The sequence below is a fragment of the Diadema setosum genome, chromosome 3, assembly GCF_964275005.1.
Source record: "Diadema setosum chromosome 3, eeDiaSeto1, whole genome shotgun sequence".
Taxonomy (NCBI): Eukaryota; Metazoa; Echinodermata; class Echinoidea; order Diadematoida; family Diadematidae; genus Diadema; species Diadema setosum.
Genome location: NC_092687.1, coordinates 3,713,274 through 4,001,631, shown reverse-complemented (window position 1 = coordinate 4,001,631; position 288,358 = coordinate 3,713,274). Strand labels below are relative to the sequence as shown.

The 288,358-nt window shown below is 37.5% G+C and overlaps 1 protein-coding gene and 4 long non-coding RNA genes across 6 annotated transcripts in view; 3 read left to right on the top strand and 2 right to left on the bottom strand.

Moving 5' to 3' along the window:
- The window catches only part of LOC140246976 (uncharacterized), a 3,779-nt gene extending 3,336 nt beyond the window's left edge, over positions 1–443 (top strand). For both annotated transcript variants that reach the window (XR_011902575.1, XR_011902576.1), the window contains exon 3: positions 1–443. This exon is cut by the window's left edge and continues 149 nt beyond it. This is a non-coding gene — a long non-coding RNA (uncharacterized lncRNA).
- Positions 444–74,168: 73,725 nt separating this feature from the next.
- Positions 74,169–96,759, bottom strand: LOC140226516 (uncharacterized). Its single transcript, XR_011900976.1, has 3 exons — positions 96,682–96,759; positions 88,686–88,839; positions 74,169–74,217 (listed from the first exon to the last, which is right to left on the bottom strand). It is a non-coding gene; the product is annotated as an uncharacterized lncRNA (long non-coding RNA).
- Positions 96,760–118,769: 22,010 nt separating this feature from the next.
- Positions 118,770–244,160, bottom strand: LOC140226673 (uncharacterized). Its single transcript, XM_072307113.1, has 17 exons — positions 244,067–244,160; positions 240,246–240,554; positions 226,882–228,458; positions 226,125–226,307; positions 185,556–185,723; positions 175,639–175,806; positions 171,573–171,740; positions 169,009–169,176; positions 168,102–168,181; positions 148,432–148,519; positions 135,532–135,699; positions 134,774–134,941; positions 133,792–133,968; positions 128,916–129,083; positions 120,359–120,526; positions 119,579–119,746; positions 118,770–118,961 (listed from the first exon to the last, which is right to left on the bottom strand). Exons 1-17 carry the CDS (start codon positions 244,158–244,160, stop codon positions 118,770–118,772), a joined length of 4,212 nt encoding a protein of 1,403 aa, XP_072163214.1.
- On the top strand, positions 195,234–198,260 carry LOC140246975 (uncharacterized). Its single transcript, XR_011902574.1, has 3 exons — positions 195,234–195,279; positions 197,584–197,681; positions 198,123–198,260. It is a non-coding gene; the product is annotated as an uncharacterized lncRNA (long non-coding RNA).
- A 42,390-nt stretch (positions 244,161–286,550) lies between the features above and the next one.
- Positions 286,551–288,358, top strand: part of LOC140246974 (uncharacterized) — a 3,074-nt gene continuing 1,266 nt past the window's right edge. Inside the window, exons 1-2 of the long non-coding RNA XR_011902573.1 lie at positions 286,551–286,814; positions 287,551–288,358. The exon at positions 287,551–288,358 is cut by the window's right edge and continues 1,266 nt beyond it. This is a non-coding gene — a long non-coding RNA (uncharacterized lncRNA). The remainder of the gene's footprint in view (positions 286,815–287,550) is intronic.

Below are 288,358 nucleotides of genomic sequence, written 5' to 3'. Positions count from 1 at the left end.
ACATTTCATCAGGCTGAGGTCATCACTCTTAGAAAACAAGGGACACACGAAGCAAGCAGTGTTTCAGAGCTGCAACAAGTGCATGGGTAGTAATAATCTCGGCTGCATCACATGCATCCAAGTGTGCTAGCTACAATAATAGCACGTTGTGCTTTTCAAAGATATTGAAGAGTCCTTTGGATATTTTGCCCCTGTCACTTATTCTGTGTGAGTCATTTATTCTGCAGTATTAGCACTGATAATGGGATAATCAACCTTTTACTGAACCAGTGTTCAAGAAGTTACGTGTAACATCCAAAACCCTCCACGTAGAGATTGGCAGAAAACATATTGCAGAGCCCTGTTTTGTTCTTTTTCATGGGAAGAAATGTTCAGTCCATGATGTGAGTATGTATATAATGCAGGGAGGTGACTCACCTCCCTGGTATATATGTACACTGTAAAGCACCACAGTTTGAGTTTCTAGAGAGCTGTAGGACAATTATAACTTAAATATACAAGAGTAATCTGGCCATGAACATCATGTCTATGGACATGTTTTACTATATTTTTTTCTTTCCTTACCCTGGTCCATTATACACCGTAAATACAGCTAATACTGTATTCATAATCTCCAAGGTAACAGTTCACTGGTCCTTGTTTTGTTATTCAAACCACAAAATATGGTTTGTTACTCTGAAGGCTTGTAAGTCTCAGCCATATTCCATTTCAGGCTATCAACCTTTAGAATAAGGAACATTCAAAATAACAAACAGTTGTATTAAAGGACATCATCGAACTCAAAACTGCCAAGGTATATTGTGAAACATTTCATGTTTCTTGGTGGTTAAAAAAAAAAGTTCTTTAATAAGCACTGGTTGAAATTATGATGATCTTGATCTTGTTTACAGTTGTGTAGCACCACCTGGGGGCAGATGAACCTGTGCTGTGGCAAGATGGCACTGAATTTGATTTCTCAGCAATTGAACCACTTATTTTTATTGATTTCATGGGTCCTGGGATAGTCCCCACTAGAAGGCTAGAAGGTAGTTACGAGATATGTAGTAAACCATATTTTCCAACAAGCTGCATCTGTTTCACACTAGCACAAAAGATCAGTAGATACTGCTTTGGGCCAATTTGCAGATTACATTACTAATCAGTTGTACAAAGTTACATGTATACAGTGAACACAATGGTGAATTTTTTTGGTTAATATGTTGTTTCCCAATTGACATCGTGATATTGTAGCATAATTGAACACATTTCTAGGGCATTTGCATACATTTTTGGGCAAAAAATTAAAAGTTCTGCATGTCAGAAGTATCTGTAACATTTGGTTACCTTAAACTTAATAAAGACATGTTTGTATGAGTAGATCACAGCACAAGTATACAAATGCAGATAAGTTACATGTAGATAAGCTAACTTTATGCGTGGTTGTCTTGATATTCAGTACTGTATTAGTACCTCTATGACCATGCATGCTTAAAAGACATGCATGAGTGCATGACAGTGGGGAACACACACATGAGTATTCTGCCATAGATGTGGGTTAATTTTGAGCTCAGTTGATGGTATGATCTGGGATAGATAGGGTTTATGCAATGGGAAGAGAAACTTGGTGTAATTCAGATGTGAGTGCATGATGTTATCATGAAGATGTTCATGTCATCACTACATATGTATGTGTTCAGTCGTGCTGAACTGCAGAGAAGACATAAGGTATAGAATACAGATTTCAATGTGGAGGATTTGACACATTTAGCGATAGGCCTACATGTCCTTGGAAGAGAGCATGTGAAGTAATCCTATTTATGAGGATAGCTACAGGTAGTTGACTGAAGGGTTTCCAGCAGACTGTCAACCAGTTTGTAATTAAGCATGTTACAGAGACTGTTCATTTAATTTATCAGTTTTAAGTATAAATGAATCTGATTATTGATTTAAAAAAACATAAAAACAAATAGAAAAATCACAAGCAAGGGATTATTGAAAATATTACTCTTTGTTCACTGTTTTAATGGAGTCAATCACACAGTGACTAGGGAGCTATGTATTGAGCAACATACAAGAAACAAACAATCAGCAGTAATGAATTATTGAACCTAGTAATTATTCCATTAGTTTAATGTTACATATATCATAATAATATGTAACACTTTGATTTACTCACCCCTTCTCATTTTGTAGGTGTAACTAGTGTTTCATAATGAGGAGTGTATACTAAGTACACATGTAATTGGCTCTTCTGTACTCAGCAATGTGTGCATTCTCATTAACTGCCTTTTCATACTTGTAGTATGCTTTTCTTTTGCACATTTCTCTGTACTATCATTCAGTATATAAACATTTCTTTCAATATGAGAGCAACAAGAAAAGAGGTACAATGTAGGGGTCCTACATATATGTGAAAGTGCATGCTGTCTTGTTCAGAGAGACAGTGTGTCTTTTGTCTCCATCATGTCTTGTCATCAATTGCCCAGCATCATCTGATATGGGGCAAATGGGGGGGGGGGTGGATGAGGAGCAAGCTTAATTTGCGATACTGTACGCGCCATATATTTAACAAGTATTTGTCAAGACTGAGACAAATTGTGCAAGTAGTTCAATTCATGATTGTGGGGTACAAAGTACTGAATGTAGAAATATATGTTTGCAGATGCACCCTAATGTCAGTGTCAGAGTTGATATTTTTGTGTGTCTTCAAATTCATGGATATATGTAGCAGCTGTCTTGGGAAATTCATGAAGATATATACCTTGCAGAATATTGAGCATATACAGTAGGTTCATTTTAGTGTGGTATGGTGTATATCATGTAATGCATCATATTCATACTTTACGTCATTAAAAAACTGTCATTTTAGTGCTTACAGCTGCTTTAATGAATACTTGAAGTGCACCTTTAAAGTACCATCCTGACATGCGCCAAAATTTCTTCTGAATTTCCTGAAAACTGCAGGTGAATTTAAATCTGCATTTTTAAACTTGAGTTTAGGGTCAAAATGCACTGTTTCCATGACAACAGAATTTCAACTATACTCTTGTTAAATGTGTCCATCACAAATTTGCACTGACCTTGCTATATGTGTGTTTGTGTGTGTGTCTATCTGTGTGTGTGTATACTTATGTGTAGTACCTCGTGAGTATCTGGTGAATTTGACTACAGGTACTTCACAATTGTGGAAGTAGTTCACTCAAAAAGATTTGAAGAAAATATGCCCTAACCATGGCAACACGTCACATACAAACACAAAGAGTGTCATGCATAACTACACCTTTGGATCATTACACGCCCTACATACTGAATTTGAAATAAATAAACTAACAGTTCGTTCAGCAATGTTTTGGGTAGTTACCATGGCAACGCTTTCCCCGACAGACACACGAAAACATGTCTTGCATATCTACACCTCAATGTCATTATGGACACCAAATTTGAGTTCAGTTGCTTCAAAATAGTGAAAGAAGTTCAAATATTAAGATTTTCAAGAAAATATGCCGTTACCATGGCAACGCCTTGTCGGGTACAAACACAATTAAGTGTGTCTTGCATAATTTGAAACGAATTGCTTAAATACTATGAAAGTAGTTCACAAGGTTTTTGGAAAATTGTGGTTACCATGGCAACGCTTTCTCTGACAAACAGAAAAGACATGTCTTACACGTCCACACCTCAATGTCATCATGTACACCAAATTTGAGTTCCATTGCCTTAAAACTCGAAATAGTGTCACCCCACATAATTTTCAAAGAAAAAATTGCCGTTACCATGGCAACGCCCTGTCAGGTACAAACACAACGTGTGTCCTACATAACTACACTTATAGATCATTATACATACCAAATTTGAAACAAATTGTTTAAATACTGTGAAAGTAGTTCACAACGTTTTGGGAAATTTGTGGTTACCATGGCAACGCTTTCTCCGACAAACACAAAAAACGTGTCTTGCACATCTACACTTTAATGTCATTATGTACACCAAATTTGAGTTCAAGTGCCTCAAATTTGTGGAAGGAGTTCACTCCACAAGATTTTCAAGAAAATATGCCGTTACCATGGCAACGCCTTGTCGGGTACAAACACAAAGTGTTTCTTACATAACTACACCTAAAGATCATTATACACATAATATTTGAAATGAATTACTCAAATACTGTGGCAGTACTTTACTCCACAAGGTTTTTGGGAAATTGTGGTTACCATGGCAACGCTTTCTCCGATAAAGACAAAAAAACGTCTTGCACATCTTCACTTCGATGTCATCATGTAACCCAAGTTTCATCAAAATTGCTTCAAAACTGTAGATGGAATTCGCGACGCAAGATTTGCAACGGACTGCCCGACCGACCACATGCTGATTCATAAACTAGTATACTGAGTAACCCCTTATACACTTGTGTATGTTAAAAAAAAAAAGTATCTTACGCAATCATACATTACATAAAAATGTCATTTATACGGAATATTTTCTTCTTTTTTCTTACATGAAATGATCAAATTTGGAGATTTGTCCCCCAGCATCTATATAAGCAGCCGCAATTATGACATTTGTAATCTATTGCAAATCGATTGCAAAATTTGCAACTACCCCTGAATCTATTGCAAAGTTGCAATTGATTAGCAATTGATTGCAGAGATGCAATCGATTTGCAATCAATTGCATCTTTCTTGCAACAGGATTGATTGCAACTTGCAATTGATTGCAAATTTGCAATGGATTTCAGGATTTGCAATAGATTTTGGGGAGTTGCAATCAATTGCAACTTTCTTGCAACGCCCCCTTAGACTTGTCTAGACAGTAACGTTTGAGTCTTGCGTCTCTTTTCTAACGTTAGACTTAACGTTAATCAGAACTTTCAGGGTCCGTATTCCGAAAGTCTAAAGAAAGATGTAGTGTAGGACTAGAATAGGCCTACTCTAGGGCAGGCCTGTTTATAAAACTAAGAAAGAAGTCTAAGACTAAAACTTAACCACTTAACGTTAGAATCCTATTCCTAAGTCTAGTGAAGTGTCACTGTTCAATTATCTACTCCATACCATACTGTCTTAAGATTACATAGACAGCGATCTAGTTCAAAATAGATTATGTGAAAAATAGGTACCCACGGTAAATGGACAAAATAGAGACAGTTAAGAATAAGTTGTATTTCAATTCTTATCGGATCTAGACAGTGTCTAGACCCTAGTGAGACTGGGTTGCGTAAAATGCATGCATGATTCCATGCTGCATGCTACAACTTACAAGTAAAAAAGTTACATTACAAATTTACATGACATAACAAACTTAGGTTCAATCCAGAAGGAATAGGCCTAGAGAGCGGATGTCACTTCGATCTAGACCGGTTCTAGATTTATTTTTTTTTCTAATTAAAGAGTCCTGTCTCGTGTAGGGCTTAGACTAAACCTTCTGCAATTCTAACGTTAGGCTATTTTTTTTTCTGTGAGTATCGTGCATAGCCTGAGGCTGTAGACTCGTGTAGCCTGCTACGTAGCCAGCCTAGAATAAACGATATAAAAACTAGACCTAGTCTAGATCGATCTAGGTCCAGACATCCGATTTAGATTTATTTTGGTCTAGACAGACTGTAGCCTAGACTGTACAGATCTAGATCTAGGTGTTAGTATTCTAACACGGTTAGATGCTAGTTAGTGGCTAGGCTATGTATGTAGCATCACATTACAGCCCTGGCAAGCTTCATATTAAACGCGTAACGTTAGGCCTACAGCAAGATCGGTCTGGGAATGTAAGCAAAACGTTCCAAGAACGATCTGTTATTTGTTAATGCCATTGTTATGAAGCCTACTCTGTAATCAGGGCATAAATGGGCCAGAGGTTGAGGATGGTGCATCATGAATACTTATACAATGATGTATACATGCATACATAATTATGGCAGAAGATTAATCGTAGTCATTCCGCTGTAGATACTGCATTTTTCCTTGGGGAAATTCCTTCCATTGTAGATACTGCGTTTTTCCTTGGGGAAATCAGTCAATTGCATGGGGTTTCCCCAAAGTATCTACATTTTCATTAATAACTTAAAAACAAAATAAAAACACAAAATGATATTTTCCAGGAAAATTGGTAGCTAGATAGACTAAAATTCCACAATGAAGGAATTTTTCAAAAGAGTATATTTTCCAGGGGCTTTGGCAAAAACATAAAATGGTGAATATCTCGGTTGTTGAAAAATGGAGCTGGATGTAGATACTGCGTTTTTCCTTGGGGGGGGGGGGGGGCAGAGGTTGATGTAGCTGATATTGTAAAAATCTTGGCACACAGGACGACTGGATTGAAAAAGGTCTAAATTGCATGTAACTTTATAATTCATAATCATGGCCATGGGCTATCAATATAAAAAACCCATCAAGTCTATTTTCTCTCAGCCCGAAATTTGCGAATCTCCCCTCAAAACACACATATAGGGTCTCATTAAATGAACTTATTAATATTTAATATTTATAAAAATCCACAATGACAGTTCCATAATTTCAACAATTAAATCCCTAAAACAGATGATTACCATTATGTTGTGCCAAATTATAAAGCAGTGGATGGTGGTGATAGTGAAAGGATTACTAGTATTAATGATGATAAGGCAATTGTATTCATAATTATGATAATTGATATTGTGATCAGATGCTAAAAGCTGAAGATGTAATTTAAAATCAGTAATTGCATGGCAAGTACAAGTTGAAGTTACTGTAGTTGATGATGACGATGATCATGAGTTGTAATTAATGATTAATGTGTTATGGTAAATCTGATACCTCGTGTAGTACTACTCTCTTAATTTCTAGGATTTATTTTTAAGTCCTATGGATTTATTTCTTTAAGTCCAAGCGGACTGTAAATACCGACAAAACCTTAGGACTTAAAAGTAAGTCTTAGCTAGGATTTAAAAATTTAAGTCTATGTTCGACTTAAATTTCAAGTCTATAGGATTTATTTTTTAAGTCTTATTAGATTACATTTAAATCTTTCTTAGACTTGTTTTTAGAATAAATCCAGCTTGGATTTAAACGACGAAAGACTTATTTTTATCCTTCCTTGGATTTATTTCAAATAAATCCATCATGGATTTAAACTCAGACTACTAAAAATGACAGCCAATTGATGCACTTTCTTCACATGTAAAGGTCTATTTATTTTAACAAAATCAAACTGATGCATTTTTCACAAACATCGATAAGTTACAAAATATAGAGATGATTGTCATACACATGTAGGCTCCAGAAAAAATGAAATACATGTACGACATGATGAAAACAGAGCATATTTTGCAATAGTCTCAGATGGTCACATCTTCACATTCATGTTACTGATGCTTCTTTCACTGTGTTCTGTAAACAAGTTACTAGACGACTGGAACCTTCATTGCCAAATAGATTACTTTTTTCACTTTTTTTTTTCCAATCTTGCAAGATGACTCCATACGACTCGATTCACTTTCATTTTATGTATTTCTTTTACTGGTGAGCATTGTTAAGTTGTAAGATGGAAACTATGAACAAATATAAGATTATATATGAATTCTAATAACTTAAATTTTAGAAATGATGCTGTGTAATAAACAATACAGCCTCCATTAAGTTGACGTTTAGATTTACACGCGTTGTACGTCCCATGCATGCAATTTAAGGAATTATTTGATTTTTTGGAATGATGCATAGTATAAATTTAATCAAGAGGGAAGTAAAGGCCAAAATTAGTGTAATCAAATTAGAAAAGAGAAGAAATTTCCCTACACAAAATGGTGTAAAGACTATGAAAATCAGCTACGAAATAAGGAAGATATGCCTCTTTTCAATTTCACACATTTCCAGAAAACAGATCTTGTCCAGTCTTTATGAACGTCCAAATGAGGGAATTGATGATGTCATTCCTTCAAAATATTTTTACATTTTTCACCTGCATGTATTTGCATATTCATACGGACTAGTTAAGAAATGTTTTCTGAAAATGTGTTACAATTCCTTATTTCTTACCAGACTTTCCTAATTTTTCCACTATTCCGTAGGGGAAATTTACAATTGAATCCAAACTGTATTACATACAACAGTAGGGAGCAAGATCTATGTAAACTCTGAAGTAAATTCACCTTAAAACCTTAAGAAGTTCAAATAACAATTAACAATTTAAACTTACTTCTAAAATTCCTTGAATATCGATTGTCTGAAATGGATTTACATAAGTACATTTCCATACTGCATTTTGGTAGACAAAATGTTTGACAAAAGAATATACAAATTCCTGCTTAATCTATTGATATTTAAGAATCCATATCAACTGATGACAGGGAACCATCTCAAGAGACTGTTCAAGTGAGATGGACCACTAGTTTCTTAATTACTTTGATGTCATATCTCGTAACAAAGCACTATGTTGAAGTGATGCAATCTGAATTTTTAACTAGAATTATCACTCATTGTGATTAATATACCCCCACCCACAACTGAGGGAATTAGCTCAACCAGGATTATTTTTTCTTACTTTTTAATAAAGAAAAAAATTACAATGGCAATGCACTGTTCCACCTCTCAAATCAAGTGCTCAAAAACTGAGTGAGCAAGATAAATAAACTGACGATTTCTATGGTTTTTACTAAAAATTGTGTAACCATGGCAACACAATGTTGGACATTAAGAAAAAAAATGAAGTTTGCACAACTATAGGCCCTATATCATAGCCGTCATATGTGCCAAATTTCAAGCTAAATGCTAAAAGGGTGAGGGGTTTAGTTGAATTCACATTAGTGTATAATTTTCATGCAAAATATACTGTTACCATGGCAACACATTTTCCACACTGACAAAAGATTTTTTGCACATCTAGGTAATGTAGAGGTAACATGTGCCAAATTTGAAGCCAAAATGCTCTAAACAGAGACAGGAGAATCGAAATGTTTGTATGATTTTCATTGAAAATGCACTGTTACCATGGCAACACATCGTTTAACAATGATGACATATGAAGTTTGCATATTTTTGAACTACAATGGTTGCATGTGCCAAATGTCAAGCCAAATGCTCAAAGACTGAGGGAGTTACCTGAATCCAAAATATTTTTGTATGATTTTCATTCAAACTATGTTGTTACCATGGCAACACAATGATCAACAATGACGAAAGGTTAAGTTTGCACATCTACGTACCATAGTGGTCAGGTGTGCCAAATTTCAAGCTAAATGCTCAAAGACTGAGGTTGTTACATGAATCCACAATATCTTTGTATGCATTTTAGTGAAAAGATGCTGTTACCATGCCAACGCATTGTTCACCATTGATGAAAGATTAAGTTTGCACATCTATATGCTAAAGTTGTTGCATGTGCCAAATGTCAAGCCAATTACTCAGAGTGAGGGAGTTAACTGAATCCACAATATTTTTGTATGATTTTCATTCAAAATATGCCGTTACCATGGCAACACATTGATCGACACTTACAAAAGAATACGTTTACACATCTACATTCCACAGTGGTCTGTTGTGCCAAATTTCTAGCTAAATGCTCGAAGACTAAAGGAAGATAGCTGAATCCACAATATTTTTGTATGTTTTTTGGTTTAAAAAAAGCTGTTACCATGGCAATGCATTGCTCACCACATTGTTTCCATATCTATATACCATAGTGGTCATGTGTGCTAAATTTCAAGTCAAATGCTCTAAATTTGTTTAAGGTGCCCATCTGCACTGAATCTATCCTTCCTCATGGGTACAAGCACATACTTTGGCTGGAAAACCAAAGTTTATTTCTTTATATAGAGAGTTTCATACTAAAGTGTTTAGCCACAACGTCATAATGAAAATAGCAACAAATCAGCGCTCAATAAATGTGATGGACAATGGCTCAACAACACTGTGGGAGTGATGAAAATTAGGTAATCGTTGAATAATTACAAAAGTGTTCAGGGGAACTTAAACTTTCTTCTTTCAATTTAAATCAATGCGGATCTGGCATTACTTTTTTTTTTTCATCATCAACCAGACATAATAAACAGAAAACAAGCCAAAGATGAACAATAAATAAATTGAAACTGGACATGTATAAAAACTTGAAATATTGTTTAAATGTTCACGTAGCAATGCAAATGCAAAAGTGAGGCACACACATACATGATAGTACCTCTAAAGGAAACATTGCGGCATTAACTTTCCTTATTGTGTTATTTTCATTTAAAAATGCACACAAAAAAAATTACAAGGAAACTTTACTACAACCAGGGCATGACAGATATGCTTCTTGTGTGCATGGATTTGTAGCTCAATATAAATGGAAAAGTGAGGCACACATAACATAACTCAATATCCATGAGTCAAACATTACGCATGATAGTATCTTCAAAGGAAACATTGCAGCATTTTACCTGTGTTACTTTGATTTAAGAATTCACCGAAAATTAAGAAAACTTTGCTGCACATCAGGGCAAGTCAGATATGCTTCTTGTGTGCATGGGTTTGTGGCACAATGTCGGAAAATCTTACTAGCATCATACACTGACGTGTTCTTGAAGTTCGTGGCTATAATGCCCAGAACGAAGCCCTCACTTGGGATTGTAGCAGTACATGAATATGCCGCCACAAAATCAAAGAATGCTTCAAGCACCCAAGCATATTTGACGATGAAGACACAGTGGGCTTTAAAGAGTCTGTCAAATTCTTGCTTCCGGTCATCTCCAGCCTGGACTTAGTATGGTCTTGTCCAGGATGAGAAAATACTGGATGTACGTCTAGTCACTCCCTTATCTGACTAAGCAGGGCTGGCTGAAGGTTGCATCTTTAGCATCACTGAACTTCGCGCTTCTCGCTCGTGATGTATACGTTTCGCGTGGATCAACTTGGCGTTTCCCGTTTGCTAAGGCTTTCAGGTGGGAGAATCTCCTGATCAGAAGATGCTTGGGGCTGGGGTTGGAGTCTCTGCATCAGCAATGCCATGAACATTGGTTCCTACCTGAAAAGAGATTAAACATGTATAGCACTACTGATACTTCGAACTAAATTTCACTCGAATCGTTTGAGCAAATGACAAAGGCTACAATTATTATCAAATAAACTTTGCATCACATAGAGGGAAGTTAAGTTCTCAGTGAGAGGGCACTCTGGAGGGAAAAAATATTAAAATATAATTTTACATATTGATCTTAAATACAATGTACTAATAACATATTCATCACAGAACTTTTAGTTTGTGATGTACAAGTAAATATTTCTGATATATTTCGGAACATATTATTTTAAAACATTATGTCTCATCTGGTAAACCTCAAAGCCTTGAAAAAAATTCCCAGAAATCAGATTACTTTTTGCCATCATCGGGGTGGGGCCTACTTGATATTTACATGTTCCAGACTCATAAGATATTTGATGTACATAATCAAATCAATAGAAGTCAGCATGCATTTTTAATCCGTAATTTAATGAATTTAAAAGAAAACTGTCAAAACATGGTAGTTACCCCTACACAATACTCATTGCTGAATGTTCTAAAGTTTGTTTGAGAAGAATCGCTTCAAAAACACTGATATATCAGAGAAGAAAACTTTGCATTTCTCACGACAGCATGAGAAATTAAGATTTTTAAATTCCACCTGTTACTGAGTACATGCAGATTCTACACGAGCCTTGCTTTGTAAGATACGAAGCTCAAATATTCTTCTCTAAACATGAGCTGGTACTTAAAAGCCCAATGAAACATGCATATTGATAATTCTCAAAATTGGAAGCTCAATGATTTGATCATAAACTGATTTCAAGTCTATAAACATTAAGCATATACTGTACTTACAGGCACATAGTCATTCTGCACCAGGTACTGCTGGGCATCCCTCGGGAGCATGAGAGGTCCTCTCCCTTTCTTCTACATGGGGATGTTGGGTCTGTGAAGCATCGCTGCAAGTAGTGACATTCCACAAAATTCCTATAGAATGGAACACAATACAATTTTTTTTTTTCAACTTTAAGTATTTCACACATTCTCTTTAACATATTAGATATGACGTATTGTATCAGCTCTGACAATCCCTAACATTCAGTTTTCGACTTATTATCAATATCAGTCTATGAAGAGCAAACTCGTACACATTCACTTTCCTGAAAGGTGTAATAGCAATGAAGCATAAACAAATGAGTAAGTTTTACTCTTACACTTTGGACAGAAATTGTTCCAGTAATTATAATCAATGCCACAAGATCTATGAGGATTGGCGGAAGGACTTACTGTCTCCATCAATGTCTTCACATCTTCTTACGATGTCTTGCAACTAAGGGTAGTTTCGCTTGGCAAGTGCAAGATTCTACTGACGTAAAATGGCCCCATCTGTTCACCATCTCCTGCACTTTTCTCGGTACAACTGGGCAAAGTCCGCATTGATCTGAAAATGAACACAAAAACTGTGAAATATCAGTGATAAGGAAGTGGAAAATGAAAAACAGAAACGCTTTACAAAAAAAAAAAAGGAAGGAAACAAATATGCTTCGGGGGTATAAATGGTCGCCATAGCCACATTTCTAGATTTTTATGTAATTATTTCTTATTGGTCTCGAGGGTTGTATTTCATGCTGGAGGAAAAAATGAGACCCATATCTCTGATTTTTGTTTCAGATGTTATCGTTAAAATCAATTTTTAGAAATACCAGGGATGTCTTGCATATCTAAACACCAAGAAGGGATAGTCCTGACAGAGTACTCCTTGGAGTACAAATTATACAAATAACAGGTAATTTGCATTCCCTTTATCTTAAAAAATATTAAAAGTAAAAAATAAAAAAAGGCCTCATATATTGTAAAACTTCACTACATTCTCTCACTGGTGTATGTGATGCTTAATGCCAATGTGTAAGAATGTATGTTTACACATTTGGAGACAATTACTTCCTGGAACTATTTCTTTTTATTTTAACTGTCATATCACAAGCGGTGCACCCATGAAATTTAAGCTGAATTATGTATTTATTTTGGAGCAAGCCCCATGAGCGCCTGACTTGGCGGATACCGGCGCTATACAAGACTTCATCATCATCATCATCATACATCTCAGCCAGAAGTGTAGATCTGTAGAATTTTTAAGTCTAGATCCTTCTACTCAAACACAGATCACCACATTGATTATGCTACAACGAGAAAGACTGGAGTAGAATATCTTTATCCAGGTGCGAAATCTTCTTCCATTGCACGAGTTAATCCCATACATTATTTGTTTCATACAACGCCTTCAACAATAACACTAACAGACGTACAGGTTGTACTAGTTCAAGAAAGAGTCTTGAATTCAGTGCAGAAATGGCAACCATAAGGCCTAGGACAGGTGTCCAGGCCTACTACTGAGTGGTAGTAATAATAGTAGAAGTATTTTCATGGAATGCAAATCAGTAGCACATTCACTACATACACATGTACGCAGCCGAGTGCAAGTAGCATTGAAGTTGATTATTCCAGTAAAATGAGTGACATGATGCACGCTTGATAGTAAGAGTGTTGAGTGCACACGCCAAAGGTAATTGTTTATTGTGACATCAGACTCAGTAGACCTAGTCATGCAATGGAACAGAAACTGTTTATTAATTGTAGACCCCCTATTTTAATATGGGAGTCAATGGAAATTGGTGATGTCAGCCAATATGGCCCATGCGATAGAAGTTTTTACAGTTCAGAGCTTGACGCCACTGCACTGGCATTGCAACATTGGCGACCCCCCTAAACCCTGGGGCGCTCATCACACAGGGGGCTTCGTGTTTGGGCTGGTCGCAGTTCTATTTTAGCGCCCATAGGGTCTACGTACTATTGGTGGCCTATTAACACAACGTTAAAAATAAAACCCATCTAACAGCATATGCCCTACATTTTATCACAGCATAGGGCATGATAAGGCCTAGAACTGTGCCTTTCTACGTAGAAATTGATAAATTAAACCTTACAAGAGTGTAGGAAGGGGTGAACTGACACTACAACTTGTTACTGTTACTCAGTGTTAGACGACAGTTAGGCCTACGCTACAGTAGCCTGTTATGCCCATAAACCTTTCAGTCAAGACACCAACATCGTAAATCATTAGGTAGAATGGGCGCTTTATAAGAGTCCCTGTATTATTACACTTGTACTTGCAGTTTTACCGAGATAGAGCCCCCACAATACTAGTATAACGTTAGCCTACATGTAACTTGTTACAATGTTTGGATAGACACATTAGCCATGAACAGCTAACGTTAGCACTGGCGCTTCAGGGATGGACAGCGCTGTATACAGCGGCAAGGCTCAAACTCGCCAAAAATGTAGAGCGGTTAGTGCACATCTTAACATCTTTTATCTTTGGTTATTGAGTCCCAGAGTTATCAAACACATTCTTGAGCATTCATACAGTAATATGCTCACCTTTAAGCAACTTGGTCAAGCTTCCGTCAGATCATGCCCTCAAAAAACTCCGGCCTGCATGACTTCTGCCTTCAAGACCAACTCAACTGTTCGAGTCAATAGCGTTTGCAAATGGTCGATGGTAGGTACAAGTATGGTTGGGTGTCCATAATATCGGACACCTAACGTTTTTCTATCAATAGAAACGTGAAAAATCTCACAATTTGCCTGAAATTTTACTCACGTGTGGAGAAAATACTCCGGATTCACAAGCGCGCACTGAAAATGCGATCTGAGGTACGCGCTCTAGATGGCGGCTTCGAACGCGTGGGGTGTCATTTTTTCCGCACTCAGTTGCCCGGCTCATATCGACCGACCACCCCGCCCTCTATTGACAATACGTATAAAGCGTACTTAAACGCGTTTTTTCGACAAGCTGCTGTTTTTTTCTAGTCGTAATTTTTTTCCCCAATAATATTTGAATATACCTGTATTTTGAATCCTTCGATATTACTTTTGAAGGACTGTTTGATGAATTTGACTTGATTTTCATTAGGAAACTTTTCATCGTAATTGGAATAAATTAGATGAGTCGGTTTGTTTTTTCACGGTATTCATTTCTCGTTTCTGCATCAACTCGTACGGTCGTAGCGCAAGCGGGCGACAAAATGTTTATGTCATGTGTATGTGTAACGTACTGTGCACGATCGTACAAGCGGCGGTGACAATTTTGCGGTCAAAATCGTCAAATTTATTACGGAAGGATACGCCTCTACATCTAACAACGAGTCAGCAAAGGTAGGCCTAGTTATATGTAGTTACACGATAAACCTTATTAGATTTTGCTAAATTTCGGTAATTTAGAGGGAATACTTAGTTGTTTTCGCCACATTTTACTCGGTAGCGTAGCCCAGTGAAGAATCGAACACCGTTGCGCGTAGTCCCATGCGTACATTTTCTTTCTGTACGCGCAATGCCATTATAATGCGCGGCCGGTCGTTATGGACCCGGTCGGTGGGTTGGACCCCTACCATACATGTACTATAGTACGTACATGTACACTGAATGTGTGTGTATGACTACGCTATCCTAGCATCGCATGAAGCAAAGTGACGGCCAGCGCCAATTCCGGTTTTAGGCGGTTCAAGATAGCGCATGACGTCATTTACAAGTCATCTGATTGGCTGAAAGTTTAAGTCCTTGTTAGATTTAGATTGCGAACAGCTTCGACCCTCAACTTTTAATCGAAGCCACCTAAAATAAGTCTTAAAGACTTAAAATATTTTAAGTCGTAAGAAAGATTTAAAATTTAAGTCCTAGAAATTAAGAGAGTAGGGCCTATTGGTAATTACAGGATTTAAATATTGGCAGTCATCAGTCTACCGTACATTAAAAATATATATTGAGTGTAATGTTCAACCCCTCCCCCTAGCGTTTAGCCTCTTTTTTCCCCTCACAAAATCTAGTGGCTAATCATTGTTATTCATTTCTCCATTGTATTATATAGGATTCCATGAAACGTGCTACAAGAGATTTATAGATAGCAAACGCCTGACTCTCGCTAGGAAACGAAAGCTGAAGGAGGAGCCTGGTCCGTCAGTAGAAGCATCTGTTTCCTCCCCTAAGACGCTCACATCAAGATCAAGATTTTCTTCTGGAAGCTCTTCAGGTTCTGCTGTGTTGCCTTTAAAATGCATCATTTGCAACAGAGTCAACCTGCTCATCACTTGCCAAGGGAAACGGGTCATATTCAAGCATGAATACATTGTCATGTGACTATAAGTTGTCCATGATGAAATGGAGCAATATATTTGTTTTACAAATGTATGTTAAGTAGCGAAGTTTGTAACATAAATTTTCTTTTTAAAATTCTTTTTGAGAAGAGATGGTGTTCATGTATGTATGCAAAGAAACTTTGGTGCAAAGTTCAGATTCAACACTATGTTTATAAATGTTTACGAAAGAATACATCGTCATGTTACTATGAGTTGTCCATGAAAGAAGTGGACCCATATATTTCTGTTTTATTTTAAGTAGCAACATTTTTGAAGTACTGGTTCAAGAACACACACACACACACACACACACACACACAAAGAACTTCAGTGCAAAGTTCAGAAACAACAGAATGTACTGTATATGCACCAATGCTTTGGTCAATGTGATTAACTCTTTATGTGCCATGGTGGAAACCCCCTGTGTGCCACGTTATTCTGAGACAGGAAGGTAGTCATGCTCTGAGAAAGAATTCTGTTTTTCCAATTGGTATAACTTCTACAAATTTCTGTTAAGATGGGCATAATAGCAGGTAAATTTAAAGAGGAATGCTAAGCTTTGTTTTGATATAAATTGTATGACGAATCTATTTTCATTTTTTTTTTAATGACCAGTTGCTACATTACTGTAATGGCATGACTTCTGCACATTAAACCGTGACAGAAACTTAGAATGTACGAGCGAATCTAGTTGGCATGGGCGTCACCAGGGGGGGGGGGGGGGTGCGTTGGGTGCGAACGCAACCCCTTCAGATCCTTTAAAAAAAAAAAAAAAAAAAAAAAAAAAAAAAAAAAAAAAACTCTTTTCTATTTTTTTAAAATAATTTGCACCAGGGACACACACACACACACACAAAAATCAATTCACATCCCTGATTCTGGCAGCACTGATTTTATACATTTGTATTCTACAGTGTTTACTATTTATCGACCGTATACTGTACATCCGTACGATACGTAGCGCTTATACGTTTGCATGTACGTGTGCTACTTACAAGTATGTAGGGTCTATGTACGTTACTTCTGACCAATACATTGCCAGCCCAAGAGTGAGCCTTAGCCTCATTAAAGAAAGATGAAAGAAAAATGGAAGGGCAAGCATATTATTTTGCCCACCCCCGCCCCCCCCCCCCATAATTCCAGAGACAAAAATATTTTCTTATCTTTTTTTTTGACAGAAAAACAAGTTACCTGCATAAAAATATTGGAGGGGCAAGCATATTTTAATTTTGCCCCCCCCCCCCATAAGGAATAATTCCCGAAATGAGAAGATTTTCTTGCTTTTGAAAGAAAACAAAAATGTTGCCCCCGTAAAAATATTGGAAGGCAAGCGCACCATTTGCCCCACCCCACATAATCATAATTCGCGCGATGAAAAGATTTTCTTGCTTTTTTGTTAGAATTCAAGAAATTTGTCCAATTATTTCACCCAAAAGCAGTGGCGTAACTACGGAGGGGGGGGGGTGCGCCCCCCTCCCAATCCGCTGGTAAAAAAAAAAAAAGACTTACCGAAAGTGTAATTTAAGTGTTAGTAAACTGCTTTTGAATGAAAGGGCGATCAAGAAATAAGATATTTTTCTATGATTTCTATTAACCATAATTAGATAGGTATATAGTGTGAAACATTGTTCAAAAAGCCCGGTCCCGACAAAAGATAGTGATTCAGCGTGATTCCTGGTTGGCATTCTGCAGATAAGCAGGATGTGCGCAGTGTACTCAGTACATCCGAACGAAGAGTCGCTACAATGTTGCGCAATGTGATGTAGAATGTACACCTTTGTACCTTACGCTTCGTTATATCAAAGCTAGATCATTGATTTTGCAGTGTTGCTTTACATACTAGTCTATGTAAAAATGTCTTGCATTGCCAATAAAAAGACTTCACCTGGGCTAATTCCTAACTTTTCCATGTACATATAATACACACACACAAACAAACACGCACAATTAGTTTAGGGGATGCTCTAAAGTGCAGATTTTGGACATCCTTTCCCCGCTTGGTCACTTCGATGCCACCTCGCTGGTCATACCTCCCCCAGTCATGAACATAAACCCACACCCTTGACTACCAGTGGCGGATCCAAGGAGAGGGGCGCACCGGGCGCACCGGGCGTCCCCCCCCCCCCCTTTAATTTCCAAAGCGAAAAAAAAAAAAATAACATAGCTTCAAACGGCAGTTTTTGGACAGTAAAATGTCAAAATTTTCAAGCTCACTCGCTCCTCTCGCTCGCATTTAGTCGTAATGCCATTCTCATGAAGTTGCTGCCAGTAATTGCCGGCAGTTGTGCCTGGTGCGCCCCCCCCCCCATTAATTTCCAAAGTAAAAAAAAAAAAAAAAATATAGCCACAAACGGCAATTTGGGGACTGCAAAATGTCAAAATTTTCAAGCTCGCTTGCTCCGTTCGCTAGCATTTAATCTTTATGCCATTCTTCTGATATTGCTGCCAGTAATTGCCTGCAGTTGCGCCCGGTGCCCCCCCCCCCCCTTAATTTCCAAAGCGAAAGAATATGGCTAAGAACGGCAGTTTTTGGATGGTAAAATGTTAAATTTTCAAGCTCGCTCTCTTCGCTCGCTCGCATTTAATCGTTATAAAATTCACCTGATGTTGCTGCCAGTAATTGCCAGCAGTTCCGCTCGGTGCCCCTCCCCCCTTAATTTCCAAAGCGAAAAAAATATGGCTAAGAAAAGAACGGCGGTTTTTGGATTGTAAAATGTAATATTTTCAAGCTCGCTCGCTCGCTCGCTCGCATTTAATTGGTACGCAATTCTCCTGATGTTGCTGGCAGTAATTACCGGCAGTTGCGCCCGTTGCGCCCCCACCCCTCCTTTATTTCCAAAGCGAAAAAATATGGCTCCAAATGGCAGTTTTTTGGACTGTAAAATGTCAAAATTTCAAAGCTCGCTCTCATTGCTCGCTCGCATTTAGTTGTTATGCCATTCACCTGATGTTGCTGCCAGTAATTGCCAGCAGTTTCGCCCGGTGCGCCCCCCCCCCCCCCTTAATTTTCAAAGCAAAAAATTATAGTTACAAACGGCAGTTATGGAACTGTAAAATGTCAAAATTTTCAAGCTCGCTCGCTCGCTCGCTCGCATTTAATTGTTATGCAATTCTCCTGATGTTGCTGCCAGTAATTACCGGCAGTTGCGCCCGTTGCGCCCCCACCCCTCCTTGTTTTTCCAAAGCGAAAAAATATGGCTCCAAATGGCAGTTTTGGACTGTAAAATGTCAAAATTTCCAAGCTCGCTCTCTTTGCTCGTTTGCATTGAATTGTCATGCCATTCAACTGATGTTGCTGCCAGTAATTGCCAGCAGGGTTTGCGCCCGGTGCGCCCCCCTTAATTTACAAAGCAAAAAAAATATGGCTACAAACGGCAGTTTTGGGACTGTAAAATGTCAAAATTTTCAAGCTCGCTCGCTCCGCTCGCTCGCATGTAGTCGTTATGCCATTCCCCTGATATCGCTGCCAGTAATTTGTCGTTTCACACCGTCATTTCATAATCCATTTATAAGGGGTACAACCCTCTCCGGCACTTCCACACCCTCCCCCCCCCCACCCTTGCTCGCTCCCTCGCAATCTAACCCCCTCCCCCCCCCCCCCCAAGATGAAATCCTATAGCTACCGGCGCGCCGGTGCCCTTTCCCCGCTTGGTTTCCCTCAAAAAAACAGTGAAAGTCTAGGGATTGAGAGCTTCCTATATTCCAAATGTCTGTCCAAAAAATCTCGTAAACATTTAGTGTCAAAACGCACCCCCCTTGAAAAAAAGCTGGTGACGCCCCTGGTTGGGAACACCGCTTGATAGTCAATCACCACATAGAATGCAAGCCGTATACGAGAGGAACAAACGCACAAGAGACGCTTTCATTCTACCGCGGGATTAGCAGTGATCGGTTTTGGCGGCTTTGTTTGTTGAGCAGAATATGCGAAGTTGGCACGCCGTCGAGTGAGTCGGAGGTGCGAACGTGGCACACAAAGAGTTAACAAATTTACATGTAAATATCCTTCATTCTTATAATGAAAATGTACTTGTAATTCATCTAAGAAAGTGTAGAAATTCAGTTTGAATGACATAAAGTAAAAAAAAAAAAAAAAAAAAAGATTACCATGATCATAGCAGTATCGACATAACAAAGAATAAGTAGAAATAAAAGGAAAAAGGGACCAAAAAAAAATGTCACAACTCTTGAAAACACGTAAAAATCTCACAGGCCGAATTCAGAAAAGCTGGTTTAAGTTTAGACCATGGTAAAGTATAAATTTAGACCATAGTTGAAATAAGCATCAAATAAACGTACCTTTAATGATAGGTACAGTCAAATCTGCCTAAGCGGCCACCTTTCTATAGCGATCACATGTCTAGAGCGGACACTAACAAAGAGAAAAGCACTGTTAAAGACCCTGAGTATAGCGGCCATCTGTCTAATGCGGCCAGCGGCCACAAATGTCGTTTCCCGCGGTAGATTTTAATTTGTCTATAGCGGCCACAGACCTGAGGGAGCCGTAGCTGAGCCGGTAATACAGCGTGTTTTTCTGCTTTTTAGCCGTGCCAGTTACTAACGGGCAAAGTTCAGTGATCATTACCGCAACTTTTATCACTTTATAGTCAGCCATAATAATGCACTAGTTTTAAGCTACTCTGCATCAATTTCATAAACACCGGCATTGCTCCATGCATGAAATACACGTGTGCATACGTACTCACACACATTTACATGTAAGTACTCAAAAAATATGCAACGATGGCACATGTACATGTAGGCAATGAACAAAAAGTTTGATAGCATGTCTACAGCGGCCACCTGTCAATAACGGCCACTTTTCCTGTCCCCCTTGTGTGGCCGCTATAGACAGGTTTGACTGTATGTGTATCGATGTGTTTTTGGTATTGGACATATTTAGGTGTATGCAATCTGTCAATCATATTTTTAATACGCAGAAGTTTACAAAAAGCATGGTTTTAATTCAACTGTCTTCGTAAATGCGGTCATTTGAGTTTTGGTTCTATGAATAAATTTTTTTTTTTTTTTCTGTTTAGTTACAGATCAATTACATTTTCCCTTCTGTAGAGGAGTTTGCTGCAGCTCCACAATGTCACCTCAAAAGTAATTTTGTCACGCACAGAATATTACTCGATCCATATAGAGCCTGCTCAATGCCATTACAAGGATGACATGGAGTGTTGTTCATCACAACAAAACCTCTCATAAATTCTTCACATTTTTGACATCAAGGATGATTCATGGTGGACTACAAAATGAAAGAGGTATTGTCTTATTATAGATGACTTCCTGATAGTCTCAACGCTTGACAACCATGCCTGGGAAAAACTTTTCATTATGGGAAGCAGCTCGTTAATCTCTCTTTTGTTAACAAAGTTTTAATCATTATTAAGTACTTAATATTGCAAACAACACTGCCCTGTGTTCTGGTTTGAGGAAATAAAATGTGCAAAAAAAAAAAACAAAAACAAAAGAAATCCTTAGGTCTCTGTTGTGAGAGCAGGATGTTCAGATGTTGGTGTTACATTGAGATCAATCAAGGAATTTGGCATGAATACAACCGTATTTTGAAAGTGGGAGTATCTTATGAGACTATTGAGACTATCATATCTCAAAGAACAACAAAAAAAAAAAAAAAATGAAGGAGGGATCACACCATGTCCTGACTTTGATTTTGATTGTCTAGTACAATGTATGTCGGCTACAACAAATCTGTTGGTGGGACATGCAACCATCTTTCTATCACTATTATCATAATTCTTTCTTTTCTTTTTGCTAGCAATCTGTGATATACTTTTGTGCTATTTCTTTTCGACATTGTGTATTATTAAGAAAAGTTGTATCAAAACCAATACTTGGTATGTGTCACTTCAGTATCCATTTTATTGTTGGTTTGATTCTGTACAGGTATTTTCCTAGTATTAAATGAATTACCACGCAATGACATTTTGCAAGTATGTGAGGCGCTGTATGTGTAATTTTCATGATTTTTTTTTAATTGAAGTACATTGTATTCCCCTAATGTTATCTTAATAACCAGCCGATTAAATCCTTTATTAAAGTATGAGGGCCTATATTTGTGCATTTTTTGTAAGGTGCTGTACTCATGTGATCACCTTGACGTGCTGGGGAATTTTACAGCAGAAATCTTCATCTATATGATATATGATTTCACTGCACATCTGATATTACAGAACGATAAGACAGAACTGGTAAATTCGTTATATCTGCATACAAATTGATAGCTACTGTAAAAGCTGTAAGTTTTTAGTGGTTTAAATCATCCGAAATTGTGCAAATCACTGATGGGTCGCAAATTTAACAACGTGAAAATATAGCGAATGGAATGCCTCGCTGTCATATTGCAAAATCAACACCTTGTGAAAATGCCTGTTACCTAAATAAAGAATAAATTTGTATGTGAAAATTATCAGCTTTCACAGCATGTACACAAATATGCAAACTTGATAAAAAGGGGAATTTAGATGTCTAGCTTGAATCTTTTGCTAATACAAGAATCAGTTACAGAGAAAGAAATGAAGAGCTCTACAACATTTTTCATAAGAAAAGTTTACATCAACAACCAGGAGCTGAAATATGAAAGTCTGTTTTTTATACCTTTATATGAAGCACTGATAATGACAAATTAGATTAGAGGAGGACAGTGCACAGGGATGTCAGAGTTTAGAGTTCAATCTGATTTTAGACATTTTTTTTTATCGCTCTCTCCAAAACCCACTTTTCCTGCTTTTTTTTTTGTTCAATGCATTTTTTAATGCACTTTAGAGTTTATTCCCCATGCGTAATACATTTTTCCTATTTGTTTTATTTTTTATTATTTTGCAAGTAGGCTTATGCTCTCACTGTCAGTATATTCTCCCATATTGCATTAAGCAGCATTTCGGGACATCTACATCTATGTACATTTTGTTTATGGTTCTTGTTTATGGTACCCCAAGTGCAATATTCAAGGTATTGGTCACTCAGAGATATCGGTATAACATGAAGTGATTTCTTTCGACCCTGTTAGTAATGATAACATCAATTATAGACGATGTACAGATAGTTTCCTTTGTGGGAGTGTTGACTATCTGTTGGAGATTAAAAGAGGTCAACAACTTACGCAGGTGTTTTATTTGCCAAGATGCAAAATGTGAGATTCAGACTGTATCACAGTTCAAGTCACCAAGAATAACGAAATCAATGCCAATGTCATCTACTTCACCAAGAAATATCCAAATTCTTGAACTACGTTTACTCCATCATTGGGTGGCCTGTGCCATACTTTAACATAAAAAAGTTTCACAATTTGAACATTTACTTCTATAAAAATCAACTGCAGATCATACTCAAAATCAGTTCTCACTCTATAATCTATTCCTTCATTTACATAAGCCGCCACACCTCTACCTTTCATACTACCTCTGTCTTTCCTTATCGAATTGTGTCCATCTATATCAAATTCTGCATCATGAATCATTCAAATGGGTTTCACTGAGATCGAAATTGTCAATTCAAGTTTCTTACACAAAATACTTGGCTCATCAGTATTTTTCCATAAAGACAAACAATTCAAATGTGAGAACTAAAAACGTTAAAGGAGTGAGAATTCACAAACATCTTTATCCGAATCAAATTCCAGTTTCTGTTTTAAGGTATTTCTAATTTCAGATGAACACAGACATTTGGTTCTTTGAATTTCCAAATCAGATCATCATATGTATCAGAGATAAACGGTATCTCAAGTAATGAACAGTAATTACATACCCGGACATCTGTAGAGTTAGAATTTTTAAGATTACTGTACTGCACTTAACATGACACCAATTATTACATGAAACACAAAGTAGAGCGTTTTGAATAACACGAACTGGTCTTTTGCACGTAGAACACGGATAGTGGATAGACATAGTGTAATTCTAGTGTCAATTAGTAGTGATATTTTGCTATTATCGTGCTCAGTTCAGTCCATCGAGGTCCCGTTGGTTCTGTATCACCACCTTCCGTTTCCTCTTGTAGTCTCCTGTTAATGCATAAATTTTCCCATCATGTGTCCATGTCTAGACCACTGACGGATCCGTCTTTGGCTGCGTTTATCAACTTTCCCCTGTTTAAACGGCTTTCAAAAGCCGTTTCCAAAGCCCTTTAGAAACGGCTTCCAAAATAGTTGCGTTTATCAACTCTTCACGAACACGATAACTGGCCTGCCACTGCACAGCTGCATTGCGCAATTCGACCCGAGGAGAAGAGGTCATATAAGGCGTGCATTGTTCTTAAAGGGAAGGTAAACCCAAAGAGCAATATGGATTGAGTGAAAGCAGCAACATTAGTAGAACACATCTGTGAAAGTTTGAGGAAAATTGGACAATCGATGCAAAAGTTATGAATTTTTAAAGTTTTGGTGTTGGAACCGCTGGATGAAGAGACTACTAGAGGATATGACGTATGAGTGGACAACAATACAAAGAAAATATAAAGGAAATTCAACAAAAATTCACTTTTCTAGAATTATGAAAGAGCAGTGTACCAACCGCTTTCAGAAAGCAGGGGGAATAATTGCTACCCTTAACATATGTCAATATCAAGTTGATGGAATTTGTAATTTTCATGAAAAATGGATTTTTGTAGTATTTTCTTTATATTTTCTTGGTATTGTTGTCCACTCATACGTCATAACCTGTAGTAGTCTCCTCATCCAGCGGTTCCAACACCAAAACTTTAAAAATTCATAACTTTTGCATCGATTGTCCGATTTTCTTCAAACTTTCACTGATGTGTTCTACTAATGTTGGTGCTTTCACTCAATCCACATTGTTCTTGGGGTTTATCTTCCCTTTAATTGCAGCAGTGGCGGATAGAGAGGGGGGCGCAACTGGCGCACGCCTCCCCCTTTATTTTTCGTTAAAAACAAAAGAAATAAAAAGAAAAATAATGAAATGAAACCCGAAAGTGGCACCAGAAATATTAGTCACGCCCCCCCCCCTTTTACAGAATTCCTGGATTCGCCCCTGTAGTTGTAATTTTATGTTATCTCGGGCTCTCAGTAACTGCCCATGCCATTATTCGGGTTCACACGTACACCAATTAGCGGGATACAAATCTCGAGATTTGCATCGCGATCGTCATCCCGAGTTTTTTGCACGTGTGGACAGAAAAAAACCCGAAAATTAGCGGGATGAGCATCGCGATGCTAATCCCAAGAAATCTTGCGCTGGTTCGTCAATAAGCGGGATAATTGGCCCCGCGCTGGTACGTGTGAACGGTCGGAATTAGAATCTCGAGTTTTTATATCCCATCATGCAATGCGCACATCACAACAGCGAGGCCTCTGCGAAGAGGTCCTTCACCTCTTTGGAGAACAATAACAACAGCGTGCGAACCACACAACTGACGCGTAAAAGACAATGGACAAAGGTAAGTGCGCGCAGGCAGTGATAGAGAAGGGCGCTGTGTGACCCAGTTTGCAGGCTTTGCATTAGCGGGATAATTCTGTACGTGTGGACGCTCGCCAAATTAGCGGGATGGCGATCGCGATCGCTATCCCGCTAATTTGGTACGTGTGGACGCTCGCAAAAAAAAACTCGGGATGTGCATCGCGATCGTCATCCCGCTATTAGCCGGGTTCACACGTACAAAATAGCGGGATGACGATCGCGATGCGCATCCCGAATTTTTTTGCGAGCGTCCACACGTACCAAATTAGCGGGATAGCGATCGCGATCGGTATCCCGCTAATTTGGCAAGCGTCCACACGTACCGAATTATCCCGCTAATTGCCCATAGAGATAAAAGCAAAGCCTACAAACTGGGTCACACAGCGCCCTTCTCTATCACTGCCTGCGCGCACTTACCTTTTTCCATTGTCTTTTACGCGTCAGTGGTGTGGTTCGCGCGCTGTTGTTATTGTTCTCCAAAGAGGTGAAGGACCTCTTCGCAGAGGCCCCAGTGTTGTGATGTGCGCATTGCATGATGGGATATAAAAACTCGAGATTCTAATCCCGACCGTTCACACGTACCAGCGTTGGGCCAATTATCCCGCTAATTGGCGAACCAGCGCAACATTTCTTGGGATTAGCATCGCGATGCTTATCCCGCTAATTTTCGGGGTTTTTTTTCTGTCCACACGTGCAAAAAACTCGGGATGACGATCGCGATGCAAATCTCGAGATTTGTATCCCGCTAATTGATGTACGTGTGAACCCGGCTGTTTTGTACGTGTGAACCCGGCTATTGTCCTATTTGTGCGCACGCCTGAGAATGAGCGCTTGTTAAAACGCGCAGAGTTAAGCAATGCGCATTTGCCAAGGAAGTAATCCTATTCTTCTCACAATATTTCCTATTCTCATGGTCGGACATCCGGGTATTTTGCGTGTCACGGGGTCATGGATAGCGGTGGAGTGAAAACAAACCATAGTCTTATAGTCGCGTGAGCCTGGAGGGGTAACGCTGTACGTATTTTCTGCCGGGGCGCCCCGCGAGCACAGTGCTAGCACAAGCTGTACTACTGTAGCTGTGCGGGCAGCAGGATTAGGCCCTAGGCCTACCCTAAATTAGGCCCTACCCTAAGCCTACTACAGTACTAACGTTAGGCCTATAGACCTACCTGAAGTTTCTATGAGGTAGGCCTACTAAGTAAACGTAGATATCGGGGTAGGGCCTATTCAATGAGGTTCTACTGCACATCTGGCCATTTTCTGGTCGTTGATCCAGAGTCCTGCCGCGATTTCATACGGGCACAGGTCCAGTCCGGCTGCCTTCAACTTGGCAAAATACCGGGATCCGACCGATCGATCGACGGGATCCAGATTTTTAGAATATTGCTGGCAAGACATGATGCATGTATCTCATGAATGATGGCACAAATGACAAAATGAATAATGAAAAACAGTCCCCATGTCTGCGTAGAGCTGCACATAAAACGCGTCGCACATGCACAGCATGCAGTATGCGCATTATATGCAGGCTTAGCGCGTGCAAGCTGTTTGTTTTCACTCCAGTCAACCGGAAGTGACGTGTAGCCGACCGCAAGAATTGCTCTTGCTGTCGGCTACACGTCACTTCCGGTTGACTGGAGTGAAAAAAAAAAAAAAGCTTGCAAGCGCTAAGCCTGCATAATGCGCATACTGCATGCTCTGCATGTGCGACGCGTATAATTTATGTGCAACTCTACGCAGACATGGGGACTGTTTTTCATTATTCATTTTGTCATTTGTGCCATCATTCATGAGATACATGCATCATGTCTTGCCAGCAATATTCTAATAATCTGGATCCTGTCAATCAATCGGTTCCGGTATTTTGCCAAGTTGAAGGCAGTCGGACTGGACCTGTGCCCGTATGAAATCGCGGCAGGACTCTGGATCAACGACCCAACAAAATGGCCAGATGTGCAGTAGAACCTCTTTGAGTAGGCCCTACCCCGATATCTACGCTTACTTAGTACCTCATAGAAATTTCAGGTAGGTCTACAGGCCTAACGTTAGTACTGTAGTAGGCTTAGGGTAGGGCCTAATTTAGAGTAGGCCTAGGGCCTAATCCTGCCGCCCGCACAGCTACAGTACCAGCTTGCGCTAGCGCTATGCTCGCGGGGCGCCCCGGCAGAAAACACGTACAGCGTTACCACTCCAGGCTCACGCGACTGTTTGTTTTCACTCCACCGCTATCCATCACCCCGTGACACGCAAAATACCCGGATGTCCGACCATGAGAATTGGATATGATTATTGCGGTGGGCGTGGCTTTCGCGACTTACAACACCGTTCAAACAGTTATCAGAATACCGATTTACAACTGTTTTAGCGGTGTTGTAACTCACAAACTTACTACACAAGTTACAACAGAGATAAAACAGTGTTCAGAATACCACCCCAGTTTGTTGGCGTTGGCTGACCAAATGTCATAATAAAGCATTGGTGGGGTATTCTGCAATTAAGCCGACCCTATAGGTATCTACTCTATACATCAAGACATAACCCGCGTGTAACTGCACATAATTATTGTAAAAACATCAATACTTACTTCAAACTATTTTGTCTCGTCCATAGTTCTTCGCACGAATTTTGGTTTCTGCTTCAACGCAGCCCGATTCGGGCGAATATTCTCATTCCTGCTGCTGCTGCAAGTCCGCAGAGCTATGGCCCACAAGTACGTTGAAGACCAAGAATCTAATCTCACTAAAACAATGAATGATCCTCAATGTCAAATTTTCAAACATTAAATAAATGATTTGTTCATAAAAATAATACCCAATTAAAGAAATGTCCATTAACATGTAGATTATTTTAAATTTGTGTAGATAATTAAAATTTGTATATGTGTGATACTAATGAAACTCGGCAACTGCTTGTTTGAGCGTGAAAACCATACCATGGGAACTTTGCATGGTTGATTATCAGCCGTGGGAATGGCTGTTCTCATCGGGTCTCTCCTCCCTCCGGACGACAAAATGGGGTCACGGCAGGGCGAACAAACCCTTTGTTCGCCGGACCAAGTGAAGAGCCGAACAATGCATTCACTAAGTGCATCTGATTTTCTCATGATGTCACGGCTAATTTTCATTAGATAAATCCTGGCCTTAAACATATGATCCAGGCCTATGTGAATTGTTCGTTAAAACTTTGTTATCGACAAGGTTGTAAAGTTTTGATGATGTTATTACAGTTAATGCGTTGTTGACCTTGATCAATGCACAGCGGGGCACCGCTGGGCAGAAAGCATGCTCCTTATTTGCATACAAATTTCCCAGGCAAGGCTGGTGGGTGAGTCTACTCGTAATAGGGGTGTCAAGGTATTTCTAACAATAATGTTCCTATTTTAAATAAGTTTTGGACGTAACGATTTTTCTAACAGTTATCATAGCTATTATAATTTTCATTTATGTATTTCTTTGTTTAATATTCCACAAGTACATGATAACAATTACTTTATGTAGAATGTTCCTTATTACAAATGGATAAGTCCGATCAGGGAGTGGATCAAGTTCCCATTGCACAAAGTTATTGCTCTATTACCAGCAGCAAGGCAGGAAAAGATCTGTATTAGACGCAAAACAGCCTGTGGATTACACGATCCAGCCCCGAGCCTCGCCAAGGCACGGTAGAGTGGTAGACAGTGCAGAGCTCCAGAGAAGCCCTGTGAATCCAGCTGAAGTAGACACTCGTGCCAAAATTTAATTTCTCGTCATAAGTCTTTGCTTATTAAAAAATTTCCTGTCTGTTTTTCAATTTTGTGTTTTTATGATTTTTTTTTCTTCAATCTCCATTACTCTTGAATATCTACTTTAGTCTCTCCAAGTCCCTTTTCTCTCACAATGTAGTTGAAATGTAGTATTCAATTTGATTAAATCTTATTCAATGCATTAGATAGCCAGACAAAGATCCGTGACGAGTAAACATGATGCTTTGAGACGAAGAAGAAAAAAAAAGAAGAAGAAGAAAAATCCATGCTTGTGCATGGACCTGTATATTGCAAAAGGTGTGACGTCAAGTTTCTGTGCAAATTACGTCATAGACTGCATGGATGATGTCGATTTTCGCTTTGTCTTGTGGAAAGTTAGATTCATCGCCTTAAAAAAAAAAATAATCTATACCGAAATTCACCTTCTGTAAAATCAATGAGAAAATACATGGCATCAAATGTGTTTACAGTTGTATCTGGATGAAGGGTAATTACATTTCTAGCATTCGTCACGATCGACTGCACTTAATATGCAGTATGTAATGAGAGAATAGAAGTTGTGAGGCGATGGCATCTTCTGTTCATGTCCTTCGAATGGTACAAGCCCTGGTTCATTCTTTCAACAGTTAGACCTAAACTGAAATACCTAAATCACATGAGAGATAACTGTGACACATGTCTTCCTCACTATTGGACTGATAAATCCTGCACTTCTGCAACTAATCAACACTTAATGTATGAAGTTATGAAATTTAAAATGTTGTACCGAGATTGTCTTTAACCATGAAGAAAATCTAAATCTTATCGTAATCTCACTTAACTCAGACAAGATGAAATTGGAAACTTGATGTTTCATGTTCTTATGCAAACTCAACTCTCCCCCTTTTTAGTGGAATAATTATGATAAAAATCGTATTCTTTAAAGTTATATTCAAAAACTATAAAGCCTTCATATTGAAGTCGATCCTTTCTAAGAGTAATGCCAGAGGTTCAAATTACATTTCAAAAGAAAGAAAATGAAGTTAAGATTGTCCGCGAGTCAATGGGAAGTTTATGATATAGCTGAAATCTTGTTTATTCATAAATGAAACATGGATAACGTACACAATTCTAGTATAAATAGTTAGATATCATTCTGACGTCTTTAAACTTATCATTGATTAACCATTTTTATCCTCATTTGTGATTTCATATTAGGCATTAGCATTGATACTCTATTCTTATTTCTTATTATTGCCGAAGCCAGCGTATCTCAAAATAGCTGCGTGTATATTTTTACAAATGACTCAAGTAATCTATGTTCAATACTATAGCTGTAAAAAAACCTTGAATAATATAATTATTGTTTACTCATTATTTATGTTGCGATCCACGTCCCACAAGCTCTGCTTTTTAGTGGATCGCTATTTTCCGTAATTGAAGTTATTTTCCGAATACTCACGAAGTATATATGCATTGTTCCTCGTAATTATTGTACACATGTTGTTGTATATAATTCATTTCGTAAACTACATGAATCTTCTGTAAACGTTTGGACAATATCATTTCATGACATGTATACTTTGCACTATGTTTTGATTTTCGTTGATTGGAAATAAACTATGATTGAATTGAATTGAAATTGAAAAAAAAAAATTCCACAAGAATATCACAACGTCCACGACACCACGTTGTGTCAAAACCGTTACATTATGCCATTACTCCGTTATACCGTTACGGCGGGGGGGGGGGGGGGGGGGGGGGTTGAATCGAACCTACTCAACATTTTCGACGATCATTCCGCAGCGTGAATTTTCTTTTGACCACCCCGCTCGCTGACTTTTTACTTTCTTGTCTCGCACATCGTATGACATCATTTTCGCGAAAATCGTGCATACTGTAACCATGTTATGACGCTTCACAATTTTTTATGTATGGTTGTCAGACCTAAACGACTCAAAAACGTGGTTTTCTGTACAAAGTCTATCAAAATTGATTTTTCTCAAACATGTGATTATTCTCGCTTTCATTGCCTAAACTGAAATGATTACAAAAAAGGACAAAAATAAATGGTCGAAAAACAAAATTCGTACAATAATACAATGCATAAGAAATATTAATTTTGATAACAGATTTTTTTTTTCAGTGCAATGTTAGAGCTAATGCTACACAGAATATTATCAATAAAAGTTAGGATTCTAGGAGCTTTATTTTCTAATTTAGAGCAAAATGTATGATATCACACATATATTAACATTACTAATTAATATCAAATATAGAAAAATCAATTTCTTTTACTTATATTTTCGTAGATTACTACAGAGGTAATGTGTGTGCCAATTTTAATGTCGATTGTGCGATTCCGAAATCGGGGGGGGGGGGAGGGGAGGGGGCGGGCGTGTTGATTTACAACCCTTCCCGCGTACAGAACAGCCGAAAAAACCCAATCTAGTTGGGGTTAATATTCAAGTTTATATCCAACAATTTCTTAGAAGCAATTTATGCATTTCGAAGGACATAAGTCCGCTCCTCTTTTGTATATTCCTTCAAAGTTCTGGGAATTTTGCGCATTTTACCTGCTCGAAGGAAACTGAAATTAATGAGGTGAAAATATAGTTACTAAACACAAAATGATATTAATTGATGCTGATTGAATACTATGAAATGAAAGTCCATACATTTTATACACAAGCAAAGGGATATTGTTACATGTAGAGCAAATGCCCGTTAGTAACACAATGTTATTATTTGTCATCTCCAAAGTCAATGCCTGCAAGGGTGTCTGTTACATAAAACTGAATCAGTCGCATGGCTCCGTGAAAGAAAAACAAAATATCAAGCACCGTGCCTATACTTATCTATTGGTTAGTGGTGTCATAGCAGAGTTGAATTTGTTCAAGAAGAAATGAACATCAAAACTGATGACTTTCTATCGTCTCAGTTTAGGCAGGAAATTCACTAATATCTTCCACTTTTTTTCCCTTCTCTTTCTCTTTGTCCCAATAGAGACTCACAATGGAACAATCAATACGGAGAGCGCCCTCTGCGCTTACAGGCAGTATAGTCATGTGCATGTTATCATTTTACGAGCCTTGAGCTTGTCATTTTTAACAAAAAAGAATGAAATGCCTTGCCTCCATTAATTAGAAGTCAAGTTACGAAAAGTAATGCAGTATAGGCGAATCTCCGTGGCTGTATGAATCTTATCACAACATGCATTTTAGCTCTTTAATCACTGGCTGGGGCTATAACCAGACATTAAACATCACTCCACAGAGATAATCATTATTCATTCTAATTTATCTTTTTTTTTTCAATATTGTTCAATGAATATCACGAATCGTTTAATTATACGGGGGTTCTCTACTTTTGTTTGCTCTTGATTAAATCGTGTATGTACTGTTGTTAAATGGATGCTAGGCCTAGAGTTTTGTTTGAGATGGGGCTTCGAGTTTACAACTTTTTTTCGTGAGATAATGAGAAACCTCTTACGAGATTATTCAACAAAAAAGTGGTCCGAATAAAAAAGGGATCCATCTTTTATCAGACCACTTTGTTTTACTTCGTCTTTGTTACTTTGAATAAGCATATATATTCTCTTTAATATTTCATAAGTGGTTTTTAATTATCGCCCCAAAAGTTAAAATCTGAATCCCCCATCTCAATCACATCTATAACCCTTACGACAATTTTTTTTCCACTGTTTCATCCATGTCATATTGTCATATTGTATAGTGAGCGTGCGCCTCACAGGCAGCCCTCCAAGTCTGCTCCAGTAGTTGTGTCTCTTTACTTGGATATTTTTACTGATTACGTCCTACTGGACCCACTAGTGTATTTGTGGCATTGCATGGATTTGACTAGACCCTTTTTGACGAACATCTTGACGTGGTTTGCTAGCATTTCCAGAATCAAGTTTTGGCTCTACATGACATGGAGTGGTGCATACGAGGTGACATCTTGCCTGTAGGTAGAGACCATGTTGCTTTCATGTCCACCCAACCTTGAACTCTATTGACTTCCATGTCCTGTGCTCCGTGAATCTTCAGTGGGCAATGGAGTTTCTCAAGCACATCACTCTAGTCCTTATTGTCCTGTACTGTAGACACAATAGCGGTGGAATCTGCAGTGACCTAGATGGCTATCACGGTATTCTCAACCCCACACTACACAACTTTCTGCATTCAAGTCGCAAGATCTGTGGATCTCGTATTTTGTACTACGCCAACGCAGAATCAACGTTTCAACTTATCTTACAATGTGGTGACATTGAGCAAAACCCGGGTCCTGCCAACTCAGCTGAGAAACGCGACATCAAAAGGAATGCTTTGCTGGTCAGTACACAATGTGGACAGAGTATTTTTTCCTGTACGTCTCTGCATGACCAGAATTACCTTTTGAAATGCCACCTTTCTGTCAATGATGTCAGCTTCTGGACACATAATGGAATGAATGCACATATTCCATATGGACCACTACCCGAAAAGGCATGGAATATTGTATGTGAACTGGGAATAAATGCAAATAAACGTACACATCGAGGTAAGCGAGCAGGTAAGAGGAAGCAAATGAAGATAAGTGTCATCATTACCCCTGAACATGATAGAAAGTTACACTTTGGCAGACAGGGAGTCAATATGCATAATTTACGTCAACCTAAACCAGCAACGATACAGGCACCGGTGTCGCCATCACTGATTGTCTTCAATGCCAGGTCACTCAATAACAAGATCGATGACCTTGAAGCCACGTTGCGATCTCAGCACAAGGATGTTCCGTTAATAGCTGTTACTGAGACATGGTTTTCCATTGACAAATCTGCATCTGCATGTGAACTCCCTGGATACAACCTGTTTCATCGAGATCGCCCCGATCGTCCTGGTGGGGGAGTTTGTTTATATGTTCGCAATGATCTATCTGCAACAGAAGTTTTAACTGATTGCGTCCCTACCTACCTTGAAGTACTATGGATCAAACTAAAATCCTCCAGTCAGTTCCGGTTGCGCAATCACATCTACGTTGCTGTTGTGTACTCACTGCCGCGATCGGAACATAGAGAGGAACCACCTGATTGACACTGTTGATTCTATCAGAGCAATGTCAGACAGTGCTTCGTTACTCATTACCGGTGATTTCAACGATCTCGATGCGTCACCCATGGAGCAACATACCGCACTGGCCCAGATTGTCACGAACCCAACAAGGGGAACTGCAATACTGGACAAGATCTTCACTGACATTGCCTGTGAGTACCATGAACCAGTTATATGTGCTCCTACTGCCAACAGTGACCACTCACTTATTTCTCTCAAGTCTGTCCATGATCATGCCTGCCGCCAATCTGTTCAATTTACCTATCGACCTTACCGAGATTCCGCTGTCAGATCCTTCGGACAGTGGGTAACTGAGATGGACTGGTCAGTTATCAATACCCTACCTGATGTCGACACCAAAGTTGACTTTTTCCGACAACTTCTCTCTGACCAGTATAGATCCCATTTCCACAGAGTGACTGTCAAACGTAGAGCAGCTGATAAAGCATGGATGACCAACACCGTTCGTTCCCTCATTTCAGGTCGTAATTCTGCCTTCAAGTGTGGGGACATGTCACTCTACAAGAACTTGAGAAACGATGTCCAAAGGAAAATCAAAATAGCTAAACGGCTTTTCTACTGCAAAAAAGTCCAACAATTAAAAGAGATCGAACCAGGGAAATGGCATAAACAGATCAGAAGTCTTTCTGGCCTTAAAAAGCGACCCCAGTTTGAAATAGATCCTGATATCTCTCGTGTTATAACTGCCAATCGTTTGAACACTTACTTTGCCGACATCTGTAAACAGCTTCCCAGTTGCAACTTCTCGGAGATACCGGCCTATCTCCCAGCTTGGCCTCCCCCAACCATAGAGCGACGAGATGTCTACAACCGACTTCGGCGTCTGAATGCATCCAAGGCTGGCCATCCATCTGACTTGCCCATACGCCTGCTGAAGGAATTTGCCTACGAATTATCAATTCCTTTGACCAATCTGTTCAACGAATGCCTTACTTCTGGGTATTTTCCTGATACCTGGAAAACAGCATCCGTATGCCCGGTGCCTAAGACAACTCCAGTTGTTGAGTTCAGTCAACTTCGTCCTATCTCGATCACTCCGATAATAACTCGCATCTTTGAGGGTTTCCTCGCGCAATGGATTATGTCTGATATCGCGCGTGTAATAGATCCTCGTCAGTTTGGAAACATGAAAGGCAGCTCAGTATGCCATTACCTGATAAGCATGCTTGATACAATCTACAAAGGCCTTGACAAACCAGGGTCCCGTTGCATAAAACTTTTTTAGCAACCTTAGAAAATTCTGGTTGGGATTTGCCCAACCTGAATTTTTTAAGGTTGCTAATCTAAGAATGTAAAATCCGTTGCATAAAAACTCTGGTTGGGAGCTTCCAACCGGAATTTTGTGATTTCAACCGGAAAAAAATCCGGTTGGAGTTTTATGCAACGGGCCCCAGGTCACTACGCCGATCTTTGTGCCATTGATTTTACAAAAGCTTTCGACTTAGTTGACCATACGACAGCTGTTAGAAAGATGATCGATCTTGAAGTGAACCCTTCGATTATTCCTACAATCCGCAGCTTCCTGTCCAATCGCTCGCAGACGGTGCTCTACAAGGGTACTACGTCATCTTCGGAATCACTAACGTGCGGAGTCCCCCAAGGGACAAAACTTGGCCCGATTATCTTTCTGATCATGGTCAATGACCTCGCCCTGACAGCGGACAATAGATGGAAGTATGTCGACGACCTGAGCATAGTCGAAATCTCTCACAAAGCAGGCCACAACAGTTTGCAATCTCATATTGAATCTGTTTGTGAATGGAGCAATGCTAATTACATGAAACCCAAGCCTGAAAAATGCAAATTGATGCACTTCACCTTCTTGCGTAATCATGTCCCCCCTCCGGTCATTACTATTGGAAACAACCCGATTGAAGTCGTATCCTCCATGCGCATTCTTGGCGTTACCATTCGATCAGACCTGAGATGGGATAGTCAAGTACGGGAAATGATCTCGCGCGCCTCTCGGAGACTTTACATTTTGTGCTCACTCAGGAGAAACGGAGTTACCCATAATGATCTGTTGTTTGTGTACACCGTGTATATCCGCCCCCTTCTTGAATTTGCTGCCCCAGTGTGGTGCACCAACCTGACTCATGAGCAGTCACAAGCGTTGGAAAAGGTGCAGAGGAGAGCTCTCCGCCTCATCAGTTACCCCTTATATCTCCCCTATAATGATGCTCTCCGCGATTTGAACATCGAGTCATTGTCTGAAAGAAGGAGTTCCCTTCTCACCAGTTTTGGAAAATCCCTCCTTCGCTCTACCCGTCACCGTGACATGCTTCCTCTGCAACTCGTAGCCTTAGGAACTCGTTAAATATCGACATCCCCCGAACCAGAACACAACGTTTCAGAAACTCAACAATCCCTTGCTTAGTGAGGCTACTCAATGGCTTGTAGACTTTTCTACTCATCAATGTGCAATATTCCTGACCTTTTGTAAAGTATTCTCTTTGTGTTTTTGATAGTAAATCTCATGCGTATTTTGTTCATGTCCAAAAGGTCAAGGTCAATTTGAAGTGCATATCTCTGCCCATCAATGATTCTCTTGAGACTTTTGAGGGCGTGGGGTCAAAGGTCAAGGGTCAAGGGTCAGGCTGGATGCTATAAGTTTGTTGATTGGTGCTGATTTTTTTCTCTCTTTTATGTTTTGATGCATGGATTTGTGATAGGTTCGGTGTAAGTTGAAACTTTTTGGATTTTTAGATATTTTATTTTTTTATTTAATTAAATTTGGATGTTCATTGATTTGGACTTGGTGGGTGGGGGGGGGGGGTGGGAAGCACTCAATACCTTTGTGATAAATACACTGTGTTTTTAATGTTTTGTCAATTGTGTTGAAATATTGTTTTATATTTGAGATGTGCTTTAGACTTGTTTTGAGAACCACATGTTGTGCCATAACGGCGCCTTGAGTTTGTTTGCATTCATATGATTGTGTTTATGATGCATATCGATAATTAAGCTCAATTATTCTATTGTTCAGAAATTTAATTACTCCCTGCTCAGTTCAGTTACTCAATGATTTTTACAATCATTTGTTTCTTTACATGTGCAATATTTTTCAGCATTCGTACTCCATTATTGATGATTTTGATACATGCATTTTTTATTGAGGGTTAAGAGGTCAAAGGTTTTAATCAGCGAAAAAGAAAATATTTATGCATGTACTGTTTGTTGATAATTTCCATGGGAATTTTAGGGTCTTGGTTCAAAATTCAGGGATTTGAGGCCGGGTTAAAATATCAATGTTTTATCTGTTTGTACAGTGTTTCCGTCATATCGTTTGTACAGTGTTTCCGTCAATTCGATTCATATCGATAGCCAATATCACAAATATATATATTTATTTTGTACAATGTTGTATTTCTGTTTTAATTGTAAAATGAACAATTTCAGCTAATGAGCTGCGTGTTCTTTTTTATTGTCAATAAACCTTCATTGAATTGAATTGAATTGAATTGAATTGTCTATCATTGCGTTAAATTGATCTTTTGTTTTCATTGTTGTCTTGAAGGGCATTTGCGTACGTAACTAATTTTAGTATGTCAAATGCTGCAATTTTTACTATTGTACCTTGGAGGACGAAAAGGAATTGTTCGCTCATGAGTTAGATTTTGCTTCGTATAAGGCTACTAGGTTGATTGTCAATTAAATGATCTTAAATATGGTATATGACATGATTTCTATCAAGTTCTTCTATCAAAAATATAGACTGGAAAAAGTGTTTGCTTTCTTTTTTATTTTTGCCGAGTGTATAGAGTTGATTAATAAATAGCTGTGTCTGTTTATTATGATTCAGTAGTTACCATATATGTTGAGTCCAAGAATCCACTTGGTCTTTGCACAGTAGACTGTGCATACGCACAGAAAATATCTCCAAATTCATGAAAATAGGTTTGTTAAAGATGGATCTAACTTGAACTACCAATTATCAAATGGTTGATTCGTGCTGGTTTACCAATGAAGTAGTACGGGTAAGACAAACAACCTTTTGAGTCACTCGGTGATTACTGGCGAGTCAACCCCATTTCAGAGCGCTAGAATATTCCTACTGTCAAGCAACATCCTGTAGGTTGGGAACCGACCTAATGAGACCGAAGAGATCAAAGGATAGTTGGTTTGATAGAGTTGAAGCTATCATAATTGCAGTTAAATAAATAAATATATTGGGTTTTAATAGGATAACGTTTAGGTATGAGGGCCAGGGAATGAGGGGTAGGTTAGGGTAAGGGTATAAGTAAGATAGGGTTTGAGGGCAATGGGTTGATGTCTAGGGTTATGGTCTGGGTTATAGGCTTAAGCTAAGGATTGGGTAAGGGTTGAGCTTAAGGTTAGAGCTAGGGATAGGGTTAGAGCTAGAGTTGGCGAATATAGGATTGTTGATAGGGCTAAAATGTTTAGAGGTTAAATCGTAAGTTAAGAAAGGCATACAGATTTTGTTTCATAGGCATAGATGACATTTTGCATTCCTCCTGTCTGAGTCTCGTTTTACAGAGGTACACTGGCTTGTTTTCTTAGTAAAGGACCGTGTTTTCTTGTTGTTGTTGTTCGATTCAGAGCCCTTCGGCTCTAGCTCGATAATGTAATTTGTTACAGATCTATTTATTTATTTTTTCTTAATTTTGAGCTTTTATGTTACCTAACTTGCTAATGTGGCCTATAGTTATGGGCATCTAACTACGTTGAACACTTTTTCCCCCCTTTGGTCAAATATTTAAGCTTGATATTTGATATCGAATTTAAGGCCTTGATATTTTGAGCTAAATGAAGTGTTATTCAGAAGAAATAATGCTCGATGCTTTTCCAAACGCGATCTTCTTGTTTAAGCCTCAGAGAGATTGTCTTGTCAACACGTGAGGCAGGTTTGTATCATTCGTTTTGCGATGCAAGCCTTATTGAATGTTTTATATTGTACATGTAGATTACGTATTGTGTCATATAGACATAAATTGTGATAAATTGTCTAAGTATGTACATACGAATAATATGTACATATTTTGTTTGTTTGATAGATACTTTATTTTCTGCAAATCAATACACATAAGTTACATAATCATGAAAATGCAGGAAATATACAAAGTAAATTCAACGCAAAGTCGTTTGACTTGCATAAACCACGATACATATATTAAAGTACATAATCATGAACATGTAGGGAATATGTAAAATAAATTCAACACAGTCTTTTGACTTGCATAAACAACGATATGAAAGAAATTTGATATACAGTATGCATGTCTATGCAGCAGTAATAGGAATAACATTTATAGTTAAGAAACGATTATGCAGAGGGCCGCCATTATAAGCATTGCTTGAAAAGATGGCCAGCCCGAGGAAAAGATAAGGACTTACTAATTTCGTAACAATATAAATTCTGCTGCGAAGGTAGCAGGGGAAAATAAACTCTGGTGTGTGATGGTGGTGGTGGTGAATGTGTATGCAGGTGCTTGAGGGTGCACAATAGCAGATAGGCTGGAATTTAGAATAGTGAAATTGGTTTACTGAAAGAGGGACGATATGCGCTGTTGCTATCAGGAGACCAACATTAGTTATATAATTTATTTGTTTTTAGTTCATATTTGAAATATACTGTAATAAAATGTACTTCTTTAAGTTTGCTTTAAATGAAAACAAGGAGGCACACTGTTTCAACTCCTCAGGAAGAGTGTTCCATGTATCCGGGCCTTGATGTCTAATCGACTTTTGAGCAAGTAAAAGCTTCGGATTACTTAAGTGAAAATCATATATATATGAAGAGTTTGTTTGAAAAATATATATATGAAGAGTTTGTTTGCAAAAACCGACAAGTCCATTTTTGAAGATTTTGAAGTACGGTCTCTGTCATAAAATACAGAATGATGTCTTTTAAATGATATATTGGTCACTACATATAAAGGTAAATTTTTGAAGTTATGGTCAAAAGAAGCAAAAATTTTCTTATTATCTTTTATATTTTTCTTGACCTTTAATCGCAAATATCTCCATTTGGCAAATATGGACTTATCATTTTTTTTGCGAGCAAACTCTTCAAATATATATATATAAAATAAATTTCTTTCATTCATTTTTCGTAGATTACTACAGAGGTAATGTATGTGTCAACTTTGATTTCGATTGCGCGATTTCGAAATCTCTGGGGGGGGGGGATGTTGATTTACAACCCTTCCCCGCGTACAGAACCGCAGAAAAAGCCCAATCTGGTTGAGGCTAATATTCCAGTTTACATCCAACGATTTCTTAGAGCAATTTATGCATTTTGAAGGAAATACATCCGCTCCTCTTTTGTATATTCCTTCTGTGTTCTGGGAATTTTGCGTATTTTACCTGCTTGAAGGAAACTGAATTAATGAGGTGAAAATATAGTTACTAAACCCAGAATGATATTAATTGATGCTGATTAAATACTATGGAATGAAAGTCCATATATTTTATACCCAATCAAAGGGGTATTGTTACATGTAGAGCAAATGCCCGTTAGTAACACAATGGTATACGTATTATTCTTTGTCATCTCCAAAGTCAATGCTAGTAAGGTTGTCTGTTACATAAAACTGAATAAGTCGCATGGCTCCGTGACAGAAAAATATCCAGCACCGTGCCTATACTTATCTATTGGTTAGTGGTATCATAGCAGAGTTGAATTTGTTCAAGAAGAAATGGACATCCAAACTGATGACTTTCTATCGTCTCAGTTATTAGGCAGGAAATTCACTGATATCTTTCACTCTATTCCCTTCTCTTTCTCTTTGTCCTATAGAGACTCATTAACAGTCACGATGGAGCAATCAATACGGAGAGCGCCCTCTGTGCTTACAGGCAGTATAGCCATGTACATGTTGTCATTTTACGAGCCTTGAGCTTGTCATTTTTAACAAAGAAGAAAGGACCAAATGCCTTGCCGCCGTAAATTAGAAGTCAAGTTACGAAAAGAAATGCAGTGTAGGCGAATCTCCGTGGCTGTATGAATCTTATCACAACGTGCATTTTAGCTCTTTAATCACTGGCTGGGGCTATAACCAGACATTAAACATCACTCAACAGAGATAATCATTATTCATTCTGATATATATATTTCTTCAATATTGTTCAATGAATATCATGAATCGTCTAGTTATACGGGGGTTCTCTACTTTTGTTTGCTCTTAATTAAATCGTGTTAAGTGTACTGTTGTTAAATGGATGCTAGGCCTAGAGTTTTGTTTGAGATGGGGCTTCATGTTTCCAACTTTTTTTCGTGAGATAATGAGAAACCTCTTACGAGATTATTCAACGACAAAGTGGTCCTAATGAAAAAGGGATCCACCTTTTATTAGACCACTTTGTTTTACTTCGTCTTTGTTACTTTGAATAAACTAAGCATATCTATGCTCTTTAATATTTCATAAGTGGTTTCTAATTATCTCCCCAAAAGTTAAAATCTGAATCCCCCATCTCAATCACATCTATGTTACCCTATACGACACTTTTTTTTTACTGTTTCATCCCTGTCTATCATTGCGTTAAATTGATCTTTTGTTTTCATTGTTTAATTGTCTTGAAGGGCATTTGCGTACGTAACTAATTTCAGTATGTCAAATGCTGCAATTTTTAGGTGATCCGAGTATCCTTCGGATCACCTATTGTATCTGTACGGATTCTTTATTTATTTCTGGACAAAAGTTGTGCAGCGATTAGCTCAGAAAGTGCTACTCCTATCAATTTCAAAATTATACCATATATGTATCATGTCACAAAGACGACAGATCTAATAAAATCATAGTGATCAGTCGACCGTGACGTCACTATGACGTCATTATATGAAAACAAATTCTCATTCATATCTCATTAATGGAATGGAATTTTTCAATGAAATTTACGTCACATATATTTCAAGTCAAGCGGATTCTACCCATATTCTCAAAAATCATGTATTGACCGATTCGGGTTCGTTGAGGGCAGCAGACATTTTACGGCACAGGGCGCAGCCATAGTGGGTGTATCGGTGTGTATCAGCCGACCCTCCCCCCCCCCCTCCCCCCCCCCCTCCCCCCCCCCCCTGCTCTCCCCACCCCCGGGCAACATGTTTTTTTTTTGTAACAAAGGTTCGCGCACTAGCAAGCATTCGCGCACTCAGTACGAGACGCCCGTTGGCTAAAGCAGTTTTTCATTCTGCGCGCGTGCTAATGTAGGGAGGAGGGGTGGGGGAGTGCGGAGGGGGGGGGGGGGTCGGATGATACACCCAGTATGGCGCTGCCCATGCCAAAAATACACATAGCGCGTCACAGAATCGGTCAATACCTTAAGACGTGCGCGTACGCGCGCGTTGAAATATTTGTATGCTCAAATCGAGCTCAATTTTTTTTTTGCATCCGTTTCAGACCATTTGCAGCATTTTTTGAAAAATAGAAAAAAAATTGGACGGACGCGTACGCGCGCGCGCATATACGCACGCACAGCTCATATGCAATATAAATTTCCCGGTTTTTCACACGGATCGGATGTTTGAAATGTCAAGGAATAATTCTACCAAGTTTCAAGTCAATCCGACTCAATATGACGTCATACGGGCCCGTCAAAGTTGAAATTCCGCGCGCGCGTCAATAGCGATATACAGTTCAACTATGCCAAAAAAACCGCCAATTTTAAATCCGATTTTACTCGTCAGGATGGACGGTGACCCCCCCCCCCCCCCATTTTCTTTACATATTCTGAAAGCTGATGAGTTGTACATGTCATTTCATGCGGTGGCAATGCTGACAAAATGATTAAAATTTCTTAATAAATTAAAAAAAACATATTTTCAAAATGACGTCATCAAATTTCAAGTTCATTGGAGCGTATCTCACTAATCCTTTGCCAATTTTCACCCAAATTTCAATATGTTGTAGCTTATTTAATGTTCTTTCAAAAATAAAATTACAAATTTTGATTGGATGACGGCATCACCTCGTAAAAATGGATTGAAAGTAATCTTGTCAAATTTGACCCGTTTACGTGTTATCTCTAGGGGAATGTAGTTTTTCTGGAAGTGAAAATTGACATGACTATCTTTATCGAGCACTAGCTCCCTTACCCTTCGGTGAATTTCTCCCAGATTTTAATATGTTGTAGCTGAGACTTTATGCTACCGTAATGTACCCTTCGTTTTTCATACGATGTCAGAATCACGTCAAAAATTTTGGTCGAAATTAAAGCTTATCTTCGATGTATTGAGATATTTCTTTCTTTCTGCAACTTTCTTTGCAATAACTCAAGAAAAACAGCCTTTGTCACCCCCATATTTTGCACATGTTTAGTTCATGTCACGTACATTATTTCATAAGATAACAACTACTTGATCGGACACCATCTTGGGTATGTAAATTAGGGTCAAAGGTCAAAAATGTTTCATCCTGTATCTTGGTGAATACATCTCCAATCTTTCCCATATTTTGCACACGCAAAGACAAAGTTACAAGGATCATTTCACAAAATAACAATTTTTTGCTCAGATGCATCTTGTCTGTGCAAATTGGGGTCAAAGGTCATATGTACTTCTTTCTTTATCTTCGTTATGACGTGTTATCTCTATGGGAGGGAATTATTTTTGCGCTATCGTTTGTGTGCACTTCGTTTCTTCATACAATGTCGGGATCACGTTAAAAAACTTGGTTGAAATTAAAGCTTATCTCCTATGTATTGAGATAGTTCTTTCATTCTGCAATTTTCTTTGCAATAACTTCAGAAAAACAGCCCCTATCACCCCTATATTTTGCACATGTTAAGTTCATGTCACGTACATTAGTTCATAAAATAACAACTACCAACGGCGTAAATCCGTACTGAGGAGTGGGGGGATGGTCACCATCACCATGATTACAAGCCCATAACCAGACCGGCTTGGGGGGGGGGGGGGGAAGCTTGGTGCCCCCCCCCCCCCACACACACACACACGCACACACACACGCACACACTTTACAGGGATCGGATGTCCCACTCTTTTGCATGAAATATAAAGTGGGAGGAAAGTGGCAGCAAAAATATGAAGACTTTTTGTTCTTGTTGCTTTTGTTTTTTTGCTTGTCAGATGACTTTCGGCGGAAAATCAGACCTTAAAAGTATGAAAACATTTTTTTTTAATACCTATGAGAGGGAGCGGAACGACCGAACGGGGGGAGGGTATGTGGAGGGGGGGGGGGGGGTATCCCTCTCCCACACGTGGAAGATTTTGCATTTTCAGACCTGAAATTCAGCGATCTGGTGCACACTTTTGGTGAAAATTTTCTTTTCTTTTCTTTAAAAAAACAATAAGAAAATGAAATATTCACAATATATTATTGAATGACTATATCGTGGTATTTCAGCTCTTGCTCAGCCTGTGCGACATCACTGTGAAGGCCTACTAAATATAATGGGGCCTATCACCGGCGTAGACAGGATTTGATCTTAGGAGGAGCGGTTATTGTGAGGGAGCGAAGCAGCGAGAGGGGGGGGGGTATGGTAGGGGGATTTACCCCTCCCACGGTGAAATCTTTTTGCATTGAAAATTTTGTCATTTTACAGTCCCAAAACTGCCGTTTGTAACTACATTCTTCGCTTTGGAAATTAAGGGGGCGGGGGCGCACCGGGCGAAAACTACTGGCAATTACTGGCAGCAACATCAGGAGAATGGCATAGCGATTAAATGCGAGCGAGCGAAGCGAGCGAGCTTGAAAATTTTGATATTTTACAGTCCCAAAACTGCCGTTTGTAGCTATATTTTTCGCTTTGGAAATTAAGGGGGGCGCACCGGGCGAAAACTGCTGGCAATTACTGGCAGCAACATCAGGAGAATGGAATAATGATTAAATGCGAGCGAGCTTGAAAATTTTGACATTTTACAGTCCAAAAACTGCCGATTGAAGCTATATTTTTCGCTTTGGAAACTAAGGGGGGCGCACCGGGCGAAAACTGCTGGCAATTACTGGCAGCAACATCAGGAGAATGGAATAATGATTAAATGCGAGCGAGCGAAGAGAGCGAGCTTGAAAATTTTACATTTTACAGTACAAAAACTGCCGTTTGTAGCTATATTTTTCGCTTTCGAAATTAAGGGGGCGCATCGGGCGAAAACTGCTGGCAATTACTGGCAGCAACATCAGGAGAATGGAATAATGATTAAATGCGAGCGAGCTTGAAAATTTTGACATTTTACAGTCCAAAAACTACCGTTTGTAGCTATATTTTTCGCTGTGGAAATTAAGGGGGGGGGGGGGCGCACAGGGTGAAAACTCAGGCTGGCAATTACTGGCAGCAACATCAGGAGAATGAAATAATGATTAAATGCGAGCGAGCGAAGAGAGCGAGCTTGAAAATTTTGACATTTTTTTACAGTCCCAAAACTGCCGTTTGTAGCTATATTTTTCGCTTTGGAAATTAAGGGGGCGCATCAGGCGAAAACTGCTGGCAATTACTGGCAGCAACATTAGGAGAATGGAATAATGATTAAATACGGGTGAGCGAAGCTAGCGAGCTTGAAAATTTTGACATTTTACAGTCCCCAAACTGCCGTTTGTAGCTATATTTTTCGCTTTGGAAATTAAGGGGGGCGCACCGGGCGAAAACTGCTGGCAATTACTGGCAGCAACATCAGGAGAATGGAATAATGATTAAATGCGAGCGAGCGAAGCGAGCGAGCTTGAAAATTTTGACATTTTACAGTCCAAAAACTGCCGTTTGTAGCTATATTTTTTGCTTTGGAAATTAAGGGGGGCGCACCGGGCGAAAACTGCTGGCAATTACTGGCAGCAACATCAGGAGAATGGAATAATGATTAAATGCGAGCGAGCGAGGAGAGCGAGCTTGAAAATTTTGACATTTTACAATCCCCAAACTGCCGTTTGTAGTTATATTTTTCGCTTTGGAAATTAAGGGGGCGCATCGGGCGAAAACTACTGGCAATTACTGGCAGCAACCTCAGGAGAATGGAATAATGATTAAATGCGAGCGAGCGAAGCGAGCGAGCTTGACAATTTTTCGCTTTGGAAATTAAGGGGGGCGCACTGGGCGCAACTGCTGTCAGTCACTATCAGCAACATCAGGAGAATGGCATAGCGGTTAAAATTTAAACGCGAGCGAGCTTGAAAATTTTGACATTTTACACTCCAAAAACTGCCGTTTGTAGCTATATTTTCCGCTTTTGTTCGTCCCACTTTATCGGGGAACCACCCCCCCCCCCATTGACGCCTCTGCATATGAGGGGGCTTTTGTTAAGTAAAAGATCTGCTGCACACTTTTTGATAGATTAGGGAAATATACGTCAATGTCAAAATTGTACAAAGTTTATCGAAAGGGATCCTGTTTAGCGGAGCTTTTGCATGTTTATGATTGCAATACAACGATCTGGTGCAGAGTTCTGGCAATTTTTCGACAATTTTCCATTAAGAAAGTTCGAGATTGTGTGTGTGTTACAACAAATGCCCCTTTGCCCCCCCCCCCCCCCCCCCCCCCAATAGATTCGACGCCCCTGATCTTCCCTGGGTATGCCCATAGATGTAGGCCCATAGAGGCCTATATTGACGTTGTCAACTTCTGAGCCATACCTTACAGTGTATGTCAATGTTACTTTCTTCGCGAGCGAGCGAAGCGAGCGAGCGCTTGAGAAAATTATGTATACATTTTCCTACAAGATATAATACTGTTCAGCTCTGTTACCTGTCTGAAGGCCGGCGTACAAACGTCATGCAATATGCCAAAATTGATATAATCACATTTCTGCTTCCTCCATTTTTTCCCCTCAAAATTCAGGGGGGGATGATTGTACAGGCCATCCCCCCCTCCTCCATTTCAGGGGGGGATATATCCCCCCCATCCCCCCCGGGATTTACGCCCATGACAACTACTTGATCGGACACCATCTTGGGTATGTAATTTAGGGTCAAAGTTCATAAATGTTTCATCCTGTATCTTGGTGAATACCTGTCCTATCTTTCCCATATTTTGCACACGCATAGACGATGTCGCGAGAATCATTTCACAAGATAACCCCTTTTTACTCAGATGCCCTTTTGGGAGTGTAAAGGTGGGTCAAAGGTCATATGTATTTGTTGCTGTATCATCGTTATCTAGTGTATACAGAATTAGTACCAAAGATGGCAGACATGACTCACTTTTCTAAATGAGAATCCAAACATCACACGGCCAATGTCTCTAGACACAGATGAAACCTGTATGGTCATGCCTATTGCGATCAGGACTCGAATCATTGATTAAAAAAAAATCGGATCACCTTAATTTGTCAGTAATGACAAATTACAATCTGTAGTTACTATTGTACCTTGGAGGACGAAAAGGAATTGTTCGCTCATGCGTTAAATTTTGCTTCGTATAAGGCTACTAGGTTGATAGCCAATTAAATGATCTTAAATATGGTATATGACATAATGATTTCTATCATGATCTTCTATCAAAAATATAGACTGGAAAAGTGTTTACTTTCTTTTTTATTTTTTCCGAGTGTATAGAGTTGACTAATAAATAACTTTTTTCTGTCTTAAATGATTCAGTAGTAATGTTACCATAATATGTTGAGTCCCAGAATCCACATGGCCTTTGCACAGTAGACTGTGCTTACGCACAGAAAATATCTCCAAATTCATGAAAATAGGTTTGTTAAAGATGAATCGAACTTGAACTTCTTATTATTAAATGGTTGATTCTTGCTGGTTTACCAATGAAGCGGTACGGGTAAGACAAACAACCTTTTGAGCTGACACTGGGTGATATCATTACTGGCGAGTCAACCTCATTACAGAGCGCTAGAATATCCCTACTGTCAAGCAACTTCTTTAGGTTGGGAACCGACCTAATGAAACCGAAGAGATCAAAGGATAGTTGGTTTGATAGAGTTGAAGCTACTTGTACCATGATTGCAGTTAAATAAATAGATATATTGGGTTTTAACAGGATAACGTTTAGGTATGATGACCAGGGAATAAGGGGTAGGTTAGGGTAAGGGTATAAGTAAGATAGGATTTGAGGGCAATGGGTTGATGTCTAGGGTTATGGTCTGGGTTATAGGTTTAAGCTAAGGATTGGGTAAGGGTTGAGGTTAAGGTTAGAGCTAGGGTTAGGGTTAGAGTTAGCGTTGGCGAATATAGGATTGTTAATAGGGCTAAAACGTTTAGAGGTTAAAGCGTAAGTTAAGAAAGGCATACAGATTTTGTTTCATAGGCATAGATGACATTTTGCATTCCTCCTGTCTGAGTCTCGTTTTACAGAGGTACACTGGCTTGTTTTCTTAGTAAAGGACCGTGTTTTCTTGTTGTCGTTGTTCGATTCAGAGCCCTTCGGCTCTAGTTCGATAATGTAATTTTTTTACAGATCTATTGATTTATTTTTTCTTAATTTTGAGCTTTTATGTTACCTAACTTGCTAATGTGGCCTATGGTTATGGGCATCTAACTACGTTGAACACTTTTTCCTCCCTTTGGTCAAATGTTTCTGCTTCATATTTGATATCGAATTTAAGGCCTTGATATTTTGAGCTAAATGAAGTGTTATTCAGAGGAAATAACGCGCAATGCTTTTCCAAAGGCGATCTTCTTGTTTCAGCCTCAGAGAGATTGTCTTGTCAACACGTTAGGCAGGTTTGTATCATTCGTTTTGCGATGCGAGCCTTATTGAATGTTTTATATTGTACATGTAGAATACGTATTGTGTCATATAGACATAAATTATGATAAATTGTCTAAGTATGTACATACGAATAATATGTAAATATATATATATATATATAACATATAAAAAAAATCAATTTCTTTTGTTTATTTTTTCGTAGATTATTACAGAGGTAATGTATGTGCCAATTTTAATGTCGATTGCGCGATTCCGAAATCTCGGGGGGGGGGGGGGGGTTGATTTACAACCCTTCCCCGCGTACAGAACAGCCGAAAAAGCCCAATCTAGTTGGGGTTAATATTCAAGTTTACATCCAAGAATTTCTAAGAAGCAATGTATGAATAAATCCACTCCTCTTTTGTATATTCCTTCTGCGTTGGAAATTTTGCTCATTTTACCTGCTTGAAGGAAACTGAATTAATGAGGTGAAAATATAGTTACTAAACACAGAATGATATTAATTGATGCTGATTAAATACTATTGAATCAAAGTCCATACATTTTATACCCAAATAAAGGGGTATTGTTACATGTAGAGCAAGTGTCCGTTAGTAACACAATGGTATAGGATGATTCTTTGTCATCTCCCAAGTCAATGCGAGCAAGGATGTCTGTTACATAAAACTGAATAAGTCGCATGGCTCGGTGACAGAAATATCCAGCACCATGCCTAGACTTATCTATTGGTTAGTGGTATCATAGAAGAGTTGAGTTTGTTCGGGAAGAAATGGATATCCAAACTGATGACTTTTTATCGTCTCAGTTGTTAGGCAAGATATTTACTGACAACTTCCACTCTCTCCTCTTTCATCCTCTCATTCTCTTTCTCCTCTTAGATAATCATTTCACGCCGGCACAATCAATAAGGATAGCGCCCTCTGCGCTTACAGGCAGCATAGTCATGTTCATGTCATAATTTTCTATCGCTAATGTTGAACACGTATTATGTAACGATGAAACTGAACACCTCGGTGTTTGTATGCGACTGACACAAGTAGGCCTACAATATAGTCGGGTACCTAAGGGGGGGGGGGGGGGGAGTCACCGTGCATCCCCCCAGGACTCCTCGAAACTTACATTTTCAGGATCCTCATGACATACCAAAACATAATCAAGATGTTAACAGGAACAAAAAGTGGCTGTTGTAGGTGAAATTTAATGTATTCCATTGTTTTTCATAATTTCTTATGTATTTCTTTGTTGTTCAACTTTTTCAACTTTTGTTTTTTCTTTGTTTTTCTATTGGAAATTGTCACTGACCACTTTTCTACTATAATTAGCACAAAACTAATCAATGAAAGTGATTAATTGTAAAAATAATCAGGTTTTCATGACCGTCATGACAGAGCACCTGTTTTCCATAGGAAATGTACACAAAATCACAAAATTGTGCCCGTTTTGGGGAGACATACCGTTACAATAATGGGCGTGACTTCGCAAAAGTATACGCGGATGTTGCAAATTGGGTCTCAAAAGTTGTGCGAGACTTGAAGAAACAAAGTCAAGAAGCTTCGCGACAGATTTATAGCGCGAAACTTTGAGGGGGGGGGGCGGATCCCCTCCCCCCGTCCTTAAAGGGTAAATGTTGCATGAAAAAAAAAAAATCAATTTTCACATAATCTCATTTTTAAGGAGGTGGTATGCTTTACTAAGTATTTATCCATATCTTTCTTTTTGATAAACCGACAGTCACTTAACTTCGTGGGTGCGTTTGACATAAATGTATTTCTTCTGTTTCCACGACAACATACAGGGTGTGCTACATATATATGTATGTATGTGCTTACATGTAGGGCCTACATAGTAGAGTACCTAAGGGGAGGGGGGGGGGGTGGGTCACCGTGCACCCCCCCCCCCGACTCCTCGAAACTTACTTGAATTTGTTTTGTTCAAGTTTCACGCAACTTTCGAGACCAAATTTGCAACTTCCCCGCATACTTGTGCGAAGTCACGCCCATTTTTTGTAGCGGAATATCGTCCCAAAACGGGCACAATTTTGTGATTTTGTGTACATTTCCTACGGAAAACACGTGCTCTGTCATGAAGGTCATGAAAACCTGATTATTTTTACAGTAATCACTTTCATTGATTAGTTTTGTGCTAATTATGGTAGAAAAGTGGTCAGTGACAATTTCCAATAGAAAAACAAAGAAAAAGCAAAAGTTGAAAAAGTTGAAAAACAAAGAAATGCATAAGAACAAAGAAAAAGCAAAAGTTGAAAAAGTTGAAAAGCAAAGAAATGCATAAGAAATTATGAAAAACATTAGAATACATTAAATTTCACCTAGAACAACCACTTTTCGTTCCTGTTAACATCTTGATTATGTTTTGGTATGTCATGAGGATCCTGAAAATGTAAGTTTCGAGGAGTCCTGGGGGGGGGATGCACGGTGACCCCCCCCCCTTAGGTACCCGACTAATATGCTCTGAACAAAAAGTGTAGAATCTGTAGTAGTCGAAACACTCAACAATAAATGGAGCAAGCCACTGGCTCATAGTGAACAGACTTGTGCTCAGCTTACAGGAAAAAAAAATAATATTAGAAATGTGTTAATCAGTCGGCAAAATACAATTAAATACAATAATTATATAAAAAAAAACTACGGCGGAATAAATGTATGACATCGTAACGTACATCATAAATCCTGTCAAATTAAAATAGTGATATAAGTTACATTATCTTGAAGCATTTGTTGATGACCGTTTAAAGGGATCGTATAGTAGTGGTTGAGACCTAAATTCAGGTTTCTAACATTATCTGGTGAGATAATGAGAAACCTGTTATGAAAATTAAAGAACATGTGAAGAGTTTGTTTGCAAAGACCGATAAGTCCATTTTTGAAGATTTTGAAGTAAGGTCTCTGTCATAAAGTACAACATAATTCCTTTTAAATAATGACCTATATTGGTCACTACATACAAAGGTACATTTTTGAAGTTATGGTTAAAAGAAACAAAAATTTTCTTGTTATTCTCTTTATTTTTCTTGACCTTTAATCGCAAATATCTCCATTTGGCAAATATGAACTTATCGGTTACCAAACAAACTCTTCATGTAATCCCGAAAGGAATTTAACGTTTATTTAATGAAAATTGGTCTTGAAATGCATGGTGGAGATATTCAGAACAGAGCATTCCTAATAAAAGGTGGGACCCACATCTTATTACGATCACTTTGTTTTTACATACTTTGTTTTTGGATGTCCCAGCCATTCCAAAACCGATTTTTATCAAATAGACTTTGAATTCCTCTCAGAATGGTATGGTCTGTACTATTTCAGAAGTGGTTTCTTGATATCTCGCAAAAAGTAACGGGTAAAAGCCATATTTTCATCTCCACCAATGGTATACCATCCTTTTAAGTTGGGAGTAGGACATTGAGAATTATTATCAAAGAAGAAGGTAGTCCGCTTTTTAAAGACGGATATGACAATATCTGACAACAGAGAGACATATTTTTAACCTGGAAGAGATGATGACTGTGATATAGAGTGAAATTGTGACATTAAAATCGAACATCAGTGCAGGGGCCGCGGAACCAGGGGTTTGTTGGGCCCCCACTTGCTTTGCACCACTCATAGGAATACATAGGGTGTCATCATTTTTTTCTTCTTTTCCTTTTTTGCTTGTTAGCTGATGAAACCCGGTATTGCCCCCCCCCCCCCCACTTTTGGAAAGGTGGCGCTAGCCATTGATAGTCCACCGTTCTAGGTGTTAATTATAAGTTTCCAACGTATGTTAATACTTACTGCGAAGGAACACACACACATCTGCTCATTTAGGTAACTACATTACTAAGTTTAGTTATGATATGTGTTTGATATTTTTTGTGTGATATGCCTTTATGAATCATTATACCCATTTAATGCTTACAGCTATACATTGTTGAATGTGTTGCAATTGCTGAATAGGTTGCCAAGTATGCTCTGAAGCTATCAACTCATGCTGAAAATATATTCAATGTATTATGTTCATTACTGCATAATAATATGATCTGTCATGCTCAAAACATCTATTTCATTTCGTACGAACAGACAATCAAGCTAAAATGGATTCGAAGGTCGAAAGCTTCCAGCCGGCTTCCTACAATATCTTTTTGTCATCATTGCATTGTCTCGATTATATATATATATATATATATATATATATATATATATAGTCATATATATGTATATGTGTACATACACTATATATATATGAGTATATGAATATAAGAACGACCCAAGTCCATGGAAGACCATTTCGAGTAAACTAAAAAAAACTTCATATCTTTTTTGTTTGTCCAATAATATTCTATTTAACCGTGATGGGATGGCAACATTGTATATACAAATTAGAACATATATTATTATGACAATTAACATTAACATTAATTGTGGAGAGGCCATTTTGTGTGATGGACTTGGGTCGTTCTTTGATTCATATACATGATATTCTGCTATAGAGATGAGAGAAGGACGAGAGAGGGCGCTATAATATGAATGTAAGAATGACCCAAGTCCTTCATTCTTGCATTCATATAAGATTTAACTCAATTATTTCAGGCACTTCCGGGGGTAATTAGGATTTATCATTTATACACAAGATGAGTCCATGAATAAGCTACAATTTCCCATGTCAAACTGAATTTGGCCAAAAATTGGACTTGGGTCGTTCTTATATTCATATACTCATATATATATATATAGATATACATATAAAATATCATAATTATTATATATATTATTATAATTATATATATCATTATATATATATAGATATATATATATATATATATACATGAATTAAAATATACATCCATAATATGTATGATATCATGCTTATAGACATATGATAAAATGTGTGTATGTGTATAAACAATAGATTCATATCAGTTTTATTATGAGAAAGTGCAAAGAAAAACAAAAATTCAGAATCAAACATACATACATAAAGGGTAAAGAAAACACACATGTGGATAGGCACATATTATTGTAACGCATTTGTTTATGTTGCATACCTACACTAAAAGCGCATATACAACTCAAATCATGGCCGGGATAACTGCAAGAAGAACAAAAATGAGAGATTTCACATATCATATGATATCAAGAAAGATCTCTTGAATGTGATATGAACGTTTCAACATTTAATGTGCCTCGTTCGCAAAGTTGAATCTTTGTCTTGTGTGTCATGTTACACGTTAGCACAACACTTATGTCTTACATTGGCACATGCTTTGTATTAAGAATTCATAAAGTTATGTTAAACATCTGGCAAATTGAAACTTAACACACTCGTCCTCACGTGATAAACTCACATTAACAGGACTCAAGTTTGAAAATGAAAGTGCATTTTAACGTCCGTATTCTAGAGTGAACTGAAATGAGCCTGGAATTGATGAATAATTCAAACCACTTCAAGTTACCATTTTTGCACGTAACTTTGATATACCAACTACAAGCTATGCTCTTTTATACGCAACACTAATTCATAACTTACAATAAACGAGTATTAAACGCACTTTTTTTTTTTTTCATCTGCATCTATACACTCCTGCATAATGATCGATACATCCTCTGTTACAGTGTGGTGACAAACCAAGTATTATATTCATATGAATTTCACAATGATACTTCCTAATAAGGAAACTTGTTTTGTGAAAGTATATTGATAACAGTCTTATCACGATGGGTGAATTTTAGAAATGGAATCCAGCCATTCTATCCTTGACTTCCAATTATTATTTCTTCCTGTTTCCATCCATGTCATTACAATAAGGCACTTAATGAAACAACAGTCATCACTTTACGAAAGTATAAGAACACATACCTGCCCCTCCATCAGATAACCAATGAGTTTAAATCAACTGAATCGTAATCATCACTACAGAATAGAAACCTGACTGACAAGTAAACACATATCTTATCAACCTGACATCCACATTATTCATTCACAGTGTACCATCCTATATCACACAGAGATATTACTAAAATGATTAACTGCACCACTCTTGTCTACAACAGTGAGCTAAATGAATTTGGAAAACTCCTAGTGAAGGATACTGACGTCTATAATGTAATCTACATCCAATGTCTCTACTCTTGAATATAATACATCGAACGTATTCTATTCTCCAAGCTTTTCTCCATTCTAGACAAAGAATCAAAGTAAGTACATTTGTACTTTTTAAAAGATATTGTCTGCATCTTATTTAACGGATAATCATTGTCATTCGGAAAAAAAAAAACATGTTGCACATTTGGAATGCTATATTCTTCAATATAATGTAAATGTTGGAGTTTTTTATTCCATTCTAGTAGACAAAAAAAAAATCTACTTTTCACTTCAAGTTTACGCAATGCGTTTGAGTATCATATCGTAGTTAAAGTGAAATGTATTATTTGTTTCTGGGAAGATAAAAGATCAATACAATATACAAAATATATGCGGGTTGACTTACGCATTTCTAAATTGTTCCATACTTGAACATAATGTTTAAGTGTTCCCATTCCCTCTTCAATATAATCCTTTACGCCCGACCAGAAAAACAGTCAATGTAACGATTTCATAAGTATCACACCTGTGTCATTCCAAACAGATCTATTCTACGTCGCTTGCATCTGAAATATCAATATCATAAACACAAATAAACATATAACGCGCTCCACAAGCTTCATGGAATATTCACATTGTTGAAAATGTAAATGTTGCAGTGTTTCTTTTCCCCTAGTTCTGAGATAAATCTAAGCATTGCTTTCTCAAGTGCCGAATGACTCACTATTACATCAGCGAAATGAGTCATTTTCCCCTTAACCAGAAGCAAACTAACCGTGCTTTGCACCTTTTGCTGACTTTTCTTTTAAAAATAACAGTCATAATAAGAGGGTGTCTACCCAGATCAAAGATTTTATTCCGTAGTTCGGAGATGAAGTTTTCGTAATAAATTCCCTACTATACTTTCATGTCGCCATATCAGATTAGTGAAATGTATTATTTCTACCTTTTTTTTTTTACAATGAAAATAAGTATTTCAAAGGGAAAGTATTATCTTTTTTTTTCACTTTTACCAATACATAATCAGCGTTTACACACACATTGGCAGGTGTATATTCATATAGTTGTGAAATCATTTCATACAGTGTCATGCATGCTCTGTGTGTAGATCCAAAGTTGTTTCATTAACAGTGTTACCTTCTTTCAATATGGTCGTTATCTCTACACACACGTGTAGGCTATGACACACTTTGTGTGTGTGTGTGTGTGTGTGTGTGTGTATGAAATATTGTGTATACTTTTCAAGTGCAATAAGACGTAAAATCTCAACATACCAAGCTCAAAAAGAGATCGCTCCGATTCTTCTCTATTTACAGCTGCTTTCTACATTTCTCTCTACAGATAAACAAAACCCAATCAAATTCCACGCCCAACATGGGAGACACTGCACAAACTATACCAACACACTAGAGAATAAGAAAGCAAAACATTTGTTACTCCGACTTCCACCACATCAAGTCAGTATTAATCTGTACTGATCCACAGACCTTTTAAACTTACATTGTTTTTGTTCTACTACCTTTATCATTCTTTATCTTTTAAGTCATCAAACATAATGTGCTTTATATTGTCATTTCATTACGAACAATAGTGCCTTGAAAGTATCTTGAAATCACTTTAGATAGCTATGTCATATTGTAGCCAAGTATCAATGGAACTGCACTTCTTTCTCTCTCTTTCTTTTTCGTCTCAGTTGTAAGCAAGAAATTCACTGATATCTTCCTCTTTCTCTCCTCTTTCCCCTAAGCTTCTCTTTCGCTTTCTCTCTTTAGAGACACATTAATAGTCACGCTAGTACAATCAATTCGGATAGCGCCCTCTGCGCTTACAGGCAGCATAGTCACGTGCATATCATAATTTTCTATCGATGAATGCACGTTGAACACGTACATAACGATGAAACTGAACACGTCCTTGGTGTTTGTATGCGAATGACACAAATAGGTCTACAATATGCTTTAAACACCCCCCCCCAAAAAAAAAAAAAAAAAAAAAAGAAGGTGGAATCTGTAGTCGAAACACTCAACAATAAAAGTAGCAAGTCACTGGCTTTTAGTGAACAGACTTGTGTTCAGCTTACATGAACAAATATGAATATTTATTACTCAGTTGGCAAAAACCAACAAAATATAATAAGTATAATATTACGGTGGAATTGATGTATTACATCGTAATGTACATAATAAATCCTATCAGAGTGATATATGGTACATAATTGTCTTGAAGCATTTGTTGATGACCGTTTAACCCTATTAAGCCCAAGCTATTCTGACCCCTCGCAGGCCCAAGGGGGGGGGGGGGGGGAGGGCACATTGTGCACCCCTATATATCTTTTTTATTATTTGATGTATCATCTTCATATTTGGCACATAGGTAGAATAACTCGTACTCTACATGACCGTACAGTTGGTTTCTCTCAAGATCACCCATGGAGGGCGCTATTTTCCAAAATATAAAGAAATACATAGGAAATATGCTAAAAACATGGTTTTTCTGTATGATTTCTTTATCCCAATTATATATGTCTTATTATAGACCAATCATTTTCATATTTGCCACAAAATTTGCTCCTTCAACAAATTTCAGCCAAGAAACACCCATTTCATACACTGTAATGCTGTTAAATGAAATGGGAACAGAAAAAAGATGCAAAATCTGACAGACATGGTTGTCAATTTATGGTTGCCATGGCAACAAGAAATATCAAATGAAGCTAAATTATATATCAAAATGTTCGCAATAAGATTTTAGGAAAAGTCACCAGATTTGGTTGAAATCGGATTAAGGGTAAACGATTGGCAAATGAAAATCTGGTAGGGGGGCATAATGTGCCCCCTCTTGGGCTTTATAGGGTTAAGTTAGGATTAGGACATTGATGAATTATTATCAAAGGAGAAGATGGTCCGCTTTTTCTTTTTTTTTTAAAGACGGATACGACCATATCTGACAAGAGAGAACCATATTTTTTAACCTGGAAGAGATGATGACTGTGATAGAGTGTGAAATTGTGACATAAGATAAAATGGAACATCAGTGCAGGGCCGGCGGAACCAGGGCTTCGTCTGGCCTCCACTTGTTTTGCACCACTCATAGGAACTCATAGGGTGTCACCGTTTTTCTCTTTCTTTTTTGCTTGTTAGCTGATGAAATCCGGTATAGCCCCCCCCCCCCCCCCCCACTTTTGGAAATGTGGCGCTAGCCATCTAGTCCACCGTTCTAATTAGTGTTAATTATAAGCATCCAACACATGTTAATATTTACTGTCAAGGAACACACACATGTCTGCTCAACAGGTAACTACATTATTAAGTTTAGTTATGATATGTTTAATATCTTTTTTTTTTGTGTGTGATATGCCTTTATGAAACATACCCATTACTATATATCTACTTACAGTAATACATTGTTGAATGTTTTGCAATTGCTGAGTATCAGTTGCCAAGCATGCTCTGAAGCTATCAACTCATGCTGTGATTGTATTCAATATACTATGTTCATTACTCCATTAATGATCTGTCGTGCTTAAAACTTATTTCATTTCGTATAAACAGGCAATAAAGCTGAAGAAGACCGAAGGGCAAAAGCTTCCACCAGCCGGCATCCTGCAACATCTTTTGTCATCATTACTTTGTCTCGACTATATGTAAATAATGTTTATATATATAATAAATATAATATATATATATATATATATGTGACCGTGCACCTCAAAACGCACATAAAGTCGCACACACTGATTTTACGTGAGGACTGAAAATAAGTGAAATGGGTCAACCTATCCGAACTTGACTTTTTCATATTTTCTGACGGAGCGGGTCTTCTTTTACATTATGCTAAAATTTGGTACCATAAAACAGACAGGAAAGTGCGTTTTTTAGCAATTTATCTCGATCATTTTTTGGTAGAATAGTGTGATTAGGTGTGTCTTTCGAATCCCTTTTTCATTTCTGAAAAACCTTGTCCACACTCTTCACTTTCAACTCTAATAACTTTCGAAAGGATAGTGCTACTGCTTTGAAAGTTGTCATTAAATACGGACAGAATGTGTTAATGAGGCATGTTTAATTTCAATTTAATTTTATAATCCCTTCATTGTTGTTACTCTGGTGGTTTACTTCCTGTTTTTTGTCCCATTCATCGCACAGCCAGCACGGTTTAGTATTCAAGATTAAGCGCTTGAATAGACACTGTACTTCAGAGCCTCTTTTCTCAGGTCACACTTTTCCTGAGTTTGTGCTTTCTTTCCAATATTTAGATAGGTTAGGAGAGTCCATTTGATTTGAGTTATACATCATTTTAAAGCTTAAAGACTGCTCTTTCAGTATATGGTCTTAACTAAAAATTCATGTCTGGCGACTTTTTGTTTGTTTTGAGGTGCAGAGTCACATATATATATATATAATATATATATATATATACATCTGTATGTATATATATATATATATATATATATATATAATGTATATGTAATATCATATATATGTAATATATATAATATATAATAACGAATAATATACACATATATATATACATATTCATTTATATGTTACATGTATGCATATATATATATTATAATCATATATATAAGATATGTTTTATAATATACATCAATAACATGTATGGTATCATGCTTATAGACATATAATGAAATGTGTGTGTATGTGTATAAACAATAGATTCATATTAGTTTTATTATGAGAAAGTGCAAAGTAAAACAAAAATTCAGAATCAAACATACATACACAACGTAAAGAAAACACACATGTGGATATGCACATAGTAACGCATTTGTTTATTTTGCATACCTATACTAAAAGCGCATAATAGAACTCAAATCATGTCCGGCATAATTGTAAGAAGAAAAAAAAATAAGAGATTTCACCTATCATAATAATTATGATATCAAGAACGATCTCGTGAATGTGATATGAACGTTTCCAAATTTAATGTGCCTTGTTCGCAAAATAGATTTTTTATCTTGTGTGTCACGTTACACGTTAGCAAAACACTTCTGTCATACATTGACACATGTTTTGTAAAGAATTCATAAAGTTATGTTTAACATCTGACAAATTGAAAATAAACACACTCGTCCTTACATAATAAACTCACATTAACTGGACACAAATTTGATAATGAAAGTGCATTTTTGATGTCTGTATTCTAGAGTGAACTGAAATGAGCCTGAAATTGATGAATTATTCAAACCATTTCAAGACAAGTTATCATTTTTGCACGTAACGTTGATATACCAACTACAAGCTATGCCCTTCACGCAACACTAAATCGTAACTTACAATAAACGAGTATTAAACGCACTTATTTTCTTTTTTCATCTGCATCTATACACTCCTGCATAATGATCGATACATCCTCTGTTACAGTGTGGTGACAAACCAAGTATTATATTCATATGAATTTCACAACGATACTTCCTACTTGTTTTGTTAAAGTATATTGATAACAGTGATATCACGTTGAGTGAAATTCATGAAATGGAATCCAGCCAGTCTTTCCTTGGCTTCCAATTATCATTTCTTATGTTTCTATCCATGTCATAACAACAGGGCACTAAATGAAACAATTCAGAGTCATCATTTCATGAAAGTATGTGAACACGTATCTGCCCCTCCATCAGATAACCAATGCGTTTTAATCAAAACTGTATAATATCGTAATCATTACTACATAATAGAAAGCTTCTGACAAGTAAACACATATCTTATCAACTTAACATCCACATCATTCATTCACAGCATACCATCCTATATCAGACAGAGATATTACTTAAATGATTACATGTAACTGCACCACTGTTGTCTACAACAGTGAACTTACTGAATTTTGGATAACTCCTAGTGAAAGATACTGACGATTAAAATGTAATCTACATCCAATATCTCTATAACTCTTGAATAGAACATACTTTTACATACATACTACATACAAACATACATACATATATCGAACGTATTCTATTCTCAAAGCTTTTCTCTACTCTAGACAAAGAATCAAAGTAATTACTTTCTTATCATCATAAATCCCTATCACTGCATCACATGAAGTAAAATCTGCATCTTTTAAGCGGAATATCAACGTCATAAACAAAAACCTGCTGTTCATTCGAAGTGCTATATTCTTGAATGTAAAATACATGTTGAGGCTTTTCATTCCGCTCCAGAAAACAAAAACTCTACCTTCCACTTCAAGTCTACGCAATGCGTTTGAGTATCATACATGTCATATCGTAGTTGAAGTAGAACGCATTATGGAAGATCAATACACAATGTATGCAGCTAGCCTTACGCATTTTTGAATTTTTCCATGCTTGAACATGATATAAATGTTGTAGTGTTTCTATAGTCCCTCCTCAATACAGTCCTTTACGCCTGACCAGAAAAAGAAGTCAATGAAACGATTTCAAAAGTATCACACCTGTGTCATTCCAAACAGAGTCTACTCTACGTCGGTTGCATCAGAAATATCAATACAATAAAAGCACATAAATTTAAAATGCGCTCCACAAGCGTTATGGCATATTCACACTGTGGAAAAATGTAAATCTTCCAGTGTTTTTTCTCTACTTCTGAGATAAGTCTACGCACTGCTTTCTGAAGTATCTAATGGCTCACTATCAATTCAGCAAAATAGGTCGTTTTCCCTTAAGCAGAACAAAACAAGCATGCTTCGCACCTTTTAGAACTGTACACATTTTCTAATAAACATAACAGTCATGATAAGTTAAGTCTACCTCTAGTTCTGAGATGAAGTTTTAGTCATAACTTCCCGATCGTCACGATATCAGAAAAAGTGAAATGTATTATTTCTCCCTTTCAGGACATAGAAAAATCAACAATCCGAGGGGAAAGTATTATCTCTTTTCACATTCCAGAATATGATCGGCGTATACACAAACATAAGAACGTGTATATTCACATAGTTGTGAAACTCTTTTACACACTTTCGCCATGCTCTGTGTGTGTATGGATCCAAAGTTGTTTCATAAAGATGTTACCCTTCTGTCAATATTTATATCTGCATACACACGTAAGCTATAGCACACCTTTAGTGTGTGTGTCTGTGTGTGTGTATGAAATATTGTACATACATTCAAGTGCAATAAGACGTAAAATCTCGATATTCCAAGTTAAAAAGAGATCGCCGCGTTTCTTCTCTATTTACAGCTCCTTTTTTATTTCTCTGTACAGATAAACAATCAAATCAATCAAAATCAATCAAATTCTACCCCCTAAAATGAGAGACACTACGCAAACTATACCAACGCACTAGAAAATAAGAAAGTAGAACATTTCTTACTCCGACTTCCACCAGCTAAAGTCAGTATCTGTCTGTCCTACTCCACGGACCTTTCAGGCTTGCATTGATTTACTTCTGCCACCTATACCATCCTTTATTTATAAAGTCGTCAAACATAATGCGCTTCATATTGTCAATTGATTACAAACAAAAGTACCTTTAAAGTATCTTGAAATCGCTCTGGATGGCTGTATCATATTGTAGCCAAGTATCAAAGGAACTGCATTTTTTTTTTTGTTTCACATACAGTCGGTTTTCCTACATTTCCTATTATCACACTCCCCAGTTGCCTTCTTAGAGAGAAGAAGCCATTGACGTTTAAGTCACATTATGCATTCAATCCCGGGCAGTGCCAGTAAGGGCATGGAGTGAATATTTCAGATATCATCCACACAAAAAGATAGATAACATTAACAACATGGAAAATAGTGCATCAACTACATATGTCAAACACATGAACAATAAATATGTACAACTAATGAAAAAAGTTGCAAATTCACCTTTTAATGAGAAAAAATCATTGATGATTGATATGATTTATCGATTTTTTTCTGATATCGAACCCTGCAATAGGCACTATATCTACCTTAAACTAATGTGAGTAAACAAGCCATATACGTGTTTGCATATGTTTCAGATCGTAAAATAATGTGAACTTCCTTATGTCATAATTATTTGACATTTGTTGACCTTTGTATGGATTTTCATGAAAATCCAAAGCCTGTACTAACCATCCCAAAGACGTATTCCGAGCATGTAAGATTACATGGCAACATCAAACTAAAAAAACATCACAATGGCATTGTGTACATCTATCCGTAATTTTTCCACGAAATTCATTGTGATTATTAGAATTATTATGATAAAATTACACGACGAAAATACACAAAACATTACATACTCCTATTTTCTCAGATAAAGTCAGCATTACTCTATCCTCATTCGAAGACCTTTCAGATTTGGAACATCTCTCTTTTGCTACTCATTCCATTCTACAGGCTCCAAATGAATCACAAATATCATTTCATAACGTTAAATGATTATAAACGGAAATACCAGGAAAACAAGACTTTACATGTATTCTCTACGTGACTATCAAAAGAACAACATTATCTTTTCACGCATCAATGAACTCTTCTTTAGAAATGCCTCTAGTCATAAACTTCATTTTCATGCATTCTCTTTCATCACACTTTCCTCATGTCTTCAACGAGAGGGGTGATACAAGTTGAAATGCAAGCTACATTAATGCAAGCAATGTCAAGCAAACAAAAATAGATATTGACAGGCGTACAGTGGGTTCCCCAGGTATTTACACATGGTAATATGACCCTTATACAATGTATGCAAATACTACGTAACACAGGTAAAAATGATTCGGCACTTACATCTTGTCAAAACTGTGTAGGCCTATAAATATTTCGAGTTCACCATTCTCTAGGATATACTCACTGAAATGTGATATATAAATGCATAATCATTATGCTACATGTAAACATGTAAAAATGGTTCGGTACTTACATCTGGTAAAATATGTGTATATTTCGAATATAATTTTCTCTGAGATGTAATCACTGAAGTCTGATATCATTTGATATCACATTGTTCGTGTCTTCAGGTTGGAATCATGTCAAACATGAACCTTACGAGACAGAAAAAAAAAAAACAAACCTACGTGTTTACATACGTTTCCTACCGTATACAATAAAGAATGTCAAATCTATTTGGTCACAACCATTCAGTATTTGCTCACTTCTGCACAGACTTTCACAAAAGCCTGTAGCTTATAAGTTACAATTTGCAGTCATAACAATTCACTTCATGAACTGCATTGTTCAACAGTTGTGGAAACCTTTGTTACATAGCAGACAAAGAAATATTTCACTCTCGATAAGAAGACATTATATTGATTACCTGAGCATCTATCTCTGTCGCCATTGCAGCACATGAGTAAAGTAATCATTCTACTCAAAACAAATAATTATCATAATGAATATGAGTAAGAGGAAATTGCTTACTCTAACTTTCATCACATATATGAGAAAAATGCTTACTCTAACTTTCATCACATAAAATCAGCATCAGTCTTTCAAATTCACAATGCCTTTCAGATTTTAAATATCTAATTCCCGTCACACCTTCCATTCTACGGTCTTCCTGACTAGCAAAACTCAATTCATAACGGTAAATAAGTACAAACGAAAATGTCGGATTACCAGATGTTAAATTCATACACTGGCCTAAAATTAAAGCAACAATATATCTTCTTTTGATGCTTCCATTTAGTTACAATGAACACGCATACTTTAGTGCTGCCTATATATACTTCATTTTTATACATTATCACAATTCCCTCATGTCTTCAAAGAGAGGGGTAGTGAAACAAGCTGTAAAGGAAACAGCATTGACGCAAGCAATATCAAGGAAGAAAAAAAAAACAGATATGAATATGTACAATGGGTATTTTTCTTCATGATAGTGATATATGACAATACAAAATGTATATACTACTTAAGTAAAACACGTAGAATAATTTGGTACTTACAACTTGTGAAAAATGTATATATTACGTACATTGTATATATATATATATATATATATATATATATATATATATATGTATATATATATATATATCTTTGAAGTTTACTTTTCTCCGAGGTAGACTGATATCATTTGATATCACATTGTTTTTGTTTCCAAGTTGGAATCATGTCAAGCAAAACGAGCATGAACTTTATGAGTCAAAATCCTTTGGTCATAGTCATTCAGTATTCGTTCACTTTTGTTTGGAGTTTCACAAAAGTCTGCAGCTTACAAGTTTCCAGATGCAGTCATAAACAATTCATCTAATAAACTGCATTGTTTGACATAAGTGGAAACTTGTGTTACATAGCAGATAAAGAAATAGCAGATATAGCGTGTAAAATATAAAATAGCTGCAATAACACCGATATTATGTACATGTCTTAAGAATTATTTTCACAAGAATATGACAGCAAACCCGTTATTTCACACACGCATTTCAGTCCATAACGTAACATTATACCAATATCATAATGTTTTTATCTAAACTTCAGAATTATTTGACTATTGATAAGACATTGCATTGTATGTCCCCAGCATCATATGACTGTCGTCATTGCAGCACGTGAGTGAAGTAATCCATCCCCTCAAAACAAATAATCATCAAAATGAATATGAGGAAGTGAAAATAGCTTATTCTAACATTGATCACACGAAATCAGCATCAGTCTTTCCTAAGTCACAATGCCATTCAGATTTTAATTATCTTATTCCTGTCACACACAATTGATTGAAACATTGCCCAATTTATATCGACGTATATAAACATTGTATTTATCAGTGTTAAGTAGTAGCCATGATTAAAAAAAAAAGAAAATCATGGGCGTACATACTTGAGAAGGGTTCGAACCTACGACCTCCTACTGTCCGGACAGGCGTCATCTCCACTATAGACTGCCGAGCTTCCACCCGACAGAAAGTGTTGGTTCTAATCCTTATAGCTGCAACGGGTACTGCCCAATTATTCAATTCATTAATTTCTTCAGTCAATTCAGTGCTTATTTACATCGGTGTAGGAGCAATTTCTCAATCAGCTGCAATGAAAACATCTCGACGGAATAATTTCGTGAATTTTAATAAATGCAATACTGTAGTCAAGAACATTTTTATATCTAGATAGTCTTTATTGCACAAGAGAGGAAAACGTTAAGATGAAAAAACCTATCTAATAAAAAGCTATCTGAAGAAACGTTTATATCTTTTTCTTTCAAATGACTATAAATGACTATTCAAACCATAATACAGCGTAGGCCTACTGCCATGAAAGTTAATCACATATTGTATATAACTCTCATTGACTCATGCAACATATTACCTCCATCCATCCATCCATCCAACCAACACAGTAAAAATCATTATGACACAGGATGGGTTGTTGTATTCTTTCTACATCACTACTCAATAAATGACACGTAGTCGCATTGATGCAAGAATTTATGTAAAGTACAGTCACAGTTAAGTGTTAGGAATTATTATTTTTACATTGAAGCCACGATGATTTTGTAAAGTCATATTTCTTTGAGTTGACTATCCTGTACCGACTTGCCAACATAAGAGAACCACGTAGGACGAAACGGCATAAGTGATTCATTATTCCATTCAGAATACTTGAGTACATTTCATATCAATATCAATTCATAACGACTGATAAAAGTATACAGTAAAAGTAATCATGTAAATACACATACATTTCAAAAGCTGCCGGGTTGATATGCAATCCTCACATGATGGAAATAATAATGATAAAAGACCGGAAGTTTTCTCTCCAAAGCTTGCTATCTACAGCTGGTCTTCCTGATAACCATCATGAGATGTCATTTGCAAAGTACAATATTCATCATAAACAATTTACTTAAGTCAGTGGAAAGTGCTCCCCAGAGTTTCGCGCCCTTCCCTGCCAGTGCTGCACGCCTCCTCTCGGAGCAAACTGCCTCCTATCAGAACACTGTTTAGAAAGCACATTTGAATATAAATAAAGAAGATACATTCATAGCTGTGTACAGACCAGCTGCTTTCATCTTGAAAATAGGGTAACTGACAGGACTGATGATTATAAAAAGACAGGAGATTGCGAACGAGGGTGGCAATGACAAAATTATAGTACACTTTCTATGGGGATCGTCATTTGTTTGTGGAGTGATGGATGAACGACGATCCGAGAGCATACGAAAAAGAGCGCATATAAACATAGACTCGAACGAGGCTGGTAACGGGCCGTGATTCTCTGTTACAATAAGAATCAGTGCTTGCATGAGGTTTATTAGATACTCGTATTGATGCGATCATACCTAGCAACAACCAGCCAATACCAGAAATATCGCGTGATGCGAAATGATAAGTTTTCTGGAATGCTGGTATAATTGGTTTTTATTTAATACAGCGAACGCACCACACCTCACAGAAAAAAACAACAACAAAACGAAAGATACGTAGTAGGTCCGCAGACAAGAGCAGGCGATGGCCATGAGAAAAGTAGTAAACTAGACGACCACTGATCTTCGTTGAAAATAGATGGAGGATATTGGCATAGCGACCACTGACCTTATAATAAATATAGATGGCGCTTTACATTTTGTGGGAGGCGCAAAGCACAAAACGAGGCGCTCATCCCTTACAGACCGAGCCTGAAGGAAGGCAGCTTCCCCTAAATCCCTAGTGGTAAGGACCTGGGAGATATACTTAATGTTTTTTTAGGAATGCCGGCCCGGTGCGGGCCCGCAGCTCTAGGGACGCTTTCCATTGCTACACGTCCGACATCCGACCCAAGATTGTCATAGAGAGCTGCAGCATATCACCAATGTCCACATTGAATTCCTGTCATATTTCTATATAAAATACTGATCATGGCAAGACGCCCATGAAGTCTATGCATGTCGTTGAGAAAATTCATACCTAAACAATGGCAATGATTGCGAGAATAACAACCGACAACAACATATCTTTGGATGCCCTTTATGTCAGCTCACTTCTAGCTGTCTTTTATTTACGATTTCATCCACTGAATTATACGTGGAACAGGAGCGCATTCTAGTCATGTTTTGCATTCCCGTTAGTAGTTTGAATTAAGGCCAATAGAGACCGATGACTAGAAGAATTGAACCCCCAAAGTCAAACGGTTTAGAAATCACTTCGTGTCGAAAAAAGAATGACAACATAATCTTGGAATTTCATGGACTACATCCAATGATTAACAATTATCATTTCGAGTGGATGCTTCATCAGCTACAGAGGAGTTTGTTCGCACAAACCGATAAGTCCATATTTGCCAAATGGAGATATTTGTGATTAAAGGTCAAGAAAAATAAAAAGAATCATAAGGAAATTTTTGCTTCTTTTGCCCATAACTTCAAAAATATACCTTTATATGTAGTGACCAATATATCATTTAAAAGGTATTAATTGGTACTTTATGACAGAGAATGTACTTCAAAATCTCTAAAAAACATGGACTTATCGGTTTTGCGAACAAGCTCTTCAATAATGTATGTCCATAGATGATGATGTGTACTGAAAAATGAGTAGCAAAAAGTCAGGTTTCACGATTAGTCTTGAGTCTTAGTGAGGAATGAAACAGAACTATACACATAAATCCGAGAATTTGAATGGATGCGGCAATATTAGTAAAATACTTCATGCCGGTTGAGGAAAAAATGACCAATCTGTAAAAAAAGTTAAGTTTTAAAGTGTCTGAGCCACATTATAGGCCTAGCTGGATAAAAATCAATAAGTGCAATTGTTTGTCTCGCCATGCGTTGACAACAATATAAGAAATACAAATAAAGAGAATTCCATACTATTTAATTTCTTTATGAAAAGTACACACTCCCCCGTCTTGCTACTTGAAATCAAGTGCTTTTTCATTATGCTAGGAAAACAAAAAAGTATATGTCAAATTATCTTTATATTTTTGTTATGCAACACTAAAGTGTCTAGGTATGCTATGTGAACATCATGGTCCCAGCGTATGCCATCAAGGCTAGACAAATCAACGTTATGGAATACACTTTATTTTCTTTTGAGCAACACAATTTAATGATACGTGATCTTTCATGCACTGTTGTAGCCAACATAACACAAAATGCATAACAAGGCCTCGTCCTTTTTTATTTTATCTTCGGTCTCGATAAAATCAACTACGTTTGGGCAAGAATGCATTAGTCATGCGTAATGATGCATTCAACATCAAGCACTATTTGCAAATGATTTGTATGCTATTTCCAATTAGGAAGAACAGTACACAAAGAAAAGCCTTATTTGAAGTTAAAAATCATTCATAACTTAAGTTTGAAACCCCTTTTCATATTTGTGACATTAAACTTTGTCAGCACGAAGCACGGGGTAGATATTGCTCGATTCTACATAATTGAGAACTAGCTTGAGGTCCGCTTTGCTTCTCTCTGTTGGCCTATCCATCACCTCTGGAGGACATCAGTGACGATCTGGTCAGCGTCCTTGTACTCAGCTTGACTCTTTGCGACTTATTCGGAATCTGTGTATAAGACGAGTAATGTTTTATTTTTTTTTTGTCATTCCCCTTTTTTTTTTTTGGTGAAAATTGTATTATCACAAATATATAATAGCCTAGCATAATGCTTGTCATCACTCACAGTGTCTTCACTTAAAAGTGAAAATCTATCCAACATTCATGTTAACTGTAAGCATGAAATAGAATTGAGCAAAGAGATAAGTAATGCCTTTACAAAAGAATTGTGAAATTGGAATAGTGGTGAATCTTAAAGACTGTGTTAAATATTTCCAAGAACAACGATATTCGTCGCAGACAGATTAGATGAGGCGAGTCAAAAGTGAAATAACACTATGATTTAAAAAAAAAAGCAAGACCCAGCAAGATACAGTAGGCAGGCTAATCGACGCCGGTCCTTTCAAAGCACAAGTAGTAAGGATTTCATTACTTACAATTTGTTTGTAGCAGTTACAAAAGTACTGTTTATGACACGGAAGTATTTTTTATTCAACCGGTAAGAGTTCAAGGGCTATCTAAGTTACAAGCAGTGCAATAAAAAAAAAAAACACTTCATCAATGATTAACTCTTTATGTGCCATGGTGAAAACCCCCTGTGTGCCACGTTATTCTTAGACACGAAGGTAGTCATGCTTTGAGAAAGAATTCTGTTTTTCCAATTTGTATAACTTCTACAAATTTCTGTTAAGATGGGTATAATAGTAGGCGAAGTTAAAGAGAAATGCCAAGCTTTGTTTCGATATAAGTTGTATGACGACTCTTTTTTCAATGTTTCTTTTGAATGACCAATTGCTACATCTGTAAAGGCATGACTTTTGCACATTAAACCGTGACAGAAACTTAGAATGTATGAGAAAATCTAGTTGGGAACATCGCTTGATAGTCGATCACCACAAAGAATGCAAGCCGTATATGAGAGGAACAAAAGCACGAGAAACGCTTTCATTGTGCCGCGGGATTAGCAGTGATTAGCGGTTTATCGATCGGTCTTGGCGGCTTTGTTTATTGAGCAGAATGTGCGAAGTTGGCACGCCCTCGACTGAGTCGGAGGTGCGAACGTGGCACATAAAAAGTTAACCTCCACACATATTCACTTTCGTTAGTCTCGGTAAGCTCAGTATAAACACAAAAATATGACATGATTAATAATGGGTTTTTCGATGCGTCGAAATAAATTGTGATGTTTGTCGAAACAAACAAACAAACAAACATACTTGTAATGATACCAGAAGGCAACGATACTTTGTAAGTTGTTCAAGGGTAACTGTTAATGGCCTGCTAGAAGGGAATATTCATTGTTAAGATATACGCGATATATTGTAGGAAAACAAACGAGGTTTCGTCATTCGTCAATCTGTGAACACTTGGAGATATTTTTCTTTTTATGCATAGATGAACCACGTAGTTATCACACATCTGGGAAAACTTCTAGAACACAATTCATGTATACGATGCCGATATACGTTTAACCATCGTACATCATCTCACATCATGCAAAAAGTAAAGTCTTATTAAAGTTAAGAAACACATTTCAAAGCCATATCCTCCTATAACAGACTTTGGGGAATAGTTCACACGTTTAATATTTGTTATTCTTTTTTTCTTTTTTTTTTTTTACTTTCCTCCGAGTTCAAGACGACTTACCTTCTTCTGTTGTCTCTCTTTTCCTTTTGGTTGCTATCTTTCTTGGTGTAGTCACCTGCGATACTTTCTTTGAGCTACAGTGGTGAAATGGAACGTCAACAAGGTGTGTTTAGTTTTTATTCACAATAATCAATGCTGTTACGTTGTAACTGTATTTCTCTACTGTTGAAGGAATGCCTTCGTATTCATAGGAAAGCAGAAAGATTCTCCTGAGCTTCAAGTAATCATGTGTTAAAAAAAAACAAGAAGAAGAATCAGAAGAGATATATTACGGATTTATGACTTATGTAACAATATATTATAAAATTATGATATCAAGTTTCTATAATTCTTGAATATGAGTCCTTTGGGTATTCGAAGAAACGATTCCGGATACACGATGACAACCTCCTGCCTCCATCACTTCCTCCTTGCGTGTTATCTTAACAAAGCCAAAATATGACTGTGGATGAAATATATTCATTGAACCAATATGCACTATACGGCGTAGGATATAGCTTCTACTTGGAAGGACATATCGGAGTTATGTTTTCATTATGTTTTACATTTCGAAACATGCCCTTCTGCCAGATCCTTTTTTTTTCTTCCGCAACTCGCGGAATATCATCAGTCATGCAACCAGTTACTGTACGAGCTAATACCACCACGAAAATTTCAGCTCGTACAGTATTATGAAGATGATGATTCAAAACGTCACATTTTACTTACCTGTTCACGTTGGCTTCCTGTCCGGTCAAGTGCAGGTGAGTTATATTTCCCTTATTGATAACGGTAATGGTTGCTCCTTGCTGCTCAATCGTCAGTACTGAGCTGGCGTCTGTGTAGACACCACGAGACATTATCAACTCACATGACTCAACGAATAAGAATCATATAGTAACAGTGTATAAAGGCATGTAAGAGTTTATCAGTGAATATCCATCATTTTATCAATTTACACCTATAGGTACCATTTAAGTGTACAACATGTATGTACGACCTATTACAGCACCATGCAGGCAGTATACCTTCCGACGTTTGCCTTCTGTCATTTTAAGGTAGTGTTATCTAGTTAGTGGTCCTGTCCCTGAAAGAAATACATTTAATTCGGTCTCTGGAGGATACAGCATTCTGCTAAAAATACAAAAAATGGGACTGGTTTTATGTCGTAGTTCTAAAATATACAAAAGCTGATCAATCCCTAGAGACTCAAGCATAGGGCTGATTGACGAAAGGTGAGAGAAACAACGAAATAAATAAACATGAATTATGATTTCGAGCCCATCCTGTTATCTAACAGTTGACATTTATTTTATCACCGCACACAGAAATCATATAGAAATCGAAAGAACATTATCTAGTACCATTAACAAAAAGCAGCTTAGAATCAGACAAATTGATAATTAGCGTTTAATAGGTAGTAGTAGAAAAAAATCATGACAACTTTACTTGAACATATCAAAATTTAATAACTGAACTAAAATACATATTGACATGAAAACAAAAACATCTGTTGACCTTTTTTGGCCGATCAGACAATGAATAAAGTTTTTTTTTTTCCAATGAATAGAGTTGGACTCAGTTCTACACATAAAATTGTTACGTTATGTTTTTCTCTTTTGCTAAGTGCCGAAATGATTAATTATGAAAACCAATGCGTTGTTGATTCAACTTTCTTTGAAAATGCATTCTAAATCTCTATATAAACTGAAATGTGCACTGATTTGTCTGATAAAACTGCCAACAGTTACACTATTTCCACAAACAATAAAATAATTAGAATTCTATTCAAGTTTCAAGTTTATTTCATATTTCCATTTCTAAGTGATGGGATTACAAAATGATTGACAATAAAACAAAAGTACAAAACATATACAACCATATCTTATGTTTGAAGAAAAAAAAAAGACAAACAAACATTACACACAAATATAAATGGTCATTTTCATCTGAGGATATCACAAATAAATGTCAGAAATATGATGGGGCCTACATAAAAGCAAAGATGCTTGTAAAAACTGTAGGTTCCCGAGTTTATAGGCGTGAAATTATACGGAGAACGGACATGTTTATCTCGACCAACTTAAATTGTACCAGTGCAAAATCAGTATTAAAAACGAACTATCGAACCACATGAATACTTAAGTATCGCTTAAACGAGACTGTACATATTTCGCCGTGTTTACACACACACACTCACACAAAAAGTGCTATAACGGTATCGTCAAATAACTTGGAGCTGCAGACAAAGACAAAAGACTGGGGGTATTAAAAAAAAAAAAAAAATGTTGCTAAGAGCCGGGTAGTGTGTATCCACTAAGTAATAGCCGTTTTAGTTTGCGTTTGAAGGTGAATAAGGATAAGGAAGAAGTAATATCTTGAGGGAGGTCATTCCAGTATCTGGGTCCAGTAAACATAATTGTTTTCTTTGCAAAAATAGTGCGAGTACGGGGAAGGTGATAAGCGTCACTCTGACGAGTGGGGTAGCAATGAATAGAGCGATTTCTTTTGAACATGTGAATAAAAACGGATGGTAACTCATTAGTTGTTAGTTTATACATGAAAATTCCAAGATTATACTGAAATAGGTCTGGAATTTTCAGAATTCTGTTTTGATGAAAAAAACAGTTGGTATGAGCAAAATATCCGGCGTGGTTTATAATTCTTATTGCACGCTTTTGAATACGAAGAAGGGAATCTAATAGTAAATTGATTGCATTTCCCCACGCCAAAATTCCATAATTAAAGTGTGGAGATATTAAAGAAGAATATATACTCTGCAAAATATAAACAGGGAACAAATGTTTAAGCTTGTTTAAAATTCCAATATTTCTGGACAAAATTTTACTTACAAAATTAATATGAGTTTTCCAGGATAATTCTCGGTCAATCCAAAGCCCTAAAAACTTTGCGTTATTGACCTGCGTTAAACATATATCATTTATTTTGATCTCATGTGGGACAACATTCAAAGAATTACTGAATACCATATAATAAGTTTTTTCTATATTCAGGGATAATTTGTTGGCATAAATCCAGGATTGCACAGACCTAAGCTCAGTATTCATCATATCAATTAATGTATTAGGGTCTCGATGAGAACAAAACAAACTATTATGACTATTACCGTGACTCCCACCAGATATCATTTCGATTCCAGGAATAGACACATCATCTGTATAATATGAGACATTCAATCCAGCGATAAGGTAAGGTTGTCGCTTGTGGGTAAAATAATATCAAAGATTGAAAAACAAAATATCATGCACTTCGTATGCAGCGTTGGTGACAGTTCGATACTTCTTAAAACAATTTGATTACAGATAAATTCATAGCACTACGCTAGTGATATATCCTCATATTCTAGGCGTTATTACGAAATATTGATATGTATAATGTTTTGTGATACAACTGACCTACATATAAACATCGTAATGATCTCGAACATCTTTCAAATTACTGCTCCCAATGGTATATAGTACCTTTAAAATCGGACATTGGATTTTCCAATTATTTGATCAGTAGTTGCAAAAATGGGTTGTGTGTGTGTGTGTGTGTGTGTGTGTGTTGTGTGTGTGTTTTCTCTGTGTGTGTACTATTTTAGTCACCCATGACACACCTTTCACACTAGTATTCACTACATCTCCTTTCTTGATATCATATCAAAGAGGAAAGAGAAAAAGAAAATCGTTCGCATCAATTCCTGTTGTAAGATAATCTAACAGTAATTCCTTTGAAGGAGGAAGGGTTAATGGATTAGAAATATGTGACCTCGCATGACAAAACCAACACACATTCGCACGCCCGGATTTTACGAGAAGACTCAAAACATCTGAGAGGGAAGAACATGATCAATCTTCATTTTTTTTTTCAAATACATGTTCTAAAAGAGCAATTCTTCTTTAAAATTATTCTAAAGTTTCGGCTCATGGAAAGAATAGGAAATTGCGAGAGAGAGAGAGAGAGAGAGAGAGAGAACGTTAATAAAGGAAAACAAAAGTTGCATGATAGAAACCTAGTCTTGCCAGATCAACTTGATAAACATACATACATCTAAATCAATATTTCATTAGCCAGTTTTGGAGACATTGTCAATGTAATGAAAACGCGACTTTTCTTCCTTTTTTTTTTTTTAAACCGGGGAAGGAGTTTAAGGGTAACAGGTACATACTTCTGCCCATAGATGTTTAAAACGCTATTTGAGGGAAGTTCTGAGAGTAGATATCCGGGTGCGGGATCCGGATGTTCAAGGCTTATCATAGAACTGTGATAACTCTTTGAAAAAAACCAAACCTCCCTTTATAGTTCATAGCATGAATATACTATAATCAGGACACATCTTGTGAAAAGAAACAATAACGATTAGACATGACATAGTGGAGAGGACTTCCTACTCCCAATCGCAGGTCTCTGGACCCGAGTTCGATTCCCGCCCAGTGCTTGCGTCCTTGGACAAGGATTTTTACCCACCATGTCCCTCTCGACCCAGGTGTATGGGTACTTGGCAACGCTAGTGTAATAATCATGGCAGGGCCCCCTTAAAGAGCAGTGGCAAAACTAAAGAGGCTACCCTTGATAAACAAGACATTAACATTATTGATATGATTACCATTATTATTATTGCTATTATTATTATTATCATTACTATTATTATTATCATTATTATTTTATCATTATAACAAAATAGAAGTACAACTCACCTACACATGAAAAAAAAAAACAACAACCCGTAAACATCCATGGAAATACCCTTAAATTATGTTAGACTTGGGCATATTTACAGGAATATTATGCGAATTTAAAGATACGTAAATCTGTATGTATGACAGTTTATTATCTTCTCTTGATTTGAATAAAATTTCTGGTACACCAATCTCAAAATTAGCATAGTCTGAAAAAAAAAAATATTCCACTACCAGGCAGCGACATAATGTGCACACTGAAAGTTTGCCTCAATGTATTTACTGTAATGATTTTGTGATAGCCTGAGGTTTTTTGCTTTGTTTTGCTTTGTTGAGGTTGGGAGCAGCCGTTGAAGGATGGGTCTACAATTTGAAATTACGAGATATAGTGTTTGTGCTAATGTGAATGTCGTATCAGGATTACTTTGAGAAAGACCAGGAAAAGGGATTTGACAGGGATTTAAGTGAGCCGGATGCTTAACTTTTGCCTGTACAATGTACTTCACAACATACCTAGAATTATATTTGTATTTCATTCTCTTATTCCTTTTCCCGTTTTCCTTGCATGCGTGTACTCCAATGTTTGTGTTTGAATTAAACAGAGGTGTTTGTTGAATCAATATATTATAAGGGACACTCCTATCGGTCTGAATAGGTCAATGTCCGACTGCAATAACAGTATTTTCTGGTGAGGGTCCCATTGTAGTTTTTGTCGTTTTTTCAGAGTTGTCTCCCCGTACATGGTTCAAAAGGCTGAAGGAGTTTATGATTTGAGGAAAGGCTAATGACTTTACGGGAAGGTTATAGGAGAACTATAGTTGTTAAATTTTTGGCCATCAGCATCATTTTCTATCAGAGCACAAACATATAGGCGAGTTGTCAAGCTAGATCTCACATCTAGCCTATTACCTCGATAAGATTGTCGATAAGATTGCATTTTTGTTGTTGTAATGGGTCAGAAGATGAAATTTGTTGGATTACCTTGCCGAGAAGGCCAGATTTAACATTCCACTTACTACCCACTCGGACTCAAAGAGATTGAAAAGACGATATCTCATATTTTGCTTTTTGGCATTTTGGAACCCGAACAAGAGGTCAACAATAAAAGGAATGAGATCATTTTCTCCGTGGCACTCATAATATTCCGTACAAACTCATCTCTGGTAGCTGTTCCTTGGCTGTCTCTAACATCGAAACTGCCAATATACCTATTGCTGCTCCTGACCGTCAACAAACCAGCACTCTTTTCCATACTATATCCGCGCCGTGTAATTGTCGCTTTCTGAGCTTGTATAATGATCGCTCTAGCTTCACTTGAATTTTGAAAGTACTGCTTTCTAATTGCCAACAATTTGTACACACAATGGACTTTATTTTTTTGAAAGATTCGTGTGTTATTAGTGGCCGTTCATTCCTTTTGATTTTGCTTCAGCAAATTTGACTCACCCGACCGGGTAAATTGTATATTTCTAAAAGTATAATTACTTGCCCGAAATGGTATTGTATTTGGCTCGGGTACGCGCTATTAAATCATCAATCCCTGCAGTAGTCGTTAAAGCCAAATTGAACATAAAATGGAATTACAATAATTGTACGAGAAACTTTTCTTGGTCAGAATACTGACCAAATAAATCAACAAGAACAACAACAGCGACCATTCTCCAGACTAGAATAAATGGACCCTTCAGGGAATTTATATCACACAGACATACACATCGAGACTACTTTTGGTACTCAGATGGGTGGTAAAAAGCAACGACCGCTTTGTAATGTTGATTTGATAATGTTTCTCTGTCAAATATTGGGAAGTGAAGAAACCCCATCGTTATAGGCTAGGCACAGGCGCACTTCATGAGATTCGTCGCTACCATAAGAGCATTTCCCTACATTTCCCTGTATTTTATTCACTTATTTTTATTTCTTTACCTGCACGTGAAATATATGATGGTAGAATATAGATTTACTTTAAAAAATATTAAAAAGGTATAAATGAGGTAAGATTTCAAAGCGTTTATTTGATATTCTAAAAGCTCATTGTTTGTATTTGGACGATTTCTTCCCCTTTATGCAGGTACAACGTGTGATTTGTAATTTTGTGATTGCTCCATAGTTGAAATTCCCATCGCCATGTTATGGTATAAATTCCGTGTGATGTCAATCTGTAATTTTCCATGGAATGAACTGCCCATTACGGTGTTATACTGCGCATATGATTATATTATACTTGTGACAACCAAGTGTAATACCCAGGTGATAGTTGGATTTCATGGTATGTGCAGTTTGGAGCGTGGCGCCTCCCTGTCATGTGGTTGTTGATTGGCGCCCTAATTGAGGTACTGCTTGGTGGTCCCTTGACTAATCGGCGGGGCGTGGCAGGGGGCGTCATGCTTGTGGCTATTAACCTATCATTCTGTGACCACACAAAGGTGGGTATTCACCTTTCCTCTTTCAAATAGCATTGAAACTATGTTATCTCATTTACAACTTTGTGACTGTCAATCACTCGATTCAATATTCTGCATCTGGTGTAGGCGAGGTGTTTTTTTTTTCTTTCTTTCTTCTTCTTCTTCTTTTGTCAAAATAGTTAGCATACTATATATTTATAGTGAACAACAGTTTGATATGCAAGAATGTATGATATATTACGGGATCGTCGAAGTTTGGTCAGCACTGCCCATATTGTTTTTTTCTTTACATCTTCTTCTTCTTCTTCTGTAAGCGATGCCCCTATAATGGGCACGTGGCTACAAGTAGTATTTTAATGCAGACCCTGCCACTATAATCGGTTAAAAAAAGAGTTTGGTTTGATATGACATATGCGTTCATTAACTCTTCAAAAGTATAATATTTTGTTACTTTATCATTTCCAGGTGTGTGCATAAACTCGAGTCTCAATAACGCTCGTTTGCTAAGATGAAGTTGATTTGGTTGTAATACCTGTGTTGTTGTTCATTCACAGTGAATGAGGCTCCCCTAATCTCGCCAGCCATGAAGTATTTTATTTCATTTTAATTTCTTTTTATACACACATAAAACTAATTTTGTACTCAGATGTTGAGCACAATTACCGTTTTGTAAGGCTGACTTAATGCGATTGTCTGCCAATTATTTGGAGTTTTATATTTCCCTGTACTCAATTTATTTTTTTTTCTTTTTCGTTCCTTCACCTGTATGTGAAACATTTGATGATAGAATATATATCAAAAAATCACCCTAAAAGGTTATACAAAAAAAAAATTGTTTTAAGAATGTTTGTTTGACACATTTAATGGGTTTTGTTTTATAAATTTTATCGTTTTTCCCCTCTACGCAGGAATAATGTAAATTCTTTATGATTTACAGTCTGTGATTTCCCCATGGATAGAACTGCCCATGTCTGTGTCATACTGTGTAAATTACTTGTGATGTCAGTCTGTAATTTCTCCATTGATTGAATTGCCCATGAATGTGATGTTGTGTTCACAAAGCTACACTGTAAAAACATCGGTGTTAGATTTAACACCAATGGTGTTAAATCTAACACCGATCAAACTTCAATAAAGGACCACACCCACAGGTGTTAAAAATGCACTGTGATGGTGTTGAAAAGTGTTCACCTGACACTTCGTGGTGTTAATTTGACACTGTACCTGGTGTTATTTTGACACTGTACTGGTGTTAATTCAAAAATGACACCACATAGTGTTGATTTGATATTTGTTGGTGTTAGTATCAATGGTTTAACACCCGTCCAGCTTCAATAAGAGACCACACCAGCTGGTGTTACTTTGGTGTAAATTTATTTTCACATTTTTTCAAAAATCTAATATTTTAATGTAAAATTCTTGATCGTCTTGTTTAAATCAAAAATCGACAAGAAGTGCAGTTACTAAGAAACTCTTCAAAAAACAGTTTAGAATTAGGAAATGACACCCGTAGGTGTTAAATTAACACCATAAATGAGCACAGAAAATTTAACACCAGCTCGGTGTTCACTATTCAACACCGGACTTTTTGCAGTGTATAAATGCTACTTGTGACACCCAGGTGTAATACACAGGTGATGATTGTGTTGTGTGGTTTCACTGCATGTTCTATTGTTACATTGTATAATGCAGTCCGAAGCGTGGCGCTTCCCTGTCACGTGGTTGTTGATTGGCGCCTTAATGGGGGTACTGCGTGGCGGTCCCTTGCCTAATCGGCGGGGCGTGGCAGGGGGCGCCATGCTTGTGGCTATTAACCGTTTGCACTGCGACCATACGATGGTGGGCATTTACCTATTCACTTTGAACCAGAGTTGTAACCATGTCCTCTCATGTATAATTTTGCGACCGTTAATCACTGAATTCAATGAGCCTGCATCTGGTATAGGAGATGTGTTTTTTAGGTGATCCGAGTATCCTTCGGATCACCTTCTGTATCTGTACGGATTCTTTGTTGGTTCTTCTTCTTCTTCTTCTTCTTTATTTCTGGACAAAATTTGTGTAGAGGTTAGCTCAGGAAGTCCTCGTCCTATCAATTTCAAAATTATACCATATATGTATCATGTCCCAAAGACGACAGATCTAATGTATAATACTGATCAGTCGACCGTGACGTCACTATGACGTCATTATATGAAAACACATTCTCAATCATATCTCATTAATGGAATAGAATTTTTCAATGAAATTTATGTCACATATATTTCAAGCTATGCGCATTCTACTCATATTCTCAAAATTCATATTTTCTCTTAAAACGTGCGCGTACGCGCGCGTTGAAATATTTGTATGCTCAAATCGAGCTCAAATTTTTTTGCACACGTTTCAGACCAATTGGAGCATTTTTTGAAAAATTGAAAAAATTGGACGGACGCGTACGCGCGCGCACACATACGCTCGCACAGCTCATATGCAATAGAAATTTCCCGTTTTTTCACACTTATCGGATGCCTGAAATGTCAAGGAATATTTCTACCAAGTTTCACGTCAATTTGACTCAATATGACGTCACACGGGCCCGTCAAAGTTGAAATTCCGCGCGCGCGTCAATGGCGATATACAGCGCAACAAGGCAAAAAACCGCCAATTTTAAATCCGATTTTACTCGTCAGGATGGACGGTGACCCCCCATTTTTTTTACATATTCTGAAAGCTGATGAATTGTACATGTCATTTCATGGGTTGGCGATGCTGGAAAAATGATGAAAAGATATCAAATTTCTTAATAAAGTAAACAAAGTAAATTTTCAAAATTACGTCATCGAATTTTAAGTTCACTCAAGCATATCTCACTTATTCTTTTGTTGATTTTCATCCAAATTTCAATATGTTGTAGCTCATTAAATGGTCTTTCAGTCATATGATAACAACATTTTGATTGGATGACGGCATCACCTCGTAAAAAAGGGATTAAAAGTAACATTGTCAAATTTGACCAGTTTACGTGTTATCTCTATGGGAGTGCAGTTTTCCTGGAAATGAAAACTGACATGACTATCTTTATCGAGCACTAGCTCACTGATGCTTCGGTGAATTTCTCCCATATTTTAATATGTTGTAGCTGAGACTTTGGGCTATCGTAATGTGTCCTTCTTTTTTTTCATACAACGTCGGCATCACGTCAAAAAAATTGGTTGAAATTTTCGATGTATTGAGATATTTCTTTCTTTCTGCAACTTTCTTTGCAATAACAGCCCCTATCACCCCCATACTTTGCACATGTTTATTTCATCTTACGTACATTATTTCATAAAATAACAACTACTTGATCGGACACCATCCTGGGTATGTAAATTAGGGTCAAAGGTCATATATGTTTCATCCTGTATCTTAGTAAATACATATCCTATCTTTCCCATATTTTGCACACGTAAAGACCATGTTACATGAATCATTTCACAAGATAACCACTTTTTGCTCAGATGCCATCTTGTCTGTGCAAAGTGGGGTCAAAGGTCATATGTACTTTTTTCTGTACCTTCGTTATGACGTTTTATCTCTATGGGAGGGAATTTTTCTAGATGTGAAAGTTGACATGATTGTCTTGTTCGAGCACTAGCTCATTTACCCTTTGGTGAATTTGTCCCAGATTTTAATATGTTGTAGCTGAGACTTTGCGCTATCGTTATGTTTCTTTGTTTTTTTTTTTTTCATACGATGTCGGAATCATGCTAAAAAACTTGGTTGAAATTAAAGCTTATCTTCGATGTATTGAGATATTTCTTTCTTTTTGCAACTTTCTTTGCAATAACTCAAGAAAAACAGCCTCTATCACCCCCATATTTTGCGCATGTTTAGTTCATGTCACGTACATTATTTCATAAAATAACAACTACTTGATCGGACACCATCTTGGGTATGTAAATTAGGGTAAAAGGTCATATATGTTTCATCCTGTATCTTGGTGAATACATGTCCTATCTTTCCCATGTTTTGCACACGCAAAGACCATGTTACAAGAATCATTTCACAAAATAACCACTTTTTGCTCAGATGCCATCTTGGCCGCTGTGCAAAGTTGGGTCAATGGTCAAATATACTTCATTCTGTAGCTTCGTTATAGTGTATACCGAATTTGGTACCAAAGATGGCAGACCTGACTCTCTTTTCTAAATGAGAACCCAAATATCACATGGCCAATGTCTCTAAACACAGATGAAACCTATTGGGATCAGACTCAACTCATTGATTTCCCAATAGATCGGATCACCTAATTTGTCAGTGTTGACAAATTCCGAGTCTAGTTTTTTTTTTTTCGTTTTTATTCTTTCGCTCTCTGAAAATGGTTGATATAATACTCATGAATTTAAAGGGACATTTTACTTAGTTTATTTTTTTTCCTTTTTGTATATCTGAATTCTTACCTAGTGTATTCTAATCACTATTTTATATTAGAGCAAGGTTGAAGACGCTCTCAGATAATTTTTAGTTGCTCTGTAATATACGTGGTACCTTTTGTATGGGGTTAATGTTACGTTGACTTTCTTTCAAAATAGATGCAGCATTTTCTTTTATTTTAGTCTCGTACATCAAATACATTCAAGATGTCAAAATCACCTGTGTTGCCCTCTACAGGTGCCCTTGTGAACACAAGCAATGACAATTACGCTTACCCTGTACGGCACAATCCAATAGACACTGCATTCAATTCAATTAATCATGACTTTTTTATATGGTAGGACCTTCTTTGCCAGAAAGAGAAGCAAATATTAATCAAAATGATATTTTCATTTGATAATCATGTCTCAGGTAGTTTTAATTCATCGTCGCAAGAATTTGATACTGATTTTAATGTAGAAAACTAAATGCTAAATTCATCTTCGGAATATTTTACTCTCAACCAGTTTAATAATTTTGTCAAGGAGTATGATGCTATCATTTTTCTCTCATACATTTTAATATTAGAAGTGTTAATACTGTTTTTGAAGAATTGCGGTTACTTTTAAATAATTCCGTCATGCAAACATTTTCGACAATAGGTTTAACCGAAACCTGGCTTTCCCATGATTCAAGTCGTCCTTCTGCACTCGACGGATGTGATTTTGTAGTTAATAACAGGCAAAGAGGGACGGGCGGGGCTTTGCTTTATACGCTTCACAAAAGTATGATTATGTATTTCGTGATGAGCTCAAAGGAATGACTGAATTTATTTAATCTATTTCTATTGAAATTACAGTTCCTGGTAGTACAAATATAATAATAGGTGCAGTGTATAGACATCCTAGCGCGAATATCAAATCATTTTTAAATCATTTTGCAAATTTGATGAAAAAAAAAACGAGTTTTCATTAAAAAAAAGATGACTCATAATGGGAGATTTCAATATAAATTCATGAAAACAAAAAAATATTTCACAAGATTTTTGGAAACATTTTTATCTGCTTCCTTCCTATATAACTTTGATATCTAAGCCCATACGTATAGTTAATGAATTCGCGTCCCTTATGTCTGATCTTTTTTGGGGGTAATATGTTGCCTTCTCCCGATTCCCTTACATTACTTTCAGATATTAGAGATCATTTCCCTATTTTGACTAGCTTGTTTCTAAATGATACTATTGATAATAAATCTAGTCGTTCATCAAGACGAAGAATTACACATGAATATGTAGCAATTCTAAGTGATAGCTTAGACGTGATAGTCTGGTCTTCTTTTTTGACACAAATAATGATAACTTGTCTTTGGAATATTTTATGCATTTTTTATTCAACTCTAGGATATTCATTCTGAGTTTCTAGGTCCATCAAATTCCACCTCAATGTTTCTTAGTCCAACATATAGTCAGGACATAATCAATATTGTTTCAGATTTTAGCTCCAAAGAAAGAACTGGACACGATGACATCAGTAATTTTCTGTTGAAGGGGTAATATATTCAATTGCGGATAACTTAGCTTACGTATTTAATTTATCCATTTTTAATGTTATTGTCCTTGAAAGTATGAAAATAGCAAAAGTCATCCCTTTCTTCAAAAAAGATGATAAATGAGATGTCAATAATTATAGACCAATTTGTTTATGAACATTGTCCAAAATTCTTGAAAAATATGTTTACAAAAGAACCTTTACTCTTTTGAAATTCAATAATATACTCTCTAATTCTCAGTTTGGTTTTAGGGAAAAACATAGCACCACACATGCATTACTGAGTTTTGTAAAAAAAGTGGCGCATGCTATCGAAAAATCTTCACATCTCATAGGTTTGTTCTAGGACTTCTCTAAGGCCTTCGACACCATTAATCATGCTATTTTACCTAATAAACTACACCATTACGGAGTCCGTGGGAAGGCCTTGGAGAGGTTCAGGACCTACCCCATGAACAGGAAGCAATATGTCTCTTTAAATGGTTGAAATTCACAAATGGAAGTTTTTTAGCTCTGCTTCTGTTTCTTGTTTACATTACTGATTTCTGTAGATCATCAGATGTTCTTTATTTCATTCTCTTTGCGGATGATTCAAATTTATCTATTTTTTTTGCATAATAATCCTCTTACCCTTGTAAATACATTAAATTATGAATTAGAAAAAAAAGTTGCTCAATATATAAAAGCTAATAAATTATCTCTAAATCTTCAAGAAGAAAATGCTTTTTAGCAACTCCATAGAGGCACTACCTGTTGATATTGTCTTTGATGGCACTCCACTGGAAAATGTTTCTCATGTCAAATTTCTTGGAATAACAGTTGATGATAAGCTTTCATGGAAATTCATATTGATAGTATATGTAAGACTATTTCACGAAATATTGGTATAATCAACAAGATTAAATTTTGTTTTCCTTTGTCTTCTCTGTTTACATTGAATTCATCCCTCATATTGCCTTATCTATGGTATTCTCGTGTGGGGAAATACATATAGAACACTCTTGGATAAATTACTCGTGTTGCAAAAGAACTCACTGCGTATTAAATGTCACACTGCATTTTTGTCTCATAGTAATCAGTTATTTTTTGAAAATAAGATATTTATTCAAAATTAAAGGTTTGTATTTGTTTGATTTGGGACAACCTATTTATAACTATGATAAAAATAATCTTCCACATAATTATATTTGAAACAATGTTTTCAAAAAATCAATTCATCCATAATTATCCAACAAAGCGATGCTATGAATTCCATTTGCCAAATTGTAGGACTTTGCTGGCTCAGCACACCTTAATCTACGATAGGCTAAAGTATTGGAACTCACTTCCAAACGACATAGTATCAGCACAAATTTTGAAATCTTTCAAGAACAAATTAAAATAATTTCTATTGAAATCTTTTGATATACAACCGAGTTAGTTTCGCTTTTATTGTCCTAATGAAGTCATGTTTTTCACAAGCATTAAGCAATTATACAAAAATCTTTATAAGGAAACATAATCTGTCAAACATAGGTTTTCCTCAGATTACTTTTTTGTGCGATATAACAGTGTGTCTTTTTTGTTCTTTCTGTTTTCATGCATTCATACTGGTATATGTACAAAATCCTTCGCATTATCAATCCAGGGAGCGTTTCATCATTAAACTTACATCATGAAGTCTAGTCTTCTTGTATCCACGATGGCGCGTGTTGTACCATAGTCTCTTTTTTTTTTCTTTTTTACCCTTCCTCAGTTGAATTCATGTCAGTTCACATTGGTTTCTTTGATTTGGGGTATGTATTTTCCAATGTTCCAATACCCTAGAAGCTTTGCTTTTTTTTTTAGTGGGACCCTCCATTTCCATTCCAATCCTCGTATTATGAATATGAATATATCTTAGAAAATGAATTTATGTTGTTAACTCGTGATCACAAGTACGTTTTCTTTAAAATTGTTACAAATATGTTTTGTTAATGCATTGCATGTAATTTTCCCTGTTTATTTGATGGAAATGAAAATAAAGTTGAGAGTTGTTGCTCTAAAAAAATGTCAATGTGCCTTCATCTGTAAATGTAACACATGAATTTGTATAATTATGGTACTACACGGAAGTTTTAAGATTTCTTTTTCTGAGAGAAATTCCTTAGAAATATCTATCATCCATTGACTATAGCTAAATTTCTTATCTGACTCTATAACCCATGATACTTCATTGGCGAAAAAGAACAAAGAGTTGCTCTGTCGAATGTCAATGTGTTCTGTTAATTGTAAGGCGCTTAGATTTTTTTTTTGTCAGAAGAGTTTTAGATATTTTCCATAAAATAATAATTATTACACAAAACCAGCTTAAAAACTATGGCCCGAATTCACTAAGGTGGTACAAATGAAACCATGGTTTAAACCATGGACAAAAACCATGGAGCGCCAAGTGTCGCATGGAGTATTTTGTTACGAAATCAGTCATTTCGTTGATGAAATTATTATTTTGTAACAAAATGACAATATCTTGTAACTAAATAAACATTATCGTCCATGATATGATAATTTCATTAACGAAACGGTCATTTTGTCAACGAAATGACCAATTTTGTTAAGAAATATTCCGTGCGACACCTGACGCTCTATGATTTTTGTCCATGGTTTAAACCATGGTTTCATTTGTACCACCTTCGTGAATTCGGGCTTTTGTGTCTATTTGTATGTCACTCTGACAATTAGATCTGCCAGGTTTGGAGGGGAAAAAAAGATTTTCAAAGGAAGAACAGGGTGTGATAAACTAACTCGAAAGTATAATCAATATTATATCTTTCTTGCCTTACATAGGAATGTCAAAATATTCTATATATTGGAGGGGGGGGGGGTGTCTAGTATTCTGTTTAAACTTCTACCCCCAATCAATGTTGCCAGCCTTGTTTGGTAACATTGATCATGTGTTTTCCAGAAATTGAAAATCCAAAAAATTGGCCCCAATTTTTACTTCAACAGATTCCCAGATGAAAACTCCGGATCTGCCATAAAACCACAGCCAATTATCTACGTTATCACACTGCAGCACTAAATACGCTCTATCTCTTTTGGTTTTAAAGAAGAAGACTTCTTAAGATTCCTAAATTTGGGTGATTTGTTTCCCCACCTCCCTCCCGCATTGTGCCCCTATAGTGGCCCCCAGGTGGGAAATGATGTCTATTTGTACAAATATTCTACCACCCTCGCGACAATATATATGCAAAGATTAGTGAACATTTGACCAGTACTTTTCCAGAAGATGCTCGAAATGTAAAAAGTAGTTCCCAATTTAATTGCCTCCCCCATCCTTGCACATATGCAGGCAGGATGATACCAAACTTTGTGTGATAGCTTGGAGCAATTCAGTATTGGTAAGAAGAGGAGACTTGTCTTCATAGCTAATACATTTGTCAACCAAAACTAATATGCAAACATTAATTTATTCTTTTATTTATAAAGATATAACCTCCCTGTCCGTACGCTGCTCGGTCGAAAGGTTCACAAAATTCTAACTTCGGGCCTGACGGTAAAAAGGCGGAGACAGGATTATAGCTGCCCAATTATGGACAAACGACTGATTTCTAAAGACAAACCAGATAAAAAAAAAAAATGTAAGTTACATGGTGATTGTGACTAAATAAGTGAAATTTTAAACACAATGTGGATTGCATTTTGACACTTCTTTAACGGAGAAACCTCCATTTTCAGTAAACTTTTGTTCGTAAGCAGCTGCAGCTCTTGACATCACGTTGACCAAAATGTCAAAGTCTGCTAAGACTAATAATAATACTAATTCATAATCTTTATTTTGGACTGTTGCATAATATGGTCAATTATATGTATATATATATATATATATATATATGAAGAGTTTGTTTGCAAAAACCGATAAGTCCATATTTGCCAAATGGAGATATTTGCGATTAAAGGTCAAGAAAAACAAAGAGAATAATAAGAAAATTTTGGCTTCTTTTGACCATAACTTCAAAAATATACCTTTGTATGTAGTGACCAATATATCAATTAAAAGGTATTATTTTGTACTTTATGACAGAGATCGTACTTCAAAATCTTCAAAAATGGACTTATCGGTTTTTGCAAACAAACCCTTCATATATATATATATATATATATATGTATGTAATGTATAAGTATTATATACCTATATATCTGTGTGTGTGTGTGTGTGTGTGTGTGTTCTGTGAATCTTTCCGAATACATGTTCTTTCTTACTTCCATAATATTTTGCTTATGGTTGCTCTTGAGATATATATGTGACATCTGACCCCTTTTCACTTTTTTTTTTCACTTTTCACTGTCCAGGGACCCTTCAATTTGGCAGGTGTGTATGGGCTATCCTGTGCTAGTGAAACCAACATGGATAAAAGTATTATCAATTTACTCCAGACGGAAGAAATACTTGAGCACTAGTTATGTTAATAAGTAGCAATAGTATCATGGTTCTGTTAAAAAAGTAATTGGTTAAAAAATGGCATGAACATTCTTACTACTGCTTTGTCATCGAAGTACAGTCACCGAGGACTAGACAGAGACTCTTCCCCGAACCACTCATCGACTTTATTTCTTACATTGATTCTACTAGAAATTCCATCTATTATAGATTATGATTACTTATGGTTGTCTTACCACAGCTTTGGTCGGGTGTGTTGTATTTAAACGGGACATCATGCTCCATCTCTTGGTGAGTAGGTCGCTTTCTTCCCAGCTCAGCTTTGCTTGTAACTGAACCAAGAGCACGACCAGAAACCTCAGTTTGAACAGAAGACTCATATTCAGGGAACTAGAAACGAATTAAAAAATATGATATGAATGAAGTATAAGTTATAAAACAAGACATAGCCGGTGGAACCTGGGGTGCCTCCCTCCCCCGTTCCACCATAATAATTCATAATGTGGTACAAGTATCGCAGAGCAGGAACGAGCCACAACCTCTCCAAAGGATATCCAGGACATCAAAGTCAAAGATCAGCTGGGTGTGTGATTATGTTTGTGTATGTGTGTGTGCGTGTGTGTGTGTGTGTGTAAGAGATAGAGAGAGAGAGAGAGAGAGAGGGAGACTGAGTGACTTTGACTGTGTAGATATGTATGAGATGATTAATTTTGCTAGGGATATCATTTAGATCTTTAAATACCTAACTGACACCCAAAATGTATTCAAACATCCCCTCAGCATTACCATACTTTGACGCAAGTTGATTTTCGCACTCTCTGAAAGAGTGTCTCCTGCTTATCCGAGCGTAAACACATATCCCACAAAGAGTGATACCGTAAACAACTGTTTACCTTCTAAGTGTAAAGTTTTATTGACTAATCAGGAGGTGAATCTTTTCAACAAACTTCAACGCGGAAAACAATGCACCAGTGTTCTTTACGTATTCCTAACACAGACAGATCTAAATGTAAAGTTCCCCCCCCCCCAAAAAAAAAAAAAAAGTTTCTTTTTTTTAACCTCATTTTGCTTGGTTGTGGTAGCCCTGTAAAGTCTCAAGCGCACTGAACACACACCCGGGCGTAAATATTTTTTTTCAGTGCGCGGGTTTCCCATGTTAAGTTCATAAGAAACACTCTTAGAGAAACTTACCACTGCTACAAAAGAAGTCACTACTACAAAAGAAGTCATAATCATATTTCATACTCTCATAATGACCGGTTATTTCATTGAACACAAAATACTGAAAATTAAACTTTTTTTTTTTGGATTTTGGAAAATTTATGTATAATCATGAAAAGGATAATCTTTCAAAGAAAACAATCCATTCGCAATTACCAAACAAGGGGATCGAATGAATTTTTTTTGCTATTTTTGCGAATTTTGCTGGGTCAAAACACCTTCATTTATCATGGGCCAAAGTATTGGAATGGAACTCACTTCATAATACAATAACAGCTAAAACTGTGAACTTTTTAAAAATAAATTAAAATTGTTTTTAATGACATATTTTAGAATACATCCGATTTGGGTTCGTCATTTCAATAAGTCATCATTTAATTGAGCATTAACTAATTGCATTTTCTTTATTTGAGAATAACATTGTCATACACAAATCTCCCTAGATGTTCCTACTATTGTACAGTATTTAAAAAATTATGTCTCGTCTCTCCTTTTATGCACGTTCTTCTCCAATCTTACCGGTATATATACACAATTCTTTGCCATATATTCAATCCAGGTTGCATTTCGTCATTACTCTAACATCATAGAATCAAGTTTGCTTGTGTTCACGGCGGCAAGCGCTGTAGTTTAATTTTTTTTTCTTATTCCCTTTTTCCTTCGTAATTTGATATGTCAGTTGAAATTACTTCTTTTGATTTTGTTTTATATCTGTTTGTAGTATAATTAATTGTTTATTCGTTCCTTAATGCATTTTCTATGGGTCCCCCATCGGGGCTTTGCTTTTTAGTGGGACCCTCCATTTCTTTTCCCATCCTTATATAATTCGTAATATACCGGGTCTCCCCCCCCCCAAAAAAAAAAACAATAAAAAAAAGTGGAACGTTGGATTTTCAGTACTTTCCGTTCTAAAAGTTATACAGTTTTGACATAATTAAAAAGAGCATCTTCCGCAAAAGACAGTGATACCAAAATTATTAAATTTGGTTCAGTATTTTTGATTCTACGCTAATTTCTGAAAATGCAATCATTTTCAAATATATTTGAAAATGATTGCATTTAATATATTCATACATTCGCCTCATGAGATAATTTGAATGCGACACGCGATCCATACGTTGAATATTGTGTAGGCTTGGTGATTCATGTCAACAAAAGATACTACAGCTTTCACATTGGGCACGGGCCAGGAAAAAACAGTGTGTGTGTGTGTCTTTGTTTGTGTGAGTGTGTGTGCACGCCCAATATGAAAGCGTTATCTTTTGTTGACATGGATCAACGAGCTTACTCAATTTACCATATGGAACGCGTATCGAACCCAAATTATTATCTCATAAGTCGCAAAAAGAAAATGACTGCATATCAGAAATTGGCGTAGAATAAAAAAAAAAACTGAAGCAAATTTAATGATTTTTGTGTCATGGTTTTCTGCAGAAGATGCTCTTTCTAACGATGTCAAAAATATATCACTTTTAGGACGCAAGGTACTGAAAATCAATCATTCCGCTTTTCGGGGGACACCCGATATAGGCCTATATATGAAGAGTTTGTTTGCAAAATTCGATAAGTCCATGTTTGATAAATGGAGATATTTGCGATTAAAGGTCAAGAAAAATAAAGAGAATAATAAGAAAATTTTTGCTTCTTTTGACCATAACTTCAAAAATATACCTTTATATGTAGTGACCAATATATCATTTAAAAGGTATTATTTTGTACTTTATGACAGAGATCGTACTTCAAAATCTAAAAAATGGACTTATCGGTTTTTGCAAGCAAACCCTTCATAAATATATATATATATATATATATATATATATATATATATATATATATATTTATACATATGTGACCCTGCACCTCAAAACAAACAAAAAGTCGCCAGACATGAATTTTTAGTTAAGATCATATCCTGAAAAAGCAGACTTCAAGCTTTAAAATGATGTATAACTCAAATCATTTGGACTCTCCTAACCTATCTAAATATTGGAAAGAAAGCACAAATTCAGGAAAAGTGTGAACTGAGAAAAGAGGCTCTGAAGTACAGTGTCTATTCAAGCGCTTAATCTTTACCAAACCGTGCTGGCTGTGCGATGAATGGGACAAAAAACAGGAAGTAAATCACCAGAGTAACAACAATGAAGGGATTATCAACTTAAAGTGAAATTAAGCATGCCTCCTTAACACATTCTGTCCATAATTAATGCTAACTTTCAAAGCAACAGCACTATCCTTTCAAAAGTTATTAGAGTTGAAAGTGAAGAGTGTGGACAAGGTTTTTCAGAAATGCAAAAGGGATTCTAAAGACACATCTAATCACACTAGTCTACAAAAAATGTTCGAGATAAACTGCTAAAAAAGCACACTTTCCTGCCCGTTTTATGATACCAAATTTTAGTATAATGTAAAAGAAGACCCGCTCTTTCAGAAAATATGAAGTTCGGCTAGGTTGACCCATTTCACTTATTTTCAGTCCTCACACAAAATCAGTGTGTGCGACTTTATGTTCGTTTTGAGGTGCACGGTCACATATATATACTCAATTGTTTTTATCAATTTCTTACCCATTATCACATGTATTTTGAAAATGTATGCTTTTGCAATTATTAAAAATATGTTCTGCTTAAAATTTTTTTCTGTTTATTTGACGGAAAGGAAATTAAAACTGAACTTTGAAGATCGCTGTTGCTGTGTAAGAACACGTCCCATATTTGCCCTATTCAGTGCTTTGGGATGCCTGCCAAGTCAGGCAAACTTTGAAATACAAGCTTGCACTTATTTAGAACAACAAAAGCAAATGGTTAGTTGTCATTCCCTGTGCATAATATGCCCAATTCATTGCTTAATGTGATGTCGGCTGAGTCAGGCAAGGCTTTTAGCACTAGCTCAAAAATACAAAAGCCTACTAAACACTGAAATTCTCTGAAAATTGGAAAAAAAACAACAACCGCAGCCACTAATTTTCTCTCACTGTCTTGTTTTGAGACGGTGCATGACTACATAACTTTTGTGGTTACCTATTGTGTGTATTTGTACAATAAAATTCACCAAATCCTCATTATTAAATTCACATCCATTCATAATGCCATGATGAAAATTTCGAACATTAACATCACAAAGATTAGTTTCTCCTAAAGGACTAGAAAAGGCTGCATCTTAACCCTATAAGCCCTAAGGGGGGGGGGGGGGAGTCATTGTCCCCCCTCCCCCATATTTTCAATTGCCACTCCTACACCCTTAATCCCATTTCAACCAAATTTGGTGAATTATCCTGTATGAAATCTTCTGGAAAAATTTTGATATACAATTTAGCTATGTCCGATATTGTTGCTTGTCATGGCAACCGTAAACTGATAACCATGTCAGTCGGATTTTGCATGTTTTTCTGTTTCAATTTAAGTTAACATAATAATGCACGAAATTGGGGTGTTCTTGGCTGTAATTTGCTGAAGTACCAAAGTGTGAGGTAATTATGGAAATGAATTACCCTAAAATGGTATTCTTATGCTTCATTTATATTTTATATGATATAGGCATCAAATAATAGACATCATAAAAATAATCGAAAATGCAACATTTTCCAAAGACAACCCTTTTATTTTTGGTCATTTTCACACAGGCTTGGCCTGTAATATCATTCGATTATCATAATTATCATTAATCTGCAAACTCAGAATTCAAATATCATGGAAATATGAAATGTGACACCAATACCCACCCCAAGCAATACATCATAGATCTCATATATTTGTTGTATTGTAATGAATAGCGCCCCCACGTATTGACCTTCAAAAATTGTAACCATTACATATAGTGGAGGCTAACTTGCTTCCCCGTTGTGTCAAATGAAATGATTGATTTGAAATAGAAACATATGCCCTGCACCTCAAAACAAACAAAAAGTCGCCAGACATGAATTTTTAGGTAAGACCATATTCTGAAAGAGCAGACTTTAAGCTTTAAAATGATGTACAACTCAAATCAAATGGACTCTCCTAACCTATCTAGATATTGGAAAGAAAGCACAAACTCAGGAAAAGTGTGAACTGAGAAAAGAGGCTCTGAAGTACAGTGTCTATGCAAGCGCTTAATCTTTGCCAAACCGTGCTGGTTGTGTAATGAATGGGACATAAAACAGGAAGTAAACCTCCAGAGTAACAACAATGAAGGGATTATCAGATTAAACCGAAATTAAGCATACCTCATTAACACATTCCGTCCATAATCAATGTTAACTTTCAAAGCAGTAGCACTATCCTTTCAAAAGTTATCAGAGTTGAAAGTGAAGAGTGTGGACAAGGTTTTTCAGAAATGAAAAAGGGATTCTAAAGACACACCTAATCACACTATTCTACAAAAAATGTTCGAGATAAACTGCTAAAAAAAAACATGTTTTCCTGCCCGTTTTATGATACCAAAGTTTAGCATAATTTAAAAGAAGACCCGCTCTTTCAGAAAACATAAAAAAAGTCAAGTTCGGCTAGATTGACCCATTTCACTTATTTTCAGTCCCCACGCAAAATCAGTGTGTGCGACTTTATGTTCGTTTTGAGGTGCACGGTCACAAATATGCTGGGGATAAAGAAATATAAAGAAAAAAACACATGATCTTAGCTTATTTCCTATTTATTTCTTTATATTTTGGTAAATAATGCCCTCAATGGTGACCCTGATAAATTTCAAATTTTTGGTCATGTAGAGTACGAGTTGCTTTACCCACATGCCAAATATGAGGATATGTCATATACTAAATAATTGATATGGGGGGGGGGGGGGGAGGGAGGGCACAACGCCCCTTCCCCCCCCCCCTCCGTTTTGGCCTGGAAAGGGTCAAGATAGCTTGGGCTTTATAGGGTTAATGTGCTGCGGGATGCTTGCGCGATCGTGTGTGTTTATGTATGTGTTTTAAATTTGAATTTGAATTTATTGTTACTGATAGATTTGAAATTGTTTCGGGGTACATACAATTTAAAGAGAATTTAAGTTGACATAGAGTGTATGTATTTGTAATAGAAGCACTAATGAAGGCGATGTGATGTAAAGCGCTGTGAGACAACTTATTCTATTGCATCGTATCAGTGTGTGTGTGTGTGTGTGTGTGTGCGTGTTCTTGTATTATCACTATGCATGCTCCTTGAGTGCATGTGTGTGTGTGTGTGTGTGTGTGTCTGTGTGTGTGTGTGTATTATAGAAAACATAATGCAGTGAATCTCATTGGATATATTCTATTGGCTTTTCTCACTTTATACATTTGCCCTGTTCACCCTGTAAATCCCTCCAACCGTTGACGTTGACCAATGAGGGAACGTTTTTTTGTTTTGTTTTGTTTTGTTTTTTTTTTTTTTTGCTTGAATGTTTTTGGCTGTGGATAGGGTAAGAAGGCCGGGCTCAGATTTAAATAGTTACCCCCAAATGGTAACAACTGTGGCAATGGCTTCTCTTCTTTCCCTTTCGAGCTTCTTGTGGCAAGATTGTTTGTTTGTTTGTTTGTTTTTGTACAATTTTAGCCTTCAACTGCTGTCTTCCCAACAGATGTGAACGCTCAATGTCACGCTTTTGGAGGGGGACATCACGCACGTTATTCACATGGTATTCGGTGTCCTCGTTGGCAGGTTTCTCAACCCCAGTAACTCAGGCTACCTTTCCCCCGAGTATTGTTCTTGTTCGCTAATCTTAATGCTTCGAAGGTATGATTGTTGATTGTAGATAATCGTTAATGTTAGGTGCTCGAAACTTTTCGACTTGTCAGCTATTGTGGTTTTCATTTCAATCAACTCCATTTCCTTCTGTCATTGCGATCGACTATCAAAATTTGCTAATTCCTTTTGTTCGCCATCACAAGCGGAATTACTAACAGAGAATTGAGAAATTTATCGCTTTGATAAATGCGCTGAGCATAGTTAATCTAGCAGCTATGTTGACCTGTCTGGGCTGTCTCGAAGTAATGCAACGAAACGGCAGAGGCAGGATGATGCACCTTTCTTGAAATAGAATAAATGCAGCACATACATATTATACGCATACACATGTACATGGTGTAAGACCAATTGCTGGGCTAGTAACAGCCATAGCAGGTCCGAAGAGTCTGAAGTCTCAGAACAAACTTTGGTTCTTCAAATTCATGAAATTCTTCTGTCGAGATACTTTCATTGCAACCGATTGACAAATTGCCCTACATCGACGTAAATAAGCACTGAATTGATCAGTGTTTTAGTAGTAGCCATGCTAAAAAAAATCATGGGCGTACATACTCGAGCAAGATTCGAACCTACGACCTCCTGATCACCGGACACTGATCAATTCAGTGCCTATTTACGTCGATGTAGGGCAATTCGTCAATCAGTTGCAAACTTTGGTTCCTATGAAAAAAAGACAACGTGTCACACATGTGCACGAACGTCTAAGGGTGCGTTTATAAGATTTTGCGTGCCTAGAATCACTGTTTTGAATCACTGTTTTGAAACACTGTTTCAAATCACAGTTTCGTTAGGAGAGCGTTTATAAGATTTTTTCTCCGAGCGTGTTGGGGCTCTCGCTCAGACTGTGTCATTGCGCAACTCACTCTGCGCAGTTTTTCCTCGGCAAAAGGTCAAACAGGGTGCGCGCAAGGCATTGTGACGTCACATAAACAGTGTTTGCAATCGCGGTTGCGTTTATAAGATTTTTGAAACATTGATTCTACAGAAACACTGTTTGTAAACGCACTATTTTGTGCGTTTACAAACAGTGTTTCAAAACACTGTTTCAAATCACGGCGAACGTTTATAAGAATTTTTTTCGAGCTAGAATCACTGTTTGGCCAGAAACAGTGATTCAAAACACTGTTTCTGGCAGAAGAAAAATCTTATAAATGCACCCTAGGTTTATTGCAAGTGCTTAATACATTTTTGAAGGAATGGTAGCTCCTGGAGTTAAAGCGTGCCTAACGTTGGTGTATTGAATAACAATAAGTTGCACCCATACAACGCGTATGCGTAACCAAATTTCTATGGGAAATTTCTTCAAGCTTACCTCATTCCTAACATGTCGTACAGTAGAGGAATTCAGACAGGGTAGATGTAAACTGGATTGAAGAATACTTGCTGATGGAGCTTCGCGCACTTTAAGAAGCGGGATCTGGAGTTCGTAATGAGAAATAATTGTTGCATCTCGTAAAATTGCAAAAAAGTGGAAAAAATATCCTGTTTTTTCATGCTAATTCATTGATATAAAGCAAATATATACACTCAGCAAAAAAAAAGTAAGTTCCCCCCTAACATTTTTGAATATATCTTAAAAAGTGTTTTACGGATTTGTTTTATGGATAGGAATTTTAATTACTCATAACATGAATTGCATATCATTGGCACTTGATATCATTATTGGTGTTAAACAACGCATTTTATGTCAAAATTCATTGGGGGGAAAAGTTGCACTTTAGGCTATATGAAGCATATTGTATACATTTCCTATGTAAGTTAGAAAATGACCTTTTTAAATTTTGTAATTCTCAGGAATTTCTTCAGGTGCAATGTGCTTCCCTATTTAACAGATGTTATGCATACTTTTTAAACAATAGCCTTTTCAATATGAAAATGTTGGGAGAAGCCATGTGATTTGTAATTCCAATTTGGGTTGATCACATTAATGTGCCTATGGCCATTTTGCATCCTGCGCTCAAGTTGTAGATCAGTTTATTGAGGTAAATGGCACAGAACGTATGGAGTAGCCTACAAGATTCCCTGACTGTAATCCAGTAGAGAATCTTTGGAATATCATTAAGCGGAAAGCAAGCAGGGAAGTGAAAATGACACTTTACTGCAATAATTTCAGCGCATCTTGCAGAGAGCATGGGCCAACATCGAGCAGCGCCAAGTACAAACTTCAGTTAACAGTATGAGGACGAGATGCCGGCTGGTCATTGAAGCGGATGGTGGACATATCAATCATCACATACTTTACTGTATGCTCATGAAGAGAAAGAGATAGAAAAATGTGCGATAAACCATGCTTAGATGTTCAAAATCATGATTGATTGTTTGATTATTTGTGTAAAAGTCACTGCAAATCACTAAAATGCAACTTTTGTTTCCATGCATTTTGACATGAAATGCATTTTTTCACACCAATAACATCTGGTTGCAATGATTTGCCACTCATGTTATGAGTAATAAAATTCCTTATTTAATAATTCCTTATATTACGTTGACATGATAATTCTCAAACAACTTCAGAATTTGTCTTCCTACCATTTTAGAGACAACAATAAATAAAACACATGACCCTTCATTTGTGTTTCAATGAAGCGCGGAGAGCTTTACCACCGACTGAAAACTGACGTTAAACCCTCGCGGCGCGTAAGTTTCAAGTTTCAAGTTTATTTCATATTTCCACTTTGTCAGTGATGGGATTACAAAATGATTGACAACAAAACAAAAGTACAAAATATATACAACCATATCTTATGTTTGAAAAAAAAAATCCAAACAAACATTAAACACAAATATAAATGATCATTATCATCTGAGGATATCACAAATCAATGTCAGAAATATGATGGGGCCTACATAAAAGCAATGAGTAAGAAGGATTTTCCAATGATGTTGCTATTCCTTAAGAATGATATAAATTTTGGGCTGAAACCTGATAATTATGTAAATATATATATGTGTATATAATGACGGACGAATGACTCGCAGACGTTGCAGTAATGCTGACTATGGCCTTTTTATTCTCACAAGCTTTCGACTGTGTAACCAGCCTTTTTCAACGGCTTTTAAGGCGTTGGGATATGCTTGCTGTGTGAGGTGTTGTGTTAGATATATATGATATTTATATATATATATATATATATATATATATATATATATATAATATTGGTGATTAGATGAGGTTAGATTTGAATGAATTGAATGACTGACTTGTGTATTGTATTATAAAGGCCATAATTCAGAAGATTGGTATTATATGAAATTGCATTCATATTATGACACATCAGGTTATTCATATAATAACTATTCTTTTGATGGATCCTGAGGAAGGCCTGATGACTGGCCGAAAGCTTGATTGAAAAGGGAGACTCAAGATCGAGAGCAATGTCCGCCTCAGTCTAATTTCTTTCAGTATGGTACTCACAATAAGGCACCGCGCACGTTTGGGAAGGGAACTCGCACTGTATATACATATATATATATACATATATATATATATATATATATATATATATATATATATATATATATATATTATTTAGAAAGTGTTCTTTTAGCTACATTTAGAATATACTATTGAAACCATGATGTTGTCTAATCTCATCAATTTGTGGAAAAACTTACACCACGACCTTTTTGCACTATTTCCATGCACTTTCACTCCTTGGTTAGATCACTATGTTATGATTTTTTTTTTCTGGGTTGGAAGGGCATTGAAGTTTTCATTTTAATCACAATCAGAAACTGCCAAAAAAAGAAAAGAAGAAAAGAAAAACTGCTGTTTATAATAATGCTTAGGGTGACAAAATAATACCCTCTGCCATAATACCAAAGTGTAGGTTAAGATTCCAAAGGTGTGGCATTGGTAGAGAATTATTCTCGGAATAGGCCAATGACGCAGCAGCAGAAATGCCGGATCTAACTGGGTGTTGTATTGATTCATACGTAGCAGAAACATAGGAGGATAAAGAATTTTTTCTAGATATTTTGATAAGAATAACTGAGAATTGGGAAGAATAATTCATAATTTTTATTCCAAAGAAAATTCGCTGATCATTGTGTAATAATTGTATTTTGAAGTCATACAAGGTCTAGTGAACATACTTTTGTTTTGATTGATATGGTTTATTTGAGTTTTGATACTTTTGAAAGATGAGATTTCAATGGCAACGAAAAGTCCTCACATTCATCTCATTCGCATTATATGATCGACATCCATACTACATATCATTAAATATTATATATGAAAACATTACAAACTCACATTCTACCTTTTGTCCTACTTTGAAAGGGTCGTTTGCTTGATCACTACACCGTTTGTGCGTTTGCTTTATTTTGCAGTCGTATATGGCATCCAGTGGATTTTTCTTTTCGTGGTAATGATATAAACAAACAAACATATAAACAAACAAACAAACAAAAAACGCACACACAAACCAGAACAGAATATTCAACAACGACGCACATATAATAACCCACCCTTGCTCCTGATGCTGATGAGGCAAAGGTGATAAAAAAATTGCCTGTTAAGCTGCCATCCATCAATGTCAAAGTTTGACGGTTTGGAGTACAGAAACTCTCGGCGTAGGTCTGTACGGCAGCATCCGGAATGCCGGGTCCTTGAACCTGTCTCAGTGATGGGAGCTTGGGAGAAAAGCAGACGGGTGAAAAATGTGAAATACTTTGGTGAGATTATTCTATAGAGTATGGAAAAAATAATATATTTTGATTAAAGAATAATATTTGCATGATATTACAAATCGAAAGGGGTGGCATAAGAAATACGTAAATGTAAGTTTTATCTTTTAATGCACTTCTATCGAAATATAACTTTTCTGTAGCATAAAGCTTTGATACCGTTGAGAGGCATGAGCTTTCATGCCAACAAAACAAAACAAAACGAAACGAAACATAACGGAAAAACCAGGTTAAAAAAAGTTATCACTTCGTAATAATCAAATTATGTGATTATCATACCAGTCAAATTGAAAATGAAGAGGATATTCCCTTCATTGCAAAGGACATTAGCAAAAGCAATAAAACAAACAAACAAACAAACTAACAAACAGCCAAAACAAAAACAAAAAAAAACACACACACGCAGAACACACACAAAAACGATATACCATAACCCCTTGTGCTGCCGCAGAGAGGGCGGAAAGGAAGTCGTCTGCCATGCTGACATCCTCTAGCTCTAGACTCTGAAGGTTGGGCATGGTGCAGATACTCTTGACATAGTCCCGTGATAAAGCAGCCGAGATGTCAGGTTTCCTAGTGTGATTAATATATTCCAGCTGTAATAGCAGAAACGCGGGATAGTTACGAGAAGTTCAATTTATTTGTTGTTGATAAATAGTTGTACAATGCATACACTGTAAGTGACTGTTGCATCTTACTATAAAATGAACAATGAAAAGGCATCTCTTCCACGAAAACAATAAACACTGTTGGTCAGAGAGATGGAATAAATATTTTGACAGTCTAAAGGTAAGCAATAGGGTGCTTGAACGACTACATAACGTTTCCCCTGTACAGAGGTGATGCCACAACTTTAAAAACATGTGTATTACGTAATGATTTATTTTGCTGCTGACTTTAAGGGTCAAAGCAAGTGAGATTCTTTCCCTTTCCAGATGTAACGCTGTTTTTAAAGAGGCTGTTTTTTCTTAAATCTTTCACTTAATATTTGCAATAAAAATTGTGCTGAGTTCAGTAGTTCAGTGCTTCATCGGATCCTGTACTGCACTAGAGAGTGGTGGAACAAAATGGTGGCTACAGAGTGATGTCGACGATGTCCTCGGGATCGACATCACAGACTACAGTTTGTAAGGTGCTGAAACGCCAAGGTCAGGCATGGAATGTGTGGCCATGGAAGCCCCGCGAACATCTAATCTTAATCACGTGACTAGATGGTTGTCAACAGTTGAATCTCTGCAGAAGAAATTGGAAAATGCCGTTGACATCATGGTCAACAGTCAATCGGAGATTGATCCAACATGGTTACCAAGCACGACGGTTGACTAAAAGAAGGTGCCTGGCTGTTCGCAACAGATTTGCTCGCTTTTGCTGAAAGAGGGAGCACAGATTGCTTCATCCTGGACACTGGCGACATGCTATCTTCAAGGACGAAAGCCACTGTATACCCTTGACCAAACAAGGCGTGATAGAACCTTAGGGGAGAAACTTCGTGGTGACGGCGTAAACGAGATGGCGGTTCACCGATGATATAGACCGGCATCCATTACGGTGGAAAATCGTCAATAGTGGCTTTGAACGGAAACGCCAACACCATCGTGTACTGTGCTATCTTGGAGTATCGCTGCCTTCTACATGCGAGACCAATGTATGGACACAATTTCTGACTGTAAGGGGGATGGTGTGGGATTGAGATACCGTCTCCAATACGAGGGTGATTTTTGCATTTTCGGACTTGAGATCAGGGGGGTGTTTCATCAATGTTTCTCGGCGCTGACAACTTGAATCACCATAGTAACAGTCAGCGACCAGAGCATCTCAGCCAATCAAAACAAAGGATTTTGCTGAAATTTGTCAGCGCCGAAAAGCGGTGAAAAGTGTTGATGAAACACCCCCCTGAGGACCGATTCATTAAACTTTTTGTCAGTGATTTACGCTGACAACTGTTAAAAGCTACTAAAATTCTTGCGTTTGATTGGCTGATAGCAAATTTGTCGGTGAAAACCTCCGACGAACTCGTTGATGAAACGCCCCGCTGGTGCACCCTTTTGTGTTTACACATTGTGTTTTCTGTTAAAACAAAAAGCTAGGAGAAATATATATTCAGGATAGTGTTGGTGGGGATGTGGGAGGGGAATACTCCCATAGGATGGAGATTTTGTCAATTTCAAACTTGAAATTCACAGATCTAGTGTACTCTTTGATGAGATATTTGATATTTGTTTCTATCATGGACTGTAAAAAAAAGAAGAAAAAATATTTAGGGAAATATGCGGGGGAGGAGAGGGAGGTGAAACACCCTCCCACACAAAAGAGATTTTGTCTTTTTCAGGCCTGAAAATCTATGGTATGGATCACACTGTTGATGAAATATTAAATTTTCTTTTTCAAAGTGTAAGTAGAACGAGACATGAAAACTCGTCACATTGAGGACGAGTTCGGTGATACGCTTGTGGACATCATATGACAGTCATCTGTGATCGACAAAGAAAAGAATGTGATATAGGCACCTTGAAGTTATATTGAGCGTGCATGCGAAACCGTTTCTGTAACCACTCGGCCACGGGTCATCCACGGAAATGGTAAGACAAAAAAAAAACAATGTATAGATATAACAGGGGGAAAGTCAATGCCTACTCAACTAACGTGGCCATGTGAACATCTATTGCATTGCTAGACGGAAAAGCGGCCTTGTAACGACTGAGGTCGCTATGCCATTTCTGGCAACTTGGGAAAAATACGTCCCGCAGATATAAAACCTATAATCGGCTGGTTTTGATACCTTGCCTTTAATCACAATTTTCAGTGTAATGACGTCATCAAATTACAAAACAATGACATCGTCTTGAAAGACAATTGTTCAAAGTACAACACCTCAGTCGTCGTCATTACATACTATGATCGGTTTGACAAAGTCAACCTGCAAAATGTTGCTGCAGTCGAAGCAATGTGGTCTCCAACACACAAAAAAGAGGGATATGGCCTGTGTGTGTGTCTGTGTGTGTGTATAGGTGCGTTTATATACGAACGTGATTTCTACATGGACGAATATATAATACAAATTGAAGAAAAAAAGTAAAAAAAAAAAAACTGTTTGGTGATCTTGTGGGGTTCGAACCCGCAACTTCACGTCTCTGAGACGGCGCCTTTAACCACTCGGCCATACGTCTCGACGAGAAAATATGGGGAACGTAAACTTATGTATGTGAAAGATACAGGAGGAATCATTTTGTCCACATTCCATTTTCATTTTCAGTTTTAAACTGCAAAATTGTCAATCTGATGAGGAGATTTCAAAGAATAAAATGCATGATTACTGCAGCTTATTGTCTCAGCTACAACATACTAAGGTTTCAGAGGAAATGAAGCAAAATCAGCTGAGATAAAGGTGCTTAAACGTTGTCAAGTCAATGCATGGTTTTTGAAAAAATCACCTCCCATAGACAATACACGTAAACTTGTCCGATTTTGCGTCTTTACCTTTAAACACAATTTGAGGTATGATGACGTCATCAAATATCAAAAGCATGACATGGACTTGAAAGGCAAATGTTCAAAGTACGACATATATGAATTTCGGATAATATTGAGCTTAAACAACAGAGATACGAGTAAACGAATGTCAGAAACAGTACCTCAAAAAATTTAATTCCACTTTTTTGATTTAAGATGACGATATGATGACGTCATCGAGTTTTCCTGGCAATATTGATACTTGAAATGTTATTCACAATTCACATGTTTTTTCACTATATTTTCAAAAAGGCGCGCGCCCGAAATTTGAACTTTGACGCAAGTGCATTGCTTTGTTATTTGTCAGAATCGATCAGAAATCACTGGATATTGTTACTCAAAGTATCAGGAATCCAAATCAGTCAAAAAAAGTGTATTTTCATGTTGCTGACGCGCTGTGCGCGCGAAATTGCGCGGACGGACGCGCACGCAAGAAATTGTTTGAAACGCTTAAAATAATCTGAAACTTCGAGATTTCCCATTGGGAAGTCGTTTTGAGCCTTTAAAAATTTTGACGCGCTTTTTCGCGCGCTTAATGATGACCTTGGTAACTGGCGTCAAAAAGTATGATAGAGCGTGACCTGAACTTTATGTCCACCGAAAATGATACAGAAATGACCTTCAGTTATGAAGTTATGATCGATCATGTAACGCGGTCCGAAAATCACAAAATGGCGCCTAGATGACGTCATAGATATGTTACTGTCATGAAAACCTCATTGTGGCTAGATTTTGTCATGAGACATGTTCCCTGAAAATTTCATGTTATTACGTAATGTCATTCTTGAGATATTGACGACACAAAATTGTCCAGAAAGAAAGAAGAATAAAGGTGCTTAAACGTTGTCAAGTCAATGCATGGTTTTTAAAAAAATCACCTCCCATAGACAATACACGTAAACTTGTCCGATTTTGCGTCTTTACCTTTAAACACAATTTGAGGTATGATGACGTCATCAAATATCAAAAGCATGACATGGACTTGAAAGGCAAATGTTCAAAGTACGACATATCTGAATTTGGGATAATATTGAGCTTAAACAAAAGAGATACGAGCAAATGAATGTCAGAAACAGTACCTCAAAAAAATAATTCCACTTTTTTGATTTCAGATGATGATATGATGACGTCATGATGTATTTAGGGAAATATTGATACTTGAAACGTTATTTTCAATTCATATGCTTTTGTAATATGCAATAAAAACATAGGGTCACCTGACGTTTTAAAGAGCTATGGCGAAATAAACAAAGACATGTTTTTCGCTATATTTCCACATAGACGTGCACATTTTTCAAATTTCAACTTTGACGCCAGCGCATTCCTTTGTTATAGGTCGAAATTGATCGGAAATCAATGGATATTGTTACTTTATGTATCAGGAATCCAAATCAGTCAAAAAATGTGCATTTTCATTTTGCTTACGCGCACTGCGCGCGGAAATGTGCGGACGGACGCGAACGCGCGGAACGCTTAAAATTGTCTGAAACTTCGAGATTTCCCATTGGGAAGTCGTTTTAAGCATTTAAAAACTTTGACGCGCGCTAATGCGCGCGTAATGATGTCCTAGGTAATTAGCATTAAAAAGTAAGATAGAGCGTGACCTGAACTTTATGTCCAACGAAAATGATACAGAAATGACCTTTAGTTATGAAGTTATGATCGATCATGTAACATGGTCCGAAAATCACAAAATGGCGCCTAGATGACGTCATAGATATGTTACTGTCATGAAAACCTTATTGTGGCTAGATATTGTCATGAGACATGTTGACTGAAAATGTCATGTTATTCCGTCATGTCAATGTTGAGATATTCACGACACAAAATGTGCCAGAAAGAAAGAAGAATAAAAAGAAAGAAAGAAAGGAAGATTTTGACAAACACAATAGGTGATACGCTGATAGCGTATCACCTAATAAAGAGAGATTTTGACAATTACAATAGGTGATACGCTGATAGCGTATCACCTAACAAGAGACCCGGGGGTCTCGCGCTCACCTGAGTATCGCAAGTTCACCTTCCATGCATTCTGGCAGACTTTTACCCGAGAACATTGAAAGCTTGTGGTGGGGTAGCTTTGAGAGCTGGTGGTATGGTGTCAATTTGCCTTTTCCATAACACTGATAAAAATACCTGAAAGGTACACTGTACTTAATAGAATGTTGACCCATGCAGTTTTGAAGAAAAAGACTTAAATGACCTATCACTTCCTTTTATAGAGAACAATATTATTAAATATTCCTTAATTTTTGAGACGCGTTTTTTTTTTTTTTTTTTTTTTTTTGGGGGGGGGGGGCACTGCAATGAATACACTGTGTTAGGGAGATATCTTCGTCGCGACGATATGAGACAAAAGATCGTCGCCAATCGTCCCCGACGATCCAAATTTTGGGCCTCATGTGCTCATTACTGCGCTCTTTTTGGCTCATTATAAATATCAACAAAAGATGGTTCCGACGAGTCGGAACGAAGTCGTCTCTTTTCGTCGCGACTAATCAATTAAGGAGGTCTTTTGTCGATCGGCGAAGCGTTTCAGTGATTGTTCAAACGTCGCACATCGTCCCCGACGACTGCGTATTCAACTTGACTAACCGTTTTGTAAAGGTTTTGGTGATGGTTTCGCGTCGCTCATCGTCCCGACGATTGACCATTGAATTTAAATCGCCGTTCCGTGGCGAGTTTGTTAATCCATAATTGTTCAAACGTCGCACTTATCGTCCCGACGATTGTCCATTCAACTTGAATCACTGGTCAGAGACGCGTTTAGTAATTGTTAAAGCGTCGCGCATCGTCCCTATTCTTTCCCATTGAACTTAAATCACCGTTTGGTATGAGTTTGAAACGTCGCACATCGTCCCGAAGATTGCTCATTCAATAATAGAAATTGCTCGATGCTGAGGTGTTAATTTTTTTTTCTAACATCGCGAATGGTCCCGACGATTGCCCATTGAATTGAAATTGTCGTTCAATGATTGCCACCAGGGTAATTCATCTTCTGAAGCCTTGTTCTTATGTTTGCCATACCTGTCTGTAAACAATACAAAAACATCGTAACGAGATCCGATGGCTGTCAGACTCCCGAAATTCTTGAATGAATCATGAAAAAAAAAGTGTTGAACGTACATTATTATCTTTCCACAAGTCCAGAGCTTGAAAGAAAACATCCGGCATTTATTTTATCATCGTACGGAGTTGAATATCATTGCTATTTATTTCCGAACGTCAAAGCAAATTTCCGACACTTATATTAACATCTTTCAGAGCTGAATGTTATTGCTATTTACTTTCGAACGCATAAGCAAATATCCGGCATTTAGATCATCTTACGGAGTTGTATATCATTAGTACTCATTTCCGAACGTCAAAGCAAACATGCGATATTTATTTAATCACCGTACGGAGTCGAATATTACTGTTATTCATTTCCGAACGCAAAATCGAATTTCTGACATTAATTTTAGCACCGTACGGAGCTGAATCTTACCGTTATTCAAATCCAAAAGTATAAGCATCCTTGGTATAAGCAAACATCCGACATTTATTTTAGTACCGTACGGAGTCGAATATAACCGTTATTCATTTCCAAAAATAAAAACATCTGACATTTGTTTTAGCATCTTATACGGAGTCGACTGTTACCGCTGTCCATGTCCAAAAGTAAAGGCAAACATTCGACTTTTTTTGGTGGCCCGACGTGCGTTTTTGGTGGCCCCGGTCCACCGAGCCACCGTTAGTGTCGAGCCCTGGTGTATACCTCACTAACCTCAGCTTGTTGGGGAAACTTATACTGCCATACGAGGGGAGATGCTTTCATCTCTTCTAGAGAGCTTCCCTATATGAGCGAATGAAAATCTTTGTTTGGCATTTTCATTTCTATACTCCATAATCATTCGTTGTTTCCAAACATTTTCATGATGTCGGTATTTCAATGTCATAATATTTTTCTTAATGTATTCCATTTTCATGCCTTGACCAAAGTCAGTAAGTCCACAACTACGGTAATCGCTACGTTTCGCGCAGTGCAATATGTGCCGAAGTGCGAAACACGTGGTTATCAAGTTCAATGAAACGCGCCGTCCATGCGTGCTTCTTGTTTGGTTTCGTAGTAGCTCCTTGGTTACGGCAAAGACAATAAACGGAGGAGGCACTCCGTATAGTGTTTTTCGTTTACAGTAAACAGTTTACATTCGATACAAATAAATTAATAGTCACGTCTTTTACTGTATGATGATCGCCAAGTCGGGAAGAAGTATCTAGAGGAACTTCTCAGTTGATATGTCCGTGATGTTCATTCTAATTTTCACACGCAGTGGTACGCAGATTTTATGAGTGTGAGATCGAAAGAAGTTTCAATATACGTTGCCATGATATTATGTAGGCCTATTGTTGTGTAATTGGGTAGGTATAGCTCTTACACTATAAACTTCAGCTTGTTGCAGCGGCATCTAGGAAAGCGATATTTTCTTCGGCATTCGGGACCTATTTTATATTATCATTTTTTTTTTGACACGTGATTCGATTTTAAGTATGAAGCGACGAATAACCCCTTTGTTTTGTTTTAGTGTTAACATTAATGTGTAATACACCAATACTGTTCAACGTGTGGTTTTTTCTACTGTTAAAGAAGCCAAGGTAAGGCGACATTTTAATAGAATTATGCCGTTCGGTCGGTTTACAGACTGCTTATAACCTGAAATAGTTGCAGTGCGCGCATTTTTTTTTCGCAGAAATTTACACTAGAAAGGTTGTCAGTTTTTTTTTTCTTCTGCCATTATTTCCTCTGATATGATTTGTCGTGGCCATTAAGTTAGTTTCAACCTATAAAAGATACGTGTCACGTAGGTCTATTGGTTGCCAGCACGCATTTATCTGACTTGTTGTGCGGTTAAGTCTGTTGTTGTTGTTGTTGTTGTTGTTTTTATCATTCATGGGAGGGGGCAAACAAGAGTGAGAAATGAGGGAGAGGTGAAATCAGAACAAGGAAACATCTGTTCATTTAGCTGTCACTTATGCCAGCAGTAGTAATTGTCATCACCATAGCTATTCAGATCAGTTTTACTCTTTGATTCGCTCTGATAGAGCAAACCGTCGTGGAGGCGGCGTAGCACTGTACGTTGCAAATAAATACTCATGTACTGTAAGGCATAATTTATCCTTTGTAAACTCTAATGCTGAGATTTTATCTGTTGAAATTGAAATACCAAATGGAAAGAATATAATTGTTGTAGTTATTTACCGACCGCCAGATGCAAGTGTTGACTTATTTCTTGATGATTTTGAAATTATATTATCTAAAATCAATACCAGTAATAAGAAAGCATGTGTAATGGGTGATTTTAATATTGATTTATTATCTGAAATTATAATAACTCACAAAGATTTTGCACAATACTTCAGTCTAATTTTTTTCATTGTGCTATCGATAAACCGACAAGGATTAGTGCGCAATCATTATCTCTAATTGATAATATATTCATAAATACAAATGTTGAGCAAAGTCAATCCGGTATTCTTTATAGTGAGATTTCGGATCATCTCCCCATTTTTTTGTATCTTATTTGATGTACAAAGATATAGCAAGAAAACAAATAAGGGAAAATCACGTAGGTTTACAACCCAAAATATTAACCGCCTGAATGATGCTTTATCTTCAGAAAACTGGGATGACGTACTTGCTTGTGATGATGTGGATAAAGCATATGAATTATTTTGGAATAAATTTTATTATCATTTTGATAAGAATATTCCATTGCGAAATAAACAAACAGGAAGTAAAAAAATAAGAAATCCATGGATTACAAGAGGTATTTTACAATCGATATCAAAGAGAAATGAATTATATAAGTTGCAATTAAATGATCACTCTGATGAAAATGTATATGAATATAAACGGTATAGAAATAAACTGACAACAATAATACGAACGTCGCGTAGATTGTATTATAAAAATCAATTTGTGAATGCACAAGGAAAAATGTCTACCACATGGAAAATTGTGAAAGAAATATTAGGGAATAATAAGCAGAAAATTATTCCCAAAATATTCAATCTTAATGATCATTGTTTTAAATCTCCACAAAATATAGTTAATGCTTTTAATGAGTTTTTTGTAAAAATTGGTCCCAATCAGGCCAAGAAAGTTGATAGCCATGGAACCAATTTTCATCAATATCTTCATAATGCGTGTAATCATTCCCTTTTTTTAAAGCCTACTGATTATATAGAAATTATGCATATAACGTCATCTTTGAAATCAACACATTCTACTGGTTGTGATGAAATCAGCAGTGTTTTGCTGAAACAGATCATCGGATCGATTATTATCCCCCTCTCTCATATCTTCAATCTTTCTTTATTATCTGGAGTATTTCCTACTCCTTTCAAGATAGCCAAAGTTATTCCTGTGTATAAAAAAGATGATTCTTCGAATATTAGTAATTACCGACCCATTTCTTTATTACCTACCTTTTCTAAAATACTTGAAAGAATTATATATAATAGATTGGACAGTTTTCTAACCAAATACAATATTTTGAATCCTGATCAGTATGGGTTCAGAAAATCACATTCAACTGACCTGGCGCTTGCACAATTGTATGATCGAGTATCAAATGCCTTAGCTGACCGAAAGCATGTTATTGGTGTCTTTATGGACTTAAGCAAGGCATTTGATACTCTTGACCATTCTATTTTGCTATCAAAGCTACATTTTTATGGTATAAGAGGAACTGCTCTGAAACTGATCGCAAGTTATTTAAATGATCGAAAGCAATTCACATGTTTTGATTTCTGTAATTCGGATACATTGTTGATCAAATGCGGTGTACCACAAGGGTCCATTCTTGGGCCATTATTGTTTTTGTTATATGTTAATGATTTACCTAATGCATCAAGTTTATTACAGTACGTTATTTTTGCTGATGATACCAATGTATTTCTCTCAAATTCAGATTTTCAATGTCTTATTAGATCTTTAAATAATGAATTACCAAAATTGTCTCAGTGGTTCAAAAGTAATATCTTATCTTTGAATCTAAAGAAAACAAATTATATGCACTTCAAACATCCAAGGAAAGTGATTTGTAGTGACACTGAATGTATTCTAAAAATAGACGGCATTCCTCTTGAGAGGACAACATCCACTAAATTTCTTGGAATTGTAATTAATGAAACTCTTACTTGGAATGATCATGTGAAATATATTTCATCTCCTATTGCTCGTAATGTTGGAATATTATGTAAACTCAGACATTGTTTATCTTTTGATATCTTGATTATGCTTTATAATGCACTCATCCTACCATACATTTCTTATTGTAATATGATATGGGCAAACTCGGTGTCTGCTAACAATACTATATTAAAATTGCAAAAGAAAGTTATTCGTATATGTGCAAATGCTGGTTATAATGATCACACGGATCCCCTTTTCTTCTGCTTTAAGATCTTAAAGGTGAACGACATCCACACTTTACAAAATGCACTTTTGATGTTCCGCTTTAATACTGACTTATTACCCTCTTCATTTATTGATATGTTCCAGCTGAACTCAGAAATCCATTCTTATCCTACAAGGCAAGCAATGGATGTACACTTGAGTAACCCTAAAACACTCCTAGCACACAAATCAGTAAGACATACTGGCCCAGATATCTGGAATAGACTTCCACTTGAATTACGTAACATTAAGTCTATTCATTCATTTAAAAAAGCAGTAAAGAAAATGTTGATTTCACAGTACCGGTGATACTTTCTGTAGAAACACTTGATGACTCATTCTTTGTTCATTGTTGTATCTACATGTATTATGTTTCTTTCTCTCCGAGTCTCTGCACGTGCGGATGCACCTGCAGTATACTGTCCTCCTCTGATCCACTGGGATTCATTCCTTCTCTGTTGTTCATTATTCATGTTATGTCGGGCGAATCATGGTTCACTATAACGTCATGCCCTGACAGGGCACGTAGAAATTTATGCTGTGTATGTAGATGATTGCTTTTTGTCTTCTTCTCTTTTTCTCTCTTTCTCATTCAATGTAACTTTTACAAGACAAAAGCAACACTTATTATGTGAATACATCACTGTAATTTATTAGTATAAATACAGTATGTGCATGTATGTATGTGTCTAGGTATAGAGGTATGTCGAGTTGATCTGGCGAGACTAGTATCCGGAGGTTTTTATCATCTCCTCCCCTTCCTTTCTTCTTCTTCTTCTTCTTCTCTCTCTCTCTCTCTCTCTCTCCCTCTCCCTAACCCTTATTCCACGAGCATCATGTTGGACCCTCTTGTTTTTCTTCACTATAATGTTATTTGTTATCGGTTGCCAAACAGTCAAGCGTTGTGCTTATTATTGGCAATCGTTCTGTATGCAAATTATAAACATGTTACTCATGTAAGTATACTACAGATGTATTGCATAATTGATGAAAATGATGAAAATTGTATAAAGTATACTACCGGTATTTTGTACTTTGTTAATGAAATTGCAGAAAATTGATGTATTTGAAAAAAAAATGGCATACAGAGAATAAATAAATCAAATCAAATCAAATCAAATCAAATCAGTTTTAGTCATATCCTATAACATTCAATACACGACTATCATCATCATGACATGGGAGAGAGAGAGAGAGAGAGAGAGGAAAAAAAACCGCCACCCGTCAAGGGCGTATACAAAGCAAACGAATCGCAAAGTAGATCAACGGGGGGGGGGGGGGGGGGAGCGTTTCATCAACGAGTTCGTCGGAGGTTTTCACCGACAAATTTGCTATCAGCCAATCAGACGCAAGGATTTCAGTAGCTTTTAACAGTTGTCAGTGTAAATCACTGACAAAAAGTTTCATGAAACGGTCCCCAGGAAGGTGGATTCATGGTACAATATTCCGTATGGCATACCAGCAATACAAACAGACACGTTACTGCAAAATAAATGATAGAACACAGCAAGCGACCAGGCTAGAATCAAACCTCCTTTTGTAGGAAAGTCCAACAAAAGTCTTACAACATACCTGTAATAGGGGGTTCACACGTACACAAATTAGCATGTTACAGAACTCAATTTTTGTTACCCTTTAGCAAACTCCAGTCTTTTGCACATGTGGACACACACACACACACACACACACACACACACACACACACACACAACAGAAAATTAGTGCTAACCAGTAGCGCGATGCATAACCTCAGAAATCTTGCTGATATTTCTGAATGAGCGCGGTATTTGCCCCGGCAGTACTTGAACGGTCGGGTTTAGAAACTTGATTGAGTTCTTTTATTCCCATCATTAACAACAGCGTGCTCTCCACACCACTGTGAGGCACAAGAACAATAGTTTCATCGATTGGCAATTAGCGGGTTATTTTCTGTACGTGTGAACTGTTGCAAAAAAAAACCAAAAAAAAACACTCAAGTTTCCGAGGGTGGCTGGAGCGTCTGAACCAAAAAGTGTACAATCCTCGCGTGTACGCTCTTTTGTCTGAGAAGTTGGAAAAAAAAAAAAAAAAAAACCTCGAGTATTGGAGCATGTTCAACAACGCGCTATTTTGCACATGTGAAGGCGGGTATTGATATATCAGACTCAGCATGGGGGGTGGGGGGGGGCTGATGAAATTTCTCATTTATAAACCATTTTCATATACGGATTAATGAACCTATAGGTAGGCCTATATGAATTTTTGTGTTTCAGAATAAGGAACCTTCGTAAAATAAACAGTTCATAAACATAGACATGCCTTAAAGACATGATATCAACAGATATAACTCCCCGCGGCATACCTAAAGGTAAGTTTATTCAGGGAAAAGAGAATGCGTGATGCAAACGTTCAAGAAATGATGAGTATGTATATATTGACGATGTTCTCTTAGTTTTGAAATGACAGAACGAAATTAAACATGAAAAATACATACATTTCAAGTTCAAACAGCATAAAATTTTAGTATATAAATAATGCCAAAGTTTTCCGAAATAGCGGTCAATTCAATGTGTACAACTAAGTCATCGGACATTTCTGAGTTTAAATTACAGACAGGCTTCAATTTTCGTGAAACTTCAATTCTTTGAAATATTGGGGTTTTTTTTTGTGTGTGTGCTGCTTTTTGAGAGCGTCGGTCCATACCATATTCAATTCAACATAAATTCTGCGTGCCCGTAGAATGCCTGAAGGTTAGCTTATACAGCAACAACGATGGTAATAATGATAATAAAATTAATAATGATAATGATAGTAATAATATTGATAATGATTATAAATATACGGTTTCCCGGCCAATTTCGCGCCTCTTTCAGTCCAATTCCTTATTGCTGCATTCAAGTTAGCAAAATCTAGCCAGATGACATGTTGGCTATTTCAATTGAATGAACATTCATTCAAATCAACGTTGGAACATTCATATTACCGTAAAACTCATTCTTATTGACACTTTTTGAACTAAAATTCATACGAAAAACACAATTTCCCAAATCGTTTATTCAATTTAGAATGATATAGTTCATTGATAACGTATGTGCTGCGCTAGTTCACTCGCATTTATTTTGGGCATTCAATTTAAAAAGGTACTGCCGTTAATTTAGCAGACATGTTTATGCGTTTGTTTGTTTGTTTTTTTCATTCATGTTTATCATTGGGTATTCATTGAGTCGTGGTCGAGATAATTGGGAAACGATCGTACAGAGATCTAGTTTGGTCGGGTCGGATTTTCGTCAACCTATCAGTTCCCGTAGTATACCCCGTTCCCACTGCCGATCAGATCAACTCGATCAAGCGAGATCAATCCCGACCATCTATTTTTGCCAGAGTAATCCCGACCAAATGCTCGATCGTCCTTCAACACGATCCCTTCCCGACCGCTATTCAATCTTTTACGATCCGCATGCGACCATTCTCGACATCTCCAGAATCTCTCCTCTACAGCCACACAGATCTCTACTAGAACATCCCGATATACACACAATCAATACACGATCGCTACACGGTCAATACTCGATTTCTACTAGACTTCCTAGACCAGCTCGACATGACTCGATCTGTGTAAGATCTTGCATCGAACGGGTCGGCAGGTTCGTACAGTGATCGGGTGAAGGAAGAATTGGTTACAGTATTCGTTTGGTTATATGAGACAACTCAGTATTTATGCTTGAATACGGCGTGGCCAAAAAGAGTGCTACAAACTGACTATTAAGTGCAAAAGCATGAATGAACGACAGAAATGATTATCTTTAGTATAGGTTTTACCGGCCAATTTCGCCCTTTTGTCAGTCCAATCGATGAAAGGTTCATTCAATTTAGCAAAAATCCTCATCACTGCACATTCTGTCATTCAAAATTGCAAGTTGTTCGTTCAATTTAGTATTCCGATCAATGAGATTTGCACATGTGCCTTTCGAATTCGTAAAACGGGCATTCAAATTGGCACGTGCTCTTCAGTCATTCAAATTCGCCAGCACTGGCGAAAGGGATATTTCAGTCATTCAATTTCGCGTATGGGCAGTCAAATTCCTAACATGTTCATTGAAATTAACGTCATGTCATTTCTTTTTTTAAAAAGGTGATAACATTTTAAGAGCGTATTTCTATGTGACTTATTGTTTCATCCCCACACTGTTAAGCAGTAAAAGTATCGTATGTTTGACCATAATTTATATAACTTTGCTGTTCTGTAACGCCCCTTTTCTTTCATACATGACATTTTAGGCCTACATGCACCAATACTCTAGTTTAACTTCATCTTCTTATAGTCATGACGGCACAAGTTAGATACAGACGTATTTCTCAAGGGGACAGAAAACGAATTATAGGAATATTTGATGATCATAACCTTGACATCCTTCAACTGGCCGACACAAGGAATAAAGCGCACAACGGCGAGATAAGTTGTGGCCATGCACATGTTGCACTATCTTCGGAATTGAAGAGTCACCAAGCACCTATTATTAAAGAAAAAAAAAATGTTGCCAAAATCTCTGAAATGAGTACGAAAATATATGTAATGACGCTTGGAAAACAATAACTATGTTAAGAAAATAAAGAAAAAAGTAAACCATAAACATGCTTGCTAAATTGACTGCAAAAGATGTTAAATTGATTGCCCAAAAATGAATTGGAATGAACGAGAGCAGCATGTCCGTGATCACGTGACTATCATTCTAAACTGAATGAACGAATAACCAAATGGTGCTTGTTTTACGAATTTCGATAGAAAAAGTGTTAAACGAATAACCAAATGGTGCTTGTGTTACGAATTTCAATAGAAAAAGTGTTACTTAGAATGAGGCTAAAGGTAATTTGAATGCTCCAATATGAATTCAAATGAAGAGATCATAAGATTAAACTATACCGAACATGTCATCTTTGGTATATTCTGCTAAATTGAATGCAGCAATTAGGAATTGGACTGACAAATTGATAAAGTGCGAAAGTGGCCGGGAAAACATATAGTTGATAGAAGAACACTTCCTATTTTGAAACCAGGCGCAATCATCAATTCTCGTGCAGACGTTTCGATTCTGTAGTCATATTTCCTGAAAAAAAAAAAAAAAAACGATGACAAAGACTGATCACTACTGTTTGTGAGCCACTCAAAAAGGTACCAAAAATGCATTCATTTGTATTCATTCATTTTATCCGTTTTCAGTAGCTATTTTTGACGCATTCATTATCAGTTTTTACGGCTTCACTATCGCTCAGTCAAGTAGGATATCAGTGCGGAAAGTTACAGATTTTGTAAATTACAAATTTTCATGGAGATCAAAGCGCCTGCACGAAGATTGATTGTCATTGTGTCAAATAAAATTTGAGGTGTTCTTTCTAATGAATAATGTAACGATTTCATTCAGTCGCTCATATCTTTTTAAATAAGAGACAATTTTGTAGCACTCTGTCTGCCGGGACACCATGTATAATACCTATAATAGGTTCGTTCATATGCATTCGATATTTTCACTGGATGTGAAGAATAGCAAATCTAAGTTTGATATCTCATTAAAAAAAAGAAATGTCACACCGCCACGCTTCGTATAAGTGCATGACATATAGGTGGGCTGAAATTTATTTGGTCTAAAATGAAACATAGGCCTATATGCCCATAAATGCACCATTATATAGAGTTGGAAAAAAAATTGACTGTTCTACACCTCAAATGAGTCGTGTTATCTCTGTCATTATTGTTCTCATTATCAAAGAATGAAAAAGTGAATGAAAAATATATATGTATTCATTGATAAATTATATAGGCCCAAGAGTGTGTAAAAGAAAATACATGTATTATTAATTTCTAAATTCATGAAGTGTGCTGATATGTGGAACAGAGTACATTATCATGAAAATAAAATAATATAACATTTTACACTAGCAAAAAAATGATGAAAATCTTGGTTGTTTATTTTTTTTTTGGTCAACTCATCCCAGCCAATCGATATCGAGGTGGACTTCAAGCAATGTACATACAACTCTCAATTAAAAAAAAACCTTATTAAGCGAAGCAAAAGTGTAACATCTACGTAAATAAAAGTAAATTAAGTCACTGAGCATTTATGAATCTACGTTACAACTACTGTTTTAACACGTCAGCGTAAGAAATAGATTTTATATCAATGTAACCAACTTCAACTTTGAAACAGACAAGCTAGCAAAAGAAATCAAGAAACATTTCTCAGTTTATAAGTAAAGTATATAATCTAGAAAATTTCCTTTCACGTTACAGTCATATTACCAGAATACCGATTTTTTTTTCTCAGTTTCAGTTGTGTTTCCTTTCTTACTTCTGGTATTTTCGTCTGGAGAGTCTAATTCTGTCATGTCTGCTGTTTAGGGTTTGTTCTCTTTTCCCTCTCTTCGTGGCCCTTTTCTTTTCTTCAGTGGGCCAGGAGTGGATGAAGATACTGAGGACATCTAACTTTTTAACGTGACCAAGGACTGCACATGTTTTTTCTTAATACCTGAACAATAAATGAGTGCTAAGAAAGTACGTCTGCACCTGCTGCAACCACTGTCAAAAAGTGCTCGGTATTTGATCGAGTGCCGGTCGAAGCATGATCGAGTTTAGTCGAGTATCAATCGATAGCAGTTCTGTATCGGTCGTGTAGCGGTCGAGTTATTCATGAAACTGATGAATCCTGGATCGAGATGATCTGAAATCAATCGTGTAACATTCGAGTATAACTCGAGATGATCTGGAACTGAGCTCGGGGAAAAATCCGTCCCGACCACACTAGATTTCTATACGACCGATTCCCGATCAGCACGATCTCTTCTCGATCACTACCCGAGCTACTGGTGTTCGGGCTTCCTACTCGAATATTTTGGACATGTCCAAAATTATCGTGAAGGAAGCAGGAGCGATGCCGATCAAGGTAGATCGACCCCGAATACCAATGCCGAGCCAGCCCAACCAGGCTAAAAAAGCTTGATCGGGATTGATCGAGTTGATCTGATCGGCAGTGGGAACGTACCATCATCCCTATCCTTACTCGACTGCCGCAGCGACAGGACGGGTCCCCGATCAACTCGATCAAAGTTCGATCTGTTTATACGAACATCTCGACTACTGCATGCATAAACTATTGACGGCAGCCATGCGTTTCCAAATCATGCTGAGGCAAAATACGTCATACGTTCATTTGCACATAGGACAGCCCACTCTGCGTTGCACATTTTCGAAAGCGCTTTCAAGGGACAACGGACTGATGGACGCGGACCTTCCAGGTTAAGTAATTGCGATTCCCCTTCCCCCTTTTGTCCTTCATGGCTTTGCTACAGATTATTTAATTTGTGTATAGGAACCTTATTTTTTTTTTCTTCTGGATGATCACTTACTTATTTTTTTTGGATGAACAAACCTTTCCTAATTTTCGAATCAATGAACAAAAAAAAAAATCAGACTGTGCACATTATCTCATAACGAAACCTGAAACCTTCGGAATAATGGCAAAAATATTTAGACTAACAAGCAATTTTTTTTTTTCATTTTCGAATTCACAGACTTCTAGCTATGAAGAATAAATGTGGTCAGTATTAACTATCCTCGGATTAATTATCTGCATTCCCTTTGATGAATTACGAACATTCATAATAACGAGCATCTCCCAACCTTTACCCCTTGGTCTGAGGACTACTTTTTCTGACTACTACATTGGCTGCGTTTGTCCTTGCAGACAAACTGGAAAGGCACAGTATTCTTCGTTGAAAATGAGATGAAATTAAACACATACAGCACTAGGTACCATTGCTCTTGGCGCTGATTCAGCGAGGGCGATAAAAAAATCTTCTGCCATCCCGACGTCCTTCAGCTCCAGAGTCTTAAGGCTTCGCATGGAACAGATACTCTTGGCGTAGGCCCGTGAAACTGTAGCTGATATGGGAGGTCCTCCAGTGTGGCTAATTGATGTCAGCTATGAAACACAGTAGGAGAGTGAAAGAAAATTCCGAACTGCAATTGTCAGACTATGAGCAGGGTTAGTATGACTTGTCATTCTTCTTAACACCCCCAAAGTCTCACAATATGCGATGAGAACTAAAGGTTGACAAATCATGAGCTTTCACCAACACTCTTCTTCCTGAACCATCTGTATAGCGTCATGGTCAGGTTTGAATGATTTTGGGAAATAAAAACAAAACAAGGGAAAACTTGATTCTGAGTCAATAATTAACATCTCTCACTTTTATTCATTCAAATCGAAGCAAATAATCAATGAATAAGCTTGTTAGTAAGACAAAATTAAATACACGAAAAATAGCTGAATACGATTTCATGTTAGTCTGAATAATTTCTCTATAAACTTAATGGTCATGCATCATGCCCTTATTTCTTTCGCATATCGCATCATCACGGTTATTAGAGTGTCGTGCGAACGTGACCCCACCTGCCCAGACATATCCACCTTTCTGTCCTATTCTATATTACTCTTGATTATTTCTTTCTTTAATTTCGTCCTTGTCTGTTAATATTATAGATAAGTTGGAAGAATATTGTACTCTTCTTAAAAGAAAACAAGGCAAATTAAGACACCCTTGAACTTGACGTTGAATCGGCGAAGGCGACCCAAAAATCATCTGCTATGCTGACATTCTGTAGTTCCAGAGTCTGCAGATTTAGCATGTTACATATACTCTTGGCGTAGTCCTGTGATGCAGAAGATGAGATGTCAGGTCCTCGAGTGTGACTAAGCGATTCCAGCTATGTAGCACAGCAGGAGAGTGAAGGAAACACCCGAAATACTATCGTCAGACTATGAATATGGTTTCAATGACTTCTCATTCTTTTTAACCCCCTCACAAAAAAGTAATAAAATAAACGGATACACATGCAGTAAGGAATCTGTCTATAAGCTATCTCTGATACTATTCTTCCTAAAACAATCCGTAACATCAAAGACAGGATTCAGTAATTAAAAAGGGAACGTTTGAAGTGAACTCATCACTCAACGTTTCAGTGTGTATTTCATTTAAATTGAAGAAGAAGAAATATGGTAATGGCATAAATAAGCTTGTTTTGATGAATGATACTAGAATACATGACAGATCGAATAATACGACTATAACAGTCTGAATGATTTTACTAAAAATGAACTTTAAAGGCCGTGACATCACCCTCCTTTCACTATCACTATAGTGGGTAGAGAAAAATGGTACCCCACAAATAATTTGAAACATACCTTTTTATCCTATTGGATTTAATTTCATTCATTCCTTTCTTGGACCACTGCCTTGCCTGTCTATTGCAGGCAAATTTTATATGCATACATTTTGTTCAAAGGAAGCGCGATTAAGCAAAGACAAAATAAGATACCCTTGCTTTTGATGCTGATGCGGCCAAGGCGAAAAAGAACATGTCGGTCACGCGGACATCTTGTAGATCCAGAGTCTGAAGGCTTCGCATGTCACAAATGCTCTCGGCGTAGGCGCGTGAAGCAGAATCTGAGATGCAGGATCCCCCAGTGTGACTAATTGATTGCAGCTATGAAGCACAGTAGAATGGTGAAATTGACACGAAATGCCATGGTCAGACTCCAATAAAGGATTGGAGAAATTCCTTCTTTTCATCACAGAACATTATTTAAATTGAATGAGAAAGTCAGGTCCATATTATTTAGATATCTTAGAACAGTGATGGCACGAAATGACCATGCAAGGCCGTGTTATCATTGCCACAATTGATCTGCGTTATTTGATCGTTAACTATATCAATGTGTCCTGAAATGCAAAGAAAAAAAAATGTGTTGCTTAGATGTATCTTCAGTTCCATTACTGCCTCGTTAATTTGTTTGTTCTGTTATTTTTCCGCAGTCAAATTGAACATGTATTTTTTTTCATCAAATGGGAAAAATCAAATTTACAGAGTAACCCAGCAGAGCAGTAACACCACTCTAAGCATTGTTCTGCCAGCACTTAAGGCCCAAAGGGGGTGATTCTTAAATCAGCTCATCAACGATATCAGTAAAGAAAGAAAGCAAAACTGGTACATTGTACCAAGATCCTGTTGAGGTGGAAGGAGAACGGTGAAAAAACAAAAAAAAAACGAAAAAAAAAAAACTGAATAACACTTACACCTAGGCAAACTAATCGCTAACAACAAACGATGATATTCTAGCATCAGGTAGTGCTGTACTCAGATACCATCATTGCGATTCCTGTATAGAGTACTGATTAGATTTCTTTCAGCGGAGGGTTTATGACCTAACAAAGGCCTCTATATTGGGAAAGGGCAATTTTCAACATGCATACGTTTGGGTGGAAATCACTGATCTCTATGGAAGACCAAGATCATCGGTGGAAAGTACCTGCTTAGCGGAGGTTCACGCTCTCCGAGTGATTTTCTAGTATGACTATGATTTGAAGGCAAAACATATGAATGTGTGCAGAACAGATTCATACTATCATTTGTCTTGAAGTGTACTGACTAAAGACTACTGTTCTTTTATTATAGGTAACGTTATCATACATTGTAGCTTCCGTTCTAGAGAAATCAAAAAAAAATATCCCACTATCAAAACAATGTAACCCTTTAGGTAAATATTGTACAAGATACCTTTACTCTTGTTGCTGATGCTCTGAGGGTGGAAAAGAAAACATCTGTCAGGCTGACATCGTGAAGTTCCAATACCCTAAGGTTTGGCATGGTGCTGGCCATCTCAACTAGGGCCATTGATGCAATGCCCCAACTTGCAGATCCCTCTGTTGTTGCTATGGATAGCTAGGCAGCAGTATAGCAGGGCGTAAAAACAAAGGAACAGCTGAGTCATGAATATGGAATGAAAATAACATCACTTTTTATCACTGAATACTCCAAGCCCCAAGTTATCCCAAAATAGGGATGACAATTTCGTATATTGACTTCAAAGCTTTCCAAACAGACAATTTAACTTCATCACAGGAGCATCATCCTGCACTTTAAAAACTGCTAAACTTTTAAACTGCTAAAAAAACACACTTTCCTGCCCGTTTTATGATACTAAATTATAGCATAATGTAAAAGAAGACCCGCTCTTTCAGAAAATATGAAAAAGTGAAGCTCGGCTAGGTTGACCCATTTCACTTATTTTCAGTCCTCTCGCAAAATCAGTGTGTGCGACTTTATGTTCGTTTTGAGATGCACGGTCACATATACACTGTGTGTTATTTTTTCCACAATATATATATATATATATATATATTATATGTGACCCGCTACAACAAAATGATCCTAAAGTCGGGCGAGTTTGATTATTTGAAAATTGCAGGATATAATCCCCTAATCTTTCTGCTTTAAATTGATATATAACACATATTATAAAAATAATCGGCTGCGGATATTTCGATGTTTAAAAGAGAGCATGTCGAGACGTCTGGAAAATCACTGTTTCGAGAAAAGCGCCCTAAAAGTCTTCCTTTCGACGCAATCGCGATCGAGGGACACGCAAGTCAGTTTTCACCTCTTGGACAATAGAAGTTAAGCCCTAGCAACCCCCGAAGAGTTCATTCAAGCACATCAGCGTCGGCGGTCTCCTCACCAACCAATCAGTAACCAGGATGTGAGAAGCGGCTGAGCATAGCGCACCCCGCCCGCACGCACCAGTCGACTGGGCAGTGTGCGAGCTTCACGCTTCGGTTAGCAGCAAGCAGCAAACTGACCAATGAGATCACTCTGGTCGTTGTTAGGGGCGGAGCCTATCTGTGGCGCTCAATCCAAATTTGTACCAGTTTCTGCTTCGTTGAAACGCCAAAAAACATGGCTCAGAAGAACGATATTTTGGGGTCTTTCCTTTAATCATTTTGCTTCCAAATTTCGACAGATGATAGAAGACATGTTAGACTCCAATAATATGTGACCCGCTTCAACAAAATGGTCCTAAAATCGCGCAAGGTCGAATACGTTAAAATCGAGTTTGAAGTCAGAGCATCAAAATTGGTCAAAACTTACGATTTTCTGAATTTGACATATTATTAGAGTCTGACATGTCTTCTGTCATATGTCGAAATTTTGAAGCAAAATTATTAAAGGAAAGATTAAAAAAGAGCGTTTTACGGGCCATGTTTTTTGGCGTTTCAATGAAGCAAAACCTGGTTCGAACATTGGATTGAGCGCCACAGATAGGCTCCGCCCCTAACAACAACCACAGCGATCTCATTGGTCAGTTTGCTGCTTGCCGCTAACCGAAGCGTGAAGCTCGCACACTCCCCAGTCGACTAGTGCGTGAAGGAAGGGTGCGCTATGCCCAGCCGCTTCTAATGGCATTCTGGTCACTGATTGGTCGGTGAGGAGACCGCCAACGCTGTGTTTGAACGAGCATTGCGGGGGTTGCTAAGGCTTACCTTCTATTGTCCGGAGGTAAATACTGACTTGTATGTCCCTTGATCGTGATTGCATCGCAAGGAGAACTTTTAGGGCGCTTTTCTCGAAACAGTGATTTCCCAGACGTCTCGACATGCTCTCTTTTAAACATCAATATCTCCGCAGCCAATTGAGTATATGAATATAAGAACGACCCAAGTCCATGGAAGACCATTTCGAGTAAACTTAAAAAAACTTCATATCTTATTTATTTGTCCAATAATATTCTATTTAACTGTGATGGGAAGGCAACATTGTATATACAAATTAGAACATATATTATTATGATAATGAACATTTACATTAATAGTGGAGATGCCATTTTGTGTGATGGACTTGGGTCGTTCTTTGAATCATAAGGATTTGGGTCGTTCTTTGATTCATATACATGATATTCTGCTAAAGAGATGAGAGAAGGATGAGAGAGGTCGCTATAATATGAATGTAAGAATGACCCAAGTCCTTCACTTTTACATTGATATAAAACTTAACTCATTCATTTCTGGCACTTCCGGGGGTAATTAGGATTTATCATTTATACACAAGATGAGTCCATGCATAAGCTACAATTTCCCATGACAAACTGACTTTGACCAAAAATTGGACTTGGGTCGTTCTTATATTCATATCTTCAATCATTTTTAGAACATGTGTTATATATCAATTTAAAGCAGAAAGATTAGGGGTTTGTGTCTTGCAATTTCCACATAATCGACCTCGCCCGACTTTAGGATCATTTTGTTGTAGCGGGTCACATATATCAAAATCAGAAAATCGTAAGTTTTGACTTATTTTAATGCTCTGACTTCAAACTCGATTTTCACGGCTTCGACCGTGCGCGACTTTGGGACCTTTTTGTTGTAGCGGGTCACATATATATATACATATATATATATATACATATACCGGGTGCTCCCCCCCCCCAAAAAAAAAAAAGAAGAAAAGAAACAAAAAGCGGAACGGTGGATTTTCAGTGCCATGCGTTCTAAAAGTGATACATTTTTGATAATGTTAGAAATAGCATCTTCCGCAGAAGACAATGATACCAAAGTCATTAAATTTGATTCAGTTCTTTATATTCTACGCCAATTTCTGTATATGAAGTCATTTCCAAATTTCGCTGATTTTTGCGACTTATGAGATAACAATTTCAGTGCGACAGGCGATCCAAACGGTAAATATTGTGTAAGCTCGGTGATCCATGTCAACAAAAGATACAGCTTTCACATTGGGCGCGGGCCAGGAAAAAAAAACAACAATGTGTGTGTGTGTGTGAGTGTGTGTGCGCACCCAATGTGAAAGAAGTATCTCACACAATATTCACCGTAAGAAAATCGGCGAAACTTGAAAATGACTGCATTTACAGAAATTAGCGTTGAATAAAAAGTACTGAACCACATTGAATGATTTTGGTATCTTTGTCCTCTGGGAAGATGCTCTTTCTAATGATGTCAAAAATATATCACTTTTAGAACGCATGATACTGAAAATGCACCGTTCCGCCTTTTTGGGGGACACCCGGTATATAATATAAAGATATGTATGTATGTATATATATATATATATATATATATATATATATATATATATAACATATTACTACAGCAAACGGGGAAATCGCCACAGAAATCCTAGAAATTAAAACTGAAATAAATGAGCAATTCAATATATATATATATATATATATATATATATATATATATATACATATGAAGAGTTTGTTTGCAAAAACCGATAGGTCCATATTTGCCAAATGGATATATTTGCGATTAAAGGTCAAGAAAAATAAAGAGAATAATAAGAACATTTTTGCTTCTTTTGACCATAACTTTAAAAATGTACCTTTTTATGTAGTGACCAATATATCATTTGAAAGGTATAATTTTTTACTTTATGACAGAGATTATACTTCAAAATTTTCAAAAATGGACTTCTCGGTTTTTGCGAACAAACTCTTCATATGTATATTACCGTGCATCACAAAACGCACAAAAAGTCGCACACACTGATTTTGCTTGACCACTGAAAATAAGTGAAATGGGTCAACCTAGCCGATCTTGACCTTTTCATATTTTCTCAAGAGCAAGGCTTCTTTTACATTATGCTATTAATCTGGGATCATAAAGCGGGCAGGAAAGTGTTCTTTTTTTTAGCAGTTATCTCGCATGCCGTCAAACCCTCGTTTGAGGCAAGACCCCAGTTCCACAAAGCTGATGGGGTGCTATACCTCGCTAAAGATTTTTCGTTTGGGAGTTGGGAGTCGAAGTATTTGTCCATTGCAAATTAACTTTCTGCTCAGGCGTGAAAAACCTTGAGGCCAAGCCAGGGTTTAATGACTCCAGCAGCTGTCGTATTACGTAAGAGCATGATAAGGATATCTGCCTGTGGCAGACCATTCAAAGTGAACTCAATTTTCTCTATCCTTTCTAAAGTTTTCAATTCTATATTCTATTGAGAAATTCTATGGTCATCCATTTTACATTTCGAACGAAAAAGCTTGACCCGTAAATAACGAAAATGCAGGAATAAGAAGGAGAGCATTGCCAGTTTGCCGGTGCTGACAATGTGTAATGCACACGTACACACACGTACACACATACGCACCATGGAGCTATATAGCCCATGCCAAAACCAAAACAATCTCCTCCTCTCACGGTGTCCCCCCCCCCCCCCCTCCTGTGGCGCTGTGGCGATGACTGATGCTTAGATTAGGCCAGTGTCAAGAAACAGGTGTTTTATATCTTTGGTTTTTAAGTTATTGATTGCCAAGATATACACTGGCATTATTTACGGGGGTGTAGCCTCTTCAAACGAGAGATTTGCGTCATGAATATTTTTGGTAGAATAGTGTGATTAGGTGGGTCTTTAGAGTCCCTTTTTCAATTCTGAAAACCTTGTACACACTCTTCACTTTCAACTCTAATAACTTATGAAAGGATAGTGCTACTGCTTCGAAAGTTGGCATTAATTAGGGACAGAATGTGTTAATAAAGCATACTTAATTTCAGTTAAATTTGAGAATCTCTTAATTGTTGTTACTCGGGTGGTTTACTTCCTGTCTTTTGTCCCATTCATCGCACAGCCAGCACGGTTTGGTAAAGGTTAAGCGCTTGAGTAGACACTATACTTCAGAGCCTCTTTTCTCAGTTCACACTTTCCCTGAGTTTGTGCTTTTTTTCCAATATTTAGATAGGTTAGAAGAGTCCATTTGATTTGAGTTATACATCATTTTAAAGCTTAAAGTCTGCTCTTTCAGAATATGGTCTGAACTAAAATTCATGTCTGGCGACTTTTTGCGTGCTTTGTGGTGCAGGGTCACATATATATATACAACTTTAGTTAATTTCATTACATTTTGTTATATCATTGAAAATATTTGTATCTAAGAAAATAATTACTATGGAAACGTCCGAAGACATGAGAAAAACAAAATAAACTTCTATTGCAATCAACCATTAATTCCAAATCCAAGCCATTGATCTTAATTTTTTTTTTATATGTCAGTTTTTCTTTCATTTTAGTTTGATATATTTGGAAATATGCATATTGTTCGTTTGTTTTTTACACACACAAAAAAGGATGAATCCTTCCTTACACGCAACGGAATAAGGCATTCATGTTCTAAAGAGCTCAATATGCATTAATGTTTGTGTGTTTGTCTACATACACATGTTTGGGGATAGCCTAACATAGAGCAAACTGAGAATTAAAGTCCAGCGGCAAAGTCAGATAATTGTTTAAGTTAGCATAAAAGCACTAAATCTGGCACCGGCCGCACACGTGAAGATTTTAAGCATATTTTACGCTAAAAAAAGTCCCAAACCTTTCCCCTCAAGAATTATTGTGCAGTAACGTACGTAATTTTTAAATTCAATCAAGTGAACACATTCAAGAATTTCCAGAGCAGGGAGAAAATGGTGTGATTTCAACACTGAATAGTCAATAATTTCAGCGTTTTCACTTGACTTTTTACTTTTGACCTCTGGCCCGTAACCTTAAACATTTTCAAGAGAATCATTGTCAGGAAGTACATGGATATGTTAAAGTTTCAAAAAGACATCCTGAGCCATTTCCGAGATATGGAGAAAAATTGAAGAGAACAATTATAATAATAATTATGTAACATAATCGATTCCAATCCACAGGACGCATTAATGCATTTTCACTTGACCTTTCAATATCGATGCCATAATAATTCAAGCAATTTCAGAAATATCGGAAAATAGTGAATTCTTTAGAATTTGACCTTTGAACTTGAGCGTGTGCGAAAAAAAACACTATGCTAGGCCGAAAACAATGAGTCTTGCGACACTTCGAGGCGGAGGCTTAAAAAACATACTATGACAATTGTCTCACTCGTCTGAAAGACATTATGGTGTGACATTGGGGAAATACAACTGTAAGAAAGAAAATGGAAATACCCTTTCTCTTCCTACCTCCAATGAAGACGAATAAGCACGAAACACTGAGGGTCCGATAGATACCTTCTCAAGAGTTCGAAAATGTGGCATTGTGTAGATGCTCTTGATGTATGCCTGCAATGCATCGGCTGACATGACAGAGCCTCCATGGTGTTTTAAAGACTGAAGCTTTGCATTATTATAGAATGGGTAAAACATACGAAAACTATTATAGAACGAATAAGCATTGCCATTAAACAGTATAACATACTGTATATTTACATATTAGCCCGTTCCTTACGGGAACCTGGTTTACCAGGTTCCCAAAATGAAGACAAGGGTGCCTGCTTCAGTGGCCTAAATTCATGTTTCTTTGTGTTAAAATGCTCAGAAAAGTGGGTTTGATAAAAAAAGAAAAGAGTTTATCCTATCAGGATTTGTTCTCCTGCTGTTTAAAAAAGGGGGGTTTTACAGTATTATGTACCTTTTCCTGATTTAGTTTTGTGCTTGTTCTGCTGTAAACTCGTACGAACATGTACATAATGATAAAGGCTGAGATCAGTTAGAAATGCGGGTTCGCTGACCCCAGTCACCTCATTCAGGTACCTGGTTTTGTGTAGAACAAAAGATTCTGAGAGCTCTATTCATACCTCGCACCCGATCGATATTTCCATTACACGGGCACATGTAGTTGACCGTAGAAAGGGGGACACAATGAACCGCTTGACTGCCTTCACACAGCTAGATTACCAACCCTGTGTGCCTCTCTGTCGACGGGCGAATAGAATCTCGTTTGGGGGCATTAAAGGCACTCAGAGAATTGCGGAAGGAACGGGATAAGTGATGATAAATATTTTGCCGATGAATTTACATTAACAAAAATCGAAATACTCCGTCGAAATATAACTGGAACTACTATCGACAAAGGGCATATATGCATGCGACATCATGATATAATTTTCATGTTTGTGATATGAAATCTCAATACCAGACTATTATTTTCTTTTCTTTTTTACAAGAATAATGCCAAGAAATGAAGTAAAGGAAAAGTTAAGCTCTTTCATATTTTCATATTCTTTCAAATTAGACAAGCATTGGTGATTCACAATCAGAAAACATATTTTGAAATGAAATACCCTTGCATCTGATGCTGATGAGGACAGGGCGAAAACGAAACTGTCTGTCATGATGACAGAGTTCAGCTCCAGAGACTGAAGGTTTGGCATGGCACAGATGCTCTTGCCATAGTTATATGACGCTGTATCCGAAAGGCCAGGTCCTCCATGGTGTATTATTGACTGGAGCTTTGCAGGACCGCAGGAAGATGAAGAATTATATGTCAAACTTTGGTAAGACTAGGGCGTTTTGAGAGGAATAACTCATTGTCTTTACTGTTGTGCAAAGATTCGCAGTTGACGTTAGTAGCATCATTAAAGGACAGCATGTAAACCATTACTGCACAAAAAATACTGGAAAATACAGCAAATTTAAGAGAGTCCCTTAGTCACACAGTCACCCGAATATTTGCTTTAAGAATACAGGTTGTTTGTAATTGTAGCATACGTTTCAGAACTGTAATTCAGATGACAGGTTGCTATGTAACCTGGACTAGCAGAAATATCTGAAAACGTTTAACATATTTTTCTGTCGTATAAAATTGCAGCAAATCTGGCGACAGAGTTGCCAGAAAATAATAGTAGCTTTAAGAAAACAGACCGCATTGTATTCAACAAAAAAAGAAAGATATATATACAGAAAAAATATAATGTAATGGATACGTGGTTACTTAAATTAGATCACAAATACCTTGATTACGCAAATCAAACTGTGAAAATACATCTTTGAAAAACCCCTTCTTTGTAACACAATTTTGAAATTGTGAATAACTGCAGAAAATGTACATACAACTTTTAACCCAGTCAGAAAATTTGAACCCAGCCCAGATATTTTAGATTTCTATGTGTTTAATCTGTTTTCACTGGTTTTCATGTTCTGGATTATCAGGATGTATGCTCTTATTGGTCATATGTGGGATATATTAAGTCCCAATCAGAATCAACTGGTGTCAACTTTTCCAGTTGATTAATGATACAGGACAACAAACTGTTTACATACACACATATACACACAGATACACACACACGCATACCCGCACCCACCCACACTAACCCCCCCCCCCCCCACACGCAAACAAACACACAAGAACACATTAAAAATCACATACATTTAGTCTGTAAAAGTACATTTGTTTTTTAACAGTCTAATACCGTACGTTGACATGATTGATGCGCTCAAACTAATTGCGTCATGTCAACTTCATACCAAACTAACTATTTTGGCTCTTAATCCAACCAGTCTTTTTCAGAAATCCTTACGTTCGGCAGGATATAAGCCTAAAATATGTCTCTAATAGGCAAAAAAAAAAAAGAAATCTAAGAGATTCAATTAAGATGATATTTAAAAAACCGAAGTTGGGTAAAATAAAGTCAGTTTCTGCATTAAAATTAAGTCCAGAGCGACGTTGGTAAACGAAAGTCTGTAAAAACCCTTCTTATTTAATATGTGCAATAATAAAGATTAAATGTAAACTTTTTTGAAATCAAATCGACATGCATGAACGGAAGTTGGGTGAAATAAAATATAGTCACGTTTTAGGAATTTTATATGTCATTGAATTTAAGATACCGTTGTAGAATGCAGGAATCTGTATGAATACACTAAGTTAAAAAATTTAAACTGTAAAATTACATTGAAACTATATAAAGTAATCCTTTTTTCCTTCAAATTACAAGTTTCTGATGTATCTCAGTTCACAACTAAAAATGAAGTATTTTATGCGCTTTGTGTAAAAAGCAAATCATAATTTTTGTATTTAGTTCAAGCAGATTAAATATGTTTATATTTTTTCCTGTACAGTTTTTACAGGAAAAAAAAAATTACATTGTATAAACGGAATTTTGTTTAGTTCCTTCTAAATAATCGTGTGCAATAATTTCCAATGAACGTAAATATTTACTTAATCAAGACGACGTACGGATATTGCAAATTTTACAGTGTTATAAAATATTCCTCCCATTAAAATCTATTCATCGTCTCCTCACTCAGGTGGTCATGCGCTTAAAAAGTTAGGGCTTGGTCAGAGGATTCACTTTGATATTGGACAAATCTGTAATACATCACTACTTCTTCCCATACCAAGCATACGCTATGGTAGGTACAAAAATGATTACAACGTTTTTGTGCAGTTGACTGTATGTGGTCCATTAATCTATTTTGTTAATGAACTACGTACATACATAGTTAGATTATGATTCACACTTCTATGTTCTACGTAATATCGAAATTTGTCAGATATCTTTGAATTGTTACAATACTTATTTTTGTTTTTGTGTTTTCATTTTACATAATATTATGACTTATTTCAGCACATTTTTTTTTTCTATCAGACTTTTCCATCACTAGAATCCTAACATGGACCCTAAGAGAAGTAAAGTGCTGCAGGAAGTATGCCTTTTGTGGTATTTTCAGCATCAGAAAGTTGCTTAATATAGTCCTGTCCGTGCAGGTGCTGAAATTGCGGACGTTCTTCACCACGGTTCCTCTTTCTTTATTTTATTTTATTATTATTACTATTTTATTATTATTACTATTTTGGGGGGGAATTTCGCTAGCTTGCCTTCCAAAAACATGTCATACGGGAGCAATTTTGCTGGCCTTCCTTCCAAAACTCTAAATGTGGGGGGGGGGGGGTATTTTTGTGGCTTCCCTTCCACAAACCATTTCCATCCTTAAAGGACAAGTTTACCTTCATTAACATTATAAGGATTGAGAGAATGCAGCAATATTAGTAGAACACATCAGTGAAAGTTTGATGAAAATTGGACAATCGATGCAAAAGTTATGAATTGTTAAAACTTTTGTGTTGGAACCGCTGGATGAGGAGACTACTAAGGCTCGTGATGTCATATGAGTACAACAGTATAAAGAAAATGTAAAGAACATTCAACATATTTTAACTTTTTTTCGCATAATAAAAGAGCACTTGACTTGCCTCTTTCTAAAGGCAATGGGAATAATATAGGTTTTCCCGGTCAATTTCATACTTTTGTCATTCAAGTTCCTATTCCGAGCATTCGATTTCACGCATTCCACGCTCGCAGCACTGAATCAGCAATCAAATTCAAAATCCGGTCATTCGAATTCACTATCCGAGCATTCAAATTCACTCTCGGAGCATTCAAATTCACTAACGGAGCATTCAAATTCACTAACGGAGCATTCAAATTCACTATCGGAGCATTCAAATTTAAGAGAGGAGCACGCATTTCATCAATGAGCAGTCAAATTCATGTCAAGCTGGCGACGGAATCTCGTCGGTCATTCAAATTCGTGAATAGGCAACCATGTTCCAAATAACTGCATTCAATTTAAAAGAAGTCCTGAATTTAGTTACTTTGGGGCCGTGTATGCATGTGTTTCTCACTTGGCTTTGAATATATTGGGATTTATGATGATTATCTATTTTGCAGTAGAGGTCCACCTGTTCATTGACAATTTTGAACTCGCACTTAGCAAATAGGAATATACAGGCACATGTCCCTCGGATTGGACATAAAATGGAGGTCCCACGTGCAAGAGAGTCACAACTCATGCACGTAAAAGATCCCACTTCATTTATTCATCGCAAAGAGCAGAACATCAAACTGGACCCCATATTATGGAAGACCACCTCTTGCAGCTGAATATGGGTTATCCAGCCATCTTGTTTGATAGAAAACGAAACAAACAAACAAAAATTAGGCACTGTATAGGCCTACAGACGAGCATAATGAGGATGGTTGGTTGACACTTTCGAGGGAAAAAAAAAACAATTTCGGCTATATTGAAACTGATACTTTAACATTTTATACGTGCTGTTTGTTGTGTATTGCTGTCTTATTGGTTTACTTTTGCGGGACTATGTGAGATCACTGTGTGTCAGTTTGTCTTTAAATTGATGAATTGTCATTATCACAATTATGTGGTTGGTGTTGGGGCGTTGTCAGCATTCAGTATCACCAAGAGATATGATTACTAGTCGTTGTGTTGTTTGGATGCACTGATGATGGCTGATTGGACATTGCAATTTGAAATTTATTGAGATGAAAAACAAAATACGTGAACAGAGAACAATGTAGAACCTGTAAACAACCATAATTACACTATATGCAAGCCTTTATTGATTGTATTGGCCCTTTTCCCTTTCTTAAAAGTCTACTTCATTTTCCTCGTTAAATTGATTGCACGAAGTAGGAACTTGATCGCCTAAAAATGAATTTGAACGCTCCAAACAAGCTCATTGGGACTATCACGTGACTATCGCATGAATTTGAATGCACGAGTAGGAAAGTCGGTGCTCGCATTTTGAAATTGAATGCCCAATCGTGAATTTGATTTCACGAAAACGAAATAGAACCCCCATAAATGAAATTGATCGCTCGGATTCTGAATTTGAATGCCCGAATATTTTCGCGTGCGTGCGCTGCGTGAATTTGAATGCACATTAATGAATTTGAGTGACAAAAGTATGAAATTGACCGGGAAAACCTATATTACCCATAACATATGTCAGTAACGAGTCAAGGGAATGTGTACTTTTTTTCAAAAGATGAAATTTTGTGACATTCTCTTTATATTTTCCTTATATTGTTGTACGCATGTGACATCATACACTGCAGTAGTCTTCTTATCCAGCGGTGACTGCAAAAGAAAAAAAAAATTCAAAAATTCATACCTTTTGAACGGATTGTCTGATTTTCCTCAGATGTGTTCTACTAATATTGCTACATTCTCTCAATCCTTATGTTAATGAAGGTGAACTTGTCCTTTAAAGGGAGTATCTCTAGGAATCTTGAACAAGCATTTGGGTATGGTTAGCCGCCTGGGGGAGGGGTTGTTTAGTATTATAAAAGAATAGAACCTCTTAGGTGGATGACTCCATTTGTGAAAATTAAATGAGATGAGCCTACGTACCCTTGCTCTTGACGCTGATTCGGCGAGAGTGACAAAAAAATCTTCCTCTATCCCGACGTCCTTTAGCTCCAGAGTCTGAAGGCTTTTCATGGAACAGATACTCTTGGCGTAGTCCCGTGAAGCTCTAGCTGATACCATGGATATTGGAGGTCTTCCAATGTGACTAATTGATGCCAGCTACGCAGTACGGAAGGTTGAAAATTAACGAGAAAGTGCTCTAGAGTGAGAAGAAAAAAAAATTTCTCACTTTTCCCAACCCTCAAAAAAGAAAAGGAAATTAACATCGTTTTTTTTTTCAGGTTGACAAAAAATCTCAATTATACTCGTATTCCTATAAGCATATGAGGAGTTTGTTCACAAAAACCGATAAGTCCATTTTTGAAGATTTTGAAGTACGGTATCTTTCATAAAGTACAAAATAATTCCTTTTAAATGATATACATGTATTGGTCACTACATATAAAGGTAAATTTTTGAAGTTATGGTCAAAAGAAGCAAAATTGTTCTTATTATTCTCGTCATTTTTCTTGACCTTTAATCGCAAATATCTCCATTTGAAAAAAATGGACTTATCGGTTTTAGCGAACAAACTCTGCATTTGGAACATGATGGTTACGTATCTTTAATTAGGAGAAAAAACGACTAGACTTAATAAATTCGACTATATTTTCAAATAAAGAATTAAAATATCATAAAGGTAATACAATCGTAAAACGCATAGTCTCCTTTCCTCAATACCATTATCTGGATTGGTACCGATGTCACTAATTTTCGAAAAACATCAATAATAACAACTTTCACTTTTCAGATTGGAACAACATTTTTACTCCTTGGTATGACTCCTTGGATACATTTTTTTTTTTCGTAATCGCAGATGAAGCGGAAATGAATTTTCTACATTTTCTTAAAAAAAGATGATTTGGATATCAATTGTACTCTGCTTTGAATGGAAACGATATTACGAAAATATGAAATGATATACCTTTGCTGTTGATGCTGATGCGGCGAGGGCGACATAAAACTCTTCCGCCATGCTCACACTTTGTAGCTCAAGAGTCTGAAGGTTTGGCATCATACAGATACTTTTGGCGTAGGCCTTTGAAGCTGAAGCTGAGAGGGGAGGTCCTCTAGTGTGACTGAGCGATTGCAGCTATGCCGTTGAGAAGAGTAGGAGGTTGAAAACGACATGAAATGCCATATTGAGACTATGTAGTGGGAAGAATAATAACCCCGTTCTTCTCAACCTCCAAGAGCCCATTCCTCCACCCAAAACCAAACAAACAAACAAACCCAAAACCATGCACTACTGATAGGGATTCCGTCGGGTTGACATCTAAAGCTTCCTGTATTATGCCCCTTCCTCAACCCATTTGTAGCCTCACAATATGTTTCAATCATTTTGAAAGGAAATGAAAAATAAATTTGATGACAGGCTCCTTACATACCGTTACGTAGTATTGATAATAATATAGACTGAGAACAAATATGCAAATAAACGTGTTTCTCTGAAAGGTATAAGGATATGCGAAAATGGTTGAATACGATTTTTGATGTTAGTCGGAATAATGATAATGAAACACCGAAAGGCCATGGCACCATTTCTTCAATTCATTCGCATGGTTATCATTCACTCTTTTATTGGATTACTTCCTCGTCTGTTTCATAAAGTAGACAAGGTGGGCGTGAAGTTTACTCTTTCGTTAAAAGGACGTGAAATTAATCATGGATAAAATAAGATACCCTGGCTCCTAAGGCTGAATCGGCGAGGACGACGAAAAAATCGCCTGTTATACCGACATCCACTAGCTCCAGAGTCTGAAGGTTTGGCATGGTACAGATACTCTTTGCGTAGGCGCGTGAAGCCGAAGCTGAGAGGGGAGGTCCTCCAGTGTGACTGATTGATTCCAGCTATGAAGCACAGTAGAATGGTAAAAATAATTCGAAATATCATAGTGAGACCTCGTAATATACGTGTAATCATTAATTAGTTTCATCCCAAAATATTTTGAATTGTAAAGATGTGAATGAGGAAGTCAGGCCCACCGCATCTATTTGCGCTTCTACGTCTTGGACTGGGACTTGAAACGTCAGTTTAAGGCAATACACATGGGCAGCAACCGTCCATTCGATCATTCCCAAAATCCAGAACGTCTTTTCCCTCTATTTTCACGTCGTCCTCAATCTGTGACGGCGGCTTTTTCACCACTCTTACTTCCCCGGTTTTTTTTTTTTTTTCCGCCTGGCTTCAGTCACTGGCTTCATCCACCCTTATTCTGGAAGAGTGCAGTGTGGGAAAGTTGAATATTTAGAGAAGTACACTAAATCCTAATCTTTAAACGTGAAAATGAAATTATTTTGTCCTCCTGCAGAATAATCCATCGAATGCCAGCACTTAGGTGACGCATCGCAAACAGGCGATGTTTGCAAAGTCCCAGGAACACAATTTCGTGCTGCAACAAGAACTTTTGGCATTTCTCCCTAGTCGCTACGACAAAAAAAAAAGTAGAATAAGTAGATAAGAATGCATTCATCATTATGTGCCACATGGAATATTGTCACCTTTATATCGTTTTGTCTTTCTTCCAAAATTCATTCAGTCTGCGAGGGGGGCGGGGGGGGGGAAGTGCCTGCCAAATGTCTGTCTGCTTAACTGCAGGTTGACTTTATGTTCTTGTGACTGGCAGTTACATAGGCCTGCTGAATAACGTTCACACCGTGAACATGTTTACGGTAAATAGAAAAGGGTTCTAACTGGCCAGACGCAATGAATGGACCGCAACCATTAGGCATCGCTCAAGAACGAGAACGGCTTCTTTGTCCATACAATCGGAATTTAATTTATTTTGGAACATTCACATTACCTCTAACCTCATTTGTAAATAACATTTTTTTTCAACTGAAATTCATAAGACAAGCACCCTTTCACTATCCGTTCAATCATAAATTTATAACAATATAGCCACGTCTTCACGAATATGCTGCGCTCGTTCATTCAAATTGATTTTTTGGTATCCAATTTAACATGCTCTGCAGTCAATTTAGCATATATGTTTGTTTTTTAGGTCTTTCCTTATTTTCTTTTATCATGATTTTTGTTTTGTAAGCATCATAGCACTCCAAAATGTTCGTATTCGTTTCAGAGACTTTGGCAACCTTTTTTTTTTCTTCAATGTGCTTACTGAGTCCGAGGAAGCACGTAGCCACATGTTATCTGGCCGTTATAAACGCTTAATTCCGAGTGGTTGACAAGTTCTAGGAATTCCAGTTTATGAACCTCATTTTTTAATTTTTTTTTCTCTGTCTTCTACAGATATACTTTTGTATCTATTGTGCTGTCATGACTATAAGAAGATAAGTTAATCTGCTGTACTGGTACAAGTAGGCCTACAATGACATGTACGAAAGAGAAGGGGCGTTTAATATATTTTGTTGTTTTTTGTTTTTTATTGTTCCATATTCCACATTTCAACAAATACATAAAACATAAACATCACAATACAAAAGCCTGGATGAATTGTCACGTACAGCTTATAAGACAATAAAACATGTGAAATATGAGGAATCTGCATAGAAGCATTGCTTGTAGGGTGTAGATTCCTAGATGCGGATGTGAGATTATTTCTTACTTGGGTATGTAATTAAAGGAATGACAATTTCTGAATTGGAGAAATATAAACGCCAAAAAGTAAAAAGAAAAAGAAAAAAGAAAACAATGAAAACAATGTCCGCGGCACAGACTTCTTGAGTGTTGCGTGATCACCCGAGCGAGGTACAAGTCAGATGCAGTGTACAATAGCAGAGATACCAAATGTGTAAAAAAGGAAGTTCAGGAGATAATACAGAAATCGCGAGCGAGGCACATGTTACGTAATCGATAATGTCAGTAATGTGAAGTATGAACAGAGAATATCGAGGAGGATTGAAGAATAGCTATAGATATGAATTCAGAAAAACTAGTTTAAGTTTATGTTTAAATGAATAAAGAGACTGAGATTGGATTATTTCTCTATCCAACTCATTCCAAAATTTAGGTCCTGTAGTGGTTATTGTTTTTAAAGCAGATACGGTTCGTACAGAAGAAAGATGAACATAATCTTTTTGTCTAGTAGGGTAAGAATGAACTTCAGTATTTTTGACAAACATCGAAGAAAACACATCAGGGAGACCACCTGAGTTTAATTGATACATAAATGACCCGATATTAAAATGATATAAATCCTGGATCTTAAGTGTTCTACTCGAAAAGAATAAGACATTAGTGTGTTCGAAAAATGTGGCGAAGTTAATTATCCGTATAGCTCTTTTCTGTATCAATAATAAAGAATTAAGTCTAGTTGTACAGCAGTTTCCCCATGCCAAGATTCCATAACCTATATAAGGCAAAAATAGAGTAGAATACAATGAATGCAGAACATGTTTAGGAAAAACTGTTTTAACTTATACATAACACCTACATTTTTGGATAATAATTTACGCAAAGAATCAACATGAACTTTCCATGTCAACTTACAATCAATATAGAGACCAAGAAATTTTATATATTCCACCTGGTTCAATTCTACGTCATTTACAACCAACTTACCCGGTAAAATATTGATTATATTGCTAAAAACCATAAATTTTGTCTTGGTCAAATTCAATGACAATTTATTAGCCTGAATCCACTTAGATACTGATTTTAATTCAGTATTTACGGTATTCAGTAGAACATGAGGGTTTCGATTTGAATAAAAAATACTGGTGTCATCGGCAAAAAGTAGAAAATAGAGCAGAGAGGACGAACTGCGAAAGTCATTCATATAAAGAATAAACAATAAAGGACCTAAAAGGGATCCTTGCGGTACCCCACAAGTTATAGGCTGTGAACTGGACACATGGCTATTCAAACTAACAAATTGAGTTCTTCCAGTAAGGTAACTTCTAAACCACTCCAAGGCCCTCCCACGAATCCCATAGTGTTGTAATTTGTGTAATAATATTTCATGGTTGATTGTGTCAAAGGCCTTGGAGTAGTCAAGAAAGATACCTACTGTATGACACTTGGCATCGATCGCTTTGATAATTTTCTCTATCATGAGTAAAATAGCATGAATTGTGGAATGCTTTTTACGAAATCCAAATTGATTTTCATCTTTTACATTACAGTCATTTCAGAATCGGAATACACGTGTGTACACAATCTTTTCAAGTAATTTAGAAAAAGAGGTTAATAACGATATTGGTCGATAATTTCCCATTTCGTCCTCTCGGCCCTTTTTATATATCGGGATAACTTTAGTGATTTTCATCCTAGTAGGCACTATACCGTTCAGCAATGACAAACTAAATATATGGGCGAGAGGTACAACAATCTCATGTATAACATATTTCAGAAGATAATTAGAAATTCCATCATAACCAGTACTTTTTTTGGCTTTAAGATTATTTACAATGTCAACAATTTCGGATTCTAATACAGGCATAAAAAACAAAGATTGATTATTGCGATGACTTAAATACGTAGAAAAAGGTATATCCGTTTCCGGAATAACATCAGCTATTCAAAATTAGATCCAACCTTCACAAAATATGAATCAAACGCTTCAGAGATTTCATTATCATCTCTTAACTCGATGTCATTTACACAAATATTATGGATATTCGATTTATTTCGTTTCTTCTGAAGAACATTATTAATAACTTTCCACGTGGATTTAATGTCCTTCTCATGGAGAAGAAACAGTGAAGAAAAATATTTCTTTTTTGCCTCACGCAAAACAGAAGTAAGAACATTACGATAACTAGTATATTTGCTTTTTGCAGCATCAGTTTTTTGAGACTTGAATATATAAAAAAGCTTATTTTTCTTATTGATAGACCTCAACAAAGATTTCGATATCCAGGGGGATCGTGGTATATTTTTATAATTTGATCTAAATTGTGATCTTATCGGAAAATGAAAAGAGAAAAGAGGAGCGATCAGATCAACAAACTTATCATATGCATCATTAGGTTCATTCACATTGAGAACCACTGACCAATCAATATTTAACAGGCTTTCCTTAAATCTTATAATATTTTGTTCAGACATAACACGAGCTGTAGAATTCATTTCCCAGTTTGCAGGCTTAAAGCGATTTAGTATAAATGGACTGAAAGCAAACACTGGGAAATGATCAGACATATCCGAAACTATTATACCTTGATCAGTTGGATAATGAATATTAGTGAATATATTATCAATAATTGTATACCCTGAATCAAATATTCTGGTAGGTTTAGTTATACACGGCGTAAAAGCATATGAAAACATAGTGTCCACAAAATCCTGGCAACAGGGCTTTTCGTGATACTGCAGTAAATCAAGATTGAAATCCCCCATTAAAAAACAATGTTTATTATGCAAAGACTCAGAATTCAATACGGAATTCAGTACATCAAAAAAATCTCACCAATCAAAATATTCTTTCCAGCTGGTACGTCGATTTCAGTAAATATGCGTTCAAAATCTTCAGTCATATGACATAAATTCTGAATCAAATCAAAATTGAATCCTTTCTGAACATAAAGAGCGACACCCCCTCCATGTTTATTTACTCTATTATTAAACACAAGAGAATATCCATCCAAATGAACTAGGGGAGATGACACGTCAGACAGCCACGTTTCGCACAAACCTATAACAGAAAAATCCATATTGTGTAAATTCAAAAATGTCTTCAGTTGATCAAGTTTCTTATACAAACTTCGTATATTGAAATGAAGAATAGAATAGTTCTTCTCCATCTTGAAAAAATCACGTGTACATATGTCCTGAGGGGAAATATAGTCGGAACCTCTACCTCGCAGTAATGTATCATTTTCATCATAAGACAAGTCAAATTCTGGAGTTTGTTTGTTTAACCTTTTTATAACATCGGAATCAGAGATCTCATTATCATCACCATAATAATGCATGCCCATACGACTGGTCATTAAGTCACTGCTCTCTCCATTAGTTACCATGATGTAGGAGTAAACCTTCGGATTTGAAAGACATTCATGATAGGTGAATCAGGGAAACAGAGCTGAATAAAGTACCTCGCCAGATGAAAGAAAAACGTGTGTGTGTAATTACATAACAAATGGCGTACATGGAATAACTCGCTCGGGTGACTCACGCATACCGCTAGGGATGATTGACCTTGTATATGCATAGCACTATATGCATTACAAACTGTGTCAAAAGGGTAAATGACATAGCTGAATTCACGGACATGTTTTGACAGGAACTGAAGCATTGATAGGAATGTGAACTTGAACATCGTTTCAAAAACGGCTACGAAACACAACAGTAAGTGCATACATATGTATGCATTGTACATTGAAAAAAAAAAAATCTATTCCACGACATTACTGAGTGAACCGGAGGTTGCGCCTGAACTAACACTACTTCTATACCTGTGACAAATATTTTTATCGACAGATTCTTCTCCCTGCTCATCTTGTAGGCCACTTTCGCTAGCTGACTGCGCTTGACTTTCAGGGCAGGTGGAAGGTCGGTTCTCACCGTCATCCGAGCCATGTCGCTTGTAGTGTTGGCGTTCTGCTTTCGAGGGGAGTCGAATGCTGCTAGAATGCGGTTGCGTTCAGCCATGTAGACAAACTTCGCGATAATTGGCGGGGGTCTGTCATCATCGGCACGCTGTTGTAGGCGATGTACATTGACGAGGCAGACAGCCTTAGCCTCCTCCGTGCTCAGGCCCAGGTATAAGAAGACATCGCTCACCACTTTGTCGACATTCGCGTTGGGCGTAGACTTTACTCCGTAGAAGAGAAGGTTTGATTTGCGTTGGTAGATTTCAGCGGCGACCATTTTGTTTTCTAGCTCCAGAATCTTGCGTCTAAGTCGTTCTTCCACTTCAGGGATGTGCTGCTTTTTAATGTTCAGAACACGATCAGAATTATCCTGAACTGCACTCTCAAGATCTTGAACTTTCTTGTTGAGGACAGTCAAATCAGAGTGCATTGATCCAACTTTGCACGGACTCTTTTTTTCCAAGTCCTGAAGTGACTTCATGATGTCTGCGAGTGTGAACGCATCCTTCTCACTGCTGACTGGCATACACGTATCGGCCGCAGGTTGCGCTGGTGTCTTGGGGCGTTGACTCTGCGTAGCCATTGCTTCTTGAGCTGTAGATTTTCGCCTCAGATTATACGATTTTTCCATGAGGACATGTCACTAAAAATAAGATTCTGGAGTTAGGACATGGACGAGAGCAGTAAGGTGAGGACGGAGCATGAGAAGAAAGTCGAATATGCTTGCTTGAAAAGCCAGAGAAATGGTGGTGGCGGAGCTCAAGAAATCACACGTCCTCCATGTTCACGGGTGTCATTCCGTATATAACAACCAACTCGAGTTATACAATGTAAAAAGTATGATACTTTTGCTGCTTAACAGTATATGGATGAAACAAAAAGTCACATAGAAAGACACGTTAAAATGTTCTCATCTTAAAAAAAAAAAATATTGAGTACCAGTTTTACGAATTCGAAAGCCACATGCACAAATTTGAACGCACAAGTTACAATTTTGACAGACAGACTGTGCGATAGCGAGGGTTTTTCTGAAAATTGAATGAACCTTCTATCAAACCGAAAAAAAAAACCCATTAATCTTTTCATCTAAATGATATCATGATATGTTGGGGGAGGGGTACTTTATGGCTACTGTACCAGACCCAGTACAGGATAAAATGACTGGTTTTTGTGATTTGGTCATCTGTTTTGCGTACTATACAGAAATATGCTTCCTTTGCAAATCGCTTTGGTGTTAGGGTTAGGTTTGGTATCTCTGTCAAGTACTTTTCCCATTGCAAAATAAATTAGCACGTTTGTATTTTCAGCTAAGTAGAGTCATATGGGAGGGGGACTATTCTGGGCTACTGTGTAGGGTACTTGATAGATATTATGAAGTACAGTACAGGTCACGTGTCACGCACTGACACGTCTTCAGTACATGCTGCGCCTGCGCAGTACGAAATAAAGACAGCTTCGGAAAGGTACTTTTTGGCGTGCACATGTGTTATTTTGTACCTATCTCTTACCTCAGTATCAACGCCTACATAACAGTACCTACTGTAGCGTAGCCTATATAGGACCTATAAACTTCCCCTAATCTGATTTATCACGGGACATCCGGCTGTACAAGCTAATGCTTTTACGCAGGCCCATCATATTGTTCGCATCATGACCACAGTTCAGTTCGCATGTATCTGCCCCCCCCCCCACTAGTGAAGCGGCATAGCTTAAAAAATTAGAGGAATTGTGCATTTTATGATAAAAGCACCAAATTTCGCACACATGTTGACAATGACATTTGAAATAAATTCGGATATTGGGCCATCGTGAATAGCGCCCCCAGCGGCCATGGTAGCCATTTTTTCCAAAATGGCTGCCATAAATGCCATTTTTTGTTAAAAATTTACAAATTTCAGAAGGGAGAACAATAAGATTTTGCAAACGTGTGGGAAATAACATTCAAAATAAATTTAGAAATTCCAAAATGGCTGCCATTGTCATAATCATTTTGTTTGACAAAATGGTAATTTCAGAAAGAAAAGTCGACAAATGTGTACATAAATTGAAAATCATGTTTGAAATCAAGCAATATATCTTGATTGCATTAACTCTAGAAATTGTTCGTTCGCAAATTTTTAAGAAGAAAAAAATTGCTTATAATAGTAATTGCAACCATTTTCCAAAATAGCTGTCATAGATGCCACTTTTCTTTTATGAAGATGTCCTAATGCCGGAAGAAGACAATAAACATTTTTTGCTCAAGTTGACAATTACATAAAAAGAAGTTTAGACATTGAGCCATCATAAGCTGAGTTCTCAATGGCTATTTCAGCTATTTGTCAAAATGGCTTCAATACCCTCTTCTTCTTTTTTTTTGTCTTGAAAATGTGCTTAACTTCAGAAGGAGAAGACAGTAGAATACTCACAGACATTCTATAATCTGAAATATGATGTTAAAGAAATCAACTGAGGAACAACTAAAATAAACAAGGCAAATGCTTAACGATTATATCTCACCAATGATGAATGCATATCTTAGGTGGCAAGCATGAAAATTTTCCGAAAAAGAGTAATATAAATATCCAGGGATACTGGCGCCATTCATTAACTTTGACAGAAACACCATATCGTTGAATATATGGATAATTATGACGTGTATCTATTCTAAAATGTAACTTCCTAAATATTCTTAAGACAGATACGAAAAAAATGGCCTTTCATTTTGCGAAAAAAAAAAAGTTAATTTACTTGTTATGCTTCCATAAAAACAGGCATTTGATATCCATATACTGTTAGCCGTCACACGCGAAATACTGCAATTAGAACTAAACTGAAAACATGAATTTAGAACTAACTCATCAATGAAACTTTTTTTTTTAATTTAAATTTCTTTTAACACCACATTGCATTAGATATTATGGCTGTTTAGCAGTAGTCTATTGCTTTCTTCTTCTGGAATAAGCTAATAAAAAAGAGTATGTGGAAGCCATTTTGACAAAGAGCTGCCATAGCCCTTGAGGACTATGTTTAAATGGATGCTCAATATCTTCATTTCAAATTTAAATTCGAACCTGAGTTCATTTGAATGTCTTTTGTCAATTTGCACAAGAAATTGAATTGTCTTCTTCTGGCATTATCATATTTTCAAGAAATAAATAGCAACTATAGTGGCCATTTGGAAAATGGTGGTCATGGTCGTGGATGGTGCCATTTGTAATGACCTCATATATTATTTTCTTTTGAATATGACTTTCAACATATGTACAAATTTTATTGATTTTATCTCTGAAATGAGCAATTCATAAAAAAAGAAGGAAAAAAAGAAGCGGACATCTATAGTGGTAAGCATGGCCCTTGAGGGCGCCTTCTAAGAAGACCTTATACTTAAATTTATTTGTGAGCATAATTTTCAACTTGTTTACAAAGTCTTATTGACCTTTCCTTCTAACATCAGCAAATTTTTGCAAAAGAAAAAAAAAAGGAGGGGGCATCCATGGCCGCTGTTTTGAAACTTGGCTGCTACAATGGCTGTTGAGGGTGCACTTTTGGATGACCTATTATCAAATTCAGTTTGAATGTAATTTTCCACCTTTGTGGATTTTCTGATGTCTGCAACACTTTACGAAAAAAAAAAACATTCATGGTGGCCATTTTGAAAAATCGCTGGAATGGCCATTGAGGGGGCAATTTGCAATGGCCCAATATGTTTACTTTTGAATGTAATTTCCAAACTGTTTGCAAAATCTCGTTGGCTTTCCCTTCTGATTTTAGTAAATCTTGTCGAAAATATAGCATTTATGGCGGCCATTTTGAAAAAATGGCTGTCATGACCGTTAAGGGCGCAATTTCCGATAACCTTATATCCAGATTTATTTTAAATGTCATTTCCCATTTTTTTTCCTTTTGAAATTAGCATTTCTTTTTAAATGAAAAAGAGTCACTTATGGTGCCCATTAAAACAAATGGCTGCCAAAGACAACGAGAGCGCAATTTTCAATTGCCCAATATCTGGATTTATTTTGGATCTAATTTCCCGCTTGTTTGACAAAAAAATGGCTTTCCCTTCTGAAATTTGTAATTATTAACAAAAAACGCATTTAAGGCGGCCATTTTGAAAAAAATGGCTACCATGGCCGTTGAGGGCGCAATTTCCGATGGCCCAATATCTAGATTTATTTTGAATGTAATTAACATTCATGGGCAAAATCTTATTAATTTTTCCCTTCTGAAATTTGCAAAATCATCGAAAAAGTGGCACATTAGACAGCCATCTAGAAAAATGGGTGTTATGGACGTTGAGGGCGCAATTAACAATGGCCAAATATCTAAATTTATTTTGAATGTAATTTTCCACTTGCTTGCAAAATCTTACTGGCTTTCTCTTCTGAAACTAGCAAATTTTTCGAAAAAATGACATTTATGGTGGCCATTTTGAAAAAAAAATGGCTGCAATGGCCGTTGAGGGCGCTATTTCCGATGGCCCGTTTTCTAGATTTAATTTGAATGTAATTTTCCATTTGTAACCAAAATCTTATTGACTTTTCTCTCCTAAAATTTGCAAATTTTACAAAAACATGGCATTTATGGCAACCATTTTGAAAAATGGCTGCCATGGACCTTGAGGGCGCTATTTACGATGGCCCAATATCTGAATTTAATCTGAACGTGATTGTCAACCTGTGTGCGAATTTTGGTGCTTTTATCACAAAATGCACAATTGTTCGGCTATGCCGCTCCACTACACGGAAAAAAGCAGTAACTGACATTTTTACGAATTTTACTTTTTGCAAAAATGAATAGTTTACCCTTTGCTCTTTAATGTGAATAGGTAAGTTTTGCACACACAAAAAAAAAAAATTGAAAGTGACCAAATATGCACTTTTTCACTTTTGCAAAAAGCAATAACTGTATCCAGTTGATTCAGCTTTGCAAGTTTCCCCACGGAAAAAAGCAGTAACTAACAAAACCTACGGAAGAAAGCAGAAACTAACAATTTAGTCTACTCATTCACACTCTGTAGTCCTTCCTGTATATTTTTTCCTAATACCTTAAAAAAAATTCTATCAATTTTTAAAGCAATATAAACAGCAGTTTCTTCTATGATTTAGGGAGTAGATTTGATTTGATTTGATTTGATTTATTTCTGCTTAATTCCGTTACATCAGATAGGATCATGTACATGTCATTTATAACAAACAGTATATCGACACATAGTTTTTAGTACATTCACTTTTAGTACATTCACTGCTCAGATCCATAAATATACCAATTACATGTTAGATATAAAAAGATTGTTTCACCAGTAACTTGACTCTGCACGCAGGGAATCATAATAATGACAAGTTGTAGAAAATGTTTCTTTCTGGAGACTAGCAAAGCTGGCAGACTGAGCGCGCTCAGAGTGCAGAATATGCGTGCTGCATGCGCATAAATTTTGCAGCACTACTGTACGCTTACATTCCTAGAAGTGACAAGACCTAGTCTAGGTCTAACGTTAGGTCCTAGATCTTATAGATCTAGACTAACCAGAAAGTAGAAGAACTTTATAAGCTGGTGGTGAACAATTCTCCTCACTATGGTCATGTGACATGTGCAGTTACGCTTTTTTTCCAAGGGGAAAACAGCAGATAACATGTAAAAAATAACGGAAACATAATTTTTTTTCCTAGGTATTGCTAGACAACTAGGTATAGTGCATAATAATACCACAAAATTATTTTTGCATGTTTCTGTGTTTTTAAAGAATCTGCAAAAAAACACAAAATAGCATTTATCTCAGCTCAGCAGATATGCAGTTACTACTTTCCCTCGTGGGGGCCAGGTATACAGACCTTGTGTTTATACCAAATCAAACTTTTTTGGCCACATCCTAATGCATAGAAATTTATTAATGCAATCATTGATTTATTTAGATAGGTGAACAAGGCAGTCATCTTTAAGTGAGCACTGTTACAAATATCACATATTGCTAATAAAGTCACATATTACGACAAAAAAAAATGTGAATGAATATGTGGAAACATAAAAATACGATATCTACACAGATGAAAAAGTGATGCAAAGATGAAAGATTAGAGCAGTAAGAAGCTATCAAAGGCAAGGTCGAATATCAAAATCTAAACCTTTGTCTCGAAAACTTTAATAGACAAATTAGATAAGTAAATCTAAACTCAGCTCTTTATCATGACGACGTGCAAATGACAGTTAATATACATTTGTTTCTGCTGTTTACTGTATCACTTTGGTTCTTACTGCTAAATGTTTAGTGCAATTTCTTGTTAGAAACCTGAAGGTTGTTGAACCGGGAACAAGCAAAATTGGAAAAATGTACGTTTTTGCGTGTTCTGTTCTAGTTATGGAAATGAACAATTGGCAGGAGAGAATATATGGTTTCCTATGGGACTTGATGCCTAGTAGCCATCGGGCATCAATAAGAGGGAGCTAATCCATTTAGGACTTTATCTTTATACGGAAATGCAGTACTGATATTTGATGCATTCTTTTACACTTTCTTAATGATACTAAATTTTTCAAATAAGTCGGCTGGTTGTTTGCATCATAAAATGCATCAGTTAAGCTTGGAAATTAATGTTTCCACATTACTTATTTCCATTATAAATGCAAATTGGATGACTTTGATTATACAGCCTCAATACATCCTCCAATATTTCACTTTTTCCCTTTTTCTTCACAAATGTTTCTATCGAGCTGCTTATTTGTCTGGGATGAGATAGTTAAGGGGTTTTATTTCATTTCATATAAATTTCCACGAAATATGCAAATGAAGGATTATTAGCATAGATACAGGGCGTCCTTTTGATATAAAAATCCATTTGCCCAAGGGAGGGGGGTATTGTACTACAAAACGCAGCGATCATGTAATATAAGTGCCATTTCAATCGAATAGAGAAAAACAAAATTTGTTTGTGATAAAAGCATTCTCACATAGACAGGTAAATTGCTGAAGAAACTGAAGAAACATATCACACGTTTTAATTGTTCTTTTTTATTTACAGCTTTTATCTCAAATACATCAAATTGACATAATGGGTACAGTTATAGAAATTCAAATTCAAATTCTTCAAATACAGCATGAGATACCTGTATCTTTGATGCTGATGATTTAACAGCGGAAAAGAAACCATCTGTGAGGTTAACGCCGTGGAGTTCCAACACCCGAAGGTTTGGCGTTTTGAAGATCATCTCAGTGAAGGCCATTGATGCTTCACCCCAATCTGCAGATCCTTTTGTTGTAGTTACTGATAGCTAAACAGCATCACAATTATCATTGTGTAAAAAAAAAAAAAACAAATCAAAAACTAGGAAAACAATTTCATAGAACGAAATTATCGCTTTTCTCTTATACACAATTAACCGAACGTAAAAAAGTGACCTGAACAGTAACATATAGTGACATAAAAGCTCTCAAAAATAAAATGCACCTTCATCATTTAAATATCTTCATTTTTAGTGAAAATGCATATTTGGAAAACGAATTGTAGACTTTGGTGTACTGTTCTTGTAATTGCAATTTTGTCAGCTATCTGCCAACGACATAGATAAACGATACTTTTATATAGAATATATATGTGACCTTGCACCGCAAACCAAACAAAAAGTCGCACCCCTTGATTTTAAGTGAGGACTCAAAAAAGATGAAGTGGTTCAACCAAGTCAATCTTGAGTTTTTCATATTTTTCTGAAAGAGCTAACCTTCTTGTACATTACTCTTCAGTTTGGTATCTTAACATGAATGGGAAAGTGTGTTTTTAGCAGTTTTTCTATAATACTTTTCTGGGAAGAATAGAATGAGCAGGACTGGTGTGACTTAGAGGCCGCTTTTCATGTGTTCAAATTCTTTGCACACTCTTGACTTTCAAGTCTAATAACTTTTGAAAGGATGACGCTACTGCTTTAAAAGTTAGCATTAGTCATTTGCAGAATGTGTGAATAGAACATGCCTAGTTTCAGTTTAATCTGATAATCCCTTCATTGTTGCTGCTCCAGTGAATTACATCCTGTGTTTTGTCCCTTTCATGGCAAAGCTATCACAGCTAGGTGAAGTTTAAGCGCTTGAATAGACCGTGTACTTCAGAGCCTCTTTTCTCAGTTCACACTTTTCCAGAGTGTGTGCTTTCTTTCCAGTATTTAGGTAGGTTAGCGGAGTCTATTTGAATTGATTTATACATTATTTTAAAGCTTAGAGTCTGCCCTAGCATCTGCCCTTAACTAAAAATCCATGTCTGGCGACTTTTTTGTTGTTGTTGTTGTGTGGTGCAGGGTCACATACACGAAACGAAAAGTTACTTTCCAAAAGGTGCTAAGTCTACTTTTAATAGTGAGTTTTTTTTTTTTTTTTCACATGGTTCTTTGTGTTTTCATGCAAGGATTTTGTGGCCCTTAAAAGTACCCCATCACAAGATAAAGAAACTGTGCCTTTGAAAGGTCAACATGTCTTGGTTGGCTTGTTATGATGAAGTAGTCATCACAATCCTTGCACAGCTACATGCAGCACCAACTCTATGAAGCCCATTTTCTTCAATCCCCTGTTCCATTTCCCTTGTTCAGCGTGTGAACATTATCTCATTCTCTCTTTTTTCTTTTTTTTCCCTTCCATTCTTTTCATCTATTATGGCAAGTTGTGTCATGTTGTTGTGTGTCTCCTGTTTTGTCCCCTTCTGTCGTATATCATATTTGAGACAAATGTTTGAAAATAAGTAATTCATATGTTTTATGAGTGGTTCACAATATAGAAGCTTTGCTTTTTAGTGGACCTCTCAATTCCTTTTTTTTTTTAAATGAAGCATGACTTTGCATCATATTTTGCCAGTATGCGCTCTTATGTTTATCGGTATCATTTATCTATTGTGAAGGCAAATGTTTCTGTTTATGACGTAATTCCTGGTTTATCTTGTGTTATGTTTTGTTGGAAAAAAAGAAGAATAAAATAAATGAGCTAAATTGAATATAATTGAATTATTAATTAATATATTAGCTCATTTTGATGACTTAGCACTTTGGGGAACAAAACTTTTACCACGATTATTTAAAGCAAATGAATGTTGCTTCAGTTATTATTTTCGTCAATTTGTGTATATTTCTTGAATAATTTGTTCTCTCTATGAATTCTCACTTTTCCTCCATCTCTCCAAGGAAACTATATGCACAATATTGCCATTTTACAGTCAAATATCAAGTAATAGTAGTATTTGGGTAGCCTGCAAAAGCTAAATAGACAGAATTATCCAGCCTGGATTGACTCTTGGATGAAAGTGCGGTCAAGCGAATGCACGGGTTTTTGATTTGATCGTGCTGGATTTATATACCACCCTTTGAAACAAAAGAGAACATGATTTCTCGCCTTTTTGAACAAAACTCATTGTCGTTGCCTGATTTCGCCATTTTCTCAAAAGAATTTCATTGTTTTGAAGAGTTTATAGTGTGGGATCGCTAAAAATGAATACAATTCTGTCAACATATGTGACATATATGTGACATGACATATGCTCCGCCTACAATTGCTCCGAAAATTGCGACAAATGCTCCCCGACAAATCCTCCGCGACATTTGTTCCACCGAAAATTGCTCCTCCGACATATGCTCCGCCGACAATTGCCCCGCCGCCATTTTCTTCGAAGATACATCTGATCCATCGACAATTACTCCGCCCACATTTTCTTAGAACATACGAAATATGCTCCGCCGCCAAGTGCACTAAATCTGCTGACGATTGAATTCTCAGGTTTATTTGATATCATAATGTTTAAAGAGTTTGTTCACAAAAACCGATAAGTCCATTTTTGAAGATTTTGAAGTACGGTCTCTGTCATAAAGTACAAAATAATACCTTTTTAAATGATATATTGGTCACTACATATAAAGGTACATTTTTGAAGTTATGGTCAAAAGAAGCAAACATTTTCTTATTATTCTCTTTATTTTTCTTGACCTTTAATCGCAAATATCTCCATTTGGCAAATATGGACTTATCGGTTTTTGCGACCAAACTCTTCGTTTGTTTATCATAAATTAAGTGTGAAACTAAGATTGGCTGGCGACATCTAGATATCATCCAAAAAATATCTGTTACACAATTGTTGTTTCATTCCGTGGTCAACAATTTAAAAGAGATGTAATTGGGTGCAGTCCAGTAAGTCGAACGTTTAACTGATAATTATAGTATTCGAAAATGATAACCATAGTTACTGGTTTAATTAATTATCAAGGCAAAGGCACGACAGGGTTGTTAAATTCGATTCCGAGATTTAGAATTTCGTTCCGTCTATAATTCTATCCAATCTGAAATTCTACTGTTATGAAGAGACGGTGATTGGAATATAATGGGCGTAAGAAATTCTTCTTTTTAAAGTTATATTTATCTACATGACTCACTAGAAATTGTTCCGCATGAGTACCAGTATTTTGCTACAGCTTAATTTTGCATTGTTAACCAAATTCCCAAGAATTGCTTGCATTAGCCATTTTGCTGCAGCTCACATACAGAGAGAGTTCATGAAGGGGTCGCTCTTATTAGCCCAAGAGCATTAGGTCATAAAAGGCCTAAACCTGGGCATTTTTGGTAACCAGCTGATTTTTTTTTTTTTTCAGGATAGGTCCAAAAAAATCTCTAGAATAACATACTAAAAGTCTTCATAAATCCTCTTTGAGCGTTTTCCGCAATCCACGATGGCGTCCAAAATGGCCGCAATTTCCAGAAATTCTTATAACTTTTCAACCACAGAACCAAAGTACAAAAGTTAAATGTCTAAATATATGTTTTGAAGCATGAAGAACTCAATAAACCATATAAAATCAAGAATTTTTGATGCACGCAAGTACGATAATCCACATGGCGTCCAAAATGGACTCCATATTTGGAAATTCTTATAACTTTCCAGCCGGGTAATCCAAATACAAAATTTTAAAGTCTAAATATATGTTTTGTAGGATGAAGAACCCAATAGAATACATATTAAGAGATGTTGACGGACACAAGTACCGTAATCCAAGATGGTATCCAAAATGGCCGCCATTTTCTGAAATATTTATAACTTTTCAACTAGGCAACCCAATACAAAATTTAAGTGTCTATGTTTCGACACATAAAGAACTCAATGAAATACATATCAAGAGATGTTGACGAACGCATGTCCCGATTAAACCGCTCGAGCTCTTCGCAAAATGACAGGCATTTTATCCAAGTTTGCGTGTTATTGTGCAGGAGCAATGCATTTCTCACTGCATGGATGAGATTCTGTCAATGGAAGTGGTTAACTCATCAGGCCAGCCTGCACTACTGCAGATTTGTGTTTTATGGTTACTTCTAACGTTTTATGGTTCATAACCTTTAACATGGCCGTGTTGTCGATATTTGGTCCTTCCCATTAAGGCGAAACCATTATCTATTTTACTATCTTCATATCCAAGACATGGTTTGCCACTGGGAGCTATGTGTTGAATATGAACAGAGAAAAATGAATTGTGTGGGTTGGCCTCTGTGGGAGCGACCAAGTTTTCGGACAATAGGCCATGTTAAAGGTTATGGATCGTAAAATGTTAGGGAAAAAAACCTAAACACAAAACCTAAACACAAACCTGCATTCGTAAAGGCTGGCCTATTTAGCAACATTCATTGACAGATCTCATCCATGCAAAGAGACATTAATTGTTCCTTCACAATAACACGCAAACTTGGAAAAAGTACAATTTGTCATTGTTGTCTTTAAAGTCCATGTGCTCGGTCATGCATGACAATTGTCAACATAATTAGGTATCAATGGAAAGAAGGAGAATTCTTCTTTCCTTACAACTAACATTGTGCTCTTCATAACTGACAATTAAGAAATGACAGCCCTCCAAAGTTGGATTTTTTTTGATACGCTCTGTATCAAAAAGTGCAAGTAGAATAAAGAATAAAGACTAGTATATCCAAGGCAATGAGCTAGTAGAGGATGTAGGGGGGGGGGATCCCTTTCGACTGGAGGGAGTTTTGCATTTCTATGATCATTAACCGCCCTAGTGCACCTTTGGTGTTATCTTGATTGTCCATCCTCAAAGAGTAGATAAATTATAATCTGATTGTCCATCCTCAAAGAGTAGATAAATTATAATCTCAGTATCCCCATCGCCTACAACTTCAGGGAGCTTTCATACCTGAATTGAAATGAAAATAATTGTATAATTTACACACATTTTTTAATGGAACATTTGGGAATTGTTAATCAAAGGGGTGTTTGATTTATACTGGGGAAGTGAGCGGTGGAAGGGTTTTGTAGGAAGGGCAAATTCCCCTTACTTTTGCATTTTGTAAGTGAAAGATCTAGCGCACACTTTTTGATGACATATATTCGGAAATTTGTTAATCTCAAAAGTGTATAAAGTCTATGGAAAGGGGCCGAGCGAGGGACGTTTTGATTTTTTTATGATTGCAATTCAATGACAAAGTGCACATACTTTAGGATGAATATTTGGAAAATAATGATTGTACAGGCCACCCCATTCCAAAAAGGGGAGTGGGATGCATCCAAGCGAACCTATACCCGTGCTGTGCACATTTAAGGGAAAGATTCCACTGGACTTCTGAGTTGTTGAATCTCGAACATTATGTTGAATATCTCTGTCTGTTTAATAAACAAACGGCGGCCAGTTTGGGCAACATTTGGTTTTCGCCAAGAACTCATGTGGTTTTATTTGTACTTACGTGCTTCATGATCACTGAATAAGTATTTTGTTTGGTTCCTTATGTCTCAAAATATATATTTATACATTTAAGTGCGCATCGTGGTTAGCTAGTTGCAGGGTTACGGGAAAAATAGGAAATGGCAGCTATTTTGGACACCATTTTAGATTTCTGAAAGTGTTTAAGTGCTTTATTTGCGTTTCAAAATCTCGTAAAAAGTGTTATATTTGGTTCCCTGTGACTCAAAACGTATATTTCAACACTCCAAGTGTGTAAAGTTGAAATCTACTTGCAAAATTATGAGTTAAAAAAAAAATCAGGAAATGGCGGTCATTTTGGACGCCATCTCGGATAACGGCACTTGCGTGCTTCATCAACTCTTAATATGTGTTTTCTAGGCCCCGTTGCATAAAACCTTAACCGGAATTTTTTTTTTTTTTCATGGTTAAACCCAGAAACTCTGGTTAAGAATTTTTAATCAGAGTTTTTCTATTGCATAAAGCTTAACCATAGTTTTTTTTCTCAGCTTAATGTTCAAGAAACTCAGGTTATTTAACCTTAGCTGTCTGACCAAAGATTAAATCTAAATTTCTCTGGTTAGCCCCACTTAGACTCAGAGCTACCAAGGCTGCCATTCTGGAAACAATTTTCCTGGGAAGATTTCGGTGCAGGAGTCGGAAACGCAGTACTAGATCTACGCCTAACAGTTAGATCTAGTTCTCTATTTATAATTTAGTTCTACAGGCCCAGGATAGTATCACCTTTATCAATATAGGCCTACTAATCGATCTAACGTTAGATCCAGCCAGGTTCTTACTTCCTAGACTAGTTAGAATCTACTCATTAGACACTTTAGTTTTAGACGTATACAGTTAACAGTTAACAGTTAGAACTAGATCTAACGTTAGGCTCTAGAACAATCTAGTTCTAAATTCTAGAAGGCCTGACTTTAGAGCCCTAGATTCGTGAATGAAGGTAGCACCAAAGAGGTAGATTCAACAGTATTAACGTTATTAGAGGTAGACCTAGACCTACTGCAAGTAAATGTAACATAACCGTTGGGTACAAACTGCGACCAGCCCAAACGAAGCTAACGCTACAGTATCTGTGTGAAGGAGCGCCCCGGTTAGATGTAGCCGAACAGCTGAGTTAGATCTAGCCTACATACAGGTATACTTACTGTGCCTGTAGATGTGTAGGGTGTTTGCACTTTTCAATTCAATTCAATTCAATTCATTTCACATCTTTCAAAAAAAAATGATAGACATATATGTATGTATAAAATGTACAGAACAGAACACAGAAATATACACAAAACAAGGCATAAGCAGTACAAGGACAGTTACAGTGAAGTATAAACACAGTAAAACAGTAAGAACTGCAGCAGATGTGTGGGAATGACAAAATGCCATTGGCCTGTGGCGATGTCAAAGGTCAAACCCTTGATGGACTGCATCTTACAAATTTGCATTTTAAAAATTGTGTTTAAATCATAGAACATATGTGACTCTGCACCTCAAAACAAACCAAAAATCGCCAGACATTAATTTTTAGTTAAGACCATATTCTGAAAGAGCAGACTTTAAGCTTTAAAATGATGTATAACTCAAATCAAATTGACTCTCCTAACCTATCTAAATATTGGAAAGAAAGCACAAACTCAGGAAAAGTGTGAACTGAGAAAAGAGGCTCTGAAGTACAGTGTCTATTCAAGCGCTTAATCTTTACCAAACCGTGCTGGCTGTGCGATGAATGGGACAAAAAACAGGAAGTAAACCACTAGAGTAACAACAATGAAGGGATTATCAGATTAAATTGAAATTAAGCATGCCTCATTAACACATTCTGTCCATAATTAATGCCAACTTTCAAAGCAGTAGCATTATCCTTTCAAAAGCTATTAGAATTGAAAGTGAAGAGTGTGGACAAGGTTTTTCAGAAATGAAAAAGGGATTCTAAAGACACACCTAATCACACTATTCTACCAAAAATGTTCGAGATAAACTGCTCAAAAAACACACTTTTGTGCCCGTTTTATGATACCAAATTTTAGCATAATGTAAAAGAAGACCCGCTCTTTCAGAAAATATGAAAAAGTCAAGTTCGGCTAGGTTGACCCAATTCACTTATTTTCAGTCCTCACGCAAAATCAGTGTGTGCGACTTTATGTTCGTTTTGAGGTGCACGGTCACATATAGGAGACAAAAAGAAAGACAGTAGAGAACAATATTGGCAAGAATAAGATAGAGAGAAGTAATGACAAGATTTAAATACATGTACTAAACTCAAAAGACAAATACAAACAAGCTAATGAGCTCCAACAACAATAACAAACAATACATGAACAAACAACAGGCAATCAATAAAACTTAAAGATACCTCATAATATATTGCATATCATTTTTTCGTATCCATGTCGGTCGTGATTTGGCAAAAAGGTGTATGTCTGCCGTTTTACAGCGACTACAAAGCCGAGAAAATCGACTTTAAAGTTTTGGCAGTTTCCTTGACCGTAAAAGCCACCTAAACTGTGCAACGCTCAGGGATTCAATTCCATGATTTAGTATACACTTCAAATTTCATTTCCTGATAATTTTCTTGCATTTAACTTTAAAGAATACTTCAGAATTAGCACTTTTAGCATGTTTAGAGACATACACCTTTTTGCCAAATCACGTTTACAGGGACTGCGACCCACGCTATTTTGGCAAAAAGGTGTATCTTCACATACACCGTAAGAAATCATGCATTTAACTTGGCAAAAAGGTGTATGTATAGAGATACACCTTTTTGCCAAATCACGTTTACAGGGACTGCGACCCACGCTATTTTGGCAAAAAGGTGTATCTTCACATACACCGTAAGAAATAATGCATTTAACTTGGCAAAAAGGTGTATGCATAGAGATACACCTTTTTGCCAAATCACGTTTACAGGGACTGCAACCCACGCTATTTTGGCAAAAAGGTGTATCTTCTCATGCACCGTGAGAAATCGTGCATTTAAGTTGGCAAAAAGGTGTATGTATAGAGATACACCTTTTTGCCAAATTAAATGATAACAAAATATACCAGAGATTTTGTAGGGAGAAGGGTGTATGTGAGACCATTTCTAATCAAATGTTAACTCTTGACAATCTTTACTTCATTATTACAAAAAGATTTAAAAAATAACAATAAAGAAAAATATCAGGATGCACAACTTGTTCATCAAACATAGAAAAATGTGCGCAAATTACAACTCACCCTAGAGTCTAAATATTAACAAAACATGGTCTCATGGATATGCATGGTTAAGGATTACAGCTGAAGAATTTTTCTTCTTCCTTCTCCTCCTTTTTTTCCAAAAAACTTCTACTTCCAATGAGATGATTCATCATATTTTTAGCTTTGTGCCCCTTTTTTTCGACAAAAGGTTCGTTTGTTTTCTCTACTGAATGCTTTAGCAAACAAAGAGGCAGTTGTTTGCACATCATGTATCTGTTCTTAAAAACGCAGTTATCATGCTGCTCCCAATTTTTGCAATAAATTCAATAAATGTGAAAATTCAGGTAGGATCATTTAACTGTTTGCATCCACTGAGCACTTTGAGCAGTACATCCAAGTATCATTTCCAAAGACAGGGACACATCTTTCTCTAGACCTTTGTGTGTAACTGCCACTAAATGTCTGTTAGGTAACAGCCCCATACGCATAGCGTGTAGTGGGTAGCCGATCTTACAGTCACACAGCACACCATTACACTATGTACTAACTATACACAGCCCAGTCGCTGTACATGGTACGTCGCGACAGGGCTGTACGCGCGCGACCACCAACCACTAGGAGAGCGACGTAATCGTATTGCGATAGCTTTGAATTTTGATACTTAACATCATTTTTGTCACCTCAAACTCAACGAGTATACTTTTCAATATTTACTCTACATCTGATGCTATCAGTATTCAAATGTACGCAATGAAACTTACCGAAATTGATCATCATATCCAGCATGTCCACACGGTACACAATCTTTCACGCCAGGCCTAACTATACACAGCCCAGTCGCTGTATGGTACGTCGCGACGTACATTACCATGTACAGCGACTGGGCTGTGTATAGTTAGGCCTGGCGTGAAAGATTGTGTACGGTGTGGACATGCTGGATATGATGATCAATTCCGGTAAGTTTCATTGCGTACATTTGAATACTGATAGCATAAGATGTAGAGTAAATATTGAAAAGTATACTCGTTGAGTTTGAGGTGACAAAAATGATGTTAAGTATCAAAATTCAAAGCTATCGTAATACGATTACGTCGCTGTCCTAGTGGTTGGTGGTCGCGCGCGTACAGCCCTGTCGCGACGTACCATGTACAGCGACTGGGCTGTGTATAGTTAACTATGTACAGGCTTCTACATGCAGTGCACAGCACGGACAGTGCAGGGATCACTGTCATTTTGAAGCGTAGAGAACTCTCATCCCACAGCCACACTTGCCGGAAAAGCTGTCATTTCAACAGAAATGCTAGATTTTACGAATCTGCGCATCTAATGGCATAGAAGTGGCCATAGAAGTCTAGGACAAACGTTAGATCTGAACTTCTAGATATTAGGTTCTATCTACTCACCGACTAGCAACAAGGAGAAACTTCTGCAGTGCAACGGGCTGCCAGTTTTAAGTCAGGAGCATGGCCCGCCACCGCACCGACCGGTGAAACGGTACACATACATGCCAGCAGCACGTATAAACAATTAGTATATAATATACACAGAGTATAAAAGATACACCTTTCTGCCTTATCATACTTCGCAACTATAATTCATGATTCATTCGGCAGATGGATGTATCTAAAGATACACCTATCTGCCAAATCTTTAAGCGCTCCCCAGCGTGCACGGTTAGAGGTGTATCTAGAGATACACCCTTTTGCCAAATCATGTAGTTCTCTATCCTGGTACATCATTGTACGTCAAGGGTGTATGTAAAGATACACCCTTTTGCCTAATCAAAAGCAGGAAAATTGATAAAATAATACAGAGATAGCCCCAAGTATCTCGGAAACAAATGATCGATGACTTACGAAAGTTGGTCACATGAAAATTTCGGCATCGAAAACCCCCCAAATGGTAAAAACCAAAAACATGATATTTTTCAGACATACACCTTTTTGCCAAATCACGACCGCTGTCGATAGCTCAGCTTCCATAATGTCGTATTGCACCAGAATCACAGATAAATCCCTATAACTCATAACTTATTTCCGAAAACAGATTGGCTATCGGGAAGCTTGTAGCAGGCTCACTAGCGGACATACCGCTACTCGTACTAACTGCATGTTACATGTTTGTGTGGCAGCGACAGCATACAGCGCAATACTGTCATGTACTACAGTACATTGTACATTTAAACAGCGCGTAGCGGTGATTGCTAGCTGCGCGCGGAGCGTAAAACTGAGAAAATCACTAGCACTTCCGCATTTTATCCTCGTCCAAGTTTATTTGAATAAAAGAAAGCCGAAATACCGTAACCTTAGTTTTTTTGTTTGTTTGTTTGTTTGTTTGTTTTTTTACCAGAGAAATTGACTAACCATGAAACTCAGGTAGGCACCCGCCTCTAACCCGAGTTTTTCTCAGGTTATTTATGCAACAGGGCCCTAGAGCTCATCATCCTTCAAAACATATATATAGACATTTAAATTTTGTATCTGGGTTACCTGGCTGAAAAGTTATAAGAATTTCAGAAAATGACGGCCATTTTGGACTCCATCTTGGATTACGGTACTTGCGTGCATCAACATCTCTTAATATGTGTTCTATTGAGTTCTTCATGCTCAAAAACATATATTTAGACATTTAAATTTTGTATTTGGGTTCTCTGGATGAAAAGTTATAAGAATATCTGGATATGGCGGCCATTTTGGACGCCATATTTGATTGCGCAAAATGCCCAAAGAGGATTTGTGAGGACTTTTAGTATGTTATTCTAGAAATTTTTCTGGACCTACCCTGAAAAAATTAGCTTGTTACCAAAAATGTCCAGGTTAAAAATAATGCTCTTCGACTATATTGTTTATATTCTCTTTAGAACTAGAAGAACGCGCATCCGCATGAGGTGCTTTCTTTGGTTTGATTCATTCGAATCTCTCCCTCCCGTCCCGAGTCTGGCTCTTCGTATCTCTTGAAAATTTTTACCAAGTTAGTGTTCACTATCAATAATTTTCTTCTTACTAGTCACTATGAACATTTTGCATCCGGTGACTCGACATTTGCTCCTGCGACAATTGCTCCGGTCTTATTTTTTTTTTCCCCAAGGACTTATGGTTAGGGTTAGGGCAAAGGTAAGTAGATGAAGGCGTTCTAAGCCAGCAAAATTCTATAAAAAGAAATGGCAAGTGGACTTCATTTAATCCCCTTGTTGGATAGGGTAAGATTTTGAATGGATTTACAAAATATATATTTGGAAAATTAATTTTCTTATAGTTATACATAGATTGTCTTAGATTAAAGAAATATAAAACTTTAATTTTACATATTTTGTGTTCAGAAAGTAACGGGTCAGTATGAGACAAAAATGCAGTGTGACATATGATACGGAGTGACTTATTTTGTAATAGAAGTAATTTATCTGAGAGTGCTTGGATGTATTTCCCCACGCGAGAATACCATAATCTAAATGAGGCAATATTAGGGATGAATGTAATGTTAGCAGGGACGCTGAAGAAAAACAACATTCATTTTACCAATTATACCAATATTTCGTGAAATAATTTTGCATATTAAACTATTAATATGAAATTTTCATGAAAGCTTATCATCGACTGTTTTTCCAAGGAATTTAACATAGGAAGCCTTATCCCGTGGAGTACTGTAAAAAGATTTTAACAGGTCTGGTGGAGTTTTGCTAAAAAGCATAGATATTGTTTTTTGAAGATATAGAGATAACGTATTTGCTTTTATTCATTGGGCGACATTTTCTAATTCAAAGTTTACTGTATTTACAAGAGTAAGAGTGTTATTATGTGAAAAAAGGCAATCCGTAAAGAGAATAAAACGAGCATCTGATGACCTACACTACGGTGATGATTGACAAGTAAAGTGAAAGTTTGCCTCCCCATGGTGTTGAAGGAACTTTAACCTCTTTGGCGACAAAATCAACAACCTCAGATAGCAATGAAAGAACAAATACATTACAGGGAAGAGTATTAACAATATAGCAATATATATATATATATATATATATATATATATATAATTTTTTTAGCAATATTATATTTTTTCGCACTTTAAGCAAAGTTATACATGTACTTCATTTCGATCACTTCTGCTTCTCTTTTACTACAATGTATAATTACGATAAGGTTCTCAATTGTTGTACATTCTTTTGATACATAATGTTTTGTTTACCTTATTCTTTGTTGTCAAAAGAAGTGTGACTTATATGTTTTGTCGAAAAAATGAAATAAACTTTGAATTGAATTGAATTAGCAGAAGTGTGTCACTGTTGGAATATCTGCTTTGATAGTCTTAGTCATAGTTTGTGGATTAGAAACCGACGAGATATTACCAATTTTTCAACTCCAATTACAAAAAGAGACATTGCAGATGATGGAAATACTTTGAAATATCTAGGGTATGTTGCACATCAAATCGCAATTGCTGAACTTTTCGAAGAAACGATCTACGAAGAACCTGATATAACGCTCTCTTATCTTGCAACTGTTGTCATGCGGTGAGTTGGCTCAGTCGGTAGCGCGTCTGCCTCACGATCACGCGGCCCGGGTTCGAACCCGAGTCTGGACTGAGCAATGTTGTGTGTAAGCATACCGTCCCCTCTAACAAGAGGCAAAACACTCTGTCCCTCGGATAGGACATAAAATGGAGGTCCCGTGTATGAGAGAGTCACAACTCATGCACGTAAAAGATCCCGTTTCATTCATCCATCGCAAAGAGCATGGTGTTTAACCCGGTGAAGTGGTCCCACCTCACATCCAACTGGACCCCATGGAAGAACAGCTTAACGTAGTTGAATATGGGCCATCCAGCAATCTTCTCAGATGGAAATGAAAAATGCGTGCTATTCACACTTACGACACCGATCTTCATTTCGCTTCATCATCGATGTATTACTGCTCTGATGGGAACGTCAGGGTCACTTGATAGGAGGATAGTTGTTTAGCATTTGTTAGTTACAACCATTTAAAGAGACATATTGCATCCTGTTCATGAGGTAGCTACTGAACCACTCCAAGGCCATCCTTCGCATCTCTTAATGATGTAATTTATTAAGTAAAATATCACGATTAATGGTGTCGAAGTCCTTGGAGAAGTCCAGGAACAAACCTATCAAATGAGAAGACTTGTCGATAGCATGTGCAACTTCTTCTGTGTTTCGTTTCTTTTTTTCTTTTTTTTTTATAAAACTCAGTAATGCATGCGTAGTGCTATGTTTTTCCCCTAAATCGAAACTGCGAATTTGAAAATAGACTGAATTTGAAAACAGTATATATATATATATATATATATATATATATATATATGTTTATATATATTTGAGAAATTTATTTTTTCAAGAATTTTGGACACTGTAAATAAGAAAGAAATTGATCGGTAATTATTTACATCTAATATGTCATTTTTTCTGAACTATTAAAAAAGAGATGTCCTTTACTATTTTCATACTTTCGGGGATGATGCCATTAAAAAGCAATAAATCAAATATCCGCAATTCATGATATTATCCCTTTCGGATGAAAATTACTGCTGTCATCGTGTCCAGCACTTTTTTTTTTAAACTAAGATAAGAAACAATGTCAATTATCTCTTGATTATATGTTGGACTAGAAACATTACGCTAAAATTTCGTGGACCTAGAAATTCGGATGAATTTTTTGTTGAGGGAGGAATATCACTTGTAGGAATCCCCCCCCCCCCAAAAAAAAAAAAAAAAAACAAGGAAGGAAAAAGGGGTTATTTAGGATATCACAGATTTCATGAGAATCTTCAATAATGTCATAATCAAATCTAATTTCTTAAAGGTTTTTCCTCCCGATTTCATCAGATTTGCATTCGATTTACCGATGCCGTTAATCAAGCTCGAGTGAACTTCAAATGATCATCGAAAACATCGTTCAGTAGGCCAACTACTTCAATTTGATTTCATCAACATTCTTTTTAATGATTATATCACATATTGTAAAAATCGGCATTCAAATTTGCACGAGAAACGCATTCAAATTCACAACAGCACCACTGGATTGAACGTTCAGGATTTTAAATTCGTGAAATTGAAAACATTTACAACATTTTGGGCAGTGCTTTTCGTCACTGCTTATGATTTTTGTAGCAACTCCTTTGTTTGAACAAATCATGCAAACTTAATGTCCTTTGAAACGGGACCTTAAATTACATTAACCTCTCTCATTCCTCGAAAAATCGTCATCTGAAAACAAACAAACAAACAAAAACTTTCATACGAATATATAACGCCTCCAACTTTTGATACAAAATTTGGAAACGCTGAAGAATGTGCTGCTGCTGCTGTTGGGCTTCTATTGAGGAGATTCGCTGTTGGATGAACAGCAACTTCCTGAAGGTTAACGACAAGAAAACAGAGTATCTAATGCTCTCTTCTCCATAATTATGTGAGTAGTAGTACCACTGGTGCTCCAGTTCTAGTGGGTGAATAAGCTATATCTCTCAACAACAAGGCTAGAAACCTGTGAGTAGTCTTTGACAGAACAACGGGCGTGGAGAAACACACATCAAATGTTTGTCAGTCAGCATACTACCAACTCCGCCGGGTTGCTGAGATCAGACACTGCCTTACAGGTGAGCTGCAGAAAGGTGCTGCAGAAAGTATTATTCATGCTCTTATATCATCTAGAATGGATTTGTGCAACCATCTCCTTGCTGGCCTGCCATTATCATTAATCAAACGCCACCAGGTTGTATAGAATACTACTGCACCTGCACGCCTTCTAACAGGCACCAGGAAGTTTGACCATATCTCACCAGTGCTTCGGAAGCTTCATTGGCTGCCTGTGCAACGCAGAGTGCAGTACAAGATCTTACTGCTAACTGATGAGGCTGTTCATAACTTGTCTCCTGGATCCGTGTCTGCACTTATCAGTGTACGTCGACGACGACCAGGACTACGTTGTCCTGGACTGACTCCCCATGTTCCCAATGATACCCGCCTAAAAATGTATGGAGATAAAGGCCTCTCTTCTGTCGCGCCACGTCTGTGGAACTCTCTACCAGTCCCACTTTGGAATTTCAACAGCCACAATAAAACACGGAGCCGGAGGATTTGTGGAGAAGTTTCTGTAGGAAGCAGACACAAACTAAATCAAGTAGGCCGATGCGGTATCTATTGAAAAGTATTTCTCAACATGCAATGTTGGAAATATTGAAATTAAACACAAGTGACGCGGAGTTTGGTATTGTAATCTTTTGTCAATATTGTATGCAGGAGCTCGCAGAAGGCCGCGTCATTTGTAGTCTGCAACTTTATCTGTATGAAAACGATGCACACGATTCGTTAATTTTAATCGTGTTGCCGTTAGAACTATACTTAGGCCTAGAACTACTTTGTATTCGACTAGCCCCAGATCTAGACATAGTTACTAGTTCTATAGTTAGAACGAATCTGAAACAATGAGGTATATAAAACAATTATTAACTGATTATATAAACCATTATTAACTGATCTATATTTCGGATGGGCGTCCGTCACGAAACTATTGAGTTCGCCTCTGCACAAAGTTTCATCCAGAACCTCTCCAGCCTGGTATATTTGTATACTGTCTCACTTACATTATAAGGTGCCAGTGGGAAATATTAATGTAAGAAAGAAAATGGCAGTACCTCTTCTCGTCCTGTCTCAAATGAAGAAGGATCAGCACGAAACACTGAGGGTCCAATAGACACCCTCTGAATAGTCTGAAAACATGGCATTGTGTAGATGCTTTTGACACATGCCCGCAGTGTTTCTGCCGACATGAGAGATCCTCCAGAGTGTTGGAATACCTGAAGCTGTGCAGAATCACGGAATGGTTGAAATAACATGAGATGAGATGATGTGGCAAGAATATGGATTGACATAAAACACACATATACAATTATTTTACCTACAGTAGATTTGAACACGATACGTATATACACATTGACAAATGACGACCTGAATATGAGAATGACCCAAGTCCAGTTTTTGGTCAAATTCAGTTTGACATGGGAAATTGTAGCTTATGCATGGACTCATCTTATGTATAAATGTGACCCTGCAACTCAAAACAAACAAAAATTCGCCAGATATGAATTTTTAGTTGCGACCATATTCTGAAAGAGCAGACTTTAAGCTTTAAAATGATGTATAACTCAAATCAAATGGACTCGCCTAACCTATCTGAATATTGGAAAGAAAGCACAAACTCAGGAAAAGTGTGAACTGAGAAAAGAGGCTCTGAAGTACAGTGTGCATTCAAGCGCTTAATCTTTACCAAACCGTGCTGGCTGTGCGATGAACGGGACAAAAACCAGGAAGTAAACCACCAGAGTAACAACAATGAAGGGATTATCAGATTAGATTGATATTAAGCATGCCTCATTAACACATTCTGTCCATAATTAAAGCTAACTTTCAAAGCAGTGGCACTATCTTTTCAAAAGTTATTACAGTTGAAAGTGAAGAGTGTGGACAAGGTTTTTCAGAAATGAAAAAGGGATTCTAAAGACACACCTAATCACACTATTCTGCCAAAAATGTTTGAGATAAACTGCTAAAAAACGCACTTTCCTGCCCGTTTTATGATACCAAATTTTAGCGTAATGTAAAAGAAGACCCGCTCTTTCAGAAAATATGAAAAAGTCAAGTTCGGCTAGGTTGACCCATTTCACTTTAATATTTTCAGTCCTCGCGCAAAATAAGTGTGTGCGACTTTATGTTCGTTTTGAGGTGCACGGTCACAAATGATATATCTTAATCCCCCTCCCCCGAAGTGCCTGAAATGAATTAGTGAAATCTTATATGAATGTAAGAATGACCCAAGCCCAGGACTTTGGTCATTCTTACGTTCATATTATAGCTCCCTCTCTCATCGCTTCTCTCATCTCATATAGCAGCATATCATTCATATGTGACCCTGCACCACAAAACAAACAAAAAGTCACCAGACATGGATTTGTAGTTGCAAGCATATTGTGAAAGAGCAGACTTCAAGCTTTAAAATGATGTATAACTCAAATCAAATGGACTCGTCTAAATATTGGAAAGAAAACACACACTCCGGAAAAATGTGAACTGAGAAAAAAGGCTCTGAATCACATGGTCTATTCAAGCGTTTAATTTTCACCAAGCCGTGCTACCTGTGCAATCAATGGGACAAAAACAGATTTGAAACCACCGGTTTAACCAAAATGAAGGGATTATCAGATTAAGCTGAAATTAGGCATGTTCTATTTACACATTCTGTCTATAATAGATGCCAACTTTCAAAGCAGTAGTATCATCTTTTCTAAAGTTATTAGAGTTGAAAGTGAAGAGTGTGTACATGTTTTTGTTTTTGTTTTTGTTTTTTTAAGAAACGAAAGGGGGACGCTAAAGACACGACTAATCAAACTGTTTTTTTTTTTAAGTGTTCAAGATTAACTGCTAAAAACAAACTTTCCTGTTCATTTTACGATCCCAAATTTTAGTATAATGTAGAAGAAAACTTGCTCTTTCAGAAAATATATAAAAGTCAAGATTGACCAAGTTGGCCCTTTTCAGCAATATTTAGTCCTCACACAAATGCAGTGCGTGCGACTTTTTGTTCGTTTTGTGGTGCACGGTCACATAATAGATTCAAATAACGACCCAAGTCCATCACACAAAATGGCCTCTTTGCAATTAATGCAAATGTTTATTGTTATAGTAATATATGTTCTAATTTGTATACACAATGTTGCCTTCCCATCGCAGTTACACAGAATATTATTGGACAAATAAAAAAGAAATTGAAGGTTTTTATGTTTGTTTGTCTTTTTTTTTTAGTTTACTCGAAATGGCCTTCCATGGACTTAGGTCGTTTTTTATATTCAGATACTAAAATAATTCAAATGGAGAAGATTTATTTCTGTGTCCAAATTCATTTCAAAGTCACAAACCCCATCGGAAAAAACATATTAGGAGTTGCGTTGCTTTAACAATAACCAGAAAAGAAGCAATGCATCATAGCAAAAATTAAACGATTTACGATTGGGGTCTACACCTACACGACATATGATGTTTTGATTGATTTTTGTTTGCTTATGTTAGAAAAGCAATGAAGGAAAGAAAATATCTTAATTATTATATCATCACCTCAATACATCTGCATTACACTATCATCAATATTATCAATGTGTCATGAATAAAATCTAAAGAACAAGATTTTCATCGGAGTACCTTTTTTATATTGAACACAAATTGGACGCATTTTTAAGGCTCCCTTTTATGGATATCCGAACAAAAATAGGTTGAAATGAAATACCCTTGCATCTAATGCTGATGAGGCGAAGGCAACAAAAAAGCTGTCTGTCACGATGACAGAGTTCAGCTGCAGAGACTGAAGGTTTGGCATGGCACAGATGCTCTTGCCATAGTCATGTGACGCTGTATCCGAAAGGCCAGGTCCTCCATGGTGCATTATTGATTGGAGCTTTGCAGGACCGTAGGAAGATGAAAAATTATTTGGAGAACTTTGGTAAAACTATGGAGTTTTGAGAAGCATAACTCATTCTCTTTATTCCAGTACAAATAGTTCCAGTTTATGTTAACCTGATGGTACAAGGTTGGTGTGTAAACCTTCCAAAATACACTTGTTCGTAGTCATCTTACTACTTTGGGCAAAGAAAGAAGTAATTTGGCAAACTCGTCTTTCCCGCATTCTATTCACATTCAAGTTATAACTCATAACACGGAGTTGTGAAATTTTTTTTTTTTTTTTTTTAGTAATCCTGCCTTTGTGGAATTATAATACCACATAAACTATAAGTGGGATACAACATTGACTGCATATTTTTGTTTTTGTCTTATCAGAGATATTAGACATGCAGCATCTATTCCTCGTAGCTGTGGAGTCTGAAGGTATGGCATGGTACATATACTCTTGGCGTAGGCTTCTGATGCAGCAGCCGAAACGTCAGGACCTCCCGTGTGACTTACCAATTTCAGCTTTGCAGCACAATACGAATTATGAAAAGTTATGTTAAATGGTGTGGGGAGGTTATGTTTTAGGAGGAAATAATAACTTATTCTTCCCTCGACCCAGCCCCCTTAAAAAGACCAAAAGCAACAACAAAATGTGAACATACATCCTACGACTAAGATGGATATTCATTATGTGAAGTCTTACTATAGAAGCCATCACATATTGAATTTTTTTCTTCTTAAAACCATTCCTAGAGCAATATAGTCCCGTTCCTACAAAATGGAAAGCTTGCTTCTCGGACTGATTACCCAAACTGTAATTGTGGCAATCATTTAAAATACAAGGCAATTCAATACATAAGGATATTCAAAGGTAACAGAATATATTGATTATGGAAGGATACGGATTATTCAATGAAATAAGAATCCCATGACAATATTTCTTTTTTTTTCGCTTCATGCGTATGACCGTCAGTAATAATAATAGTGTATATCGATGTGATGGTTCCTATCAATTAGAGAAACCTTCTTTGGTTTTAGGGTGCAAGCTCGGTTGTCTAATGGACACGACGCCTGCCCAGCAATCGTGAGGTCGTTGGTACAAATCACATCCGAGAATGTTTGCTCAAGATTTTAGTCATGGCTTTCCTCTAAAACACTGATCAATATTTGTATTTATTTATGGCGATGAGGGACAATTAGTCAATATGTTGCAGAAACATATTGACCCTTTTGAACTATTTTGATATTACGTTCATGTTGTATGACTACGTTGTATGTTCCTTTTCACAGACAAACTGGATATGAATGTTACTCTTCGTTAAAACGAAATGTGCCTTGATAAAAGATACCTTTGCTTCTGATGCTGATGCGGCGAGAGCGGAAAAGAACTCGTCTTCTATCTTCACATCATGTAGCTCCAGAGTCTTAAGGTTTGGCATGGTGCAGATACTCTGAGCGTAGGCCTGTGATGCAGTAGCCGAGATGTCAGGTCCTCCAGTGTGACTTACCAATTTCAGCTATGCAGCACAGTAGAAAGTTGAAAAATGATGTGAAATACATGTTGGGAGACTATGTTGTGGGAGAAAAAAATAATTCATTTTCCCTTAACCCAGCCCCCCCCCCCACACACACACTGAAAATACAAAAACAAAAGCAGCAACGACAAAATATGCATATACATAATGCGACGAGAAGAAGAGTATCCACTATTTGAGGGCTTACAAGAATTCTTCACATATCAAATGTGACCCTGCATCACAAAACAAACAGAAAGTCGCCAGACATGAAATTACAGTGAAGAACATATTCTAAAAGAGCAGGCTCTAAGCTTTCAAGTGATGTATAACTCAAATCAAATTGACTCTCCTAACCTATCCAAATATTGGAAAGAAAGCACACATTCGGGAAAAGTGTGAACTGAGAAAAGAGGCTCTGAAGTACAGTGTCTATTCAAGCGCTTAATCTTCACCAAGCCGTTCTGGCTGTGCGATGAATGGGACAAAAAAAAAAAAAAACAGGATGTAAACCGCTGGGGTTAAAACAATGAAGGGATTATCAGATTAAAAAAAAAAAAATTGAGCATGCCTTATAAACACATTTTGTACACAATCAATGCCTTCTTTCGAAGCAGTAGCATCATCCTTTCAAAAAGTTATTAGAGTTGAAAGTGAAGAGTGTGTACAAGGTTTTTTTTTTTAAGAAATGAAAAGTGGACTCTAAAGACACATCTAATCACATTATTCTACCCCCCCCCCCAAAAAAAAAAAAAAATGTTCGAGATGAACTGCTAGAAACACACTTTCCTGCCCATTTCATGATCCAAAATTTTAGTATAATGTAGAAGAAAACTTGCTCTTTCAGAAAATATGAAAAAGGTGAAGATCGGCTAGGTTGACCCATTTCACCTATTTTTCAGTCCTGAAGCAAAATCAGTGTGTGCGACTTTTTGTTCGTTTTGTGATCACGGTCACAAATACTCTTGTTCCTAAAACAACATAGTTCCGTTCCTACGCAATGGAAAGCTTGGTTCTCGGAATCATTACCCACACTGTCAGTGTGGTAATCATTCAAATAAAAAGACAATTCAGTACATATGAATATTCAAAGGTAATAAAATACATTAATAATGGATGAATTCTAATTACTACGGTATCAGGAATTTTTGCCCGAATTCAAATGAGAATCCCAAGAATATGTATATGTATATATATATATATACACATGTATATCATATGCATATACCTATATATATATATATATATGTGACCGTGCACCTCAAAACGAACATAAAGTCGCACACACTGATTTTGCGTGAGGACTGAAAATAAGTGAAATGGGTCAACCAAGCCGAACTTGACTTTTTCATATTTTCTGAAAGAGCAGGTCTTCTTTTACATTATGCTAAAATTTGGTATCATTAAACGGGCAGGAAAGTGTGTTTTTTTAGCAGTTTATCTCGAACATTTTTGGTAGAATAGTGTGATTAGGTGTGTCTTTAGAATCTCTTTTTCATTTCTGAAAAACCTTGTCCACACTCTTCACTTTCAACTCTAATAACTTTTGAAAAAATAGTGCTACTGCTTTGATAGTTGGCATTAATTATGGACAGAATGTGTTAATGAGGCATGCTTAATTTCACTTTAATCTGATTATCCCTTCATTGTTGTTACTCTGGCGGTTTACTTCCTGTGTTTTGTCCCATTCATCACACAGCCAGCACGGTTTGGTAAAGATTAAGCGCTTGAATAGACACTGTACTTCAGAGCCTCTTTTTCTCAGTTCACACTTTTCCTGAGTTTGTGCTTTCTTCCCAATATTTAGATAGGTTACGAGAGTCCATTTGATTGAGTTATACATCATTTTAAAGCTTAAAGTCTGCTCTCTCAGAATATGGTCTTAACTAAAAATTCATGTCTGGCGACTTTTTGTTTGTTTTGAGGTGCAGAGTCATATATATATATATATATATATATATATATATATACATATATATATATACATGTACTTTTTATTTCTCCATGCACATAATTTGATCATCATCAGCATCAGCAGGTCAGTAAAATAAGTGTGTATAAGTGTGATGGTCTTATCCGTTAGAATAAACCTCTTTGTTTCGGGTGAAAGCTCTGTTGTCTGATGGACACGACGCCTGCTTAGTAATCGTGAAGTCGTTGATAAGAATGTTTGCTCAAGATTTTAGTCATGCCTTTCCTCTAAAACACCAATCAATATTTGTGTTTTTTCAGGTGATGAAGGAAAACTAATCAATAAGTTAAAGAAACATATTGGCCCTTTCGAACTACTTTGATATTACGTTCATTTTGTATGACTACGTTGTTTGTTCCTTTCTTACAGATTAACTGGATATGAATGCTTCCCTTCGTTAAAACGAAATGAGCCTTAGTGAAAATACCCTTGCTTCTAATGCTGATGCGGCGAGGGCGGCAAAGAACTCGTCTGCTATCTTGACATCACATAGCTCCAGAGTCTTAAGATTAGGCATGGTACAGATACTCTTGGCGTAGGCTTGTGATGCAGCAGCCGAGATGTCAGGTCCTCCAGCGTGTCTCATTTCTCTTAGCTATGAAGCACAATAGGAAGTGGAGTAATATTAAAGGAGACGGACGTGTGGGAAGAGATTTCGGTAAGGCTTGATTTTCTGACGCAATACTTTAACAGTGGTAATCAAACTGTTTGAAAAGAATATCAACTCATTTGCCTACTACTATGAGGTAAAAAAAAAATACATGAATCATGGAATAATACAAATTATTACGGTAACATAAGTAACTTTTGCTAGAAAAAAAATTGAGAATTCGAAATTACTCCCTGTATTCAAGCATATGTGATGGTTAGTTAATCGGTGTGTATTAGTATGATGGTTTCAAACCCTTTTGGTTATCGGGTCGGTAGTCTAGCGGACATGACGCCTGCCTAATAATTGAGTATATGAATGTAAGAACGACCCAAGTCCATTGAAGACCATTTCGAGTAAACTAAAAAAAACTTCATATCTGTTTTGTTTGTCCAATAATCTTCTATTTAACTGTGATGGGAAGGCAACATTGTATATGCAAATTAGAACATTATGACAATTAACATTAACATTAATTGTGGAGACGCCATTTTGTGTGATGGACTTGGGTCGTTCTTTGATTCATATACATGATATTCTGCTATAGAGATGAGAGAAGGACGAGAGAGGGCGCTATAATATGAATGTAAGAATGACCCAAGTCCTTCATTCTTACATTCAAATAAGATTTAACTCATTTATTTCAGGCACTTCCGGGGGTAATTAGGACTTATCATTTACACACAAGATGAGTCCATGCATAAGCTACAAATTCCCATGTCAAACTGAATTTGGCCAAAGATTGGACTTGGGTCGTTCTTATATTTATATACTCAATTAAGGTCGTGGGTTAGAATCCCATCGAGTATATGCCCATGATATTTATATTTTTTAATCATGACTATTACACAAACAACGAAAAATCCGTCTTTATTTCCGTCGATGAAGGGCAAATCGTCAGTAAGTTGAAATAAAATCAACCCGACGTCCAAATCATAATTCAAATGAATCAGTGCATTGCCGTTACTATAAGGCATTAGCAGCATCATTGGCTATCGAGTGGTGCCTGGTAGTCTAGTTGACGTGACGCCTGTCTAGCAATCAGGAGGCCATGGGTTAGAATCAAATTATATTCTTATTATGGCTACTCAACCAAGGAGCCATTATTATCATAAAAGAAGAGTTCTTTTATGACTGCCCTGTCAGGTATAGACAAATCGGTCATGCATTGTATTCTTCGTCAACAGGGATTGAGATTAGGCAAAGGTAAAATATGTTACTTTTGCTCTTGATGTTGATCCGGCAAGGGCGAAAAAGAACACGTCATCTACATGGACATGATATAGCTCAAGAGTCTGAAGGTTTCACATGGTACAGATACTCTTGGCGTAGGTTGCTGCATCACATATGCAGCAACCGAGATGTGAAATCCTCCAGTGTGACTAATTGATGTCACCTGCTTAGCATAGTTGGATGGTAAAAAAACAAAGACAAAAACAAAAACAAAACATGTGTCGCGGTCAAAACACACAGTAGGGTGGGAATGACTTCTCACTATTCGCAACGCCCCAGCCCCCAGCCCCCCCCCCCCCCCAAAAAAAAAAAAGTGAATTATGCGATAACAATGCATCATATCCTGATATTGATGCATCAATTCATTTCTTCCATTCATCTTTTAAATGACTAAGGTAAATATCGATATTTATCGAGATAAGCATATTACTATGTGATGTACCACGGTACATGAACATAGATGAATACAATATGTGACCCGCTACAACAAAAAGGTCCTAAAGTCGCGCACGGTCGAAGCCGTGAAAATCGAGTTTGAAGTCAGAGCATTAAAATTGGTCAAAACTTACGATTTTCTGATTTTAATATATTATTGGAATCTAACATGTTTTCTATCATCTGTCGAAATTTTGAAGCAAAATAATGAAAGGAAAGACCAAAAAATAGCGTTTTTCTGGGCCATGTTTTTTTGGCGTTTCAACGAAGCAGAAACTGGTTCGAACATTTGGATTGAGCGCCACACATAGGCTCCGCCCCTAACAATGACCAGAGTGATCTCATTGGTCAGTTTGCTGCTTGCCGCTAACCGAAGCGTGAAGCTCGCACACTGCCCAGTCGACTGGTGCGTGCGGGCGGGTTGCGCTATGCCTAGCCGCTTCTCCTGACATCCTGGCCACTGATTGGTCGGTGAGGAGATCGCTGACGCTGTGTTTGGATGAGCATATCGGGGGTTGCTAGGGCTTAACTTCTGTTGTCCGGAGGTGAATACTGACTTGCGTGTCTCTTGCTTGTGATTGCGTTGCAAGGAGAACTTTTAAGGCGCTTTTCTCGAAACAGTGATTTCCCAGACGTCTTGACATGCTCTCTTTTAAACATCGATATCTCCGCAGCCGATTATTTTTATAAGACGTGTTATATATCAATTTAAAGCAGAAAGATTAGGGAATTGTGTCATGCAATTTTCACATAATCGACCTCACCCGACTTTAGGATCATTTTGTTGTAGCGGGTCACATATATGTCGCCGTCCACCTCAAAACGAACATAAAGTCGCACTCACTGATTTTGCGTGAGGACTGAAAATAAGTGAAATGGGTCAACCTAGCCGAACTTGCATTTTTCGTATTTTCTGAAAGAGCGGGTCTTCTTTTACATTATGTTAAAATCTGGTATCATGAAACGAGCACGAAAGTGTGTTTTTTTAGCAGTTTATCTCGAATATTTTTGGTAGAGTAGTGTGATTAGGTGTATCTTTGGAATCCCCTTTTCATTTCTGAAAAACCTTGTCCACACTCTTCACTTTCAACTCTAATAACTTTTGAAAGGATAGTGCTACTGCTTTGAAATTTGGCATTGATTATGGACAGAATGTGTTAATGAGGCATGCTTAATTTCATTTTAATCTGATAATCCCGTCATTGTTGTTACTCTGGTGGTTTACTTCCCGTTTTTGTCCCATTCATTGCACAGCCAGCACGGTTTGGTAAAGATTAAGCGCTTGATTAGACACTGCACTTCAGAGCCTCTTTTCTCAGTTCACACTTTTCCAGACTTTGTGCTTTCTTTCCAACATTTAGATAGGTTAGGAGAGTCCATTTGATTTGAGTTATACATCATACATGTTTTAGGAGGAAATAATAACTTATTCTTCCCTCGACCCAGCCCCCTTAAAAAGACCAAAAGCAACAACAAAATGTGAACATACATCCTACGACTAAGATGGATATTCATTATGTGAAGTCTTACTATAGAAGCCATCACATATTGAATTTTTTTCTTCTTAAAACCATTCCTAGAGCAATATAGTCCCGTTCCTACAAAATGGAAAGCTTGCTTCTCGGACTGATTACCCAAACTGTAATTGTGGCAATCATTTAAAATACAAGGCAATTCAATACATAAGGATATTCAAAGGTAACAGAATATATTGATTATGGAAGGATACGGATTATTCAATGAAATAAGAATCCCATGACAATATTTCTTTTTTTTTCGCTTCATGCGTATGACCGTCAGTAATAATAATAGTGTATATCGATGTGATGGTTCCTATCAATTAGAGAAACCTTCTTTGGTTTTAGGGTGCAAGCTCGGTTGTCTAATGGACACGACGCCTGCCCAGCAATCGTGAGGTCGTTGGTACAAATCACATCCGAGAATGTTTGCTCAAGATTTTAGTCATGGCTTTCCTCTAAAACACTGATCAATATTTGTATTTATTTATGGCGATGAGGGACAATTAGTCAATATGTTGCAGAAACATATTGACCCTTTTGAACTATTTTGATATTACGTTCATGTTGTATGACTACGTTGTATGTTCCTTTTCACAGACAAACTGGATATGAATGTTACTCTTCGTTAAAACGAAATGTGCCTTGATAAAAGATACCTTTGCTTCTGATGCTGATGCGGCGAGAGCGGAAAAGAACTCGTCTTCTATCTTCACATCATGTAGCTCCAGAGTCTTAAGGTTTGGCATGGTGCAGATACTCTGAGCGTAGGCCTGTGATGCAGTAGCCGAGATGTCAGGTCCTCCAGTGTGACTTACCAATTTCAGCTATGCAGCACAGTAGAAAGTTGAAAAATGATGTGAAATACATGTTGGGAGACTATGTTGTGGGAGAAAAAAATAATTCATTTTCCCTTAACCCAGCCCCCCCCCCCCACACACACACTGAAAATACAAAAACAAAAGCAGCAACGACAAAATATGCATATACATAATGCGACGAGAAGAAGAGTATCCACTATTTGAGGGCTTACAAGAATTCTTCACATGAAATATGTGACCCTGCATCACAAAACAAACAGAAAGTCGCCAGACATGAAATTACAGTGAAGAACATATTCTAAAAGAGCAGGCTCTAAGCTTTCAAGTGATGTATAACTCAAATCAAATTGACTCTCCTAACCTATCCAAATATTGGAAAGAAAGCACACATCGGCCGTCAGATGGTAAAACGGTCTAACTCGAAAATTTGACTTTTTGAGTTAAGTTCACTTTCCGGAATATGTGAGGGTGCTCTTTCCAATGGTGCTATCGAGAAAATCCCATCATGTCTTGTTTTAGAGATAATTTCCGCTATCTTGGTACTTTTTTGTATTTTTCCTTCAGATTTGATGGTAAAACGGTCTATCTTTGAGTTAGCCCATTGTCGGTAATATCGTTTGGAGGTAAAACGAGCTATCTTTTACATAAACCTTTTAACCTTCTTAAGTGAGATTTTTTGATCATCGCTGTCAGATGGTAAAATGATCTATCTTCGAGTTAGACCAATTTACCACCTCACGGCCGCGCGCTGCTTGTATACGTGTGCGTACGTCGTCTACAGGTAAAAATCTCTCGCGGGACTAAAATGTTGGAACAGTCGTTGAGTTGGAGACGTGGTGACTGAAAAGGGGACTATTTCCTCGAATGGCGTACCGTGGGTCAAGACATTGGGGGGGGGGGCACCTCATGGCAGCAACATCAGAATTGCATAACGTAATAATTAAATGCGAGCGAGCGGAGCGAGCGAGCTTGAAAATTTTGACATTTTACAGTCCCCAAACTGCCGTTTGTAGCTATATATAATAATATATGTATGTATATATAATATATATATATATTTGCTTTGGAAATTAAGGGGGTTGCACCGGGCGCAACTGCTGGCAGTTGCTGGCAGTAACATCACGAGAATGGCATAACGATTAAATGCGAGCGAGCGAAGCGAGCGAACTTGAAAATTTTGACATTTTACAGTCCCCAAACTGCCGTTTGTAGCTATATTTTTCCGCTTTGGAAATTCGGGGGGGGGGGGGCGCATCTGGTGCAATTGCTGGCAATTACTGGCAGTAATATCAGGAGAATGGCATATAACGGTTAAATGCGAGCGAGCTTGAAAATTTTGAAATTTTATGTTCCCAAAACTGCCGTTTTTAGGTATATTTTTTCGCTTTGGAAATTACGGGGAGGGGGTGCATCGGGCGCAACTGCTGGCAATTACTGACAGCAACATCAGGAGAATTGCATAGCGATTAAATGCGAGCGAGCGAAGCGAGCGAGCTTGAAAATTTTGACATTTTACAGTCCCAAAACTGCCGTTTGTAGCTATATTTTTTCGATTTGGAAATTAAGGAGAGGGGGCGCACCGGGCGCAACTGCTGGCAATTACTGACAACAACATCAGGAGAACTGCATAACGATTAAATGCGAGCGAGCGAAGCGAGCGAGCTTGAAAATTTTGACATTTTACAGTCCCAAAACTGCCGTTTATAGCTATATTTTTTCGCTTTGGAAATTAAGGAGAGGGCCTGGGCGCACCGGGCACAACTGCTGGCAATTACTGACAGCAACATCAGGAGAGTTGCATAACGATTAAATTCGAGCGAGCGAAGCGAGCGAGCTTCAAAATTTTGACATTTTACAGTCCAAAAACTGCCGTTTGTAGCTATATTTTTTTCGCTTTGGAAATTAAGGGGAGGGGGCGCACCGGGCGCAACTGCTGGCAGTTACTTACAGCAACATCAGGAGAATTGCATAACGATTAAATGCGAGCGAGCGAGCTTGAAAATTTTGACATTTTACAGTCCAAAAACTGCCGTTTGTAGCTATATTTTTTCGCTTTGGAAATTAAGGGGAGGGGACGTACCGGGCGCAACTGCTGGCAATTACTGACAGCAGCATCAGAAGAATTGCATAACGATTAAATGCGAGCGAGCGAAGCGAGCGAGCTTGAAAATTTTGACATTTTACAGTCCAAATTGTAGCTACATATATATATTTTTCGCTTTGGAGGAAGGGGGCGCCCGGTGCGCCCCCTGGATCCGCCACTGGTAGTCAAGGGTGTCGGTTTATGTTTATGATTGGGGGAGGTATGACCAGCGAGGGAGCGTCGAAGTGACCAAGCGGGAGAAGGATGTCCAAAATCTGCACTTTATATAGAGCATCTGGTGTTTGTGAGTGTGTGTGTTTCATATAGATGGAAAAGTTAGGAAATAGCCAAGGTCAAGTCTTATTATTGGCAATGCAAGGCATTTTAATATAGACTAGTATGTAAAGCAACACTGCAAAATCAATGATCAAGCTTAATGTGTACAACCTATCAAACATCATTGCGCAACATTGCAGCGACTCTTTTTACCATTCCGATGTTCTGAGTACACTGCGCACATCCATGCTTGTATTCAAAATGCCAACCAGGAATCACACTGAATCACAATCTTTTGTCGTCTCCGGGCTTTTTGAACAATGTTTCACTATAATACCTCTTTAATTATATGGTTAAAAGAAATCTTAGAAAAATATCTTTTTTCTTGATCATCCTTTCATGGCGATTTCAAAAGCAGTTTACTTAACCCTTGAATTACCATTTTGGTAGGTTTTTTTTTTCTTTTTCCTTTTTTTTTTTTTTTTTTTTTTTTACTAGCGGATTGGGGGGCACGTGCCCCCCCCCCCCATGCCCCCCCCCCCCCGTAGTTACGCCACTGCCTCGAATGTAAGTAAATTAGTAAATAAATACATAGTTCTCTACTGCACTGCATAAGGGAACTTTTAAATTTGTTTTGATCTAACAGTTAGATATATCACTTTGATTTGAGATTTGGTATAAAATATCAATGTTCAAGCGCTAGTAGAATCTAACGTATAGGCCGATGCCTTATGACTGCATTTCGCACCGATCCAGCGGGCATGCCTACCAACCCCCGGGCGCGATATTTTTTTTCCCAGGATGGGAAAGGCATTTATTTGTCTTGGTGACTTGGATAGAGAATAACTATCAAGTCTTTGACTTTATTACTCTCTATAAGCCTGACGGAATAAACCGTTACAAACTTATTATACTTTACAAATTAAGAGCAAAAATGGAAACAATATGGTGAGCAAAACCCAGCGTGGGATTCGAACCACCGTCCATCTTTTTATCACTGATAGCTCCATGATCAGAGCACTAACACATCGTGCCACAGGGAGGAGCTGCCGAGATTGGTGGTCATTGGGCTTTTAAAGTATGCAAACACAATTTGTCTCCCTATAGTCTTAGTTTCAGACGTTTTTTGTCAGTAGACTGCCATAGACTTTACACACACTAGTGACTTTCCCATCCTGGGAAAAAAAAAATATTGCCCCCCGCGACGCCACCCGACCGTCGGCCGTGCCGGCGGTGTGGAACACCGATTATTCCGTAAGGCCCGTCTTGACACGGTGCGAAAAGAGGCCTTGCTTGAGGTTTACGTCTAGATTTAGGTGTCTTGTTCGATCTAAGGTTTCTAATCTATGGCCTCATCACATGCAGTTAGACTGAATCCTCGTCTAACGTTACGTCTATGGGATCTAACGATTACACTCTCTTTAACTCTGGACATTAGCTATCGTTAGGGGTTAGAATGTGTTAACTGTTAGGTGAATTAGGGCTCTACGCCTGTTGGTGTTAAGTGTTATGCCAAAACAATTATTCAATCGAGCTAACCGTTGGGCCTTAATCACAATGAACTTAACACCTAACGTTAGCACATTAGCAGTTGTATACCGTAGACAGTACAGGCCCACCCTATTAGGCCTACTATTAACGTTAGATGTACACTGTATTTGTAGGGCTAACGTTAGAGCCAGGTCCAGGGCAAGAGACTGTGCATAGTCTATACAGAAGGTACCGTATAGCGTAGTGCTCTAACGCTAGATCTACTATTACTAACGTTTAGAGTCTAATCAAATACAGTACTAACCCTAGTTATACCTGTATAATTATTATAAAATCTAACGAGTCTTAAGTAGAAATAGCTGGCGTCTAGTCAAAATCTGGGCCACTGATTCTACCTAACGTTAGAGGTTTCTAGTAACCTTACGCTAGTATATAATGGCAGTTTTATTGTAAGACCCAGCCTACCGTTAGATAGACCTAAGTTTAGACATCTAGACCCTCTTGAGGTTCTAAAATCTATGCATAAATGATACATATTATACATCTAACGTTAGGCTAACTTTGCTCCATAAAAGTAAGAGTTCACGTTAAATCTAACATTTCTAGACCTTGATCTGAATAGAATATCCTAACATTAGCTCTGAACGTTAGCACTAATTAATACTAGTCTCTAGAGTAGAGGTCTGCCAGATTGGAATGTCTTTTTTTTTTGGGGGGGGGGGGGTCAACAAAAGGGAGTGAACTTTGCCTTTTTTCATCAGATGGAGGAAAATATATGACGTTGGTCAGAAAAAAAAAAAACCTGCACATTAAAGTGCTTAAAAAGAGAAAACTTCACAAAGGAACAGTTGCTGAATCTGAAAGGAAATAGCACAGAGCATGTTTTTTTTTTTTTCTAGTTTAAGATATAAAAGACATCAGTAAAAGGTTCCAACCCAAACACCAAGTACAAGAAGTAGTGAAAAGAATATGATCTGGTCAAGATGTATGTTTTTCCAGTTGTTTTGTTTTGTTTTTTCTTTTTTCACATGTGCCATAATTGTCATGATGTTAGTAATACTAAATATAATTTATGTTAGCTATTCAGGGCCCCAGCAATGTATTCTGGTACTTAGGATAAGGGAAAGTATTAGAGGGAAGCATTACCCACATGTTTTGGAGAGGTGATTTTTTTTCTTCACTGAGAGAGGAATGCTCAGTACAAGATATCTTATCGCACTGGTCTGCAGAACACAAAAATAAAATCAGACTAAAGGTAGAATTTTAAAATTTTGGAAGTCACCATTCTAATTTAGTTATACAGTGACGAAAATTCAATGCAACAGCGTACAGTCATAATTAGCTAGGATATGTAACCAGAAACTGTGAAAAAGATAGAGATATTGAAATATCGCCTAAAGAGAAAATTTTGTTTTTCTAACTGGTGTAACGTTTGTGATGGTGGACACATAGCATACGTCACATTAAACAAATAGAGTTTATCCATGCAGTTAATGTAGTCAGTGCAATTTGTATTGTTGATTTTCAAAGTCTTTGGATGTATGTCACAGACATTTGTTCATGATAAAAAAAAAAATCACTGAGGACTCATTCTTTCATTTAAGAAGATTGCTTTCAGATGGAATTTTTGTTTTTGTTTTTAGATGTCCACAAATCGAGACTGAGGTTCTTTACATTCCAAAACGAAATAAATAAAAAGCATTTTGATAACCAACAACATAGATGTCAAGTGCTGCTTTTCTAGTAAATGTGCGCTGATGGCAAATCATTATTAAAAAAAAAAGAAAGAGAGAAATTGCTTCGTTTACTGTTTACTGTATTTCATTGTGTGTTGATATAGTCCGTAAACGCAGTTTGAGACGATGGTTGCGAGCGTGTGCACATTGTGTAATACGTTTTGTTGGTTGACTGGGAATTTAGAGTGTTTATGATAACTGAAATGATTTTTTTTTTAAATCACAAAGATGTGATAATATAGAACACACACGCAAAAAAAAAATACAATCGAATTGCAAACAAACCATTTGTTACATGACTGTCTGCTCCAAGGTCATAGAACTTGGCCAAGGATAAATATTATAGACTCGATGATTTAACCGACTTAATGATGGGAAGGGGAAATGAGGCTGTTATTGCATTGTTCGCATTTCATTTCTACTTCCTTTTTACTTGTTGTTTTCTCTTTTTTTTGAGGGTGATATTTGCCTTATTATTTCACACAAATATGTAGGATACATATATGATATTCTTAAGTCGCCGAATAATTGTGCGCTCCAAACAACGCTCATGTAAACAATCAATCATAAAAGAAACATTTAGTAAGTTTTCTGCGGGAGGATAGATCAAAATAAAATGCAAACACCTCGCCTTAGAACATTACAAAATGTAAAAGTGCTTTCGTGCCTATCCCTTGCAGGGCTGCGTTTCAGGGCCCGAGAATGCAAACTATATAGCATTGTATTGATAACCATGAATTCCCAAGCTTCTCGGGGGGGGGGGGGGGGGGAGGTTGAGTATGCAGGATGGGAGATTTGGTACCGTAATTTTGCCAAGTAAAACGTGATTTCTTATCACGGTTTCCATGACAACCATTTCCAAACATAGTAAGCAATCTATATATAACTGGTATAAGCAGGTTTCATTGTTAAACAGATTAGTAAGATTAATACATTTCTCACACACACATACAAAAACATGTTTCAACACTTCTACGTTTTAAAATCATGAATATTTGAAATTTTCTGGGAGTGACCTAAATGATCAGTTGCCATGGTAACAACATTACTGACCAGCCCTCTTTGTATTTTTTTTTTCTGGCAAATAAGCACATTTCAGTCATATCAAGGTGTCACAAAGGGTTTTTGCAGTCAGCTATCCAACCTGTCCATTGACTTCGCCGATTATGTAAGATAAGTTACTTATCTTACATAATCGGCGAAGTCAATGGACAGGTTGGATAGCTGACATACCTACACGCACTATACCATGTACAATGGGCCTACGCTATACATTCGATTTTCCATTCAAAATGCGCGTCCAGTAAAAAATACATCGTCCCATTTAGGATAACATTAAAACGAGTTATCTTTCGCCTTATCTTATAATTTCTTTGCTGCATAAGATATCAGAACATATATTATATTTCGAACAAATAAAAACGTTTGAATAGACTGATTTCGGTAGTTTAAAAAAAACAACTTTGAAATATTGGTAGATTCTGCAAAGTAAAATTTTAAGTAAATCACGGTTTTATGTTTCATTGCGCCATATATGTGCGTGTAATATTCTACTTTCAAATGTATATTAGTTAGGTTCTACACTTGAAATGGAAGATAACACATTTCTAGTTTAAAAGGTACTTATAAACTATTATTTTTTTCGATAAAAAAGTAAAAATCTTGATTTTTTTGATATTCTTTCAAATTTTTGGCTAAAAAGGCATTTTTCGGCAAAAAACGCGCTTGACATCCGGCCGTACGCTAAACTTCAGTATTTTTGCAAAACTTTCATATGGGAAGAAAGACCACTTTAAAACCACAAGATAGAACGGTAAAATGGTCTAACTAAAAGATAGACCATTTTACCATAGTATGGCAATAGTGTTTGTGGTCTATCTAGAAGATAGACCATTTTACCATCTTATGATGTGTAGCGGAGTGTATACATGTGCTGTGGTTAAACAGTCTATCTGCACAAAAATCTCATTTATTTTATAATTAAAACCCCAAATACGCACAAAATTCTTCAGTTATCAGTGTTTGATATGCTTCTTCTTGTCCCATTGCTAAAAATGCATTATACCCATCTCGTAAAAAAGCTCAAACCTCTAAACTTTAAAGTCATTTTTCTCAGAACAGCAATTTTCGAGATAGACCGTTTTACCATCTGACGGCCGACATTCGGGAAAAGTGTGAACTGAGAAAAGAGGCTCTGAAGTACAGTGTCTATTCAAGCGCTTAATCTTCACCAAGCCGTTCTGGCTGTGCGATGAATGGGACAAAAAAAAAAAACAGGATGTAAACCGCTGGGGTTAAAACAATGAAGGGATTATCAGATTAAAAAAAAATTGAGCATGCCTTATAAACACATTTTGTACACAATCAATGCCTTCTTTCGAAGCAGTAGCATCATCCTTTCAAAAAGTTATTAGAGTTGAAAGTGAAGAGTGTGTACAAGGTTTTTTTTTTAAGAAATGAAAAGTGGACTCTAAAGACACATCTAATCACATTATTCTACCCCCCCCCCCAAAAAAAAAAAAAAATGTTCGAGATGAACTGCTAGAAACACACTTTCCTGCCCATTTCATGATCCAAAATTTTAGTATAATGTAGAAGAAAACTTGCTCTTTCAGAAAATATGAAAAAGGTGAAGATCGGCTAGGTTGACCCATTTCACCTATTTTTCAGTCCTGAAGCAAAATCAGTGTGTGCGACTTTTTGTTCGTTTTGTGATCACGGTCACAAATACTCTTGTTCCTAAAACAACATAGTTCCGTTCCTACGCAATGGAAAGCTTGGTTCTCGGAATCATTACCCACACTGTCAGTGTGGTAATCATTCAAATAAAAAGACAATTCAGTACATATGAATATTCAAAGGTAATAAAATACATTAATAATGGATGAATTCTAATTACTACGGTATCAGGAATTTTTGCCCGAATTCAAATGAGAATCCCAAGAATATGTATATATATATATATATATATATACACATGTATATCATATGCATATACCTATATATATATATATATGTGACCGTGCACCTCAAAACGAACATAAAGTCGCACACACTGATTTTGCGTGAGGACTGAAAATAAGTGAAATGGGTCAACCAAGCCGAACTTGACTTTTTCATATTTTCTGAAAGAGCAGGTCTTCTTTTACATTATGCTAAAATTTGGTATCATTAAACGGGCAGGAAAGTGTGTTTTTTTAGCAGTTTATCTCGAACATTTTTGGTAGAATAGTGTGACTAGGTGTGTCTTTAGAATCTCTTTTTCATTTCTGAAAAACCTTGTCCACACTCTTCACTTTCAACTCTAATAACTTTTGAAAAAATAGTGCTACTGCTTTGATAGTTGGCATTAATTATGGACAGAATGTGTTAATGAGGCATGCTTAATTTCACTTTAATCTGATTATCCCTTCATTGTTGTTACTCTGGCGGTTTACTTCCTGTGTTTTGTCCCATTCATCACACAGCCAGCACGGTTTGGTAAAGATTAAGCGCTTGAATAGACACTGTACTTCAGAGCCTCTTTTTCTCAGTTCACACTTTTCCTGAGTTTGTGCTTTCTTCCCAATATTTAGATAGGTTACGAGAGTCCATTTGATTGAGTTATACATCATTTTAAAGCTTAAAGTCTGCTCTCTCAGAATATGGTCTTAACTAAAAATTCATGTCTGGCGACTTTTTGTTTGTTTTGAGGTGCAGAGTCATATATATATATATATATATATATATATATATATATACATATATATATATACATGTACTTTTTATTTCTCCATGCACATAATTTGATCATCATCAGCATCAGCAGGTCAGTAAAATAAGTGTGTATAAGTGTGATGGTCTTATCCGTTAGAATAAACCTCTTTGTTTCGGGTGAAAGCTCTGTTGTCTGATGGACACGACGCCTGCTTAGTAATCGTGAAGTCGTTGATAAGAATGTTTGCTCAAGATTTTAGTCATGCCTTTCCTCTAAAACACTAATCAATATTTGTGTTTTTTCAGGTGATGAAGGAAAACTAATCAATAAGTTAAAGAAACATATTGGCCCTTTCGAACTACTTTGATATTACGTTCATTTTGTATGACTACGTTGTTTGTTCCTTTCTTACAGATTAACTGGATATGAATGCTTCCCTTCGTTAAAACGAAATGAGCCTTAGTGAAAATACCCTTGCTTCTAATGCTGATGCGGCGAGGGCGGCAAAGAACTCGTCTGCTATCTTGACATCACATAGCTCCAGAGTCTTAAGATTAGGCATGGTACAGATACTCTTGGCGTAGGCTTGTGATGCAGCAGCCGAGATGTCAGGTCCTCCAGCGTGTCTCATTTCTCTTAGCTATGCAGCACAATAGGAAGTGGAGTAATATTAAAGGAGACGGACGTGTGGGAAGAGATTTCGGTAAGGCTTGATTTTCTGACGCAATACTTTAACAGTGGTAATCAAACTGTTTGAAAAGAATATCAACTCATTTGCCTACTACTATGAGGTAAAAAAAAAATACATGAATCATGGAATAATACAAATTATTACGGTAACATAAGTAACTTTTGCTAGAAAAAAAATTGAGAATTCGAAATTACTCCCTGTATTCAAGCATATGTGATGGTTAGTTAATCGGTGTGTATTAGTATGATGGTTTCAAACCCTTTTGGTTATCGGGTCGGTAGTCTAGCGGACATGACGCCTGCCTAATAATTGAGTATATGAATGTAAGAACGACCCAAGTCCATTGAAGACCATTTCGAGTAAACTAAAAAAAACTTCATATCTGTTTTGTTTGTCCAATAATCTTCTATTTAACTGTGATGGGAAGGCAACATTGTATATGCAAATTAGAACATTATGACAATTAACATTAACATTAATTGTGGAGACGCCATTTTGTGTGATGGACTTGGGTCGTTCTTTGATTCATATACATGATATTCTGCTATAGAGATGAGAGAAGGACGAGAGAGGGCGCTATAATATGAATGTAAGAATGACCCAAGTCCTTCATTCTTACATTCAAATAAGATTTAACTCATTTATTTCAGGCACTTCCGGGGGTAATTAGGACTTATCATTTACACACAAGATGAGTCCATGCATAAGCTACAAATTCCCATGTCAAACTGAATTTGGCCAAAGATTGGACTTGGGTCGTTCTTATATTTATATACTCAATTAAGGTCGTGGGTTAGAATCCCATCGAGTATATGCCCATGATATTTATATTTTTTAATCATGACTATTACACAAACAACGAAAAATCCGTCTTTATTTCCGTCGATGAAGGGCAAATCGTCAGTAAGTTGAAATAAAATCAACCCGACGTCCAAATCATAATTCAAATGAATCAGTGCATTGCCGTTACTATAAGGCATTAGCAGCATCATTGGCTATCGAGTGGTGCCTGGTAGTCTAGTTGACGTGACGCCTGTCTAGCAATCAGGAGGCCATGGGTTAGAATCAAATTATATTCTTATTATGGCTACTCAACCAAGGAGCCATTATTATCATAAAAGAAGAGTTCTTTTATGACTGCCCTGTCAGGTATAGACAAATCGGTCATGCATTGTATTCTTCGTCAACAGGGATTGAGATTAGGCAAAGGTAAAATATGTTACTTTTGCTCTTGATGTTGATCCGGCAAGGGCGAAAAAGAACACGTCATCTACGTGGACATGATATAGCTCAAGAGTCTGAAGGTTTCACATGGTACAGATACTCTTGGCGTAGGTTGCTGCATCACATATGCAGCAACCGAGATGTGAAATCCTCCAGTGTGACTAATTGATGTCACCTGCTTAGCATAGTTGGATGGTAAAAAAACAAAGACAAAAACAAAAACAAAACATGTGTCGCGGTCAAAACACGCAGTAGGGTGGGAATGACTTCTCACTATTCGCAACGCCCCAGCCCCCAGCCCCCCCCCCCCCCCAAAAAAAGTGAATTATGCGATAACAATGCATCATATCCTGATATTGATGCATCAATTCATTTCTTCCATTCATCTTTTAAATGACTAAGGTAAATATCGATATTTATCGAGATAAGCATATTACTATGTGATGTACCACGGTACATGAACATAGATGAATACAATATATGTCGCCGTCCACCTCAAAACGAACATAAAGTCGCACTCACTGATTTTGCGTGAGGACTGAAAATAAGTGAAATGGGTCAACCTAGCCGAACTTGCATTTTTCGTATTTTCTGAAAGAGCGGGTCTTCTTTTACATTATGTTAAAATCTGGTATCATGAAACGAGCACGAAAGTGTGTTTTTTTAGCAGTTTATCTCGAATATTTTTGGTAGAATAGTGTGATTAGGTGTATCTTTAGAATCCCCTTTTCATTTCTGAAAAAATTTGTCCACACTCTTCACTTTCAACTCTAATAACTTTTGAAAGGATAGTGCTACTGCTTTGAAATTTGGCATTGATTATGGACAGAATGTGTTAATGAGGCATGCTTAATTTCATTTTAATCTGATAATCCCGTCATTGTTGTTACTCTGGTGGTTTACTTCCCGTTTTTGTCCCATTCATTGCACAGCCAGCACGGTTTGGTAAAGATTAAGCGCTTGATTAGACACTGCACTTCAGAGCCTCTTTTCTCAGTTCACACTTTTCCAGACTTTGTGCTTTCTTTCCAACATTTAGATAGGTTAGGAGAGTCCATTTGATTTGAGTTATACATCATTTTAAAGCTTAAAGTCTGTTCTTTCAGAATAATTATGTTCTAAGCTAAAAAATTCATGTCTGGCGACTTTTTATTTGTTTTGAGGTGCAGGGTCACATGTTATATAAAATGTGTAAGTCAAATACCGGTTAGTGATTGGCTAAACGCAGTCACGTGATGGAGGCACATCCCTTGTGTTCGCCCATCGGCGGACATTTTGTAATGTTCTCCAATGGGAAAACATTTTCACGTAACATGACAAAAAGCCTAGGACCGCGAGCGCCCAGAGAATTTGACTCTGCGAGAGCGACCCATCGAGTGCGTTGTGCTGGTCGTTGACGTTGACGTGTTTGACGTATTTGACCAACCCATATAATGTAACAGACGATGACTTTTGTTGTTGGGAACAACCCCCTCAGGATTTGAAATGCTATTTCGGGAAGCTGTAAGTCCCTCGACTTCGTCTCGGATATTATAACCTCCCTCAATAGTATTTCAAACCCTTCGGGAGGAACATTCGGTATGTTCCCTCCCCCGCCAGTCATCATCTATATAATGATCCGATACTAGAAATAAATCTTGCTAGGAATTAGCTTGAGAGGACATGACATCATCCCCTCATTTAGTCCACGCGATCCGATCGTCATTGATATCATTGTGTCGGGGAAACATTACCAAACTCGTACCTTTTTCTCTTTGTTCAATTTCTCTTTGTCCTTTTTCTCTTTGTCCTTTTTCTCTTTTTCTCTTTGTCCAATTGCGTGACTGATCACTGTTTGAAGGGACCAGATGAAAGTCTTATGAGAAATTATTGTTGCTAAGACACATCAATGACGGACTTCGTTATATGTAAAGATTTTCATGTGATGACTTCATGTTTAAAGGACATCTCAAAATGTGTCATGTATTTCTAAGGAAAGAGCTAATAATGTAAACTGTATACGCACAATGCAGGATGGGCATCGGACAATGAATTATCGCAATAGCTAAAAATTTCAGCCTTTGTCTCAAAACAAACAAGCAAACAAACAAAGAAAAAAAAACAGACAAACAAACAAATTATTATCGATTCTGCGACTCATTACTTCAGTTAAATTCACAATGCTCTTTGATTTTTAAAGTTCCTGTGAATAAGAATTAAGTTACATTTATTATTGTTTATCTCGAGACTGTTTAAACCTATAATGATGCAATAAATTTGGTTGACACATATATAATTTGCATAACTGATCGCTCGTTTGGATTGGCTTGGTTTCGTTCTATTTCTGCATTTTCTTTCTACAAGTGCAATAACAAATCAAAACAAAATGATAACAGTCTGTGCCCCCCCCCCCCAAAAAAAAAGAGAGAGTAAAACATACAAAGCAGTATCAGATTGTTGAAGTGCGCCCTCGGCAGCACAAGCGCACCTTTCTTGGCGCTCCTAATTTGCAATCTATTTTCACAATTTTTTGCCCGTTTTCCAGTGTTGTGACTCAGTGGATTTTCTGTGTAGATGATATTATATGTCAAGGATAATGTAGGAGGACTTTGCACGTAACCAAAGACCATCTCAAGTAAGTTGTTTTAATAATAATTTTTCTGCCGTGTTCGCTGTGTGAATCGTCCTTGGTGTCTCTTCGGTACCTGTTGTACCGTATGCAAGAACGATATACGAGGCGCCATCCCCGAACACTGTATAGCGATGGCCTCGCTCATGAAGTATTCACTGCAGACATTGCACAATATTGGACGAAACTTGCCTACAACAAAAATACCAAATGAAACTTGGAAGTTGTTGAAGGATTTCAATATTGCCAAATCAAATAAACGTGGTTGTCGCGCTGGTGTGAATAAGCAGAGACAGATTCAAACAATAGTGACAGAGAGAGTGTCGGCCATTAAAAGTGCAACAGCCATTGAAACCCGCACCAGTCGAACTATCCGACATGCCATCTTGGTTTCAATAGCAACCTCTTCTTCAGTGCACAGGCACCAAAACCAGCTACCGTCTTTGTTACTGTGTAATCCTCTGTCAATGAACAATAGAACCGATTAACTGAGCGTCGTCCTCAATAACAACGGCATTGAAATTGCCACAATAACGGAATCTTGGTTCACGGCTGACCAACCTGCTAGTCTTCACTGCATCCCTGGCTACGATCTTTTCTCCAGACCCCGGCTTGATCACCGGGGAGGAGGTGTGGCTGTCTACGCTAAGGAAGAGCTGAATGGGGTGATACTAGAAGACATCAAGGTTTCTGATGGTATGGAAACATTATGGATTGCTCTCCGTCCTCATCGGCTTCCTCGCTCTACCTCGAGAATAGTCATTGGAGCAGTGTATTACCCACCCCGTAGCCCAGTTGCCGCATCACTCCTTGATCATATCGGATTCACAATTGACGTTATTCTAACCAACCAACCCGATACTGCGGTCTTCATCATGGGTGACCTTAATCACCTGGACATCAGCGTAGTCATGTCCAACGCGTTCTTCCAGGTCGTTGACCAACCCACTCGCGGTGATGTCATCCTTGATAAGATATTCACAAACAGATCTAGCAGTTATCGTCCAGCAGAGATCATACCACCCATAGGACTTAGCGACCACAACTGCGTCCTACACTTGCCAACTGTCGAGACTTAGCGGAGCAACACCACGCGAAAACGTCTCGTGCGGCCCATGCCAGGTAGCAGCATTCGTCAGTACGGAACATGGATATCTGACCACGATTGGTCAGAAGTATATGATGCACACGGTGTACAGGCTAAGTGCTCGGCCTTTTATCAAACAGTCCATGAATCGACAATTACTTTCCGCAGAGGTCAGTGAAACTGCATAGTGAGGACAAAGTGTGGATCACTCCTCTTATCAAGTCCCTGATAGACAAACGACAGAGAGCATTTAGCGAAAAGCGCGAGTTCCTATGGAGACAACTGAGAAACAAAGTGATACGAGAAATCCGCAAAGCGAAGAAAAACAATAATTACGCCAATCAAGTGCAATGATTGAAGAAATCTTCTCCTGGTGAATGGTTCAGACATATCAGAATGCTGTCTGGAAATGCCCCAAAGATGAGCATCACTGTCCCTGATATTGCCCCGAACGACCATAAAGCTATCGGTGACGCTATAAGTCAGCACTTCGCGTCAATCTGTGGTGATCTTTCTGTGCTTGCCACAAATCGCGCTTGCCCGCATACTTACCTTCACCGCCACCGCTCCATGTAGAACCGCATGAAGTCTTCACACAACTCAATCATGTCAAACAGCGGAAGTCTTGTGGCCCTGACGGGGTTTCCGCTAGGTTCATCCGGCTTTTCGCCTATGAACTCTCTCGTCCCCTGTCACACATCATGAACGCTTCCTACGGCGATCACGAAGTGCCTTCGGAATGAAAACAAGCCAATGTTGTTCCAATTCCAAAATCAGCAACCTTCGTCCCATCGCCCTTACAGACCACTTCGCTAAGGTGGCAGAACACTTTGTGGCTCGTGACACATTACGTATAATGCGCCCCCAGCTAGATCCAGCACAGTATGGGAACATGAAGGGGGTGTCTACTACACACTGTCTTGTTAACATCTTGGACACCTTTCACAAACACGCGGACACCACTGGTTCCCTTTTGACTCTCCTGCTAACTGACTTCTCTAAAGCTTTTGACCACGTTGACCACACTGTCGCCATTGGAAGACTGATCAATATGGGAGTGGTTCCGTCATACGTCGCCTGGATCGCAGATTTCTTGTGTAGCAGAGAACAGCGAGTAAAGTACAAAAACACACTCTCTGACCCATGTATCCTCACGTCAGGAGTCCCGCAGGGTACGAAACTGGGACCAGTAGTCTTTGCAGCCTTAATCAACGACGTCTTCAACAATGGCGACGCGCCTACTGATACCCAACACTACAACTACGTGGACGACCTAACAGTAGTCGAATGTCGTAAGATCTACAGTCAATCTTCACTGCCTGACAAACTAATGGAACTACAACAATGGGCAAGTGATAGTAACATGCGTCTTAACTTGAAGAAGTGTGCAAACATGGATATATGTTTTGCAAGGGCGCTTCCACCACCAACCATCATAACGCTTAACGACCAAGTGCTCGAGAACAACAAAGTTGTTAAGCTACTAGGAGTGTTCATCTAATCAAATTTGAAATGGGACACCCAGGTCAGCAGCATGGTCTGCAAGGGCAACAGTCGACTCTTCATTCTGCGCAGACTTAAGTTCCATGGCCTTCCCCCAGCTGACCTCCTAACAGTCTATCTGTCCACCATTATACCAATTCTAGAATACGCTGTTCCTGTTTGGGCCGCGGCTCTCACCAAGAAACAGGTTGACTTGATTGAACGCATACAAAAGCGAGCCTGCAGAATCATCATTGGTCGAAGCCATTCCAGCTATTCAGACGCTAGGGACACTCTGCACCTCCCCACCCTCAGTGACAGGCGGCGAGACCTCTGTGTGTCCTTCGCGAGGACCCTCCTGGATCCATCCTCCAAGTTGCACCACCTGCTTCCGCCACCCCGTAATCACTCACATGATACAAGAAGTAAACAGAAATTCACCACTGTCCGGTACAGAACTGAAAGACATAAGACCAGTGCTATTCCTCATTTAATTCGCTTGTTAAATGAATAGTTATGTTGTGTGTGAGTGTGTATGTGTGCGTGTGTGCGTGAGTGGGTTTGTGGGGGTGTGTGGGTGTGCGTGTGCTTGCCTCTGGTGTATCTTTTAACAACACATTGTAAATTAGGATCCTTTTTAAATACATGCACGTGTGTAGATACTATATAGAGTGTGTACATGTGCTAATGTAACCGAGTTTAACGTGATAGAAGTGTTTGTAGCACCACCTGCACCAACAAATGGAAGGGACAGAAATCCAAATCTCAAGAACATAATTTTTTTTAATGTCCTTTTCTGATCTCCAAACATATGGTTTGTCAGTTAGGATGTTCTTTCTCTCTCACCTGCCGTTTTTTTATACAGTATTAATCTTTATTTTTTTGTCTGATTGAAATGCACGCTTGTTTGGCTTTTTTTAATGATTTGGATCATGGCATATGTGAAGTCTTGTTTTTTCTACTTTATGTTTTAAGAAGTCTTTTGATATAAATGTAATGTTGTAAGTGATTAAGGTTTTTTTTCTGATGAATGACATGAATGCAATGTATATTTTTGTCATAGTATTTGAGACATAACCGTGTGAAAAGAAAACTAGATATTCTCAAACTTGTCTACTTGTACAAGAAGTAGAAATTATGACAGCATGAAGGTACTGGAGTAGATGAGAGGAAAGGAGCGGTCACATGTGACTAATTATATTCAAATACTACACGTCAAGATCGCACCAAACTAACGAGTCGAGTTTGTTTGTTTGTTTGTTTTGATTTAATTAGCACCACCGAACAAAGCAACATATGCGTGTCTTGTAAAAACAACACAAACATGAAGCGTGAGCCTTGCCAGCACAAGCAATTTTTTGCCTTCAAAAGGGTTGCCAATGATATAGACAAATCAACCACAATGAAAACGCGATTTGTAAATGTGTGGATTCGCCACCGCTCCTGTTACATGCACACGGTCATGGCGTGTGGATGCCATTGCGTAATGCGTGCACCACACACATGTACGCCATACGTGCAATTATCGTATTCGCCATCTTGAAAGACGCACTGTAAACAAACCCGAGCGAAACGCATTGTTTTTCGGCTCCATGCGCTGAGCTCCGAGGAAGGTGCCCGGGAAATTTGACTCTCTCAGTGAGCCAATCAGAAGGCGATGTTGTTGCTAGAGGCGGAGCTTAACATCGATTGGCACCATCGTACGGATGGGTGATTCTCCCCTCGCATCGACGCTCGGACATAAGTCTTTGAGAAAGAGGTGAATCTTTAAAGCCTGTTTTCTCGCAATTTTGTCAGGCTAACAACTTAAAAAGTGCATTTTATTTCTCTTGCTATGCCCACTTATGGTGCCGAAGAATTCAAGTGTTTTATATCAATGCCAAGCTTAGGAGATGGGCAATGTGATTCAGTGAAAAAATGAATTTTCAAAATTCCCGACTTTTGCCTGAAACCGTTGTCGCCGGTCACATTTTAAAGCTCAGAGTCCGCTCTTTCAGATTCTGCCCTTAACTGAAAATCTATGTCTGGCGACTTTTTCTTTGTTTTGTGGTGCAGTTTCACACACATATATAAATAATATGCATATATGAAGAGGTCAGTTGCAAAAAGGTACTACATCCATTTTCCATCAAAATCCACTTTTTGGTCTTGATGTGCTCATTTTTAGGTCATCTTTACACATATACTAACGAAAAGCTGAATTTCCAACGAGAAAGTGTTAAAAAATTACATTTAAAAATCATTTCGGTTGCAAAAGGTACTACATCCACTCTAGTTGGGTTGCAATAGGTACATCCACTCCAATGACATCATTGGGAAATTGACCAATCAGAGAGCAGCATTGGCTTGATCCTCTACAATTGTCTACTGGCTTAATCCGTAAACAAAGGAAGTTGGCTATTGGCTTATTGGCTTTCTGTTAAAATCACCACGCAAATCTGACCAATATCTTGAAAAACTCATCTCATTTCTATCAAGCAATGTAGGAAAATGAAGGAGAACTCATTGACAAAACAAACCATCCCAGGAGAAGGATCGTGTATAAAAAAGCAGTCGACAAGAGCAAAGGAGAAACGGGAGAAATTACGCGACTCTCATGTAGTCCCACGTACTGCATCTACTTTTAGCTACCGATACCGTGCGTTACTGCTAGGGTGTTGAGTTTGAGCAATAAATTCGTCGGCGTTTTCACGAACCGACGCTGTTTCGATTTTGGTCAAAATTTTCAAAATCGAGATATTGGTACCAAATGAAAGTGCTTTCAAAACTCTACCAAATCCCAAAATTTTAGATCACAAACTTAATTATTCTTAATTTTATCAAAGAAAGAAAAAACGACGGTACTCGAAATATCGAGAAATTGAGAAAAGGGGGTTTCACGAACCGACGCAGTTAAGATACGCCGGTTCGTGAAACCCGAATTGCTAGGGTGAAGAGCAATGCGGGTTTCACGAACCGTCGCAGTTGCATTATTTTGAGCTTTGTTCAACTTACTGGCCTAGAATTAGGTTTTGGCCCTAATCCAGATCTCAGAGTGAGAACCAAACAATCGGAAAGATGAATGACGACCTAAGCCAGCCCAATGTCCACGAGTGAAGTGAATGGTAAGCTATAATCCTATTAAAATCATGCTTAAAATAACAGTTTCAGTTGGACTACCATAACCATTAATTGCGGTAGAGTGTAGTCCCATGTATTCAATCGCGTGATGCTTATGAAGCGTAGTCTGTAAACGCCATCCAATTTCAAATTAGATCCCAAATCATATTATTTATAGTTTCTTTTCAACTTATGTCGTTACTTCTGAGACTACTGAGTACTGTAGTCGTAACGTCTGTGTGCAAGACATGCAAGATGTCAAAGTCTCGAAGACACTCATGGCTATGCCTTGACTTGAGTTGAAAATGAAATCATGAGATTGACAAAGTAGGCCTACTAAACTAAAAAAAAAAGTAAAAAGTCTAAAAGTAAAACTCAAAGGAAGAGTAAAGAAAAAAGTTAGACATGTTAGACTTTAACTTTCAAGTTTAACTATTAAGTCTAAGTTAAGACTTTACTTGTAATGCCAGTTACTAAAACTAAGATCAGCTGAAGTCTAAGACCAAGTCAAATTAACACAAGAGTCTATAGTCTAGCTCTAGATCTACATCTAGACTAGTGGTAATAGTAAGTAGAGTCCACCCATTTTTCCCCCCAATTTTTACTGGTCCATTCCTGAAAAAGTTACTGGTCAGTGTCCAACAGTGATTTTTCCTGGTCAGGGACCGTCGGACCAGTGCCAGTGTGCAGCGTTGGTGTAGATGTCATCTATGACAGTATGTGGTCTAGTGATACTACCTAACGCTAAACACTACGAGTAGTACTCTACAGGTTAGGTGGCTTTCCTGTACAGTGCAGTGTTATAGTATACTTGTGAATTCAGCCCTAGTACCGTACTGTGTGTAGATATGTGACATTATGTCTAATGTTAGTTCGAGTGGAGTACCTTTGAAGAACAGCGGTGGGGCTTTTTTCCCTAAAACTTGTGAATGCGGCCCAACCAAATGGCGTTTACATATTCACGCGTGATTGATAGTGATACAGTAGCGCTGTCGATTTCCACAGCATCCATACATAATCTTTTGTCCTTTCTTCTTTCCTTTTTTCCCTTTGTTCTTTCACCCTTTTTATTCTTGGAATCGAAGGACTTCTAAGAAATGTCCCTCGACTGATTTAACCAGGACTCTTGAGTCCTGGTAAACCTAACCTAACCGAGTAACCGTTAACATTTGTTAGGCCTAACATAACAGTAACACTGACTTAGCCCTGTATTGACTTTGTCTTTGGCCGACTTACTGAGATGGCGAGTCTAACTCTTTAACGTTAGTCTAAACGTAGTCGTTAGATCTGTCAGTGTCAGTGTCACCGGCTTTTGTATATGGTGCCATCTCTAACGTACGTTAACAAGTTGATGTTAGTTATCTATGTCAACTTAGTCAGTAATAGTGGTACTGTCATCCTGTTGGATATCGCCGCAATATCATCCGTGACGTGTTAATTTCGTGTCACAAAGACAAAAGTTGCCAAGATCTAATAGTATTAGATGTCTAGATCTAGATGTAGTCTAGATCTATAATATAACTTTTGTGAACCACTGGTAACTTAAAAGTGAAAGGTCTAGACTTCACTTAGTCTATAATTAGACCAGACATTCATGAGGCAAAGGCCTATTTAGTAGATCTATTCTTATTCTATTTTAACGTCAATTCCTACCAACTCGCCACGTGTTATTTCTAAGGCCAAGGACTTCCGGGTTAGTGATTTTTTTTTTCATAAATACCAAACAGCAGACGTGTTTCATTTGCATTCTTGTGCAGACTTCATGAAAATATGTGCAGTATCAAAGAAATATGATGCACATGACAATGCCAGTGTTTTATAGGTGAATGGTTAATACCTTTAAAAGCTGAATGATAATGTAGAGTCTAGGTCTAATTAAGATGTTACAGTCTCTGATAAGAAACAGGTTTGATTGTCATAGACTGTTTCCCAAATGCAGGTACATGTAGTAATATTCAGCTATTTCAATGCAATGCCTTGTTTACAAATACATGTAGATTTATATTCATGTGAATGATAATTCAATTTCTACATGAGACATACCAAGTGCTAAACATGATATCTTGCATCAGTAAAATGTGTAAATGAAGAGACAATTTGAATATGCATCAAATACGAACAGCAGCATTTTTTGACCTTCTTTGATCCTGCATAGGCCTACCATTTTGTTTTATGTTTAATATAAATAGAGCAAAATAATTTCAACTTCAGTTTTGTTGGCTGATTTTTTTTTCTTCTCAAAATTAAAGTTGTATCTTGTGCCATGATGTTTGATTTTAATCAAAAGTTCTTAATTTCTTTTCTTTCAGATGACTGGTGCCATGTAGTAGCGAAGAACTGGACTGTCTCAGAAAAGAAAAGGAAAAGTACAGGGTCGTGTACATCACCAACGGATGTGAATACAATGGTAATGTAGAGTCTAGGTCTTATTAAGATGTTAAAGTCTCTGATAATAAACAAGTTTGATTGTCGTAGACTCTTTCCCAAATGCAATTAGTAATATTCATCTTTTTCAAAGCAATGCCTTGTTTACAAGGACATGCAGATTTATTCATGTGAATAATAATTTCAATTCTACATGAGACTTACTAAGTGCTAGACATAAGATCTTGCATCATTAAAATATGTAAAAGGCGAGACAATTTGAATATGCATCAAAAACAGCAGTATTTTTTTTGACATTCTTTGATCCTGTATACCGTTTTGTTTTATGTTTAATATAAATAGAGCAAAATAATTTCAACTACAGTTTAGTTGGCTGATTTCTTTTTCTCAAAATGAAAGTTGTATCTTGTATCATGATGTTTGATTTTAATCGAAAGTTCTTAATTTCTGTCTTTTCTTTCAGATGACTGATGCCATGCAGTAGCGAAGAGCTGGACTGTTTCAGAGAAGAAGAAAAAAGTACAGCATCGTGCTGATCATCAAGGAATGTGAATACAATGGCTTAGGAAAGAAGACAATCTACAGATAGGATAGAAGGGAGAAAGTGGGATGAAGGGCGACAACATAAGGACGGTATATCTACAGTGAAATGTGATTGTAAAGTGGAAACATGAAAGGAGATCCTAAGATTGAAGGTGAAAACAATGCATTCCATTCTGTGATGTCGTAATTACAATTTTGCTACACTTTAATGACACTATAGAGAGACATTTATATCAAGGAAAGCTTCATGTGGATGTGGAACGTTAGATTTTTTTTAAGTGTTCATTGGTATGTATTTCATGATAATAAATCTTGAAGGTTTTGTGTGGTAATCATAACCTTGTGATAAATCTTGATAGATTTCTAAGTGCACATTGGCAATATCTAGATGATGCTGTAATCAGATTAAGTTCTATTCTTCTTTATTCTTTTATTTATTATTTTGTTGTCTTCAACCCACTTTGAATGTGTCACGTATGATTCTTATAAACATGGGAACATGCACTCCATGTAAATGATAGGACTTATAACAAATTGACATAATTATTCAACCATCACTAGACAGTTCTGTTATAAGATGTTCTTTATCTTACTAAAATTGTAAATTATGATACGTGTATGTTCCCATGCAAACTCACAACAAAATACAGAAATTTGATTTCTTTTAATAATAATTCATTATGTCTCTAAATTTACAATTAAAGAAAGTGATTGCAATAAGGATGTCAAACATCGTATATTAAAATAATAGATTATTCATTTGTCTCCATCCGTAGTAACGCACGCAACTGCAGTGTGCAGTTTGTAGGCTGCTGTGAAAAAAAAAAAAAAATCACAGGCAGCCCAAGCAGGATTCGAACCCACGACCTCTGGATTACTAGACCAGCGTCATAACCACTAGACCACCAGAGTGCCCTGGCGCTACCTTTACACATGAATAATTAAGTATAGAAGGGCTTGGGGGCGCTTCGAAGTTTACTGCTTTTATTAAATATGTACATGTCATTTGCAACTCAACTAAAGATGATTAAACACACTGAAATTCTTACTTTAAATGATATTCATAATCTGTGTTTTTTTTTTTCTTTAACAGCTTGGGATGTACACTTTATACACTGTATCGGTCTACATTTCGCCTACAATATGGAATTCTTTACTTCGAGACGTTTGTTTTTAACAAACAAAAAATTAAGAGTCCTTTAAAGGTGCTGTAAAACAGTGGTGTTTGTTTGTTTGTTTGTTTTTTTGGTGGGGGGGGGGGAGGGGAGTCAAATTAGCCTTGGCCCCTCTCCGCCGTCTTTTTTTTTTCCTTTAGCTGCATATTTTTTAGTCAATACATGAAAATTCGTCTGCATCCACCCCGTAGTTTTGCTGATGACATTTCTTTTTAATTATTTTAGCCACACACAATTTTGGCTGAATTTCCCCAACCCTCTTGTGAATTTGCTAGTACATGTACTAAAACACATTCTCAGAATGTGTTTATAGTACTGGTGGATTAAGGATTCACAGGGAGGGGGGGGGGGTCGGCCAAAATTTCTCTTTTCTCATAATACAAGCCTTCGGGGCGAAAGGCTGATATACTGGGCTTTCTACACACATTTTTAGATGCTAATTATTGGTTAACATGAGCATGATCATTTATGTTGTGATTAATTTGTTTCCTTATATATGTATGACTTCTATTAGAGACTTAATTGGCTTGGCACTCCTTACATCGACCTATTTTAGACACCCATTTCCCTCTCTCTCTCGTGCTTTTTCTCTACTGTCCTGTGAATAGTGTAACTACATGTACATGCAGTACCTCTTCTCTTTTGTATGATATACATCAATTTTTTATCTGAGCATATGGGTGTTGCAGCACTCTCAAGCTTCATGCATATGCAGCAACATCTTTGTGTGGTCATATACATACATGTAGTTATGCTTGATATATTAATTTGAGAATGTTATTCTTTCTCTTGTATATGTTCCGTCCGCACTCTATAGATGTAAATGTACGATGTAAGATTTGGTGTGCATGTTCGAACTGTGTTCCTCTTTTTGTGAACACACAAGAACTGATATAATAATGAACTTGCATTACACATATTCTTGAATCTTGATTCCATCTCCATTTGCCATTGGAAATGTATTGATTTATGGAGCTCTTTCACAATTGTTATCCTTCCCATTGTCATTACTCATCTCTGAATAATTCAAATTTGATATTCTATTGAGGACCTATGTTTCTTCGATTACATAATGTACCTCTTCAATATATTGCTGCAAAAGGCATAATAAAATATGACCATTACATGTATTATATATTTAAAATGAAGCTTGAAATTCTGATAGTGTTGATATTCATGTATTTTTAGGAGTTTATCAGTTTCGAAGAGTGCATGCAGGATGAGTTTATGTCTTTATATGATCAGGTGCAGCTATCATAGAATCTGTTGAGCAGGAAAGAGAAAGATGGAAAATGAGGAATTATGAGTGAATTCGCATGCGAGCCAAATGACAATAATGACACTGATAAAAATTGTGACAAAGTAAATGTCACAAATATGTGGAATAATAAGAAATAAAGAAATTAATATATTATTTCAGAGAAAGAAGTAACAGAGTGCATGCATGAGTATGAAAGATGAGTAAATACAAGTAATTATTACTGACTGGCACGTCTTTTTCCCAAGATTTAGCGGTATCCTTCATCTTAGAACAAACATTCATAATTATTATGAAAGAAGTGAACTGAATTTGAATTAAAAATAATGTGAAAAAATGAAAAAGTAAGTTAATTAAGTAAAAAAAAAACAGTAAAAAGTAAAAAAATATGAAACACAGTATACCGAATACATGTATTACCATAGATGTCCAAATGCAAAAGTGTTAAATAATAATATATCCACAAAAAAAAGAGGGGGGGGGGCAAAGAAATCTTTGGAACGATCAACCACAGCTATAATAACAATACATGCGTGTACTAAATGAAGATGAAAACAATGACAACACTCTTTTTAGAACAATTAAGAGAAACTGGCTTGTATTATCATCTTAATTATCACTAAATGTATTGTAATCATCACAACAATCATTACATGACAATTAATTTCAATTAATAAGGTTATTGTTGATAAGCAGGTATAGCCCTGATAGTATTTGTATGTAAACACATACGAAAATGAAATAGCGACGGTTCGTAAATACACGCGTATTGCACGTTACCTATTGTACAGGCCCTACAGCGCGGGTCTCACGAACCGGCGTAATACAACTTACGTCGGTTCGTGGGACCCGCGCTTAAGTACATAACCTATGGTGCGCGCAAGAAACGATGGATTTACGAACCGACGCAGTGAGTTTGAAGACAGAAATATCGTAAATTTTTTGAATTCACACTAAAATCACACTATGGATAGGAAGAATAACTTCCACTCTCTTCACCCTGTCAAAATTTTCACACACAAGACAGGAAAAGTCATTGAAAACGTTGTCTAAAACTTGTGAGATCTTTAAAGGGATCGTACAGTTTTGGTTGAGACCTAATTTCGGGTTTCTAACAATTTTTGGTGAAATAATGAGAAACCTCTTATGAAATATGAAAGAGTTTGTAATTTTATGAGGAAATCAACATTTATTTGGTGAAAATTGGTTTTGAAATGGCTGAGATATCCAAAAAGAGCGATTCTAATAAAGTGTGGGACCCACACTTTATTACGATCGCTTTGTTTTACTTTGTTTTTGGATGTTTCAGTTATTCCAAACCCGATTTTCATCAAATAAACTTTGAATTCCTCTTAAAATGGTATGCTCTGTACTATATCATAAGTGTTTTCTTGGTATCTCGCAAAAAGTTAAAAGCCCAATTCTCATCTCCACCATTACTGTACCATCCCTTTAAACGCGATTTTCTCAGAACTGCATTTTCGCTCAAAAACGAAATAGCGTCGGTTCGTGGTAATGCCGACGAATTGTCCCCAGAATAAAGTACAGGCACTTTGGAGGTATGGTCTATTTTTTACATAAATAGCTTAACAGATAATAAGTGTTTGATAACTAGTCTGAGAGCAAAGTTATTTTGTTTATAGATGTATACAATGACGTGAAATTCCGACATCCCTACCAACAGTGTTTTACCTGTGGGTATGCTGTGCTATTCTATACGTGCATGATGTCAAGTACCAGGCCCCAGGGCTTGAAAGTACACAGTGACATACAGCATTGCACATTAGATTTATATTCATTTTTGTAAATGACACCTTTTACTTAACCAGTGTCACTAAAGTAATACCAAATGTGCGTTTACAGTCAGACCATTAAGTTATGTTACTCCCGCACGCACTGCGCACGGGGCTGCTTCGTGCGGCTGCGTGCGGTTTCGCACGGGTGCGTGCGGCTCCGTGCCATTTCATACGGCCTCGTGCGGGTGCGTGCGCTTCTGTACGCCCCCGTGCGACCCCGTGCGACCTCGTGCGCCTCCGTGCGGCTGCGTGCCAGTCAGTGCGCCTCCGTGCGGCTGCGTGCCACCGTCGAGTGCGGACCATCTGGCACGCTACCGTGCGAGGTGTTGGCACGGTACCGTGCGTGGTGCTGGCACGCTACCGTGCGAGTCCGTGCGAATCTAGCATCCTGCTAGTCCCGACACGGGACTCTTATCTTTTTTTCACTCTCTCATACGCCCTCATTGGCGGTATACGAAGGCAGTCTAGGCAGTGGACTAGCATCCTGCGTGCGAATCCATTGGAGGCCGTGCGTGCATGCATTGTAAATAATAATATCCCCTTTGTAAGTGTGTGCTCATGACTATGTGTGCGCCTGCGTGTCCATGTCTGTGGATACGTGCCCATGCCTGTGTGCCTGCAAGCGATCGCGAGAAGACGATACGATGTACACACTGTACAATGTTCAATGAAAGCCCTTACAAGTCTGTGCAACTGCGTATTACATGTAAACACTCATGCCTGTCCAAAAATGGACGATTTTCTACATTGCAGAGATCACTTGCAATCTTTCTAAGAATATGGAGTACCATCACCGTGTGTACATGTATCTCTCCTTGCAAAGAAATTAGAAAAATTGTGTGGTTGTATGTGTGTCTTTATCACTCGATAACTTGAACAGTGTAGAAATAATCATGGTAATAATGACAATTAACAACAACAGAGAAAAGCTATTGTATAATTACATCAAGGGAACCATTTGTTGATGATGATGATGATGATGTTGATGATCACTCAAAAGGTAATAATAAATGTACATTGTAGATGTTCCATATTGTTACATTATCAGTATGGTGTATTAGTATTTTTACTATTTTTGCCTCTCTTAAAAAAAAAAAAAAACACACACACACACATTCTTTGTCCTTTCTGATATTCCCCGAAAGCTTTGAAATATATGTAGAGCTTACACATTGTCGTAAGCAGGAGATAAAAAAAAACAAAACATCGTCGCTGCAGGATAGGTCGGTATATTAACAGTTTCCGTCTCGATAGGTTTGTAATCTTGGCAAAATACATATACATAGATTAAGAAATATAAATATACATTTATATATATATATATATATATATATATATATATTATATACATATACACAAATATATATAGATATTGATTGAATCGTTTCTTTATTCAAGAAAATGTTTTACATTACACCACCGGTCTAGTTATCCCAAGGTTTCTTTGAAAATGCTGCAAGCATCAAAATATCAAACATCGTAATTTTTATATACAATTTCCCGTGAATGCTAAGCGTATGAGAGAAAGAGATAGAAAAGAACAAAAAACTGCCATATGTCTTGTTTCTCGCTTTATTGCAGCGTATGTCATTGTCGAAGTATAAATGCTATGATAAATGTTGGTAACAACCACATGAGAACTTGCACATTCGATTCCCAACAACCATTAAATCATTGGGGTCCGTAAAAAAGGTTACATAATACATACGAAGCACCTCATTATAATGTATTCGATGGACCGGTGCAGAAAAACTGGCTGTCTGTAATCGGCCTTTGAACATCTCTATTATGCTCATAATCCCCGACTTTTCAGATGGCGGCTACGAGCGCGTCCAGGGATGTTTTTGTATCAACATTCTGACTATTCATGGAGGTACAATGTAACCTGATACTCTGGCCACCTGGTCTATTCAAAGTATTCTTGCGTAATACACGCGCGTAATTATGTTAGGCTGTGTTTCACCATGATGAATATATAGGACCCCGTAGTAGCAATATCGGCTCTTGCGTTGTATGAATGCTATACAGGGATCCTCCATTTGGTTCGTTGGTCAAGTATATAGATTCTTTTAACAATCTTATAAGCAGGCTGTCATTCATAAGTATGACAGAAAAACAAACAACAACTTCAAGCAACATCGAAGTTGAGTTTCGCGAACTAATCTTCCATTTGAGTTGGTTTCTCGGTTTTGTTTCAACAATTTTTATAATGTTGACAAAAGCCTGATGGGATGTTCAATATTCAATTAAATCATTGCACCTTTCTCGCAATCTTTGACAACTAATGATGACTAAACCTGTGAAATCCACGATTTATTCATTTATTTATCTATGTTTTTTTTTTTTTTTGTATAGAGACGTTTTCTTTTTGAATTTATCTATCATGACTGCCTCCAGATTTCGACCATAATTATATGTCTTAGGTTTCCATGGGATCAATAAAGGAGATCAACGAGCGCATTTGTAGGTTTCCTGTCGGGTTTAATGTTGCAAAGTTTATGTGCAATCACGATTCACTTTCAACCCTATATACACCGTAATGTCGGGATGAGATATTGTTCACTACACATCAAGTGAGATTAAATCTTACACAGTGTACTGTGATATGATATATATGATAAAAGTCATCAGCAAACGGGATAGATTATTGTTTTGTCTATGTGTGTGTGTGTGTGTGTGTGTGCGTGTGTGTGTGAGAGAGAGAGAGAGAGAGAGACATGAGAAAGGGTGGAGAATATATATATATATATATATATATATATATATATATATGTATATAATTATAAATTCACTTACAACTATATGATCTTATAAAACACATGTTCAAGTCAGTTGACGGAACATTTATAAGCTCTTCCGGTCTGCCTATGAAACATCGGAGTCTATGCGATAAGAAGAAAGATTGAGAGATAGAGAGAGAAAAATAAAATAGGCTGGTCTTCTAAATTTTGTTCGATGAATGGTAATCTTAACACACTTTTGCAAACGAAATGAAATATTATACACGGCTAGGTTTGCCTATAATCTGTGTTATGGTGATATCTTATTAGATTATACATAATAATACGGGCAAAGTATCTTGGATAAGTGATCGCCACCATCGATGAGGATATTCAATCTAGACGACTAATTGAAGATGATGAGAATAAAGAAGACATAGTGGATAGCTGGAAAGGAAAGTAATGTGATGCAATGAGATAAAAATGAAGGAGCACGAATCGAGGCAAATGTATTACAAAGGAAGAGAAAATGGCATATTCGAGTGTTCAAAATGGTTTAACATTATGCGAAGATTTCATAGTCATTTTTTTTCTGTGTGTGTGTGTGTGTGTGTGTGTGTGTTTACGTTTGTTTTCTAATTTTACAGTTATGTAATTCAAACTCGTCGACAAAATAAAAGAAAAAAAAAAGATAGCGCCATGAATATGTTCATAATTCAATCTCAGTTTCCTCTCACTATATCCTATCACTTCAAAAAAACGTATTCAAATTAGAATGCCCGTAGACAATTCAAATTCGTCTCCATGTGAGAGAGCGTCTTTTCAAACAGGGTCGCAGGTGACCATTCCCGAATTCGACGCAGAAGTTAATTCAATTTAGCAACAACAAAAAAAGGCTGGCCATCGCGTATACTCCAGCAGCTGTAGAAGAAGCCGACATGATCATAGAAGTATGACAAGCACAAGCCACACAGGCTTGAAGGCCTACAATTATTACATCACTTGTGTCATGCACCAACAGAACACCCGTCAGCACCGACATAACATCTGTCATACACCGACAAAACATTCTTGGATTAGCACCGAATGACTGCGACTGTTCACGCCATGTTTGCCAACTCCAACTCTCATGTCCCGAATGGACACTTTTTATTCCACCCCACCCTGGTTTCACCAAGGCACATCACGGTTCTCCGTCACACCTCCCCCCAACAAGAGGAAAGTTATGAATGTAACTTTTCGACTATAAACACCTTCGTTGCACGGCTTACTTCACTGTTCTTGCGTACTATTCAGCTTACACGATTACAAACTCAAATAGTTTGGTGTTGTTTTCTTACAACATCACCTAGCCTACTACACTTGTAATTACTGATTTTGAGCCTTATCAGAATCAGTTAACTCCGGCATCAATTGTCCCCTTTTGGAACAATACACATGTATATGAAAACTTGACAAGCCCCCTACAAAACATGTAAATACACAAATCAACAGTCTACAGTAATATGCATGTGAAACTGTTTTCAACGGGTGCACATACGAGTGCACATAATCTGGAAAATTACACCAGATGTAAGCAATCATTTCTCCAGTAGTATCAATATTTTGACTGAGACTGTGCTTTCTGGTAGTCTCGACTGTAATTATATCCTCACATACTTGATCAATAAACTTACGTAACTTCAGGCATGAATAGTATATATTATTTTTTTTTGGTAACACATACACTTCATCTTTAAATGTGGAAACCAAAAATACACTTTCTTCATAAAATTGTTCTGACTGTTGCAAAGATATGTCTGTTTCTCCAACACAAATTTTCACTGGAGTTTCACTGAATGTGGTAACGGCACACATTTCTTGATTATAACAAAATCGTATTTATACACGTCAACTCATGTGTACATCTACTCAATGTATTTGCTAATACATCTTATACTTATGTCAACTCTGCGTCATACGTTAGCCAAAACAACAACAAAATTTTAACCATCGGACATTTCTTTTTGTCCCTTCACACATATGTACTGTCACGCGATAAGATGTTGCAATATATGTGCAAACTCTGGAAAATATCGAGATCATACTTGACACACAGATGTGACACGGTCACTCTGTAACGAAATACATATACAGGTTATTAATTTACAAAAGTGACATTATAACATCTAGGCTTCTTTATGCCTCACTGTCACTCAACACTTTTTCATTTATACAAAACAACACAAATTCTTTTGTTTTAACACAGATCGGTTGACATAATTATGACTCATAATTTGATCAACAGTTTTCCTGTGACTGGCCGGTTGTGTTTTGCTATACTCTTTTTGCATTTGCTAGCATTAACTCTGTAACGTATCGGTATACATAACAAATCTGAATCCTTTGACTCTTTGGGGTACATTGAATGAAATCACAATACATGTAGAAGTGTGCAACTGAAGCACAACTTTCACTGTAATCTTACACACCACATATATTGTATCCTGGCGCTTCCTGTAATGTTGGGTTTTCAAAATACAACTGTATCATACAATGCTTGGCGTGTAACACATCATTAAATTTTTCAAGCGATGTCTTCTTATAAAGACAGAATATTGTGTACTAGTACTTTCTCATACTTCCTAGCATCACTCACATATACATGTACTGTTTTCGCTTAAAACAAATATGATTAACACAAATACAATTTCTTCCTTCACAGATCCTTGGGAAAGGAAGAAAACTGAACGAAAATACATAAACACATGTATACTTTGTCATATACAAAAAAAAAATTCAACATCAGTTTCTTGTCTGTTTTGAGTCCTGTTTGAAATGTTCAGCATGATGTAGGTTTCACTGTAGATTTGAGATTGTTATCGTTCGGCAACATTATCAGCGCGTGCACAGTTTCAAACTCGCGACAAAGCGTCTGCTAATTTGTTGTCCTTTCCTGCTATGTGCACAATTCTCAGTGGGTACGGTTGGAGAATCAAACTCCAACGGAAGAGACGCTGATTCTTGTGCTTGAAGCGTTCTAAGAATGTCAATGGGTTATGGTCAGTGTACACCATGATGTCTCTTCCACCGTCCAAATACGCCTCGAAATGTTGCACGGCTAGAACGACACTGAGGCATTCCTTCTCCACAGTTGAATACTTTTGCTGATGGCGATTCAGTTTTTTGGAGAAGAAACACACGGGTTTGCTGTGTCCGTTGTCGTCATCCTGAAGTAGCACGGCTCCTACTCCTCGGTCACTAGCATCCGTAGCTAGCTGGAAGCTCCTCTCGAAGTTTGGTGCGATGAGCACGGGATCGTTCATGAGGACGGCCTTCAGCTTCTGGAACGCATCCTGGCAGCTCGCCGACCACTGGAACGTTGTACCCTTTTTCAACAGGTCCGTCAAGGGCACCACCAGGTGACTGAAGTTGGGGACGAATCTCCGGTAGAATCCGCACATTCCCAAAAAGCGCTGAAGCTCCCGTTTCGATGACGGCACTGGGAAGTCCACGATGGCTCGGACCTTAGCATCTCGTGGTGCGACGCTACCTCGGCCTACCTTGTGACCTAGGTAAGTCACACAAGCTTTCCCGAACTCGCATTTGGCCAGATTCACCACGAGTCCTGCATGTGACAACCTCTGGAACAGCTCTCGAAGATGAGCAACATGCTCCTCCCACGTATTACTGAAAACCAACACATCGTCTATATAGACAACACAGTTATCATGACCAGCAATAACTCGATTCATCATTCGTTGAAAAGTTGCGGGGGAATTTTTCATCCCGAAGGGCATGACACGACACTGGTATAACCCGGAGGGCGTGACAAACGCCGAGATCTCTCTTGCATCTTTGTCTAATGGCACCTGCCAATACCCTTTCATCAAATCCAATTTGCTGACATACTCAGCACTTCCTACCCGATCAATACATTCCTCAATCAAAGGAAGCGGAAACGAATCAGTCTTGGTTATGGTATTGACCTTCCTGTAATCTATACAAAACCTGGACGTTCCGTCTGCCTTTGGGACTAGCACTACTGGGGAACTCCAGTTTGAGTTACTAGGCTCTATGATTCCATTTGCTAGCATGAAATCTATCTCCCTATCCACCTGTTCTCTCTTAGCAGGATGAATCCGATATGGATGCTGCTTTATGGGTGTATTTCCACCAACATCAACCGTATGAACAGTGTCTTTCGCACAACCCAATTTATCACTGCAAACCTCCGGAAATTCCTGGAAGATGTCGACAACATCTTGCCTCTCCGAATCAGACAGATGACTAAGCAGTAACTCTGGATTTTCTAGTGCCTTTGAGTTCTCTACTCGCGGAATCATTCCTGACTTGAAACTCACACTCTGAGAATCTGGAGCATCAGATTCAAACTCTTCTGCACTTTTCTCAGCACTGTGTATGACACTCTCACTCACAACTGCACCTATGTCTTCTACCATCACACGGTTAAATAACTCCTCAAAAGCCGGAACAGGAATCAACGGCGCAGATCTAATGGCATGTTGTGGTTTTCCTACCACTTGACATTCATGACACGTTCGACAAAATTCAGACACATCCTTTCTCATCTTGGGCCAGAAAAAGTGAGTTCTGATTCTACACAAAGTCTTCTTGACACCCATGTGTCCGGCCATTGGAATTTCATGTGCAAGACGTAGATTTTCCTTTCGATACGGCGGAGGAACAACTATCTGGTCGACAACCGTCCAGTCCTCATCTGCGGGACGATCTGGAGGACGCCATTTCCTCATCAAAACACCAGACCTTACATAAAAACATTCTGGCACTCCCTTCGCCTCATCTACAGTCAATGCACCCTCTCTCAACTTCAACAACTCCCCATCTTCCATCTGTGCTTTGATTAAAGCTGGCTGACTGAACACACCTTCTTCCCAACTTTGTTCTCTTTCACTTTCACTGGTCACCTTTCCAAAGAATGTGTCATCAAGAGAAATTTCACTTTCAGACTCCTTTCTCTCACGCTCAGCTTCACTTGCTCGAAACCTTGTGATAGCACATGTTGGAAATACTTCTGGAAATTCATCGACAAGTTTTTCATTTTCCTGCTCGTACACTGGGACTTCGGAAACAACCGGAAGGACACTCACTCGACCTCCTGCAAGGTCATTACCAAGCAAAAAGGAAACTCCTTCCATAGGGAGAAATGGAACAATTCCCACAATCACTTCCCCTGAAATCAGTCCACTATCCAAATTCACTCGGAATAGAGGGACTGCCTGCGTTCCTCCGTTGACATCATGTATCAGTACTTTCCTACCCGTGTTACAGTCTATGGGCATACTTCTCACATCTCCTATCATGAGGGACTGTGTAGCTCCAGTATCACGAAGGATGACAACCGGTACTCTAAATTCAGCAATGGTTACTGTACCCTTGGAAATGAAGTCCTTGTACTTTTCATCCACACGACCACTTGAACATGTATCTGTCATTTTTGAGACACTGCTTTTCACAACATTTGGATGACGCTGTTCATCACTTTCACTTGACTTAACAAAACCATTGGTGGCTGCTTGGTACTGTTTCTCTTTTGTTTCAGCATCTGAACTGTTCTGTGTACGTGTGTCTGCATGGACTAAACCATGTGTTGCTCTTTGCTTTTGTTTTTCTTTTGCTTCATTTTGTTCCAGCAATCGCCTACATTCGGACTTAATGTGACCTGTTTTCCCACAGAAAAAGCATCTCACTTCTTTATATTGAAGCCGTGGCGATTTTGGTCGCTCTTTCTGTGATTCAGTCTTTACTTTATCCCTGCGTTCACTATGACTACTGTGCCACTTATGAGTGTCAGGATTTCTCGACTGATCAAACTTCCTCTTTCCTTCAGGACTTTTTGTTTTCACTTTATGTGTCAACTCATACTGGTCAGCTGTGACTGCTGCACTCTTTACATCATGCACTCTTCGATCTTCCAAATATATTCTCAAATCTGGAGGTGTCGATTTCTTGAACTCCTCCATCAACACTATCTCTCTCAAATTGTCATAAGTGAGATCTACTTTCATTGATCGAACCCATCGATCAAACATAATTTCTTTTTCTCTCTGAAACTCTACGTAAGTCTGTCCCGAACCTCTCCTATATCCTCGAAACTTTTGCCTGTAGGCTTCTGGGACTAACTGATAGGCAAGAAGGACTGCTTCCTTAACTGTGTCATAGTTATTTGCCTCCTCATCCGAGAGAGCAGACACTACTGAATGTGCCTTGCCTGTGAGCTTTTGTTGTACTATCATAGACCAATATTTCTTCTCCCACTCCAAATTCCTGGCTATTCTCTCAAAGGAGAAAAAGAAAGAGTCTACATCCTCTTCATCAAAGCGGGGGATTGTGTTTGCCATTTTTGCAATATCGGGCGTCTTTGGTCTCGACATAGTAACATTAGGCCTATCCCCTGGGACGCTACTGGCCTGGGCCTGGGTCAACTCAATTTGACGTTGCATTAACTCTTGTTCGAGTCTCAGATTTTCTGCCTTCATTTTTTCTTTTTCTAACTCCAATCTAGCCAGTTCTAGTTGTGTGGAATCTACCCTCATCTCACTAGGTCTAGTAGTAGTACTTTGAGCACTTTTTCTACCTGCGCTCTCAATCTCATCTGTACTCTCACTCTGGTCTGTGTGTTCATATTCTACACCACCCAGTTCAAGCTTCTTCACCAGAACTGCAAAGATTTCTTTCTTTCGACTACACTCTCTGATATCAGCATCTACATGAGTTGCAACCTCAATCAATTGAGCTTTCACTAACCCTCTCAATCTACCAAGAGTGACGTCTTTCACAAACTCTGCAGCATCGAACTTGGCTGCCATGATTATTCACATCTAGCTTTCCGACTAGATTTCAAGACTACGTCGCTACCGCAACTTCCTACAGTACACTCCACTGCGTACCGAACTACGAGAATAGTCTAAGCAATTCAGACCTGACAAACACTCGTATATCTCGAGGCCAATTTCCTCGTAAAGCCACATCTAACGATGCTAATCCAAATAACCAGAAAGTGACACACTAATCTGATAGAATGACATAAAGGAAACGATAATACGTACCCTTCCTTTCCAGCAATCAATGCTGCAACCCTGGTATTCAGCTAGCGAGAAGACCAGTACAAGTGCGCAAAACATACTCATCGCATCGCTTCGCGAATCGCACTTCCATTCACAACCACTGCTAACGCAGCCCCATTACACATACCGTGCAATGTCACGCAGTATACAATACCGCTACGAACGAACGAACGACACTGTTACGTTCGCTACCCTGTGTACACATCTCACATGAGTGCGAACACTACACATACTGTACCTCCAACGGGCATCAACCATTACAACGATGTACCAAACACCGAAATACTACCAAAAAATGGCTTTGTTTGTATGTTCATTTCCCGGACATGTTCCCCACATGTCATGCACCAACAGAACACCCGTCAGCACCGACATAACATCTGTCATACACCGACAAAACATTCTTGGATTAGCACCGAATGACTGCGACTGTTCACGCCATGTTTGCCAACTCCAACTCTCATGTCCCGAATGGACACTTTTTATTCCACCCCACCCTGGTTTCACCAAGGCACATCACGGTTCTCCGTCACACTTGAGAAAATAAGGAAAAGGCAATATCTTTGTTGAAATAAACAACATTTCTCCTGGCATTTTTCAATCTCTCATAACAGACGGCTAATTTTGCTGAATTGTTCCTCTCTTATGTCATGAGTGTAAATCAATATTTGTTTAATTTGTTATACAGTACCAGTCATCCCCCGATAAAAGACAAGAAAGAAATGAAGAACTAATCTCATTCAATAAGCATAATGTATAAAGGAAATGAGCATTTGCTGCAATCGTTTATGAATATGAAAATGCTGCAATGTGCATGAGTGCGCGAAGTCTAATGGAATGAAAAAATGTAGTCCTACCTAAATGCATATATATCCTTATATATATATATATGTTACGCTGGCACGATAAGTGAATAAACCACTTCAATAGCAGCATGAAAACATTTGATTTCATCGATACACATGAGATAAGACAAGAACATTTCATGCTTTTATTGCCCAAAATACCTTGCTCCTAAACAAAGTGTTCAATTGCAGCGATGGGTTATCACAGGTCCATCTCTCACAAAATTGAATCACTCTTCACAAATTTGGAGAGCTTTCTACGAAGGCAAATGCATTCTATGGACCGGTGCAGAAAAAAAGGAGACCGTCTGTAATCGGCCTTTGAACTTCTCTATTATGCTCATAATCCCCGACTTTTCTACGAGCGCGTCCAGGAATGTCTTTATATCAACATCCTGTCTATTCAATAAGGTACAATGTAACCTGATACTCTGGCCACCTGGTCTATTCAAAGTATTCTTGCGTAAAACATTCGCATATGTTAGGCTGTGTTTCACCATGATGAATATATAGGACCCCATAAAGGCAATAACCATCGGCTCTTGCGTTGCATGAATGTTATACAGAATATCCTCTATTTGGTTTGTTGGCCAAGTAGATTATTTGAACGACCTGTAAATGACATAATCAGACTGTCATTCATAGGTATGAGAGAAAGAAAAAAAAACTTCAAGCAACATCAAAGTTGAGTTTCGCAGACCAATCTTTCATTTGAGTTAGTTTCTCGGTTTTGTTTCAGCAATTATCCCTTTCATAATGTTGACAAGAGCCTGATGGGATTTTCAATATTCAAATAAATCATTGCATCTTTCTTGCTTTCTTTGACAACTTTTGATAACTAAATCTGAAAAAATCCATGCTATTGCGGTACCTGCCATCCACACAGAAGTTTCTTCTCTTTTTTTTTTTTTTTTTTTTGGTATAAGAAGTTTGCTTTCTGGAATTATCCATTATGTCTGCCTACAGATATGACTTAAGGTTTCCATGGGATTTAATAAAAGAGATCAACGAGCACATTTGTGATTCAACAGTAGGGGTTAAATGCTGCCAATTGTATGTACAATGTTATAATTGACTTAAAACTCTACTACCAAGAAGTATTGCTCATTACGAATCACATGAAATAAGATTTCACATAGTGATAAGACAGAAGTTATTTGTTATAATATTATTATGATGAAAACTCATCACTAACCGGAAAGACTATTGTTTTGTGGAATTTGTATATTTGATAGAACATTTATGAGGTCTTCCGGTCTTCAGGCGAAACACTGGAATCTATAGCAATGAGAAGAAAGATTGAAAGGGAGAGAAAGAGAGAGGAAGAAAAATAGGCTGGTCTTCTAAATGTTGTTTGATGAATGTACATATATTAGATATTGTTGTATATATATATATATATATATATATATATATATATATATAATACAGGCAAAGCATCATCGATAATGATATTATTCAATCAAAGAATTGGATAACTGGAAAGAGAGGGAGAGAGATCAAAGAGGGTGGGGGGGGGAGGAGAAATATGATGGTCTTCTAAATTCTTTTTGATGGATGGTAATCCGATCACACTTTAGCAATCGAAATGTAATGTTACATCCGGTCAGGTTTGCCTATCTATGTTATGGCAATATCTTTTGAGATTGTATATACGGGCAAAATATCTGTATACGTTTGTAGGCGGGAATGAAGTGGATAGCCGGAAAGGAAAGTGATGAAATGTAATGGGAAAGAAAAAAGGAGCACTAATCGAAGGAAATGTATCATAAAAGAAAAGTAATGGAAACTTGATTATAAATAATGGCACATTATGCAAAGATTTTGCAGTCGTTTTTCTGTATGTTTTTATTTCAATTTCATAGTTAAGTAATTCATAATCGCCAACAAAAAATAGCTTCCTGAAGATGGCCATTCAGGTTTGTTTTCCCTTCGCTATATGCTATCCCTTCAAATGTAGCATGAACACACTTCAATTTATAGTCCATGGGCCAAGACCCGAAAAATGGGTTGTTGGTACCACCTGAGGTGGCAAAACCTTTTTGGTGTCAGTTTGTTTGTCGGGCAGAGATATGCTTATCAAGCTATGATAGCATTTCCAAATGAGTAGCTTAGTCATATTTTTTTTTTTAAACCAATTTGGTCTCGTTTTTATATCCCTATACTTCTGAATCGAAACTAACCGCTATAAAAAGAAGAGCACTGTCATCCGTACGTCCACAGGTGTTCTGTTGTAAACGCGATGCGCTTAGTCTTTATTCAAGGCAGCGAAGGGAATATCCAAAGGGTTATGATGTCCACAGCTGTCACGCGGTGCGCTTATATAGTCTTCATCTGGACCAATGTACCGTTATCATATCTAAAGTTCCTCATATAAGGGATTATCTATACTATTTTTATACTACCCTCTAAACAAATAAATCAATTTTAAACAAAAATCACTCTGTTTATTTACAATATTATTCATTATAATGTATTGTAGTGTACCGGTCCATTGTTTTTGCATTATCCTTTTTTGTTGGATGAAAATAAAGCGACATCGGCGTGGTGTTAGCGTTTTCACACTAGCGTTTTTGCCGGAAAATGATAGATAATTGCAAAATACGGTAAAATTCAAGAGGAATCTTTTTTTTTTTTTGGTTGTTATTGTTGTTGTTGTTTTAAGATAAAAGGATATACACTGTATCATAAGCTTTGGATATTCCCTTCGCCGTCTAGAATAAAGACTAAGCGCACCGCGTTTACAACAGAATACCTGTGAACATACCATAGAGCTGCATTTTACAGCTCTACGGAACATACAGAAAACAGTACTCCTGTGCTTATTTTTAAGGATGTGCCTCTCTTAATGATTGCGATTGATGTTCAACTATTTCTTTCACGCAAGCTTGAACAGGAAGAAGCTAAAATTCAGGCAAGGAGACGAGTTTTCTTCCATGAGATACAATCATTAAGACATACATCTATTCCCGAAAGTTGTGTGATTGCTTATGTGCTAAAGAATTGTGTCCATTACATGAATCAGGCACTATACAAAACGGTTGAAATCTACTGAAAGTCGAACTTGTTTTTTTTTTTTTTCATTTCCATTTAAAGCGGGGATAGACTAGAAATTTGTTTGTCTATACTGACAGGAGACATTGCATTTTTCCAGTACATGCTCCGCATTTAAACAGTCACCATATTTTCGTGGTCAGAATCAGATAATGGACAAATGATATATTATAAAAATGAAAATACGAAACTACGAACACGCCATATGTACAAATATTATGAACTTCAATGAATTAAACTTACTTGTGATATTCTGCATAAAAAACAAGCACGCCGATTAGATAATTTAATAGAATTAATAGAACACACAGCAATATCATGCATGGCGGATCAAATCAAGTTCAATTGGTGAGAAAGCTACATGAAGTTAAAAAGTTGACTTCTTTTCGTTTCTCTGTCAATTCATGAAGACAGAATTACATTGTATATCTAATGAAGAGGATTGTCTCTGTTGCGAACGATCGCTATATATAGCACTGTTAGTCGTCTGCGCAAATCCTAATCCCTAAATACTTAAATTTCTGCTTGATAATGTAATAACCCTGCTTATAACTTTATAAAGGACTCGCAAATTCAAAGTTTCAAAACGTATACTAAAATATTATATTGCACACGGTGTATTTCAAAAAACATTTTGAATGCGTTGTGTGTAAGCATGTTAATAGCATCAATCTGCCTTTTATTTTCCGTACGTAAAGCGCACAGAAACGTAACCAAACGTTACCAAATACAGTGAAATGCATTGTACGGCGTGGTACTATCATTAGAAGTATATCCCATTTCTTTTTACTTTTATTTGCTAGAAGCAGTCGTCAAACCATGCGTCATTTTCGTAGCGACATCATTTAGGAATTAGAATGTATGAAGATAATCGGTACTCATTTATTTTGCGCTACTGACATAGCATTTACATTTTCCAACTTTTATTGACATGCAGTATTATGTTACTGTATGGTTACGATTACGAATGTTGGTTATGAATTCAAAAGACTGGTTTATTAATCGAAATATAAAGGTAATAGCTGTTTTGAAAGTAGTTCGATGCAAATTCAAAATCGAAATCATCGTCATAGGGGGAACTGATAGCTCTAGACAACTTGTTGAGGCTAGTAAAGATTGCCGTATGCAATCTTTGTAGAAAGTTTTGACTTAGGCCATCTTTCGAGTATTTTGAGAAATTATATAAAGAAAATTATTTGTTTTGATTATGTCAAGAATTAGTTTGAACTATGAGAACAAAAAGGCGCGGTTACCCAAACAATGTCGTAGTTCGAAAAGACATGATGGGTAAAGTGAATTCATGACTTGACTAATCCTTACTGAACTGATGATCACTACTGTAAACTATCAGTTATGTCTTGTAGATGATACCTCTGTAATCGTAGTCAAAATTCTTTTGAGCGATGAGACGAAAACCAACAAACAAAATGCCGTGTATCATCGCTCGAGATTCCAACATTTGGCGTCACCCGACCAACAATAAGTGACGAATCAAATGGAATATCATGTTGTGGGTTAGCAGACTGTGTTACGATTTTTAAATGTTTCGAGCAGTTGTTTAAAAAAAAAGAGAAAATGAGGCAAAGTTCAAAAAATTCGAAAAAAGCACGTAAATGCCGGCGATCATGTTTGATAATCAAAGTAAGAGATTATAATCGGCCGTGCGGATGTATATGATTGCCTTATTTACATGTCTGATTTCTGTAAACTATGTTATATTTAAATGTAAGTTCCCTTTCCTCCTTGATAAAAGTTGTGTTGGGTTTTCGCTATAGGCATTTATTAGGAAACAATGTAAAAACGACAACAAATGCGTACTATACATCAAGAGATGACCTATACATACATGAAACACAAAAATTTGTGTACGTTCTGATATAATGCAACTGCTTGTTTTTTAGTTAGTTAGTTAGTTTGTTTGTTTTGAATTACCATGGTCTTTGTTGAGGGAAAGATGAAGAAAAGTAGTAGAGTGTATTACTCTCAAATCCGGATAATTGCGATAAGTGTGTATCCCCGCCCTTTCTATACAGGTAAACGATTTAAGCTTGGTATGCTATTATAAAAGCCTGCATGTGTCACGCAGAAGAACTGATTCCGCGATCACTTTTAACCTTTCATAAAATTCACGTTTTAAGATAGTAACGACAGCTTGTAGGAGATAGAGTAACTTAGCGTCCCTGACTGTGGTTCTGAAGACAAAAGGGGACTGAAAAATTCTTTTACAAATTAGCAGACATAATGCCGATCCTCCAACACTGTTGCTCCATTCAGTCACTGATTCTGCTATCAATGGCGAAGAAAGAATACTGGTTGCGTCTTTATCCACCCCTTGATAGCAGGAAGTTTACCTTTCATTGTTTAAGGCCTCGTTGATGCGGGGTTTACTCGGATACAAGGCGTGAACAGTGTCGTCCGAGTTCTTTCATTTGAAATTCCTCAGAATACGCAATTCAATGGGCAATTAGCGCTGCTACTTCGCAAAGCTGTTAGCCAAATTCTTTGCAGACTTGACCTCTCACATGTCAGCTACACGCAATACACGACAAACAGCTATCATTACAAACATTCTGATTAAAAAACAAAACAAAATGAAGAAGCACACTTTTGAGTAGCGACACAGCTTTCTGTCCCTTTCTCAGATAGGTCCTACCTCTAAAAAAAATACACAGATGACAAGAGTCAGAATATCCTCAAAAGGGAACACGACCTACATTGTATTTGGGCATTAATAATGTTTATCTTCCGATTTCTCTCCATGCCGTCGCGGCCCAAACCATCATAAGAAATAGGGCAATAAGTTTTATTAACCAGGGAAACAATAGTATGCATTACATAAATTTGGCGAATTATCACACGAATTGTCGACTTAATAAAAACGAGAATACATGTAATTGACAACTTATAGGCCCTACTATATCTCCAGAGATGAACTTTAAACAGCAAGGCACATACCAGGGAAAGAAAGTTATGATTATTTGAATGAATTCATTAATGAGGCCAATTAATAACCGTTGTAAAAGTACACACTCGCATACAGAGGTTTCAAGTTCGATTATTATGATCATTGTATTAGCTCATAGATAAAGTATTATAAATTCTGCGTGATCGTTCGTTGGAATTATTTTTTTCAGCGCGATTTGTGCGTCACATCAATCACCACTTCATGAAATGGAGGGCATGTATCAAACGAAACTCGCTGGTCATGCAATCGATAGCCTTGGTCAGCTCACTATTATTGCGTAATTCTAAAGCCCTCACCGCTTGACCGCCGTGCGCACCATGCTTTGTTTTGTCTTCAATGGGGTCAAGAGCAATGCCTCATTAGCATACACCCTAGAAACGGAGGTGGAGTCTCAATCGGGCAAGAACAATAGGTGCGAAACGCAACGTAAAGGCGAGCGTTCGAAAAAAATGTAACCAAAAAAATTGTCTCAGAAAAACTGTGATTTGGGACACTTGTACTCATTTTTACACGCTGAAATTTTCTGTACAAACAGATAAAACATCAAGGAATCAAAATCCGTATAAAAAAATTTCGACCCGAGCACTGCTTTCCCTTCATTTGCGGCTCATTACGGGAAAACTCGCCGTGCGACTTATGACTCATTTTGTCGGAGCGCCACACACGTGATGCGCTCCGTCGGAATGAGTCAAAAGTCGCAAAAAATGAGATCGTAGTTATGCCTATATGTGAATTCTACAGACACTAAGCTTTACACTGATAATAATTATGTAATACAACTCATTTGGACATCCCTATGGATCATAGAAACGAATATTATCTACGCTTATGATGTCAGTCCATTTTCTAAATAACGGAGAAAATCGCTCTTAAAGTTCGGGCTATGTTCAAGCTAACAACCTGTTTCTTTCACTATAGACGAAACAATACAACAGTCCTGCTTAGCGACGGCGTTTACGCTCAATCGCACGCACTACCGTATACGGCATAGCTTGGATGTGTAAGATGGCAAATGACCCAATCGCAGGACAGGTCTATCATTAACTATTCTAACCAATACGGCAGCCCGAATGTGAACTGAAGTGCGTTTGTGTCCGTGCCGCTGCCGCCGCATGAATGAGTCGGTAAGCGTTGTGTGTCGGCTGCGGTGACTTAGTTGCCGCAAGTTTGTAACTCACAAACAATAGGAAACAGTAGAAAGAAAGAAAGAAAGAAAGGCACGCAATGCGTATTACAACAAGCGTCTTTTAGCGAGGGCCTTGATCGCTTCCATTCTCCTCCCATATTGTTGTCAGTGGAAACTAAAGGACATGCGTTTAGCAAGTACCTATAGTCCATGGGCCAAGACCCGAAAAATGGGTTGTTGGTACCACTCGAGGTGGCAAAACCTTTTTGGTGTCATTTTGTTTGTCGGACATAGATACGCTTATCAAGCTATGATAGCATTTCCAAATGAGTAGCTTAGTCATAATAAATGAATTTTAACCAATTTGGTTTCGTTTTTATATCCCTATACTTCTGAATCGAAACTAACCGCTATACAAAGAAGACGTAAATATTCCTCGAGGAATGATAAACGCCAAATAAATTCAAATAACAACAACAACAACAAAGAGCACTGCCTTCTGTATGTCCACAGGTGTTCTGTTGTAAACGCGATGCGCTTAGTCTTTATTCAAGGCAGCGAAGGGAATATCCAAAGGGTTATGATGTCCACAGCTGTCACGCGGTGCAATGCGCTTAGTCTTTATCTAGAACAATGTACCGTTATCATATCTAAAGTTCCTAATAAAAGGGATTATCTATACTGTTTTTATACCACCCTCTCAACAAATACATCAATTATAAACAAAAATCACTCTGTTCATTTACAACATTATCAATTATAATGTATTGTAGTGTACCGGTACATTGTTTTTGCATAATATTTCATTGTTTGAATGGAAATAAAGCGACATTGGCATGGTATTAGCGTTTTCACCGTAGCGTTTTCAGCGGAAAATGATAAATAATTGCTTTGTTGTTGTTGTTGTTTTTAGATAAAGGGATATACACTGTTTTATAAGCTTTGGATATTCCCTTCGCCGTCTTGAATATTAGACTAAGCGCCGTGGATATCATAACCCTTGGATATTCCCTTCGCTGCCTTGAATAAAGACTAAGCGCACCGCGTTTACAACAGAACACCTGTGAACATACAGAAGACAGTACTCTTCTTTGTATAGCGGTTGGTCTCGATTCAGAAGTAGAGGGATATAACAACGAGACCAAATTGGTTTAAAATTAACTTACTATGACTAAGCTACTCATTTGGAAATGCTATCATAGCTTGATAGGCATATCTATGCCCGACAAACAAAATGACACCAAAAAGGTATTGCCACCTCAGATGGTACCAATATCTGGCCTGGCCCATGGACTACTAGAGTGAATAGAACCTGAGAACCCATTGTAGGCGGGGATACAAAAGACAGCATCAATAGAGGTAGTTAATGAAGTTAATTAACGATAGTCGTCTTTTCAGATCGTGTTCTTTGCGTGTACTAAAAACCCTCTAATAATGCACATGGTGTAATGTTGCAGAGCATCAACGACTGCTTTCGTGCCTGCTCTGCTGCAGCTGTATACAGCCGTAACATTCTGAATTCCCGCCGTATTAGGCACATTTCCCTTATAGGCGTTGCGTCCACATTATCTATCGCTTTTATCGCGCTTGCCAAAGCTGCACATAATTTATACTATACGTATCAGAAGCAAATGTTGATGTATAGGCCTAACAGCTTCATGTTGGTTTTTTTTTTTTTATAATTATGATTGTATCATATTAATTTGAAATTATAGTGCTTCTTATTCTCGGTCACTTTTATGATACCATAGCATATAAAGAACCATTAACTTGTAGCTTAAACCTATTTTTATTTTTGTTTATTATTATTATTTTTTTTTTACAGAACACCACATTTACAGTTGCAATCTTTCTGCATTTGAGAAGTTGAGTATAGACCGATAGTCATATTTACAATTATATTCGGAATTAATGCTTTAAAGGCCGTCGTCGTATCGTTTTGTATTCACAAATCTTATACTGAAATAAGTGATTGCTTGATTACTTTCGGGTAAAGGAACCACCGGAAAAGGAACGCATTTATCTGTTTATTTTTTTTTTCTTAACGAACCTAAGCTAATAGCGAACCATATGAATTGTGTGATCTATGAACCTTCAGAATAATCAATAACCCCCCCCCCCCAACAAAAGGAAGCATTTCGTAGTGCGTCTCAGTACTCCTGTGTTTGTTTTTAAGGATGTGGCTTCTCTTTATGATTGCGATTGATGTTCAACTATTTCTTTCCCGCAAGCTTGAAAAAGAAGAAGCTAAAATTCAGGCAAGGAGACGAGTTTTCTTCCATAGGATACAATCATTAAGACATACATTTATTCCCAAAAGTTGTGTGATTGCTTATGCGCTAAAGAATTTTGCCCATTATATGCATCAGGCACTAAACAAAACAGTTGAAATCTACTGAAAATTGAACTTCGTTTCCTTTCATCTTTTTTTTTTTTTTTTTTTTTTGGTGTGTAATTTCATTTCCATTTCAAGCGGGGATAGACAACTAGAAATTAGTTTGTCTATACTGGTGGGAGACATTAGTGTTCCAGTACATACTCCGCATTTAAACAGTTGTCATATTTTCGTAGTCATAATCAGATAATGGACACGTGATATATTATAAAAATGAAAATACAAAACAACGAACACGTCATATGTACAAACATTATTAGCTTCAATGAATTATACTTACCTGAAATATTCTGCATAAAAAAAAAAACACGTGTGCCAATTAAACAATATCAAATTAAACAATATCATAGAATTAATAGAACACACAGCGATATCATGCACGGCAGATCAAATCAAGTTAAGTTGGTGAGAAAGCTCATTGAAGTTATAAAGTTGACTTATTTACGTTTTCCTTTCTATTTATGAAAACAGAATTACATTGTATATCTATTGAAGCGGATTGTCTCTGTTGCAAACTATTGCCAAAGATGGCATTGTTAATCTTCTGAGCAAATCCGAATCCTTAAAGTACTGTAATTTTTGCTTGAATTGATAATGTAATAACCCATATGACTTTATAAAGGACTCGCAAATTTAAAGTTTCAAACCGAATACTAAAACATTACATTGTACACGGTCTATTTCAAAAAATCATTTGAATGCGTTGTGTTAGCATTTAATAGCATCAATCTGCCTTTTATTTTCCGTACGTAAAGCGCACAAAAACGTAACCGACATTACCAAATACAGTGGAATGCCTTGTACGGCGTGATATTATCATTAGAAGTATATCCCATTCCTTTTACTTTTCTTTGCTTGAAGCAGTAGTCAAATCATGTGTCATTTTCGAAGCGACATCACTTGGGAATTAGAATGTATGAAGATGATCGTTACTCGTGTATTTCGCGCTATTATTATAGCATTTGCATTTTCCAACTGTTATTGACAGTATTTTGTTACTGTATGCTTACGATTACGAATGTCGGTTATCAATTCAAAAGACTAGTTCATCAATCGAACTATAAAGGTAATAGTTGTGTTAAAAGTAGTTCGGTACAAGTTCAAAACGCAATCGAAGTCGTCGTCACAGGGTGAACTAATAGCTCTCTAAAAAACTTGTTTAGGCCGTAAAGATTGGCGTATGCAATCTTTGTAGAAAGTTTTGACTGAGGCCATCTTTTGAGTATTTTGAGAAATTATATGAAGATTTTTTTTTAAATTATGTAAAGAATTAGTTTGATTTTGACTATGAGAATAAAAAGGCGCGGTTACCTCAATCATGTCGTAGTTCGATTAGGCATGATGGGTAAAGTGAATTCATGACTTGTTGAGAGAGAGAGAGAGAGAGAAGAGAGAGAGAGAGAGAGAGAGGCCAAGCAAGAGGCAATAGGCTACTTGTTCATAATGCCCACCGACAGACACAAACAAGGTATATCACAGCTAGTAGACGCTTATAATTGACCATGTCAGTTACGCTGGGGTCGCTCATAACACACAAAGGGCCTCCATGGAACACGTCAATTTCTATATGTGGGACAGTACAATATTTTCGCGATTTCGTGCCGAGTAAAGGAATGATATCCTTATGATTTCTGCTGGCGCGCGCTGCTGACCCATCAAATCATCACGTTACACCTTAGGTATCATCTTATAGCTGGATAATAATTTTCCTTTTACATGGTATGCGTTCGTTAGTGCCCTACAATGAAAAAGAAGACTCTTTGGGGAATTTTAGACGAGTATGTGAACCCATTATTTCCGGGACATCGGTAATGAATTAGCCATGCACGAAGTCGATGACCTTTCATGTCGCTCTTGGAAAATTTAAACAATATTGCATTCAGGTTTTAACCTTAACCTGTCAAATCAAAAAAAAAAAAAATCATGTGAAAACGTAATTCAGTGATCATGATCTGCGGGGTCAACTCGAGGTCACCCGTGCGAGAACTTGGATATTCTACTAGACGGGGTTTTTCGGCTTGCCGACTGACTGGCAATAAGCAAGCAAGGGTTTGAAGCTCCTTGGCGCAAGTAACAAGCCTTTCGTATTGTCGGGAATCGTCTCATTTCACGCTTGCGCTGAAACTGTCGGCCGGGGAATGGCGCATGGACTCGCACGCGGTATACACCTGATACACACGTACCGTGTAAGCACTGCGGGAACCAGGGAGGTGAGATGGGATCATGCGGGAACCAAGCACTAGCGGCACGGGGCCGTGCGAAATCGCACCCAAAAGCCGCACGGGTCCGTGCGCCCGACCCGCACGGGACCGTGCGCCAGACCCGCACGGGTCCGTGCGACAGCGTGCGAGGGAGTATGGATCCGCACGCAGGCGTGCGGATCTGCACGGGGGCGTGCAGATCCGCACGGAGGTGCACGACTACGCACGGGTGCGTACAGGGGCGCACGGAGCCATACGCTCCCGTGCGAGATCGCACGAACCTGCACGCAGCCGCACGAAGCGACCCCGTGCGCAGTGCGTGCGGGAGTAACATAACATAATGGTCTGACTGTAGTATAGGTGGTCATATTACTCATCGACGGTCTTGATTTCTATCAGCTATTATTTCAGATTTATCTTACTCTATAAAGAACATACAAGAATGAAATTCATGTAATGAATTTAATTACACCGTTGAGAAAATACAGCACATTAAGATGCTGCTTTTCCACCTTTTCCCTTAGAAGTTACATTGAAAAAAAAATGAAGAAAAGATAATGAATACAGTATTCTTGAAGGGAGAATTCACAGAGAGAAAAATACCCAAAAATGTATTACAAAGAGGAAAAAGATAAGAAATCATGACATAAAGCTCCTGAGAGAAAAACGGAGGAGTGAAATCACCTGGTGAGATATTGTGACCCCTCCCCATCTATAACCGTTCACTCATAATGGATCCCACCCCCCCCCCATGCTTATGACCGATGACAGTCATTCTTTCAACATATTAGTCAGCAAGGGAGAAGTGGGGCATTAGCAATGCACATTGGTTTGTTATTATTGATGCTAAATAGGGCAGGGCATTGTCAATTACCCAGGCCCCCTTGACCTCGTATCCCATCCTCATCAACACCATTGCTGAAAAAAAAAAAAATCCGCGAAACATGTCATAACATCACACTAAATGTATCTCTGGCACGTGAAATTTCGGTTTCAAAAGGTACTACATCCACAAAAATATAAGAATATTTAATTCATGAAAAATTAATGAACGGACCTGGATTTTCTTAGAGAGTGGTTTTAGTGTTGTATCATCTAGCAGTATAATAGGGGGAAATATCATTCCAGTCTGAGCTTGCTAAATATGATAATTAAAAAATCGTGTTTTTCTCAGAACTTGAAATTATGGATGCAGTACCTTTTGAAACCGAACTCTTCATATATATATATATATATATATATATATATATATATATATATATAAACGGATTACACACTTCTATCATTTAAAAATCTTACCTGCAATAATTGTGGAGCCAGGAAAGCCAGTGTTGTAAAGAAGTCATCATCAAGCCTGACAGAGTTCAAACGCAATGACACAAGGTTGGAGAGTATGTTACTGCCTCGACCACCAGTTTGAGCGGCAGATTCGACGGTATCATCCGTGCTTGTCACAAAAGAGTGATTTGAGCGGTTGCTTGCCTTCTAATAAAAACAACAAAAGAAACTTATATCGATGTAGATTTTGATTCATCCAGGTAGTATGCTAAAAGCATGTAAATTAAATCCGTTCGACTGGACTTACTTGTGAAAATCACGGAGAAAACAGTTTCAGACGAGTCACGAAACTTTTTTTTCTCCGTGATTTTCACAAGTAAGTCCAGTCGAACAGATTTAATTTACACGCTTTTAACAAAAGAAACTGCATTTTTTTTTAAATAAAGCTTGTGTATTTGTGTGAACTGTGCACATAATGAATCTAATAGGTATTGAAGGTGTGATTATCATAAATGCGTCAATTAACTTCTACAGATTGTACTTATGTATTTTAAAAAACACAGCAACCTATAAAAAGCACAAACACTTATCTACAAAGTTCATGTAGATTATTATGTCAAAATCAAATCAAATTCACACAAGGAAAATTTCTCATTGCAGAGAGGCAGACAGTATTGTAGATTTGTGCGTGCGTGTGTGTATGTGTGTGTCTTATGCAGCTGCAATTTGTTTGAAAACATCAATACAGTCATATATACGTGAAGTGAGGGGTACTTACAAAGTAGCCACATGCCTTGAACACAAAGATCCAGCCACGTGCTGTGTGTCCCGAACCTTCGATATCTAGTGACGTCATTTTGTTTAGGAAAGGAATCATCGGCTCAAGAGCACTTAAGTCGTGGCATTCAAATGCGATGTTAGTGAAGAAATCGTGCACATCACATGCGGTAATATTTCCATGATACATCTCCCAGAAGGAACTAAGAACAGCTCTTCCGACTTCCCTATTGTGGGCTACGGTAAAGTAGAGGAGATGTTCAAAGCAACGGTAGTGCTTCAGCAGCTGGTTGTTCAAACGGTTGAACTCTTCCCTGTTTGTCTCATACAGCCAAGCTAGATGCGCACCTGCCAGGTATTCCTGAAATAATTTGTGGGGAATTCGGTATTTGACTACAATATCCGTCCTTCTTCTGTTGTTTTCTCTTTTGTAAACAGACGCTTCCTCTCTTGCGAGCACTCCGATTTCACATCCGATTTTCAGGTCATATAAACATGTTTCCAGGTCGTCTTCTTCGAGCACAAGCTTGTTCTTAAGGAGGCAATACAACGCATCTTTGCCGAACTGCTGTAAACTGTCTATACCTTGCTTCAACTTTTCTACCTGCTTCTTCATGCGTTTCTCCTTTCCAGCATAATGTTCATTCAGATGATGAATTAATTCTTCGAAGAGTTGAGCGAGTGTTTCGAGTCCTTGAATTACACTGCGGCTCCCTTCATTCTGCCAAATGAAACAAAGCATGCTGCAGAAGATTGGATGAGGCGTCATATTCTCTGCCACAAGACTGTCTTTGTCTGTCATTAACCTGATGAGACCGTCTTTAGCTTCCTTGTTGTCGGGGAAGAATTTAGCAATGTAAGATTTCACATCTTCTTTCTTGAAGCCCTCAATTTCAACAAATTTATATCGCTTTTCCAGTTCGGTAGAGGATTTAATTTCCATAGCTCTCCACGGTCGAGTGGTGACAACAACTGGGGAGTATTTGTACTTATTGCCCGTTAACACAGCAATAATATCATCTTTTAAGGCATTTCCATCCATGTCTTTGCTGTATTCGTCAAGACCATCACAGAGAATCAACACTTTTCTTTGGTTCTTTCGAATGTATTCTTCTACTCTTGGCCCATCAAATTCCACTTCATCAGATATTTTGCTTATGATATCTCCAAAGGATGTGTTTTCCTCGATTTCCCTCAAAGGAATTAGGAAAAGGAGTTCAATTGCCTCCAGGCATTTCCCCGAAGCCCAGTCCAGAGTGAGTTTAGCAAGAAAAGTTGTCTTGCCAACGCCAGCCTCTCCAAATAGTACCGTACCGTTTTTCGACTCTTTACTAGCGCAAATGTTCTCCAAGTGCTTAATGAAATCATCGTACTTTATGTCTGTTTTTTCACCCATCATACATTTAGAGAACATCGCCAGATTCGTATAAATGTCGTCTAGACTAATTGATGATTCACAATAAAGTGGAGAAGTGCGCACGGCGCTACACATGCTCTGATAACGCCTTACGAGTTCTTTTTTCAATTGCAGAACTTCGTCAGGTGTAAGGCATGTGGATTTTCCCTCTGAAACACCGGCTAATGCAATATCAAAAACAAACAAACAAACAAACACGAAATCATATAAAATGCGTCCATGGAAACTGACTTGTAAATGCATTTTCCTAATCGATATCATCGCTTTTTAACCACACGAAGGGCTTGATCGTCTTATATTCAATGTTAAACTATCACTGAATGTGATTAATAACCCTTTAAAACTAAAGGAGTTGGCGTAATCCAAAGGAATCATTTTTGCATGCTTTAATTGACAAAAATGTTCTCATTACGGAAATATATATTGTTCCCGTTGACGACGGAAAGGTTTTGCTCATTTTGGCCATTTTGGTCACATATGCCATCTTTCAAGTCAAATTCTCAAAAAGTCAGAAAGCTTCCGATTCCTTATATCCCTTAATGATGATCAACTAAAACTACTGTTTCATGGCGACATTTTATTAGACAGTGACAAAAGATTAAATTTGCATATCTATATACTATAGCTGTCACAAGAGCCGAAATTCAAGTCAAATGTTCAAAACTGGGGGAGTTAACTCAATCGAAAAATCGTTTGTATGCTTTTTTTTGAAAAAAAAATGTGAACCTGCATCACAAAACAAACAAAAAAATCGTCAGACATGGATTAAGGACAGATTATAAAAGAGCAGACTCTAAGCTTTAAAATGATGTATAACTCCATTCAAATGGACTCCCCTAACCTACCTAAATAACGGAAAGAAAACACACACTCTAGAAAAGTGTGAACTGAGAAAAGAGGCTCTGAAGTACACGGTCTATTCAAACGCTTAATCTTTACCAAGCCGTGCTAACTGTGCCATGAAAGGGACAAAACACAGGATGTAAACCACTGCAGCAACAACAATGAAGGGATTATTAGATTAAGTTGAAATTGAGCATATTCTATTAGCATATTCTGCCCATGATTAATGCTAACTTTCAAAGCAGTAGCATTATCCCTTCAAAAGTTATTAGACTTGAAAGTGAAGAGTGTGCAAAGGACTTCAAGACATGAAAAGCGGCTTCTAAGTCACACCTGATCATTCTACTCTTCCCCCAAAAAGGGTTGTAGAAAAACTGCTAACAAAACACTTTCCTATTCATGTTAAGATACTAAACTGAAGAGTAATGTAGAAGAAAGATAGCTCTCTCAGAAAATATGAGAAACTCAAGATTGACTTGGTTGAATCATTTAACTTTTTTTTTGAGTCCCCGCTTAAAATCAAGGGGTGCGACTTTTTGTTTGTTTTGTGGTGCACGGTCACAAATGCTTTTTGCCATGATAAAGTGTTGTTCAACATTGACAAAAGATGTGCTTTTGCACAATTACAGTCATATTACTGAATGTGCTCCATCTCAAGTCAAATGTTTATAAAATGAGAGAGTTAGCTAAATCCATAAAACTTTTGCATGATTTTCATAATAAAATGCTGCTACCATGGTAACACATAATTCAACATTCAATGGAATTGAACATTGAATTGCTTTGAAATTGTGAGAGCAGTACTGCTCGATTGCAACTGATTGACAAATTGCCCTACATCGACGTAAATAAGCACTGATTTGATCAGTGCTTTAGTAGTAGCCATGATAAAGAATCATGGGCGTACATACTCGAGCAGGATTTGAACCTACGAACCCCTGATCACCGGACAGGCGTCATCTCCACTAGTTCGCCCGACAGCAAGTGTTGGTTCTAATCATTATAGCGAGCAGCGGGTACTGCGTAATTATTCAAATTCATGAAATTCTTCCGTCGAGATGTTTTCACTAGGCGATTTCACATCAGCCCGATAAAAATCCAAGCTCGAGATATTTTGCGCGATTGCAAATTAGAGCGCTATTTCATTTCTTATTCACATCAGCCCGAAGAGAATTAGTCCGATTTTTTTCGAGCTAATTCGACAGCTGAGCATGTGCAAACAGCATCAGTAATGTGTGTACCCTCTCAAAAATTCCTCATGATTTGTGTGCAGTTTGCCTCGATCGATCGGATCACACACGCTAGGCATGATGGGATGCATCGCCCTAATTTCTCGAGTCGTTTTCACATTATCAAATAGCGCGCTACTATCCCGCTATTTCAGAAATTTCCCGAGTTGGACTCGAGAAATTTTCTCGATCAGAGCGATACAATTAGCGCGCTAATTTGTGTTCACATTATCAAAAAGCGCGCTATTTCGTGTTCGGGCTAATTTCCCAAGTCAGAAAATAGCGCGCTATTTGGAAACATCGGGCTGAAGTGAAAACGCCTATTGCAACTGATTGACAAATTTCCCTACATCGACGTAAATAAGCACTGAATTGATCAGTGTTTTAGTAGTAGCTATGATATGATAAAAGATTATGGGCGTACATACTCGACCAGGATTTGAACCTACAACCTCCTGATCAATCCAAAAACACTGATCAATTCAGTGCTTATTTACGTCGATGTAGGGCAATTTGTCAATCAGTTGCAATGAAAATATCTCGACGGAAGAATTTCATGAATTTGAGTATTATTCGATACTGATGAAAAAAGGTGTCCTGCTCAGCCTATTATAATGGTCACACATGCCAAATTCTAGGTCAATCACTCAAACAAAAGGAGAAAAAAAATAAACAGGGAGTAAAACTGTTCGATCTACAAGTTATGCAACAGAGTGCAAGACCGACCTTCCGACAATTCGACCTCAGAGTGATTCCATGATACCCCCCCCCTCCCATACACACTTTGTGTGTGTGGGGGGGGGGGGAGGGGGGAGGAATGATAAGAATTTTTGTTATCTATCAAATGCCTTGATGTGACTCATTTGTCCATGGTATTCATTTTGTGCTCCTCAGACGCAAAACAATTAAAGGTCCCAATTATATCGGCAGAGTTCTGATATCTCTGCTATAAGCCAGTTCGTAGTTAGCTCATGTGCACGTTTGTACAAATGACCTTTCAATTTTCTTAGTTGGTTAGGCACTTCACTCATATTCAAAGCAACATAATGCGTACCGGTAAGATTGCCCGGCGTAACAATTTATGGAATTCGTGTTAAGGGCAATTCCACGATAAAGTGGACATGACCATCACATTTTCAAAATAGTCAAATCTCATTCATTTTGGTATCAAATGAAAACTTAAGGACTGAATTTTTCATGTTTGACCATCTTGTTAAGAAATTACATCATTAACTTTGCTAAATATGCGCATAAAATCAGCATAATTGAATTTAACATATATCTAAAATAAGTTAAATGAATGTAGCATGGGAAAATGAAAAAGGAGGTAAAAACTTTGCCTTTGTTTTCAGAGTTTAAAGGTTGAACTCATTACCAAATCATCAAAGTGAAAGATCTTCTATGTGTTAAGCTTCAGCGAACATCGCAAATACGATCATCAATAATGTCACGGTGTTACAGTAAAAACTGATGTTTTCAGTATTGTTTGAAAATTGCAGACACAAAAGGGTTTATTTTGATAGCCCAAATCATGACCACATGTAGCTACCATATACAAGTACTAAAATGATAGTATCCCATTTTGTTAATTGATTAAAGCTGATTAAAATGTGTAACGGTGTTACAGTAACTGTGACTTGCATTGCAATAACACAGGACACATACCGGATTGCACATGTATGATAATTAACTGTTGAAGTGACCATCTGATTTCTCTGTCACATTTACTCAAAAGATGGAGGTTTTTTAAGAATTGTTCATAACAGATGGGTCAGGCTATATCCACAAAGACCGTCACTTGTACTTGTTGCCAGCACAATGCAGTTTTAACCCTTTCTGTGCCAAAAATCAAGAACTGTACGTGTTTACAATGCAATGGGGTTTATCATGACTTTTTTTCTCTCTCAAGTTTCCCGCATAGTTTGATATATAATTCACCCTGGTCGGACATGTAGAACTGATTTTAGAGGTGAATAATCGCTCGACCGTCACAAGAAAAGGAAGATCTTGTACACGTTTCTATGTAATTCATATATCCAATGTCATGTAAACTCCAGATCTGTTATAATTGTAACACTGACTTATAATTTTGATTATTATTCTGTTAATAGTTTATTTCATACACTTCATAGATATTTTTTATGAAACAAACAAAACCAAAAGACAATAAAATACATAAAAATAAAAACAATGAAATAATGAAATATTAATTTGCATATTTGCTTAATTTATGCAAATTAGTGATATTTCTATCACCATAAAACATGGAAATGAATGAATTACATCATTAGAAAGTATTTTACAGAAATCCTGAAGAAATCCTGTCATTACTCATGATTTCAGATGATAATCCCATTTTCCCCAAAAATTCGTCAAAAATTTGCATATTCAAACTTTGAATAAATAAAAAATAAATGTCAGATTTTTTTTTTTTTTACATTCCTATTCTACATGACTTGTTTTACGACTGTGCCAATTTTCAAGTCAATCAGTCAATTAGTTGCCGAGATCTGGGGGGGGGGGGCAAAATGCCCCCCCCCCCCCCCATGGACTCGAGTGATCAATACAACCCAATTGGATTAGGGTTAAGCGACAGCCGCTAGAACCACCTAGATTAGAACCAGGTTCCTGAAAAAGTGTTAGGTCTTTCTAAGGGTGCGTTTATAAGATTTTTCTTCTGGTGTTTTGAAACACTGCTTCTGGCCAAACAGTGATTCTAGCTCGAAAAAAAATTCTTATAAACGCTCGCCGTGATTTGAAACAGTGTTTTGAAACACTGTTTGTAAACGCACTATTTTGTGCGTTTACAAAGAGTGTTTCTGTAGAATCAGTGTTTCAAAAATCTTATAAATGCAACCGCGATCGCAAACACTGTTTATAATGACGTCACAATGCCTTGCGCGCACCCTGTTTGATCTTTTGCCGATGAAAAACTGCGCAGAGTGAGTTGCGCAATGGCACAGTCTGAGCGAGAGCCCCAACACGCTCGGAGAAAAAATCTTATTAACGCTCTCCTGACGAAAGTGTGATTTGAATCAGTGTTTCAAAACAGTGTTTCAAAACAGTGATTCTAGGCCCGCAAAATCTTATAAACGCACCCTAAGTCAACAAACGTATGCAGAAACATGTTCGCCTTCACACACACGGATTCATATATGTGTGTATATATATATATTATATATAATGTAATAAAATAATAAGAAACAAAAGCAAACAAAATGGTTCACGCGTATAATTTAGTTGGCTCCTAAGATAATTATAAAATGTTGAATACATGTATTTTTATCTTTTGTTTTATATTGAACATGTAGGTCTATGTTTATATTATATTGTAGATACATGTAGATATAGATATACAGTAGATAGATAATATCGACCAGGGACATTCGCATAAGACATTCCCCATCGTTTCCTCATCATTTCTAGCGAAATAAATGAAAATCCATAATAGATACATTGAAAGATAAACAAGAATTTAGTATTGATTACAAATTACAGACCAAGAATAAATTGATAGGCTATGCAGAAAATACACCCTACAGTTATGTAACTGCCGCAAACCTGCACAATTTTTCCCCTGGCACCCCCCCCCCCCCCCCCCATGTGGAAAAATATTAAGGGTGTATGTGCAGATCGACCCTTTAATTCTACCAGAATTCCACCAGACCCAGGCCTTCCATCCATCATTATTAAAATTTGGCCAAAGGGTGTATGTACAGATGGACTCTTCTGCCAGATTAAATTGACACATTTTTTCCTCATTTAATCTGGCTAAAGAGTGTATGTGCAGATATACCCTTCTGCCTGGCTAAATTAACATTATTTCCTCCATCATTTAATCTGGCAAAACGGTGTATGTGCAGATACATCCTTTTGCCAGATTAACACCAACTTTCACTAGGGTGTATGTGAACATACACCATTTTGCCAGATGAATATCACTGCCTTTGCTTCTGAGATTAATATGGCAAAAGGGTGTATCTGCCTTAAATCAGTTCTGGAAAAAAAAGGCAATGGATTAAAATAATGAAAAATGACTAAGAATATTCTTTGAAACATAATCTAAGTGACAGAGCAGAGTCCATCAGCTAAAACTAATTCTCAACCTTTCTACAAGTAAATTAAATGCTCAAACTTCAAAGTCGATTATCTCGGAATGTTTTTCGAGGGCGTGTGTGCAGATAGACCCTTTTGCCAGATTAGGGCCGAGAAGCGAGAATACATTTTTTTTTTCTCGTGAAGACACAAAACTTCCCATCCATTATCGTGCTCGGCATTGCGAATCATATCACCCAGCGGATTAGCTGTAGCCACGCGTTTTGGGACGTTGCTCGACGATGGAACAGAGACTAAATTTCGGTGGTACAGTAATGGTAATTTGTCGGGACGATATGCGACGTTTTAGATCACACGGATAACAGGCTTTATGCTGTGACAAGTAAAGCTGAACAAAACATAAACTTGAACACGAACGGCATTGAAACGAAGCCATAATAGTCAGGACGTTTCCCGGCGGTTGAACAACGATTCGTCAGGAAACGATATGCGACGTTTCTCACAAAAGAAACGCGAGGCACAATAGAAGCCGAACTTTGAAAATCGCGAGTAAGTCGGGACGAAGAGCGACGATTAGTGAAAGGGAATCCTTTCTCTATCGTCACTTATCGTCGGGACGAATAAACAAAGGTGTGAAAAGAAAGTTCGTGTATTCATATGCACGGTTGCTTATTCATATTACGCTTGACGCCTGTTCATATGCAAATCATCAAACATGCACAATGCGACATCGTCGCGAGGAAGATATCTCTCAGTGGGGTTTCTCTGTGGTGCCTAAGTGGGTTCACCTGGCTTTGTGACCAAAGGTATTAAAATCAAATCTTTAAATAAACAAATTGGACTTTTAAAGAGTAGTTGTAAACCCTAAAAGTTCACTCAGAAATATTTAACACGCTTTCAATGATGACAGAGTGAATTATGTCTCAAAACATAAAGTATATTTTACTGAAAGAGCAGTGTTCCTGACTGTAACGTGTACAAACGTACATGTCACGGCGTTATAGTGCAAAGTTTTTCTTTATTTTGTTATTTTTGTTAATCTATTATGATTTCAATAATTTTCTGTTTTATCTGGAAGTGTTATACTGTGATGCCAAACATTCATCATGAATCATCATTTCATTCTACCTAATGGAGAAACACTATGAGCTGAAAGTAAGACAACAGGATTCTCCATAGGTTTTCTACACACATTTCAGAGGTCACGGTGTTACAGTCACGGTGTTACGGTGCACTTATTTAAAATGTATGTCATAGTTTTCCTGTCAATTGATTCTTTAATCAAATTTTACTTCAATATTATCATTGAGTCTCTAGTACATCCAATGAGCAGATCCACTTATCAAAATGTTCATTAACTTCACAGAGTTTTGTCTGTAAACAAAGTGCACAAAAACCCATGTCCATTTTGCGTCACGGTGTTACAGTGGTAATTAATCGTGCATAACTCATTTACCACAACCGTTTTTCTTCCTTTCTTTTGTTTTCAAAAATGCTTATGACGATATACATAGATAAACAGTAAAAGATTGTTCTCAAGTGTTACATTTTGATTATTATTTACATTAAGTGAAATTATACTCATAAGTGTCACGGTGTTATCGCGGAATTGCCCTTAAACAAAAAAAAAATGATCTTGCACAGCGAGACCAGGTGACTAGAATGGTCCGTCAAACAACCCTCGGGGATGCGTCCATTTCTTTGTTTTGTATTGAATGCATTAAAACATGTTTATATACGTAATGCCAAATACCAGATTTGCAGTCAGGTGGATTTAATGGCAAGTACACTTGTATCAAGTACAAGGATTGCATAAATAATAATTATATGACAGATGCTTTGTCCGTGAATTTAAAAACCATCATGCGCTTTAGTACCAATAACCTTTTTTCTGCTCATGCGCAAAATGTAACTACGAACTGGCTTATTCTGACTAGTCTGCTTACAGTGTAAAGAAATTAGGTATTACAGAATATGATTCCTGCATCTCTTCTCTTTAGTGGCGAGTTCTTTATTGAAACTGAAACAGATCTGCAGGGAAGGAAAGCCGAAAGAAATGTACTTTGGCTGCAGAAGGTAGGATATTGGTGAATTTACCCTATTACCGCATTAAAAATGTAATATTGTATATCTAATGAACAAATGCTTAACGTTCAAGTCCAATACAGAAAATGACATGAAAGTTGATACAGTCACACTCTAAAGACGGGTAGAGTGTCATATATCTGAATAGAGAGCTGATTTTTTTTTATTTGACTATCTTCTACAATTTGTCCCATGGATGTGCTGTTCTTGAATTCCACGAACCATGAAGATTTACGCTAAACGCAATATGGGTGCGTTTATCAACTCCTTTTCTCGGCAGAAACAGGTTATCCAAACAGCTTTCAGGGAATTTTTACGAGTTGATAAACGCAAAGCTGTTTTGATAGCCCTTTAGGAAAGCCTTTTACGAAAGGGTGAGTTTATCAACTCTCCTTTCTCGGCAGAAACAGGTTATCCAAACAGCTTTCAAGGAATTTTCACGAGTTGATAAACGCAAAGCTGTTTTGATAGCCCTTTAGGAAAGCCTTTTCGATAGCCCGGAATTTGTGACGATCCAAACAGGTTTCCTAAACAGGTTATCAGAAACCTGTTTGTAAAAGCCTTTCGAAGTTGATAAACGCAAAGCTGTTTTGAAAGCCCTTTAGATCGCCCTATCACTGCGGTTACGCAATATGAGAAATAGAGTAACAACAGTCTCATTCCCTTCGATCCCATGTCTCATGCCGCCACTCAGAAATATTTGAAGTATGTGCTAAACAGGAGCTGCCTCACAGATAGGAAGACAATTGATTCATGTTGCATTGTATCATGACTCCTCACTCTCAAATGAAGATATGTCTTTATGATGGTAATTGCTTTTCGCCGTCCCTTCTTAGAAAACAAGCGGCACATTAATAGTACAGGCAGTCAGGGCTTTGGAAAGAGCTCTCGAAAGGGCTATGGAAAGGGCTATGGAAAGGGCTATGGAAAGTTGATAAACGCAGCCGACGAAAACAAGCGGCACATTAATGGTACAGGGAGTGGACAGGGCTTTCGAAAGGGCTATGGAAAGGGCTTTCGAAAGGGCTATGGAAAGGGCTATCGAAAGGGCTATCGAAAGGGCTTTCGAAAGTCGTTTAAACTGGGGAAAGTTGATAAACGCAGCCTATGATACATTTTTATAGGTATTACATAATTTTGTTTTACGTGCTGGAAAGTGTGTAGTTCATTACTGCTGCTGCAATCGGTTTTATCTATGACTACTGTTAATCGAAAATGGTTAATCACACACTCATACACACAAAATTCTGACATTTTGTGCCATCAATATTTTACATTTTATGGTCATGTATGTTAAGAAAAAAATAGAGAAAGTAACAGGTGGTGAAATGCAGCATTCAAATCACACACATTGCAATCTTTCTTTCATATCTGCAATGAATTGCACATGTAAATATCCTTTTTTATCTTTTGAATTCCTATCATCAATACATTACACTGACAATATTGTTTTGTAGCGACAGTTTTTTTTTTTTTAATTTTCATTTATATTCCTCACTCAACGGGCCATAATACATCATACTAAGTGTTACAAAAAACATTTCCCACTTTTGAGTTAGGTCAAGAAATATATATCAGATAACACTAACCTTGATATGAGCAGGGAGGTGTTAGAAAAGGAGAGTAACTCTCCGTAATTCATGCAAACATATGTTTTGGTTCAAAACGTTACAATGGGATGTCTAGCATTCCACTATACGCTTTGAAGTCATGCTCCGCACCGCTCTAGTTGCAAGGCGAAGTTCGGAGACGAAGAACGCATTTCACTTTTCGTTGAATTGCAAGCTTTATTTCCCCGTAAAATTTGAAATGAAATGCTAAAATTGATTAAGAGTAGTTTAGGAAAGAATTCAATATTATAAACATGTATTTCTACTTTCTTCGTAATGCGCAAATTGAAATGAAATGAAAATTAGGCCATCTTAAAAAAAAATGATATTTTTCTATAATCCGCATATTTTCGCATATTAGTTTTGTATACTTTAATCTGGGATATTTTGATCTTTCAAATAAAGTACTCCGCTGGAGCGTGCACCAGCGTGCTTTTAAACTATTTGCTGTTAAAATTGTCAGTTTTCACAGCATTTTGATTCGCTGCTCCAATTCAAGGTACACAAATTCATTGTTGCCATCACATTGAAAGAGAGAGAGAGAGCGAAATGCAGTAGGGGCAAGTATTTCTAGATGTGAGAGCGTCAGTCCCGATTATTGATGCTCTCTTTTGTCAAAGCACCTGATTTCCACCTGTAGTTATGCGCATAACTTCTCGGCGGTGCCGCGCATGACTTCAAAGGAGAGCAGGAGTTGTCTCTCCTCTTCTAACACCTCCCTGGTCAAACCTTCATCTGTTGTTTGTTGGATAATTGACATAATTTCACTTCAAGGCAAGCTCGCGGATTGACGGAATCTACACTGTTTCCGTATGTCATGTTTCTGAGATATTGTGTGTAACAAGTTGAACCATGTCACTGACACTTGAGGTGAATCCTCGGCTATCTTGTTATAGGTTCACTAAGGAGATCCTCATTTTGTCAATTAGCGCATAAATTTGCATTATATTTCCTTTGGGGATTATTGGGGAGAAAGGTGAAACTGCCCACTTATGATTACGATAGTAACAGACCAGAAACTGCATCATCCAGACAAACATACCTATAAAATTTGAGCTCTATAATTTTGTGATTTGTAAATAGGATTATCATCGCAGCTTCTTATTTGCGTATGTGAATAATATTAATGATCCACGATTACAAATCTCCTGAAGGTTTTTATTTTAATATTTTAAAGCAATCAAAGTGAAACAACGGAAGTCTATTTATTTTTTCTTTAACAAGGCGAATTAATCAGCAAAGTGAAAATAACAAAGGCTTACGACAGTGTGCACAATCAGCTGCTGGATTTTAGTTTCACTTTTAAAATTAATTACGATAAGATGCCACATAACCAATAAGCCATTTTGTAATCAGCTCATGTGCACGTTCGTACAAATGACATTTCTACTTTCTTACTGGGTTAGGCACTTTACTCATATTTAAAGCAACATAATGCGTACCGGGAAGTTTGCCCTGCGTAACAATTTATGGAATTTGTGTTCAACGAAAAATGATCATGCATAGCGAGACCAGGGGGTGTTTCATCAACGTTTGTCGGCGCTGACAACTTAAATCACCATCGTAACAGTCAGTGACCAGAGCATCTCAGCCATTCAAAACCAAGGATTTTGCTGAAATTGGTCAGCGCCGACAGTGACACACCCCTGGTGACCAGAATGGTCCGTCAAACAACCCTCGAGGGAAGCATCCATCTCTTTGTTTTGTATTGAATGCATTAAGGCATGTTTATATTCGTAATGCCAATTACCAAGTTTTCAGTCTGTGGATGTGATGGCAAGTATCATGTTTCAGGATTGTATGAATAATCATTATATCACAGAACATGCTTATCTCCTTGAATTTAAAAACCATCATGCGTTTTGGTACCAATGACCTTTTTCTGCTCATGAGCAAAGTAAAACTACGAACTGACTTATTATTAACAAGGTTGAATGAAGCATTTCTTCTCCAACGGTCGAAAGGTAACTATGCTGAGGACTATTGTCTTGATGATATGATGCCTGTCTTCTGAGTCGCTCTTACCAGAAAGATCACCTGACATCTCATTTTCTAACGATATCCTGCAGATGTATACTTTTATCTTTTCTAGTCTTTTAATGGGTAAAACAGTGTGATGACTCACCGGATTGCAGATGTGCCCTAGCAGTCCGTGGTTCCTCGGCTCTCTTCAGAGCTTCTTTCAGGTCCGATCGAAGTGACGACTGACTCACTCTCTCACTCCACTTGCGAAGCATGCAGAAAGTACCATGGCTTGTTATTTCATCGTCACGGTAATTAGTTCGTATGAAATTCCTGATATCTCCCCTTGAGAACCCCAGTTCTCTCCCAAGATCCTCGATGACTTCATTGTCAGTGATATTATCAGCAACAGCTCTCAGATAAGAGTCGATATCACTTGACTGTTCCGCAGCCCTCCTGCAACAAATTGTGCAATGACATTTATGTTGTTTTTTTTAATCAATTGCCGCTCTCTGCACACTGTACAATGCATCCATTTTGTACGATCACAACTGCTGATCAACATTTTTAGCAAACATGGGGGGGGGATTGGGATTAGAACTTGTCAGCTAACTTTTCGGCAGCGACTCTTCCATCAGGTTATTCCTGGTTGCCGACGATTAACTTGGAACAATCAAGGCTCTGACATTCGGATAAATGGTCAGAGGTATAAAAGGATTATTGAACGAAAGCAATACTACTAATGCAAGTGGGTGAAGGTGCGCTATGACAGATTTTTTTTTGTCTCGTCCACCAGAGGTGAAGGCGAGACTAAGGGATCCAAATGGCGTCCGTCTGTCATCCATCCGTCGTCCGTCGTCCGTCCGTCCGTCGTCCGTCCGTCCGTCCGTCGTCCGTCCGTCCGTCGTCCGTCACAAATGTTAAAGTTTTCCTGCAAGACTCTCTTATGATGCATAACTTGGCAACTGTTGAAGCAATGGCAGCCACACTTGGATGATAGAAGCACTAGGGATATCTTTATGTTAAATGGTGTTGTCGGAGGTCATGTGATGATGTCAAAGGTCATTTTGAGGTCATATATTAAAAGTACGTGCAAGACTCTCTTTTTCGATGTTAAAGTTTACCTGCAAGACTCTCTTTTGACAAATAACTTCACATACGATGCTTGGATTACAACCAAACTTGGTTCATAGATGCACCGGGGATACCTTCATGATGGTGCTGTTGGAGGTTCAGGATAAGGTCAAAGGTCATTTGAGGTCGTACGTTAAAGTTTACTTGCAAGAGTCTCTTATCACACGTAACTCGACGCATGTTGCTACAATGGCAATCAAACTTGGGTGATGGATGCACTGGGGGTACCTTCATGTTATGGTGCCGTAGGAGGCCACATAAAAAGGTCAAAGGTCATTTGAGGTCATACGTGAAAGTTTACTTGCAAGACTGTCACAGACATGGGTCAACGTACTTTTGAGCCAAATGTTAAGTTTTTGTCGCGCGTTTTGATTATGGCTCATAACTTTTGATCCCTTTGTCCCTTTGTGACCAAACTTGGATGGTAGATGTCCCTTGGGGAGGTAAAGGTCACAAGGTCAAAGGTCATAGGCTGGTCAATGAACTTCTTGGAGTTAGAAAAATATTAATTTCTTGTACGCGAATGGGCGAGACACAATTTGGCACTTGCCTTTTTTCTTCTCATAAATCATTTCCCCCCTCTGCACAAAATAATGTGTGACCGTGCATCACAAAAGCAACACAAAATCGCGAACCCTATTTTTTTCCTTTGATTCTTTTTTTATCTCGGACAGAGCAATTTGAACAAGCTTGCAGTCAGTTGCGTGCTGCAATTGATTTGCAGTTGATTGCATCTTCCTCGCAACGGAATCGACTGCAAGTTGCAATTATTTGCAATTGATTACACTTTATTTCCGACAACCCCTTGGTGTCCCAGTTTCATTTCTAAGAGACCCTTTACACGTTCCTCGCTGTGAAGTCTGAAAACTTTTTAATGGGTAATGCTATATGTATTTAACGTTAGTATCAATCATGAATATAGGTGCGATATGTGGGAAATTTCAACTTAATCTGCTGATCCGTTTTTATTGTGGTTGCTCGAAATTTTTTTACCCCTCAATGTTATGTAAAAACAGTCCTTTTCCAGCATATTTGATTATAAAAAAAAAAAAAAATCAGTAGGGATTAATGTGATTAAGTACATACCGTTATACTTTTGCATTCAAGATAATGAAAGTTGGATTGGCTCTGCGCTCTTCAACGGATTTTGTTAGTTGACTGTCATGTGTGATCTTGCATCACAGAACCAACAAAGAGGTCGCAAGACATGTTATTCTTTTCTTTTAGTTAAGGAAAGATTTTTCAAGGCCACACTTTATATATGAAATCCACCCCTGAAATAATGAACTACAAAAAACACAGAAAAATATACCCTACAGAACGATACAAAATGACCGAAATAGGATAAGGAATAAGGAACATATGCCATTTTGACGGGTCCCTTTTTTTTTCGGAAAATATTTCTTAACGATTCCTTATGACCTTCAATCAGCAAGTTAATATTTCATGCTATCACAATTCCTTTTTCATTTCATAAACATAAATGATAAATATCTTATATTTCAGCTGTATACCTATACAACTTTTCTTCAAGCCACCCAAAATAGAAACAAAAAACAAATATTAACTTTAATATATCTTGGTACGAGAACATGCTTTTGCTTCTATTAGCTAAAAATAAGAAATTTTTCCGAATTTCATATTAAACAAATACCAAAAAAATTGGGAGGGTGCTACACCGTCAGCTCGCTCATTTGAATATTCATAAGGACTGGTCAAGAAATATTTCCCCAAAAATGGGAAATGGGGAAAAAAGTCGTACCTTCCTTATTTCCTATCCATGTGTGTGTGTGTGTGTGTGTGTGTGTGTGTTTGTTATTTCTGTATCATTCTGTAGGGATTTCTTTTCTTTAGAATTTTATTGATTTTTTGGTGATTTCTTTTTTAACCTTTAAAGTGATGCATAACTTAATTCAAAAGGACTTTAATAACCTATTTATATAAAAGAAATCACATACTCTGGAAAAGTGGTCCGAAAGTAAAGGGTCTATTCGAGCGCTTTATTTTTACCAAGCCGTGCTAGCTGTGCAATAAATTGGTCCCACCAAAAAAAAAGAAGAAAATTGTGAAACTCCGCAGCATAAACTAAAAAGGGAAGATCAAATAAGGCTGAAACTGATCATGCAATATCAACACATTCTCTTTAAGAGGAATACCAACTTCTAAAAGAGTAGCATTATCCTGTTATATGTTATTAGTTATTGAAAATGAAGAGTGTGTGAACGATTTTTAAGAAATGAAAAGGGAACTTAAAGGCACACCTCATCACACTTTTCGGCAAAAAAAAAGTGTACCACAAAAACTGCTTAATATAATTTCACATTCGTTTTATGATCGCAAACACCACCAAAAATAGTGATGAATGTTGCTCTTCAAAAAAAAAAAAAAAAATATATATATATATATATATATATATATATATATACATATATGAAAAAGTCAAGTTTGACTGAGCTGACCCTTTTTGGAGTTGTATCACGAAATCAAAGTGTGCTGATTTTTGTTGGTTTTGTGATGCATGGCCTATTATAATCATCTCACATCAAAGTGTTTCGTCAGTTTTATGACTGAAACATTGTCTTACCCCAAACGTCACGCAACGAGGCCCTATTCAAAACCGCTTTTATTGATTAAGTGAAGTGAAATAGTGAAGTTATAACTACCCAACTGAACGTGATGTTACTTTAGCTATTCCTCATTTGTTATTCTTTGAGGACACTTCACTAAACTTTTATCCACTCCCGAGGCATTAACATTGAGAGTTATCATCATATATTATGCATGTCACGATTTCCATAAGACGTTCCTATCTGAATGAAATATTCCGCTTTGGCAATTGCATGACTTACCTCTTCTCATCAGACTGGGGTTGAGGCTCGACATGCCTTGCAGCCTCGGCCGGCTGTTCTTCCCTCTCAGGTGTCAGCGCACGTTTTTCAGACATGATTGCTTGTTATGTGCTGACAAAGTGGGTCACCCAGATAATGATGCCCAGATTGCATGAAGACGAGACAGATGGAGGAGGTCCAGGGTTATGGGCAGTTCCACGTGGTGAGCCAAAATAGACCGGAAGTAGGGCGTGGCTAGGACCGGTTTATGGATGAACTGATCATCACACCTTACCGGACACTACTTCCCACACCGCACTGAGCTTTTAGTCTATGACCTGGAAAGACAAAAGACATAACTCTGTTTAATTTGCCATTGACAGGTTGAATTCATATTTGTGCGGGGTATCTGTCTCCACAGTGTCAAAGAGGAGATATTTTTATTAAACGATTAGGCATTTGTTTTGTATCTGCATTTTAGTACCTATAACATAGATTAAAAAAATAATAATAATGGTGATGAATAAGTCCTCTTCTGAGATTCGCTAACTGTCTTTATTCACGACGCTCTTTGTTTTTGTTTTTCTCTTGTGTGTCTGGTGTGTGTTTTTTCTGTGTGTATAGGTATGTGCATAGCAACAGATTTGTGCTTGAGTGATCATAACCTCTTTTTTTTCAACATCAGGTTTGATATCGTAACAAGAATAAGAAAAACCAAAGCAATGAAGCAAATAAAAATTTGATTTTTGAAGAAATTGATACAATAGCTATAAAAAAATGATAGATATGAGTAACGTTCTTCACTAATTGTTGATTGGTTCTACTGTTTCTCATTGGCTTTCACGCACACTTTCATATTGTTTAACAGTTTATCCATAGGGTATAAACGTGAAGGAAAAATATTCAAGATGATATGTGTGTAATAACGTGTATGTTGTTGCGCGTATGCGCGCAGTGTTGGTTGGATACGAACATGGCGGCTTATTTAAAGCAGACCATGACCATGACAACGTAACTCAGATATATACGCCCGAATTCACGAAGGTGGTACGGTTGTCTACGGTTTAAACCATGGACAAGATTGTACCACCTTCGTGAATTCAGACCATAATCATTATTGGTCGACTTCATTTAGGTGAACCACCTCGCAGAACAGGGTGGCTACTATAGTTATTGTCATCTCGATGAAAGAGGCATAGCTGTGATGATTTCGTCGATTTTTTTTTCATTGGTGGTTACCGGCGCATCTTCAGAAATTTGAGAGCCGTGCATGCATTGTTCATCTGACAACACCAGTTTTATAAGATTTGTAAGATTTGATTGACTCTCTTGACCCCCAGCCTCTCAGGGTATGAGAGTACAAACATATTTACAATTACAATTTACAATTATATGAATACAAAAATGTAAGTGATAATGTACATGTACATGTGAAAATAAGAGATATGAATAAACATGTTTACAAAACGAGGCTTAAAGGACGTTTAACTACTCTACCATTACGTGTACACACATTCACGTCTACTTATTTTTATTCTTATTTTTTTTTTTTTGCAAAACTACTGTCTTTCTTTGGTTTTGAGGAAAACTAAAGCATAATCATTCTGACAAATTCCGCTAGTTTTCAAATGGTAGGCATTAGCTGAATTGAATACTTTTGCCATATGTAATGCACCTGGTCTAATGGCCGTCAAACTACTAGGTAAAAACAATAGTCTCTCTTTGTGGAAAAAGGAACAAACAAAAATATAATGAAATTCGTCCCCTATATCAGCAAAAGAAAATATAGTACAATGCAATTCATCTGTCAGGCTTGCATCAAACTTGCCCTTATCAACAGGTAATCCATTGGATCGACACCTGAATTTACTAATCTTTCTTACACATGACCTGTAAATACTTCTGAAACATGAAACCAATTATCCTTAAACATTCTGTAATTTGTGATACAGATTCTATTTGACCATGTGGCTGCTCTCCACCGTTGACTAAACATATCTAAGAGTCTAACTTATGGAGTGTGTGAAATTCATGCATCACTAAATCCACCCCCTTGTGCTTACCACACATTCCCTAGCCATGCAAAATCAGAAATATTTGCGATGTAAACAATAACCATTGTGATTTTGACGGAGTGTATGTCTTCTTGTAAATGCAGAAGACATTTCAAAATTGTACATGGGTGTTTGGTTTCTTTTCCCTTTACAATCTCAACCGGAAACCAATCATTCGACTTTTAATGATATGGTTTAAAAAATACCCCACGTTTAATTTCACCACAACCCATACAATCAGGAGTACATTTGTTCACAAGCAAAACTTTTTCTTAAGAAGTTTCTATGGAAAACTTCAATTTGGTCTATGCACTCATAACCCCAGACTCCACAACCATAGAGTAAAATAGGTAAAACAAAATGATCAAGTAAATGGCACTGTAAGTCCACATGGAGCTGTAACTTCTTTAATAGCCTTTACCAAAGTCATTTTCTAGCTCGTGTGACTTGTTTTGAAAGTGCCTTTTTAAAACTACCATTATAACCAAATTTTACTCCAAGGTACACAAAGTCATCTACAACCTCAAGTGGATCACCAGCATAAACACATTCACGAATTCTTCAACTTTCCCACGGAAGAAAATAACAATTTTAGTCTTGCTGGCATTAACAGTCAAGCGCCATGTCTGACAATAAATATCCACAGCATCAAGAGCTTTTTGCAACACCTTCTGCTAAAATTATTGTATCGTCTTCATGAAGTATTGAACAAGAAATATTTAAAGCTTTCTTGACATCATAATCCAGATGGTCAGAAATCTCACTTTCCAATACTATTTCAGTCCACCACATGATTTTCTAATGTACTCTTGAAAATCATTTAGTTTATGGCAAATAAAAGTGAGGATAAGTTTTCGCCCTGTCGTTCACCAGTGTTACTATTCCCCCCCCCCCGACATCCCCCCTCCTGACCGCTACACTTGATTTAGAACTTTCATAAATGTTCTTAATGACAGTAAACAGTTTACCCGTAAGTACCATCTTCAGCATTAATTTTTATACCATAAAGATGATCTATCAATTAGATCAAATGCATCCTTGTAATCAATTCATGCACAGTATAAGCGTTTTTTTTTTTATTTTGCAGATAAACATAAATAAACATCTTCAAAACAAAAATATTACCAATTGTAGAATAATATGAACAAAAGCTAGCCTGTTCTTCACCCTACATATTAGCAGCTTCGAAAAACTCTGAGATTCGACGATTAAAAATGGAAATAATTTTTTTTTTCTCGACAACTCAGAAGAGTTAGTCTTTTATTATTATCACAATTTGTGTCTATACCCTTATTCTTAAAACAAAAGAATGATAATCCCTATGCACCATTCAGATGGAACAATACCACTGTCCAGTACCACATTAAAGAATTTTACCAACACATGAAGCAGCATCTCTACGGGACAATCCATGCTGAAGGAATTCATTTCTTGTTATCTTTTCCACAGGCTTTAGAATTTTTTAAGTTTTTTTTTTTTTTAATTAGTGCTCCTTTCCAAAGTGAAGGGGGCATCCAAGGAACCATCTGACTAAAAACAGAAAGAAAAAAAAAACTGAAGTAATATCTTCCAGGCCCGTGGACTGGCCATTTTTGATATTTAAACTAAGAGACTAAAATGATCAACAAAATTTCCTGATGAAACAGTTCCTATTTTCTTCACCTTGCGTTCATTATTACTGTTGAGTAATTGTCAATATTCTTGTGGATTGGATGCCCGCAACGAACAGAGTGATTCATTTGAATCTCTATGAAATGTCCTTCTTTTATGTCTTAAATGTGGCTTTCCTGTAGATTCATAATGATTCAATAGACAACTAGCTTCTGAATTGCCCAGAAATCTTAGCGTCCTCTTTAATCGATTTTTATCATTCAAATACTCCCACCAGGCAACTGAGTATATGAATATAAGAACGACCCAAGTCCATGGATGACCATTTCAAGTAAACTTAAAAAAACTTCATATTTTTTTTATTTGTCCAATAATATTCTATTTAACTGTGATGAGAAGGCAACATTGAATATACAATTTAGAACATATATTATTATGACAATTAACATTTACATTAATTGTGGAGAGGCCATTTTGTGTGATGGACTTGGGTCGTTCTTTGATTCATATGGACTTGGGTCGTTCTTTGATTCATATACATGATATTCTGCTATAGAGATGAGAGAAGGACGAGAGAGGGCGCTATAATATGAATGTAAGAACGACCCAAGTCTTTCATGTTTACAGTCATATAAGATTTAACTCATTTATTTCAGGCACTTCCGGGGGTAATTAGGATTTATCATTTATACAAAAGATGAGTCCATGCATAAGCTACAATTTCCCATGTCAAACTATATTTGGCCAAAAATTGGACTTGGGTCGTTCTTATATTCATATACTCAACTCTTTATTCTGCATCAAACCAGGTTTGATGTTTTTTCTTTATCAACAGTCTCATTTGTGTTTAGATTATTACGAGATTGTCTCACCTTACAAATGCCAACATCTTCTGCAATATGGACGGACATATCGCATAATTGTGAGTAACAAATATCAATAATATCTTGATTTGCATTCCCATCTAAAAAATTCCACATTTTCACACATTAGCTCAGCCGAGTCTTTGATTTTCTGTTTAAATATTGCATCGTCGTCACTCTTCCACTGGGATTATATATAATATATAAACGCTATATATATATATATGGGTGAAAACGTTGAACGATGTACAATTAGACAAATCAGGGGTCAAAATTAAAACATGTGACTAATTGATATAGATATATCTCAGTGAAATGTCATTATTGTCAGCTTTCTTGCAAACCCAATTATACTGGGATATCTCCAAGGGTGTTGTTTTTATTCAAGGTTAAATAGAACTGTGACATAATGGCGAACGTCTCTGACTAAAATAAACATCGTTTTAGTGAAAATTCAAATGAAGGGTGAAAAATCATTCAAATGAAGATAGTTTAATCTTGATCATACTTTCGAAGACTGTGTTAATTTGTTCCTAAAATATTGTTTACCTCCTGTGAAGTTTACAAAAGCTAATACACATGGAAGTTAAAGAAAAAGTGGAGTTTTTGTCATTTAAGCAGAGATTTTCATATTTTTATCTTCACTTTCATCTCATTTTAACAAAACATGTAGCAGGGGTGTCATTTGTTTAAATGTTGATGTTCAGTAGATACTAATAATGAATTTAGTGCATTTCGTTTGATCAAATCACCATAAAAGCCCTATATAGACGCTGGAAGTAAGCCATGTTTTGATCAGAGACGTTCTGGTTTCACTCATAGACGTTCCTCAGACATAGGCAATACAAATGATGTCCTTTGATCTATATTTAAGAGTTTTGTGAGCAAACAACATTTTCCTTTATTAAACACATGATAATCTTTTGTCAACAATTCAGAATGGTAATTTTAACTTGAATTATTTTTCATACTAACTGATTGTAACTACGAATCTCCAAATTGTAAGAGGAATTTCGATTTCTGCACCAAAAATCCACAAGCCTGTTCTTGATATATTATTCAGATCTTGCAACACCTTTTAATGACAGACAACAAAATTACATGAAAAATTTGCAATTTCAACTACTTTACCTAATTACTCATTTATATCAGAGACATTTGCTTTTCCATCAGGGACGTTTCGGCTGTAAGTTATCACTAAAATTAAACATCAAACTCCCTATTTTAAAAGATGCTCGCGACTGGACATTCCACATTCATTGAGAAATCATTTACCTAGGCCTAAATGTCGAGAATTGTTTTTGTTTATGATGACCACTACTTTGCATTTTACCTTCAGGTGTTTATGCAGGTGTGCCCACATGCTATCAATTTTGTATATGTTTGCTTTCAATTGTAGTTCAAATCTATAACAATGGTAAACACAAATTTTTGATACTAATTTAATTTGACCCCTTAGTCTAAAATATGATTGTATGAGTATAAGCCAGTTTGGATTTTCATTAGGGACCGTATCTGGGCCACTGTTATGATGTCGTCTCAGAAAGCTGCAAATTAACCTTTGCTCATCCTAGAAGCATCAAATTTCGCTGCGCTTTTTTTCATACTATGGCAGATATAAATTGTTAGCAATGTAATGCACTTGCCACAACACCAAACTCAAAAGAATATCGACAGTATGGTACAGCAACTGTTTGTTGACCAAAAGTGAACTGAAAACCTCTTTCAAGAGGTTGACAATGATAACATAACAATATCACAATTTTTATCTGTCACATCGTTAGGGGATTATTAATCCTTCTTCCTTCAACTCAAAGGCGATGCATTATAGTGTTCATAGTGGAAACTAGGTAAGGGACATTCTTAATAGACGTTTTCTTGCTTCATCACAGACGTTAGTATTTTTCCTTTTCTCATGTATTTGGCTTACAAACCTTAAAAATATCACTAGAATATTTCACCTTACTTCCAAAGGAAAAAAGCTTCATTAAAGGGGAAATTCCGCCCAAATGTATAAAGCTTTTCGCTGATAAGAAAGAAAATCATACGGGCTCCACAAAAATGAGAAGGTTGTGACATTTTGAAGTTTCGCTAGTTCTTCAGTAAACAGTTTTTGAATGGTCATTATGAATCTGCAAATGGCAAAATGAGCATGTCATCCCCTCACAACTTGCCATAACATTTGAACATAATATTTTGAAATTTCCAGTTTTTCATTCAAACATAATTATGCCCCAGGCTTAAATCCGGGTATATATGTAACTGATCACTATTCCGAAGGTAATCAACCAGGAATAACATTATGTTTCAGATTTCAATGCCAGAAACATTAAATTTTCACTATTTTTTGTACACGATCAACGGAGAGGTTATGACATGGTTAGCTCACTCATTTGCATATTCTTATCCACTGTACAAAAACCTTATTTGCAGAAATTGGCAAAAATTCAAAAAGGCAGTTAAGTAAGGGTGCAATTAAACATAATTAAGGGTTCAAGTGTGTCCTGCCATTGTTTCAAATTGGGTGCAAATTATTTGAACCTTTACTTCTTAGCGTATAAGCCTCAAATTTCACAGGCTCAAAAGCAAACGTAGTGACATTATTACATTGAACTAAATTTCTCCTTCATTTGGTATTCAATGTCCTCAATCAGTGCATAGTATCGACTGTGTCGCTTGCGACACCTGAAACCGGGGTTGGGAAAGTCATTATTGTGTAAACAGATGGCACCTCCAAGATATCCGTCCGGTCTTGCCAGTATTGTACCGCGGCTGTGGTCTGGAACTTGTAGGCTCCATAAACATGACTGAGACTAAAGATCCTAAACAGGATATTCGGAGTGTCTACAATCCATCCGGTCTTCCCATCTTGCTGTAAGAAAAAAAAATAGAGTAAACCTGATATTAAAGTTAACTTGCCATGCACTGGAGCAATGTACGCACAAAATGAACGTCTCTGATCAAAATTATAAAATCAACATTGTTTTTAGATTGCGCAAATTACCTAGAACAATGTATGTATACGAGGGCCATCTACTGTGGAATAATGAAAGATCTACTCCCAATTGTAGTAGTTGAAAATATGTAAAACGTCCCGTATAACGTCTCTGACGTAAACATCTTTGCTTATCAGTACTTAATGGGTTTGATTTTTACAAGATATTAGCATTATATTTGGATTGAGGAACCTATGTGCTACAAACGTAGGCAGCAATTCGCCATGATGGGTCATTAATATTGGTTTGAGAACAGATCTTATTTGTTCAGAGAACGTCTCTGACCTAAACCTGTTTTTCTTACATTTCTGCTTCTCTCACAAAAAATACGTAATTCAAAGTGACTACTACATTATAATTATAGACTACTGACCTATTACTAGTCATAAAACACAGTTTCTGTCCAGGCAATGTGTTTACACTTGCTCAATCAACAGAAAACCTTAAATTTGAAACTCTTCTACATATTTCCAACATCTTTCAGGAAGCTTCATTTTTTCTTAATATTATAACACGCCCGTGTAAACTTTGTTCTTGTTGTTCCTATAATACTGACCGCACCCATCCAGACCTAATTTTACTTTAATGTTCTCATAATTTGTAGAATGGATGTCTTTATTTCATGAAACAGTAATTATCAGAGACGTTTTTCATTTTACTCAGAGACGTGCGGTCTTTGATCTTCATGTAGAATCTTACATATTTACTGTCTATCCTTCTTTAATTTATTTCTAATCCAAAGGTTAAAATACATAATTTCACAGATGATACGAATTGGCAAATCTACGGAATGATAACTGTTATAAATCGGCACAAACACCAGGAAAGTTTTTGTTATTACTCACATTTTCAGGATTTGTGGGCATTTCCGTTGTTGAATTATGCCGACTCGATTCCAGGATGGCGCGTCAGTGCCTAATATAAGCGCGCAAATAAAGTATCATGCAGTGTGTAAGTGTCAGATGAGGGAATATCCCTTTAGAGATTTTCAATCAGAGACATTCGCTTTGATCAGAGACGTTTGCCAAATTGGATTTTCAACCAGAACTCATTTTTATGGACAGTATGTTGCTCTTGTTGCCAATCATCATAATCGCCTGGCTCACACTGACGTACTGATCACCAGTTTTTATCTCAAGCATAATCAACTTTCATTAATGACACTAGTAAACAATCGAACATCTCTGATGGTTATTCAGTATAATTTTCTTTAATGAGCCACCACGCGATTATTTTATACAGCTCACTCACAAATTTTGATGGAATGGTAGTATGGATAAGACGCTAAATAAATATGGCCTTACATGTTTTCATATTCATCCTGGAGTTTTTGCGTCAAGGAAAAGATAATTCATTCAGAGACGTTCTTTTTCAGACATGAGTGAATTCAAAAGTTCCTGATAAGATAAATAATAAACACGTTCATGGCAGAAGTACTTGATTAAATAGTTGGAGTATGTGGGCTTACTAACATGGAAAAACAAAGCCGTAGAATTGGATAAGAACAAAAATTGCGACGTCTGATTCTGGGATTTTTTCATAAAATATGTATTTTTGTCAATTTTTTCAGCTTTAAGGCATTATTTTTTGAGGAAATGCGGTAACAACAATACAAAGTGTATATTTTCTGAAAGGCACAACCCTCTCCTACCAAATGATACATAAAACTATGAAAAACACCCACAGGTGAAATTTTACAAGGGTTTGAATATCGCAAAGCCCGAAAATGGCCAATTGTACATCGTTCAACGTTTTCACCCATATATATATATATATATATATGCATGTATATGGGTGAGAATTTTGAACGATGTACAATTGCAAATTTTCGCACCTTATGACATTCTTTCCCTTAGAACACGCCAGGATGATCTAAGAAACCAGATTTTTTCATGTCATCTCAAAGATTGGTAAATTTTCTTTCAGGAAATATATGGTTTGGTTAACTTTTGCCAGATATTTTTCATTTGACAAGGACTTAAAGCGTAAAAATACGGTAAAAACGCTATTTTCACAATAATTTTTGTTTTTCAACCTAATGATGTGCATTTTTAAGCGTACGTGGCATCTAATATCTGACCATGTTCTGGATCTGACATATCATGAGTATGAACCACAAAATTATAAGAACTTTATGAGCACGTATAAAATAACAGAGAACAATTGAAATATCAAAGTCCTAAACAGACGAACGTCCGTGGTGCTTTTATTTCTATCGCTGCTGCAAATTTTACTTTGTTGTCCCAACTGTAATGTATACGAAAATTTGGTGTTCCACCTAATGAACATATCCTGCAAAAATTGTACATCTGCTGGCTGTACATGGGACGTAATATTCTTTTATGCAAAATTATACTCAGTTTTCGTCACGGACGTGCTTCCGCTGTTTTCTAATATAGATCATGTCCCATTAAACGCTATTCTGCCCCCCCACGGAAAAAAGCAGTAACTGACATTTTTATGAATGTTTACTTTTTTGCAAAAATGAATGGTTTACCCAATGCTCTCCAATGTTAATAGGTCAGTTCTGCCCCCCCACGGAAAAAAGCAGTAACTGACATTTTTATGAATGTTTACTTTTTTGCAAAAATGAATAGTTTACCCAATGCTCTCCAATGTTAATAGGTCAGTTTTGCAAAAAGAAAAATGAAAGTGACCAAAAATACAATTTTTCACTTTTGCAAAAAGCAGTAACTGCATCCAGTTGATTCAACTTTGCAAGTTTCCCCACGGAAAAAAGCAGTAACTAACAAAGCCCACGGAAGAAAGCAGTAACTAACAATTTAGTCTTTATCATTCAGACTCTGTATAGTCCTTCCTGTATATTTTTTCCCTAATACCATTTATTTTTTCTACTATTTTTTTTTTTTTTAACAATGTAAACAGCAGTTTCTCCCATAATTTAGGAGAGTAGATATAAAAAGATTGTTTCACCAGTAACTTGACTCTGCCCGCAGGGAATCATATGACAAGTTGTAGAAAAAGCTTCTTTCTGGAGACTAGCAAACCTGGCAGACTCAGCGCGCTCAGAGTGCAGAATACGCGTGCAGCAGCTGCATGCGCATAAATTCTGCAGCATACAGTAACTAGCTAAACATTGCATCACATCACAGTCATCACTTGCATGCACAGTATTGCAGGTCTGGTACAGTTTGAGTGATCATGCCAGTGCTAACCATGCTGTCACACAGTTTCTGCGGTCCAGGCATGCCTGTAAATCTATCATGAATTGCAGAGGAAAAGTCATGGTAGCCATGGCTTTGGCCAGAACCAGAAAATCTAGGTGAGCTGAAAATATATTGAAGGGAGATGAGCACTAGTATTAATGCACTAACGTTAGTCTAATGTTAGATGTAGGCCCTAAAGTTTAAAATAGGTCTACCAGATCTAAAGTTACAGGGATGTTGTAGATCTAGATTCTTATCTATTAACTGTTTAGTGTTACTGTTAGACAAAATGTCAGTAGGCCTAATCTAACGTAATAGATCTAGGTCTAGCACTAACATTGGGCATAGATCTGTAGTCTAGCTTAAGTGTAACGTCAGAGTTCGACTAGGATCTAAGACGAAGAGACTTGACTTTATTGTCTAGTCCAGGGTCATGTGTCAGGGGCCAGGCCGGGCACTCCAAAGTTCAATTAGGGTACATAGGTGTCTACCTTATTTTTACACAGAATGCCACTCAATCTACAAGACCTAGTCTAGGCCTAGCGATAGGTCCTAGATCTTATAGATCTAGACTAACCAGAAAGTAGAAGAACTTTATAACCTGGTGGTGGTAACAATTCTCCTCCTATGGTCATGTGGCATGTGCAGTTACTGCTTTTTTCCATGGGGAAAACAGCAGACTCCTGGCCGTCTGCAGTTACTGCTTTTTTCCGTGGGGAAACTACCCAGAATCAAGGGTGAGCCACCGCAGTAACTGCATTTTCCTAAATAACATTTAAAAAATAACGGAAACATCATTTTTTCCTAGGTACTGTTAGACAACTAGGTATGGTGCATAATCATACCACAAAATTATTTTTGAATGTTTCTGTGTTTTTAAAGAATCTGCAAAAAACACAAAATCGCATTTATCTCAGCTCAGCAGCTATGCAGTTACTGCTTTCTTCCGTGGGGGGGCAGAGTTTTGCAAAAAGAAAAATGAAAGTGACCAAAAATACAATTTTTCACTTTTGCAAAAAGCAGTAACTGCATCCAGTTGATTCAACTTTGCAAGTTTCCCCACGGAAAAAAGCAGTAACTAACAAAGCCCACGGAAGAAAGCAGTAACTAACAATTTAGTCTTTATCATTCAGACTCTGTATAGTCCTTCCTGTATATTTTTTCCCTAATACCATTTATTTTTTCTACTAATTTTTTTTTTTTTTTAAACAATGTAAACAGCAGTTTCTCCCATAATTTAGGAGAGTAGATATAAAAAGATTGTTTCACCAGTAACTTGACTCTGCCCGTAGGGAATCATATGACAAGTTGTAGAAAAAAGCTTCTTTCTGGAGACTAGCAAACCTGGCAGACTCAGCGCGCTCAGAGTGCAGAATACGCGTGCAGCTGTAGCAGCTGCATGCGCATAAATTCTGCAGCATACAGTAACTACATGTACTAGTAGCTAAACATTGCATCACATCACAGTCATCACTTGCATGCACAGTATTGCAGGTCTGGTACAGTCTGAGTGATCATGCCAGTGCTAATCATGCTGTCACACAGTTTCTGCGGTCCAGGCATGCCTGTAAATCTATCATGAATTGCAGAGGAAAAGTCATGGTAGCCATGGCTTTGGCCAGAACCAGAAAATCTAGGTGAGCTGAAAATATATTGAAGGGAGATGAGCACTAGTATTAATGCACTAACGTTAGTCTAATGTTAGATGTAGGCCTAGGCCCTAAAGTTTAAAATAGGTCTAACGTTACCAGATCTAAAGTTACTGAGTAGATCTAGATTCTAATCTATTGTTAACTGTTTAGTGTTAGACAAAATGTCAGTAGGCCTAATCTAACGTAATAGATCTAGGTCTAGCACTAACATTGGGCATAGATCTGTAGTCTAGCTTAAGTGTAACGTCAGAGTTCGACTAGGATCTAAGACGAAGAGACTTGACTTTATTGTCTAGTCCAGGGTCATGTGTCAGGGGCCAGGCCGGGCACTCCAAAGTTCAATTAGGGTACATAGGTGTCTACCTTATTTTTACACAGAATGCCATTCAATCTACAAGACCTAGTCTAGGTCTAGCGATAGGTCCTAGATCTTATAGATCTAGACTAACCAGAAAGTAGAAGAACTTTATAACCTGGTGGTGGTAACAATTCTCCTCCTATGGTCATGTGACATGTGCAGTTACTGCTTTTTTTCCATGGGGAAAACAGCAGACTCCTGGCCGTCTGCAGTTACTGCTTTTTTCCGTGGGGAAACTACCCAGAATCAAGGGTGAGCCACCGCAGTAACTGCATTTTCCTAAATAACATTTAAAAAATAACGGAAACATCATTTTTTCCTAGGTATTGTTAGACAACTAGGTATGGTGCATAATCATACCACAAAATTATTTTTGAATGTTTCTGTGTTTTTAAAGAATCTGCAAAAAACACAAAATCGCATTTATCTCAGCTCAGCAGTTATGCAGTTACTGCTTTCTTCCGTGGGGGAGGGGGCAGAATTGGTGATATTGTTCTGAGTCGTAATCAACTAAGATCTAGCCACACGATAATATGTTTGTTTTGAGTTTCTGTCCATCCTTTGTCAAATAGGAACCGAAATTATATTCTTAGACGAACCTCCGAGAAAAAAAAGAACGTCCGTGATGATTAAAACGTTTTCCAGTGGGACACCATCTTGCTTTGATGACGAAGGCGCATTTTACCTTTGGCTCTCTAGCCGAGGAGCTGTATGTTATTTTTGGAGCGGACTGAGGCTTGTCCGCAGCTTTTGGACCATGCAATTCACCGAAAACCAAACAAATAATTAATATTTTCTCTGAAAATTCACCTCCTGATCCCCCTCTGAGCAATACATATGTTGTAAGGATGTCAAATTTCGTATAATTTGCATTGACAATACCTTTTCAAATTTTTGAAAGAGTTAGGAAGGCTAGGTACTCTCTGCCGATTAGTTATCCGTCCGGGAACATGACCCTATCAGTAGAACGAACGTCCGTGACAATTCCAGCGAACGTCCGTGACGTATGCAATCCCTTCGATAGGGATAACTTGTCCTGAAAGTGTCCTGTATTCTTTAAAACTTTTAGCTCCAATAGCCACAAATAAAGTTTTACAAAGTAAACAATGAGTTTAGGGCAGTAGTTTCAGAATTTTTAAGGCGTTATGTGATCATGATGAAGAAACAGTGGTTGAAAATTTACTCACAATTTTACTCTTGTTTTCCCTCTAATTATACAAAAACAGCTAGACACTGAAAACAAAGTTATAGGAAAATGGAATTTTGCGTAATCTGTAATTTCTGTGCATTTAAATGTCTTTCTAATGAGGACCTGGAGACAATTTGTACTGTTACAGGTTCTGAAAGTTTCGCTCACGGACGTTCTGTCCGAGAAAGGAAATTGCTGATAATTACAAATATATCACTGCACATAAAGTTAATGTTAGTTGAAAATATTACCAAATCATCGAGCCGCTCATACCCAAAAGTGAATAATGTTCAGCACTCAATTTACTTGTAATAACAACAGGAAAACGTTTTAGTCACGGATGTTCGTTTGTAGAATAAGTCAATGGATTACATAGTAGGAGAAAGAGGATCAGTGCCACTTTTTGGTGACAGGTGCGCCAAGTGTTTATCTTTTGAGTATGGTAGCTGCCGTCTCAAACAGAACACATCCAGTTTTGGCCTCCATAACGGACGTTCGCTGTAATTGTCATGATATTAAATGCCTTAATTCATTCTTATTTTTCTCTTCATGACGATTTTTCTCTCATTCCCTCAATAGCCTGGACATGCTGCGACCAAACAGAAAACAGAAACAAAACAAACAAACCAAAACAAATCCAAAAAGTGCTACGTAATCACATGCAGGATAATGACGGAAGAAGTCTGTAATGGGCATGTGTTGAATAAAAAATGGAAAAGTTTCAAAAGGACGTGGAAGCAGTTGAATAAAAATGACTGAGAAACAGAGAAGGGATCGAGCTCCAACACACAGAGAAAAGAATTGCCAGTGCACTCCCGTTGTACCAAATTCCTCTGGAGAAGTTTTTGTTTGTTTGTTTATGTTTTTTTATTCATCGAAATACCGTCACAAGCGAACAAAAATAATGCAGTATACAATTATTGTCTGATGAAAACAAACAAATCCTCCGCTTATCATTACATGGTGTTGTTTTATACTCATCAATGAAAAGCAATGTTCATTTGTAATTCTTTCCAAGATTTTTCTTTTCATTTTTACATTTAAGAGACAGAGAGATCGTCAATTTGTTTGTGCTTTTGTGCTTACTTTGAAAACACATGTTAAAAAAGTAATGATTAAGAATAGGTTTAAGGTTGCACTTTGATACGTTCGCTCTTCCTAAGATTCGTTACTCCGATGTCCAAAGGTTTGTTATTCCGAAAATAAAAAAAAGTTTGTAGTTAATTAAGGAGGTTTGTTATTAAAGATTTTCTTATTCCGAAAGTTTGTTAGTCCGAAAAATAAATATTAATGATCATTATTTTTAGGTCCGTTCTTCTAAAAGTGGAAAGGGCCTGATATTCGTTTAGGTGAAAACGGTTATTATATATGAGGTTTTGAAATTTGGAGGATTTTAGTTGTTAACTTGTTTCTCCACATTTGGATAAGCGAACATGATTTTTCATGTTCCCATTAATAAACCTTTCGATTAACCTTCGGAGATTCCTATCATTTACCGAATAAAAAAGCTTCATAATTATACGAACTCTATCAATTTTCGTATTGACAAACTGTATGAATAACGAGCCTCCGAAATGACGCGCTACAACATGTTTGTTATAACAAACCATATTGTATAATATCGAAGTCACAAACATCCATCCAAGTAATATGGACTTATTGTGTCTTGTTATGACGAAACTTCGCAGTATCGAACCTATTATCATTTCTGACTAATATAATAATACAAATTCTCCTCGGTAACTGTGTGTAACACAAGGAGCAAACACAGAGGGATTTCTTCCCAACGTATTCGTTTGCCCTCCCCAGCTAAACGTTGTATTTCTATAACGCAGCACATTCCCGTTGTCTTTCTCTGTTAATTATTTGTCATAATTTTAGCTGTGACCATGTTCGTTATAAGCAAATTTTGCATTGTAGACTTTAGATAATAAATTTAGGACCTGAATCTTTACTTCATGATAACGAAATTTTGATATATATTCGTTCTCAAGGATGGACTACGTCACTGAGATTACACGTACGTTTGTACGTTCATTTACGAGAGATGGAAAAAATTGCTTCCTTTGATTCCTCAGTATGAGAAGATAAACAAGCTTATATAATAAAGAATTGGTAATATCTGTTCAGGATTTTGCAGAGGAGTTTGTTCTCGACATGAAATTGCTGTTTGTTGTGAGTAGAATGCGTTTCCAACTCAAAGAGCTGCATCGTGTTTGTTCCGAACGTCCGTGAGCTACATGCGAACCTCCGTGATGAAAACTATGCTATGTTCGTTGGGTTATAGAGACTGCATATATCAGATACATCTTAAAAAGGTATGTTATTATTTGGGAGTGGGGATTGAAGTATGGGATAGTGAAATAAGAGTTCAAAATGTTGAGTTTCTGTAAAATGCGCGTAAAGTGGAGAAAGAGTTTAGCGGAAGAGCAATATTTCAACAGAAACGACGAAAATAGTTAAATCATCAGTTGTCTACCATTACGTACAGGTTAAGAGTACAAGCTTAATATTCTGCAAGCACGTACACATGTCCCTTAAGATATTTTGTTAGGATTTTGAACTGAATCAGATCTTTGAAAACTTTGTTAAATGGTATTCAAGTGTATGTGCTGTACTATTCCTCACGGACGTTCGCTGCTCTGGACATGGTAAACTTCAGCGATGAATAAAAACTTGTTCCTCTGGGAAAATCCTAGTATAATTCGGTTCATATTAAAGCTTGAGTTACTAGTATACCCTTTCAGGTAAGATGAATAATTTGGAGAATTTCCTACTTTTTAAATTTTGCCTTGTTTTGGCTCAATTGTACATCGTTCAAAATTCTGACCCATATATATATATATATATATATATATATATATATATACATATGCATGTATATATGGGTGAAAACGTTGAATGATGTACAATTGGCCATTTTCGGGCTTTGCGATATTCAAACCCTTGTACAATTGTCACCTGTGGGTGTTTTTCATAGTTTTATGTATCATTTGGTAGGGGAGGGTTGTGCCTTTCAGAAAATATGTGACCCGCTACAACAAAAAGGTCCTAAAGTCGCGCACGGTCGAAGCCGTGAAAATCGAGTTTGAAGTCAGAGCATCATAATTTGTCAAAACTTACGATTTTCTGATTTTGACATATTATTTGAGTCTGACATGTCTTCTATCATCTGTCGAAATTTTTAAGCAAAATGATGAAAGGAAAGACCAAAAAATAGCGTTTTTCTGGGCCATGTTTTTGGCGTTTCAACGAAGCAGAAACCGGTTCGAAAATTTGGATTGAGCGCCACAGATAGGCTCCGCCCATAACAACGACCGGAGTGATCTCATTGGTCAGTTTGCTGCTTGCCGCTAACCGAAGCGTGAAGCTCGCACACTGCCAAGTCGACTGGTGCGTGCGGGCGGGGTGCGCTATGCCCAACTGCTTCTCCTGGCATCCTGGTCACTGATTGGTCGGTGAGGAGACCGCCGACGCTGTGCTTGAATGAGCATTTCGGGGGTTGCTAGGGTTTACCTTCTATTGTCCGGAGGTGAAAATTGACTAGCGTGTCCCTTGATTGCGATTGCGTCACAAGGAAAACTTTTAGGGCGCTTTTCTCGAAACAGTGATTTCCCATACGTCTCGGCATGCTCTCTTTTAAACATCAATATCTCCGCAGCCGATTATTTTTATAATTATTGTTATATATCAATTTAAAGCAGAAAGATTAGGGAATTTTGTCATGCAATTTTCAAATAATCGACCTCACCCGACTTTAGGATCATTTTGTTGTAGCGGGTCACATATGCACTTTGTATTGTTGTTACCGCATTTCCTTAAAAAATAATGCCTTAAAGCCGAAAAAATTGACAAAAATACATATTTTATGAAAAAATCCCAGAATCAGACGTCGCAATTTTTTTTCTTATCCAATTCTACAGCTTTGTTTTTCCTTGTTAGTAAGCCCACATACTCCAACTATTTAATCAAGTACTTATGCCATGAACGTGTTTATTATTTATCTTATCAGGAACTTTTGAATTCACTCATGTCTGAAAAAGAACGTCTCTGAATGAATTATCTTTTCCTTGACGCAAAAACTCCGGGATGAATATGAAAACATGTAAGGCCATATTTATTTAGCGTCTTATCCATACTACCATTCCATCAAAATTTGTGAGTGAGCTGTATAAAATAATCGCGTGGTGGCTCATTAAAGAAAATTATACTGAATAACCATCAGAGATGTTCGATTGTTTACTAGTGTCATTAATGAAAGTTGATTATGCTTGAGATAAAAACTGGTGATCAGTACGTCAGTGTGAGCCAGGCGATTATGATGATTGGCAACAAGAGCAACATACTGTCCATAAAAATGAGTTCTGGTTGAAAATCCAAATTGGCAAACGTCTCTGATCAAAGCGAATGTCTCTGATTGAAAATCTCTAAAGGGATATTCCCTCATCTGACACTTACACACTGCATGATACTTTATTTGCGCGCTTATATTACGCACTGACGCGCCATCCTGGAATCGAGTCGGCATAATTCAACAACGGAAATGCCCACAAATCCTGAAAATGTGAGTGATAACAAAAACTTTCCTGGTGTTTGTGCCGATTTATAACAGTTATCATTCCGTAGATTTGCCAATTCGTATCATCTGTGAAATTATGTATTTTAAACTTTGGATTAGAAATAAATTAAAGAAGGATAGACAGTAAATATGTAAGATTCTACATGAAGATCAAAGACCGCATGTCTCTGAGCAAAATGAAAAACGTCTCTGATAATTACTGTTTCATGAAATAAAGACATCCATTCTACAAATTATGAGAACATTAAAGTAAAATGGATGGGTGCGGTCAGTATTATAGGAACAACAAGAACAAAGTTTACACGGGCGTGTTATAATATTAAGAAAAAATGAAGCTTCCTGAAAGATGTTGGAAATATGTAGAAGAGTTTCAAATGTAAGGTCTTCTGTTGATTGAGCAAGTGTAAACACATTGCCTGGACAGAAACTGTGTTTTATGACTAGTAATAGGTCAGTAGTCTATAATTATAATGTAGTAGTCACTTTGAATTACGTATTTTTTGTGAGAGAAGCAGAAATGTAAGAAAAACAGGTTTAGGTCAGGGACGTTCTCTGAACAAATAAGATCTGTTCTCAAACCAATATTGATGACCCATCATGGCGAATTGCTGCCTACGTTTGTAGCACATAGGTTCCTCAATCCAAATATAATGCTAATATCTTGTAAAAATCAAACCCATTAAGTACTGATAAGCAAAGATGTTTACGTCAGAGACGTTATACGGGACGTTTTACATATTTTCAACTACTACAATTGGGAGTAGATCTTTCATTATTCCACAGTAGATGGCCCTAGTATACATACATTGTTCTAGGTAATTTGCGCAATCTAAAAACAATGTTGATTTTATAATTTTGATCAGAGACGTTCATTTTGTGCGTACATTGCTCCAGTGCATGGCAAGTTAACTTTAATATCAGTTTTACTCTATTTTTTTTTTTCTTACAGCAAGATGGGAAGACCGGATGGATTGTAAACACTCCGAATATCCTGTTTAGGATCTTTAGTCTCAGTCATGTTTATGGAGCCTACAAGTTCCACACCACAGCCGTGGTACAATACTGGCAAGACCGGACGGATATCTTGGAGGTGCCATCTGTTTACACAATAATGACTTTCCCAACCCCGGTTTCAGGTGTCGCAAGCGACACAGTCGATACTATGCACTGATTGAGGACATTGAATACCAAATGAAGGAGAAATTTAGTTCAATGTAATAATGTCGACTCCGTTTTTAATGCACGTCACTACGTTTGCTTTTGAGCCTGTGAAATTTGAGGCTTATACGCTCAGAAGTAAAGGTTCAAATAATTTGCACCCAATTTGAAACAATGGCAGGACACACTTGAACCCTTAATTATGTTTAATTGCACCCTTACTTAACTGCCTTTTTGAATTTTTGCCAATTTCTGCAAATAAGGTTTTTGTACAGTGGATAAGAATATGCAAATGAGTGAGCTAACCATGTCATAACCTCTCCATTTTCCATTGATCGTGTACAAAAAATAGTGAAAATTTAATGTTTCTGGCATTGAAATCTGAAACATAATGTTATAATCGTTAGGGGATTATTAGTCCTTCTTCCTTCAACTCAAAGGCGATGATATATATATATATATATATATATATATATATATATCACGTTTATATTTATGCAGGTTTGTATACTTTTGTGTTGTGTGTGTTTGTGTTCAAGGATGTATGTGTATGACTAATGTGTTAAACATTAGACATATTCAGAGTGTAAATGTTTAACCACAACGAATACAATATTTTCATGTTTTCCACAGAAATTAGTTGCTAAAATGATTTGAAGTGTATCTGCTATAGGCGCATCTGACGTGCAATCCACTTTTAGAGCGCATGTAAGTTCCGCTGGAATAACATTTTAACTCATGCATGAATTAAATACACCATCCAATGTTTTCAGATACCCATGCCCTACTCGTCCGCTGGTCCTTTTAAGATAGAGTAACTATAAGTGTGCATTATCGATAACCAAAAGATTATTGACATTGCACGTTAAACACTTTCACTAGGTTGCCATTGTCGCGAGTCTCGATATGCTAATACATGTATACTATCTACCACAAATCGATTCTTAGTCTACGAGTGACCGTGGTGATCTTATCATGGCTTATCACATCTTGAGGTCTATGGTGGTGATCGTGTTGATCGTAGAAGAATTATTGGACTGTTCGAAAAATTACTACGATCAACACAATGTCTTTGACTGACATCAAGATTTGATTATCTGATGAGCAGCACGATTAGTCCCCGAGTAAGACCACGATTTCGGGCGAATCGAGAAAGTGGACCCAGCTTAGAGAATTCCACGAGAGTGGTAACGTACCATAAGGATAATCAACACGACAGTTTCAATACCGTACATATCAATATTTACATATCTTCAAAGATTACTTCACCTATGTAATCTAGATTCTTTTGTATGCCTCCGCCAAGAAGTGGTGCCGGAGGCATTATGTTTTCGGGTTGTCCGTCCTTCCGTCCGTCCTTCTCTCCGTCCGTAATGAATTTTGCGGACAGCGTAAAAAAAAAAAAAAAAAAAAAAAAAAAAAAAAAAAAAAAACCCTGAAATTTGGCATGTATGTGTATTGGGGTGAAATTCTGCCTATCAACTTTTGGGTGCACATACTCAAGGTCAAAAGTCAAAAGGTCGAGGTCAAATGCTTAAAATTTTACTATTTCCCTCATATTTATGCAATGCCAGTAGGACTTTTTTTTAAACTTGGTGTATGCATGTATAACCCAAAATAGAGATTCTCTGGCAATTTCTTTTTTTTTTGCCAAAAAGGTCAAAGATCAAATATCAAGAGAAAGTGCTGATATTGCTTCTTCCTCCATCTCTCGAAAGTGGCTCATGGCATCTTGAAACTTAGTACATATTTATGCATGTTCTGCCTGACGGTGATTCTCTTATGAATTTTAGGGTCAAAGGCCAGATGAAAATGGTAACAATTTTCTACACAATACAAAAATTGCACTTTTTCTCCAATTTCTTGAAAATTACTTAATGCATAAACTTATGAAAGGGCCAAAGTCAAGTTAAAGTCCTAAAATCCCCAAATACATGCTCTCCTATTCATCCAATTAGACCTAGGTCAAGGAAGGTGACCATTTTGAATTTTGAATGGAAACAATGTCATTATCGTTTTCAAATTCCCAGTAACAGGGCATTTAATCTTGTTGCTTTCGCGTGGCCTTTCTTTCTATGATATACAAGAAGTAAATTTGTCATTGCTTTCAGCAATAACAAATTTGGGCCCGTTTATCTATATCATGACGAACCTCCGGAATAACGAACCTTTGGGGGAAAAAATGAACCTTCGGAATAATAAACTGTGACCAATATTGTTATATTGTACAAGCTTTAACGCCGACATCTATTAACCTACTATATTACTACTTTCACTCTTTGAAAGGAAACAAGCCAACAACCAACGACACAACAGGAATGGAAACAATGTCATTATCGTTTTCAAATTCCCTGTAACAGGGCATTTAATCTTGTTACTTTCGCGTGGCCTTTCTTTCTATAATATACAAGAAGTAAATTTGTTATTGCTTTCAGCAATAACTAATTTGGGCCCGTTTATCTATATCATGACGAACCTCCGGAATAACGAACCTTTGGGGAAAAAAAAATGAACCTTCGGAATAATAAACTGTGACCAATATTGTTATATTGTACAAGCTTTAACGCCGACATCTATTAACCTACTACTACTTTCACTCTTTGAAAGGAAACACGCCAACAACCAACGACACAACCGGAATGGAAACAATGTCATTATTGTTTTCAAATTCCCAGTAACAGAGCATTAATCTTGTTACTTTCGCGTGGCCATTCTTTCTATAATATACAAGAAGTAAATTTGTTATTGCTTTCAGCCGGCAGCATAGCTTTCGATGGTTTGTGATATCATTAGAATTAAAACATTGAGCTCTCCATAGCTGACAATTGTAAAGTAGTAGCCCGCCAAAGTTGGATTACCTTTTTTTGATACGCACTGTATAACCTGAAAAAAAAAACAGATTTATTGGGTTTTTATCAATTGTACATTATAGCCACTCATATAATGTATTGTTTGAGTTAGTCTTCGTACACCACTTAATTACCAACTCCTAATAATAGTCGTAATCTTCGTTGTAATATTAAACTAGAAATGTCGCTATGACGACTGGTATGCCTCCGCCATAATGCATGATTCTCCTTATAGGTCTATAGTACATGTGGACAATGTGTGATTACATTTTCACAAAATTGGCAAAATATTATAATGGCATGTTTGTCACAAATGTGTTGAATGGTCACCTTCCTTGACCTAGGTTTAATTGGATGAATAGGAGAGCATGTATTTCACTTGATCTTTGACCTTTGACCTATCGTAGATTTTTTTTTTTTTTTGGGGGGGGTGCACGGGGACCATTTCTGAAGAATTTATGATGTAACCCAGTATGGGCCGACATGAACTACACAGATACTTCCCTTCATTTTGTTATGAAAAAAATAAGATAGCCATGTTTCATTTTAAACTCTGAAAGGCCATTTAACAAGTTTTTTATTTCTTAGGGCTTTTAGCATAAGATTCTTCTTTTTTCACTTTAATCTTCCAATAAGAGGAAACTGTCACGTAAATGTTTTTTCTTTAACTTTTTAATATCAGATAAGTTGTGATTAATTTCACGTTCTTGGAGGGAATCCAAAAAGACAAGAAACTGTTCATATGGGAAGCTGAATGGATTGAGTTTGGTAACACAGAATAGAAAAAAAAACATTTTTATTTCATATAAGGAATAGAAAGTGTAATTTTTCTTTCTTTCTTCGCCAATTTCGATGAGATTTGATCAATAGATAGCAGTGATCTACAACAAACCCCACATACAGAACCTACGCAATTGCGCGCGGAGACATTATAACCCTTAGATATTGTTGTAAAACCTATTGAACCATATCCCCTTTAATGTCGTGTAACTTTTGAAGGAATTGATGTATTGGAAAGCCGTTTTCACATGATAATAGCTATATTTGGGGGATAATTATAGGAAAATTCAAATGTTATTTGTAAATGCATATTAAATGTATGGAAAAGAAAATTATAACCAAATTCCGTATCTTTTTAGAAAAATGCTAAAAAACATAATTCCTTCCTTAATATTTCATGACAACATCTATTTATCCCATCAAATGGGGTATCAGCTTGTAGGAAATATAATTCTCTTCAAAATGATACCATTTTTATGGTAATTTGTTATTCCTAACTAAAGTTATTCAAAAATAATCCGTCTCCTAGCAACGGGCGGCGGCCATCTTAGAAATATGCAAATAAGACGCGCGCACAACCTTTTTTTCCGCTGGCGACAACCGGATTCGGAAAATACAGGTTCTGACGATCTTCGAACATATCGTAGAATTTTGTTTTTTGGGGGGGGGGGGGGTGCACGGGGACCCTTTCTGGCTGCTAGACTATATGTGACCGTGCACCTCAAAACGAACATAAAGTCGCACACACTGATTTTGCGTGAGGACTGAAAATAAGTGAAATGGGTAAACCTAGCCGAACTTGACTTTTTCATATTTTCTGAAAGAGTGGGTCTTCTTTTACATTATGCTAAAATTTGGGATCATAAAACGGGCAGGAAAGTGTGTTTTTTAGCAGTTTATCTCGAACATTTTTTGTAGAATAGTGTGATTAGGTGTGTCTTTAGAATCCCTTTTTCATTTCTTAAAAACCTTGTCCACACTCTTCACCTTCGACTCTAATAACTTTTGAAAGGATAGTGCTACTGCTTTAAAAGTTGGCATTAATTATGGACAGAATGTGTTAATAAGGCATGCTTAATTTCAGTTTAATCTGATAATCTCTTCATTGTTGTTACTCTGGTGGTTTACTTCCTGTTTTTTGTCCCATTCATTGCACAGCCAGCACGGTTTGGTAAAGATTAAGCGCTTGAATAGACACTGTACTTCAGAGCCTCTTTTCTCGGTTCACACTTTTCCTGAGTTTGTGCTTTCTTTCCAATATTTAGATAGGTTAGGAGAGTCCATTTGATTTGAGTTAAACATCATTTTAAAGCTTAAGGTCTGCTCTTTCAGAATATGATCTTAACTTAAAATTCATGCCTGGCGACTTTTTGTTTGTTTTGAGGTGCACTGTCACATATGTTTATTGTAATATTTTGCCATCCTAGTAACACTGAAAATCGCAAATATGAGATTGAGACAGATCTGGTGTGTTTGTTTGTTTTGAGGGGTTTTTTTATGTCTCTAACGTTTTATGCTAGCAAATGTAAGTCCGAAATTCCAATATCTAATCTACTTTGCAAACCGTTTACATTCAATTCGTTCACAATACGACATGCAAACCGTTCACATTCCAGTAAGTGGGACAGTGAAGAAAAAACACGTGATGTAGAGATAACAACAGCTGCTTTGTACACAAAATATCTCCTTTAAATGGCAGTCCAGAGACGAGATTAGAGGTCAAGAAGCAAGAATTTGGATATAATCCTGAGATAATTTAGAACAGTAAAGTCATCTTTTATGATTTCGACCAATACACATCCAAACGTGAGAGCTGCAATCCTCACAAGCACATGCCGTATCACAGTACATTAGGGAGTTATCGGTACACGACGAGAAGACCCGAGAGTGCGCGGAAGCAATCAGCTGTGACTGTCCCCGCACTCGGATTCCCGTCCCTATATCTAAAGGCCGTGTCACACTTTTTCGGGCAAGCATTGCCTGCGATTTGTGCAGAACAGTTTTTTACTACCCGGAGTTCCCCGAAGATCACCCGCAAATGACAGTTTCTAGCACGTATGTCACTCGTATTCGCTGGGAGGTATGCACGCAAATCTTTTTACCCGCAAGCATGTTTAGGTCCTGTCACACCTTTCTGGGCATGCTACGCGGGCTTGTTTTATGTGCGGATTTTCCAGCATACCGGACAATTTCTGAGGGCAGACAAGCATGTGTCTTACTTGCTGGACGCGCTCTACTTAAATTGTACTTGCGAATATACTGTGTGACCTTTGTACCAGTCGCATAGATGCTGACAACTCAATGAAGGAAGTGTTCTGAAGGAATGGCAGAAGTCCAACAGAATGTCATTATCTTGGCTGCATACGGGGACTGCGAACTACTTGCGTAGGAGTTGCCTGCTGCTAACGGCATCGTACAGGCGTTCTGCGTGGACCTCTCTGGGCACTCCGCGACTCACCTGGAAAATGTTTTGGCCATGCTCAAAACTTGGCTGCGGTAAATGGGACTTGCGTGAGCATTTCCGGGAAACTTCAGGTCAGATACGCGCTAGGTACTGTCAGGCGCGGAGCAAGCGCGGAGCAACTGCGGAGAGCTCCGGGTAGCAAATTTGTTTCCCGAAAATCAAGCCGCAAAACTTCCCCAGATACGGTATGACAAGGCCTTGAGCTTACTCGAAACTTGATCCGAATGAGTCGTGGGAGTTCACTCGCAAAGGTACACGCAGAACACCAGGAGGAGACCCTTTCCTGCAGTACCTCGCAGGCAACTCCAACGCAGGTACGAACATGCGAAACTCGCTAACATTCTTGTCCTTCTGGGGAAACTCAGCTGCGTGCTGAAAAATCCCTCCTGAGTAGCTTACCCGAAAAGGTGTGACATGGCCTTAAGCAGCTTCGCTTTTCTGTTAGGACGGAGGCGTGCGGACATGATCGCTGATTGGCTGGCTGGCTGGCTCAATCCTGTCCAGTATCGGGATCGAACGCTATTTTGGGCTTGCAACGTACTCGTTTTCTCACGGGACGTTTGTAAAGGCCGCGTCGCACCTTTCCGGGCAATCCATGCGAAAGATTTGATCCACTGTAGTGCTATCATGCTATCAGTGAAAAGAACCACCTTCTCCATTTGCAGTCTCAACTCTTTACTCATAGTCTTGTACATCCTGGCTGCTAGATTGCTGCTTGTAGCTCTAGACGAGGAATCGTCAATGGTTTTAGTGGTGCAACCTTTGACTTCAATGCTAGAAACCGCATTTCATAGTCGTCATCACTTCTAATTCGCCATCTCCTATAAGCACAGGTACCGAATGATCTAGAGCGACCTCGTTTAGATTCTGCATTTCATCAAACAGATTTCTCCACTCCGCTTCGTCTTCTCCAAACAAAAGATCATCCAAATCATAGCCTCTCTGCAAGAGTTTCTGCAAACCGACTTTTGCTCGGACTATGGTTGGTGCAGCATATCCAGTTGGGTCGAATATGTGAGCAATTTGACCAAATACCTTTCTCTTTGTCAACTTTGGCGTTTCTTGGTCATTATCGGCTGATGTCACATCTCCCGACAGCTACATCTTGTATGAAAACGTATCTCGGTTTTTTTGTCCTAGAACACTCCAAGCACTTTCTCCTCTGCTATTTCCTCCAAAAGTTTCACCTTTCCATTTTGGACTTCTCCTCCAAGTTGACGATTTAATGACCAGCCCTTTCTTTTGAAGCCTCCATCAGCCAGTACCTGATCTACATCTGCCGTTAGCTTTAATCTCTGCCTGTGCCACGGACTTCACAGAATCGCAAATGTCATCCATATACACATTTTTTTCTTCAATGTAACTGTTACCTCAGGATGAGTACCTTGTGCTAATTCGGCAGATAACTTCGCAAAGCAAACTGTGCCATTGCTGGTGCAGGTTTGTCACCAAATGTCACCATAATTGCATCTTGTAGACATCTGGTTCTCTCTTACGATCCACGTTTCTCCACAGGAACCTGTGTACGAGTTGGTCTCTCTCTGGGATGAGCACCCGATGATACATTTTGGAGATGTCTGCACAGACAGCAACCTAGTTTTCTCTGAACCTCAGTAGGACCCCAAACAAACTATTTAGGAGATCTGGCCCGGGCCTTTCATCCAGTAGCTATTCAAACAGTGGCCGGGGTATGAAGCTGATGAGTTAAACACTATCCTGATAGGCGTGCTCTTCTTTTCTGGTCTCACTACTCCATGGTCGAGATGTAGTGAACCGTCCTTTATACTCTTTAATTTTCTGAACAAAAAGTTTCTTACAGAATCCCATCTGCTCCATCTCTCTTATCTGCTTATCATAAACGTCTGCATACTCTGAGTTTCTTTCAAGTCTTTTTTTCTGTAGACTGGAGAACTTGCTCTGCTTGGATATTGTTGTCTGGCAGTAGTTTGGGGTCCTTTTTCCATGGGTAAGCAATCTCCCACTGCTTCCCGACTTTGCGAGCAGACGATCTGATCAGCTGCTCCTCTACAGCTTCCTTGTGAATCATACCCGTTTCCTTGCAGTAACAAGCCTCGATTTGGATACCCTCGGTTTCAACAGTTCAAAACTCCGTCAGATCTACAGGACCTGCAAGTTTTACATGTAGTACTGCATGACTGTCTACAGCATCATTTGGTGTGTTCCAAAGATGACCCATCCAACTGGAGATTTCCTAGCACTACAGCGTCCAGCCTCTCGTACTTCTCCGGTATGAAGCCTTGCATGATCTATCCCGACCAGTAAATCCACGGCTCCATTAGCTCTGTGTAGATCCCCAGGTTGTATGTCACACTTCCTGGCCAGATCTTCTATGTTAACTCCAACAATATTTTCGCTGATGCATGGTATTCCGACTGCAGTTACCAGGAAAGGTTTACTGTTACTGTTCATCTCTCGGATGGGCACTATGTACAATTTAGTGTACTTTTGTGTCTGAAGACTTTCCTCTTCTTCACCAATCTTGGTTATCGTGATTGTATAGTTGGCACCCCACTGAAAATCGTTCCCTGGGTCCATGCAATTCAATTGTCACAAGCGGAAGTAAAGCACTAGTTGGGCTCCCTGATGCTACTCCAACTCTGCTGTCATTGGTATTGCCTTGATTACCTGTAGCCTCATCTTCTGTGTGCAGGAGGATGATGGTAGAATTTGCATCTCTCCCCATTCTTGACTTCAAGACATTGTTTTCTGCGTTTACAAGGAGACATATTGTAGTCTTTACTTGCCCTTTTGAAACAGTCGAAGCATGGTTATCTTTCATGTACTTCCATCGTTTTCGTGGCGTCTTCTCCGATAATTTCCTGAATTGGTCAACCCAGTGAGTTGAAATCTCGCAGCTCCAACATTTGTGAGACTGTGGACAACTGTTCATCTGAGTTGATGTTTGGTCTGGCTATTTCTTGTATATGGAGCGTGCAACATGACCCACTGTTGACTGCGTGCGATGATCACTTTGAAGGGGGCTGTACATCTGATCCTGGTCTTCATTTCCACACTCATCTAATTAAGTAGCATTTGTAGTGATGCAAGATCCTTTTGGCTTTCTTGATACCGGAACCAAACTTTCCTGTCATCAATCCACATCTTGCTCTCGACTAAGGATGATATGTGATTATTGTTCATTTCGTACTGTTGTCCAGTCTCCTTTAATGTGTTGTAGCTCCTTCTAAGTAGATGGACTAGTTTACAAACGTGGCCATCTTCACTTTCTTTCAGCGGTTTGAATCTATTGATGTCATTTATGATAGCATCTGTTATGAATCTTGGATCCCCGTAGATTGCGTCTAACTGCTCCCAGGCAGCGTCGTAGTCCGATCCAATCCCTCGAATGATGTCTAACGGCTGACCCTGTAGGGTTGTACGAAGAATTGCGATGGCATCCCTCTCACTGTATCTTGACTCGACTAAGTGGACAAAGTCTGGCCTTAAAACTCTGTAGTTTCTCACGTTGCCCGAAAACTTGGGTAGCTTGGGTTTCTGTATGGCGCATGCTGAGGGACCAGGTGTGGCAGGGGTTGGTGACACCTTTGGCGCGGACTCTACTATCTCGTCAGCACTGCTTCTAGTCGAGTCGAAATCTCGAACAGAAATCTTGATCTTCAAGAAAATCTCTCTACGTTTGATGATCAACTGCTCTTCTTTCTCGAACTCGTTATCATCTTCGACAGTTATGTTGTAAGCTTGTTGCTAGTCAGTATAAGCCTGCTCATATTTGTTGAATGCTGCTTCCAATTCTTTACGTGGTCTTTCCATGTCCATTATCGTCTTGACCTCCGGACCGAACTTGGTGAACCTGGTCTTAGCACCTCGTCGTTTCAACTTCAGTGCGTTACTGTCAGCCATGGTAGTTACTCAGTAAGGTTCCCCCCAGAAAGTGATGATAGTTATTCAGCAATGCATCCTTTAGACGCTGAGTGGGGATTACTCAGCATAACTCTCCGTAGAACTTGAATGATTGTTGCTCAGCAGAGCATCCTTCAGACCATGTCATATCTGTGCAATGCTTGACGATATTTTATTGGAACTTAGTGTATACGTGTACTGTCTCAAATTAAGATTTTTAGCTGAAAGTTCAAAAGGTCAAGTAAACATGTTAAAATTTCACTTTTTCACTGGGGGTACAAAATTTTCGAACATGTCGTGCTATGACAGAGAGCGGGTGAATTTAGCTCGCCGCAAATTATCCTGCAAAAGGGTCTGTAAAAGGGAAGACTAATAGTCCTTGCTCTTAAGGATAGTGAGCACACTTTGCGGAAATACAGTAGGTGTTTAAACGGATGTAAGCGGTTTAATCGGTTGCCATAGACTTTACACGTGAAAGCAAATCGCTTGGGTCTGAGCCAGATTCGCTTCCGTTTTATCCTGTGTAGGGAATTCTGGCGTTATCCTTCACAGAGTATTTACCTGTTAAACATAATAGAACTTCTTGATTGGATAATATAGACCATGATGTACTTCAGGTTTTCCAGGTCAAATGTCCACAGATATAAACCATCATTGCCAAATAGGTAGTTCAAATGTCCATACAGCTAAATAATGTTCACAACTGAATATGGTATCAAATTAGGCAACTCAAATGTCCACTTAGGTATGAAATGTCCGCATAGCATATATCAAATCTCAGACAAGAAACAATGCAGTTCAAATGTTGCGTAGCAAAATATTACAGAGAACAATGCTCTGGAAACCAATGTCAAATAATGTTTTCAAATGTCCATTCCCTACTATACAGTGCTTTCTTGATTAAAAAAAAAAACAATCATTATTTCACATAGGTAATTGTATCGTTTAGGACATGTTTTACAAGTGAAATGTCCACTGGCCCAAACACATTGTTCAAATGTTCATGTGCATTGTAAGAGAGATGAATGTATGTCCCCAATTCAATGCGGTTAGCAATAGCTAATTCAATTGTCCGTGTATCACATGTCAAATATCAGACTAGGCAGTTTAAATATCGCATGGCCAAATAAGTATCCAAATGACTGGAGCAATATCCCATAAGGGAGATCAAATGTGACATTGTGATTTCAAATGTCTATAGTCTTGAAAACTGTGTATTTAAACCATATAAATCGTATAATCTCTTATAATGCAGAAACGCATTCCTCAGTAATCAGTCTTGCATGTACTTGCTACATACACAAACGCAGGTCCTTACGGTGTCAAGATAAAAACATATTCTATTGAAACTTTTTTTTTAATGCATACACAAAAAATCAATAGAACTAAACTGACATGAATCTCATGATAGCGGTGTGACTTCCTTACGTGCAATTCATTGTTTAAAGAATGAACATTTCTAGCATTAGACTATTCACTTTTATCATCTAAAACATACTGGAAGTCGTTTTGTTCAGAATGTTCTTTTGTGATATTTTGCATCATCTCATACATAGAGTAGAATAGTTGACTAAATATATTTGTATATACAGAACGGCCAGAACTGTTAACCTGTCGTTTGATGTCAATTTCTCAAGTTTCAGTTTTCTAAAGAGCGTTCTCTCTCAGGCTTGTCGGACGGAATTTGAAAGTGGGATGGTTTCAGTCGGGGCTATAACCATTTACCCTTTATCACCATCCAAATTATCTTTTTTCTTGTTTTTTTTTTCTAACTCTTTTCTTCTCCCTCCATTCTCTCATTTCTCTTCCCAATATTTCTCCCTGCCCTTTTCTTTTTCGGCTAAAAAGTGGTATAAATGATACCTTGCAATTCACTTCGGAAGACCTTCTTTTGGATTTCTAGATTTGTTTTTCCAGATAGGAAATAGAAAATCAACGAGAAACGAAGTTATTTCTGAAACCGTGTTGCATAATGTTGTCATATTCTCCATACGCAACACTTATTATCGTATTTTCGAGTCAAAGGATATTTGAATTACCATGAATTCTTTATGACCGACACGATGCTTTCATTGACCTAAGATGACGAAAGAATTTCTATTGTGTGGACATTTGACTTGACTATGGACTGCTTATGTACCTATATGGACATTTGATTCCCTTAATGGCATTAGGATGACTATATGTGACCGTGCACCTCAAAACGAACATAAAGTCGCACACACTAATTTTGCGTGAGGACTGAAAATAAGTGAAATGGGTCAACCTAGCCGAACTTGACTTTTTCATAGTTTCTGAAAGAGCGGGTCTTCTTTTACAATATGCTAAAATTTGGTACCATAAAACGGGCAGGAAAGTGTGTTTTCTTAGCAGTTTATCTGGAACATTTTTGGTAGAATAGTGTGATTAGGTGTGTCTTTAGAATCCCCTTTTCATTTCTGAAAAACCTTGTCCACACTCTTCATTTTCAACTCCAATAGCTTTTAAAAGGATAGTGCTACTGCTTTGAAAGTTGGCATTGATTATGGACAGAATGTGTTAATGAGGAATGTTTAATTTCAGTGTAATCGGATAATCCCTCCATTGTTGTTACTCTGGTGGTTTACTTCCCTTTTTTTTTGTCCCATTCATCTCACAGCCAGGACGGTTTGGTAAAGATTAAGCGCTTGAATAGACACTGTACTTCAGAGCCTCTTTTCTCAGTTCACACTTTTCCTGAGTTTGTGCTTTCTTTCCAATATTTAGATAGGTTAGGAGAGTCCATCTTATTTGAGTTATACATCATTTTAAAGCTTAAAGTCTGCTCTTTCAAAATATGGTCTTAACTAAAAATTCATATCTGGCGACTTTTTGTTTGTTTTGAGGTGCAGGGTCACATATTATACTTGCTTCGCTACAGAATTTGATTCAGAAATCCTATATTGTTATGCGTGCAGAGCATCATACATCAAATGCCAGACTACGGTGGCAAGAAAATCTTTGCACACCTACACAGAATTACCGAAAAAAAAATATATGTGAATCTTGTGATAGGAATTCCATCGAATATCTCATAGTTTTTGACAATAGAACTTTCTAAGGTCGGACTATTAATTTCCTTGGTCAGAAAAAAATACAGGAGGTTACTCTTCGTGATAATGATTCTTCACTCTTTTGCATCACCCCATGATAACGTGATACTTCTTTTGTTCATTTTCTTGCAGTTCATCAATGTTTTCCTGTCATTTTACTGCAAATGCAAAATTGCGTATCAAGTTTCCAATTTCTAAAATATGCTTCATCACTCTTTTGAAATCCCTGGTTAAAAAGAAAAACAGTGTTCTTCAGAAAAAGGAAAAAAATTAGTGAGACTCGCTTTGTTTTAATAAAGTCATGACTGATTGTCTGTGAATGAAAACGCAATTGTCTGCGCCTGATAATGTTCATCAATATTTCATATTCTTGAGAATGATAATTCTTTTTGCTGTGTTTTGGAGTACACTGATATCTAAATTACTTACGTGCCATCTGAATCACCCATGAATGACATGAAATGCTCTTATTGACCTGAGGTGACGCGAAAATTTACATTTTGTGAATATTTGACATGATGGACATCTTACTTACCTTACAGGATATTGGTTTGCTAAATGGACAGTTGATTTCCCTGTTGACATTCGAATTAGCTAATATGACGCTTGATCTGATATTGCGGTTATTTGACCTGGAAAACCTACACAAATCGGTTGGTGTGGAATTAGGCCGTTTTGCCAGGAAACCCTTCATATGGCTGCATAGAAACGTCATGTATTTTCATTCTATAATATGAATTGCATTATTTCTTTAGGAAAATAATCCCAATGCAATCCCATCTCTCGAGTGGGTTTCGACCAAAATTAAACAGAATTTGGAATGGCGATACTTTGATATTAAAATACACGTATTTTGCTTAAAATTATGTTGCCAATTAAGTTAGAAAATAATCCTCTCAGTGGAATTTTTTTCCATAGAGAAGAACGATTGATCTTATGCTCGATTTATTGAGCGTAACTTGGTGAATCCAGTGTAAGTTCACTATTGAGCCTAAGTCATATTTCATAAAGACACACTTCATACCCACATGAAAAATCACGCATAAAATTTCAATAGATAAAGCGTAACTTGCGATCAACTGCAAAGTTGTTTATGAAACGCAATTTGCGATTGATCGCAACTTATCCTCAATTTTTATCAAACAGGCGTCAGACATTCAAATTTGAAAGTTGGTCTCGATCAAAATTTCAACTACTGTGAAGCCCTGATATTAATATCCCAGATTTAGCGCGCCACATCATTATGTACTAGTGTAGGATCCTCGGCGAGAGAGTGAAGCTACCGAGCTTTGGGAGGGTGGATACCTCCGTCCCACGATAGGGACTCTTTGTCAATAAATGTAGTACAGTATGAAATTAACCAATATAGAGCATTTCTTTCACCTTTTGGGGAGCAAAATTTGGACGGGGCACATTTATGAGACAGTATGAGATCCTCTGCGAGGGAGCGAAGAGAGCGAGTGGAGTGAGGGTATGGGAGGGGTGACTATAAAGAAAATGTAGTATAAAAGTCGCATTTATAGCGAATTAAAGAATTCCTTTTAGCTTTTGGCGAGCAAAATCTGGCCGGGGATATTGTGAGATCCTCGGCGAGAGAGCAAGGAGACTGAGCGGGGTAGGATGTTATACCCCAGAGGCATAACACTCTATGGACATTTTGTAAAAACATATACCATAAAGTCGGGTTTAAAGAGCATTGCCAAACCATTATTTAGGGAATTATAGACATTTTGAAAAAAAATACAGCACTATGAACCTGAAACTAAAAAAGCAATTAGCAGGATGAGGGAGAGAGAGAGAGAAAGGAAGAGAGCTTCTTGATAAAGTGAAAAAAACTAGTTATATCACTTATGAAAGTGACAATTTTTAGACAAGAAAAGTGTCTTGATTGCCCCTGAGTGAAAAAAAAAACAACAACAAAACTTCAGGGTCATTCCTATCAAAAAAGATCAGGCTGCAGTCGCGTTTACCGTCATGCGTGGGCAGCCATGCAAACTTCAGCGTCGTAATGCTGAGTGGAGGCATACAAACAACGGGGATTCCCATTTCGTTACACAGAGTAGCCATTTTGAGAAAAGTTTTCGTCTTTGAAAAGGGTCTATCAGCCCACTCCCCTCCCATATGCAATGCAACCAATGAAAACATATAATATTGCATTCGATTAACAGTTCTCCTACAACCCTGGAAATAAAGCCATGCCAAGCCCTATAACCCCTTGGTGAAGAGTCCACATGTCTTCTGTAGAACAAAAGTAAAAGTATAGGTATCAAGTACATTTTGTTTTTCTAGTGATGGTTGTCTACTTACCAGTTATACTTTCGAAACACAGATGGCACGTAGTCCAGTTGTGAATACTAGTCTCAGAGTTGATGCAAGGAACGGCGATTTTCATCCATGGACGTGCATATTTTGCACACTACATGACCGCAAGAACCGGTGATTATAAATGAATGATTACATTGCATTAACACAATTAAATAGCGAATCACAATGCATTGATCGGAGAGTGAAAGTACAGTGTTGATGCGACGACAAGCATACTCAATTATGCAGAGGATACGGATGAAGTACAAAGGTAAAGTACAAAGTGCACATAGCGCATTCATGATAGGAATTCCCAGTGCGATACGTAACCAACGAGGTTGTATACTATACACGCGCGAGCACATTAACGTGGGGTTAATCCAACAACCTGCCGCCATTATCAAAGAGGTAAAAAAGGATTACTAGAACGTACGGCGTGATACTTTATTGTTTTCTACGAGGAGATTGTAAGGGAAGTATGGCTGACTTCTGTCAGTCAAATATTTGACCACTGATTTCAAACAGTAACGTCGGTAAAGACGGTAGTGCCTGGTAACGACGCCTTAGGCCGTAAGTGAAATCAAACGAGCTGATGAAGCGTCCGGGATCGGACGTGATACTGTTCTCGTAATTAAAACAATAAGTCCAGATGAACTGATTTTATTTTGTACTTTTATTGATCACTACCTTGATGAATCAGAACTTATACCATTTGTCAAATATTGCTTGTTTTCATAGATAATATATGATTTTTTTTTTTTCATGTAAATGCTACATTTTCACAGGACTCCTATCTCCATGGTTTTACGTTTAATTTAAAAGGGGACACATACAACTACGCGGTCAAATAAGATAAATGGATGCTCTCTCCAGTAGTTTGCGTTGCTTTTTCGAATGTAGGCCTACTTTAAGGTCATTGATTACTCAATATTCTTCCACATCTAGCTCATTCGTTGTCTCTTACCATCGCCCGCACCGTTTTCTTTCCGCATCCAGTACAAAAACAAACAATTTATAATTATTATTTATATCTTGGTTCTACTCCAGTCTCAGCTAAGTTCACTCAATCATAACGTAATCATAAAAGGAAGATATGAAATAACGCAGGTCAATTAGACTGTGTTAATAATATTAGTTATTATGAAGAAATAAAAGAAAACGAAATTGAGATTCTTGTAGGACAGAGTAGTCCCCGCGTATTACAAAGTAAATATTGCGCATGATTGTTATATGTTACAGAAATAAAAGCAATCGTTATTGACACAGCAGATGCAAGTCATCTCAACCAAACCCTCCTCTCTATTTACACACACACCACCACCACCACCATCGCCACCACCGCATTAAATCCCTATGGAGGAGGCGCGGGGGGGGGGGGAAGGATCGTCAAAAGTCATCACATACAAGCCCGAGTACAAGCCCACGAAACGCACACGCGCGCGCGATATGCACTTCAAAAATGAAATGAAGTGAAATCAAGAAAATGGTAATGTACTTCATTGCAACTGATTGACAAATTGCCCTAAATCGACAAAAATAAGCACTCAATTGATCAGTGTTTTAGTAGTAGCCATGATAAAAAATCATGGGCGTACATACTCGAGCAGGATTCGAACCTACGACCTCCTGATCACCGGACAGGCGTCATCTCCACTAGACCACCGAGCTTTCGCCCGACAGCAAGATTGGTTCTAGTCCTTATAGCATGCAGCGGGTTCTGCTTTGTTATTCAAATTCATGAAGTTCTTCCGTCGTGATGTTTTCATTGCAACTGATTGACAAATTGCCCTACATCGACGTAAATAAGCACTGAATTGATCAGTGTTTTAGTAGTAGCCATGATAAAAAATCATGGGCGTACATACTCGAGCAGGATTCGAACCTACGACCTCCTGATCACCGGACAGGCGTCATCTCCACTAGACCACCGAGCTTTCGCCCGACAGCAAGATTGGTTCTAGTCCTTATAGCATGCAGCGGGTTCTGCTTTGTTATTCAAATTCATGAAGTTCTTCCGTCGTGATGTTTTCATTGCAACTGATTGACAAATTGCCCTACATCGACGTAAATAAACACTGAATTGATCAGTGTTTTAGTAGTAGCCATGATAAAAAATCATGGGCGTACATACTCGAGCAGGATTCGAACCTACGACCTCCTGATCACCGGACAGGCGTCATCTCCACTAGACCACCGAGCTTTCGCCCGACAGCAAGTGTTGGTTCTAGTCCTTATAGCATGCAGCGGGTTCTGCTTTGTTATTCAAATTCATGAAGTTCTTCCGTCGTGATGTTTTCATTGCAACTGATTGACAAATTGCCCTACATCGACGTAAATAAACACTGAATGGATCAGTGTTTTAGTAGTAGCCATGATAAAAAATCATGGGCGTACATACTCGAGCAGGATTCGAACCTACGACCTCCTGATCACCGGACAGGCGTCATCTCCACTAGACCACCGAGCTTTCGCCCGACAGCAAGTGTTGGTTCTAGTCCTTATAGCATGCAGCGGGTTCTGCTTTGTTATTCAAATTCATGAAGTTCTTCCGTCGAGATGTTTTCATTGCAACTGATTGACAAATTGCCCTACATCGACGTAAATGCAATGAAAACATCTCGACAGAAGAACTTCATGAATTTGAATAGGTAATGTACTTGTATATATATGTATGTATAATACATATACATATCTGGGCCCTGTTCTTTCAAAAGATAAATTTAACGTTAAGTCAAAATAATCTATGATTAACCTCTCAAATCAACTCTAAGTCCACTTAATCTATGATTAACTTCCAAATCCACTTGAAGTCCGTCTTATCAAGACACCCAGAGTTGACATCAACTCCCACTTCCTAAAAAAATCAACACATAAGTTTTCTCAACCGCTCCAAATCTATGATTAACTTAACAGATAATAAATATCAACTTTAAGTAGAAACAGTCTAGGTAGACTCAATTGTAAGGCAATTTACAGAAGAAAGATGACTGTCACACTTTCCTAGTCTAGCTGGGGTCTTGTCACAAATGTTTGTCTGTTAACTGCTCACTTTCTCTAACATTTAGTTGCGTTTCTTTCATGTAATTATGGTCTTTTCCTTGCATGAAATTCACGATCGGCACGCACTGCTTACGCGACTGCTCCACGCAAACACCCTCGACAGCAGTCGCAATCCCAGCCTGCGCGCCCGGCGCCTCGGCAGGCCGTCCGCCCGCCAGTCAAGCTATCGCCAGCAAGCAAGTAACCGAGTACAGTACTGGAACTGGAACCGCGTCTGTGTGTAATGCATATCTTGCCAAAGAACCCATATGCGAGGAAAACAGTGATTTCTGACGTGCGTAGGCCTACGTAGAGCTAGTTCGGCAATAGATACTAATTAAGAGTTTAGTAGGCATATGCAGAAAATAAAGAGTTTAATTCTATATAGCACCGAGTACGACAGTAACTTGAGATCCAGCTTAACGATAGGCCCAACTGGTTATAGATAGCGTTCAGCGAGTCGTTTGTGCTTACCGTAACACGTAGTGGCGTACTGCTGATTAGAGCGTCTGAGTCATTCTAGAATTTCGACATGTTGATGATGTAGATTTGCGATCTATTCTTTACAAAGCCGATCTGCGCCGTAGAGGTAAAAACAAGCTTCTGTAATCACCACACTCTCACAAGTTTTCATAATCCTACACCAGTCAGTCCGCAGCGCGAGCGAAAACGCACGTATTTATTCAAGTCGTATGCACGGCTGAGCGGTGCTTGCATACGTAATGAGCAGATACATGGTCATGAATAAATCCGTGTAGAACGAGTATTTCTCGTCAGTTTTTGACACTTTTAGTATCGATTGAAAGAGAAAACATAAAAAAATATGCTCATGATCAAAATAAACAGAAAAGAGGAATATAGAATATCAAAATTCCTCTCGACGTTCGGTATTGTATTCAAAAATATTCCTTCACGTTTGACGCCAAAAAAAATAACCTGAAATCTTTCATGCCCCTCTAAAATATGGTGAAGACTATGTCCGCTAAAGTATATAGTATCACAATAAAGGCACGTTTTCCCATCTTCATTTCAATACGCGTCAGGAACTAGCAAAATTCAGAGACATGTCTAGCGTCGAGTTTAAAAAGATTATCCTCGCATTCGCACCGGAATTCCGGGTCTGTGATTGGTCGAAATCTGTCGCAAGACGCGGCGTGTCGCATTGCGTAGTATCCACTGGCTGCTGACTCAATGCTGTGAGTTTTAAATGTTAGGTTCCAGACTGATTGTGATCGAATTTTCACTCTCTATACAAAACTTGAACTTTACACAGGAACCAATGATGTGTATGTGAGTGTGCACTTACAATGACCCTGAACAATGGACCTGGCTGCCACCTGTCCCGAGCTCTGCTGCAAGGCACATGAATGCTTAATCAATTATTCATGTGGATTGCCCCGAGCACTGTTAGTCTGAATTCTTGACACAGGGTGAAATGCATGCATATGAAAGAAGTAAGCACATGTTTCCATGTGCTTGCACACACCACATTTCAGAATGAACAGAGACTAGCTGCGATAGTGGAATTCCTCGTGAAACATTCCAATCCTGGCCATTGTCCACGACCATTGTCTGGGTATCAACAACATACTCCACGCGCGTTCATTCACTACCCCAACGGCGTAGCCAGGATTTCATCTTGGGGGGGGGGGGGCGGTTAGTCTGCGAGGGAGCGAAGCGACCGAGTCCGAGCTAGCGGAACGAGCAAGGGGGGGGGGGTGTCCCCCCTCCCACGGTAAGAACTTTTTGCATTTTGATGTTGCAAATTTGATGAATGTTTTTGCGCGTTTTATCGAAGTGAAACAGTCCCACTTGTTTAAGGTAGCAGTTTATATTGATGTAGATTATTACTGAACAATTTGCCTGTAAAATGGTATAATTTAAATACACGTCTTGTATTAATTCTTTTCACTGAATATCATGAACGTGATTGAACCCGAGCGAGCAGAGCGAGCGAGGGGGGAGGGGAGGGTGTGGGAGGGGGTGTCCCCCCTCCCACGGTAAGAAGTTTTTGCATTTTGATGTTGCAAATGGTGCAATTTGATGCATGTTTTTGCGCGTTTTATCGACGTGAAACAGTGCCACTTGTTTAAGGCAGCAGTATATTTTAGTGTAGATTATTATTGAACAATTTGCCTATAAAATGGTATAATTTAAATACATTTCTTGTATTAACTCTTTTCACTGAATACATTAACGCGACTGAACCCGAGCAAGCGGAGCGAGCGAAGGGGGAGGGGAGGGTGTGGGAGGGGCGTGTCCCCCATCCCACGGTGAGAACTTTTTGCACTTTGATGTTGCAAATGGTGCAATTTGATGCATGTTTTTGCGCGTTTAATCGACGTGAAACAGTAACACTTGTTAAAGGTAGCAGTATATTTTGATGTAGATTATTATTGAATAATTTGCCTATAAAATGCTATCATTTAAATAATCTTCTTGTATTAATTCTTTTCACTGAATATCATTAACGCAACTGAACCCGAGCGAGCAGAGCGAGCGAAGGGGGAGGGGAGGGTGTGGGAGGGGGTGTCCCCCTCCCACGTGAGAAATTTTTCCATTTTGATGTTGCAAATGGTGCAATTTGATGCTAGGGTTAGGGTTAGGGTTAGGGTTAGGGTTAGGATTAGGATTAGGGTTAGGGTTAGGGTTAGAGTTAAGGCATTTGCCAAGTATGAAAAGTGCTAGTTAAGAACCCAAATTTTGTGTATAGGTAGTACACCTGCTAGTTAATAAATTCCCAAAATTTTGGACCTTAACTCCCATAACTTTTTTTTGGCGCCATTTTGAATTTTTTTGGAAAAATTTTCAAAATATTTTTTTAAAGAAAAACTTTTGTTTGAAAAATGCTTAGAATTGTCTGAAACGTATAAAAACACATTTTGGGAAAAAAAATTTCCATAGGAATTGTACATAGTTAGGGTTAGGGTTAGGGTTAGGGTTAGGGTTAGGGTTTAGGGTTTAGGGTTTAGGGTTAGGGTTTAGGGTTAGGGTTTAGGGGTTAGGGTTTAGGGTTGGGGTTGGGGTTAGGGTTAGGGTTAGGGTTAGGGTTAGGGTTAGGGGTTAGGGGTTAGGGTTAGGGTTAGGGTTAGGGTTAGGGTTAGGGTTAGGGTTAGGGTTAGGGTTAGGGTTAGGGTTAGGGCTAGATTTCAAATAAAAAAGGACCTCCGTAACCCCCGAAAAAGACCTTTATGTACCCCAAAAAAGACGGCCCCCATAAAAGACCATTATGTACCTGTCCTTTTTGGGGGATGGTCCTTTTTGGGGGACATAACGGTCCTTTTTGGGTAACATAAAGGTCCTTTTTGGGTTACATGTCCTTTTTGGGGGACCTAAAGGTCCTTTGTGGGGTACATAAAGGTCTTTTTTCGGGTCGACGGGAGTCCTTTTTCGGGGTACTTGGTCTTTTTTCAGGTACTCAAAGGTCTATTTTGGGGGACTTAAAAGTCCTTTTAGGGGGATGGTCTTTTTTGGGGTACCGAAAGGTCTTTTTTCAGGTACATGAGTCCTTTTTGGGGGACAGTCTTTTTTCGGGTACATAGGACCTTTGAGTCCCCTTAAAAGGACTTTTAAGTACCCTTAAAAAGACCATGTACCCGAAAAAGGACTTTATTGTACCTTTGTATTTTTTCTTAAATTCTTAAAAATCGGTGTGAGAATCCAAAATTGTTTTTTGGCAAATATGTACAGTTCTATCCAAAGAATAATCACACAAAAGGATTAAAATAAATTCTATCAAACAGAAAAAAGAGAGCAAAAAAACTAAAAAATCATTTTTTTTAATAATTTTCGCTTTTTAAGGGCATTTTCAATCATAAATATCTCGATAAGGAATCAATTTAGAAAAAAGAAAATTCTTGGATTCAATGCGGAAATTTCCCTTCTCTATCATATGTGCTGGGCATTTCCAGAAAATGAATAGTGAAAAAATGACAGCAGATTTTCTTCGTAAACCTCGTTTTTAGAAATTTTCAGAACTGGCCCCGAAATAGTGTATATGAGACCTGGCCTCTGCCAAAACCCGACACTTTTCGGCAAAGTGATTACGCACGACAGCCCGAAAAAGGTCAAAAAGTGACCTCAGGGACCAACTTGACATTTTGGTATCATGTTGTACAGGAAATGTTCTAGTTTCTGATGATATAAACAACATTTCGAAATACAATCTACAAAATGTGAAATTTTGAAGAGAAAGGTGGGATATCAGCCTCAAAAGTTGACAAAATCTTACGTCTGAGGACCAAATCGCCTTCGTTTACGGCGAAAATGACTGTTCTTTTAGCGATCGTGTCTAAGAAATTCTGCGTTGAACCCTAGTACACATTGTCATGGCGTACACGTGATCGAAATACGCGTTCACGATTGGTCAACTGCCCCGGAGACCCTTGTTTACAAGCCATCTACGTGTTATACTATGGGGATTGCTGCATAACAGTAGCGGCCGCGGTGTGTGTAGTGGTAGTGTAGGCTTACCGCATGCAACACACGTATCGTGACTGCTGTTCAGTACGGAAATGTGACATTTTTCCGCTTTGTTAGACTGTTTTTTAGCAAGTTGAGGTAGAAATTGGAAGCCTTAAAATCAACACATAAGAGGAAAAGAAGGTCACATTTATCATCATGCAATTTCGAAGAAGGATCAAGCTGAAATCACGGCATCAAGGAGTACCTGTTCACTGTCGATTCTGCTGGTACTGTTGTGCGTGTTGTGCGTACACCTGATCACGGCAATCGCGAATCTTGAGCTGATTACGGTAGGTTTTGTGCTTTTCAAACGTTGTATTTCCGTAAATTTGTTGATGTAAAAATGATGTCAAATCAATTACAGCTCCTTGGCTTACTTATCATCCTTCATGAGTATCTAAGTTACCTCAACTATACGCAATTTCCCCACAATGATCGATTTGTTGTGTCAGTACTGAAAATGTTAGTCTGTACGAAGGAACAGCTGATCACGGCGATCGTGAATCTTGAGCTGATTACGATAGGTTATGTGCTTTTAAAACTTTGTTTTTCTGTAAATTTGTGGGTGTAAAAAAATTATTCCAAACCCATAATGGCTCCTTGACTTATTTTTTTTTTTCTTTTCTGGGTAGGCCTACTTAAAATTGCCTCAGCTTCAAACGGAGATTCATAACGATATGGTCACGACATTCAAAACTGCAGTATTTATGGCGTATTTGAGGTAAGAATTAGGCAAATTTGTGTTATAGCTTTAGGATAAACAAGCTACAGATCCTTAGGGTGACAATAGGTGGTACCCCCAACCCTACATTTTTTCTTCTTACTTTCAAAGTCTCAGAAAGAGCTCACTCAGATATTGGTCAAAGTAGACAAAATGTTGACTGGTTCATTTTGCTGTTTAAGTGAGATGCGAAATATCTCATAAATTTGATTTTTTTTTCCAGTGGATACATGATTACAGCTGTATGTGGCATTTTAATGTAAATAACGACACTGACATGGTGATAAATACTCTAATCTTTGCAGGTACACCTAAGTTTCCTCGACAAGAGAATCCCGTAGCTCTTCGCTGGAAAAGTACGGCATCTCTCGAGGTTCCACGGCAACAATGAGCACACTACCAGGCAGCTTGCATGGCATCTTGAGACGTTTTGGGGAAGCTTAGAACCGCAGTCCTAATCTCAGGAACAGGATTCCAAGCATTATGAGCTGATTTCAGGGATTATGGGTTGTAGTTGTTGCATAGTGGACTCCCATTGTCTATAACAAAGTCCTCGGGACCAGCAGTATTTCTAAACAATGAAATAACATAGGGAAGATAATGTTGCGGCCTGAATTTTAATTTTGCTTTACTGGAATTTCGTTATAATACAAATAGGAGTGCACTGTAATTTTTTCTTCTTCTATCTTTTCTTTTTTTGTCTCCTTCAAGTGTACTCCTTACTGGTCAATGTTCCTAATGCCAGTGATTGCCATTTGAATAGCATTATATACCTTGACCTTCACTCTCAATATTCAATCAGCGATTGTCCTTTGATATAAAAAGGCACGCAACATTTTGGTTTGGTAGATTTCCTGTATTCTTGTGTGAGGCTGTCATTTCTTGTTTCATCACTGCTCCCATGTAACAGACATGACTGTAGTTGCTTTGTCGGTTATTCATTTCCCATCATCATTCAACAAGAACTTTGTGCACTGGCAGATCCCGAGGGGTGTGCACCAGGCACGCACCCCCATTTTATTTTTTGTTAAAACAAAAGAAATAGAAAAAATGGGGGATGGACATGTGCGCCCCCTTTCAATTTGTAAAGGTGCATCACCTTCATGAAAGTAC

Coding starts and splice junctions, on each gene's coding strand:
- LOC140226673 (XM_072307113.1), bottom strand. CDS start 244,160: ATGTCTGAAAAACGTGCGCTGACACCTGAGAGGGAAGAACAGCCGGCC. Junction 240,555..244,066: donor ACCCCAGTCTGATGAGAAGA/GGTAAGTCATGC, acceptor ATAAATGTCATT/GCACAATTTGTTGCAGGAGG. Junction 134,942..135,531: donor ATTCAGCCTTAGGAGCCAGG/GTATCTTATTTT, acceptor TCAACGGCATAG/CTGCAATCGCTCAGTCACAC.